The 288,358-nt window shown below is 44.4% G+C and overlaps 4 protein-coding genes, 1 long non-coding RNA gene and 1 other non-coding gene across 7 annotated transcripts; 2 read left to right on the forward strand and 4 right to left on the reverse strand.

Annotated features, from left to right (window-relative positions):
• Nucleotides 1-1,275: 1,275 nt before the first annotated feature.
• POLD4 (DNA polymerase delta 4, accessory subunit) lies at nt 1,276-1,402 on the reverse strand (the record flags this gene model as incomplete). Its single annotated transcript, XM_029575714.1, is given in 1 exon segment — nt 1,276-1,402. A coding segment is annotated over 1 exon segment (97 nt), but the record flags the coding sequence as incomplete, so codon positions are not given.
• A 48,417-nt stretch (nt 1,403-49,819) lies between these two features.
• On the reverse strand, nt 49,820-184,106 carry CLCF1 (cardiotrophin like cytokine factor 1). The gene is made up of 3 exons (XM_029575419.1): nt 183,785-184,106; nt 109,103-109,266; nt 49,820-56,228 (listed from the first exon to the last, which is right to left on the reverse strand). The coding sequence occupies exons 1-3, from the start codon at nt 183,798-183,800 to the stop codon at nt 55,746-55,748; spliced, it is 663 nt and encodes a 220-aa protein (XP_029431279.1). The 5' UTR covers nt 183,801-184,106; the 3' UTR covers nt 49,820-55,745.
• A 6,305-nt stretch (nt 184,107-190,411) lies between these two features.
• Nucleotides 190,412-190,492, forward strand: TRNAP-UGG. The gene has a single exon. It is a non-coding gene; the product is annotated as a tRNA-Pro (tRNA).
• A 30,684-nt stretch (nt 190,493-221,176) lies between these two features.
• Nucleotides 221,177-248,540, forward strand: RAD9A (RAD9 checkpoint clamp component A). Of its 2 annotated transcripts, XM_029574392.1 has the most exons (11): nt 221,181-221,373; nt 229,437-229,507; nt 231,270-231,416; nt 231,937-232,051; nt 232,192-232,291; nt 232,520-232,629; nt 234,506-234,612; nt 234,696-234,760; nt 239,609-239,734; nt 242,708-242,981; nt 243,269-248,540. In XM_029574392.1, the coding sequence occupies exons 1-11, from the start codon at nt 221,271-221,273 to the stop codon at nt 243,377-243,379; spliced, it is 1,329 nt and encodes a 442-aa protein (XP_029430252.1). In that variant the 5' UTR covers nt 221,181-221,270; the 3' UTR covers nt 243,380-248,540. The 2 variants fall into 2 exon arrangements, with proteins under 2 accessions (XP_029430254.1, XP_029430252.1); XM_029574394.1 differs by lacking the exon at nt 231,270-231,416 and having other exon boundaries at nt 221,177-221,373.
• On the reverse strand, nt 246,479-259,139 carry LOC115074692. The gene is made up of 2 exons (XR_003852320.1): nt 258,771-259,139; nt 246,479-247,261 (listed from the first exon to the last, which is right to left on the reverse strand). It is a non-coding gene; the product is annotated as an uncharacterized LOC115074692 (long non-coding RNA).
• Nucleotides 259,140-263,601: 4,462 nt separating this feature from the next.
• PPP1CA (protein phosphatase 1 catalytic subunit alpha) lies at nt 263,602-288,094 on the reverse strand. The gene is made up of 7 exons (XM_029574815.1): nt 287,870-288,094; nt 273,623-273,754; nt 272,911-273,141; nt 270,968-271,072; nt 268,905-269,128; nt 268,136-268,270; nt 263,602-265,715 (listed from the first exon to the last, which is right to left on the reverse strand). The coding sequence occupies exons 1-7, from the start codon at nt 287,922-287,924 to the stop codon at nt 265,605-265,607; spliced, it is 993 nt and encodes a 330-aa protein (XP_029430675.1). The 5' UTR covers nt 287,925-288,094; the 3' UTR covers nt 263,602-265,604.
• Between the last annotated feature and the right edge of the window lie 264 nt (nt 288,095-288,358).

Below are 288,358 nucleotides of genomic sequence, written 5' to 3' on the forward strand. Positions count from 1 at the left end.
TTATTGTTTTTCTTCTCATGTTTCTGTTTTATTGTTTTTCACTATTTGTTTTGAAATCAATTGCTGCTTCATGATGTATTATTGCTGCTGTTAAATATTTTTGTGTATGTTACTTGTAATCCATTGGAATTTGTGGATCAGCCAGAATATAAAAAGTTTAAACAAACAAACAAATACATAAAGTGACTTATCCGGCTACGTTTCTGACCAGATAACTCAGGGGCAGGGAATGGGTGGATCGGGGAGGAGTTGGGCCACAGGGCTGTTCTCTAAAGTTAGGCAGATATATTCAGTAGCACTGCTGCGCCACTGAATATCCTGGCTAGGTGTATCGGGAAAACTTGCCGAGTCACATAGGGGCTCAATATGGACCCCTCTATTTATCTCCAGTAATTTTTCTTCCTACTCCCTCCTCAAAATATCTCTTTCATCCTTGTTGGACTCTGCTCCATCTTGGTAGCCCTCCTCTGGACTGCCTGTACTCTGAGATGGAGCGATGGCAACCAATACTGGATACGATATGCCAGATGAGGTCTCACCAATGATTTGTATACAGGTACTGTCAATTCCTTTCTGCTAGTTATTCTTCTCCCAGTACATCCTAGCATACCACTAACTCTTGTGGCACTCTGGTGACCTTCAGATCATCAGAAGTGATGATCCCTAGAATCTTTTATATTTGCTGAACATCAGCATCTTGCTCTGTGTTGTGCACTGCTCTCTGGGGTTTCTGCTTGGCTCTGCACTTTTTTTGTATTAAATCTTAATTGACATACTCTCAAAACATTCCTCAAGGCTTTTTAGATAATTTTTTTCTACTCTGTCTAGTGTCAGCTCTCTTGCGGATCTTATTGTTATTTGCAGAGACAAACCTTCCCTATTAGCTCTTCTTCAATGGGTTCCATCTGAAAATTTGATCTACACTGGGTGCATAAAATTGCTACTAGGCAGCCTAGATGGATCTTTCTGGTCTTAATCTGCCATCATTTACTATGTTATTATATTAATACTGCTTCTGAAATTGTTGATTAGAGCTGGTGCCAGAACTGATCCTTGAGGCACTCTGCTGGTCATACTCCTCTCTTCGAAATAAACTCCATTTATCACCACCATCTACCTTCTATCAATCACCAAGTTTATCACCTTAGGATCCATCTCTAGGCTGCTCAGCTGGTAAATGAGTCCTACTGTGTGGGATAGTGTCAAAGGCCTTACTGAAATCTAACTACACCACATCCAGTCTTCAGTGATCAGATTTGTTTAGCATGGCCTCACCCTTTTGGTTGCTTCTCGTTTCGCTCTTTTTCTGCCCATCTTCCTTCTTATGCTTCACCACCTGATACGAATCGGTGATAAGACCTTTCCGTCCCATGGTGCAGTGAAGGGAAGCAATTCTTCTGATCTCTACCTCAAGCAATAACAAAGAGAAAATCAAATTATAAAACTGTAGAATGAGAACCTTATTCTGGGTCCTACAACAAAGGTGCACAGTCCTGAACCTCAAGGACTGCAAACAGGTCTGGCTTTCCGTATAACCAAATTATGCATATTAACTTGGTTTTCAAACTAAAGGTGTCAGATATGCCAATGAATATTCATTGTAGAGACCTGTTTATGGCCCTCAAAGATCAGGGTTTGCAACTCTGCCCTACTGAATACACGAGCCTATCCCATTACTGCTGTATTCTCAATGTGAAAACCTAGGAAACAGAATTGGATTATCTGTTTTTATGACCTAGGGGCAGGTGTGATCACTAGCAAGCTGGAGGTCAGGCCACATTAATCTCTTATTCTCTCTTTATACTGGCTTTGTTCATCTGTCTCTGTTAATATCTAGCTCTTTCAACCTGTCCCTTGGCCCATTTTCTCCTTTAATTCCTCTATATCTCTTTCCCTTACAGTGTATTGGGGCCCAGCTGTTCTTCAGCCTGTTAATCTCTGACCTGGTCTGTCTCCCCATTGGCCTATCTGCCAGGCCATTGCAAGGGGCAAGGATGACAACCAGCAGTGGAAGTAAGCTCTTGGGTGGAGCTTACTTACAGGACCAGCTGGTGGTCTTCTAATAACACAGCACTATAGGAGCAGTAGTGACTTTGAAGGAGGACCAGCTGTCTGCGTCACTGGAGCCATATCATTGGAGGTGATCCCCTCAGAGCTCCATTTAGCCCCATGACAGTCCTGCCTGTCTACAATCTCTTATATGTGGAAATCCTATAAAGGACATTTATAAGAAACTGAAGAATGCATCTTACTGTCACAAGCCAGTACATTAGATCAGGGGTTCTCATCCCAGTCTTCGGGGCACACCTAGCCAGTCAGATTTTCAGGATACCCACACTGAATATGCATGAGATATATTTGCATGCACTGCCTTCATTGCATTTATTTTATTTATTTATTTAGAGTTTTTATATACCGGCAATCATGAAAACATATCTTGCTGGTTTACATAGAACGGGGGTGCAATAAATACATAGAACTAGAACTGTGGTGACAGAAGGTACAGTTACATTTAACAAGGGTGGCCGAACTTGGAGAAGGAAGAAGAGAGGAGAGGATAGAAATGGTTAAACAATATACAATTTAAATGAGATACAATTGCATGCAATTGTATCTCAATTCTTTGTGGATACAAACTTGACAGGCTATATTGAGAACCCCTGTATTAGAGCAATCTACTAGAAAAAGGGTTTTTTTTTTAAATCCAAAATTAATGTCCTGATTGCTAAGAGACGCGGATTGCTCTATGTGGGCCCTTGTTCTCTGTTCCTTGTTCTCTCCTTTCCCTTTTCAAGGTCTTCCTTCTTTTATTTTCTATTTTCTTCTTTTGTCCACTTGCTTTCCCTCCTCAATCCTTAATTACATTTTTCACAAAAAACTCTGCCAGAGAGGGGTGACCAGTGCTGCCAACCCTCCAGGATTATCCTAGACTCAGTCTCCTGAAATTAAGGGTCAACCCTCTGGACGCTGCTGTGCGCAGTCCTAGAGAAAAGTCATAGGGAACTCCAACGCCCCCCTCCAAACAGCAGATTATCAGCTTCTCATTAGTTTCATATACTGCTAGGCTGTAATGCAGTCAGCTTTTATAAGTCAAGGTTTAAGAGAAAGATAACAGGAGACCCAGCTTTTGTGAGATAAATACAACATTCAGGTTTTTTTTGTAGTCTAATGAATGCATTTTGGATGTCTGTCATTTTATTTTCTTTCTTTTTTTTCTAGGATCAAATTAAATAACACAAGTACTGCTGTCATGGATTATAAAGTAAAGTAACCCCTCCCCCCTTTCACAAATACTATTCTTAGAGTTGCTAGTGCCTTTTCATGCTGTGCATAGACGTGCAAAATCTGCCACCCAGGCGCGCTGATGTCCTGCTGGGGGCAAACGACGAGTACCTTCCTGCCTCCATTAGAAACAACTGTCCCTAAGCTCAGTAAGCAGAGCTGACAGCCCTGGGAGTCAGGGGAGAAAGGCACCGAGCTTTAACCCCAAAGCCCGAGAGGGGCAGCTTCTCTCGAGCCCTGCTTTGCACCTGTGCAGCCCCGCTCTCCTGCCCGGCCCGGGCAGAAACAGCTCCCAGCCTCCTCTGACAGCCCGAGCAGGCAGCGCCGGCGTCGCTTTCCCTTCGGTTTAAAGGTCCAGCACCGCGGGCTGCCTGCAATCGAGACCAGGATCAGGGGCAGAGCGCGCCACAGCGCCACCTGCAGGACTGGAGAGCAGGTGCTGGCATTGGAGAAACAAGGTGACTGGCAGATCAAGGGCATGCGGTCTGCCCAGCTTTAAAGTCCCTTTCCTCTCCCTCGGAGATCCTCTGTGCTTGTCCCATTGCTTTCTCGAGCTCCGACACTGTCCCCATCTCAACCACCTGCACTGGGAAGGCCGTGCCATGCACCCACCACTCTCTCCATAAAGAGAGATTTCCTTAGATTTCTCTTGATGTCAATCCCTTTCACCCTCATCCCTTGACTCGTTTCAGAGCCAGATCCTTCCCAAAAGAGATGGCCCTTCAGGGCAGCTGACCAGAAGGGGTAAAGGCAGCTGTTTGTCCAGGTTTCCCACTGACACAGACATAACCCCTTTATAGGGAAACTGAATGACCAGTGAAACCAAGCAAAGGCACTGGCCAATGGCCATAGGGTTATCAATGCCCCTTGGTCAAAGTTGTTTCTGCAACGTTTTTGAGAAAATGGTGAATGGTGCACTTGTATTTAATCACCCCCAAAGGCTCTCCACACCACGTGTATTCCAGGAACCGAAATGTAAACAATGTATCAAACAATGATGGTATACCTGGTTATCTCTTTCATATACCTTATTCAAGCTGTCATACTATACGAAGGTATATAATTTTGTAGGACCACTACTCATAGGGTCAAGGTATTATACCAGACTCTCTTTATGGTCTCAGGTCCGTTTTGCTTTATATATATTTTTTTGTAATTTTTTTCATTTTTTCATTCACTTTTCAACAAACTGATGAAAGCTCCAAATTTCAAATGGTATGAAACTGCAAATCAAAGTCAGATAGCAACAGTGTCACTTTTTCTAGTAATAGCAGTGGCTATTTTCTAAGTCAGGAACCAGGAAAGCACAGGAGCAACCGGAAGGCAGGATAAGCAGGAATGCGGGAGCAGCACATTCTGCACAGTGCAAGAGATCTGTTGCTGGGGCGTTGGAACGGAGCCTGGGGCAGCCTTAAGTCCATTACCACCATTTGGAGGCGCTGCAAGAACGTTCTCATTGCGGTCACCAGTAAGGCTCCATGTGCACCACACGAGCTCGTGGAGAGGCCCCGGATCATGGCGGCATCCCAGCAGGGATTGCCACTCTCGGCGGCATCTGCCATCTATTAGCAGCAGCATCTCTGCCTCAGAAGGCACTGGTAGAGCTGGAGGTGATTGATGCCGGTCGCGGACGGGTCCTGGGAAGGCCAGCACTTATCCCTGGGAGTGAGAGGCAAGAAACAGATCAACTATTGGGGATCTGCTGGGTACTCGTGACACGGACAGGCTGTTGGGTGTGAGGGATCTTGGTCTAACTCAGCATGGCAGGTCAGACAGATGATCACAAAAGAGAAAGGGCAGAATCTGAACTTTTCCTTGTTCACTATGAGTAAACACAGCCCTTAGCTCTGGGCCAAGTCCACTACACCATCTGCTTGACCATTTTTTTTTTTTTTGACTTTCAACACACAGAGACTGGTGTTAGGCTCCAAAATCAGCATCTCTTTTTATTTTATGTGCCCCACCGGGAGTTCACCCTTTGAAACGTGGCAAAAGCAGGCCGGACCGGGCTCTCCAGACTGAAGTAACAATCCTAGTTGGAAAGCCAGGACTGGTCAAATGGCTTCCCACATACAGAGCTGCCACGTTACCTACTTCCAGGAGGGAGTCACTTTTTTTTTTTGGCCGGTCCTGATTTTACACTTCCATCCCAAAGCATGGGGGGGGTTATTGTCGTCCCACAGTGCTTCAGGTCCTGTGAGGCATCGGAACGAGGTGGCCAGAAATCCAGGAGTGGCCTGAACTCTCCCTCCTGGCTGCGGGTTAAATGGCAGCTCTGCACGTGGTGGGTGCTCAATGCTGCGTTGGGTGGCCTCCTTTCTCCTGGCTGAACCACCCGCCCCCCTTTGGATCGGGTTTACAGTTCTGCTCTTTGCTCGCCCCCTGCACGGCGCTCCTCGCGTGCCAGGCCCTCGGAACACTGACAGACACCGCGCGGATAATTTATCTGCTCGAAAGGCCCCCCGGGGGGGGGGGGGGGGGAGAATCGCAACCCAACGAGAACAAAGGGAGTTGCTGCCTCACGAATCTTTCGCCTAAGACCCGCATCGCTCGCCCAACGCAGAGCCCTGGGCTCCCATTGGCGAGCGCTAAATCCCATAATCCCCTGCTTTGTTTAGCCTTCCCCGTCTTGAAGGTGGCAGGATTAGGCAAAGGGAGGATCAAGAAGACTTGTCTGTTCCACCAAGGTTTGAAAGACAGATACAAAACAAACAAAAAGAAAACAGGCTTAAAAATTTAAAGGGATACAGTCAGGACTGTTGCAGCATAAGAAGTATGTTGTTGGGTTTTTTTTCCCTTTGTCAGCAGCCTGCATGTTAATAGCAAGTAGAATCATGGTTAGCCATGTTTACATGTGAAAATGCACAGAAGAAACTGAAAAAAGTCATGGGATGGGACTGGACCAGTGGATCAGCGGTAGGACTGCGCACTGCCAGGCAGGGCACCAGGGTTTTGGCTTCTACTCCTGGCTGGGGAGGCTTTTGGGGGCTGCATTCAAACGCCCTGTGAGGAGGGACAGGCAGCGACGCTTGGTGGTCAGGAGATAGGGAATATTGGGCTTCAGAAGGTGCTGTGTCCTGTGGCCCCTGGGCCCAGGACTGTCAATGCGTTTAGGGGCTCATAAAATGAGAAAGAAATCCATGGGTGATGGTGAATGAAAGCTCGGGGTGCTGTAATATTTTGAAGGTTGGTTCCGATTGAGCTGGACGTGCAAAGGAGCAGGAGGAAATTGCCAGGTTGGAGGAGAATGGCGCATGGTCTCGGCAGCTGTCTGTGCTCTTCCGGTTCCGCAGAGAACTCGGGGTGTAGCTGTTACGTATTTCGCTTTTAGTAGATAATCCCTGTTCTGTCCAGGACCAATCTGGCTACGAGAGCCCCACTAAAGATGGGATGGTGTTTAGGACATCCAGGGCGATGTCATAAACGGAATAAAAATGTACGCCTGCATTGCAGTTTTATCATCTTCAAAAATACTCTCACCAGGAAACCGGAAGCCTTCCACGGAGGAGTTTTGCAGTTTGAGTTCTGAGCAGCCTTACTGAGTGCTACCAGAAAAAGAGATACATAAAATACATGTCACACCTGAAAGGGCTTTGAAAACAATAAAAATGGAAGCAAATCCATCTATGTCTGTCTCCTGCTCTCTTTCATTCCTGTCCTCAGCGAGCGGGATGGCCAGAAAGCCCTGCCGAGGGTGCGGTGAGCTGCTGGTCACTTGCTGGTGGGCAGAGCCTGCATGGAGCCCGCCACACATTCTGAGGCTCTGGGGGCTGGGATTTCACCTTTGACCTGAATTGGCAAAGAAGAAGGTGGCAAACCCTTCAGTGCCCTGCAGCGGGGCAGCCCATCCTCCAGAACTTGCAAAGACGCAGTACATCAATCCTGCACGGCATGGGAGACACAATCTCAGAGTTCCTTCACTGTGCCATTTCACAATGGCCGAGTCTCCGTCTTCAGTGCATTGCTCAGTGCCTGTACAAACGTAAACAAGAACAAAGGCAAGTCAAGCAACAATCCAGCAGATAAGACCATGCCAGCCGCTTCTGCCAGGCAAAGGCCTCTCTTTAGCTCACTTGGCATGCTGGCGGTTTTTGCATCACAAAGTTGCAATCCAGTTTTATACAGGGTGATCGGTGGCAGAGGCAGGGCCAGGAATACCCAAAACATGAAGGCAGAAGAGAAGTGAACCTCAGGGTAGGAGACAGCCTCGGAAGGTAACCCAACGTATGAAACACACAAACTGGAAAAGGAGAAAGCGGCATCTAAAACAACCAAAGCATGAATGCAACACGAACAGCTAAAAAGCAACCTCAGTAAAAAACAAAACAAAACAGTAAACAACCACATTTTGGGCCTAGCTCTAGCCTCCTCCTCATTTGGGATTGCAGCTCACCTGGAACCAGCTTCAGCTGGCTATGATTCTGTAAGACTTCGTTGGCAACCCCGGCTCAACTTAGTGCAGTCACTGCAGCACGGCCCCTCCAGCTGGAGCCCACCCATGTAGCAAGGCTCCCTCTGGAGCTCTGCCGTCTTGAGCCTTAAGGCCTGGTCACTAGCTGTTGCCATTGAGCAAGGAATATGACTCTCTCCTTCCACAAGCTGCGAATGCTGCACATCTCCAGCTTTAGTTGGGCCACTGGCTGGGCAGCAGATTTCTGGCCTGGAAATCAAAGCCAGGCCATCTGCATTACAGTTTGTAGCCCTTGCCACCGGGCTGGCCCAAAGCAGTGCTTTTTTGACACCTCTTCATGTTTAGCCACCGCCGACATCCCGATTTGTCCTGGGACTGATGGGGACATTTTTGGTTGAATTTTCAAAGCATAGGAAATATTTACTGCTAGAAAATGACGGATTATGGGTGATTTCCCTCGGTTATTTTGGCGTTAGCATGACTGCGGCCCTGAGCCTGTTTCAGAGCACGCAGGCCTCTCCTGGTGGAAACACACAAACAGGCCAGGACACTGGGATTTTCCACGCGGCCGGCACACGCTCTCATGCCTCACTGATCGCTGGCGCCACACGCCAGCTTTACACTTGTCCAACTGTTTGTTCCTTGCTCGTGAAGAGAAAACACACACACACAGGACAAAGGAGTATCGGAGGCAGAGATCTCTGCCGCAGGCCACAATTCCCTCCCTGAAAGGAGTTTGACAGCTTAAGACAAGCTCTGTAACGTGACTCCCTGTCTCCTCCTGCTGTTCTGGCTCTCCCTCTGTCTCAGGCAGGGGTCAGAGCTCCCACAAGCTTTCTCTCCCTGACTCTCTCATCTCAGCTTGACTGGCATGGAAAAAAAAACAAAAACATTGGAAAATGCAAGCTGAACAAAAACTGGATACAAGCTCTTCCACATCTCTGCACGCTTGATACAGGAACATGTCAGTCTGATATAAAAGTTCTAAATGTGCCAGGGTTTTCCCTACATGCACATTCACTTTGGTTGTATGCACAACATCTGCAGAGGAGTGGGTGTGCAGCGACATGTCTGTGCTTTTCCTCAGGTTGCATCAGGCTGATTACTGATTATTGTTCAGTTGACTGCTCAAGATCACCAATTTAGGTTTCCCTTTTGCCGGGAGCTTGATCCCTGCATCCACCATCCTTTCAATGAATATTTCTTTCATTTTTTTTTCGTCTACCCCCTTTCCGCCTCGTAGCATGACCTCTTGTTCTTCAACTTCCTTTCTATTTAAAAATGTATAACCCCCAAACCTGGCTCTCCTTAAGTTAAGAACATAAGAACCTGCCGTACTGGGTCAGACCAAGGGTCCATCAAGCCCAGCATCCTGTTTCCAACAGTGGCCAACCCAGGCCACAAGTACCTGGCAAGTACCCAAACATTAGATAAATCACAAGCTATACTATTGCTAATTAATTAATTAATTATTTTTTTATATACCGACATTTGATCTGAGATATCACATCGGTTTACATTCAGGTACTGTAGGTATTTTTTTTAATTATTTAATTGTTTAATTAATGGCAATTTGTGGATTTTTCCATTAGGAACTTATCCAAACCTTTTTTAAACCCAGTTACACTAACTGCTGCAACCACATCCTCTGGCAATGAATTCCAGAGCTTAACTATGCGCTGAGTGAAAAAGAATTTTCTTCGATTTGCTTTAAACGAGCTACTTGCTAACTTCATGGAGAGCCCCCTGGTCCTTCTGTTATCTGAGAGAGTAAATAACTGATTTACACTAACATGGTCAAGTCCTTTCAGCATTTTGAGGCACACACTCAATACCGGGGCTAAACCCTAGCCTTCTCTGTAATTGTTCTGAGTGCAGGTCCTCTATTAGGAGAAAAGATAAAACTTCAAGGCCAGTGAAGAAGCTGTGGACACTGTGATGGTTTTCTAACATAAAACTTTCCTGAAGTAGCAGTTCAACATGAACAATGTGGCACATGGAACAAATTCTCTGGTTAACTGAACTGACAGCAGTAAATACGCGGTCCCTGAATCACTCCCTTGGGGGCTCTTCCTTCTCCAAACTGGAAAGGATCCTTCTATCCCCTTAGGATTCCCCTGCAGTAACTGTGATCCACTGCTTGCTCCCGAACTCTCCAGTTTTCTCCTTTTCTCTCTTGTGCCTTTGGGCTCCTTCTTAGCTGTGTACTTACCAGTGTGGTGGCTCTTTTCCTCCTCTCTCCTCCCAGGGATGATATCAGCTGAATATCCACTCCTTCAACCAACTGCTAGACTCGCAGCAGAATCCCTCGGACGGAGGGACTCCCAGATGACGTAGAAAAAAACTCATATCTCTTGCTAGAGACTACGAAGGGTAGTTAAAACTTCCAACAGAGGTCACACTATAAGTAAACAACTCAAAAAAAGAGGTAAACTACCAACTTTTGAATGCTGATTTGGAAATCTCTTAACCGAGGCTTTGGGTCTGTACCTCGAAAACTTAAGGGAACTGAAAGGAAATACTCCGGTCTTATTAAATATAAACTAAAATATCCATGGATTTAATACGTTTTCTGCAACGAGTTTGGACTGATCATGTAATGATATGTTTTTCCCTAGGTTCTCATATTTCTTTGCAAAATCCTTCCAGGATCAAGATTCCAGTCAGGAAAACTAGTGACCTTGTAAAGTTGGCTTCTGCCTTAAAACTTTCCCTCAGAATTTGGCTAATCTGTCACTAGATGACAAAATCACTGATTGGAATAACAGATTGACCTTACTTTATGGCCAAGCTGCTCTCCTGTTGTCTTAAATCATGCAAATTGTCCAGTGACCAGCCATGGTATCCCTCCGGATTAAAAATCCTCAAAAACCAAACTCGCCACCTTGAAAACATTTGGCAAAGGACCAGATCCAAAATTACCCAGATAGGCAGGACTTGTTAAATTCCTTTCAAACTGGTTTCAGGACAGGGCAACGCACTGCATAGCCACATAGTGGCTTTAATAGTGACCTGCACTGCATTTTAGAATGGGAGTAGGAAGGGGAACTGCTTATTACACCTGTTAGACCTCTCAATGACGTTTGACACCAGTGACCGCACTATTTTATTAGAATGAATACTTAGCATGCGTCTAGGACTCACAGTCTAAGGGGCCTTTTCACTCAAGGCTTTCTCCCACGCTGTGTCTATGGGAAAAATACTTAGTAAATAGGGGCCTAAATCCATACCTGAGTCAATGGAGGGTGAAGGGACTTGCCCAGGGTTGCAAGGAACGCCAGCAGGTTTCAGCCCATTGCTCAAACCACTAGGCTACTGCTCCACTCCCATATCATCTCGGGGCGATGGCCCTTTACAACTGGGCTCAGGATGCCGGAGAGCGAACTTCACTAGCCACCCATCTGCCCACATCCGAGGACTGTCTCCTGCTGCCCTTCTGCCAAGGCTCGCTTCCCTCCTCAGCCTTAACCACCCAGCTGCCGCTTCGGCGGTGATTGTCCCGCCCGCCCCGTAACGTCATCTCAGGGCGACGGCTCTCTATAACCGGGCCCAGGATGCCGGAGGTGCTTGCGCCGGTGGTGCACGTGCCTTTGGCGTGAGCACGAAGGAGCGCAAACAAAGGAGCATGCTCCTTTGTGCGCTTCTTCATGCGCGCCTGAGAGCGCTTATATTCTCATTTCTACCATTATTTTCCTATTCTTACACCATTACTGGGCTTTACCCTTTTCTGAATAAGATGTTAATTTCCACTATTACTGGTCAAGAGAGATATGGCTGTCTTCCACCTTGCCTACACCTGTTGCGCCGGAGGTAGAACCTTGGGCCCAGTGGGGTTGACCTTGGGCCCAGTGGGGACCTGTAGGATCCTTAGGAAGGATCCTACAGGTCCCCACTGTCGGCAGGCGGAGTGGGCTGATGGACAGAGGCCGGCTGGAGCTTCACCAATACCAGCCCTCGTTCCCCGCGGGTTGAGGTGGGGTCTCTTAGGCAGGGGGTTTCACGGTTATCGGCCCCGGCTCGTATCCCTCCAACCATGGCTCTTACATTTCAGGTCTGGGATAGGTGGAGGAGTGGGCTGGTAGGGGACAGGAAATATTTGTATAGGTCTCCTATCTTTTAGAATAAAGAATGTATTCCTGGTTGTTCATCAGTATTGGCAAAACCTTGGGCATATATTTGGGATGGTAAGGGTCCAAAGACTTTTCAGGAGGTATAACGCACACTTCCAGCCTGCTCCCCTCAGATTTTTATTTTTATCTTGGGGTGAGACATTTCATTTACTAGAGAGAGGTGCGGGAAGCCCTTAACCAGAGATTTTGTCACGAGGCTTCACTGGCTGACTCCAGAATTTACAGTTTATTAAATAAGGACCTCAAACAATCGCCTTCGCATAATTTGGGTTGGGAGAAAGATCTGAAAGGTGTCCTTGGGGAAAGGAAAGGGGATTTATTTATTGGCAGCAGTGGGGACCGTTTTACCCTGGTCTTTCTGTTCCCATTAGTATGGTTTTATGCCATACAGGAAGATTTAATGACCACTATGTAAAAACAAAACCCCCAAAAAACCTTCTTAGGATCAACAATCAAATAAACTTCCAGTGGTCATCCGATAAATGTCTCTGTAATTGATAACATTAAGCATGGTTCTGGAATTGGACTGCTGTGATACAACAAATATAGAAATATAGACGCATGTCGGCAGAAACAGACCATATGATCCATCCAGTCTGCCCACCCGCTCAATTAATTTAGCTCTATTATTCCCATCGCTCCCTTAGAGTTTGACCTGTCAGATGTGGCTGACGTCACAGAATTTGCTGTTTTCATAATGGTGGACAATATCATAAAGGCACTCTGACAGTTGCAATGAAACCAATATTACCCCAAAACAGCTGTACTGGGATACAAAGGGACATAGATAAGAAACCTGTTTTACAAAGAAAGATGTATTGATTTAAAATTTCTTATAACCCACTTATCCCAGTAAATTACTGTGCTAAGCAAGGAACAATGGATGTAAACATCATTCATAAAACAAACACACGTACCAAACCATATATAATAAAATATGTAGCAGTTCTATATTAAAATTAAGCAACAGCCTGCACAAGTAAATAATGTCAAGGAAGAGCTTGTCGTCAGTTATAGCTCGTAGATCTGCTGGGAGGGCTTGAGTTGAAACTACTGCATCTTTCACAAAGGAAATGAAAAACAAATCTTGGTTCAGAGAGCATAAGAACATAAGAAATTGCCAGGCTGGGTCAGACCAAGGGTCCATCAAGTCCAGCATCCTGTTTCCAACAGTGGCCAAACCAGGCCACAAGAACCTGGCAATTACCCAAACACTAAGAAGATCCCATACTACTGATGCAATTAATAGCAGTGGCTATTCCCTAAGTAAAATTGATTAATAGCCGTTAATGGACTTCTCCTCCAAGAACTTATCCAAACCTTTTTTAAACACAGCTACACCATCTGCACTAACCACATCCTCTGGCAACAAATTCCAGAGCTTTATTGTGCGTTGAGTGAAAAAGAATTTTCTCCGATTAGTCTTAAATGTGCATAACGTGTGCAAAGGATGATGCGATTGTAAATCCGTCTTTAAACACAGAGGCTCTCCCTCACCCACAGCTCTGAACATCAAAAGAAATTCCATATCGAACTGGCAGCCAGTGTTGTTTTAAAGCGGGCGTAACAGGATCAAACTGTGGAGTAAATGTAATACACCAGGCTGCAGCGATTTTGTATCAGTTATGAGACCTGTAACTGAATTTTTGGCAAAACAGCTCCAATCCAGCGATAGTCCGAAAAAAGTGACAATAAAAGCCGGCAGAACGGTCTGCAAGCCTTGCATGGATAGCACATATCTCAGCCACCTCACAAAGCTCAATGTATACAATGCCAATCTTTAAAACTGAATATATTTGGTGCTTCAGGGTCAGATGAGAAAATAATTAAAAAAAAAAAAAATAATTCCGGAGACGATTCAATGATCGGTGAGAATAATAAGTATCACGAGCAGTTTCGAAATGTTTCTTATAGGGTAAGCACGCCGCATTTTATTATCCATCCTTTCATAGATAGAGAACTGTGTGTAACTGTATAACTATAATAAAATGCAGAGTGTGTTTGAAACACAACTAAGAATCAAAGACCACATTGATCTAAATATCCAATGATATTTCTGATATTTTAAAGATTCCTTGCAATTTTCTATCTTTTCAAATCGATTGTTTTGTATAAACTTTGAAGGTGTTGGAATTTTAGTTTTTGTTCCTAGGCATTTCTTTTACAATTTGAGCGAATGGGCGCAGCTCAACAGGATGGGTCAGAGGTGTTGCTACAATTTGCATCACCGCAACCGCGGCAGCACGGAAGAAATTGAATGTAAAAAGCTACAAAAAAAAAAAAGCCATGCCGTCACTGTTTTACTTATTCATATTTAGCTCACGCCTTTTCATTGGTAGCGCGAGGTGAGTTACATTCAGGATTTTCTCTGTCCCCACAATGTAAGAGGGTAACTTTAAAAGGATTGCGCTTGTCCCTGTAAATATGCGTACCGGCCTGCGAGAGGAGAGCCGCCGCAGTTTTAAATTGTACACGCGTATCACGTGTGCGTTGGCTGGCGCTTCAGGCGCGCGTGCAGGCGGATTCTGAAACATGCTCGCATGAGGGGAAAAACCCAGCTTTTCCAAGGAGTCCACCAGTCTGCCCAGTTCACATTGAGCTAGTCAAGACCCCTCTCTGGTTCTTGATCCTGCAAGACCCTCCCCCCATGTGACCCCCTCGCCTTCACCCTGCGCTAAACGCCCTAAAACCCGAGATCTCCAGACTTGCTCCTCATCAGGATCGGAAGTAAAGTTACGCAGATGACAAGCCGACACGCGCCCTGGTCACATCTTTTTTAAAATGCAGACTTGCGCCCGTAAGTCTTGGCCCCTCCTCCAGAATGCGCCGTGTCCCGCCCCTTTTCCACCCTCTTCTTTTTGATGCGCACACGGGTATGTACACGCGTCTCTCTTCTCCCCTTCCTTCCTCCCTCACACTCACACACACACGCTTTCTCTCACAGACTCCCTCACACACACAAGCTCTCAGTCTCATTCGCTCTCCCCCCCACACAAGCTCACATTCTCTACACACACACACACAAGGTCTCACTCTACATGCTCTATCATACATACACACACAAGCTCTCACCCCGCCCCCCCCCTCCCCAGGCTCCCATTCTTATGCACACAGAGACGCACACCCAGGCACCCATTCCCACCCACACATATATACATTCAAGCTCTCATTCTCACCCACCCACACACATAGCCTGTCACACAGATACACACAAATGCACACACACATAGGATCTTTCACAGGCTCACACACATGCACACACAAACAGGCTGTCAGACACACACAGGCTCTCACTCATTCACACATACATACAAGCTCACACACATCATGGTCTCCTGTTATCATCGGGCCGTGGTGAGATGACCCGAGGGCCTCCTGCTTTCTTCGGGCTCTATGACCCCACTGATCTTCCTGCTTCGGGAGGGAGCGGAAGCTGTGCACGCTTCTTCAGCTGCCATCTGGTTAGGCTCCGCCGGTGGCCCCTGCTGCTGCCACCGGACCGCCATGCACACCAAGTGGCGCCTCCGGCTCTCCTCGTCACCATTGCAGGGATGGGATCCCGTGACAGCCTTGCAGCTCTGGCTCATCATAAACAGAGGGAAGGGGTGGTGAAGCCGAGTCAGTGAAGAATTTGGAATAAGGAAAACTTTCTGGTAGCCGTACTCTTGGACTCCTTTTTTGAACGTTGTAAAAAGTCTTCTTTATTCCAAATTCTTCCTTGACTCTGCTTCATCACCCCTTCATCTGTTTATCATGATTTCAGGTTGTCTACTCCCCGGTAACTAATCCTGCATTTATAATTATGCATACAAATGCCCTCTATTGGAATGTTTTGATGTAATTGGCATCATCACAATTACTTGTTATTTTGAATTCCTATTCAACAATTTATTTGTATGGAATCCTTAATCCTTAATCCCTCCCGATGCAGCCCATGCGAAACACGGTTCCGTGTTGGGGGACCTATTGATTAATAAATGTTGCTATTTACATATTCTGAAGGCATTTTTTGCTTATTTGAAACATTCAATATACATGTGCTTGCAACACACCCGTCATTCCGGTTACTGCCCTTAACCAACAAGCCTGATACTTCTGATGCAACTCCAACGTTGCTCTCTACCTCAACGGCAAGAGGTAACGGGAAATTGGACTCAAACAGCAACCAACAAGGGGCCTGACTTGGATGCTTTGGGAAACTAAGTATGGGGTTGACCTGTGTGGTGCGGCAGATGCTACCATAAGCTTGCTGGGCAGACTGGATGGACCGTTTGGTCCTTTTCTGCTGTCATTTTCTCTGTTTCTATTGCTATGGGAATTTATGTAAGTATTTTCAATACATCAAATATTAAATAAAAACTAGTCACAGTGCAGCACAGTCTCTATGGCTCACGTCTGTCCTTCTGGCAAGGTCCAATGCCTGCATGGTGCTGTTTCCCCAAGGGATTCTCTAAAGCTGCTGGAAAGTCGGACTTTACCCACGTCTACAGTTTCCAACCCTGCTTCCCACTGGAACCAAAGTCAGCAATTTATGACCAGAGAGGTGAGAGTTCGACAGGTAAACCTCAATCAAAGCTGAAGCTGGGTCTAGATGTGAAAGGGCAAGGCACAAAGCCTAGGAATGACTTAGAATGGAGATAGGGCTATTAGTAAAACTGACTCTCACTGATCCCTGGGGCATTTCCTCCTGTTTTTTTGTTCATTCTTTGTACAACCAGCTCATAAATCCAAACAATAAAAGTCAGTGGTGAAGGCTCAGCACTTTAAATCAACTTGGAAAAGATCCCCATATCATGACATTCCCTGCCAGCTAGCACCAAGTGGCAAAGTTTCTCTTTTGGAATTTATGCCTTAGTCAGGAGCTAGTTTATTTTTCTTCTTCTCTGTTATAGTCAAAAGATTTCCATTTATGTAATTCTGAACCTACAAAAGGTAATTCACAGTACCTGCTCAAGAGTACATCTTCTTGTTGTTAAGTTATCACTCGGATGCCCAAAGGCTAAAAGTATTTTCATCAAAAAGGGATTTATTAAGATCAGTTTCCTGACAGAGGCTTTGACTCAGCAGAAGATTCAAAAAGAAATTCTAATGCTTAAAGAAACACAGTCCTACAGTTTTGCACATCCACCTCGGTGTTGGCAACGTATTTTGGCAAAGTGACAAGAAAATGCACAGCCTTTCTCCAAGGAGATGATGCTGTGTTGACCCCTGCCTCCAAGGAGGGAAGTGGCCCCCCACAACAAAATCCTACATCTTCAGGGTAAGGGAAGATGTTGACAAAACTCCCGGGTCCTCCTGCCAGCCGGCAGACTGCCCACAACGTTACGCCGTTCCTCCTGTCATGCCAGCATCAGACTTGCAGACGTGGCCGGCCAGCTTTGCTAATCTCTTGTGAATCGTGCGCTTACTTCAGAGCCGGCTTGTGAGGTTTGGAAAATGAGCAGGGATGGGAGGGAAGGTTTCACATGGGCCAAGGATTGCACCATTCCTGACAGCCCTTCCCAATGGACCACCAAGGCCTCCGCGGCCTGTGCTCTGCCACCATTCTCTTCAGCGTCTCCTGCTGGGAGAGGCTGGGACTGCAGGAGTGGGGATTCACCTGGTAGCCACCGCTCCTGCACTGTCCCCCTACATTCCCCTTTGCCCGGGAGAGGCTGGGGTTCCTCTCATGTTTTCAGTGGTCTCTGCCGGTGTGAAGGGTGAGAAGTTTACATTTTATGATGTAGAAGGTATCTTTGCTGAGCGATAACTTAGACTGGAGTGATGCATTGTCGGGTGGAGGTGGGATAGGGGGGGGGAATCGATTTCTAGCCCCCGGGACCTCGCCTCTTTGTTTGTGTTTATAATTTACGGTCGAGCGCTGCAGGAGATGTGAACGCAGGAAGAAGCGAGGCACAGAGTTGAGGGAACTTGTAAATCATCAGTAACTGTACAGGTGTGAGTCAGGAAGGGGGGGGTGGGGGATGAGAAATAAAGAGAAGAGGAGGTAAGAGGATAGGGAAACTAGGCAGACAGAGGAAGGGGATGGCGAGGGAAACCAAAGAGTCAAGGGGACCTGTAAATCATCAGTAATTGTACAGATGTGAGAGAGGAGAGGAAGGGGCAGGAGAGAAACTGAATAGGAACTGGGATCAGAGAGAGACAAAGGAATGTAAGCAGGAGAGAGGGAAATGGAAAGAGACAAAAAGAGTGTGAGAAAGACAGCAATAAATGTTAGGGGGAGAGAAGAATGGAAGAGAGACAAACATGCAGGAGGAGTGAGAGAGATGGGAGCAGGAGCTGAGAGTAGGAGTCAGGATCAGTGACAGGAGGTAGTTGCTGCTACAAAGTAAGAGGAGCCTTTTCCTGGCCATTAGATTCACAGCGGGGGTCTTGTCTTGCAAAGAGATAGGGAAAACCATTCTGCCCCATTTTAAGCTTGTTGCCCCTGGATCCATCACCCACTCCCCCGTTTGGCTTTTAAAACACATAAATACTGGCAACTGAAAGCCAGAAGGAGAGGTCTTGACTTCCTCTCCCACCTTGCTATTAGGTTGGTGTAAGAGAATTAAGAACATTTTGGGGGAAAGACTCAGCCGGGTGAAGGGGGTGGGGAGGGTGCAAGAGATGGAGCCCTCCCTGTCTCAGAAGAGCCAGGTACAGAGAGAGATCCACTAAGCACTGCTCCCAGAGATGCAGAATTGGGGGGAAAGCATTGGTGCCACAGTCCTGGCACCAATGCCAGCGCTGCAGAGCTGGCCTCAGCTCCTCCTAGGTGCAGCTCCTCGTGGCCACAGTCCTGGCACCAATGCCAGCGCTGCAGAGCTGGCCTCAGCTCCTCCTAGGTGCAGCTCCTCGTGGCCACAGTCCTGGCACCAATGCCAGCGCTGCAGAGCTGGCCTCAGCTCCTCCTAGGTGCAGCTCCTCGTGGCCACAGTCCTGGCACCAATGCCAGCGCTGCAGAGCTGGCCTCAGCTCCTCCTAGGTGCAGCTCCTCGTGGCCACAGTCCTGGCACCAATGCCAGCGCTGCAGAGCTGGCCTCAGCTCCTCCTAGGTGCAGCTCCTCGTGGCCACAGTCCTGGCACCAATGCCAACGCTGCAGTGCTGGCCTCCGCTCCTCCTAGGTGCAGCACCACACTCTATCACCAAGGCTGCTGGGACCTTGAAGACAGGGCCCACGGCCAGCTCTGCTGGCATAGCTGCACTGCTCATATCTATAGGTCCACTGGGTCTCCTTTCATGCAAGGCCTTAAGGAATTGCAGCAGAGCCCTTCCTGGGCTTGCCCGCTTCCAATCCACTAGAATTGGTGAACAAGACTTGGAGGTGCAGGTTCGTATTAGGATTAAACATATTATTTTATTTTACTCTTGTCTTCCAATAGAAAGCCACCTAATCCAAATCATTTGAATGCAGTTTCGTACTGTGCCCCTCATTCCCGCAAACAGATTTTAAAAGTGGGCCATCGCGATCACCAGCTTTGCATCAAGGCATGTGATTGTTTTGATACTGACAGGCCGAGCGGTAAAACTTTGTGCTGAATTTCAGCACCCAATCCCCTAATGCACAAGTTTTTAATTCCTGATCCAGTAAGTTAATGCACCGAGAATTAAAAAGTGCACCCAACGAGTTAAAATGTGCGTTCAGGACAGGCTGAACGCACATTTTATCTCAAAGGGAAGGGGGCAGGGATGCTGGAAGGGGGACTCGGGCTGACACTGCATCCCCCCCATCCCGTGCAGTCGTGGATGGAGAAATTATGGGGCTTTGCAGCACATTTCACCGTCTCTCTCAGCCTGAATCAAGTCATTCCTCTGCAGGGGGCACCTAGCTAAGCCACAACTCTACAAACCAAGAAATCGCTTTTACGGATACTTACAAGCAGCAGTACGCCTTGCACAGAACTGTAAAGAAAAGCACTGCTGAGAGGCTCCACGTGCCAAACGTGCCAAGGATCATCAACCCCCATGCCACACCAGCAGGTCCCACTGGAAGGATGGATGTAAGCAGCTGTAGACTGAGCTATGCTCTGTTATTCTTGTGAAGTTGCAAGTTGATTCATGAGTGGCCCCGTCGCTTCTGTCGATCCATTGATAGATTGTCCATTGCTTCTATCCTGGGAATGCTTGAAGGAGCAGAGGGACAGAGAGAGGAGTCAATGGTAATGGGGGCAGATTTCTGCTAATTTATGCAAAAGATGGGAAGGTCAGGTCCGTCCCCCCCCCCCCCCCCCCCCCCCCCGTCCTCAAGTGTCCAGAGCTAATCTATGGAAAAGTTGGCAACCTATGTGGGGAGAGAAGGGGCCTCTGGGCCCGTGCCCTGCACCTTTGAAGTACCTTGCAAAGCCCCTGGATTAAACCATGTTCATATCATCGCATTTCCACGTTTGTGTACAGCTTTGGCCCTTTCCTCTGCCCACAGAATTAGCAGGTGCAAAGTACGCAGATATTTTTCTAGCCATGTAAATGTTAAGCAGATTTTCAAACAAAAGCCAGCTAAGTAGTTTCTCTTTGACAATTACACGGGTGCAAAAGTGGCTGCTTAGCTTGCAACTGTGCGGATTCTTCAACATCATCGCCTTCAAGCCTTCTGCACTAAGTTAGCCGCACTCAAGGCCAGGGGTCTGTTTCATATTTTGAGAGCGTCAACCCTGTCATAACTCGGGACACTCATATAAATTGTCTCCTCCTCCTTGGTAGTCTCCCTCTCTCTTTAATCCCCAGTAGTCTCTCCCCTTCATCCTGTAGGAGATAAGGGTATTCTGTAACCTGCTTTCCTCCTTCCTCTTGTCTCTCCCTGTCTCGGGGATAGGAGCAGCATTACAGAATTTATTTACCACTTACGTCGTATGTATTCAGTCCAAGCTGCTCAGAAAAGGACACTGTTTACCTCAGAATCAGACTTTTTATTTATCTTACCAGTTAGAATAAGAGACAGTTTATGGGATCTTAGAGAAAAGACACTTATGCGACCTCTTGTTAACACAGCAGACACTTGCACGGGCTGCAGCTGTGCACATCAGGGGTAAACAGAACAAAACACATCGGATACCTTGACTTGCAAAAGGGTTTATTAATTAGCATGGCTAGCTAGGCTTGCAGAGACGTTGCAGCTCACGGAGGGGTCTCTGGGATGGCAGCACACCTTAAGGTGTTCATCTCGGCTGCTATGTAGCAGGGAGGACCTTCTCATGTGTAGGGACCTCGGAAAGGCTGAAGCTGGTCCGCTGAGCTGTAGGGAGGAGCAGGGAGTGATGGAACAGGCGTCATCTTCTGTGTTAATGGGTCTTCTCCCATCGGCTGCCTTCCTGAGCCCTCTCCCCTGCTGTTTTTTTAAAGGCAGGACATGTATATGCAAGCGTTCATGCATAGTCAAGCAAAGGGACGGACGGGGTCACTTCTTCGTTTCAGACTGCTGGCCCCCTTTCCCATCTGGTGCGAAATTGCTCTTGCCGTGTAGCAACTCCTAACAAGGGCGCATGATCTCTGTCTTGATGTCTTGACTGGCTGTGAGTGGACCTGTCTGATAAGCCACCTTCTTGGATTGGCTGTAAGTGGCTGTGAGTGCATCTGTCTGATAAGCCACCTTCTTGGACTGGCTGTAAGTGGCTGTGAGTGGACCTGTCTGATAAGCCACCTTCTTGGATTGGCTGTAAGTGGCTGTGAGTGCATCTGTCTGATAAGCCACCTTCTTGGATTGGCTGTAAATGGCTGGGAGTGGACCTGTCTGATAAGCCACCTTCTTGGATTGGCTGTAAGTGGCTGGGAGTGGACCTGTCTGATAAGCCACCTTCTTGGACTGGCTGTAAGTGGCTGTGAGTGGACCTGTCTGATAAGCCACCTTCTTGGACTGGCTGTAAGTGGCTGTGAGTGGACCTGTCTGATAAGCCACCTTCTTGGATTGGCTGTAAATGGCTGGGAGTGGACCTGTCTGATAAGCCACCTTCTTGGACTGGCTGTAAGTGGCTGTGAGTGGACCTGTCTGATAAGCCACCTTCTTGGATTGGCTGTAAGTGGCTGTGAGTGGATCTGTCTGATAAGCCACCTTCTTGGATTGGCTGTAAATGGCTGGGAGTGGACCTGTCTGATAAGCCACCTTCTTGGATTGGCTGTTCTCATCTCCAGGTCGATTTGGAGTCTGCCTCACGTCTGCTCTTACTCTGGCTTGTTTGTCTAAAGACCTTTGTTTAGGAGAGAAGCTGTTAATATTTCAGAAGGGCCTTGGTAAACAGCATATGCTGGCAGAACAAACAGCTCAGCCCTGTATTGCTGTTCTGGGCAAAGTTCATCATCTCTGTATTCTTCTGCTGAAACACCAGTCAGTGTACATATTGTGAAGTTAGGATTCATTTTTTGTTGCATTCAGTGAAACTTTTATTTATTTTATTTATTTATTTAATTTTATATACCGACAACTGTTTGCACATCGTGCCGGTTTACAAGTAACTTACAACCAAAAGATATAGTATTTCCCTACAATCTCCAGCAGTCCTTTCTCTCTCACATCCCCAATCTCTCAAAGTCACTCTCTCTCACTCAAGCCTCCTATTTCCATCAGTCTTTCTCTTAATTCTCCATCTCATCTCAATAGTCTCCCTCTCAATTTCCTTTCATACCCAACAGTCATTATTTCTCTCTATCCTATCCCTCCAGCCCCAGCAGTAAAATTCTCTCAATCCCCCATCCTCACTCTCATCCACAACAGTCTCTTCTTCTCTCTCAATTCTCCTCATTTTCAGCAGTCTCACTTTTCTAATCCTCTCTCTCTCTTTCTCAAAGCCCATTCTCATCAGTCTCTCTCAATCTTTTAATCCTCCTCATCCACAGAAGTTACACTCTCACTTTTCCAATTCTCTTATCCCCAGCACTCACTCACTCTCTCTTTATTCTCCCATTTCCAGCAGTCACTCTTCTGTCTCTCCATCTCCAGCAGTCAAACACTCTCAATCCTCCCATCTCCAGCAGTCTCTCTTGCTTTTCTTGGTCCTCCCTTATCCCTCACAATTACACTCTCTCAGTCCCCCTGTCCTATGCAGTCACTCCCTCAATCCTCCCAACCCCAGCAGTCATGCTTTCTCTCTTTTTCAATCACCCTTTATCCCCAGTAGTCACTGCATTTCAGTCCTCCTCATCCCTAGCAGTCACTTTCTCTCCTTCTCTCTCTCTCTATTCTCCCTGATCCCCAGTATTCACTCTACCCCATCCCCATCAGTCATTATCTTTATCTTCCCTCATCCCCATCATTCTCCTCAATCCTCCCCATCCTCAGCAGTCACACACTCTTGATTTTGCAGTCACTCTCTCAATCCACCTCTTTCTCAGCAGCCACTCTCTCTCTCAACTCATCTCCAGCCGTATCACCCTCTCTCTCCAATTTCCCATCCCCAGCAGTCACTTTTGCTTTCTCAGTCCTTTTATCCCCAGCAGTCACTCTTTCAATCTCCATCTCCACCAGTCATTCTCTCTCTTTCAAACCCCCACATCTTCAGCAGTCACTCTCTCTGTTTTTATCCGCTTTAATCCCCTAGTAGTTACTCTCTCAGTTCCCCCCCCCCCCCCTCCTCAATCATCCTCAGCTGTCATTTTCTCAGTCACCCTCATCTCCAGCCTCTTTTCTCTTTGGCTCATGACATTGTGCACCAGCACCTCCATTAAACAGCCACATCCTTGTCTTCATTCATGCCTGCCACAGGCTGCAGACCCCTGCTCTAGGCAAACAAATTCTCCTGCATATTTTGTATGGTGTATCCCATCTTTTCTCAGCAGACTTTCTTCTTGGAATACCAGATCATGATCTAAGAAAACAAAACAATGTTGTCAACATTATACATGCAGCCATATATTAATTTCTTGGATCTGTCTGTCTCTTAAACTGTGCCTTTACCCTTGAATGGAAGGATAATTAAGAATACCATATATACACCTGCCTCTTTCATTTGCGCTTTCAGTGCCAGGTAGATCCTTTTAGATCTGTCCAGGGTCATACATAGTAGTATCATGGATGCCCACATGATGTTAATGGTCAGATGGCAACCTATGTCTCAAATTCAGGCTTTTGGCAGGCAACACATCTCCTTGTCATGAGATAGATTTGGCATAATATCCAGGTGAAGTTTCTCATTCATTACCCTGAAAACAGCTCTGTTTGGAGGCCTCAGAGATTGGAGTTGAGATCTACCAGGCAGGAAACGAGGTATTGTGGGGACAGGGAATGAAGGAGTGGAACTTGTATTAGGAACGTTATAAATGTGGTAGGACAGTAGGAATATGGAGGAGTTGCAGTACAGGAAAAGGTCAAGAATTCCGACTATGATCACATGCATGTTTGGAAAGATCTTAAGATGGATTATGGGTTATCGTTGAAAGTCTTGCTTCTGAGCCTGTTTCCATGTCCTGAGTCTGACTCCCTCATGCCCCTCTCTGTAGAGGGTTGGTCAATAGGCCAGGGCATAGCTGGTGAAACCGCAGACGTCTGAGTCACTCCTGCACCCCCCAGCCCCTTGCCATTGTACCTTGCTTTAGAACAGTAATGCTGAGATTCTGTGAAGCAGGAGAATATCCCTCCCTCCTACCACTGCATTCACAGACAAGAAATACAGTGCCCAAAAGATCCCGTTTCAGTAATGAGTGGGTGAAGAGTTTATCCCTTGTAAAGTTATTTTGACAGTATTTTTTCCCTCAAGAGCATGAGGGATTGAACGTTCCCTCCTTTTGTTGCTAGTGGGCTTGTCAGACCTGTTTCTATATTTTGTGGTGGTGGTGGTGGAGAGGTAGGGAGGAGGGAACAAATGTTTCTCAGGATGAGGTCTCGTTCCAGAGCACGAGGGGTTACATTTTCCCAGCTTCTTCCCATGCCCTGTGCTTCAGACACAGAGAAGCCTGTGTGGTCATCTCCCTGGTCCAACTCACACCAACCCCAGTGTTTCCTAGCCAGCACAAATCTCACAGTTTTTCTCCTAAACAAAGGGTGTGGAATGAGACACAGAGTCAGCCAGCGAGGGGGGGGGGTGTCTTATGCTGTGTGACTCATAGGCCATTGCCTTAGTCCTAGCCTGTAGTGGCTGCCACCTTTCTCTGGTCAAAAGGAGCTTTGACTACAGGCCAGGGAAGGAGGAGGATCATGAACTGACCTTCCCGGATCTTGCACTGCTGTGGTGGCGCTCGGTTCATTTTCTTGTTCACTCACCGCTCCCCTCCGTTGGCCTTTCTCTTTTCTTGGGTCTCACCAGTCGGAATTACTCACCATTCCTCCACCACTGTCCCAGCCCCAAGCACCACCTTTCCCAGCAGCAGCTGACCTTTCGAAGGATGGAGGCTGCGAGGGCACGGACCGAGGACTGACACTGGAAGAATCAGGGCAGTCGGAAGTTGTGGGAGCACATTATTCCCACGTGCATATCTTAGTAATCGAGGAAGCTGCTAAAGAGCAAGAAAGAGAGCATAAAGGCTGGGATTCAGAAGGGCTTTCTAGCTAATGTTTAAGATAGCTGGACAAAACCCTGAGATTTAAATGTCCCCATCCCTTTCACCAGTGGAGAAGCCACTACCCAGATAAAATATAGCCAGATAAAAAGAGGCAGGGGCAAAAATATATCCAGCTAGCGTCGATATTCACCACTAGCGGGAAAACTTAGCCAGGGAAGGCTGGTCGGGAAAAACTGTTGCCCTAAAATTACCCGGATACGTTTATCCCGGAAAGGGATCGAGGGGAACATCATGGTCAGTGCGTTGCAATCCCTGATTCAGTGTGTGGCGGTGATTAAAAAAAATATAAACAGATCGTTAGGGATGATTAGGAAAGGAACGGAGAATAAAAAGGACAAATCTCTGTATCACCCCATTCCCCTGTGAGGAAAGGCTAAAGAGATTGGGGCTCGTCAGCTTGGAGAAGAGTCAGCTGAGGGGGGATATGACAGAGGTCTATAAAATCATGAGTGGCGTGGAGTGGAACAGGTAAATGCAAACTGGTTGTTTATTCTTTCAAAATATAAAAAGAATAGAGGTCACTCAATAAAGTACTATGTAGCACGGTCCTGCCGCGGGCCCTTTAAAGGTAGCCGTGATGTACGCGAGCCTAGGGAGGGGCGTGGCGCTGGACCCGGAGAGGCCCGTCGCGGAGCACAGAGGCCTGTTCCAGTAGCTGGGGCACCTGGGGGGGGGGGGGGGGCCCGAGGACGGAGCTCCATGACTGGTTTAAAAGATTTTATTGAAATTGTGGTCCCTCCCGATGCAGCCACAGCGAAACACGGGACTGTGTCGGGGGACTTAGACAAATTACTGTTGATACCTGTGGAGTTGCCCATTATCAACTACATATCTTGCAAATAAACAATATAATATTTGAACATTGGTGGAACTTAAGAATCGTACTTGCACTATTGTTCCTGGTTACTTGCTTATGTGCAAGGTTTTGCTTCGTTGTTCTTTTGGTTTGATAGAATAGATTGTCCCAATTTTCGGTGGTGCTACCAGGATCGGTTCAATATTTTGCTTTAAACCTCACATCTCAATATTTTTTACTTTGTTTTTTTTTTTAACAATGGGTATATATGTATACTTACTGATTCAGAAGAACTTCTTGAGATAAACATAGTTTGTTGCTCGCTGCAAGAAAAGTCCAGCAGGCTGATACTAAGATGACGACCAAGATGAAAACTTCGCTTTTGGATTTCGAAGAGGATTTGATATAAGAGATATCTTGGAACGTTTCCGTGATGATTGAAGATTGTCTCAGTAAACTTCAGTCAACCCTGGAGGAAATCTGAGAAGGTATTGAATGACACATACATAAAACCGCTGACAGATTAATGTGTTGGAATACAGGAAATAGCATCGGAGCAATACAACACCCAAATTGCTGCCTTGGAGAAAGAGAGCTCGCTTCTTTAAGAGCATATAGAAGACCGGGAGAAGTGGGGCAGGAGAAATAATATTCACATCGTTGGAATTCCGGAGAAAGTAAAAGATTAGGAGCTTTTACAATTGGTGCAAATATGATTGCTGGCATCATTGGGCCTATTGCTTGAAACAGAGCCAGTCTTGGTGGAAAGAATGCAGAGTAGAAAAGCTGGGACCAGAGCAATCTCTGGGAAGCCCAAGGCAAGACTTACCAACAAAAGAAAGTCCAAGGTGCACACAGCAGTTTGGTTCCAAACAAAAATAATTTTATAGTATATCCAACTCCGAAGGTCATCAAATCTTCACGAGAGAGCACTGTTCTGTTCGTACGTCTCACTCTGCATGTCAAAGTGGCCCTCAACCCCTACACTACTACCTAAACCTCACCTCGAGAGACTATAGAGGTATAAACACCTAACTACTAGAAGAACCTTATAGCCAGTCTCTCTCTCTCTCTCTCTCCCTCCCTCCCTCCCTCCCGTGAAATGAGCACTTTGTGGTATTACTGCAAAGTATGAAAAGTTAATGGAATTTATAGTAATACCTGTGCCAAGATATTGCAATAAATGGGCGATTACCATAAAACATGCCCTTTTTAATATCACATGCAATATTTACTGCTTTTTGATAAATCTACGGCTAAGGTAGCTGCATAGGGTGTTTTTGGCTGGCTCTGCGGAAGCAAGGTGTTAGGGTCATATAGCTACCAAACGTTTGTTCTGACTTTGATATTTGAACTGTCTGTGTTCGGGAGATTTGGGCTAATGTGGTTCTAAATTGGGGATTCTTTCCAGTTTTACTTGTGAAGCTATATTTACAGTGTGGAGGATTTTCTGTTTATCTTCTAGCTTTAGATATGTTTTGCCATTATGTGGATCAAGGCCCCCGGGACTCTTCTCATTGGAATGAGGAGAAGATGGGATGGAAAAGGAAGATGTATGTGTGCTTTTGTCTGTGTGTGTGGTGTGATAGTTGGGGTGAGTGTGAATTTGGGGCTTTTCCGGATTTTGCTATACCTGAATATTTTTTCAAGTTTTATTTCCATGAATGATGGAATCTGTGCCCGGGGATGTCCAAGTTAATTTATAGGGTCTGTAAGTAACAGACTTGTTTTCTTTCTTGTCAAACTTTGATGGATGATATAAATTTTATAGAGTGTACTTTCCTATTAAGAGGGGGAATATGTGGGCATTTTTTTTTTAAGACTGCCAAAGCCCATATTGTATATTTACAGGAAACTAATCTTACCAATTCAGAGCACAAAGAGGCAGATATTCAGCACTACTTAGCAAGATAAATAGCGACTTATCTGGCTAAGTGGTGGCAGCTGAATATCCAGCTGTGATCAGCAGCAGTGTCAGGACTGGGGGGGTGGCAAACAGGGCGGCTGCCCTGGGTGCAGCACTACAGAGGGGCATCAGCAGTGCCCTTCCCACCTTGTATTGTGCGTCTCCGTAGGGCAGTTGTTAGCATGGCCATGGGCGTCGGAACAGGGGGGACCGCATGGGCCGCCCCTGACGATGACAGTGACTCTGCTCCCTCCCTCTCCCTCGCTCCTCCTCCTATGCTTGTGATCAGAAGGGCGGAAGCAGCAACAACGTCCCTACTACCCCCCACCCACCCCTTCTGCTTGAGCTGCAACTCGCTCGGAAGGCAAGTTACATCTTAGAGAAGAGCGAGTTTGAAAACGGGCCTGGAGCAAGTGTAGTCTCATTTTGTTGGTGGTGTGCACCCTCCTGACCTGCCGACCGGACCACCGCTGGGACTGCCGCTGCTGCTGGGCCTGGAGCTGTAGCTGCTCTTTGAACCTTCAGAGCATTGCACCTTGAATCGCAGCCATAAAAAAAGTAAGTTCAAAGTTGCAAAAAATTCTGAGGGACATAAAACTGCCTCAAACCCAGATGTCCTGCTAGCAGTCTTGAGCTACTATCGCCACCTCTCTCTCTCTCTCGTCGCTCCTGCCTGCATGGAACAGCTGTCTGCAGCAGCACTCTTCCCTGCTGGGCAGCTTTTCGGGAACTCCCCCAATTACAGGGGGAGAATTTCCAAATTTCTTTGGAGATTTTTCCCATTGTGGTTAGACTTTTAGTCCCAATTATCTACCTCTTCGCTCTTCTCTCAGCTCTTCTCTTGGCTGTACCAAGTTGGCCCTCTCCTGCCAAATGTAGCACACCTGGGTCGGTAGTGGAAATACTCCTGATTTGATGTCGTCATGATTCCTTCTCTCCAGTCCTCTGTGAGGACACAGCTTCTCCTCAGGTCCTTCCTAGGTGAACGTCACCTCTTCCTCTAGATCACAAAAAAAAATGGAGTCTCTGGGCCCTAGGGTTTTTAGGCAGTAAACACAGATAGAAAAAAATCTTACTCCAAAGGGGAAAAACAAATGTGAGAAAGGGAGGATGGAAAAACTTCCTTCTCAATCAACAAAAAGGTCTCCAAAGGCTGGACCCATCTAGGGATAAGACACTCTATCTCGAAATCTTTACCCAGTCCTCTGTAAGCGAGAACCTCAGAGTCCTTTCTCCCAGGAAAAACAGGTCTGTCCCACAGCAGGATAACTCTGGAAAACCTAAAAATCCATGCCGAGAGATGATGGCAGGGATTTAGGAAGACCACGAACACACCATAAGGTCCATATTCATTCAGCGCCACTTTGCCAGTTAAGTGGCAGTGGCTGGATATCCAGCCAAGCTTAGTGGCCATCACTTACCCAGCTAAGTACTGGGCAGGAAATGGATATTTGGGGGAGGTACTAGTGATCCAGCTAATTTAGCCAGATAAGCAGCAATATTTAAACTAATCCAGTTGTTAAATGGATAAGTTAGACCCAAGCAGGTCTAAAGTTATCCGGCCAACTGGAGACTTATTTGGGGATATTCAGCTGCATAGCTGTGTTGCTGAATATATCCCTTTAAAGTTAGCCATATTAAAGACATATCAGGCTAACTTAGATAGTTTACGTTTGAATATCTACATGCATCTCATTCTCCCACATGGGGGAGCTCAAACCCCAAAATCTCAGCTCGCTAATCACTCTGTCCCTCTCCAGACATTTTGATTCAATTCTTCTGGGAAGGGATCCTATGATTCCATACACACATTAAAAAAAAAAATGCTTTTCTTCTGTTTCAAAGGATGCACAGTTTGATAAGAGTGGTTTGTATTATTTCAACACACCTCACGGTAACGGCAAGATCCTTCGTGACATTGCTAGGTCACTTGGCAGCTACAGTTCATGTCACTGCTAGTGCATTTAAACATGAGGTAAGCACAGTGGCACCTCTAATTCTACTGGAAGCAACACCTTTACCCATTATCCTGAAGGATACAAACTACCACCAGACTGGTGCACCTCTTAGAATGGTGGACACAACCATCCATTCCAACCTTCTTCACAGTCAATCGTTTCATTGCAAGGATAATTCAACATATAATAACCACGGATCCATTTTCTCATAGATAGGTGGGCTCATCTAAACGTTTGTTTGCAGGGCACCTGGTCTACTCCAGAAACCCATCTCCTCATCAGTTTTCTAGAACTGAGAGCAAAGCTCTCATGGTATTGGAGAACTGAATAAAGCATCCAACAGTTCGATTCTAACAATCAAGCAGCAATATTTTATATTAATAAACAAGAAGGAGCAGGGTTTCTGAGGCTCTGCAAGGAAGCAGTGAAGATATGGAAATGGGCAGTTTCATGAAACATTCCTGTTTATCTCCCAGGCAAGGACAATGTTATAGCAGATTCTCTCAGTCATCACCTTCGAATGTACAAGCTACATGCACAATAAAACAAATGAAAACATACATAGCATTTATTTTATTGTACACCACTTTGGTGATACATTTTGATTTTTGGTATATCAAGTATAATAAATAATAAATAACTAGACTTTCAGCCATAAAAGTAAAGTTGCTATTGGTGCATCTCTGAAATCAAAGGTGAAGTTTACAGTGGTGGTCTCTGGTTTGAAGAGGGTTAATGAATATTTATATTGTTTGAAACAAAACATCGATATATCAAAAAAAAAATAGATGAGGGCACTTCCATTTACACTGATGTGGTCTGCAGGCTTCCAACTCAGATGGATGAACTGAGATCTGGCCAAAGACATCCAAGTTGTAGGAAGGAAGAAAGATTGTTGGAGATTTTAATCTGCGAAAATGGTTTGGAGTATCCATGCTTCAGAATCTGCAAGAAGTAGAGAGACAGGATGCCTTCAAAAGGCTTTGCTCAGACAAATGTTGATGGAACCCACAAGTCAAGGAGTGATAACGGACTTGATATCTCTAATGTCTGGGTGGGTGATCACCTGAACACCAGTGATCATCAGTCAGTCTGGTTTGATGATATAACAGCCAACAAAGATCAAAGTCTTGGATTTCAAAAATTCAGATTTTGGTAGAATGCGGGCATACCTTGAGGAGGAGCTAGACGACTGGGAGAAGATGGGCGAAGTGGAATATCTGTGACTCAGATTTAAAAGAGCTATAATAAAGGCAATAAATCTTTATGTAAGAATTGTAAATAAAAGTAAGAGGAAAAAGAAAAGGAAACTGATATGATTCTTCAAAGAGGTGGCTGAAGAAATAAAGGCAAAAAAAGGGAGTAACTTTTAAAAAAATACAAAGGAACTCAAAAAGAGGAAGAGGAAAGAGATGAGGAAATAAATCAGGATGGACAAGTTCAAGTGGAAGAAAGGATCACCAAAGAAGTAAAATGTGGTGCCAAACATTTTCCAGATATAGCAGAGAAATGAGGAAGACCAGAGGTGGTATTATAAGACTGAATGGAGACAAGGAGCCCATGTGTGGCGAAAGATAAGGAAATAAATACTTCAGTCTTGTGTTGACTAAGGAAGACCTTGGAGGAGAAGGGTCATTGTTAATTAGCAAGAGTATGGATGGGAGTGGGCAGATATAGACCAGAGGGTTTGGGTGGAAGTAGCTTTGCCAGTCACTAATATTTGCTCCCTAGTGTTTCTTCAGCAATGGACAGTGGTGTAGGGAGATACCCGAGGCTTCACCACTATAAGCTCCTGTGTAAATAAACCAAGGATGAGAGGAGAAAACAACTTATCCTTAAGAGCAGAGGTCAGTCACCCAAGGAGAATCCATAGGATAGGGTCGGGCTCCCATCCAGGGATGAAGGGAAAAATTGTGGACGTGACAAAACCTGGCAGGACTCCCCCGAGAGAGAGAAAAGAGAGGCAAAGACCTACAATGTGGAGAAAACACGCTCCACACACTGTATAAGATCACCATGGGCTCTACCCAGAGGTCTGGTAAAAGGGCACCTACCTACCCAGAATCCCACCTGTACCAGCAGTCAGATGTGAATTCACACTTCTGGATAATGGACTTTAATTTATGACTATTAATTGGTAAACTTTTATTTAATACCCAGACCTGGTCCTGTCTGAATCATTTCAGCCTCTCACCTCATGGGAAGCACCAAATGACTACACACGCACACACTGGAGACCTTTTATCATTGTATGGGCCATAAGCAAGAGCTTCCCCCCGTAAAAAGAGTCCCCACCAGGGACTGAGAGTCAGTGTGGGATGGAATGGTCAGCCAGAGCAACCCCAGAAGAAATAAATTACAACTGCATGTAGTTATGAGCTTCGTATGTTACTGTCACAGTTCACTGCCTGGGCCCTGCATGACCCGCTGACATTTTCTGGAACAGACTGCTCAGAGCAAGCCACCTGCAGGAAAAACAACTTTATTCACTTCACACTTGTAACTTTCCTTTCCTGAAATGCCAGAATCACCCCAGCATGATGTACTGATGGTCAGTCGTATGCCACCCCTATTTCCCAGGACCACATGTAATCTACTCCACAACTGTACCTTTTTTATAACTTTAAAAACCTAACCAAAGCTTGAGGACATCTCTGCTTTTGGGTCCTGGTAAAATTTCTCTTTTGGCTCTGCGCTTGGTTCTCGCCTTGTCCCTCGCTTTCCTTCTGTCCGCATGTCAATGTGCTCTGGCTTCATAGCCAGGCTGATCCCCCTGCAGTCTCTAATTAGCTTCAGCCGTGTCTCCCAATTAGTAACACACCTTTCCATGGCTGCTACCTTGACTCTAAATAATTCTCTGCCAAGGATCTCAAAAGTGCGTTTCCCAGCAGCTCTGTGCTTCCTGCTTCTTCTGGCTTTCTAATCCCATACCCTTTTCCTCTGTCTGCCTACTGGAGTCTCTAAGTATCTTGTCTCTCTAGGCTGCTTCATCACAATTACTATTATTAGTAGTAAGTTTTTCTCAGAATTGTTTGGTATCCTGGATTTGTTTTAGCTTAATTTTGAAATAGTATGAAAACATTTTTCTTATTTGGTTCTATTTTTATATCATTGTCTTTTTGCCAGAACATATATCTCTGGGTGTTAAAGCTAAGGGCAAAATAATATTATTTTCCTATGTGTGCAGAGTTCGAGCAGCTGATAAACAATACTGAAAAAAAATCCCCATTTGTTGTAATAATAATCATTTTTAAAAATGATGAAGTTTTAGGCTATTTTCCTTTTAAATAAATATTTAGAGAGCAGTTTTCAAAAGTTATTTCCCTGGGTGAAAGGGATGTGAAAATGATATATCCTTGACCCTGCACAGGCAGGATTTCAGCACACGCATACTCATAACTGCAGTAGGAGGAGGCACAGCCGGGGGCGCGTTTAGCTGGAAGGGAGGAACAGAATGGGGGAAGATTGCATTTTCAAATCTACATGCTGCTAAGAGACCTCATTCCTGTGGCCGAGGCTCACGGGATCCAAAGTAAACAGACTAACTCATCACTAATTCTCACATTCCCCATTAAATACCACGCTCCATTTCTTTTTCTCCTTCTTTCACCAGGTGTCAGGATGAAAGGTTCTCCAGCTTTTTCTCCTTAGACTGACATGTTTTCTCTGTGTACTAGTTCCCCAAGTGATTTCCATATTCAGGAAGTATAGGGTTCCTTGTCTATAAAGATTTCTCCATAGGCACAATCCTTCTTAAGACAATAAGAAATTGCCATGCTGGGTCAGACCAAGGGTCCATCAAGCCCAGCATCCTGTTTCCAACAGTGGCCAATCCAGGCCACAAGAACCTGGCAAGTACCCAAACACTAAGAAGATCCCATGCTACTGATGCAATTAATAGCAGTGGCTATTCCCTAAGTAAACTTGATTAATAGACGTTAACCCCCCCAGAGAACTATATAGATCATATCCAGAACTCTCAGGCCTTCTTTGAATCCTTAACAGACTTAAATCCATTCCCAGATTGATACCTTGCTTCTTTGTTTTAGCCTACATTAGGCTCTGTAGCATTTACGTTATGTTATGTTATTACCCCATATAGCTGTATCCAAGTTACTTTTACCTGTTCATTGTAAGACATTAACTTGTCATTGTTCTGTTCAGAATGTAAACCGAATTGATCAGTAGCTCTGTTATTGGAAAATCGGTATATAAAAGTGCAAAATAAATAAAATAAATAATGGACTTCTCCTCCAAGAACTTATCCAAACTTTTTTTGAACCCAGCTACACTAACTGCACTAACCACATCCTCTGGCAACAAATTCCAGAGCTTAATTGTACATTGAGTGAAAAAGAATTTACTCTGATTAGTTTTAAATGTGCTACTTGCTAACTTCATGGAATGCCCCCTAGTCCTTCTATTGTCCAAAAGTGTAAATAACCGATTCACACCTATTCATTCAAGACTTCTCATGATTTTAAACACCTCTATCATATCCCCCCTCAGCCATCTCTTCTCCAAGCTGAAAAGTCCTAACCTCTTTAGTCTTTCCCCATAGGGGAGCTGTTCCATTCCCCTTATCATTTTGGTAGCCCTTCTCTGTACCTTCTCCATCGCAATTATATCTTTTTTGAGATGTGGCGACCAGAATTGTACACAGTATTCAAGGTGCGGTCTCACCATGGAGCGATATAGAAGCATTATGACATTTTCCATTTTATTAACCATTCCCTTTCTAATAATTCCTAACATTCTGTTTGCTTTTTTGACTGCTGCAGCACACTGAGCCGATGATTTTAAAGTATTATCCACTATGATGCCTACATCTTTTTCCTGGGTGGTAGCTCCTAATATGGAACCTAACATCGTGTAACTACAGCGTGGGTTATTTTTCCCTATATGCAACACCTTGCACTTGTCCACATTAAATTTCATCTGCCATTTGAATGCCCAATCTTCCAATCTTACAAGGTCCTCCTATAATGTATCACAATCTGCTTGTGATTTAACTATTCTGAATAATTTTGTATCGTCCGCAAATTTGATGACCTCACTCGTATTCCTTTCCAGATCATTTATATATATATTGAAAAGCACCGGTCCAAGCACAGATCCCTGAGGCACTCCACTGTTTACCCTTTTCCGCTGAGAGAATTGACCATTTAATCCTACTTTCTGTTTCCTGTCCCATGACTTAATTAAGCAGTAAACAATATATTTTCACTTGATGTTTGTTTATTTTATGAAACAAGTAGAATTGATATTATGTCATATTTTCAATAAAGCATTATAATTTTAAATTTTATAATGGAGTTTTTTGGACTAGTTAAATAAGAAGCAGTAGTGCTTTCCTTATTTTTCCCCCAAAAGTTTTTGGTTTTGGGGTTTTTTTGTGTACATGACATTGAAAGCACAAATAAAACATAGTACGTTGCCTAATTTTTTATTTATATATATATATATATATATATATATATATATATATATATAAAGAGAGAGAGAGAGAGAGAGAGACTTGCAATAGGATGGGCAATAGATATAAGTGGATAACATAAGGAAAGAGGAATAAAGATTGGAAAGGTACTGAGGGGATGGAGGAAGGGTTTAAGCTTTAACATAATTTCTTAATAATTGTCCTGCCTTTCTCTTTCCAAATGGATGCCACTGCGGCCGTTTTGAAGCAGGAGTGAACAAGAGCAAAGATGACAGAAGGGCATAACAGAGGCACAGTGTATATTGGGGAAAGGGACTAGGAAGGAAGATATGAGAGCTGCAGAAATAACTCACTTGGGTTTAAACAGAGCTGTAGCCAGTAGCAGAGAGTATTTACCCTTCTTCCATTGATATTTTTTTGAAACGTCCCTTCCAAAATGTTTTTGGCGAAACTTCTACAGTGTTTAAAAAATTAGATGGTAGGATGGTGTAGCGTTCAGATGAAATCCTACCCAGGGTCCTGGCCAAGTCCTCAGTGAGACCTTTGCTGCCAGGACGAAGTGATTCTTGCCATGTTTCATAGAAACATAGAAACGACGGCAGAAGAAAACCAAACGGCCCATCCAGTCTGCCCAGCAAGCTTCCACACTTATTTTTTCTCTCTCATACTTATCTGATACTCTTGGCCTTTATTAGTAACTTTTTGGTTCTAGTTTCCTTCCACCCCTGCCATTGATGTAGAGAGCAGTGCTGGAGCTGCATCTAAGTGAAGTATCAAGCCTAATTGGTTAGAGGTAGTAACTGCGGCAATAAGCAAGCTACTCCCACGCTTATTTGTTTACCCATTCAGTCCTTGTTGGTTGTTGTCTGAATATAAATACCCTTTTCTTCATTCCCCTCTGCCATTGAAGCAGTGAGCTGCGCTGGATATCTATTCCAAGTGAAGTATCAGGCTTAATTGATTCAGGGTAGTAACTGCTGTAACAAGCAAGCTATACCCATGCTTATTTGATTACTCAGACTATGCAATTCAGTCCATTGTCTGAATGTAAATTCTCTATCTTCATTCCCCCCTGCCGTTGAAGCAGAGAGCTATGCTGGATATGCATTGAAAGTGAAGTATCAGGCTTATTTGGTTTGGGGTAGTAACCACCGCAACAAGCAAGCTATTCCCCTGCTTTTTTGTGAATGCAAATCCTTTTTTCCCACATTTCCTCTTGCCGTTGAAGCATAGAGCAATGTTGGAGTCACATTAACCGTGTGTATGTTTATTGAATAAGGGTATTAATCACCAGGTAGTAGCTGTCGTTCCCGCAAGCTCCCCTATGCCTCTTCTCTTCATTCACATCCTCTAGACTTTATGGATCCACAGTGTTTATCCCACACCGCTTTGAAATCCTTCACAGTTTTGGTCTTCACCACTTCCTCCGGAAGGGTGTTCCAGGCATCCACCCACCCTCTCCATGAAGAAATACTTCCTGACATTGGTTCTGAGTCTTCCTCCCAGGAGTTTTAAATTGTGACCCCTTGATCTGCTGATTTTTTTCCAACGGAAAAGATTTGCTGTTGACCATGGATCATTAAAACCTTTCAAGTATCTGAAAGTCTGTATCATATCACCCCTGCTCCTCCTTTCCTCCAGGGTGTACATATTTAGGTTCTTCAATCTCTCCTCATAAGTCATTTTATGAAGACCATCCACTTTTTTGGTCACCCTTCTCTGGACTGCCTCCATCCTGTCTCTAACCCTTTGGAGATACTGTCTCCAGAACTGAGCACAGTACTCCAGGTGAGGCCTCACCAAGGCCCTGTACAAGGGGATCATCACTTCCTTTCTCTTACTCGATATTCCTCTCTCTATGCAGCCCAGCATTCTTCTGGCTTTAGCTATCACCTTGTCACATTCTTTTGCCGACTTCAGATCGTTTAACACTATCACCCCAAGGTGCCTCTCCTGCTCCGTGCACATCGGCCATTCACCGCCCATCAAATACAGTTCTTTCAGATTTCCACACCCCATATGCAGGACTCTGCACTTCTTGGCATTGAATCTCAGCTGCCATGTTTCGGGGAAGATCAGAAGTTTAGGGGGCAGGGAAGATGACAGTTGCTTTTAAGCATGGAAAATAAAGTACTGTGCTTGGAATCAAATGAGTCTGTCGCCTGTGTGTGAAATCTGTGTAATGCTCCCTCCTAACGGGGTGTGTCCAAAAAGGTTGTGGGTGGGATTTAAATGTGTCACTGCCTCAGACACGATTCAGCCATTCCCACCGTGCCACTCAGAAATTCTAAAAGCTGCCTGAGCACCCTCTGAGTTAGCAAATGAAATGCTGTTGTGCTGGGTCTGCTTCACAATCCGCAATAATCTACCCATCTTCTTCACGCTTCACTCTCCTTCCTGCCTCACTTGGCCTATATTTTTGCTATAATGTTCCGCATTTTGAGCTTTAGCTTGCCATCTCTTAAATCTAAACTTTGGGCTTGTCTCGATTTTCTTTCTCTGCAAGAGAAGCTGGTGCTCCATAATATTTGTTGGGACCTTTGTTTGGCATGTAGTAACAGGCTATCCTGTGTGAATCAGCGCTTGGATGTTCTGTGTGACATTAACTCTTGCATAATACTACTACTGCTACTATTTATCATTTCTAAAGCACTAGTAGGCATTTGCAGCGCTGTACAGATACACATAAGAGAAAGCCCCTGCTCCAGGGAACTTACAGTAATAGTTTATAAGAACATAAGATGCACTATAATGGGTCAGACCAAGGTCCATTAAGCCCAGCATCCTGTCTTCAACAGTGGCCAGTCTGAAACCCCAGAAAATACCTGGCAGATCTCAAAGAGTAGATCCATTTCTCCATCAACAAGCAGGACTGAATTAACCATGACATGTAGGGTGATGTCATCCAATGGCGCCAAACAGACCCTTCTCTCTAAGCTCATCGATCTTTTGCTCTACTGAGCATGTGGGGGAATTTCCACATGGGCATTGCCTCATGAGCCCCTTCAGTCTTTTTTTATCCGAGCTTCAGCATGCACATGTATCCTAGGTCTCTGAAAAATGTTTCCTCTTAATCATATCTTTGATACATTTTTCAATAATTTCATTGCCTTGCTGCCTTGGCAACCCTCCAAACAGCCCTCTTCAGTGCTATCTAAAAAAAAGAAAGAAAAAAGAAAAGAAGATTTCTTCACATAATATCTGGATCCAAGAAATCTACACGGAGTGATTTCAAAGACTAAATATGCAGTAGAATGATGTCCATTACTAATGGACATAAACTCTTTTACCGCTACTGTGGATTGGACCACAACCAGGCAAATTGCTATCACTTGGATTTTTCAGAAGGCGTTTGATAAAGTTCCTCATGAGAGGCTTCTAGGAAAGTAAAAAGTCATGGGATAGGTGACGATGTCCTTTCATGGATTACAAACTGGCTAAAAGACAGGAAACAGAGAGTAGGATTAAATGGACAATTTTCTCAGTGGAAGGGAGTGGACAGTGGAGTGCCTCAGGGATCTGTACTGAGACCCTTACTTTTCAATATATTTATAAATGATCTGGAAAGAAATACAATGAGTGAGGTAATCAGATTTGCAGATGATACAAAATTGTCCAGAAGAGTTAAATTACAAGCAGATTGTGATAAATTGCAGGAAGACCTTGTGAGACTGGAAAACTGGGCATCGAAATGGCAGATGAAATTTAATGTGGATAAGTGTAAGGTGATGCATATAGGGAAAAATAACCCATGCTATAGTTACATAATGTGAGGTTCCATATTAGGTGCTACTACCCGAGAAAGAGATCTAGGAGTCATAGTGGATAACACATTGAAATCGTCAGTTGAGTGTGCTGTGGCAGTCAAAAAAGCAAACAGAATATTGGGAATTATTAGGAAGGGAATGGTGAATAAAACGGAAAATGTAATAATGTCTCTGTATCATTCCTTGGTGAGACCGCACCTTGAATATTGTGTACAATTCTGGTCGCCGCATCTCAAAAAAGATATAATTGCGATGGAGAAGGTACAGAGAAGGGCTACCAAAATGATAAGGGGAATGGAACAGCTCCCCTATGAGGAAATACTAAAGAGGTTAGGACTTTTCAGCTTGGAGAAGAGACGGCTGAGGGGGGATATGATAGAGGTGTTTAAAATCATGAGAGGTCTAGAACAGGTAGATGTGAATCGGTTATTTACTCTTTCAGATAATAGAAAGACTAGGGGGCACTCCATGAAGTTAGCATGTGGCAGATTTAAAACTAATCAGAGAAAGTTCTTTTTAACTCAATGCACAATTAAACTCTGGAATTTGTTGCAGAGGATGTGGTTAGTGTAATTAGTATAGCTGTGTTTAAAAAAGGATTGGATAAGTTCTTGGAGGAGAAGTCCATTACCTGCTATTAATTAAGTTGACTTAGAAAATAGCCACTGCTATTACTAGCAACAGTAACATGGAATAGACTTAGTTTTTGGGTACTTGCCAGGTTCTTATGGCCTGGATTGCCACTGTTGGAAACAGGATCCTGGGCTTGATGGACCCTTGGTCTGACCCAGTATGACATCTTCTTATGTTCTTATGTCTCTGTGGTCATAGAAATCCAGGGCCTGGAAAATGGAGGAACTGCATAAGATTCTGAAGAGCTTCTGTCAATCCTTCTTCCAGAGTGGGTTTTATTCATGCTCCCTGGGTGTAGATTTGAGCAGGACCTTCTTGAAGAGGTCTCCTTTTTTGGCAGAACAGGCCAAGTTTCCGGGGCTCCAGCAAGCTAAAAAATAAGGAAAAGAAACACTCTACAGAACTGGCAGTGTTGCATCCGTTGGTCCTAGACGGCTTCACCCCGTTTGCCTCACCTTATTCACGGCGCCTCCCGCTTACCTAGGCAAGATGGCTACCACCGCATCTACAAGCCGACCTCTCTGGCGTCCCCAGAATGGCTATGGTGCAGCCTCCTGCCATTGCTCCTCCCAGGTACCTACTAGGGTACGCGTACGTGCGCAACCCACGTCTTTGTACCACCCTTGGCGCGAACCTCGAGGGCGTTCCCTCATGCTGACGTCACGCCATCTGGGTATATTACCTTCACTAATTTGCTAGCTCTCCAAGTTAGCAAGGACTCAAATCCATTCTTGTCTACGATACTGTGCCGCTTCCGTGCTGCCACAGGAAGCTCTCTGTCTGCCCTTCGGGTTAACTGCTAACCTGGGTACCTGCTCCTCGGGGACCCTCTGCTTTATTTCAGGTGCCTTACAGGGAACAGGTACTTATCGCTCCTCGAGGGCCTGCTCTCCCTGCCTCAGTGCCTATACCTTCTACAACATACCTGGTGGAATCGCATATCTACAGCAAACACCTAGTGAGTACTCTAACTCTCAGTCTATCTCATCCACAGTATCTCCTCACTGGGAGACCTGCTGCGGAACCTCCTGAAGTCATCTAGGAGAGAAGGGCTCCCTCTGCTGAGGTCCCTGAGACTGCAACTATGGACTGCCTTCCTACTGCCACCTGGTGGCTCTCTTCAAGCTGTCTAATAAAAGAACTATTTGTGTTTTTGTGTAGTACGAGTCTAGCCCAGTGCTATGGCTCCTCACGGGGCTCCTCCCCGAGGGCATGGTCATCTCCACAGCACCCAAGAATCCACCAAAACACACGTAATCACAACAGGCAGTACATTCTCCATTGAAAAACCATCAATCAGCACTATCCTGGTAACCGAAGATGAAGTACCACTTCCAGTTCCTGGCCAAAGAGCACATCAGCCCATGAACCAAATGGTGGTTTGGTGAAAACTTTCTTTATCTTTCTAGCTTCTAAGGTTAAGGAGGATACTCTCCAACCTCTCCTTTCCAAGATAATCAGATTTATTCCCATGGAAAGGAGTCCCAGTTTCCCCACATACAGTGGACATTCCATCAGATCCTTCTCAAGGTTATTTTTGTCCTCGACGCAGTAGAGTCCAGACAGTCTGAGGAAGTAGACCCCTCCTCAGTTACATAATTCATCATTGGGGTTCCTCCCCCCTCAGTTCTGAGGAGGATTTGACGGGATACCCTCTGATCCCCTACATGAGCCTCCAGAACACTCATCTCCACCTGAGGACCTCTCTTACACCAATTTTCTGGAAAAGTTGGATACAGCACTTGGAGTCAATGTTTTTAAGGACAAGAATCCTCATGTGAAAGTCTTGGCCTTTTCCAAACTATAGAGAGCCTGTTTGAACCAGCAGCCATTCCAATCCATGATATTCTGCAAGAGTTACAAATGAGAATGTAGGAAAACCTGATTTCCTGTGCCCCCACGAGCAAGAAAATTAGACATCAATTACACAGTACAAAAATATCCAGGTTATGGAGTAGTACAATTAATGCATCTATCAATAATATTGGAGTCAGCTCTTAAGAAAACAAGAATATTTTCCAATACTCCCCCAGGAAAGGCTCCCAATTTATTGGACAATTTTGGTAAGAAAATATTCCAGACTTCCATGCTCAATGAACAGATTTTTGCTTGCCAATTATACATGGCTCAGTCCTTACATGATTGCATGCAGGGCCAGTGCCTTCAGAGATGCCCCTTTTGACAATTTCAGAAGTACCTACCGGATCCCACTTTTGCTTCCATAGCAACAACAGCTTCTGGCCCGAAATCGACAGCAAGAATGGGTCAACCTAAAGCAGCACAACAGACCCAACCTAAACCTGGGCCAAGTTTTTGACCAACCTCCAAACCCAACAATCATCTTTCCCGGTATGGGGGAGAATCCAGCTCTACCTGGAGGATTGGCACAAGATTACCAGAGACTGCTGGGTTCTTAAAATTGTGGATTCTGGATGCCGTTTATGCTTCTCCTGGCTTCCCATGCTTCCTCATTGCTCAGTCTTCAATCTGGATCCATCTTACTCAACGCAACTTCGCCTAGAGGTGGAGTTGCTTCTCAGTCAGTGGCACCAAGGGTCTTCACCAAATGCCTAGCTGTAGTAGTATCGCTCCTTCATTGTCAAGGCGTTCAGGCTTTTCCTTTCCTAGATGAATGGCTAGTGATAACGACTTCTTAGGCAGGTGTTTTTACCTCCCTGCAGGAGTTGATTCAATTCCTAGTCAGGCTTCTCAGTGAACTTCAAAAAAATCGATTCTAGCTTCCACCCAGTGAATAAAATTCATAGGGGCATGGATAGATTCCCTGCAAGAAAAAGCCTTCCTCCTGTCAGACTAGGCGAACACATTCAGAATCCTTGTATAGTGACTTCTGAACACAGATTAGACAATAGCCAGAGACATTCTAGTTGTTTTGGGACACATGGTGGCAGGCAGTTAATGTAGTTCCGCCAACCTGCCTTCACGTGTGACTCCTGCAATGAGTCCTCCTCCCCTAATGGGACAAATCCTTGATGATCTTGGTGGATGTCTCGCAGGAAACGAAACAGGAGCTTTGCTTGTAGCTACAACCCTTCGTCCATCAAGAAGGGGCACCACTTCATTTGCTTCCTCATCAAGCATTAGTGATGGACGCCTCCACAAAAGAATGGGGAGACCAAACAGGATCCTTCCAAACTCAAGGAACTTTTTATTATCAGAAAGACAATTTCAAATCAACCTCTTAGAATGGTGAGTGATCAGATACACTTTGACAACTTTCATTTAGCTCCTTCAGGATAAGAGCATTCTTATTTATTTACATTCTGCTTTTTTTTTTTGACACTTCAAAGCAGATTGCATTCAGGTATTGTAGGTATTTCCCTATCCTCAGAGGGCTCACAATCTGATTTTAAAAAGCCGCAAAGTACACGTACATATACCTGTGCACGTGTCAAAAATAAGAGGGCGGAAAAGGGGCAGGCATGGGTGGAACATGGGCATTCCAAGGTGGGGGCCAAGAGTTACATGTGTAACTATGTAATTTAAAACCGGAGACGACAATGCATATCAGCTTGTTATTCTCATTACCAGGTGAGGCGCAGGTCTGTAGATCTCAAGTTTTAGGGCTTACAGGACAGGCTGAGGGGTTTGGGGATACTGGGAGGCATGCAGGATGAAGAACGTCTTGAAGATCTTGATATGAATTGGGCAAACTGGTGGACTAATTGGAAAAACTGGCTTGTCCCTCATGCAAGCATGTTCTAAAAACCACCTACATGCACACGTAAAAGCCAGCAAAGTCCTAGGAGAGATATGTGAACTGGGCAGTAAGTTTTCTCAAGCAGTTTCTTAAGATTAGGCACAATCTTACGCATGGGAGGGGTATTTTAAAACATACATGCACACAATTTAAAATTGCAGCATATCTCCACTCACACACATATATGGGAACATTCATTTTAAAATTAGCCTATACGTTTATACCTGAGGCAACAGAGGGTAAAATGACTTGCCAAAGGTCAAAAAGAGAAGTAATGGGATTTGAATCCTGGTTCCTTGGGGCCTAGCCTGCTGCTGTAACCACTAGGCGCTACTCCATTCAGTCAAACTGACAACCAGGTAGCCATGATCTGCGTGAACAAACAAGGTAGCACAGGGTCATGCACCCTTTGCCAAGAGGTGATAAAGATATTGGAATGGGCATGCAAACATCACGCAGTCTTGCAAACAACATTAGCAGATTGCCTCAGCAGAGTATTTTGCCTCTACGTGAATGGTCTCTGTAACAATCAAGTGCAGACAGACTGTTCAGTCTATGGGGACTTCCAGCGATCGACTTCTTTGAGTCAGAAGAAAACAGTAAGTGGAAAGATTTTGCTCCATTCATCCCAGCGAATTCAGATCCCTGGTCTCACCATTTTCAACCCACTATAGGGTTAAAATTGGCCTTAAATAATGATTGTGCCATATCTGACAAAAAGTTTATTACTAAATGTGTACGTCTTGATCCTTAGGTTTCACAACAAATCTAGGCCCAGTGCTAGAGAATTTCAACCAGTCTGATGTGTTATCTGTAGTAAGTTTATGGTCTCATGGTGTAAAGGGAAGTAGTGGATGAACTTGCACCAACGCAAAGAGTTTTATTGCATTGTTTGCATTCTTCACCTTGGTTCACACCTTTTCTGAGTCAGAAGAAGTATCTGTTGCAGCAGGTTGAACGTGTGTGGTGCTAGCTGCCTGATTAGTGCTCATTTGAAAAATACCAGATGCGCTTGAGGTTGAAATAAATGCTAAAGTAGCCCAGGTGCCTTTAAAGAGCAGACAGAGCAGAAAGATTTCCAAATTATCCCTGTCAACTGATAAGCAGGTTGTTAATACAAACAAAAACATACTTTGAAATGTCTGTTTATAAATGCTAGAAGCTCAAAAAAAAAATAAGATGGGAGAGTTAGAATGTATAGTAGTGAATGAAGAAGAGGTATAATTACTGTGGGTTACTGTGCTACCAGAGTACAAATTATATCACAATGATAGGATGGATCAAATTGGTTGAAGGGTGGCACTATATGGTAAAGAGGGTATAGAGCCAAGCAAGGTAAACGTTCAGCAGGAAACAATGCATATGAGAGGGGAGCTATTTTAGACCTAATCCTTACTGGAACACATGATTTGGTGGGAGAGGTAACAGTGTTGGGCCACTTGGCATTAATCACAACATGATCAAATTTGACTTGATAACTGGGAGGAGGACACGAAGGAAATCCTACTGCAAAAGTATTTAACTTTCAAAAGGGAGACTATGATAAAATGAGGACAATGGTTAGGAAAAAAAAACCTAACAGGAGCAACTGCGAAGGTTAAAAGTTTGTATCAGGCATGGATGTTGTTTAAAAATACCATCTTGGAAGCCCAGACATTTTCCACGCATTAAAAAAAAAGTGGAAGGAAGACCAAACAACTGTCAGCATGGTTAAATAGTGAGGTGTGAGAGACTATACTAGCCAAAAGAGCGTCTTTCGAAAAATGGAAAATGGATCCGAATGAAGAAAACCGGAAACAGCATAAGCACTGGCAAGTTAGATGCAAAGCATTGATAAGGAAGGAAAAGAGAGAATTTGAAAAGAAGCTCACTGTGGAAGCAAAAAATTGTAATAAAAACTTTAGCAGAGAGATTAAATGAATTCTTTGCTTCAGTCCTTAGTGAGGAAGATGTAAGTCAGATAACCCTGCAAGAAGTGATTTAAAGATGATGATTCAGAATATCTGAAGCAAATCTCAGTGAACCTGGAAGATGTAACATGGTAAATTGACAACCTAAAGAGTAGCAAATCACCTGGACCAGATGGTATACATCCCAGAGTGCTAAAAGAACTGAAAAAATGAAATTGCAGCCCTACTATTAGTATCTGAAAGCTATCATAAAAATTGGCTACATCACCTAAAGACTGGAGGATGGCCAACATAAAGCCTGTTTTTAAAAAGGGTTCGGGAGTGATCCAGGAAACTGCAGAATGGTAAACCCGACATCAGTATCAGAAAAACTGGTTGAAACTATTATAAAGAACAAAATTCCTGATCATCTAGATAGTCAGTTTTTGGTTTTTTTTAAACTTTTTATTTATAACATTTTTAGCATACAAAGAGAAATATGCAATTAATGATACATTCCATATACATTTATTTATTTATTTATTTAAAGAATTTATATACCGGGGTTCCTGTATAGTATACATATCACCCCGGTTTACAAGGAACCATAACTATCGCTAAGGAACCGTAACTATCGCTTCATTTAGCGGTTTACATTGAACATTTAGTAAATGCAATGCAGCATTCATGAAACATACAACTCATAATACACACATTTTTCTGTATCAAAAGACCCGGAGCTCAGCATCAGCATCAGTATCACCTGTCTAATCAGTCTTGAGTCATGGTATAATGCCCAAATCATGTCATATTTAAAATTCTTGTTTTTCAAGGCATAACATAGGTGATCAATATCTGCTCTTCTCGAGCTTGGTTTCGCCAGTGATCTATCAAAGGATTATGTTTCCAGAAGGTGGCTATCATGAATCTGGCCGCCAGCAAAAGCTGACCAACCAGAGGTCTGTATTTCTAGGGAATTGAAGACCCAATCCACTTACCCAGGAGGAGACCTGTTATTGACTTTATACCTACAGGAAAGCCCAGAATCTCAGCGATGTCCTGTGTAACTTTACCCCTAAATTGCCTGCCACCTTGGCATTGCCACCAAGAATACTCATAGTTTAATGGGGAAAATCCAACATGAAAAGCCAAGGGAAGTCTTGCCTGATCAATCTGCCATATGTTTTGGAAGGTGTGAATAAGCATGTGGTTAAAAGTGAGCCAGATGATATACCTGGACTTTCAGAAAACATTTGACAAAGTACCTCATGAGAGACTCTTAAGGAAATTAAAAAGTCCTGGGATAGGAGACCATGTTCTCTTGAAGACTGAGAACTGGTTGATAGATAAAAGACAGAGTAGGGATAAATGGGCAGCTTTCTTAATGGAGAAAGGTGAATTGAGGAGTGCCCCAGGGATCTCTACTGGGACAACTGCTTCTTAACATATTTATAAATGATGTACCGATGGGAACAACGAGTGAGGTGATCATATTTGCCGTTGATACAAAATTATTTAAAGACGTTAAATTGCAAGACGATTGTGAGAAATTGCAAGGGGACCTTGTGAGTCTAGGAGACTGAGCATCCAAACGGTAGATGACATTTAAAGGTGAATTTTAAAACACTTGTTTGCGCAAAATAGCCCACATGTGCATATACGCGGCCCGTGCACGTGGAAAGAGTATTTTATAAAGTGGCATTATGCACACGTATATGTGCATACACGAACATTTGATGCACGCAAAAAAAGGGGCGTGGTGGAGGCGTGTCGAGGTGTGGCTTACACATACATTGAACAGTTAAACATGCACTACTGTACCTACCTCTGCTCCCCTAGTGTCCACACATACACTGCCATACCTACTCCCACTACCCACATTATACTTACCCCATATATGTGGGAGGCTCCCGTGTTACGGGCCCGGCGCACCACCACCAGGCCAGCTTGCTCTTTCTAAGGTTCCGGCAGACTCCTGGCACTGGAAGGAGCTCTTCATACTCCATCACCAGGTGCGCCGGAGGGATGATGACCCTGGCGGTGAAGTTGGGTTACCTGGCAGGTGATGATATTTTGCTGCTCCTGTCCATGCCCTAGAAGAACGTCTGAGCAAATAACAATTTCCATATCGAAGGCTGAGGATCAGGCCCTTTATCAGAAACACTGTGTAGCATGGTGGATGGAACTAAAAGGTGAGACCCCCATGTGAGTGAGGGGACGCATTTAGCATGGACACCAGGACCTGGAAGCAAGGACTTGATTGAGGGGTCACTGTTTTAAAAGTTCCTGGTTTGAGAGGAGCATGTAACAGATATCAATAAAGTTGAATTTGTACTACAACTTTGAGTATATTACTAAATGACACACATCGAAACCTTGCTGGGACTCCTAAATATTCTGGAATATCCAAGGACTCTGGACCTAATCTATCAGTTCAGTGAGGCAGGGGACTCAGTACAATGCTGCAGTTACCCTTAAAATGCCCGAGAGTCTCAACTTCTATGTGGCTGGGTTTCACTCGGGAATATATGCCTTTATAAACTGAAGAATCTTGTTACTATTTGTACAAGTGGCTCAAAGCACAAGTGGCAGATGCATCTACTGTGGAGTGGACATCTAAATATACTCCTTGTGTAAATAAAGCACACTTATTTTGGAACCACAATTTAAGGACTATTCCACTCTAACTGTGGTTTGGGCCATCCAGGAGGGTGGTAGCCATCCTCAGAGAGGTCTGGTCAGCCTTAAAGCAGCAAATCATTCACCCCCTGGTCCACTACCAACATCTGTTCACTGACAATTAATAGAGCCTGTATCTGAATCTACTATCAACACAGGTTATATAATCATCTGTATATGTTTTCAGCAATCCATTCTGTTTTTCTCTCTCTCTCCTAGCATTTTATGTATCGTTTCATCTTCAGTTTAAGTTATCTTTCATTGTAGAGTCAGAAATTTCAGTTTAATTTTCCAGTGGATTTTTATCCGTTCTGGAGCCTCAAGCTAAATTTTGATTAAGCACTGGACATTCTCTTCTTTCTCTCAGGTCACTGCCTGAGACCTACAGACAGCTCTGCCAATGCCCCTCAGCACCCCCCTCGCTTTTCCAGGAATCGGCCTCACATGCACCTCTCTCCCAATGATCAAGTCCTGTTCAGTTTGTGAATCCTTGGAGAGACTTAAACACAGATTTCAATTTCTTTGGGGTGGGTGCGTTTGGGGGGTGAGGGAGTTTGAAATCTGAACTACTTTAAAAGAATCAAAACGGAACCCAATATTACTATGAATGAAGCATTTATTAGTTAATAAAAGAATAGAAATTCTGCAATAAATATGTTGTAATAAATAACATTTTTTCTTAAAATAAATAAATATTAATACAAAAAACCTGTCCAATCAGAAACTTCGTGTACAAATACTGTAAGAGGAGAAGACATGAAGACATTTGAAAGTATAAAAACAAAAAAATGCTTACTTGTTTCATTTTTACACGTAAACGTTACATAAAAAATACTAGGTGTTTTCTTTCCTTTCAAGCAATTTCTTTTCGATTCAAATTTAAATTCTATAAAAATACATCAACAGCTACAAAAGGCACAAGGTGAGGAATTTGCACCTGGTATAAGTCCCTCCTTCTTTTCTTTCCTGAAAGACCATTTCCTGTCCTGGCAGGAAGTGATGCATTTTCTTGGGACATTGGTAAATACCAAGTGTGAAAAATATGCTGGCCAATTGCCATGCATTAAGAGCGTTGCTTTCTTTTTTGATTTTAAAACTTGGTCAACTGTTTCATTATTTCAAAGGGGCTATAGGACATGCCCCAAAATGTCTTTCAAAATAGCATTTGAAAGTTGGCCACTGAGAACTGGCAGAAAGAGGTGGAATCAGAGAATGGAAGAGGTCGATATTCAGCTGCGGAGCAGCTAGTTAAGGGGGTCATTTTCATAGCGTATCGCACGCGAAAAGTCCCTTTTCGCGTGCGATAGCTAGCTTGGGGCGGAGTTGGGGTGGAGTCGGCCCCGGAAGAGGAAGAGTCGGAGTGTCATCGGGGCAGATGCGGCAGAAAGATCGCTAGCTACAAAAAGAACCCTTTTCGCTGCCAGTAGTGCGCCCAATAGCACCACCTTTTACGATGGTGCTACTGGGTGCGAAAGCCGGCAGCGATAGCCACCGCGGAGGTGCGATCGCTGCTGGCTTTCGCAGGCCCGCCCCTTCCGCTTCGCCCCCCGTTACCGCCAGATTCTCTAAGGACTGTGACCTTAGAGAATCCAGGCCTAAGTTAGCTCAGTGGTAACCAACCCTGTCCTGGGGACCCCCTCCCCCAGCCAATCGGGTTTTCATGATATCCACAATGAATATGCATGAGAGAAAATTTGCATGTTATGGAGGTGGTGCATGCAGATTTTCTCTCATGCATGTTCATTGTGGATATCCTGAAAACCCGGCTGCCTGGGGGGGGTCTCCAGGACAGGGTTGGTTACCACTGAGTTAGCTGAACATAGCTATCCGACTAACTTAACGGGGATATTCAGCAGCAGGGCCACACCAATGAATATATCCGGCCAGATAAATATATTTGGCTAACTTTAGGATAACCCTATGGCACGACCAGAGTTAGCCGTATTGGATTAGGGGCTAAATCTGCATAACTTATGTGGCTAACTCTGGCCCGCCCTGAAACACCTCCCGCCTGCCCCAGGCCACCACTGATTTATATGGCTAAATTCTAGCTGTATAAGTCATTATGCGGCTAGAACGTAGCCACATATGGCTTTAAATATAGCTGTCTAGCGATTTAGATGGGTAATTTTTCAGTTATCCGTCTAAATGGCTTTTGAATATTGCTGTTTAAGAAAAGTGTTTAAGAAATAAATATCTGTATAAAACAGCTAAGAACAAGGAAGACTTGGACTGGATTTCTGTGCCCCTTGCCTGGACTCTACATAACTGCCAGCTCTAGTGAATTGCCTTGTGGGATCACAGTGATGTCTCAGAGCTGCTAAGGTGTCTAGGCAGAGAATTTTGGCCATTCATGGTTTTCTAACATTCCAGTGCAGTATGGGAGTTGTAGTCTTGCTTCTTCCAGTTGACATCGGCACTACAAGTACAAAAATGCATCACAAGAAATCAGTAAACTGGGACTGATCTAAAGTCTTTATCCAGAAATTGGGTCACTTGGCCATTCTGTGTTTCTAATTTCAGGGTTGCATGGGGAATCGGTCACAGCACCAGGTCTGTGCTGAGGTCTTTTTTTTTAGTGAACCGGGTTAACATTTTCCATCTTATACAAACAGCATTATAGAACCGTGGTTTTGGTGAGGTGAACGAGAGAATGAGATTTTGTAATTTTTTTCACTAGTTGCAAAATATTTTTGAAAAAATTAGTCTGTGATATCTGTCTTTAAAGATCTATTGGACCTATGCTAGCAGAGATAAGATGATCCTCAGATAATAATACATTCATTGTTCTTTGTTCCCCTATTTGATACTTGCTGGTAGTTTGCTTTTTTGCTGGTGTATGGTTTGCAGCTGGATTAAGATTCTTTCATTTTAAATAGACGTTTTTTGTAAGAGATTATCATGTTTGACATCATGCGATTTTGAGTAAAACCTCATCACATTGTGTCAAGGTGATAACATCATGTCCATCGCTCAGATCAACACAAAGGCTGAAAAAGAACCTGAACTATGATGATCATTTTTACGAAGACAGTCCCATTTTAGCTGGTCTGTCTGAAGACCTGATTGCAAAGCTAACCGCTTATAGTGCCCCAGTTCTGCCCATTCAAGAGGTTTCCTGACTAATGTTCTCCTACTGTGCTTCTTTATTTCAGAATGCTGTTTCTTTGTAATATCAGTCTTGTTTTTCAGATTTCCCTGGGTGCATGCTTCTGCACCCCTTATTGTTCAATGGCAGTAAAAGCGGGTTTGCTTACCGTAAACAGTGTTTTCTATAGATAGCAGGATGAATGAGCCATGATCTGTGGTACTGCGTCCCCTGGCGGCACTGGATGGAAACTGCCTATCAAAGCTATCAGAGCTTTTGCTCCACTGAGCATGTGCGGGAGCTCCCACACATGGGCATTGTCAGGGTCCCCTCAGTCCATTCCAAAAGATTCTGTAGATATAAACGTCTGCTGTCCAAGGAGGAGGGTGGGCCTCTCATGGCTAATTCATCCTGCTATCTATGGAAAACACCATTTACAGTAAGCAAACTTGTTTATTTCTGTCGTTAAGCAGGGCTGAAATAGCCATGATCTGTGGGGAGGCCCATACCTGAGGGTTGCATCAGAAAGCTGTTTTTTTGTTTTTGGGTTTTGCAATCTAGACCCCACCATGGAGAGCAGACTACTTGACCTGAGAGTGCCTCAGTACGGCATGTCCCACTGCACTGTCTTTTGTAGCTAAGGAGTCCAGACAGTAGTGGGCAGTGAAGGTGTGCGCCGAGGACCAAGTGGCCACTTCGCAAATGCCTTTAATAGGCACCCCTCGAAGATGTGTTATGGATGGTAGCAGTTGCATGCACATGATGCGCTCTCACCAGGCAAGCAAGGTCTAGAGCAGCTGCTGTATAGCAGTGTTGGATGCAGTTGGTTATCCAATTTGATAGTCTCCTTTGAAATGGCTACTTCGAGCCTGTTAGGGTTGTCGGAAAGATGCTGAGGCATCTTTTGGTTTATGTATGGTGCTTGTAGTACACTAAGGCACGTTTGCCATCAAGTATATGTAGGAGTTTCTCACCCTCATGAGCATTAGGATTGGGAAAGAAGATGGGAAGCGTGATAGTCCAATTCAAGTGAAAAGCGGATACCACCCTTGGTAGAAATATCAGATGTATCCATAATACCACCTTGTCATGATAGAACTGCCAGTAAGGAGGAAGGTGAATGAAAGCTTGTAGTTCACTCATTCGGCATGCTGAAGTCACTGCAATAAGAAATAGGACCTTCCTTGTCATGTATTTAAGGGATGTCATTTCCAGTGGTTTGAACGGGATTTTGCAAGGGCTTTGTAATTGCAGATGCAATTGTATCAGCCCTTTCATGAACTTTGATACCAAAAGGAGAATTGAGATTGGATGGCTGTCTTCACATACATGATATGCTGCTATAGCACTTAGATGAACTCTACCTGATGAAGTTGCCAGTCCTTACAGGAACAGGTGAAGCAAGTAGTCTAGTAGAAGATTTGGTTCGCAAGTAAAAGAGTCTAATCCATGTGAGGACACCAGTTGGCATAACGGTCCCATTTGAAGGAATAATTACGCCGGGTTGAAGGTTTGTGTGCTGAAAGAATTCTTCTTGCACCAAATCTGAGACTCCGAACCGAATCAATATTGTGCGCTCAACCCTAACACTTGTGTCATCCTCCCCCCCCCCGCCACGTCAAGAGGCAAGGGTCATCTTTAAGCATGACAGGCGGTTCAACAGAAAAATGAACAAGATAAACATACCAAGGTTGACTGGACCATGCTGGGGCTATTAATATCATTCTGGCTCGATTCCGGATGAGTTTCTGAATTGTGTAGGCCATAAGTGGAAGTGGTGGAAAAGCGTATACTATGCCCTCGTTCCATGACAGTAGGAAGGCATCCAGGCCTCCCTTTGGGGGCTGAACAGTAAGGAGCAGAATGGATCCAACTTTTTGTTGACATCTGTTACAAACAGATCTATCCACGATGTTTCCCAGCAGTGGAAAAGAAGGTCGACCACAGTCTAATTTATCGACCACTCATGTGGCCGAAAAATTCTGTTCAGCCTGTCCGCTTCCATTTTGTGTATTCCCAGGATGTATGTTGCTTGAAGGTAAATGCCATAGATCACTGCCTAGTGCCAGATTTGTAGTGTTTCCTGGCAGATGCTCCAAGATCCTGTGCCCTTGTTTGTTCACGTAGAACATTTTTGCTTGATTGGCTGTTTAAATCATGGTGCTCTTTCCCCCAAGCACATGGCTGAATGCTGTGAGGGTGTGGCGAATGGCTTGAAGTTCCAGCAGGTTGATTTGTAGCCCCCCTCTTTGGGACTGACCAGAGGCCTTGCTTTTCCAATGAGCCTGTGTGAGCCTCACACCCCGCTGTGGAGGCATCCATAGTTAAGAGCACTTGGTGATGGATAGGATGCAGCGGTGCACTCAACATGTATTGAGTTGGCTTGAGTCACCAATGAAATTCCTGAGCCATTTCTGGGAATACCATCACCCTGGTATGTAGGGGCTGGAGACACTGATTCCACTGTGATCGGATTTCCCATTGTAGGTGCCGCATGTGTAAATGGGTGAAAAGGACTACGTGAATGATGGCAGCAAGGTGTCCCAGTAATTTGAGAACCTGTTGCGCTGTCATGTGGCAAAATTTTTAAGATACCTAGGACCTCCAACCTAGATTCCAGGTCCTTTCAAAACTCCACTTTAAACACAGCTCTCATCTTCTCAACAAAACAAGAGTAGATGAGATCCTCTGGTGAGATGTATGATTTGGCGGCTTCACAGCTGGGTCTGAAGGGAAACCAATAAAACTGCTTGGGGACTCCCCTGGTGATACAGGAATCAACCAAGTGGGTGAAGGTGATCTTGGTGGGCTTCAAGGAGAAGGATTGCAATACAAGGTCAGGGTCTTGCTCTCGGATGGTGAGAAGTAGGGATCCAAGCAGGGGTTGGATGACCATGGAGATGCTCCTGGTTTTAAACCTTCCTGAATGATTGGCCGAATGGGATAGGCCAGAGGAAAAGTGAGAGATTCTGAGAGGAGAAGAATGTGCAGACTGTATCTATGATCTGTCCATAGTTTGCTGAAAGCATTGTCCCGAAGTCAAGGGCGGGGCATTCCCCTCAGAGACCAGTATTGGCTCCTCGTCGAAAGATGGAAGAGACAGGAGAGAACACAAGGGGTCTGGAGTCTGAAGGTCTTGTGAAAAAGGCAGTGGCACCAGCTTGGCCTGTGGCTGTTGGATCATAAACCCTTTAATGGATAAGGCAGCCTGGAGAATTTCTCTCATCAGCTGCTCAGTCAGGTGACATGGTAAGACAGGGTAGTGGAGATCTCTGCCTCTTGAGCTCTTTGGGGCTTCAGAACAAGGTGACAGAGGAAACAGGTCCTGGTTGTTATCTGAACTCATGAAAATGATTAGAGGTAGTTTGGGCAACTATGCAGTTTCAGTGATTTGCCTGAAAGGAGCCATAGGCTGCGATACTGTTTTGGAACATACTGTAGATTTGATGGAAATGTGTGCTGTGGACTTCTACATTGACTGCTTCAATGGGTGTGTCAAGTGCATTGGTACATGGGCCTTTGACACTTTCAGTGCGTCGTGTGTCGGGCACACCGATCTCTCATACTTTTCCTTTGATGAGAATGATGACTGGCAGCTTGATGTAAGTTGCATTGTAGGGTCTTTTGACCGATGCTGCATGGATGATTTTGCTTTTTTAGCTGGTTCCAAAGTCGTGTGCGTCGAATGTGTCGAGGCCTTTCTGTGCTTCGACTTTGGAGGTCATTCCGATGCACCTCGATGTGGCGTTGAGGATGTGCAGTGAGGATTGTCCCTGACTCGAGTGTCACCATTGCTGGATGACCTACTGTGGGTGCTCCCAGATGTTGATGGGGCCTGAGGCTGGGCTTGTAATCTCAGGGATTCAATCTTTGCTGCCCTGGTTCTCTGCCCCCCACAGGGACATCTGTCCACAGGGCCCACAATTTGCCTGATCATGGTTGAGGCCCAGAAATAAATAACACCGGTCATGGCCATCCATGAGTGACATATTGTGGCCGCAGGAGCAGGCCTTGAAGCCACTGGGCACTCTTTTTGCCATGATTGATTCCTCTTCCTTTTACTTCCTCTTCATAGCCATGAAGTAGCACTGAAAAGTGCTGTTTTGGGATTTGTTGAGCAAGGAAAATTGAAAAAACTGGGTGTAATGCTTGAAAAACAGCGAGAGAGAGATATAAGAGAATACCATCCATGCAGAGCACGAAACAAAGAGATACTAAGGGGACGCTGACGACGTCCGTGTGCGGGAACGCCAGCGCATGCTCAGCGAGCAAAAGCTCTGATAGCTTTGAGAGACAGTTTCCGTCCAGTGCCGCCAGAGGGTGCACTACCACAGATCATGGCTAATTCAGCCCTGCTTATCGACAGAAAAAAAAACTGGCATTGATGTACACAATTACTCTGAAGACAGCATGGAAAGCAGAACTACAAGTCCCAGAATGCATTGTGGTACAATGATCAAACCTGCTCCTCTGTGCCCGAGGATTTTCCTGGTTTCGAGGGATTCTGCTAGTATCATTAAGTGAGGCATCTGAGTTGTTGAGAAGAAAGAAGAAGTGAAGGAAGGGGAAGATACAGACACGGAGGTGGGTTAGAACCCCCGTGCATCAAGGCGGATTGCTACGGAGGGAGGAATCTTCTTCTTGAGCCGGTTAAAGTCCCTGGCTGAGCGCCACAGCCAGATCTGCAGCTCTTTCAGCAGCCAGAAATCATCCATCTTTTTCAAGAAGTCATTGTGCGCCCCTGCCCTGGTCCTAGTGGGGTTGCCCAGTTGCGGTGGCAGTGGGTAGCCGAGCGATGACATGACCCCGGCGATGCTAATGATCAAGCCTTGCAGGCTGGAGCAGAAGTGGTCGAGGTTGTGGCGCAGCTCGGCCCGCGCCACCTCGCCGTCGATGCTGCGCAGGTAGCACAGCAGGTGGCTGTAGGCACGGTAGTTCTCCGCCAGCCGTAGGTGGTCATTCAGGTTGCGCCAAAGCTCGGAGTCCACCATGGCGCTGGGGATCTTCTCGGTGGCGCTGACCCTGGGAGGGTTGAAATCCGGCTCGTTGAATGGGGGACCCAAATAGTTCAGCTGTGAAAGAAAAGAAACTGTAGTGAGTGGGTGTAGTTCAGGCTTCCTATTCGCGCTGCTCCCACCCTTTGCGCTCGACGTTATGGAATCTTTAAGGAGCTTTGCTTTCATCAGAGCGTAATCTGTGTGGTGTTAAAGGAGAACTGCCCTTTTATAAGATTAGAATCATCGTATAAAGCAAAGACCAGCTCTTCCCTCAGGCTGCAATCCAGGCATTGAAAAAGGGGAGCTGGCGTTTTCCTTAGGCTCAACTGTGTACTCACTCACATGAGAAATGTGTCAAAACCTTAACACACGCATAAAATGTCCCGGGATTAAAACACAGATAGACAGGTAATTTCATTTTAAAATAAAAGGCAATTAAACTTTCAGGAATTTTTTTTTTTTTACACTATTTGTTCAATTGCTTAGCTTCAGGTTTCAGAGACGTTGCGGCATTATTGGGACCGGTGTAATAAGGTGCGCCCAGCTTAACGGGCGGTTGGACACACGTCCATAACCCCTGATGTAATAAGGGGATCAGCGTGTCCAAAACGCGCGTCCAAACAAAGGCGTAGCTAATAGCGCTCATCCTATGTAAATGCCATGTGGACGAGGCTATTAGCTATTACCCCGCGACGCAAACTATCACCACGTACCCAAGGCGCACTTTTTAATCTGCCAGATTGTAGGCCTGCCTCGCCACGCACCAAGGGGTCTACTTAAAAACAAAAAGGCTGCTTTTCTGTACTTCCTCCCACCCCCTAGCATCTGCGTGAGACAAGTGGGAGAAACCACAGAAAGCAGATTTCTGGAAGAATAAAAAGGCTGGACAGAAAAAATAAAAATTCTGGGCATTCAATAAACAGGCACTTAAATCACAGCCGGTAAAGTCGCTGCCGCGGGATGAAACGGACGCTCATAAACTGAGCATCCGTTTTGGTAACCCTCACACAGCCACATCTAGGCCAAGGACGCGCCAGGGACCCACAATTTCTCCCTAGTGCGTCCGTTTTAGCGCGGCAGCTCATTTACGTTAAAAAAACGGGTGCCTAGACTGGACGCACATTTTTTTCACGCGCACTTTATCGCATTGGCCTCACTGTCAGAAAACCCCATTAAAACTGCCTTGACCTTAGTTGGCGTCTCATGGTCCAGGGCTAATACAGAAACCTAAAAGACTTGGATTCCCCGAGTAACCCTAAATCACAACGGCGGCGGAGACGCCTGTGAGAGTTTTCTGATCCTTTTCCACTCCAACACATTCTGAAAGGGGGTTTTCTCAGGAGCGTGACCGCAGCCTTGAGGCTGAGACTGAAGTAAGCTGGTGAGTTTGCTCCAAGTCATGAGCTTCCAGGTCTTAGTAGCTTCTGATAAATCACAGTTCTGGATTTTCCGCAGTCTTTCCATAAATAACTTTGACACGCGCTCCAGCACAGCAGCAATAGTCTGAGTGTTTGCCCTCGGCGAGAACCTGCTGAAGTTCACAGCTAATTGGCTTCCCCTGACTGCAGAACTCAAAGCTGATTGGTCTACGCTGTCGGACGGTGCCTGATGAGTGGTTCCAGGCACAGACATGCTCTAGTATGGACTAAGTGCGGCAGAACTTAATGAGTTTCAAAAATAAATATGAGGAAACATTTGCACTGCGGGTTCCTGCTGACATTCTAAACTGCAAGAGCCATGGCCAAGCCCAGCGGCAGCAGCTTCCTGACAGGCCCATGCAATAAGGTGTGTTCGGCAGAACGTGTGCACTTACCTAATGCACGTTGTACGTATGTAAACCTTACTGCCGAATCCGGGCACAAAATGTCAGGCTGCTCATGATTCAACGCCCGTTGTCTTAGCGTGCACCGCTCCACCTCTCCCGGGCGCCCGATTTAATATTTAAATGGTCTGCCACGGTCAGAAGGAGGCGCCAGGGACATTTTTCATCCCTAGCGCCTCGGCATCGGGTGCCCGGGAGAGGTGGCTGTTAGCTGGTTAGGAAAATGGACCAGCGTCTGTGCACAGCAGGGGTTAGGGAAATGGATGCTCATTAACTGAGCGTCCGTTCTCTAACCTGACCATGGCACACTTTTGGTTTTTTACTGCTCTTCTTTTGATGTTCCTCCCGCTTAATACTGCCAAGATATTAAGCTGGAAGAACTGCAGAAAAGCAGTATTTTCTGTTTTTCTGTAAACGTTTGGGGCTCCTCAAGCATTAAACCTGCTCCAGGGCAGGCGGTAATTTCTGAGAGTAAAAATGCGTGCATTTTTTTTTTTTGCATCAGGGGATAATAGCTAATAGCGCTCATCAACATGAATTTACATGTGATGAGTGCTATTGGCTATGCGCTCGATTGGACGCGCATTTTGGATGTGCTAACCCTCGTTTTGCATCGGGGGTTCTGGACATGCATCCAATAGCGCGATGAGCTGTGCACATGGTATTGCACCAGCCTGTGTGGGTTTAAAACTGTGCGTCCTGCTTAGCGCCCTGCATGGAAATCCCATGCCGACGAGGGCATTCAGCAGTACCCCCCGAGGCAGAGAGATGCGCTGGCCCAACCCTGGATTTTCGTAGCGCTGGACATTGACTCCTGGTCAGAGACGGAGTAAGGTTTCCAGCACTGATCCTGGAGATGATTGATGAACAAGGACAATTAGAAACGTCTTGTGCGGCAATCCGCAGGCAGCATGGGGGAGGGAGGGAGGAGGGACCCTTCACTGGTGGCAGAACTGCAGGTGGACAGAGCGCCGGAGCTGCCCCTCAAACTCTGGTCCAGCTACCGCTGCTCACCTCTACCTGTTCCCTGCCAGCCCCCTTCTTACTGCTGCACTGGTTCTCCTCCTTCCTCCTCCTCACTGCCTCCAGCCCGCGGCACACAGCTGTCGTTCTGCCCCTCTCCCTATCCTGCCCGAATTAAACTGTGCGTTCAGCCTGTGCTGAATACACATTTTTCAGTTTGGGCCCCTTTTTTAAACTCCCAGTGCATTAGCATAGTATTAGCTTGTTGCACTGGAAGTTAAAAAAATATTTAATCTGTGCATTGAGAAATTGGGAGGTGAATTTCAGCACACGCTTGTAATGCACTGGCCTGTGAGACAGAGACTCAGTTTTGTATAAGCAGTGGGCAGCAGAGTGATATATACTTATGAAATATAACTTTTAACCTTGAGATAGTGGGTGGTGTGTTGGAAACACCATGGGTCTGTTGTCTTGGTAATTTGCGTTTTAAGCTGAAATCAAAACTGGAGACATTATTTTTTTTTTTTTTTATTTTCTCCATTGATGTCATGGAGATAAGTTAGTCTAGCTTTCTCTTATTAAATATTTTCAGCACCTTCCCCTGCACGCTTCTAGTGAGGGCAAGATCAGAGTGCAGTGATGGGTGGTGGTGGATGAATTCCTGGTTTGATGGAGAGGAAGAGAGGGGCGTGCCGTGTCTTCTCAGGAGCAGAGATAATGAGAGGGCCCAAACGGCAGCCAAAGCAAACAGTCTGACAGGTTGGAAAACACAAATGGATTTATCACGCATAGGTGACAGGGGAGGGACTTGGTTTAGAAGCTATAAATGAGAAATGTGATGATGTCTTTATCTCACTGTGTAAGGTAGCAAAAAAATTGCCCAGATATACAGGCGTGCGATCACATGATCACCTTGGGAGGTGTGTGTACACGCGATTGCATTGTCTTCCAAACAGGGGAAGCACGTCTAAAATAAAAGGGACTTCAGGGCAGGGGATGGCTGTTCTTAACCAGGATAATTTTATAACAGCTGCATGAAGAAAATATGCACAGATATTAGCCCGTTTTCTTATGCCCGAGTCCGCTTTGGAATTTAGCGGCCGTGTGCAGAATGCAGTACGGCGTATGTGCACATGTGCACCTCCAACTTGTTAGTAGGAGAAAATGCGTGCAAACAGACATGTACATGCTTTTGGAAATTCTGTCACCGGGAAAAAAGTCTGAAGTAAATTTTCAAAGGGGTTTCATATGTAAAAATAGCACACACATGTGTAAGTAGCATGTACTCACGGATATGCTGTTTTATAAATGTCAAGAGTTCATGCGTATTTTCCATTTCACATGTAGATTTAAACAGCGGAAAAAAGGGGCATTCCAAAGCAGAGTACAGAAGAATGTGCATTTAGTTGCTATTTTGTAAGAGATATACGCCTATACATTACCACGTTATTGGCACACTTCTAAACCTGCTAATTGACTGGTGCAATGAAATTGGACTTGTCTATTGGCTGCAGGTTTTGGGTGGGGGGTCTAGGTGAACTGGTGGTGAATCAGGGTGAAGCGATAGAGGTTCGAAGTGGAGATGGACTGGGTGAACTGGCGGAGGTATCAGCAAACTCGTGATTTCAAATATGCGCATAAGTATTTTCAAAATGGTATATGCACATTAGGATGTGCATTTGGCAGAAAAAAAAAATAGGAAATGAGACAACATTTCCAATTTAATTTCCGGTCATTTTCCAAACAAAATGATTCAAATTTTGATGAAATTTCGTTGGAATTTCATTCCATTTTGAAAATCAGGAAAAAAAAATGTACCTGTCAGCCTAAGCCTAGGCCTGAAGCTGGGGCCTTGCATAGGGAATAGGCCAAGATTCAAAGCAGGGGCCTCGGCCTACGTCCGAGTGTGACAATGGCACCTCAGCTTGGGCTAAGGCCTGAGGCCAGGGCCTCAACTAGGCGTGGCCCAACACAGGGGTGGTGGCCTCTGCCTAACTGTGATACCGGGTCTTGGCCTAGGCCCTGACCCGATGCTGGGATCTTGGTCAAGACTCAAGCATAGGCCCAGGCCCAGAAAATGTCCCTATCCCCACTTACCTTATTTGTCGGGAATTCAACGCTGCATCTAGGCCCAGTACCGACGCCTAGGCCTTAGCCTAAGTCATGTACTCATGGCCCCAATGCCTGACTCTCGGCCCAAACCCAGAGGACACACCCTACATCGGGGCCTAAAGTCCAGGCCCAACTCTGAGGCCCAGCCCATAGGCTGGGTCCCAACACCTAGGCCGACACCCAGGGTCAGGCTCAGATCCAAGCCTGGCCACCGGAGCCCAGGCCTCATAGGTCCTCTTTGTCTCCACTGGGGATGCGTTGTACAACAAAATGGCACACTCCGTTGAGGAGGATGCATCGTAGTTAATTTATTCTGGCATGCCCCCGGCGAATGTTGTCATGACAAGAAAGAAGACGAAGAGGACCTACGAGGACTGGGCTCCGGTGGCCAGGCTTGGACCTGGGCCTGACCCTGGGCTGAAGCCCAGGCACTGGGACTGGCCTTGCGTAGGGCCTAGGCTGAGGTCATGGCGACCTATTGTGGCCTAGTCCTACGCCTGGGCTTAGACCTTGTTGGCAGTTTCATCCCGGACTGAGTAATTGGGGGCTGGGGAGGATCCTGGCCCCAGCTTTTTTTTTTGATGGGAGGGATGGATGGACTTTTTATTTCTGTTTTTGTTTTTGGGTTTTTTGAATGTTTAGTTTGTTTTTTCTAAGCTAAATAAATGAAATAAACATTAAAAAAAAAATGGAATTCATGGAGGAAAACCCCCTCAAACACAAAACGGAAAATGAAATGAAGTTTTTACTCCTGTACATCTTTAATGCACGTACTTTATAGAATACCTGCCTCCGAATATAAATCTGGGTTTCTACTTGTACGTATTATATTGTTTTTTACACCCGTAGAATATTCGTGCCCCTCAAGACCTCGCTTTCTCTTAAAAAAAAAAAAAAAAAAAAAAAAAATTATATATATATATATTTACACCTTACTTCCCCCCTCTCACTATAGTGTCACCCTTACCCCCTTACCCCCTCCTATCCCTTCTTCCCCCCTTCCCCTCTCTTCCCTCTCACCCCTTTTTACTCAAATGATATATTTTGTTATTCCCTATCATTGTACATCTTGTAAATACTTACGACCCTTGCTTACAATAATTTAAGAATTAACTTAATACTTAATTCTCCTTCACATTTCCCCCCCCCTCTCATTTACTCTCTTGTTAATATGTTATATTTATTTTATGTTCACCTCTATATTTCCCCCTCCTTTTAATCACCCCCATGTTATTATGTTATATTTGTTTTATGTTAAACTTGTTCGATGTAAAGCGCCACCCCAGGCACTAGTTTATGTTACGCTGTGAACCGATGTGATATCACTGATGAATGTCGGTATATAAAAACGTTAAATAAATAAATAAATAAATAAATTTATAAAATGCATCGTCTTGCATTGGAAATGGTTCACAAATTGAAACATGCGTGTGTACGTTTGAAGCAGAGCCGCACGTTACTTTATAAATTGAGTAGCTCCTGCCTAGCAGAACTCTCCAGGCTTCAACTTCTGCGTGCAAATACAATAAATTGCAGATGGGTTTGAAAGCTAGGCTCCCTGTATGCATTTGTGCCCACACCGGGTCACTTACCCGAGGATTTTCAAAGTGAATTTATGTGCCGTTGAGTTTGCTTTGAAGATACTCCGAGAGGTCTGTATATACGGTGTGACACGCAGACTTTACTGCTATGCGGGCTGTCTGAAAGTTTTCCTCTTATTGATCCAGTGCAAGCACATATACTTGGATGACTATAACCTTCAAAGAGTCTGCGGTGCTAGTAAACAATTTTCTGCAATGTCCTCAAATGATATCTTTTTTGGAGGAAATTTAAATATTATAAAAGACACTACAAATACAGTTTGATGGAACAGTCTTATTAATTGGGCAAAAACAAGGTCTATTTAAAATCAATCAACATTGCAACAGATTTATCAAATATTTAATGCTTTACTGCAGCAAGGAAAGTGATTTTGATGAAGTGGCTCGAAAAGAACACCCCAGACGTAAATGTTTGGATTAGTATTATTATGATTAATCTGCTAGAGATGGAAAGAATTGATTTGTGGGATTTCTTCATAGAAAAGAAAAAAGCTTTTGGTGGCAGTATGAAGCGGGTTTATAAACGGGTTACCTGGAGAAGCCAGACAAGTAATTCATTGCACTTTTTCTAATATTGTGTAGTAAGATTATTGGCTGACCCCGAGCACTAATTGGTAACATATTGAAAATGTATGTCACTGAAGGATAAGTGATTGCATGAATGATTGTCCTGGTGTGTTCTAGTGCTTAAGATTTTGCTGTTTTTGTTCTGGTTTATTATTAAAGCAAAATAGTTATCATACTACGGAACAAAAAGGTTTCATATCAAGAGATCCTGTGTGAGCAGAAAAATCACAGATCAGTATTGTTTTTTTTTATCCACGGATAAGCAGGATGAAATCAGTCCCACATGTGGATGATGCCATCCAAAGGCAGCGATGATGGGACATGCATTAGCTGTGCTAGAAAAGACTGGTGTGTTGCGCAGTTGGTGCCACATATGAGCACATACCATGAGGGCCCCTCCATCTCTCTTTTTCCGCGGAATGTTGGACATGTCCCAAATTGGCTTGGGCAATTGCTACATCAGTCTTTTACAGTTATGAGTCATAAATACAGCTCTTATATAGCTTTTCAACATTTGATGTCCAACGACAGAATTTTAATTCTAATAATCGGGTCACAATGTTCTGTATCCACAAACAGCGTATCGCCAACATATCCTCAGGCTTGGGTCTTTTAGGAGGGCAAATCTCCAGGTTGCCATCATGGAGTTGATTACATGGGCTCACTCAATCCATAAGCTTCAATGCCAGTGCCTAATGCTTATGTGAAGAGTTCTTATCCTTACCCTTGACCTATCTTGCTTATGCAGGGGAATAAACGTAGAGTTGCTGCCCTTGAAGTTGTTTTTCTTGGCCTCAAACTTGACTTTGAAGAGGAGGATGACTCCTTTTATGTCGAAAACATTGATGTCAATGTTTTCGATGTTGAATGCTTTAAAGGTATGGACAACAATGTCAATGCTAAACTAACAATAGTCTGTCATCATAGTTTTATGACTCTTAGAGACAGTTAGAACATTTAGAATGTTTAATATTATGGTCAATCACTAGGCAATAAATACATGGAGAAGTAGGTGTAGCAGCTGGGAGTGGCCACAGGTTGGGAAACAGCCAGAAGAACAAAAGGACGCCAAATTCTGGCTGTTTCCTCACAAACTGTTTATTTATAGTAAAAGAAAGTACAGCATAAAGGCTGCTTACCTCAGCAGTCTCTTGTATCAATTTAAATTCTCAACTATAAGAAGTCCTTGCATAGGCTGGCTTCCTGCCTTCTCCTTGGGGCCTGCTCAACCTTTCATAGACCCTGCCTTCTTATCCTGTGCTGAAGAAAACTTCCCTGGGACCAGAAACACCTTGTTGGGTTGGCTCTTAAAGAGAACCAGGCCAGATAGCTGTGGCCGGTCCTTTAAAGTGTTCTGAGGAAGTTTCCTATACACTCCCTCACAGAAGGATTGTACTTTAAGATGGGTGAGGTGAAGTAGGCTTGAGGAGGTTATACGTTTATTGTAATGATTTCTTTGTGCAATTATATTTTTTCTAATCTTCACTGCAGATCAATTGAGAAGATGAAAAATCAAGTCAAAATAAATACATAGCTACATAAATAAATATATTGTGATGGTCAGTGATATTTTCCTGCTACAAGCAGGACATCACTGGAACCCCATGGCTTTCTTTTCAGCCATGAATTGAAGTGCTGTTCTGTATCAACAAACAGCATACTACCAGCATATGCTTCACTTCAATTCTGGTCTTCAGGTTCCCTCAGTGGTTAGGAACTTTCCTCATAACATTTCTTTTTCAGGTCCTCTGCCTCAAGGGATTACATTCCAGATATATATATGTATATAAAATTGTTTGACTTGGCAGGCATTGGTTTCCCCACCATGGCTGAAAAGAAAGACATGGGGGTTCCAGTGATGTCCTGCCTGTAACAGGAAAGTATCTATCACTGACCACCACAATACATTTATTTATCTATGTATTTAGACTCCATGTCACCTTCCAGACTATTGTTAGTTCACTATTGACATCGATGTCCATAACTTCGAAGCATTCAACATCAAAACCATTGACATCAAAGACAATTGCTTTCATCTATTGATCCTTTGACCTCAAAGGAGCCATTCTCCTCTTCAAAATCAAGTTCAAGGTAAAAAAAAATCAACTTCAAGGGCAGCTACTTTCCGCTTACTCCCCTGCATAAGGAAGCAGGTGAAGTGTGCGAACAAGAGCTCTTGACATCAAGCATAGAGCTCTGGTATTAAAGCTTATGGATTGAGCAAGCCCATGACATCAATTCAATGATGTCAACCTGGAGATTTGCCCTCCTAAAAGACCCAAGCATGAGGATATGCTGGCGATACGCTGTTCTTTGGTACAGAACAATGTGATCCAATTATGGAAATTAGAATGATATTGTTGGACATCAAATGTTAAAAAGCTATAAGAGCTATTTTATGACTCATAACTCTAAAAGATTGATATGGCAATGCATCTCTTGGGGAGACCAAAGACCCTGATTTCAAAGGTCTTGGGTGTTTGCTTCCCAACCCACTAGGAGTGATGGTCTGGCCTTGTCTTTCCTTTTGTGTTTTAATCAGTGCTTGTAAAAGATGCCAGATTGATATCACAAGAAACCAAAGTTCTCCATTTACAGTATCCACAAAACACGTGTAATATGGGCAAAGGTAGTAAGCTTCTTCACATTGCCCTGCCAATGTACCTCTGAAGGGACCACCACTGAAGATGAGAGGATAATTTAGTCTCCATGCTTGTTCAGTCTTTGGCCTCTCTGCTGTCAACAGTGTTGCCAATTAGTGTCAAATTATGATGGTGGTTTTAGTGAGGTGGACACCTTTCACTGAACTAGGGTCACCAATTTAATTCACATAGGCCAGCTTTTTAGTTTCCTATTAACCTCAGCTGGATTTGAACTGGTGACCTAGAGGTGAAAGGCTCTGAAACACTGTTAGTCTGTCTTTCTATGATTACATGTATTAATTCCAGAGCTGCCAACTTGAATAGTTTCACTCTGTGATCATGAAACACAGTCGCACATGTGAGCCAGCAGCTTCTCACTGCCTTTGCTAAAGTTAGGGAAGCTCACCAGTATTCAATACAAGATGCGGATATGTTGCAATTTATTTCCAGATTTGGATATGACACATCATATTGTCCAATATGAAGTGCTGATTTTTCTACCGCAACATCTTGTTGCATGAGAAGACATGACGGTATGACTGTCACTAGAAACATTGCCAGACACAATGGCTCTGCACACAAGTGAGGGAGGGGATCACCTCTGATGATGAATCTGCCCTGCTGATAACGACGACTGTGCGAGAGTTTACCTCCACTGCTGGACTGATGGTGGTGGTGGTGGAGGCATTTATGTCCACCCCCTGGCCTGGCGCTTGCCTTAATTGCCCCTTTATGGTGGCCTTGATTGTCATTGCTGTTACGTTGTGGGAAAGCATTGGTAAGTGTGACCAATATAAAGGGAGAAGTGGGAAAAAATAGAGATCAACCAGCGCACCCACAAAAAGGGAAGGATTAACGGTGACAAAAGGAGAAAAAGACAGTCGAAGCAAGCACAAGACAGAGATGAAAGGGACTAGGCAATGGAGCTTTCAAGTACTACCAGTGTGGAGACAAAAATACCAAATATTCAGCAGCATGCCAGTGCCACTGAAGATACGCAACTGTCTCAAAGTTAGCTGGATACGCTTCCAGGCAGTCCTAAAGTCATCTGCCTAACAATGCTGAAAATCAGCATCTATCTGGCTAATTTAGCCAAATATATTAAGTGGCTCCATCCTGGAATACCCCTGCCCCACCCCAGAGATAGCTGGATAAAAAGTTATCCCGCTATCTTGGGCCGGTAAGCGTGACGGGATTTTTAAATTCTGTCATTTATCCAGCTACATATGAATTTAGCTGGACAAATGATGCTGAATATCAGGCTCAATGGTTTCCAGTCACCCTATGGCTCAGTAATTCAATGTAAGTATCCTAACTTTTTGGTCTTTGCAGTTTAAACTATGTCTCACTACTTGTCTAATCTTATTTTTCTAATCAGTTGGTCCCAATCTCTTTTTACCCCTTGTCTATCTTTTCTTATTCCTTTTTCAGGGTCTCTTTTATTCTGTTTCTTCTCTCTCCTCCTGTCTTCTTTCCTTCCTTCATACCCTCACACACAGGCTCTCTGTCACCCACTCTTGCATGGTCTCTCTCATGTACACACAGGCTCCCACTTTCATATGCTCTCTCTCACATGAAGGCTCTCACTCTCACATGCTTTCTCTCACATGCAAGCTCCCATATCCACACACACATGCAAGCTCTCACTCTTACATACTCTCATTCACACAAAGGTTCCCACTCCCACACACACACACATACACAGGCTCTCACCCTCACATGCTCTTACATGCAAGTTCCCATTCTCACAAACACACATACACACAGGCTCTCTCTCACATGATGTCTTCCCACACTGGCTCCCATTTCCCCTCAGACACACACAGACTTTAACTCTTTTCAGAAGGCGTTTGACAAAGTTCCTCATGAGAGGCTTCTAGGAAAAGTAAAAAGTCATGGGATAGGTGGTGATGTCCTTTCGTGGATTACAAACTGGCTAAAAGACAGGAAACAGAGAGTAGGATTAAATGGATATTTTTTCAGTGGGAGTGGGCAGTGGAGTGCCCCAGGGATCTGTATTGGGACCCGTACTTTTCAATATATTTATAAATGATCTGGAAAGGAATACGACGAGTGAGGTAATCAAATTTCATTTATTTATTTATTTATCAAGTTTTATATTCCGTCGTTCGGTTTCGCCATCACAATGGTTTTTGCAGATGATGCAAAATTATTCAGAGTAGCTAAATCACAAGCGGATTCTGATACATTACAGGAGGACCTTGTGAGACTGGAAAATTGAGCATCCAAATGGCAGATGAAATTTAATGTGGATAAGTGCAAGGTGATACATATAGGGAAAAATAACCCTTGCTGTAGTTAACACAATGTTAGGTTCCATATTAGGTGCTACTACCCAGGAAAGAGATCTAGGCATCATAGTGGATAACACATTGAAATCGTCGGTTCAGTGTGCTGCGGCAGTCAAAAAAGCAAACAAAATGTTAGGAATTATTAAAAAGGGAATGGTGAATAAAACATAAAATGTCATATTGGCTCTGTATTGCTCCATGGTGAGACTGCACCTTGAATATTGTGTACAATTCTGGTCCCCGCATCTCAAAAAAGATATAATTGTGATAGAGAAGGTGCAGAGCAGGGTGATCAAAATGATAAGGGGGATGGAACAGCTCCACTATGAGGAAAGGCTGAAGAGATTAGGGCTGTTCAGCTTGGAGAAGAGACGGCTGAGGGGGGATATGATAGAGGTGTTTAAAATCATGAGAGGTCTAGAACGGGTAAATGTGAATCAGTTATTTACTCTTTTGGATAAGAGAAGGACTAGGAGGCACTCCATGAAGTTAGCATGTGGCACATTTAACACTAATCGGAGAAAGTTCTTTTTTACTCAACGCACAATTAAACTCTGGAATTTGTTGCCAGGGGATGTGGTTAGTGCAGTTAGTGTAGCTGTGTTTAAAAAAGGATTGGATAAGTTCTTGGAGGAGAAGTCCATTACCTGCTGTTAATTAAGTTGACTTAGAAAATAGCCACTGCTATTACTAGCAACAGTAACATGGGATAGACTTAGCTTTTGGGAACTTGCCAGGTTCTTATGGCCTAGTTTGGCCTCTGTTGGAGACAGGATGCCGGGCTTGATGGACCCTTAGTCTGACCCAGTATGGCATGTTCTTATGATCTTATGTTCTTATGCTCTCTCACACACACAGACACTGTTTCCAGAGCTCAATTGAGCACTGAGTGAAAAAGAATTTTCTCCTATTAGTTTTAAATGTGCTACTTGCTAACTTCATGAAGTGCCCCCTAGTCCTTCTCTTATCTGAAAATAGTGAGCATGTCATCCTTAACTAGAAATGCAACCCTTGTACCATGTTTATCCATAAGGTAAATCATTTGAATGTCATTTGCGTAAATATATCTATGCAGCCCAAAACTCCAAATCAACCTACCAAGGGGATGCATGAATGTATTGAATAAAAGCAGAGACAATGAAGAGCCATATGGCACCCACATTCCAATCTTATTGTATGTAAAACTTGACCCTTTTGTAAACTCTGACATCCTACAATCCTTCAGGAAATAGGTAGCCTAATTCAAAGCCTCAGAGCCCAATCATGCTCTAACAAGATGGAACGAAACATCATGTAGAATGGCCTGGACCATGAGGGCTTGCACACACCATAGGCTTTGCGAAAATGACCCTCTTAGAGGTAAGTTTTCAAAGCCATTTACCTGGGTAGAAAGAATTTAATTGGATAAAGTGGCTTGTCAAAAGATTGCCACCTAAAAGTACACGTGCTCTTCCAGAGCGTAGCATGCATTTTTATCTGAGCTGGGTGGAGCCATTCCCAGAGGCGTTTTCAGACGTTATTTTCCCTCTCTCGGCTGCCCACACAAAAAAAAGCTGGTACAATGTACATGGCTGCTGTTAATGTACCCACTGCTTGCTTTGTTTCTCTTTGAAAATGAATGGGACGTACCCATTTTATTGATTGATTGATTGATTTAAAGCAGTTTGCATGCCGCTCAGGCAAAGTTCAAAGGGGTTCACATAAAAACGTACAGAAAAATCTTAAAAACAAAAAACAAGCAATGTGTTAAAACTTTCAAAAAGCCCCCCGTGACCTTTAGAGCTACACGGGCAATTTGTAACGTCTACCTTCGGGCTTCTGCATCTCTGGATCCAGCATCTTGGAGGACGAGAGGAGTGGAGATTCAGTCCGGCAGGCCCTCCCACACTGCCTGCCCATCTAGAGCTGGGATGCTGTTCTCACAGGGAAATACATTGGGGTGATGCAATGCACAAGAGAAAAACAGTACCAAAAAAAAATGTAGACAAGTGTGGAAGACAAATTTATATCCGGAGGCAGAGTGGAATGCCGTTTTTCCGTTCACTTCCAACTTGGAACATGCAGGGGAAACTCATTCCGTACTTGCCCTGGGACTCACCGCGCTGGCTCAGAAAGAAGCCAGGGATCAGTACACGTGTTTACATGGACACACCCACACACGCCCTGCATGCAAGCATGCAAAGAGAAACGTACACAGACATACCCCAGGTGAATCCATGCAGCCACCCAGAAACAAATGCGGGGAGACGTCCTCCACATGCAGGTGCTCGCAGAAGCACCATCTCCGCATCCATGCGTACGGATGCCTATGTCACAGAGACACACAAACCCAATCACACAGGCATTCTACCATACACTCAAACATATACAATATGCAGGCACCTCAAATCACAAGGAAACCCATGCAGAAGTAGTGAAACATGAATACCTACTGCCTGTCTATCAAAGCAAGGAGGGCAGTGAAATAAAGATAAAAAAAGAGAAGTGTCACTAGGGAAATGAATAATAAAATGGAAAAATGAGAAAAAACATCACAAAGGTACAGTAATACAGAGAAATATGTCTGTTGCATACCAGTTTCAGGGCATCCACATGGACTAAAAGTGTGAGTTATTAAATCTGGATCTATGCAGAGAACGTAAATGCATATAAGCCACACAGATACACCGAACCCAGAAACATGCATATCCATATAAACACAAGGTAAATAACCCAGCAGAAAGGTAGGCATCCCTCAGTATGCACATCCTTAAGTGCACACACAGAAGGGAAACAGATCTCTGGGTACACACATGGAACAGAAGCCCAGATGCAGGCGCTGGATACAGAGGAGATATAAACACACATAAACACAGGCAGACATGTTGCCCCCCCAACAGTCTCGCACACACACACAATATAAACACACACTCTGTGGGTGCCCCTGGCGAGGGCGAGCTCGGAGCAGGGCAGCAGGCAGTGTCTGATGAATTCCTGATGTGATGGAGAGGCAGAGAGGGGCGTGCCCTGCCTTCTCAGGAGCAGAGATAATGAGAGGGCACAAACGGCAGCCAAAGCAAACAGTCTGACAAGTTGAGAAGACAAATGGATTTATAGGCTGCTGTGGTTTGGAGCTGTAGGTAACATGTACAGTGATGTCTTTATCGCTTGCTGATTCCTCTGGGATTAGCAGAGGGATATAAGCCATTTACTCGGAGAGGGAGAGGAACAGCTAGAGGAAGAAAGAGAGACAAAGCGAGGAAAGAGGGAATAGAAAGGGAAAGGAAGCAAAACAAACAGGGCCAATGCAAGAGTGTTAGGTGCTCTGGGCAAACTTGAATCTTGCGCCTGTCCCCTTACACATACCTGTCGATTGATAGCAGCTCTGGCACAGCATCCCCTTCTCTCAACCCACTCAGCATTCACCTCATCCTCTGCCAAGTCCTGCATCACAGAGCCTAGCACCCATCCCCCTGCCAACATCTCTCTTTTCCCCCCAGCATCCTCCTCTTTCTCTCCCAGCTCAGCACCCCAGCATCACACCAACTGTTTTGCCCCCTTTTTGTGGTACCCAATATCTTCCCTCCACCCCACCTTCGCAGCACCCTCTCTCTCCCCAATCACCCAGCACCCTCTTTCCACTATTCTCCTACCCTCTGTCTTCTACCTCTCCACACCCACACACACCCTTCTTTCTTGTGGCGCCACGCCTTAAAAGTGGAGAAGGTGGCACCTACAGGCTTCCAGGGATTTTGCTGTCCACCAAAAGTTTGGCGCCCTAGGTGACTGTCTAGTTTGCTTAATGAAAGAACTGGCCCTGAAAACAGACAGCGAGGAACAAACAGAAAGTGAACACAGAAAGGGAATGTGTGTGAGAGAGAGGGGACAGGGTGAACACAGAAAGGGAATGTGAGAGAGAGAGAGGGGACAGGGTGAACACAGAAAGAGAATGTGTGTGAGAGAGAGGGGACAGGGTGAACACAGAAAGGGAATGTGAGAGAGAGAGAGGGGACAGGGTGAACACAGAAAGGGAATGTGTGTGAGAGAGAGGGGACAGGGTGAACACAGAAAGGGAATGTGAGAGAGAGAGAGGGGACAGGGTGAACACAGAAAGGGAATGTGAGAGAGAGAGAGGGGACAGGGTGAACACAGAAAGGGAATGTGTGTGTGAGAGAGGGGACAGGGTGAACACAGAAAGGGAAAGTGTGTGAGAGAGAGGGGACAGGGTGAACACAGAAAGGGAATGTGTGTGAGAGAGAGGGGACAGGGTGAACACAGAAAGGGAATGTGTGTGAGAGAGAGGGGACAGGGTGAACACAGAAAGGGAATGTGTGTGAGAGAGAGGGGACAGGGTGAACACAGAAAGGGAATGTGAGAGAGAGAGAGGGGACAGGGTGAACACAGAAAGGGAATGTGAGAGAGAGAGAGGGGACAGGGTGAACACAGAAAGGGAATGTGTGTGAGAGAGAGGGGACAGGGTGAACACAGAAAGGGAATGTGTGTGAGAGAGAGGGGACAGGGGTGAACACAGAAAGGGAATGTGTGTGAGAGAGAGGGGACAGGGTGAACACAGAAAGGGAATGTGTGTGAGAGAGAGGGGACAGGGTGAACACAGAAAGGGAATGTGTGTGAGAGAGAGGGGACAGGGCGAACACAGAAAGGGAATGTGAGAGAGAGGGGACAGGGTGAACACAGAAAGGGAATGTGAGAGAGAGAGAGGGGACAGGGTGAACACAGAAAGGGAATGTGTGTGAGAGAGAGGGGACAGGGTGAACACAGAAAGGGAATGTGAGAGAGAGAGAGGGGACAGGGTGAACACAGAAAGGGAATGTGTGTGAGAGAGAGGGGACAGGGCGAACACAGAAAGGGAATGTGAGAGAGAGAGAGGGGACAGGGTGAACACAGAAAGGGAATGTGAGAGAGAGAGAGGGGACAGGGTGAACACAGAAAGGGAATGTGTGTGAGAGAGAGGGGACAGGGTGAACACAGAAAGGGAATGTGTGTGAGAGAGAGGGGACAGGGTGAACACAGAAAGGGAATGTGTGTGAGAGAGAGAGGACAGGGTGAACACAGAAAGGGAATGTGAGAGAGAGAGAGGGGACAGGGTGAACACAGAAAGGGAATGTGTGTGAGAGAGAGGGGACAGGGTGAACACAGAAAGGGAATGTGTGTGAGAGAGAGGGGACAGGGTGAACACAGAAAGGGAATGTGTGTGAGAGAGAGGGGACAGGGCAAACACAGAAAGGGAATGTGAGAGAGAGAGAGAGAGGGGACAGGGTGAACACAGAAAGGGAATGTGTGTGAGAGAGAGGGGACAGGGTGAACACAGAAAGGGAATGTGAGAGAGAGAGAGGGGACAGGGTGAACACAGAAAGGGAATGTGAGAGAGAGAGAGGGGACAGGGCGAACACAGAAAGGGAATGTGAGAGAGAGAGAGGGGACAGGGCGAACACAGAAAGGGAATGTGTGTGAGAGAGAGAGGGGACAGGGCGAACACAGAAAGGGAATGTGTGAGAGAGAGAGAGAGGGGACAGGGTGAACACAGAAAGGGAATGTGTGTGAGAGAGAGGGGACAGGGTGAACACAGAAAGGGAATGTGTGTGAGAGAGAGGGGACAGGGTGAACACAGAAAGGGAATGTGTGTGAGAGAGAGGGGACAGGGTGAACACAGAAAGGGAATGTGAGAGAGAGAGAGGGGACAGGGCGAACACAGAAAGGGAATGTGTGTGAGAGAGAGAGGGGACAGGGCGAACACAGAAAGGGAATGTGTGTGAGAGAGAGGGGACAGGGTGAACACAGAAAGGGAATGTGTGTGAGAGAGAGGGGACAGGGTCAAAGAGAGGAGAAATATAGGTAAAAAGGGAACTAAAGAAAAGAGAGAGAGACAAAGTGAGAGTGAGATCGACCAAGATGCACTAACAGAGAGAGAGAGAGAGAGAAAGTAAGGAAGAATTGCTTGATGTAACGGATCGCCCCATTAACATCATTCAAAACCCTTGAGAACATGGTGGAGAGAAATGAAGTGTTGTGAAAGCACAGTAGAAATCCTTTCCTTGAATAGTCTCAGGAAGCTTTAGCAATGAGCCAGGGTATCACAGAGAAATTTGTCAATTCAGCTTTAGATGTTTGGGCCACCTTTCATGATTAGCAGCCTTCACCACGGTTATACGAGGGGATTTTTGGGTGCTCATCAAAAACCATATTTGCTGTGTGACACTATCAGGCTTTGCTTTACTTCTTAGCCCACTCACTAGCAATTCACCCTTCTCCTACACACTTTTCATTCATCTCCCTGAAGCCTCTACCCCCAAATACATTTACTACCACTCCGGGCAGAAGCAAATCCAGCCAGCTTTCCCGATCCTTAAACGGCACTCATTTTCTCTTTTATATGGGAAACTGAATTACCGTATTAAAGCCTCTGGTGTGGCCACATCTTGAGTACTGTGAGCAGCTCTGGTCATCCCCATCTCAAAAAGGATATCACGGAGTTAGAAAAGGCGGACAGAAGGGCAAGAGCTCCCTTATGAAGAAAGGCTAAACAGGTCAGGGCTCTTCGGCTGCAGAAAAGACGACTGAGGAAGGGATTATGATGATAAAGGTCTAGAAAATCACGAGTGGAACAGAATAGGTAAATAACACTAGGACTAGGGGGTCAGTCCTTTAAGGTACCAGGGAACAGTTTTAGAACAAACTGGAGAAAGTATTTTTTCACTTACAATCATGCCGAAAGAAAGGTCATCCCAGACCCCACAGCCAGGTCAACCTGAGGACCCCGCAGCCAGGATATCCACAATGAATACACATGAGAGCAATCTGCATACCATGGAGAGGCAGAATATGCAAACTGATCTCATGCATATTCATTGCGGATATCTTGAAAACCCAACTGGCTGTGGGGCCTCCAGGTCAGGTTATTAGCCAGGTGACTCGGGGAGATCCCACCACGTTTCATAGCAAGTGAGCGGTTGGAAACGGAATCTGCTTTCAGGGATTTGCCAGTGTTGCAGACAGGATGCTGGGCTCGACGGACCTTTGCTTTAACCCAGCATGCCAATTTCTTATATTCTTTTCCTTCCGTTAAAAGCCATTGTTGCTGGCCTTGGATGCATTTTTATTTTTCTTTTATACTAATCCAGGACACTGGAAAGCAAGCCAAAAAGACTCAGAAAAAAATGTTTTTAAAAATTCTTGTGTTGGTCCAGTTTTTCACTGCTTTTAAGGAAACAGTCCCTGGCATCATCACCACAGCCCTGCACTTCAGCAGTCCCATTCACGTTCCCTGTCTTTCCACATTCACTAACTAAACCCCCCCTCCCTCCCCATCCCAATTCATTGGGAAACAAATAAGCAGAGGGGTAACTCGCTGATGCTGGGTGGAGAGTTATAAAATAGGGGGGGAAACTGCAAAGCTACAAATTAAGGCTCATACACTATGCTGTATTAATGTATTTTAACTCATACGATGGAAACTACTTTAGGTCCCCTTGAGAGCGAATATGGAAGCACATAAGCCTAGAAATAGAATGGAATGGCACCATAGCCAAGAGGCTGGGTCACATTGATGTGGAAACCCAAAAAAGCAGGTGGAAGTGGTGCACAGAAATGGACTGTGTGTCTCTGTGGTGGCGAGACTTGAACCTGCCCACTTACTAATATGACTGGGACAGACCTTTCCCCTGGAACTGGATCTGTGATAAGATTGGGGAGTAGAACCATCCAACTTGCCCTTGATACTATATTTGTTGCTATATGTCCAACAGAAATGGACTGTGTTCCTCTGTAGCAGTGAGGCTTAGCTTTGCCCTCCTGTATTTCATCTGAAGGGACCTAACGCCAGTGGTGGGCCACGGCAGTGGGTCATCCGAAACAGGTGTATCAAAGGGGTATGCCCGATTGAGGAGCCTTGAAGGGCCCAAAGCCCCAGAACCTTGGTCCTTTGAGGACTGGGGGTATTTGGGGGTAACTGGTATACTATGATTGGTCTGTTTTGGCCAGGTTTCTGTGTGATGAGACCCACAGGAGGAGAGTTTATACCTGTGGGGATGCTTCTTAGGCAGCTATTGTTAGGGGTGTTGTAGTTTTTAGATATCATTTCTCCCCTTGTTTCAGGCCATCATATGCTGGAGCAAACTAGGTGTGATAGAGAGGGGGAACAATAGTTTACCCAAGGCCAAATCCATTACAGGAGGCCAGTGGGGAAACCCTAAGAAAGCATTCAGGGGCTCCGAAATTTGGTCCCTGCAGATATGATCTATGAGATTTCTCTGGTACTAGGATTAGGGTGGTATTTAGAGTTGTCCATAAGTAGTGATTTGGTATAAAGGGCAGGAATCAACATCTAGTTACACTGCCTATATGAGAGGAAAAAGAAATTCCAATGCAATATGGAGATCTGCCCAAACAACTTAGGTTTTATGGAGTAGACTAAAGATTTTTGTCACCAATCTAGGAGGATAGGAATATTTCTGTGGCTAATAGCCTAGTTCAAGTTTTAGTTGCATGCTGAATAATGTAGGCAATTCTTATGTTCTTATGATAGAGGAGTCTAGAGCTGCTGATATCTCTTCAGGGTTTGGGCGGGGGAGAGGGAGAAAGAGGTATGTTAAAGCCATCTAGATTTGAACTCATTTTCAGTCACTACCTAGCCAGCTTACCAGCTTATACTCAGAGACTCAGGGGAAGAGCTCAGTAACCCTCAATCCAGTGGGAGTACCGAAAGAAGAGGATCATCTTGCTGGTGGCTGAAGAGGATAGGTGAGTATTACTTTGGGAAGTTTTATAACTTAAAACGTTTTGGGGAGAGGTAAACTATTGGGGTATGATCTTTAGTATGTGTGTGTATGTGTTTGTTATAAAAAGCAAGCCAAAAGGCAGGAAATAGCTTAGAATTTGTGTGTTTGTTATGAAAAGCAAGCCAAAAGGTAGAAAATACTTAGACTTTGTAAGTTTGTTATAAAAAACAAGCCAAAAGGTAGGTAATAGCTTAGGGTTTGTGTTTTTCTTTCCTTTCCTCCCACCCCTCTCTCACACACCCCAGCACATCCTATGATTTATGGGTATGAGATACTTTCACATTAAAATTCAATCATCCTTTTATCTAAAACACAGGATTGCTCTAGCCCTTATCAAGAGTTTAATTATCCCATTGCAGTTCACTACCAGATTAATAGTGAATATATCAATACATTTACAGGATTCTTATTTATACATTCCTACTCCCTTAGCAACCTAAACTTAAATAAGAACTCAACAAAATTAGGATGAAGGCAGCAATCCAGCAGCAAGAGGGGGGGGGGGGGGGGGGCTTCCAGTCTTCTGCATCAAGTGTCACATGTATGATTTTTTACCTGCTGATGAGAGGTTGTATGTGTTCACCAGGTGCAGAACAGGTCTTGGCTCTCTGGAGGCTAGAGTGTCAGACAGAGAGGGATACAGTTGAGACCTTCAGGGACATAGTAGCCAAGTCCCAACTCCAGTTGGGCAGCCCTGGTGCTGCCTTGGAGGAAGGTCTCCTAGTCACAGAACATCAACCTGGTGCAGCAGGAAATGATCCTGCGGGAAGGACCTACTCTCCAGGTGATGCCTTGTCCTCTAGCACCAAGGATGTGTCTCCCAGGGTTAGTGCCTAGGAAGGAAGAGTTAAGTTGGCCATCATAGCTGGTGATTTGATTATTAGGAATGTAGAGAGCTGGATGGCTGGTTGGCATGAGGAACATGTCCTAACATGCCTGCCTGATGCAAAGGTGCTGAACTTCATGCATCACCTAGATAGGATTTTAGACAGTGCTGGGAAGAAGCCGACTGTCATGGTACATGTGGGCACCAACGAGATAGGAAAATGTGGAAGGGAGGTTGTGGAAGCCAAATTTAGGCTTTTAGATAGAAAGTCGAAATCCAGAACCTCCAAGTAGCAATCTCTGAAATGCCCCATTACATGCATCAGTCCCCAGAGGCAGGTAGAGTTCCGGAGTCTTAGTGCGTGGATGAGACGATGGTGCAAGGAAAAGGGATTCAGATTTGTAAGGAACTGGGGAAACTTTTGGGGAAGGATGAGTCTTTTCTGAAGGGACAAGCTCCACCTTAACCAGGGTGGAATCAGGCTACTGGTGCTAACCTTTAAAAAGGAGATAGAGCAGCTTTTAAACTAGAACAATGGGGAAAGCTTATATCGCTCAGCAGCACATGGTTTGGACAGAGGTATCTTTGGAGGATACTAATGAAGCAAGAGATTTAGGGCATTCCAACAGAGATGTTCCAATAAAAGCAAAAGTAGTCCATGTGCCCATAAATAAAGAATCGCCTGAGATAAAAGATTCTAAATTATCCCTGTCAACTGAAAAGCAGGTTGTTATTGTTAATACAAACAAAAGCACACTTTGAAATGTCTGTATGCCAATGCCAGAAGTCTAAGAAGTAAGAGTGTATAGCAGTGAATGATGAGATAGACTTAACTGGCATCTAGTTACACTTGATAGATATATCTAGATAGACATGTAAATGGTTTAACCTTATTAACTATGCTATTCCTTTAATCACAATGTTCTTTGTAAACCTACATTATATAACCACTATGTTCCTTGTAAACCGATACGATGTGCAAACGGTAATCGGTATATAAAAACCACTAAATAAAATAATAATAAATGGTGGAAGGAGGATAACCAATGGGACAATGCTATACCAGGGTATAAATTACATCACAATAAGGAGGAACAACTTGGTGGGGAGGTGGCGATCCTGCAAGAGACTAAATGCACAATAGAATTTTTATGGGTAGAAATCCCATGTGTGTTGGGGAAAGAGTATAGTGATAGGAGTATACTACCGTCCAATTGGCTAAATGATAAGATGGACGATGAGATGATAAGAGAAATTAGGGAAGCTAATCAACTTGGTAGTGCAGTAATAATGGAAGATTTCAATTACCCAATATTGACTGGGTAAATGTAACATCAGGACATGCTAGAGAGATAAAGTTTCTAGAGGGAATAAAAGACAGTTTTATGGAGCAATTGGTTCAGGAACTGACAAGAGAAGGAGCTATTTTAGATCTAATTCTTAGTGGAAAACAGGATTTGGTGAGAGAGAGGTATTGGTGTTGGGGCCGCTTGCCAATAATGATCATTTTAATTTAAATTTTAATTAATGATTGGAAGGGGGTAATAAGTAAATTCATGGCTTTAGCTCTAAACTTTCAAAAGGAAAACTGATAAAATGAGAAAAATAATTAGTAAAAACCTGAAAGGAGCAGTTACAAAGGTTAAGAGTGTAAAACAGCCATGGACAAATTAAAAAATATAATCTTAGGCCAGATGAATTCCACATATTAAGAAAGGTGGAAGGAAGCCCAAACAATTGCCCATATGGTTAAAAGGGGAGGTGAAAAAGGCTATTTTAATCAGATGAAATATAATGTGGACAAGTGCTAAGTGATGCATATAAGGAAAAAATAACCCATGGTGTAGTTACACAATGTTAGGTTCAATATTAGGAAAAAGAACCGAGTGTCATAGTTGATATTACATTGAAATTGTGGGCTCAGTGTGCTATGGCAGTCAAAAAAGCAAACAGAACGTTAGGAATTATTAAGAAGGGAATGGCAAATAAATCGGAAAATGTCACAATGCCTCTGAATCGCTCCATGGTGAGACCGCACCTTGAATACTGTGTACAATTCTGGTCGCCGCATCTCAAAAAAGATATAATTGTGATGGAGAAGGTACAGAGAAGGACAACCAAAATGATAAGGGGAATGGAACAGCTCCCCTATGAGGAAAGGCTAAAGAGGTTAGGGCTGATGAGACAGCTGAGAGGGGTATGATAGAGGTCTACAATCCCATGAAAGGACTTGAATGGGTAAATGTGAATCAGTTATTTACTCTTTCGGATAATACAAAGACTAGGGGGCACTCCATGAAGTTAGCAAGTAGCACCATTTAAAACAAATCAGAGAATTTCTTTTACACTCAACGCACAATGAAGCTGTAGAATTCATTGCTAAGGATACGATTAAGAAGTTAGTGTAGCTGGATTTAATAAAGGTTTGGAGAAGTTCCTGGAGAAGTTCATAAACTGCTATTAATCAATAGGGAATAGCCACTGCTTGTTTGCAGGCATTAGTAGCTTGGGATTTATTTAATGTTTGGATACTTGCCAGGCACTTGTGACTTGGATTGGCCACTGTTGGACACAGGATACTGGGCTTGATGGACCCTTGGTTTGACTTAATGTGGCATATCTTATGTTTAGAGATGCGGACATTTTATAACATGCACACACATATAAAATAGGCTAGGCGCACGTATGTGTGTGCCTACTTCTAAACTTGTATGTGCCGAGCAGCATAAATTGGCTTACGGACGTGCAACTGCCTGTATTTTAAAATAGATGCAAGTCCATCACCAGTTTTACCAGTTTATTCACCAGTTTGCCCAGTGTTCTCCTAAGTCCTCCCAAACCCCTAGGCTATACAGCCTGCACTCCCCCCAGTAACCCCCAAACCCCTCACAGATACCGGTAGATTTTTTAAAATGGCACCTCCTCCATAGCAGAAATAAAGTTACACCGCACTGGGTGCACACCCAGGCACATAGGGACTTGCATGCACATCTCTTGGCCCTGCTCCAGAACACCCAAGCCTCGCCACACCACACCCCTTTTTCTTCCTTACGCGAGATGTGGGCGCATGGACCCTGGCCCGCTTTATAAAATAGGGTGGACACCTGCTAGTGTTAGATGGGCACCCATCTCCTGATTTCAGCGCGCGCCCAGCTTTTAAAATTCACCTAAAAAACGTGCAGCATGGCTGGATATGTTGGGGGATGCCTGCAGGCCAGAAACATTGCCCCCTTTATTCAAAAAGCTCAGCTAAATTAGTGGAGCCAGCTATGACTTTTCAGCCCTGAAACCTGGGTCACAGCACACTCAGCTCACCTAAGACACATCCAACATGAGGAGATGGTCATAGGGAGGGTTATTTTCTCACTGTGTAATTTTTACCTGCACAAATCCAAGCTTTATGCACACAAATAACTTCAAATGACCCCATAAAATGCAAATAACTTTAATTCTCTGCAGCATAATGAGAACGCTAGTAAGAAAATAGATTCAGCAGAACCCAGAGAGAAAGAATTATATCTGTGTTATACAGCTATAGATGGACAGAACTGGCAGGTTCCTTCTGCTCCTTCGTATTTCCAGCTTGGTTGGAACCGGGAGTTGCCATGAGCCTTCATTCCTCCCCCCACCAGCATTTTAGTTTACCTCCCAACTTACTTTTAGCCTGCTCATTGCAATGACAGACCTCTAGATGGAAGATTTCATAATCCAATCACCCTAACAGTTCTTCCTTAATCTTAAATTAAATTTCCCTACTTGTAGCTTCAAAGTGTGTCCTCTTGTCTGTTCCATATTACTCAAATATAAACATAATGTCTGATCCACATGCAGACCTTTTAAGTATACACACACAGTAATCATTTTACCTTACTTTCCTACTCTCCGAGGTAAACATTCCGAGCTTTTTCGTCTCCATATGGTAAATGTTCCATTACCCTGCATCTTATTGTTTAAAAACAGTAAGAGTGAGGGACTGAGATTTAGGACTGCATAGGACTTCTAATGCTGTATGATGTTGAAACTGATAAATCGTAACCCGTTTTGAGAGGAAGCTATAAGGCAAGATGTCAAATATTGAAATAAAGAAATACTCTGATTTGCAAAAGTGAGAGGGAGATTGGAAATTGGGAACTTGGAGCAGGGAGAGTTTCTCATTCTGGCTCTTTCCCTAGCTAGAGGGGTAAGAGTTTATCTCTCTACTTTGGATATAGGGCTTGATGTATTAAATAGTATTTTCCCATTATAAGAACAATTCTCCATGGATAAGCATGACAAATCCAGCCCCACAAGTGGGTGATGTGCATTTTACAATGACAATGTCTTTCTTAACATTCGTGAGTGTTCCCATTCTGCCACTGCCACCTGAGTTTCCTCAGTCTGACATTCAGGATAACTTTACACAGCATATCAGTGATGCAGAGGAATGCATAAAGCATTTAATAAGCCAGTTTATAATGTTTTTTATGACATCATGATCCTCAGCTATATCTATAGGGTCAAGAAGACTAGCATGGCTGAAGGTATGGGAGGATGTACATGACAGTCTCGTAAAATTTGTTTGGAGGAAAAGTTATAGAAGCAGTAGATATGATTAAAGAGCCTTGCTCAACTTTTTCTTGCTCAACTTTTTTCTTGCTCAACTTTTTCTGCACTTTTGTTAAATGGTAAAGTTTCACCCCTGTTTCTTGTGAACCAGCATGATGGGACCACCGTCTTGAATGTTGGTATATAAAAAACTTAAATAAATAAAAATAAATAAATAAAAACTTTGCAAATGCTAACATTGGCCAATATGAAACCAACTTCACAGAAACGGTTCCAATATATTACTACCGCCATAGAAAGTATCAACCCTACTCATATTACAGAGAAAAATCACAGATGCAACAGCAAACGTAGCAGCAGCAACGGCAAGCAAGAGCCCATCCAAAGGAACAAAATTCGGAGATCCATACAACAACCCATATAAAATTGTGGTCCTCACTTTTGACAATCCCTAATATTCCAGCAATCTTCCTCTGCAGACACTTCTTAGAGACAACTGGCTAATATTGAACAGATACATGCAAGCGAACGACACAGCAAGCCACTTAAGAACATAAGAACATAATACACACTCACCACTTGTTAGGTTTCCTAATTAACTTCCAAAAAGCCCATCTAATTCCAATGCATCAACTGGAATTCATAGGAACTTCCTTGAATACACAGAAAAAAAGGAAAACCTTTCTTCTGATACAAGAAGGTTAAATCTGATCTATCTAGTTCGCTATTTTTCCATCTAATCATCAGTTTCAGACAGGACTTTCATATGACCTGTCACATGACCTATTACTAGGTCATGTGACAGCAACTGTTCATGTGCTTCCTCTTACACGTTTACACATGAGGTAAGCACAGTGGTCTTTGAGTCTTTGCTTGAACTAGAATCCTCAATGTCTTTTAGAATAAAGACTGCCAAATCACTCACTCACTGAATCCATTCTCCATTCCAAGGAACAAGCATCTTCTTTATGCTTTTCCATCTATTCCTCTCATATCAAATAGCATTGTAAAACTGAGAAAAAAGGGACGGATGATCCTCATTTCTGCTTTTTGGCCAATATAAGTTTGGTTTCTATAGCTTCAAAGGTTAGCCTTGGCTCCCCCAATATGTCTCCAAATATTTTCAACATTGTTAACTCAGAACAACATATCACTTCTTCATCCCAACTTCAATCCCTGGTCCTGACACTTTGGATACTAAAAGCAGAATAATGCAAACAATGCCTTTTTTCCTCTAAGATAAGAGAAGTTATCTTAGCAGCATGAAAAACATCTACTAGATATTCTTATAACTTTAAATGGAAAAGATTTCCTATTTAACATGCTAACCACAACACGGGTCCATTTGGCTGTTCTACTTCCGCCTTGCTTTAATACCTTCTTAGCCTCTTGGAATCAGGCATGAAATCAAACTTAAGTACTATTGCTGCATATCATAACCACTTGGAAGATCTTCCATTTTTTCACCAACCTCTAGAAACAAGGTTTATCAAAAGGTAAATATCAACATCTGCTCCTCCAATTAGAGACCCTCCTCCTCAGTGGGACCTCAATATTCTTCTCTCTGGTTTAATGAATTCACCTTTTGGGGCACAGGCAATACTGTGTGCAATGGCTAGCGCACAGTTTAACATGTGTTTGGATACTGATTTTGGACACCCGGCCATAACACCAATGCAATGCGGGGATTAGCACGTACAAAACGCGCATCCAAACTGACATGTAGCTAATAGCGCTCATCAAATGTAAATTCCATTAGATGAGGCTATTAGCTAATCCCTATGATACAAAATATTTCCCACATGGCCAATGCACCCATTGCAATGCGTAAATTTTGCACCAGCCCGGTGCTGGTGTAAAGATATGCCACGCTCAAGAGTGCATTGAAAAAAAAGAAAAATACTACTTTCTGTGATTCCTCCTAATAGTATCATAGCAATACTAAGTAGGAGAAATCAAATAAAGCAGATTTAGTTTAAAAAAAAGTTTTTGGAAAAAAAAATTCTGGACACCTAATAGACACACACAAAATACACAGTCCAGGCTGTGATTCTTGTGCGAGTCTATGCTGGTAGTGGGAGAAAATGGTCACTTATAGATTGAGCATCCGTTTTCCCAACCTGCTTGATGGCCACCTCTCCTATGCACCTGATGCCGAGGAGACACTAGGGATGCACACATTTTCCCTAGCACCTCCTTTTTTGTGTGACCCCCTAATTTAAATATTGGATTGCATGCCCAGGAGAGGTAGCTGGGCATGCATTATGAAAACAGGCACTCAACCCGAGCGCCCATTTTCTGCAAACAAATATTGCATTGGCCCCTTCGAGCTTCTTGCAAAAGTAGATCTCAAATTTCTATCTTGAAAAATATTATTCCAAATAGTATAACACGCAGAGCTTCAGAGGCCCTAGCAATTAAGGGTTCTTACACACAGATTTTTAAAGATAGTCTTGAGAACACACCTTGAGTTTTGACCAAAAGTAGTGTCCTAATTCTATTTAAATCAGTCCATCAATCTTCCAACGATCTTTCCAAACCCTCAATCCAGCAAAATGGAAGAGACTCTTCACACCTTGGATTGTAGAAGAACTTTGCTGTTTTATTTGGAGCGATCCAAAGCTTTCAGGAAATCTCCTCAACTATTTATCTCTTATGATACAGCTAAACAAGGTATCCCACCATGAACTTAGAAGGATGTGAGTTATAAATATTTAGAATAAGTAAATAAGGTTTACCGGTTAAAAAGCAAACTTTATCTCCATGGCTTTCAGACTGCATTCCATACTGTTACATTCTTTCCGGAAAGCATCTTATGGCCAAAAGTTAACGCCCACCAAGTCAGGTCAACTTCAGCTTCGATAGCTTATCTCTGTTCAGTTTCAGTTCAAAATATCTATGAAGTGGCCACTTGGTCCACTATACATATTTTTTTACCAAATGGCCTAAGAATTCCCCTCCTCTTCCATAGAGTGGGCATTTTTAGCCAGGTTAAAAAGGAGCTTTCCTATGGTCATGTGCTAGTCGGGGGAGGAAATCAGCCCACCGATATTGCACTTGCAAATGTCCGCATCCTCTTTTACCCCCATTTGGATGCCTGCACAAACAGCAGATGCATGGCATGGACACTTTTAATCCCGTAGTGTCTCTTAATTTTCATTGCCTGAAAATTGAGATGCTAGTCCTTTTAAAAATCAAACATATGGATACCTATGAATGGGTGTTTGCTTTGAAGTATGAAAAATCTTCATTCCATTGGACTATCCAATCACAACTGCACCATTATCTAATGGCACACAGCCGTGGAAGTCCAGGGCATTATTGCAACAATGCAAAGATAAGTGGCTCTCTTTTGGAACTGATTTTAATTGCAAAGATAGCATTTAAGTCACTCCATGTTAAGTCAAAGTCAAAGATAGCATTTAAGTCACTCGCATGTTAAGTCAAAGTCAAAGATAGCATTTAAGTCACTCGCATATTAAGTCACTCCAATGTTATATGTAAACCGAAATGATTAGCAACATTGTTGCTAGAATTTCGGTATATAAAAAAATGTTAAATAAATAAATAAATAAATTTTAAAAAAGGAGGCATTTTTGGATATTACAGATTTCAACAAAACTAGTATATGATTCAATCGAGTGCTGTTATCCAACCAATCTATGGTGGAACAAGCACATATTATGATACCAGAAATGATAACGTGAAGTGTCTTAGGTCAGGATTCATCATTCTTTGCAGGTGGCGCTATTCGGAGTGCTACTGCCAACGATAATGTTAGTAACATTATCGCCGGCAGCAAAGACAGTGACGACTCCGCCCCTCCCCGCCTCGACTCCTCCCCTCTCCCCTAATTTGCGATAAGCCTTTGATAAATGACCCTCTTAGCTTGTTCTGCAGTTCCTGAGTTGTATGGGTGCATTGTGTTTGAAAGACCCTGTGAGGTCAACCTTCAGCCACTATCCAGCCGGATAGAAATGGTTATCCATGCTGCTGAATATACCCAGCTATCTAACAGTTAGCAGGATATGTTTATCTGGATAACTTCAGACAGGTCTAACTTATCTGGCTAAGTCAGCCGGATAAGTAGCTCCATCCCAGAATGCACCCATCCTGTACCTCACTTAAGGACTATTCATCAAGGTATTTTCCTATAGACACCGCATGGGTGAAAAGCCTTAGTGAATCAGGCAGTTAACCAGTTAACTAATTTGTTGGCTAGATTGTTATCTATAGTAGCTAAGTGGCGGCCGCTCAATGCATTTGAATATTGAAATGGCGCCACTTGGCCAGATAAGTTTGAACTTAGATCTAAGTGGTGCTGAATATCAACCTTTGTGTTTTTGTGAATCACATCTCTGTGTTAACATAGCATTTTGGGTTGCAATTTGTATGAAAGAGGCTGTATCTTTGTAAGTTCAGAAAGCGCATGGGGATGTAGTTTGTATGAAAGGTATTGCCTTTGTTTCTGTAGAGGCTTTTAGTTTCATGAAGTGATTTGATGGCTGGAACACATTAATGAGAGCCGGCTTTTAAAATTTGGATAGCGGAGTGGTATTTTAGAAGTGTAGCATACATTTCTTTTTTTTCTGCCTTCAGAATTTTCCAGGCAAGCTATCAGATTGCAGGGGATCACTGACAGTTTGTGATGACTAAGAAACATTGGCTAGTGTTTCAGTAAGCAGAATGCCAGTCTCCATCAGAGCTGAGGGATCTGACATGGGCTCGCACGCGCACATGGACCCTACATTCTCCCTCCTTGTTTTCAGTCTCTCTGTTCCCGCTTCAATCTCTCTTCTCTTTCTGCTTCTTCTTTTCTTTGGTTAGTCTCATCCCTTGTCATATTTTGTAGTCCCCCATATTTCTCAGTCTCTTTCCCGTTTCCTCTCTGTGACTGGGAATGGAAGAGACAGATATGATGAAAGTGCAAGGAAAAACATCAGGCAGAAAGGAAAACAGGTAACATTAGTGAGAGAGAGAGAGAGAGAGAGTATGTGAGTGTGCGAAAGAGAGAGAATAAAAGAAATAGTAACATACAGGGGTATATGCTAGGTCAGGACTTAGCCAGAGAGACTGTGGGATTTAAAAATCCTGCCCTGCTGACCACCTCTGATATATGTGGGGAAGTGGTTGGATAAAACTTACCCAGATAAATCAGTGGCGTTCCAGGGTAGGGCTAATTTACTCAAATGACTTGGCTGGATAATGCCAATGTTTAGTGCTTTCTGGCAAAGTCATGCTGAAGGGCTCCTCTAAAGTTAGCCGGATAAAGTTTCCTGGATAAATTTGTATTTGGCTGGCTGTGACTTTGCCGCTGAATATTTAATTGAACTTAACAGTGAAAGCTCATCCTGTTAACTAACCCAGACAGCCTGTGGCTGAATACGGATCTCAAAGATTGCTAAGTACCTCAGTATAGCACTCTACATTTTGGGCTGGAAATAGACATCTAAAATGTAGGAACCTAAAATGGAGAAACCTAAATTTAGGGCAGCTATTACTTTACCAAAGGTTAGGCACCCGGCACTGAAAATCAGCATTAAGCACCTAACTTCATTCTCCTGACCTCGCTCTGCCCCAGCCTTGTCCACTTTTAAGGTGCCTAAAATGTAATAATTTAGTCAAAAATAGGCCCCTAAATTTAGATGCTCGGCAATGCAAAATGTTTAGGTGTATCTAGACACCCAACTGTTAAAGCTGGGTGCCTCGATCTTTTGAATATCAGCTTCATCATAACACAGTAGATAACGGCAGGAAAAGACTAATTGCACCACCAGTCTGTCCAAACTGCTAAGGCTACAGCCATAGAATGTGACCGCCTACAAGATATCTCTTACTTGCCTGGGACGGTCTTGGGTAGAAGAGCATACGAGATCCACACTTAGTTCCCTTCAGCACCCCACCTTTCCCAAGTGTAAGCACAATAATAATGTAAACAGCCAGCAATTCTAGCATGGACACCTCCCAAATAACCAGCCTCCGAGGTTCCCTGCATAACCTGCCAAACAGACTCCCCTATGTAAGGGAGACCTGGCTACAATGTGTCAGTCGCAAGGACAATTAGACATCGAAGGAGACTGAGACAGACAGAGACCAAGTCAAGGTGGCAACAGGTCATGGTATATGGTGCTGAATGTGCCCTTGGTACTGACTGCATTACATGAAGCATCCAGTAGAAATATCTGCCTATCTTGCTTCTTAATACTTTGCTAGTACGTGTTCTTGTAATACTTTGAACGATTTGAACTGAACTAAAAGAGAAAATAAGAGAGGGAGAGGGAGAATGAGAAAGGCAGAGAGGAAGAAAAAGTGGTAAAGAGAAAAATGTAGTGATAGGAAGGAGAATGAGGAAACAGCAGTGTTACCAACAAATGGCAAGATGATCCCTACTACGGGAAGAGAGTAGAACCACTGATATGGATTTTTTTTTTTAGACTAGCCCATTTCAGAAAGCTGCAGCTCTTGAAATCACCTTCTTCCTCCCACTTTTATTCCTGCCAATGCAATGGATGCTTGAGAAGAGTCATTCATTACTAGTCAGGTACATGTCACATAAAAGAAGATGGAGACAGAAGGTCTGCATGGTCATTTTCTTGGTTCCCAGTTAATTCATCTGATGTTCTGGTTTATTTTGCAAACAGGATTGTTCTAGAAAACTCACTGGTGGTTTTGGATCCTTTATTATAGTAGGCACTATCCGTCTGTTACTGTGGCCAGTTCTGGAAGCAATACTTCTGTAAGGACACAGACACAGCAGCATCAGTCCAGGGAAGGCCTACTAAAGTGGTACAGAATCTTCACTAAAAGCCCTATGAAATAAGCCTTAAAGACCTAAATATGTATATACTTGAGGAAGAGACAAAAAGAAGCAATATGACAGAGTCATTCAAATACCTCAAAGTCTAAATATTGCTCAATAAGCAACTATTTTAGTCAATGGAAAGGAAATTGTAGAATAAGAAGCTCAAAGGAGATAGGAGTACATAAGACAATATTTATTCACAGAACAGGTAGCAGATGCCAACAGTAACAGATTTCAAGAAGGTATGGATTAAGTACAGAGAAGTGCAATGTTAAGGGAAAGCCAGAGATCAACTGTCTTCTATGGCTCTGCAAAAGGAAGCAAACCGGACAGACTAGATGGGGACCATATATTCAATATCTCCCATCATATTCTGTGTTTTTCTGTCACTTGTGATAAAATATATGGGAAGAAGGTGACAGTGAAAGAAAAGGGAGAGAGCAGGATATATAATGATGAGGATAGACTTAAAGATAGAGGAGATATGATAGAGACATCCAAATATCTAGAAGGTTTCAATGGGAAGGAGGCTCTAGAACGAGGGGTCATGGGATGAGGGTGAAAAGAGTAGACTCAGGAATAATCGTAGGAAATATTTCTCTATAGAGAGGGTGGTTCTTGCATGGAACAGCCTCCCAGTGGAGACAAAAACGGTATCTGAATTCAGGAAAGCATGGAGTAAACACGAATCCTTGAGGAAGTGATGAGAATTGTAAGGGCTACAAAAATTGGATGGATGAGCAGACTAGATGGGCCATATAGTCTTTTTCTGCTGTCATGTTTCTATGTTTTATAATGGAAATAAGAGGTAAGAACACCTCCAAGCTGTCAGCTGTACAAGCCTGACTACCTGTAGGTGGTCACTTCTTATCCTTTTTGTCCTTAGCTGACTAGCCAAGTTGCCCTGCCACTCATGCTCAGCTACTTGCCATCTGCCCCCATTTATACCCACGAGTGTACCAAAGCACTTCTGCCACATCATGCTGTTTGATTTGACAACTTTCCCTGCTAGCTCAATGCAGCCATCTCACCACTTTGCATAAGTCAGCTTTTGATATCTCCTCTTTTTGACTTTCTACTATTCCGGGTACACAGACATCTGCATTTCCATACCTAAACCAGCACCCAGAAGCTCCTCTCCTCCATTTCTTTCATCCTTTCTCTCCGCTTCTCTCCTCTTACCATAATCCCTCTGAACTTGCCTGAAGCACGTTTGAATTGCATCACTGTTTTGGATAGTAATACCTTTTCTGATATGCTAGTTAAGGAATTCTCTAACCTAGCAATAAAGAAGCATTTCCTCATAGTTCCTGTGAGCCTCTCTTCCTCCAGCTTCATATCATGACCCCTTGACCTTGGGTTTCTTTTTCTATAAAAAAAAAAACATGCTACCTTGTACTTTACTGAAGTATAAAAAAAGAGGGAAAGAAAGAGATGAAAGTGAGAGAGTGAAATAGGAAGGAGAACACAACAAAGGAAAAGGAAAAGGGAGTGTAAGAGGAGGATAGGGAGTGGAGAAGGAAGAAAATGGAAGACAGAATGCGTAGAGGAGGAACAAGGAAAAGAGCACAGGATGAGGAGAGGGAGACTGAGGAAGAGTCATAGCAGGATGGGATGACGCATGATGGAAAAAGGAGGATAGGGAGTGGAGAAGGAAGAAAATGGAAGACAGAATAGCTAAATGATAAAATGGGAGGAAAAGAGAGGTTTTTTTTTTTAGCTATATTAGTAATAGGAGGACATGCAAGACTCAGAGGTGGAGGAGGAGTACATAGAGGAAAAAATGGAACTGCTTAACAATTTTCTGTTTGCTGTTTATTGAGGAAAGGGCAGGAGTAGGACCATAGAAAATGGACACATAAGACTGGAAGCAAAGTAAACGTCAAACAATTTCAGAAGACTACGTTTGTGAGGAAGTAGCTAAACCAAAAGTAGGTAAAGCAGTGGGGCCAGGGATACATCCAAGGGTGTCAAGGGAACTTAGAGGTGTCCCAGCAACTCAGCGGGCTGACCTTCTCAATACTTCTTTAGAGTCGGGAGTAGCTCCGGAGCTCTGGAGATGGGAGAAGGTGGTTCATCTTCACAAAAAATGGCATTACAGAGGAGACTGAGAACTACAAGATAGCTGGTCTGACTTCTGTGGTGAGTAAATGAATGGAATCGCTGCTAAAAACAGAGGATAGTGCAGTTTCTGGAATCCAATGTGTTACAAGATCCGAGGCAGCCTGGTTCTACCAGAGCTAAGTATTATCAGATGATTCTGATCAATTGATTGGGTGACAAAAGAGTTAGATCAGGGGAGAGCACTTGGATTGCAGTAAAGCTTCTGACACTGTTCCACATAGGTAACTTATAAATAAATTGAGCGTCATTACTATGAGTTATGAAGTGACTGACTGGGTTAACAAAAAGGTTGAGTGGGAGGTGAGAAAGGGTTGTGGCAAATATTTATTTATTTATTTCCAGATTTATGAACCCTTTCTCCCAAGAGGCTACACAAAAGGAAAACATAAAAGAAAAATGTAACCGACGCTATAGTAGCAGTTAAACAAAGAAAACGGAGTTCACTCTGAGGAGAGGGCTTTGCCGCAGGGATCAGTCCTTGGACCAGTCAGGAAAGGTTTGCCTTTTTGCCGATAATACCAAACTCTGCAACAAGGTAGATACCCAGGAAGGCGTGAAAACAATAAGGAGGAATCTAGTTAAACTTCAAGAATGATTTAGAATCTGGCAGCTAAGATTTAATGCTAAAAATGCAGATTCCTGCAATTGGGTTGCAAAACCCCAAGAGAACAGTACAGTGTAGGGGGTGAAATATTTCTAAGCATGATACATGATTGTGGGTGATTGTGTCTGATAATCTTAAGGTGACCAAACAGATGGATAAGGCAATGGCAAAAGCCAGAAAGATGCTTGGCTGCATAGGGCGAGGAATGGTCAGCAGAAAAAGGGAGGTGATACTGCCCCTGTATAAGTCCCAGGTGAGAGCTCACGTGGAATACCAGGTACAGTTCTGGAGACCCCACCTTCAAAAGGATAGAAACTAAATAGAATCGATTCAGAGGGGGAGGCTTTCTAAAATGGTCGATGGGCTTCATTTTAAAGATCTAAACATGTAAACACTAGAGGAAAGATGATAGAGACCTTTAAATACCTCCAACATCTCAGCGTACAGGAGGCAGGCCTCTTTCAAGAGAAGGTAGGTTTTGTAATGAGAGGTCATGGGATGAGGGCGAAAGGGAGTAGACTTAGGATTAATTTAAGAAAATATTTCCTTAGAGGAGGTGGTGGATGCATGGCACAGCCTCCCAGTGGAAGTGGTGGAGAGAAGGACAGAATCTGAATTCAAGAAAGCATGGGACAAGCACAGGGGGAGGGATCTCTGAGGGAATAGTAGGGATAGGAGAGCTGAATAGCTGGTGTGGATGGGCAAATAAGATAGGCCCTATGTATATATTTTTCTTCTGCTTTCACATTTCTCTGTTTCTTTGAGGGGGGAGTGAGAACGGAGAGGAAAGCATGGCGGAAATGGGGAGGAAAGGAAGGAGAGTGAGAGTAAGACTAAAGAAGAGGTGAGACAGTTCCCAATGCTGTTGCTTTGGGGAGGTCAGGGGCTGGGGTAGGGGGTATTGAAGCACATGCTACCGCATCATCATCCCCCTTCAGGCTGCGCGCTCGTCTATGGGAAACGACAGCTCTTACTGCAGAACAGGCCTGAGTAATTTGTAGTTTTCTCCCCGGAGGGCTCAGCAGCAGGGGATAAGATTACACGTTCCCCCCCCCCGGCTCTGGAGCTTGGTGTATACTACACAGTGAGAGGTTTTCACTTTCTGTACAAAAAAAAAAGAAAAAAAAAAAACAAACTCGTGAGAACCGACAGTTCAATGCAAACTGCACCTCCCCTTCTAAAAACCTGAAGGTTTGATTAAGGAAAGCTGCCTTTAATCAGCCAAAGTTTATCACTGGCGCATTTGAAATCAATCTTCCCTGCCATGTCTCATTGTAGAGTATACACTGAGAAGGCGGCAAGGCAGCCGCCCATGCAAAACGCTAAAAAAAAAATTCATGTGGAAAGGAAGGGGGTAAGGTGACAAGTTAGGACTGGTGAGGAGGGCAGGGAAGAAGACGAAGGAGGCGGTGAAGATTTTATGTGGAGGCAGAGAGAGGAGATGGAAGCCAAGAGAAGGATGACAGAGTAACGTTAGCGATAAGACAGTGGGAGGGCGCGGAGACTGGTGGCGTCCTGCCGCGAGTCACGTCCGGCCCATCGGAGCGCAGCGGCCTGTCGTGCAGTCGCATGGGGGGGTGGGTCCTTGGCAGCATCGGGGCCCAGCAGTGGCAGATCGGAACCGGTGGTAAGCACGGCGGTTCATGGGGTGAGGCCCGCGGACCACCAAGTGCAGCTCTTGTGCTCATCACAAACTATCCCCAAATCCCAGTTAAACCCATCATCTTCCTTCCATAAAAAAGGATAACCAATAGTGTCAATGATGGAAGGAATAAAACAGAATAAATAAAATCAATAACCCAAGCACCTCACCCATCAATAAGCGAGTAAATATAGACTGTGAAGTGTTTGTCACAGTGACAGGGAACTGTCTTAGAGGTCAAGACCTTCAAATATTTGAATGGAATTAATGATGCGCCAAAAACAAATCTGTTCCGATGGAAAAGAAGCTGCAAAGCTAGGGATCACAATACGAAACTCCAAGAGGGAAGACTGAAGAACAGCGTCAGGAAATATTTCTTCATGGAGAGGGTGGAGGGTGCATGGAACGTCCTCCTGGAAGAGGTGGTGAAGACGAGAACGGTAATGGAATCCAGAAGAGCCTGGGACAAACACAGAGGGTCCCTGCTGGCTAGAGAATGGAAATGAACAAATAGAATAATTGTTCTATTATAGCTAAAGTTTAAATTTGTGCAGGGGGGTAGCCTGCATGGAGCAGTAGCTGCTACTACCCTTATAAAAATAATAATAATAATAATAATAATAAAATTAAGGTTTAAAAACATTGTGAAAAGCTTGCTGGGCAGAGAGATCATTTTGGTCTTTATCTGCCACCATTTACTGTGTTACTATGTTACTCAAAGAGAGAACAATAAATAAAATATTGTATACTGCAGGGACTTCTCTATCCAAAATGATTCACACGGAGGAATTACTTAAGTATAACCATTACCTTTAACTATCCTTACAAGACATTGTTTTTTGGTTTGCAGCTAAAATCTGGTTTATAACACACTGACAGTGCTAACCACTGTGAAACCACGGACTATTTGTTTTGAGAAAGTAACAGACTATATAAGAAAATCATCTTACGAAAACATTCTGCAGCTGAAAATACTCTTCATAACACTCGCGTTTGTTGGTATTTTGCTATTAAACATTTTTTTAAATAAGTGTAACATGCTTGAGTCCAATTGTGACATTGGGATTGCTTCTCAACTGACAACAGAAAGAGCAATATAGTGGAAAAAAAACGTCCTGCTTAGCTCTCTTCTTGATGTTGTGCATAAAACACACTTTAGCAGTCAATAAAAATTTAAAAAACATCTTAAATTTTTAACACAAGCTGGACCGGAGCCATGTAGGTATGACAACACCTCATTTTATCTCATCAAAACAGTTATATAACGTACCAAGCTGTAACACTGTCAAGAGTAGAAACATGGGGGGAAAAAAACGAATTGCTTGCTTAACCTAATATGGACTATGCTTTGGCTCTCTCTCTCTCTGCCTGCCTTGGGAGTTTTCCTCTCAGTTTTCCACTGGATTCTGTACTGTCGTTCCACAAAAAAATCTTCTCCTTGTTTACGGCAAATGTGCTGTCCTTTCCGCATTTTATTCAGGGCAACCTGTATTCTCATCTCTGAGGACTCTTGTAGCCTTGCTTGTCCTTAGAGAAAGCAAAGGTGCTCACCTAGAACAGGAGTTCTCTGAAGACAGCAGGATATTTTGTCTTTACAATCCCAATCACCTCCCCTAGGAGTTTATTTCTATAAACTCTATAGCTTTATACAACTATATTGCCCTGCTGAGCATCTGTGCTCATCACTCCCACAGATGCTCAGCAGGGCAAATGTAGAGCTTGAGTTAAGCTCTGACCTGGGCTCTGTTAGCTGGTGTTACCCATGTGCATCAGCATCCTGCTAATATTTATTCATTTAACTGATTTATAACCTGCCCCTCCCAATGTTTTGAGGCAAGGGACAAATAAAACACATAAAAAAATCAAACAAACATAATACTTAAAAAACATAAAAAGTTAATAAAACCAAAGAACATATAAAAACCAACAAATAGACAAGATGTGCTGACTTCATGAACAAAGACCTATTAGTTATTCTGATCATGCAAAGGCCTTCCTGAATAAGAACATTTTGAAAGCCTTCTTGAACACAAGCCCATCCGACAGAATCTGGAGAAAAGCAGGGAGAGCATTCCAAGCTATCGGACAGCCGCAGAAACGGCTCGTTCACACATCTCTCCAAGATGAGCTTGCCAAACTGTAAGGATCTCTAGCATTCCATATGGGGATGACCTTAATTCCCTAGAAGGGGGCATAAATGCATAGGATCAAATTGCTCCATGGGGACTTTACGCTGTTGATCAATTTATGGACAAGAATAACAATTTTAAAATCAATAAGCCACTGGATGGGCAACACAAAACAGGAAAGATGCACTCCCTCATCCTGGTGCCTGTCAGTAAGCATGCCGCAGCAATTTGCATGATCTGCAATGCTCACGAAGATCACTATTGCTGCTGTCGGTTTTATTGCATGGATTGTTTGTTATAAAGTTTCTGCTTCTGTGTAGCCCACCCTGAGCCGTTTAGTAAGGTGGGAATAAATACTCAAACAAACAACTTTCACATTTACATTATCACCATTGTGTGATGACTGCAACTTCTCTCCCCGCCAGGGATTGTGACTGCTGCCCTCACAGCATTCCCAGTTGACCTAGGGTGCAGAATTCTGTTGTCCTCAGAGAACACTTGCTACAGGTAAGCAAATTTGCTTTACTGTTAAAGGAGACCCTTTTTTTTTGCCTTAGGTTGGAATTAGTGTATAACTAAGGGAAATCTGCTATATTGTAAAGTTGCACAGTTACTCTAGTCTTCTGTACTGCAAAATGAAGAAGTGTCATGCTATTTCTGTTTATTCAGAGGCATAAATCTCTGTTGGACAGAGATAAATATTTCTCGAGGTGGTCTGAATATCTTTTTTGTGGCTTAAGAAATAATGCTTATGCTGACTATTATTAGATAGTTATCCATTTATGCAGCTCAGGAATAGATATTATTGTTCACAGAGAGGGTATTCTAAGCTTTTGGGTAATTATTTTGTTTGCTGCAATCAGGAGAAATGCAAAATCCCTGCAGAAATTCAGTCAATTGCTTTACCAGGAAAATATTTCTCTACTGACTCAAAGAAAGGGATCCCCCTAGATCAGCACCTGACAATTAAAATCAATACGAAATTGAACACATCCACCATAACAGCATGAACCTTCAGCAATTCATCCATTGTAACCACTAACGTCTGGGAACTCGTACACCCCTACCATCACTAACGTCCAGTAACTCATTCACTATAGCCGCTGACTCTGGGAACTCATTCACCCTAACACCACCAGAGATGTGCAGTCAATTCAAAATATATTGAAAACTCCAATGACATTTGTTGCTTCGCGTCATTTCTAATCCAAGATCAAGAGGAGTGTTATGCCCCTTGGTGATGAAGAACTAATGTGCACTGACCAGGAGAGGGACCTTGGTAGTCTTGAGGTAGCGAAATAGTGTAAAAAGGCAGTAGTTAAAGTTTGGATGGATAGGGAGAGGCCTAACCAGTAGAGAAGTAATAATGCATGTGTTCAGTTTTGGAGGCTGTATCTTAAAGAGGATATAGAGGCTAGAGACTGTCTAGAGAACCGAAATGGTGCAGAGTTTGTACCAAAACCCCTATAAGATGACTGAAAGAGCTTAATAGGTATACCCTAGAAGAGAGGAGAGACAGGGGAAATATGATACAAACATTTAAATACCTGAAGGGTATTAATGCACAGGAATCCAAGCTTTTTCAATGGAAAGGAAGCCATAGAATTAGGGGTTACAAAAAGAACTTCCAAGGGGGGTAGATTCAGAGAGGATGGCAGGAGGTGGTTTTTCACAGCGAGGATGGCGGATGCCTGGAATGCCCTTCCAGAGGAGGTGGTGATAACAAGGACAGTGACAGACTTCACAAAAGCATGGGATAAACACAGAGGATCTCTGGTGACAGGAGAATGGTAACAGCTGCAGTCCAGGGCAGCAGGGAGATGGCTGCATTGTGTTTCCTGGAAGGCAATGGGGTAATATGCATGGAGCAGCATTTGCAACCCTAAAGGAAACATAAAGGGAATGGGGGTTGGGTTCCAGGTAGGAATTTGATCTACTTTGGGTAGATGCATATAAAATTGCGGCTGGGTAGACTAGATGGGCCTGTTTGGTCCTTATCTGCCATTGTTTGCTATGACACCAAAATAAAACTCATATTTGTTTTATTTCTGCACTTTAGCACATGCTAAGGCAATAGAATAAAAAATAACCTAAAAAAAAAAAAAAAGAATAAAAGTGAAACAAAATAAACTGAAAGCTTTTCCATTGTATACCTCTAAATACCACTAGCCTCCAAGCTATTATCCACTGACACTTATAATCTCTAGTAACTCATTAACTGTGACACAACTATACTTAAGGAGCTTATTCACTGTATTACCACTACCCACCAGGAACTCCTCCATTGTAAATACTAACCTCTGGGAAAACTCATCCACTTTAACATCAATAACCTCCGGAGAATATCTAATCTCTGTTTGCTGATCCACTTCATGTGAAAAGATTTGCTGAGATGGCTTGATCTCTCTCAGTAGGTATTTCATTCCATTAGTCACCCACAACTGGTATTAAGAAAACTTTCAACATAGATAATGCCCTTCATCCCTTGCAATAATTTTGTGGCCCTACTTCTGTGCTTTTACATTTCTCCATGGACATGAAGAATAAAGTCAGCCACACAAATGAGTGACATCATCCACTAGCACCAAGACGGAAAAACCATCTCAGAGCTCAGAAAAATCTTTTTAAGAAGGTTTTTCTAAGCATGCGGGGTCTTTCCCATGCAACTATCCACTGTGCGAATCTCCTCGGTTTTTTCATCTGCTTATAAGAACAGATGTCTTACTCTCTCTCTCTAGAGCTACTCGTCAAATTTTTGAAGTTATTTCTTTATTTTTATGCAAATCTAAAAACAAAGTGTAGTTTAGCTACCTCTTATATTTTTGCAAAAACTGAGTTTGACTTAGTCTTCTTCTCGGCACCATGCTGGGCTTCCAAAGATGTACCTCGTAGGATGTGAAAATGTCCCTCATAGACTGCCTTGACAGCTGTGTAAGGTGTCTAGGCCCTTCTCATGATGTACCGTGCGCTTGCATGTCTCAGAGGGCCAGGAGATATAGCCTTATGCTGACGGATTTTCTGGAGTCACTTCAGACACCAACCTCAGGAAATAAGAGGAAACCATCAAAAGCTGCATGATCTTCCCCTAAACTTAAGAAGGTAGAGTCATACTAAGTGCTATAAATCAACACATTCTTAGTGCAGGCACCTTTCCCCCTCCCATAAAGAGGGAGTTAAGTTGCACTCTTTGACCTAGAAAGAAGTTTGCACCATGCCTTCATAAGCCATCAGCACAGAAAAGCGCAAGAGATCATCAGGAATGCAGAACTTGGAGAAGTGGTCGATGTGGGGAGCGATGCCATCAGCAAAATCTCTCTTCAGTGCAGATATTCTATTGGTGCTACCAACTAGAATATGTGTATTGGATACCCATTGATGCTGAAATCATCTAAGCACAAAGATGAATCCTTTGGTGCAGAGAAAATGGAACAGCATGTGTTTACATCAACATCCCATGAGTACATCACATCTTGAAAATATGTCATACCCAGCTTTTGTTCAGAAGGTGACAAGGGAGATACCCTTCAGTCTACAAGAGGAACTGGAGCCTAGAGAGGTTGTGTTTGTTTTCCTTAAATGCATTCAAGCATCCGAATAAGTAGTAGCAGTTCTGCAGGAACCTCAGGCAAGAATGTGTCTACCCTTCTGGATTCAAGGAAATTAAACATCAAATATAGGGTGCAGCTAGCTCCAGGTCATCTCAAGATCCAATTTCCACACTTATCAGTAGTACTGAAGTCAGCTTTAAAAAAGGCAAAGTGCTCCGAAACACATTCCAAGAATATTTTTCAGGCAGCTATGTTAAACTCCAAGATAGCTGCTTACCAGTTGAATATGATCCAGTATATGGAATCCTCCTTAAAAAAACTACATTTAGCAGAGACTGTCTCAATAGAGAAAATGAACAGATTCTTATTGGTGATTCAGGATGCGGAGGAGTTTGGCAAGCATCTTATCAGAGGAGTCTATGATGCTTATGATATCCTTCCAGAATATCCACAGTGGCTACTAGAGCCAGAAGACTGTCATAGTTGTGTGCTTCGGGACTCCAAGAGGGTGTGCATGATAAGTTTGCAGATGCTCCACGCACAGTCAACAATCTCTTCATGGACAAGATAAAAGAAGAAGGAGATGCTATTAAAGATAATCATGTTACCCTCCTACCCCTTTCAGCAGCTACTATGGACTAGCCCTGTACTTCCAGAAAAAGTCATCAGTCTTTCAGGAGACAATACTTCTACTCTAGAAGATGGTAGTACCAAAATGCTTATCAATGTTCTCATCTTCAACAGGATCAGCAGCATCAAAGCAGGCCAAGGACTAAGGACCAATCACAACCCAAGCCTCTGCACCAGATTCAAGCAAAACCTAATCAGGGCTGGCGTTAAGTCTTACACGCTCTGAGCCATCTAAAAAAATAAATATAACCCCACAAAGTCTGTTTACCTGTAACAGGTAATCTCTATAGATAAATCAGCTGCACAATCTCTCCCAACTCCTTTAGAGTTGACAAATAGCTTGCTATAAAGACTGAAGACTGCAGTGGGCAGTTGCATAGGAAGGTTATTCTGAGCTCCAAGAAAGCTTTTCCATCTTAGAGTCATTGGGTGACATCACTCGTTGGTGTGGTTGATTTATCCTGCTCTCTATGGAGAATACCTGTTGCAGGTGAGCAACTTAGCTTTCTACGAAGCCCGATACTGTGCACTATACTATAGGTGTAAGCTAATAAAAGCTCTGAATTGTAGTAAAATTAATTTGCTCTCACTGTGCAAAGCTCCTCCTTCAGTTTGTACCTGTTGGTAGGACATGTCTGACCTTGCAAACAGCAGTCTAGCATTGAATATTCATGTTGGTCCATTTTAAAAACGATATTCTTTTCCTGCTTTGCTTTGGTGAGCACCAATCCATTGTACCCTAGATGCATCATCCTACATTTTACCTACATTAAACTTCATATACTAGTGATCTGTTTATTTCCTAGGGTAACTGAATCCTTTTTCTGCTGAGGTCTACCTCACCCAAACCCCAGTCACGCTATTTTTATTGCCCCAGACAATTATGGAATATCAACAAAAGTTGAAACCTTACTCTTTAAGCCCTTCTGCCATACAAATAGATTCAAAACTAATGAAACAACTGAAGTTTGAATATCTCACCACGTACCCCACACAAGCCATAGATTGATTATTAGCCTTTTAACTACTTCGTTTGCTAATTTTATCTTTCCAAAACCAATGCAGCCACTCCAACTCCAGTTTTTTTCCTATTTGATAAAGCAGCATTCTTGTATCAAATGCTTTTGCAAAGTCCAAGTGTATTACATCAACTTTAATTAAGTCTGAATGTTTGCTACTTCCTTGAAGAAACTTTGCAGGTCATCTATTTTTCCATCCCTTGCTCTTCATTTATAATTGCTTTTAGGATCTTTGCGGGAATAGATGTTAAGCTTACTGTTCTTCATCAGTCCTATGGTGCCATACCAAGTCAGAATCCTCAAATGCCCAGTGTAGTGGTTGAGTTATAACAGCACTGGGTGAAGTCTGCGTGAGTCATGTTTTGTTTATACTGCTATTCCTTACCAACTCCTCTCTGAGGCAAACAACCTTTACAACAGCCGAAGACAAACCCTTACCAGCTCATTTCTTATTATTAGTGATCTATTAGCAAATAATCCTAAGCCTAAATGCTTTCTTAAAATGAAGTGAAATTATCTCCTTCCTTATCCTTAAACGGATATGTAGCATGAAATATTAAGGCAGATAAATTCTAGCAGACTCATCCAGGGTACCCACTATTCTTTACTGTTGCAATACTGAAGAGTCTACTTGATCTTTGACTCTATCTTCATTTCTTTCAGCTAAGGCTCCTCTGTGCTTATCATATGCTTTCTTGAATCCTGCAACTGTTTTTGCCAGCACCACCAACATTGGACGGCTGTGCCACATATCTATCACCCTTTTTGTGTACAAGTATTTTCTTTTGGTTTTCTTGAGTCTATCCACTTGGAATCTCGTATAATCAACTCTTGTTCTAGAGTTTCTTTTCCATTGAAAAATGCCTGCTTCTTACACATTATTTATACGTTTGAGGTATTTCATTGTCTCCGTCTGAGCCTCCCTCTCCTCTAGGGTGTACATATTTAGGTCCTTGAGTTTTCTTTCATAGAGTTTATGATGCTGACTCTGAAATACTTGGGCAGCCATTTGCTCTGGCTATATCCTTCTGTACTCTCACCAATGTTTTCTACAGAGGCGTTATCACCTCCTTTCATCTACCCTAGCATTTCTCTAGCTCTTATCAATCCAGGATCTCCCTCAGTGCCTCATCCCTGTCATATATTGCTGCTTGGGTTACTGCTCTACAAATGCATGATTCTGCACTTTTTTTTGCATTAAATCTTGGTTGCCACACTACTGACCACTCCTCAAGCTTCCTTAGATTGCTCTTACTTTTTCTATTCCATCTAGAATGTCCACTCATGTGCAAAACTATATCATTTACAAAAAGTCAAACCTTTCCTATTAACCCCTCTGCAATATCACTTGTGAAAATATTGAACAGAACCACTCCTGTTTGATTTTAGCACTCCTGTGCTAAAATCCCATTCTTTGGGGAAAACTCCATTTCCCTAAACTGGTAAACTGGGCTAGAAACTGGTTGGGAGATAGGCACTAAGGCATCCCACTTTGTTGCCTGTGTCTCAACCAGTTTCTAACCCAGTTTAGCCCCTTGGGACCCAACCATAGGCTGTTCAGCTCATTGGTGAATCTCCTGTGTGGAACAGTGTCAGAAACAAATACACAACATCCACTGATCACATCTGATCTAATTCTTCGGTCACCCATCAAAGAAATTGGTAAACCATGCTGGCTTGGATCCTGTAATCTGCTGGATTCAAGATATTCCATTATAATTTCTTTTAATAATGAGTCCATTACGTTACCCACCGCCAAGGTCAGACTGACTTTTCTGTATATACCAGCCTCCTCCTTACTCCCATATTTATGAAGAAGGATAATATCTGCCCATTTCCGGTCCTCTGGAATCACTCCTGTCACCAAAGAATGACTGAACAGAAAGATCACTGGAGCAGACAGAACATGTCTGAAGTAGAATTTTTAAAGGGTTTAATTAACGTTCAGGCTTAGGGGGGGCTCATTCACTAAGCAGTGGTATTTTTCCCAATGGTGATTTGCCTAAAGCAGCTTTGTGAATGAGGCCCTTAGCCAGCTAAATTCGAGTTTTTAGAAATCCCTCGTCCTCAAAACTGAATGGCTACAAGATTTAGCTGCTTTAAAAGTGGGCAGCCATGAGCGGGTTTGGACAGGGAGAAAAAGCTGGCCGAAAAGTGTGGATTTTCAGCATTAGCCAATGAAGTTGGCCAGCCAAAATAAGCTATTTCAGTTGCAGTTTTAAACCTAGCCAGTCAACCTCAGGTGAATTTTCAGCTGCAACCTAGTTGGCTGGATCAGGGGTGGCCAACTCCCGTCCTCAAGAGCCACCCGCTGGAGCGTAAACATGACACGAGCTTATGCTTCCAGTGCGGTCTCTATCAGCAGCGCTGGAGGGTGCTGGGAGCAAGGCGGAGGACCCAGAAAGGTATCGGGAGGGAGGGGGAACTGGGGAGATCACTACGATGTTATCAGTCCTGGCGGGTGGGAGGGAGGCTAAGTCATAATTTTCTAATTCACTGGCATGGGGGTCTTTTTAAACTTTACGGTTTACAGGGATGAGCTAAGCATGGCCCGATAGGACCTTTACAAGTTATTTGGGGGGTGGGGGGAGGGGATTAGGCTGCCAGCCCATTTACGTATTTTGATTTCATTCTTTACTTCCAGCGCTAAGAAGCAGGATATCCGATAACTAAGAACCTACCCTGCTGTCTTCAAACATAGCTGGTTAGGTTTTTTGTTTTCCGGCTAAAGGTCGCCGGATACCTTCAGGCTGGTACATTCAGCAGGACTTTTCTCCCGCCGAGTGTTTGTGACACGTTATCTGGTTAACGTTAGCCGGATAATGTGGCCACTAAATGGCCCACTGACTATTGCCTCACTATTCTTTGTGCTTGAAGGCCGCTGGCCCTATCTGAATCCCATGTGATCACAGGTTAAAAGAGCTCACTTGAAAGTTTGCATTAGCTGGATAAGCTGGACACTTACTGTCCATGTGAAAATGTAGCCGTTAGCATCCCAGATGTCATCCTGTCTACCCTCAGTGCACCCATGGCCTGCTTTCCCTTTCACTAGTTCCACGCCCAGCCCTTTTACCATATGTGCCCCTGTTATCTGTGGTGCTTTATCTCTGAACGCCGAACAAAAGCAGGTTTAGGGGCCGATGCAATACGGTGCACTCACACGAGCACGTCGGACACGGGTTAAACAGGCGCTAGTCCACCCCCTAATGCAATAGGGGGATTACCGCCTATTTAACGCGCATCTGACGCGGAGTGAATGAGTTGGCGCTCATCACATTCAAATGCGCGTAATTGAGGCTCTTACTCATTCACGCCGCATTCAAAAAAATAAATGTGCATCCTCAGACGCACATTTATCGCTCCGTTTTCATTACAGGCAGACGGCCGGCTATGAAAACCCACGCCGAGTTTACCGGCGTCGGTCTTCATAACCGGCAGCCGCCACGGGGTCGCGTTAGCAAGTTGGCGTTAAGGTCGCGCAAGCGACCCTAGCGCCTCCTTGCTAGTGTGACTCCCTAATTTGCATATTGCATGGCGCCCCCCCCTTGAGGGCGCTATGCGTGCGCTAAGAAACTGGGCGCTGAAGTCAGCGCCCACTTTCCGCATAATTTATTGCCTCAGCCCCTGTGTTAGTATTTCTGCTTTTTTCCTATTAGGGGAAAAGCCTTGATCTGGAGTCTGCCTGGGTTGGGGGCTGATGTTGTGTGCACAGAACCACAGACCGGCTCAGGGAAGCCCCCTTCAGGCTGCAGATACCGGAGGATCTGCGTAGGTTTTCAGAGGCCGGAAGCTATTCCCAGCATTCAGACGGCACGGAGGCCAGGGGAAGGTTTGGGATCCTGGAGGAAGGCTCGTGAGCTCTTCCCCTGACGTGTCATAACGTTATGCTGCCGGGGTGAGCAAACTGTTAAGCCTCAAAGCCTCATGCCCTACCTGTAAGTAGACGTCTTGTCTCTACTTCTGCCTGTGAGCTGTCTGTGAAGAGAAGATACTGACTATCGGAACTGGAGGTAAGCTTTCCGTGCACAACGAGTTTCCCTAAATTTAAGTCAGGAAATGATATGTTGTTAAATAAACCCGTGTGTGAGTGCCCATGCAGGGGCCGCCAACCCGATGTCGCCCTATCCACACTTTTACAGGGCCACCTCTGCACCTCCTCCTTCACCAACAATCCTGTCAAGTTTGATTCGTCGCCTTTACTATTTTCCCTCGGTTTACACCTTTGCCTTTCCAGATATTTTTCCCTGGGCTGCTCTTTCCGGGAGCCCTTACACCTTCCAGAATTCTAATGTTTTTGCCTTTACCTTTTCGACCAGATTGGCCTCTTTTTTTATTCTCTTTCCCGATACAAAGATTTCTTGCCCTTGAAGTGGCTCTTCAGGTAGACCCGAGCAGTCCTTTGAAGTCCTCCTGCCTGCTTTGATAACTGCCTTGCGGTGTTTGTTGCCGAACGATGTTGGCTTGGATTTGTTACTGCTGTATTTATTTCTTTTTTGACTGGATTTACAGAGGGTTGGGTCTAATGTGCTCCATTTCCCGTCTGCATCTTGTTTACTCCCTCACTTGCTTTCGTAACAGCTCATTCACATTCTTCTTACAAGTTTGCATTCTTAACATTTAGTGTTCGAGTTTCCCCGACTGTATTTTGATGTCAAATTGAATTGCGCTGTAGTCACTCTTCCCTTGGGGGCCCCGCGCAGCCTATTTAGGAGACCAATCTGCAGGCATCCATTTGAATGTTATTCTCTGAGAAATCCAGACTTAGGCAATCCAGTTGGGCAGTTCAAGCTTTTCCCAGGAATAGCATCTAAATGCAGAGGCACACACTGGCTGCGTAAATACTTGGAATAAAGTTCTGTGTGACTGAGGAGCTCTGTACCTTTCATTAACTCCTCATTGTTATCCTGGCCATGTTCAGTATTTCTCCCCCCGTTCAGTTATTTCAACCACCCATCTCTGCCAGATGCGTCCCTGGGGAATAAGTATAAACCTTTGACTGTATTGCTTGCTTCTTTTTCCCATTTAATCTCTGGATAATTACAACCCCCTGTTATCATAGCTTGTCTCCTGCCAGCTGCCTTTTCCAGCTGTTTTAGCAATTGTATTTCTTTTTCTCCCTCACCACTGATACTTGGTGGTTGATAACAAATTCTTATAATTGGTGTCTGCTTTGCTAACTCCCAGAATCGACCCCCAGCGCTTCCTTTTACCCTTCCCAACTACTAACCCCGCGCAGTGCTGACCTCACGTCTGGCTCATCCTTTTATTTTCCGATCTTTCTAAAGCAGCCGAATGGGATTCTGTGCTCTGCCTGCAGGGTACAACAGACTTTTTTTTGTTTTGTTTTGTTTTAGCGCAGGCTTTTTAATTGGCAGCGTAAGGCGAGTTACGTTCAGGTACTGGAGGCACTTCCCCTGTCCCCACAGGGCTTACAGTCTTAAGGTCCTCACTTTCCCATTCTGCATCTATGGGGAAAATGCTCGGTAAATCCGGCCCTAAGGCAATGGAGGGTGAAGTGGCTTGCTCAAGGTCACAAGGAGCGTCCGTGGGATTTAAGCGCCTGGCTTCCTTGATTCTCAGCCTGCTGCTCTAACCCCTAGGCTACTCCTCCACTCCCACCATAGACTGCCATTTACGTTTGAAAGAAAATGTTTATTTTGCCAATTATATATTGAAACCTGTGTTATTACAGCTGTTGAACTACTTACAGGTAATATAATCTAAGCTCATTTGCTTGTCTGTAAATATCATCATCATGCACTGAGTAATATTGGAGGAAGGTCTTTTAAAATCCTATTCAGATGCAATTCATCAATAAAAACTGTCTTAACCCATTCATATTCAATGTTAAGGATTCAGGGCTAAGGCTGAATGCACATATCAAACTCTGATTAATTTTAAATCTTGCTTTCTCTCAATTACTTCTATAAGTGCACTAATATTCTCGGTCACTGAAGTGCTTTTGCGCCTCATTAAGGCAATCCTAACTGCACTATCTGCCCAGTGTGTTCCTGTCTCTGTTAAACCTAAGGTGACCTCTGAAGAGTTTATCGGGCCAATGTAATAAGATGCACGCTCAAAATGGGCGCTCGGATTGAGCACTGGTTTTCCTAACACATGCACAGACACGTCCCCTGTGCGCCCGGTGCTGTATTTAAATGACAGAGAGATCGGGGACGCTAAGGGAGAATTGTGCATTTCTGGCACCGAAAGGACTTTATTGCAACGGGCACGCAATGCAAGTGTCCGTTTTGACCTCATTTCTTTTTTGGTTATTTCGCTGAGGTTGCCGATTTTAATGTTGAAATTTATTGTATCGGGCGCCCGTTGCTGCGGGCATCTAAATTATGCAGTCATGAGAAAGTGTGCCTCCTTTTTATCAAATCAATAAAATATATATTTTTTTTCTCCACCAGAAGTAGTAAATTCAAGAGCCGGGATGATACTAAGGAGGAGGACACCTCTATCACAACACAGAGGACCGTATTATCTACGTTTCTCATGAGCCCTTCACTGAGGGTTAACTTTACTCTACCTCCAGAGCTGGAGTTAAATTCCCTGAGTTAAAATAAAACATGCGCTGGGCGCCCAAGCCTTTTGGCGTGCTTTCCTGCATCGGGCGGTAATAGCTTAATGTGCAAGGAAGGAGGAGCCGTGCAATCTGTAAGAAACAGAATGGATGTGAGGGCACAAAGGAAGGGAGACCTGGAAGTGTGATCAGGAGCAGCACTAAGGCCAGGAAGCAGGCACATTCATTGTGTGAAGAATCCAGCTCCAAATCCTTGCTTTGCTTAACTGCTTCTTCATGCAGCGCCTGCGTCTTAGAAGAGTAAGTCAAAACAGGGTTCCCAGTTCAGAAATGTCAAAATACGCCAAGAAAAGGAATATCTAAGAGCTACTAGCACATGGATGTTACAGGCCACAGTGTAATAGGTTTTGTGCTTAACACATTTCAGTAACGTAGGTCCCAATACTGAAAGCTGGCCGGGTAAGTCACTTAGCCGGCTAGAGCTTATCTGACCAAATTATGATGTATAGGCAGCGGCACAGCAAAGCCGCTGAATGTATATGTACATGTGCGCACGTTGCCAGATACGTCTACTACCCAGCTAAGCTTGCACCTGCTCCATGAGGCTCCCAGACTTAGACATACAGTTACACGTCTAACTCCGCACACCGGCAGTGAGGCGTATACGTTATCTGCCCAGTGCACGCCCACTTTTCCTGTATGTCCATTTTAGCCGTATAAGGGACTTGTACAGCTAAGCGGCAGCCGCTGAACGTTCGCGGATATTCAGCAGCTGCTACTTAGCCACATAAGAACCGCTTGTCCGGCTAAATAGTGCTGAATGCGCTTTGAATATTGGGCCCATGGAGGTCTATACTGAGTGAGCCAGCAAGTGGAAAAGTTATTTGGTTAACTTTAAGCAGATATTCAGAGGAACAACACCTGGATAAGTCTTCCACTCAGGTGTGATTTAAAAAAAAAATTTTAAAAAAGGATACAGGGTTAAGATGGGGATGTGCCAATGCCTGAACGTCTCTCCACCCACGGGGGGCATGCAGGGTGCTGCCAATCCCCACAGCTCCCTCCTCCTCCTAAGAAGCACATGAGCAAAGGGGAGGAAGGGGCCATGGGGATGGGTAGCCCTGCGCATGCTCCGGGACCCCGTGGCCTACACGAGCGCTTCACTGCGGGGTCCTCGGTGCAGTTCCACCATCTACACCCTCTCCCTCCTGGTAGTCCTGCCCCCCTCCCCGCTCCGCACGGCTGCTACTACTGCTTCCTCCTGCTCTACGGGCTTTTGACGCACCACCTCCTTGTGATTTGGCCCTGTATGGGACGGTGACCTGGCTTGACCCAGCAACCAAATCACCATCGGTTCTGTTGCATGTACCCGAATAAAGTTATCTGGATATCTGTAGGGCCAGTGTATCCCCAGCCAGGCTTACCCGGCTAACTGACCAGACAAAGTGAAAGTGGGACGCAGGGGTCACCTCCGATGCCGGCTCTTATTACCCGGGCAAATGTTGTGCAGGTTACGGGTTTAGCCAGACAAAGTTAAGCTGGGCAGAAGGGGGAAATATTCAGCTTTATCTGGGTAACTCCAAAATTTAGCTGGGCCAAGTCTTCCGAATATGGACTTCACAGGAAAAAACGGGAGGACTTGCAATCTGTGATGTAACTGGGAATGTGCATCCAGTATATCAGTGCTTTCAGTTAAATAACCTAATCCTGTGCCCTCTTTGTGCTGCCCACCCGCCCAGGACCACTGCCAATACTCACATAGGGCCCAGCAAGAGATCGCAACTGGTGCTCCAGGTACTTTGTAAGGTCGTACGTTTTCTGTATGGACTGCCTCGCCGTGGAGTCGCTGACGTTTACCGCTGGAACTCTTGTCAGGTGCAGGAGGGCCGCCAGGAGGAAGACTAAGATCCCCGTGGAGTCGCCTGGGGGAGCACCCAAAGAAAAGAGAGAGAGAGAGAGAGAGAATGAGACAGGATCCCACGGGTGGGTTAAAAAAAAAAAGAAAAGGGATCCACTGAAGAGTTGGACCCCCCCCCCACGTGCTTTCAACATAAGGGGGAACAATTTTCAGAACTCTACGGGCAGGTTTGAAGTCCGCAGTTACATTTTTTTTTTAATCTTATCCGCGGGCTTTGCCCCCAGCTCTGACAGGGAAAGTCCGTGCACCCGTCCCCTTTAAAAACCAAGCAAGGAAAAAGGGCTTCTCGGCAAACTGCAAAATCAATGCGTGCCGTTTTGAAAATGCAAAGCTACGCCTGTTCTTGCATCCCCCAGCTTATTGCCACCCTGGAGAATGGGGGGGGCGGGTTCTTTGAAAATTGCCATCTTAAGACCTTCTTGCTATAGAGCTCCCCCTGCTGGGGAGGACAGAGGCGAGCAGCTCCAGGTTCCCTTTACCCGCTCAGAGGCAACAAGAGATGAAGCGAGTTAAACTCGGGTAGCAACACTGGAAAGAGAGAGAGAGAGAGAGAGTGCTAGACTTAGAAAGATGAGGAAAGAGAGTGACAGGAAGAGACAGAGAGAGAGAGAGAGACAATAACAGACAGCCTGATGCGGGTCCATCTTCAAAGGGATCTGTGCAGATAACTTTTGTGTTACTCTGACAAACCCTGAGGTAAACATTTCCCGTCCCTCTAACCAGCCAAATCACTTCCTGGGAACAATTTAGCTGGATAAATCAGGGGAATTCCAGATAATTTACCCGGATAAGTCTGATATTCAGAGATATCTGGGTTAGATCTGGTCAGGCTGTAGGGCTGACTGAAAGTTACTGGATGCCTCTGGGTTTCCTCCATGGAAATGTAGTAGCGAGCTTGCGCCGCTGACCGTACGATTTAAGCTACCCGGGATTTGAGAAAGAGAAAGATTAAAACTGAAAGACAGAGACGGAAAGAAATAAAGTAGGGAGAGAGTGATAGGGACAGAAAGGGACATCCGCAGGCCGATGCAGCATCAGCGCGCGAAAAACGGGCGTTCATGATCGAGCGCCCGCTTTTCTAACGCACACCCATCCACCTCTCCCGGGCGCGCGACGAGCCACTGCGTTAAAAAAAAAGGAGGCGCCGGGGGAAACAGTGCGTCCCTAGCACCTCCTCAGCATGGGGGCGCCCAGGAGAAGCGGCTGTGCATGGGTTGGGAAATCGGACGCTCAATTTTACGAGCGTCATTTTCGTAACCCATGCACAGCCACGGGTTAGGAATACAGATGCCCGTAAACTGAGCCGTCTGTTCTCCTAACCCGACTGCCGGCAAGACATTCTATTTTATTTTTTTCACGTTTCTACTTTCCGTGCTTCCTCCGACTTAATATCACCACAATATTAAGTCGGAGGAACCACAGAAAAGCAGTATTTTCTGCTTTGTGGTTCTACTTTTGAGGGTTAAAATGTGCGCGGTGGGCGCACGGTTATTTTTTTTTTACATAAGGGGTACTAACTATCAGCCTGATCAACATGGTATTTGCATGCGGCGAGCACTATTAGCCAAGTCCAAAACGCGCGTCCAACCCTGGGTTAACCTGTGCACTAGCCTGAGCGCACGGTACTGCATCGGCCTGCCAGAGAGGGAGGGAGCAGCAGACACAAAAAGTCTCTTTCCTGCCTCTGTCACAGATAGAACAGGGAACAAGGAAAACAATTTGATTCCACCTTCAGCCTAACTGAGGACTAAGAGAGCGAGCGGGCTGTCCCTAGCTCCCCTCGCTGGATCGCTTCTCCTTTTTCTGCTTCTCTCCCCTCCGCCTCTCCCCTTCCTCCTATCCCCCTCCGTGCCACCCGTTCCCTGGCCTTTGCCGAGCACCAGTGCCAGCGCCGTGGAGGTCTGCAGATGTGCTCTCGCCAGCTTTTAATCAGGAACGGCTGGGGTCACTTCTCAAGCAAAGCAATGCAGGTTGGGCAAGGCCGGCCGCGCTTTGAAGCTAGCAGGAAGGTGGTGGGAAAGCGAGGGAAGGAACGGGGACGTGAAGAGCGGGAGAATGCGGCGAGCAGGAAGGTGCAGGTTTTAAGGACCGCCTGGCAGGGGCATGGGAAGGGAGGCAGCCGAGCAAAAGCCTCAGGCTCCGGGCGGAAGGAAAAAAAAAAAGGAGGCCTGCTTCAGAACAGCACTTCCGGTGGATTTATTTCCTTGCCATTTCAAGGAATCTCACGGACGCCGTCAATGTCGCGCAGCACCGCCAGCCCCCGCTTGCTCCCAGCGGGATCAAACTGAAGCAGAGGTGGGAAGGAGATAGGAGGACAGGTTGGGGAGCCGAGTTCCCTGGGTGGGTCCAGCTCCCCTCCCCTGGTAGAGGCTTTCCCCGGCCTGCGCCCCCTTCAGCCGGGGAGAAGAAACCAGGCAGGTAGCTCTGAATTTCCGAACTTCACGCGCTGACCCCCAGAAATAGCAGGTGCAGCTCTACATATTGTCCTGGCAGTAAAAGCCTCCTGAATCTGAGATGGAGAGGAAGAGGGGGATATCGGAGAAATGAAAGTGGCTTGGGATCTGCCACCTCTTGGCTTTTCTGTCTGTCTCTGTCATTTGTGCTTTTTGACCTAGCAGTTACCTCTTGCTCTCACTCAGAAGCAGGCCTGGTGTCTGGTACCGTGAGCCTTCATTTAGAACAACCCGGAAACGTTTCCTCTATGTTATATTTCCCTCCCAGCTCTCCTAGCCAAGTCACTGCAGCAAAAGCCTTCGGGTCACACACCAGGGCTCTTTCTGAAACTCTGCAATCATAGCTCCTACAACTGGCCACCAGGTGTCGCCCTTGCATAATGACTAGGAGTCTCAACCCCCACTGCCTCCAGTCCAGGCCCACCCAGGGAGTGGAAGAGCTGAGTCAGGAACTGATCCCTGAGCCCACAGGCCAGTCCTGTTTTCCTTTACTTCACAGGCCTGAGGATCCACAGTCTCACGTCTGCTTTGTATCTAATGCGGATTCCATCCCTTCCTTTGAGTTTCTCCCATTCTCTCCTCATTTCACATATCTTCCTATTTTTCCCTCTCTTTTTAACTTTCTCTTTCTGCCCTTCTCTCACCCACCATGTCCCCCATCCTCTGTTTCTAAATATCTCTCATCCCCCATCTCCTCCTCTCACTCTGTCCATCTCTCTTAGTTCCGTTCTGTTTCTTCTTCCTTTCACCCTCTCTCATTCCCATCTCTTTCTCTTAATCTTTTCTCTTTCTCCCTCTCCCCACCTACTCTTCATCTCTTCTTTTATACTTCGTGCTTCCCCATCTCCTTCTCTGTCTTCTCTGCCATCTTCTCTCCACCTCTTTTTTCCTTCCTGGTTCTTCCTTTCTCTGTTTCCTCCTCTTGCTTTCTCAAGCACATCTATCCTTCCTTTCCCTTTCGGTGTCTCCTCTCTTTCAGTCCCTGTCTCCTCCACGTTCTGCCTCTCCCTCCCGTCTCCCCTCTCATTGGATGCATTGTGCTAGCGTGCACTGAACTGAATGCTTGGCTTCGAGTGGGATCAACTTGAGTGCTGGCCGCAGTTCAAGAGAGGAAGGCGCATCGTTAAATCCAGAGGTGGAGCCTGCTCAGATCCTGGTCAGTTTTCAAGAATTTCCTCATTTTCATAGAGGAACTATTTATGGAAGGGTTGAAAACTCCCAGTCCACAGTTAATGTGCTATCAGTAAGTGCTTTCTTTGAAATGGTTTGTGGAACTCTATTTCTGTTTTCTGAACTACAGATCGCGTCCTCTTTCAGTTAATCGGGGCTCTCTGTTCCCCTAAAGCTTCCCCAATGTGCTTATTAGTTTATAGATCTTTTCTTTTCACTTTTAACCCATTCTCCTGTGATAAAAGCCCGCTGTGTAACGATGAGTTACTTGTCAGCAGCTGCTTTGTGGAGCCCCTGCTCAGAGCTGTTCAGGCCGTTCACTAAATAGCACTTTACTTTACCCAGGCGGTTAACTGTAAAACGAGCATGGGATATAAAGCTCAGGAGGAGATTTTCCTTGTGCTGATGTCACTGGCAAAAGAGAAGATGTTGAAATCGGCACTGCCCTGCTGGCGTGAGACTGGGACTGGCTCGGCCTGCCAAGATAACATGGAGCAAGCCTGAACCCTGATCTCCAGCCTTCAGTCCTTGAGCCTGTCCCCCTGGGCCTTCTTCTGCTGCCATTTCCTATCCCAGATCCTCCCCCTCCTCTTCCCCCATGGCCCTTTCCCAGATGTGTCTTCTGTCCTGATCTACAATCCTTAAAACTTTCATGACTCTTTTCTGGGGCCCCTATCTCCTCCCATTCCCTCCCTCTCCCCCATCATTCATCTTCCTGGCTTCTCCTTCTTTTTACCCCTCATAGCCCCTTCTCCCTCCCTCTTACCCTCCCACCCCAGCTCCAGCCTTCTTTCATTTAAAATAATTTTTAGCCTGCACTATAGCACAGTTTGAGGCGGGGTATACCTCAGAAACATACATCGTTAAAAGAAAGAACAATCAAAACATCAATATATCATAAAAACAATAAAGGAAATACAAAGACGTATAAAAAACAGTAAACATAGAAATACATTTCCTGCTGCATAGTATTTACCTTCCCTGTGGTTCAAACTAGAAGAGGAGAAAGGTCATCTGGAAAGATAGCATCATTTTGGTATGGCAGGAAGCGATTCTGTAGCTAGGACCTACCCGCCAGTTGATGCAATATCCTCTCACACCGAGAACACGTCTCTAGGGGCATGTGCCCAAGAGAGAAGGGTTAGGATGGCCAATATAGTGGGTGATTCAAACATCAGGACTGTAGATAGCTGGGTGTCTGGTGGGCATGAGGATTGCTTGGCAACTTGCATGCCTGATGCAAAAGTGGCAGACCTTACACGTCACCTAGATATGATTTTAGACAGTGCTGGGGAGGAGACTTAGTCCATGTGGGTACCAATGACATAGGAAATTGTGGCAAGGAGATTCTGGAAGTTGAAATCCAGAACTTTCAGGGTTGCCTTTTTTAAAATGCTCCCATGCTCAGAACCACAGAGGCAGGCAGAGCCCTGGAGTCTCAATGCGTGGATGAAACAATGGTGCAGGGAAGAGAGTTTTAGATTTGTTAGGAAATGGGGAACATTTTGGGGCAGTGGGAGCCTATTCCAAAAGAATGGATTCCACCTTAACTAAGGTGGAGCCAGGCTGCTGGCGCCAAAATTTAAAAAGGAGATAGAGCAGCTTTTAAAGTAGAACATGGGAGAAAGCCGACATTCACTCAGGAGCGCTTAATTCTTCAAAGGATACTGACATAATGGAGAAGTTAAAATATTCCAATAGAGAAGATGTAATAAAGGCAGAAGTAGCCCATGTACATTTAAATAAAAAGAACAGAAAGAGAAATGATTCCAGATTACCCTTTCGGCTTCTAGGCAGGCTATGAATATAATTATTTATTTATTCACAATTTCTTTTATACCACCTATATGAAAAAGCATTCTAAGCAGTGTACAATAACATGCATATAATATTAAAACACATTTTACAGCTTAAAAACATACAACTTATTCAAAATCATCACAAAAATAAATAAGCTTTAAATTTATACGAAACTGCTTGAAATCCGTGATGGAACGAAGGGTGAGAGGTAAGTTGCTCCATACTGTTGGCCTGGCGACTGTGAATGCATGGGAACAGGTAGACTGCAATCGGACATTTTTACAAAGGACTTCCAACAAAGATTGAGACATGGAACACAAACTCTGGATGGTCTATATTTGATAAGACTCTTAGATAAATAAAAAGGACCTTCTTCTTGTAACTCCTTATAAAGTAAATAGCAACTTTAAAATGAATTCTCTGAGACACAGGAAGCCAGTGGAGCTGCCGTAAAACTGGAGTAATATGCTTTCTAAACGGGCAAGAAGTAATCAGGCGAGCAGCAGAGTTTTGCAAGAGCTGTAAGGCACTAAGCATATATTTTGGAAGGCCTATACAATATATAACGCAGTAGTCGATCAAAGTTAAAATAAAAGCTCGTAGCCCAGTTCTGAAATTCTCCACGGACAATAAATACTTTAGAGGACGAATCAAACGCAACTTGAAAAAAACAGCTTTAATAATAGCAGCTAACTGAGGTTTGAGAGAAAAAGTAGAATCAATTATGAAACTTAAAGAGATGGAATAATGCCCTAAAAATTAATGGGGACCCTTCAACCAGCAGACCAACCAGCTGGGACGGAAGAGAAATCTTGCTAATCCAGATGGCCTCAATTTTAGCAACATTTAAAATTAAATTGTTCGCTCTCAACCACGTTAACTTCACGTATACAAGAAAGCACTGACTTAATAGTGGAAGATAAACAAGTCGACACCGCAAACAACTGAATGTCATACGCATAGACTTTGGATTGTTAGTATGTGAATGTCAGAAACTGAACAAAGTTGCAGACATTGTAGGCATCTCAGAGACCTGGTAGAAGGATGATAATTAATAGGACACTGTGATACCAAGGTAAAAATTATATCAAAATGATAGGCTGGGTCAAGCTGTTGGAGGGGCGATGCTATATGTTAGGATGGCATATAGGATAAAAGTCCTACAGGAAACAAAATGTGATGTAGAATCTCTATGGAGAGAAATTCCCTGTGTGATAGGGAAAAGTATAGCTGTCGGGATATACTGCTGTCTACCTGGCCAGGATGAAGAGACAGAGAGTGAAATACGAATAGAAATTAGGAAAGCTAACAAATTAGGCATCTCTATAATAATGGGAGATTTCAATTACCCCAATATTGATTGGGTGAATGTCTTGTCAAGACATGGTATTGAAGTAAAGTTTTTAGATGCTATAAATGACTGCTTTATGGGGCAGCTGGTCCTGATACTATTGAGAGGAGAAAATACTCTAGATCTAATCCTTACTATGATGCAGGATCTGATGCAAGAGATAAAGATGATGGGGCCGCTTGTTAATAGTGATCATAATGTAATCAAATTTAACATAATCACTGAAGAGAGGGCATTAAGAAAAATGTCTGTGGTAGGATTTAACTTTAAACAAGGAGACTGGGAAATGAAATTAGAAACAACTAAAAGGAGCATTTACAAATGTTAAAAATTTGCAGAAGCGTGGATGCTGTTTGGAAACACCATCTTGGAAGCCCAGATAAGATGTATTCCATATATTAGAAAAGATAAGAAGAAGATCAAGCAACTGCCAGTATGGTTCAAAGGTGATGTGAAAGAGTCTATCAAAATCTGGAAGGTGGCTCCAAATAAATAAAATAGGGACAAGCATAAGCACTAGCAAGTTAGATGTAAAGCATTAATAAGTTAGACCAAAAGGAAATGTCAAAAGAACATTGCAAGAGGGCAAAAACCCCAAATAAGCCTGTAAGGGAGTCAGTTGAACCACTAGATGATCGAAGGGTAAAAAAGGCACTCAGGGAAGACAAAGCTAGAGAAGAAAAATTAAATTAATTCTTTCCTTTGGTCTTTACTGAGGAAGGTACCAGGGAGATACCTACTCCAGACAATGATTCAGAGGAACTGAAGGAAATCACAATGTACTTGGAAGATATAACAGAGCAAATTGACAAACTAAAGACTAACAAATCACTGGGCCCAGACAGTATATACCCCAGAGTTCTGAAATAACTAAAAAATTAAATTGCAGACTTATTACTAGTAATATCCAACTTCTCATTCAAATCAGCGATAGTACTTGAGAATTGGAGGATGGCTAACATAACTCCCATCTTTATAAAGAGTTCCAGGGGTAATCCAGGAAACTACAAACCGGTGAGCTTGATGTTAGTACTAGGCAAAATGGTAGAAGCTATTCTGAAGAACAAGATTACTGGCCATCTAGATAAACAGAGATTAATGGGGCAGAACCAACATGGATTTAGCAAAGAGAAGTCTTGTCTTACATAGCTGTTGGATTTTTTTGAAGCAGTTAATAGACATGTGGACAACGGTGAGCCTTTGATATAGTGTATCTGGATTTTCAAAAGGCTTTTGACAAAGTGCCTCATGAGAGGCTCATCAGGAAATTAAAGAGCCATAGGAATATTAATGTCCTACTGTGGATGATTAAAAGATAAGAAAAAGAGAGTATGATTGGATGGTCATTTCTTTAAATGGAGAAAGATAAAGAGTTCCTCAGGGATCTGGTCTGGGACTGATGTTTTTTTAATACTTATGAGCAAAGACTAAACAGATTAGGGCTCTTCAACCTGGAGAAGATATGATAGAGGTCTATAAAATCATACTTGGTGTGCAACAGGTAATTAGGGAATGGTTATTTACCCTTTCCAATAATACTAGGACTAGGGGACACTTCATAAAACTAATGGAAATTACTTTTAAAAAACTCAGAAAAAAATTTTTTTTTCACTCAGCATACAATTAAACTGCAATTTGTTACCAGAGGATGTAGAGAAAGCAGTTAGTGTAGCTGGGTTTAAAAGGGTTTGGACATAAACCATTGTTAGCTATGTGGACTTGGGAAGCCACTGCTTATCCCAGTTACGAGCAAGAAGGATTGGACCTATTCTTTGGGATCCTGTTGACTTGTAACCTGGATTGGCCTCTGTCAGAGACAGGATGCTGGGCTTGATGGACCCAGGGCTGTCAACTGGCTTCAAATTTTCAGGACAGACTGATCCAGTCCAGATTTTACCCCGCTGCATGCACGGATTTAATAGTCTTGCTTTTCTAAGGGACTGCAATAGGGAAGTCAGAACTCCAAGTCCCAGCATGCAGTGGGATAAATCCAGGACTAGATCAACTTGTCCTGAAAATCTGGAGCGAGTTGGCAACCCTAGATGGACATTTGGTCTGACCCAGTATGGTATTTCTTATGTTCTGCCGTCATGCTCTATGTTTCATACATACAAAATGAACTATGGCACTAGATTCAATAGCTTTATAAAGATTATGGTTACATATTACTGCCACATAGTAGAACTGTGTTTTATTTAAAAAAATAACTAGGGGATCATGTGATGCTGTGAGAGAGAGCAGATGCGCTTTTGGTCTCGCAGAGGGTCCTCTCCCCTCTTATTCATTTTTTTAGCAAGCGTCTTCCTTAGATTTGGCCACCCTGAAGGTCCCTGATGAAGGAGTAACACACTCCGAAACACCAAGGTGTCGGAGGAAATCACTTCAGGACTATTTGCCATTTTTTCCTGCGTTCAGATAAGATAAGTGCACACACTAGTGATTGTAATAATTGCACAGTTGTGCCAAATTAATTATGCGCTAAAAACCATTTGCCTTCTCAAAACTTCTTCTACTATTGCCAAGTACAATATCTTCAAACTCTTCAGGTCCAAGATTTCAGAGACCCGAATTGTCAATTTATTTTGGAGTGGTTTGATCAAGAGAATCCTCAACATCACTCTGTATCCTTCTTTTATAAGACCCTGGAAACTCAATATAAACCTTGGTCTTTGGACATACCTTGGACTAAATGGCAGCATGAATTACAAATTCAACTTCCACTTTCTACTTTCATTGCTGCCTTCTTGGCCATCCCCAAGACTACTTGCAATGTTCTGATGAGAGAAACCCAATAGAAAGTATTTTATTGGACCTATCTGTCTCAACTTGGCTAAGATTACAGACTCCAATCTATGTATTAAATGCCAAGTAGAAGTGGCAAATTTGGGTTGTTCTCTTTGGCGCTGCAGTTACATCCAATCTTTTTGGAAAAAGGTTTTCCATTTTGCTGCTCGTACTTTAAACCTTAAGATCCCTTTCTCTTCATGCATCGAATTGTTTGGGATTTTCCCGGGGGCCTTCTCGGGCAACTTGAAACATAAACTCTGGCTCAATAAAATTTTTATTTTGGCAGCAACAGCTATTCTACAAGTTTGGAGACAGGCTGAAGCACCTTCCATTACCCACTGGACAATACTATCATCGCTTTATTAAATATGGAACTTCGCTCTAGTAAGCATTCTTCTCCGATGTCCGATGTCTAAATGAAAGTCCGATGTCCGATGTCTAAATGAAAGTTCTTGTCAGTGTGGATGCCACACAGGGCGTGCAGCCAAATTCTGAATGATTTTAACTATTGAATTTTGCTGATTACTCTTCATAGCGTTTTGAAGGCGTGGCTGGAAACGAGGCACACCGATACCTCACATCCTGTTTTAACATCATGTAAGGGAATGCATGGACTTTTAGCCACATAGCAAGTCACTATTCAAAACTCAAATTAGCTGGGCTTGAGCAGGCTGGAAAACACATGCTTGACTTGCCAGCTAAGTGCCTGCTTGAAAACAACCGTGAAAGCATGGTGCTATAAATGCCAGAGAAAGGCATTGGTCATGTATAAGTGGATTCCTTTTCTAAGGATGGAATTGCAGTTACCAGATAAAGGCTAAGGTGCAGACCTACTGCAGATCATTTCTCATTACTTTGCCTCATCTTGCCAGTGGGTTTTGACTCTGTCTGAGCATCCTTTCTCTTTCCCTTTGTTGCAATGACCCATCTTGGGAACTGTCTAACCCTTTTTAGTGGTGCTAAAATAATTGTGACATAATCAGGGACAAGTGAAAGAGTGCAGTTCAGGCAGAACTGCTTACTGAATTGAAGGCTGAGGGGATAAAGTAAGAAGAAAAGATTTCTCCTGGTACTTTCTTTCAAATACTAATCAGTAAAGTTATAAATTGAGCTCCAGTTAAGATGTGTATGAATAGGAAGGCAGCAGCATCTCTTTGATTAATAGATAAATATTTGCATTCCCCATGTTTTCTGCTCCCTATTTCTGCAAGAAGTAAGAGGCACTGCAGACCTCATAAGCCACCTCCTGGGATTAGCCTCGGCCTGCTAGTACAAGGGCTGCGCTTCAATGGTTTTTACAGAGTGCACTAGATGGTGCTATAGAGAAAATGATTAATAACTCTGAAGGAGTTGGGATAGGAAAAAAGAGAATGAGAGACTGAGGCAGAAGTGAGAAAGTCCAAGAAAGGTACTATTAGCAAAGACCAAGTAATAGATAAATTGATAGATAGATAGATAGGTAGATAGATAGATAGATAGATAGATAGGAAGGTAGGTAGATATAGTTAGGAAGGTAGACAGGTAGATAGATAAATAGGTAGATAGGTAGAGAGATAGATAGGTAGATAGATATATAGGAAGGTAGGTAGATATAGTAGACATAGATAGGAAGGTAGACAGGTAGATAGATAAATAGGTAGACAGGTAGAGAGATAGATAGGTAAATAGATAGGTAGATAGGTAGAGAGATAGAAAGGTAAATAGATAAATTGATAGGTAGATAGATAGGTAGATAGATATATAGGAAGGTAGGTAGATATAGTAGATATAGATAGGAAGGTAGACAGGTAGATAGATAAATAGGTAGATAGGTAGAGCGATAGAAAGGTAAATAGACAGTTAGGTAGATAGATAGATAGATAGATCGGTAGATAGATAAAGTATTGAAGGGCATAGTGAAATAAAGGGATACCAGATTTGGAACTAGAGAGGAAAAGAGACAAAAAAAAAGCAGAGGAGACCAAGCAACAGAAGGAGGGAGAGATGAAAAGATAGTAAATATACTTGAAGAAAAAGAGAGAAAATCAGACAGAGTGACTCAGAGAGAAATAAAGAAACAACGAGAATCTTGTATGGAACAGAGAAAAGACTTAGATCTGATTTATTAAGAGGTTAAATCCCCTTCTGTACCTGAAATGTGAATACAGCAAGAGGGACCTCAGCAGAGGAGACGGAAGCAAGCTGAGTCACCCAAAGCAAGAATACAGCATGGACAGACTTAAAAACAAAAGAGAGAGAGTTGCCATCTTTGAGGATGCCCAGAAGGGGAAATGGGGAAGTAACTTGTCCCTCCGGTTCCCTCTAATTCCTTTTGTAACTATTTCCATGAGTTTGTTTTTGTACTTCCCTATTGTATGGCCCCGCCCACTCCGACAAATTTTTCTGCAGGCACTTGTGGTATTCCTGTAATTACAAAGCCAACCATGGAAGCAGCTCTACAAATTGCTAGGCGAGTTGTAACTTCCCTGAGGTAGGTGTACAGGAATACATCTCTGCTCATCAAAAGGCTTCTGTATTTTATGTGCCGACCAGCCATAGCACCTGGCTCTCAGGAAGCTTCCAAGAAAGGGGTTGGAGACCTTTTCTTTTGTTCACAATTGAACTGAATGGATTTAACAGGCTTGCCCTGACCTTTTTTCACCCAGCTCCTGTCAATCGGCTGCTGCTGATTTGTCGGTGGCTTGTGTTTGCATGTCTATGCTGCTGCACCACAGCTGAGAACATATCTCAGCCAGAATGGAGCTAAAACATTCACATTGTCATCCAAAAGGTTTAAAATGTTATCAAATGTGAACCGTTGCGATGGCTTGCCGATATATATAAAAATAATATAAACCATAAAATAGTGAAAAGGCCTACGAAATGCAAGATGTAATTAAACAGGAGCCCGATGTAATAAGGCATGAGTAAGAAAGAGACTGCACTGAGCTTCAGCACATATTTTCTTTACTCACATGCTAAAGAAAAGATTTAATTCCTAATACAATAAGCTAATGGTATGCTAATGCATCTGGAGTGTAAAAAAAGCTTGCTAATCTGAAAACGTGTGCACAGAAATATGCTTACTGTGAATAAATTATATTTTATCTGTAGAGAACATTCTTTGTATATAAATCACGGGTACCTCAAATTCCAGGTTCAGCTCTATAGACTAACATTAGCCCCAGAAAATATGCTGAGCAATAGCTAATGTCCCGATTAACATGAGATTTGCATTCAGGAGCACTAATTCTCCATCGACAAGAAGGGCTGAATTAGCCCATGACAAGTGATGGTCATCATCTGACAGCACCGAATGGACCCTTCTCTCTAAGCTCGGGGGTTGCCTCCTGAGCCTCCCCCCCCCAGTCTCTTTTCATCTAAGCTTCAGCATGGAATGTAGCCCAGTGTTTCCCAGCTCTCTCCTAGAAGCAGACTTATCCAGTCAGGTTTTCCGGATTGCCACAATGAATAAGCATGAGATAGATTTTCATCCCTTGGGTCTCTAATGTATGCAAATCTATCTCATGCAGATTTGTTATGGATATCCTGAAAACCCAACTGGTTAGATGTGCCTCCAGAAGCGGATTGGGAAACACTGATGTACCCTATCTCTCTGTAATTTTTCCTTCATTTGTGTGCTTCGGCAGTCCCCAAAAAAGCATTTTTCAGTGCTATTAAAAAAAAGAGGAGATTTCAGGCTCCAAGAAGCCCCACTGTAAGTGGCTTCAAGGACTATATATAGAGTAGGAAAATGTCCATTACAGATAGACATGACGTCTGTTACTACTGCCTGGGACTGAATCACAACCAGGCAAATTGTTACTACTGCAGCCGGAAGTCTCCATGCTCCCAAAAGTTGCAGGATCTGGAAAATGGAGTAACTGCGTAAGTCTCTCAAGAACTACAGACAGTCCTCTTCCTGGAGTGAAGCCTCTTTGGGCTCTCCAGATGCCCAGCTGAACAGGAGCTCCCACTTTGACGGAACAAGCCAAGTCCTCAAAGTCGAGCAAACAGAAAAAGGCACCAAAGAAGAAAAAGCATCACTCTACAGAGTTGGTGGTGCATCTGGCACAAAAAAAACATTGAATCTCAGCACTGATGCAATCAACATACTCTCTTGCCATCGGCGTACAGTGCATTGGCACCATAGACATACCGGGCCCCGGCGACATTGATGCATCAAGGACTAATGCCATCGATGCAGAAGACCTCGACACCATTAGCCCATAAGGCCTCAGCACTGTCGACGCAAAAGATTTCAACATTGTCATGCATACGGCTTCAACGTCATCAAAGTACAAGACCTCAGCACATCAAGCTACGGAGTATGAAATGCATTGAGCCTTGATGCCACTGATGCTTCAAGCACCAGATCAGTCTTCTCCATCACTGACACATTGAGCAGTGGGGCTTTCAATACAGCTATTCACTAAAACACTAATTACTACCATGCAAATGGGGGCATCAGGGTATATGATTCCTTTACCCCCTACAAGCTCGAAACATTCTTACTATCAAAGTTACAAACTGGAGCAAAGCCTCTACCTAGATATGCTGGATCCCATTTGTTCTCTGGTATCTCTCCCAACTAATCAGCTCCCAGTTCAAATTCTTCAGAGCCCAGAGGATGGACAAGGAGATTCCATACTGGTATCTGAAGAAGATGTTCCACCTCCCATGCCCGACCAGAGGGCACATCAGACCTTGGACTAAAAGGCAGAGCTGGTGAAGACTTTCTTTATCTCTCTAGTGACTAAAGATATGGAGGGTACTCTTCAACCTCTCCTTTCCAAAATATCAGATATACTCCCACAAGGAAGAGTCCCAGTATTTATTTATTTAAAAGTATTTATTTCCCGCACTCTCCAAAGTTCAGGGTGGGTTACATAAAAATATTCACAGCTTCACATAAAATAAAAAGTAACTACCAAATGGAGGTTCACAATAATGCTGCGGAATAGATGTCAGGTAGTCATAGGACAGTAAAAGACGTTAGTCTTGGAGAGCAACACTATATTTGGAATGTTTATTTGAATAGGGCTTTCCTGAACTCATTGGTATCTGTGATGGAACGAATCATGAGAGGGAGCAAATTCCACATGGTCGTTCCGCAATGGAGAGTGCACTTTCACTAGTGACTGATAATCAGACACGCCTTGAGGCTGGGACATCAAGCAAATATTGGTTAACAGACCTAAGATTTCTGCTAGGAACACAGGGAGGAGATATTATTAAGTAAACTTTACCCAGTGACTATCATCTTATATTGTATATGCCATTGGTTGGGCAACCAGTGCAATGACTGAAGAACAGGTGAGATATGATAATTGCATCTGGTACCAGTAAGAAGACGAGCAGTAGAGTTTTATACTAATTGTAATGGTCTAAGTGCATATTGGGAAAGGCCTATGTAAATGGAGTTGCAGTAATCAAGACCCATGAGAATTAATTCCTGGAGTGCAATGCAGGAGTCAGTAGCTTCTAGAAGAAGTTTAATGTGAAGGAATAACATTAAATGTGAGAGAATAAGCAGTAGTCTATAAACCAGGGAAGCCAGGGTTCAAATCCCACAACTGCTCCTTGTGACCAAGGGCAAGTCATTTTCCCCTCTATTGTCTCAGTTATGAATTTAGATTTGAGGACAGGGAAATACCTGAATGTTTTCTGCTTTGAAGTTGCAGAAAATAAATAAACCTAAGTTTTGCAAATAAGGGGGCCGATGCACATATTAGGAAAGCGGGTGCTGACTTTTCAGCGCCTGCTTTCCGCGCTTTTTATTGCATCGGCCCCAAGGTTTGGATTATGGATTTAATCTGAGGTTTCCTGGTTAGTGTGAGATCCAGGACGATGCCTAGGTTTTGTATAGTATGTGCAATATGTAGTATGCGATTATCAAGTAAAGGTTGTTGTAATATGATAGGGAGGCGAATGGCCAAACATAAGAACATAAGAACTTGCCATGCTGGGTCAGACCAAAGGTCCATCAAGCCCAGCATCCCGTTTCCAACAGAGGCCAAAACCAGGCCACAAGAACCTGGCAATTACCCAAACACTAAGAAGATCCCATGCTACTGATGCAATTAATAGCAGTAGCTACCCTAAGTAAACTTGATTAATAGCCGTTAATGGACTTCTCCTCCAAGAACTTATCCAAACCTTTTTTGAACCCAGCTACATTAACTGCACTAACCACCTCCTCTGGCAACAAATTCCAGAGCTTAATTGTGCGTTGAGTGAAAAAGAATTTTCTCCGATTAGTCTTAAATGTGCTACTTGCTATTATTATTTCAGTGTTTTGGAGATTAAGAGAAAGTTCTTATGTGCAAAAGCCAGGTGCTGATAGTCAAGAGGCACAATGAAGCAAATTGAGCTGTAGCAGACCATCTGGATTTGAAGGGAAAACAGAACTGAATATCATCAGCATAGAGTCTATATGTGAGACCAAGGGTAGACAGTAGCAAGCAAAGGGGCGTTGGGTAGACATTAAATAAAGCCGCAGATAGTGCAGAGCCCTGAAGCACACTGGTAGTGATAGGAGACCAAGCTGAAGAAGCAGAGACTATTTGGATTTGCTGAAATCTATTGTGGAGATATGAGTTAAACCATGAATGGACTATGCTGCAAGACGATTTCGGATAGATGAGTGAGTAAAATGTCATTATTTATACTATCAAAAGCAGCGGTAAAGTCTAACAAGTTTAATATGTTATCTGTCCCCGGACTGGACACTCTCCATCAGAACCCCCATGAGGAACTTCTAGTCCCTGGTTCTCATTTGTAACAAAGTCTATCCAGTCAGAGGTTGTGCACCAGGAATAAACTCCTTCTTCAATCACTGTCTTATTCATTAGGGTCTTGGACTGGTGTTCCCTCCCCTCGTGATTCTGAGGAAGGTTCAATGAGAATATCTTCCGAAAACCTATCTGAACCTCCAGAACAGACATCTCTACCTGAGAACCACTCTCACTCCACATTTCTGGACAAATTGGGAACAGCACTCTGGGTTAATGTTCATATGGACAAGGATCCTCGCACAAAGGTCTTCAGCCTCCTTCAGATTCTGGAAACTCCAGTGGAGCCTAAAGCAATTCCAATCCATGATGTTCTGCAAATGTTGCAAACAAGAATGTTGGAGAATCCAATTTCCTGTGCCCCAGTAGCAAGGAAATGACATCAAGCATAGAGTTAAAAAATACTTGAGTTTTGGAATAGTGCAACTGCCTCACCAATCAATTGTAATTCTATCAGCTCTTAAAAAAGCAAAGAAAAAAAAGGTTTTGCTCATATATTCCGTTAGCGAAGGATCACAGGCTACTTGACAATTTGGCTAACAGGTATTTTGAAGCTTCATGCTTAATGCACATATTTCTGCTCACCAATTCTACATGGTTCATTACCTATAAGACTGCATGCAACAACTGAAGCCCTTCCTTCCACCGGGTGATAACAGTTCTGCATACCCTCAACCACTCCTGGATGTGAAAGAATGTATTCACCATTCTATTCATTCCCTTTATGAAGTGTTCAACATGACAGCCCGCTCTTCTTCAGCCTCAATCAAAGCATGCATAATAGTTTGGTTGAGAGCCAATAGTTTGCATGATGATGTACATGACAAGCTTAGCAGACATACCCTGCCTATGAGATCAACTCTTCGGGGACAAACTAAGAGAAATGGTTGCTCAAATAAAGGAACAACACGTAGCCTTTCCACGGGCTTGGAGCAAGTCTGCTTCAAGGCAGCCTTGCCATGCTTTTAAAAGGTCATACTTTCAAACATGCCCCTTCCAGCAGTTACTGGTTGCTGCCTCTACTTCCAGTTCAAAGTTGGCAACATGAATGCCACCAACCCAAAGGAACACAACTGGTCCATTCCAAACCGAGACCAAGTTTTTGATCACCTTTAAAACCCAGCAAATAACCTCTCCTCCAGTGCTACCTAGAGGAATGGTACAAGAACACCAAACCGCTGGGTTCTCAGTGGTGAAGTCTGAATACCGCTTGCATTTCTCTCAGCTTCCCATGCTTCTTCAATGCTCAGCCTTCAACCGAGATCCGTCTCACTCGATGCAACACCACCTGGAGATGGAATCATTCTGCGGGTGATAGAACCTGTTCCGCTCCATCAGCATGGCCAAGGGCTTTTACTCTCTTATCCCCAAAAATTCTGGGGGGACATTCTGCAGCTCACATGATGATGTCATTAACAAGCTACTACCACTGAAAAGCTCTACTCCAGGGTTAGTCAAATTTTGCTTCCTATGCTTTGCGCACAGTGGAATTGCTCCAGGATTAAGTGTGATGTTTAAAGAGTCTCCTAATGCGTGGATGTCATTAAAAGAGGCATCCGACAGTGACAAGTCATCAAAAGAAGCCTAGCAATGTGTACAATGATGGGCTAATGATGATGATATTGCATCCAGCATCTTCAGGCCGTAAATTTGGAGACCAAAAAAAAGTATGTGGGCCCTAAAATCAATATAAAGGGCCTAGTTCTGGCCCATAGGCCATAGTTTGGTCACACCTGCATTATGGGATTTGCAGCATTAATTTCAATGGGTAGAATCAGGGACTGCAGCAGATACCACACTGATTGGGATGTAATTTCCCAACTAGGATTGGCCAAAATGTCTCCCTCCTGGAACTGGGTAACTTGGCAGCTCTACATTAACATGTGTGCACAGCCTTATTGCACTAGGGCCTATGTAGGCTAAAAGATTTAGACATTTTCAATTTTCTAGTGACCTGTAAAGCTGGGTATTGTCTATACACAGACAATATACAATTTCTCAATCCCCTGGCTTCATCCGAGTCCAGGACTTCTGTGTTAGTTTGTTGTAGTGGGTCCGCCATTCAATAATGGCTTACACATAATAGATTTGATGATCAAAACTGAGGTGCGCCTATTGAGTTTCCTCTGCACTTATAAGTTGAGAATACTCTAGTACAGGTCTCCTTGCAGCTCTGTAGTCTCTGTGTCTATATTGATTCTGAACTTGGGTTTAAAAACCAAATCAGGTCAGTAATTAGGAATGGCTTCTTTAAATTGCGTATGTTATGCAGTTTGAAGCCCCTTCTAAACAATGCTGGTTTCTGGACTGTGCTCCAAGCTGTGACTATTCCTTTACTGGACTATTGCAATTCGATCTACACTGGGCTCCCAGCGACCTCATTGCATTTTCTTCAGCTCCTGCAGACTGCAGCTGCTCGGCTTATTTGGGATCATAGCACGAAGGACTACATTTTCTAGTATTGTATGAACTTCGCTGGCTGCCAATTCAACGGCGCACAACCTATAAAGTTGCAATGATGGTCCACAAATTGCTGGCACATCATTCTTTTACATGGACACATTTTTTATTTTTTTTTAATTTATGCATTTAACAATACAATTTCAGGACTCTACCTGAAAGGAAAACCAATAGATATGTAACAATCTGACACAGTTACAGAAAAAAGGGGAAAAAGACATGCCTAACTATTCCAAGTCCATAAATGTAGAGATCCAAGTCACTATTCAAGGCACATTGAAAAACACAAGAAAATGAAGACCATACCTAACTATGAGCCAGATTTACCAAAGCTTTTCTCCCATTCTGTGTCTATGGGAAAAATGCATATTAAATAGAGCCCAAGCAGAGAACCTTTTGCCTGTCTGAGAGATCAGGCCATTGTCGATGTGGAGGGCATTCCTTCAACAGGAGCCTTATCACTAAGAAAATGAGACAGCTGAGAGGGTTGAAAAAATATATACGATACATCCCTATACTTTCTATAGCACATGCATCGATATTTCAATAGAAGGGCCTCCTTATTAGAAACTGCTTCCTCTTTTTCTGAGTCTGTCTAGCCACGTCTGGAAAACTCTAACTTTGAATTGGAGACGTCAGACCGATGTCTAAAGAACAATTTCAGTACTCAGTGTCTGTCTGACTCCAGAAGAAAAGAAACAAGCATAGCTGCAAGTTTCACAAATACACTGTCCAAGGACATCAGAAATGTCCAAATTACTGGAGTCAGACAAAATCAAAGGCTGAGCCTCTTGCCCTTCACCACTTCCTTTCTTGAAAGGAGGTAAATAGTAAACTTTGAAAACAGGAGGAATAGCTTGTTCCGGAACTTTCAGAATCTCCAAGTACCTTTTAAACATATTTTAGGAAGAAGTAAGTGGAATTTGGGAAAAATTGATAAATCGTAGGTTTCTATTTCTCATGAGATTCTCCAAGTTTCTCAGTCTATTAGAGAGCAGTTGGTTCTCTTTCATTAATGATTCTTGCACAGGTCTAACAGAGTCAATTCCTTGTTTGAATACATCAAATTGATGACAGCATTAATATTAGCTGTTTCCAAAACTTGCACATGAGTTTCCCAAGTCAGAATATTTAGTAACTAAAGGATTCGGTTGTGCTGTTATGCTAGAACCCAATTGCATCCCTCATATGTTCCAATGTAAAGGAAGCCGGTCTTACCATAGACACATGAAAAGAATTGTGTCAGTTCCAGCTGACAAAGATGGTCCTTTCCCAGACAATAATAACATACATAAGAAATCGCCATACTGGGTCAGACCAAGGGTCCATCAAGCCCAGCATCCTGTTTCCAACAGTGGCCAATCCGGGCTACAAGTACCTGGCAAGTACCCAAACACTAAGAAGGTCCCATGCTACTGATGCCAGTAATAGCAGTGGCTATTCCCTAAGACAACTTGATTAATAGCAATTAATGGACTTCTCCAAGAACTTATCCAAACCTTTTTTAAACCCAGCTACACTAATAACCACATCCTTTGGGAACAAATTCCAGAGCTTATTTGTGCATTGAGTGAAAAATATTTTTCTCCAATTAGTTTTAAATGCGTTACTTGCTAACGTCATGGAGGTTGAACAGCCCTAACCTCTTTAACCTTTCCTCATAGGGGAGCTGTTCCATCCCCTTTATCATTTTGGTCGCCCTTCTCTGTACCTTCTCCATCGCAATTATATCTTTTTTGAGATTCGGCGACCAGAATTGTACACAGTATTCAAGGTGCGGTCTCACCATGGAGTGATACAGAGGCATTATGACATTTTCCATTTTATTCACTATGGCTGATTCTTCTCGGCAAAATTATCCCCTGGATCTCCAGAACTGATCATACCAGCTGCAGTGGATACACCCCAAGACATTGTGGTCTCCACCTGGATCTCCAGAACTGATCATACCAGCTGCAGTAGATACACCCCAAGACACTATGGTCTCCACCTGGATCGCATCGGGGTCAGCATCATCAGCACGCACCAGCTCCAGTAGCGGGGTATGGGCTTGAGCCACTGCCAGATTCTCAGGGGCTGCTCTCTCTATCGGGAACAAAGATGTCAGTGAGTCAAAGGAAAAGGCAAGTACAGCTTCTTCTCACTCTACTCCCAGTGACTCTCCTCCTGATCTTGAAGTCCCGCAATCCACATGGTCATCCATTGGGCCCACTAGGAAGCCTTCTGGAAGGTTAGCAGAGGAATTCCTTTCCCTGGCTCTCCTTTTTTCGACCAGCGTGTGGGATAATACAGGTAATTTTCAAAGAAAGAATAAAAAGACTGCACCATACGGTGTGCTAAGGTGCCATCTTGGATTTCTGTATGGGCAAATTCTATGCTTCAGATTTATAATCCATCTAAGTCACTACGGTCATCACAACGTGGCTTACTGGATGTTCCCTCATCGTGTCATGCACGTGTGTTTTCAGTAGCCGGCCCAGTAATAAGGTATTTGCTTCCGCAGAAATTGTGCCTTTACCACTGGCACGAAAGAATTTAAAGCTCTGTTGAATACTTATTTCTTTAGGCAAGCATTTCTATAAGAATTCTTTCTTTTTATGATGAAGCATTAATTGAGCAGGCTGGGGACGGAGTTGGCATTTTTGTATGTCTGTTTTGTGATTAAGCTTTTATTTTATCGTCTTGTTACTGACTGTGTACATTTCCTTTTGTTCGCCATCTAGAGCCTTGGCAAGTTCTAAATAGAAATACATTTTCAAAAATAAATATTTAAATCCTTTGTTCCACAGCTAAAGCATATCACAATTCGCTTACAAGAAAAGGCACCCATTCTGCAACGCTCTCACAGTCTGCATGGCCGCAGTAATTATCACGCCTCTGCTTTAATACTGTATGTATTGGAGTGGAAATTCTTTAAGTTATTGCCATAGGCCCTGAATTCTGAGTCCCTGTCAAACGTGATATCGCATACTGCATGATCCAATCAGATACCAGTGAATGGGATAATTTGTCATGGTGACTGGGCCTGGTGCAGTAGGAAAATTGTAAGATTGAATCTTAGAGCATTTCACAATTTAACAAGTCCAAAGTTATATTTTGAATCAATGGCGGTTTCTCTTACAGCTTACACACCCTTTCTTTTGGCCTAGCAATTCTCTCCTACTCTTTTAGGGCTTCCAAACTCAATCAGACCTCTGTTGGGCTACAATGCCATGTGCCTGGGGATTTTTTCCCCAATTTTACATCCCCTCCCAACTCACTTGGCCAAGCCATTCTCCAGGGCTCCTTCTGTATTCTGCCATCATAAGCTTTAAATCTGGCCACTAGGTGGTAGTGTTGTGCGATGATGGCAATTCCCTTCTCCCAGAGCCCGTGAATGCTGCCTCTATGGCATCCCCAACCCCAGCGGAAGACCAAAGCTGGGAATGGAAGCAAGGTCCCCTCCACATGGCACTGTGAAGCACTGATACCGGGCCAGACCCACACACCCGATTTACATCTTCACCCACTGCGATTCCAGTTAGAGCTGCTTAAACATCCAGCCGTCATGCACAGTTTCTAGCAAACACGTTTGTTAAGGAATAGAGCTGTCAGACATAAAATGGCAGTGATGCAACTGTGATAGAGTGAGCTGAGGTTAGGGGGTGTGCGTAGGCTGATATTAGGCTGAGAGAAGGTGAAGTTCTCTGTGTGAGAGGGATGTGCTGTGGTGAAGTTAGTGGGTTGTTTGTAGCCACAAGTAGGCGTTAAGAGTCTTGAAAGCATTGACAGTGATTTAATTACGTTTTTGGTTTTTACAGCCCACATGTGCTGTATTTGGACAGGTGAAGTTCATGTTAAATCTGTTGCAGGTAACTGCACCTTGATTACAGCTGGAAGCCTTAAGAGGAGCAGAAAGAGGGAAAGCCTGCCTTAAGAGCGCTTTCTATGATCCTGTGTCTTTCTCAGAGGAATTATTACTTGTAGAGCCTCACCGGCATGCACAGTGCTTTACAGTAATAGGGATTATGTCTTAACCTCACTCCGAATCCCCAGAGGTTTCAGAAGTGGCTGCTTGCGCCTGCTCCCCCTGACGCCACGCGATCCCAGGCCCTCAGGCTCGGCTCGGGGCAGGAGTGGACAGAGGTTCCCCCCTGCTATTTACAGTCGTGGAGTGGCGAGAGGGAAGGGATGGATGAGGTCATGCCTATGGAATGGGTTTTCATTTTATGTAAATTTTAACAAGTGTTTGAAAGTGTTCAGGAAACCGCAGCCTCCTCCGCACCTCTTCCTCCTTCTCCTGCTTTGAGCAAGCCACCATTGTGAAAGAAAAAATAAGCAAGGCTGGTTTTAAAAGGTCAGAACTGTTTCCAAAACATGTTATCCTGTCGCATAGACAAGTCCTGAAGCAGCGCTGTAACATATGGAGCCACATGGAGAAACACAGGACATTGTTTAGTCTCTGATCTGATAATGACCTGCAGCGCTCCCTGCTTTCCCGGGACGATGACACACAGAGAGCTCCGCCAGACCACCGAGGTCCCGACCCGCAGCAAAGGCCTCTCCACATCCACTGCCTTTGCCAATGCCTTTTAAACCGGAGCCGCAGCATCTCCTGCTCGTCCGCTGAGAGCAGCTCCCGTCTGATGTAAGGGCCTTGCGGTAGCTCTCTGTGCCGGTGCACGGGCGGGCTATTCGCTCGGCACCGAAACAGCTCCAACCCTGCTGCCAGAAGTGGCAGGTTAGGTGTGGGAACCGCTGGGATCCCGGTAAAATCCTGCTGCCCTTCCCCTCACCCCTGCCTGTGAGCCAAGTCCAACTGCTTCAGAAATGGGAATCAGATGTGAGAGCCAGATTTATTCCGAGGCCTGACAAAAACCCCTGCTAATGGTCGGAATTTGGATTTCAGATTGAACTGGGTGCCAAGGGAGTTGGGAATCCAGGAAAAAAACGCAGATCCAGGACACGCGCAAATGAGCCATGGGAACCTGTGGTCGCTCGTCTTGTGTTAATGGCCCAATCATTTGTGCTTACCAAGCAATGCTCCCCCGTTGCCGCATCATTAAATGAGATTAACGGAAAATACAAAAATGTGCAAATAAAAAGTAATGCAGTATGGATAAGCTGTGTATAGAGTCATTCAATGGAGTTACAGAATTTAAAGGCTAGTTAAAGGTCTGCTCTGGCTGTGATTTCCTGGGTTTGCTGCACAGGCAGTGTTCACAGAGCCCGGCCAGGGGAAGAGGGTGGAGAAAGAGTGCCCTGCCAGCACTGGACAGCAAACGCTTAGTGGCCAAAGCAAGGAAGCGGCAGGCCAAGGAATGGGGAAGAGGTCCTAAATGAACCAAAAATCTCGGGAGGTTGCAAAGGAAAGCCGACGGCGCCAGAGGCCCTTCAGGGGCCACTTCTGATTGGGTCAAGCATGCAAAGGAGCAGGATGAAACTGTGATCCAAAGAAAACCCCCATTAACTTATTCACACAATCATATAAATCACAACATTAAAACGAGCTCAATGAAAACTGAATTTAAAATGTTGGAACTGATATCAGCTTTGATTATACCACGTTAAATCTGAGCTAGTCAACGAGAATGCTGGACTACCAACTCTTATTGACTGAGAGCAAGTGAAAAAATACATAATGGGATCCCCCCCATCCCAGACACTGCCATCCAACACTCCCTCTGACACCCCCACAATGAGATCTCCTAACCCCACACACTGCCATCCAACGCTCCCTCTGACACCCCCACAATGAGATCTAACCCCACACACTGCCATCCAACACTGCCTCTGACACCCCCACAATGAGTTCTCCTACCCCCACACACTGCCATCCAACACTGCCTCTGACACCCCCACAATGAGATCTCCTAACCCCACACACTGCCATCCAACGCTCCCTCTGACACCCCCACAATGAGATCTCCTAACCCCACACACTGCCATCCAACACTGCCTCTGACACCCCCACAATGAGATCTCCTAACCCCACACACTGCCATCCAACGCTCCCTCTGACACCCCCACAATGAGATCTCCTAACCCCACACACTGCCATCCAACATTCCCTCTGACACCCCCACAATGAGATCTCCTAACCCCACACACTGCCATCCAACACTGCCTCTGACACCCCCACAATGAGATCTCCTAACCCCACACACTGTCATCCAACACTGCCTCTGACACCCCCACAATGAGATCTCCTAACCCCACTCACTGCCATCCAACACTGCCTCTGACACCCCCACAATGAGATCTCCTAACCCCACACACTGCCATCCAACACTGCCTCTGACACCCCCACAATGAGATCTCCTAACCCCACACACTGCCATCCAACACTGCCTCTGACACCCCCACAATGAGATCTCCTAACCCCACACACTGCCATCCAACACTCCCTCTGACACCCCCACAATGAGTTCGCCTAACCCCACACACTGTCAATCAACACTGCCTCTGACACCCCCACAATGAGTTCTCCTAACCCCACACACTGCCATCCAACACTCCCTCTGACACCCCCACAATGAGATCTCCTAACCCCACACACTGTCATCCAACACTGCCTCTGACACCCCCACAATGAGTTCTCCTAACCCCACACACTGTCATCCAACACTGCCTCTGACACCCCCACAATGAGATCTCCTAACCCCACACACTGCCATCCAACACTGCCTCTGACACCCCCACAATGAGATCTCCTAACCCCACACACTGCCATCCAACACTCCCTCTGACACCCCCACAATGAGATCTCCTAACCCCACACACTGCCATCCAACACTGCCTCTGACACCCCCACAATGAGATCTCCTAACCCCACACACTGTCATCCAACACTGCCTCTGACACCCCCACAATGAGATCTCCTAACCCCACACACTGTCATCCAACACTGCCTCTGACACCCCCACAATGAGATCTCCTAACCCCACACACTGCCATCCAACACTCCCTCTGACACCCCCACAATGAGTTCTCCTAACCCCACACACTGTCATCCAACACTGCCTCTGACACCCCCACAATGAGATCTCCTAACCCCACACACTGTCATCCAACACTGCCTCTGACACCCCCACAATGAGATCTCCTAACCCCACACACTGTCATCCAACGCTCCCTCTGACACCCCCACAATGAGATCTCCTAACCCCACACACTGTCATCCAACACTGCCTCTGACACCCCCACAATGAGATCTCCTAACCCCACACACTGTCATCCAACACTGCCTCTGACACCCCCACAATGAGATCTCCTAACCCCACACACTGCCATCCAACACTCCCTCTGACACCCCCACAATGAGTTCTCCTAACCCCACACACTGTCATCCAACACTGCCTCTGACACCCCCACAATGAGATCTCCTAACCCCACACACTGCCATCCAACACTCCCTCTGACACCCCCACAATGAGTTCTCCTAACCCCACACACTGTCATCCAACACTGCCTCTGACACCCCCACAATGAGATCTCCTAACCCCACACACTGTCATCCAACACTCCCTCTGACACCCCCACAATGAGATCTCCTAACCCCACACACTGTCATCCAACACTGCCTCTGACACCCCCACAATGAGATCTCCTAACCCCACACACTGCCATCCAACACTCCCTCTGACACCCCCACAATGAGTTCTCCTAACCCCACACACTGTCATCCAACACTGCCTCTGACACCCCCACAATGAGATCTCCTAACCCCACACACTGCCATCCAACACTCCCTCTGACACCCCCACAATGAGTTCTCCTAACCCCACACACTGTCATCCAACACTGCCTCTGACACCCCCACAATGAGATCTCCTAACCCCACACACTGTCATCCAACACTCCCTCTGACACCCCCACAATGAGATCTCCTAACCCCACACACTGTCATCCAACACTGCCTCTGACACCCCCACAATGAGATCTCCTAACCCCACACACTGCCATCCAACGCTCCCTCTGACACCCCCACAATGAGATCTCCTAACCCCACACACTGCCATCCAACACTGCCTCTGACACCCCCACAATGAGATCTCCTAACCCCACACACTGCCATCCAACACTCCCTCTGACACCCCCACAATGAGATCTCCTAACCCCACACACTGCCATCCAACACTGCCTCTGACACCCCCACAATGAGATCTCCTAACCCCACACACTGTCATCCAACACTGCCTCTGACACCCCCACAATGAGTTCTCCTAACCCCACACACTGTCATCCAACACTCCCTCTGACACCCCCACAATGAGTTCTCCTAACCCCACACACTGCCATCCAACACTGCCTCTGACACCCCCACAATGAGCTCTCCTAACCCCACACACTGCCATCTAACACTCCCTCTGACACCCCCACAATGAGTTCTCCTAACCCCACACACTGCCATCCAACACTGCCTCTGACACCCCCACAATGAGCTCTCCTAACCCCACACACTGCCATCTAACACTCCCTCTGACACCCCCACAATGAGTTCTCCTAACCCCACACACTGTCATCCAACACTGCCTCTGACACCCCCACAATGAGCTCTCCTAACCCCACACACTGCCATCCAACGCTCCCTCTGACACCCCCACAATGAGATCTCCTAACCCCACACACTGCCATCCAACACTCCCTCTGACACCCCCACAATGAGTTCTCCTAACCCCACACACTGCCATCCAACGCTCCCTCTGACACCCCCACAATGAGATCTCCTAACCCCACACACTGCCATCTAACACTCCCTCTGACACCCCCACAATGAGATCTCCTAACCCCACACACTGCCATCCAACACTCCCTCTGATACCCCCACAATGAGATCTCCTAACCCCACACACTGCCATCCAACGCTCCCTCTGACACCCCCACAATGAGATCTCCTAACCCCACTCACTGCCATCCAACTCTCCCTCTGACACCCCCACAATGAGATCTCCTAACCCCACACACTGCCATCTAACACTCCCTCTGACACCCCCACAATGATATCTCCTAACCCCACACACTGCCATCCAACACGCCCTGACACCCCCACAATGAGTTCTCCTAACCCCACACACTGCCATCCAACACTCCCTCTGACACCCCCACAATGAGTTCTCCTAACCCCACACACTGTCATCTAACACGCCCTCTGACACCCCCACAATGAGATCTCCTAACCCCACACACTGTCATCCAACTCTCCCTCTGACACCCCCACAATGAGATCTCCTAACCCCACACACTGCCATCCAACACTCCCTCTGACACCCCCACAATGAGATCTCCTAACCCCACACACTGCCATCCAACTCTCCCTCTGACACCCCCACAATGGAATGCTGCCTACCCCGTAAGTTGCCATCTTAGATGAGTCAAAAGCTTGCTAAGTTTAGGAATCTTAGGGCAGTTATTCCAAAAAAGTTGAACTCCTAAATTTAGTTCTCTAAATTAGGTCCCTAATGTTTTATCTGAAAAATCACATAAATTGAAGCTCCTAAAAGTTATGAGGTCAATTTTCAAAAGGCATTTAGATGAGTACCTAAAACGTTATCCGTCTTAATGGCTTATCCAGCTAAATTCTAACCAGAAAATTAGTTATCCAGCTAGACTTTAGCCAGATAAGACGGGGACATTCCTGGGGCGGGAGTTAGGCATTCCAGGGAGGAACAGAGTTAGCCGGTTAACTTTCCGGCCACCTCTGGCCATGCTATAGGGCTGGATATACGTATCTGGCTAACTTTAACATAGTCAGGTATATTCAGTGGCAGTGCCGCGCCGCTGAATATCCCAGTTAAGTGTATCTGGCTAAGTGAACTTGTCACTCCGTGGCTGAATATTGGCACCTAGGCTTCTAAATTTAGGCCTGCTATTTGTCTGCCCAGATTTAGGGTCCTAAATTAGGGGCCTAGTTCTGAAAATCAGTGCTATGCTCCTCACTTTGTTTTCCCATTCTAACTCTACCCCTGTTGCCACCCACATTTTGGGACCCTAAATTTAGTACTCAGCCCCAGTAAATTTTCAAAAGGGACAATTTAGGAGCCTAACTCCAAAAGTTAAGAGCCTAAACTCTTTGAAAATTGTATCCCTCGTGTCCATTTAGGTGCCAACACTCAGCCGCACAAAGCATTTTAAATCATGCGAGGAACCCTCCCTGGACTCAAAATAGGTAGAGCAAGCTCTGCATTTCTGCTTATATTTTCTGGTCCCATTTGGGCCTTCTAGAATTCTTGCATGCAGACGAATGATGGAGCATGAGGGTTTTGTTCAAAAAAAAGCATATATGTACCTGCCCATTCAGACCAAAAATAAAACAATATAAAAGAAATACAACTACAAACCCTGCGAAGAGGGTAGACATTTGTTAACTTCACGTCCCTGGAGTTTCTGCTGTAGCGTTTCCCATCAAATGCATCTTTTTTTTGTACAGATTATCATGTAAAAGTCTATATTTCAATCTCTTGTGCATGAAAACAGAGAAACCAAATTTCACCAAAGTTACCAAGCTAGAGGGCTAGAGGATGCATGCTAATGTAAGAAACGGCATTTAATCACCCTAGCTCTTCATGGTCTTTAGATTTAAGGCCCAAGCTCACTACACAGAGGCTTGAAAAGCAGGATGTAGAAGCATGGTCGTCTGCTTTCCTCATTAAAACCTCTTGGCTTCACCGTTGATTACTCGCTTTTCTAAACTCACGCTGAAAGCGAGTTATATTTCACAGACACAGGGCTGGTGCAAGGATATCGGGCACTCTAGGTGAATCATGAGCTTTGCACCAGCGACTCCCCACCCTCTCCACCAAAACCAACTAACTTTCTGGCTCATAGCCCATTCCCCGTGCCTGAGATTTTGATAATTAAACTCAACAATCATAAGATATGCCATAAGAAGATAAGATATGCCATACTAGGTCAGACCAAGGGTCCATCAAGTCCAGCATCCTGTTTCCAACAGTGGCCAATCCAGGCCACAGGAACCTGGCAATTACCCAAACATTAGATTTTTTTTTTTTTTAATTTAGATTTTTATATTCCACTTTTCACACTTTTTTCAGCACTTCAAAGTGGATCACCATCACTACCCCTCCTAGAAAAATCCTGTAAAACACATAATTGGACATAGGGAAGACAACGTTCAAAATCCATTTACATGCGTCAATACTGATTTATCCAGATAAAGGGGCTTTCTGAATACTGCCCACCCTAAAATCACCTGTAAGCAAACCTGGGCTTTTAAAAATGATTTATTGTGTGTTTAGCTCATACCTTTTCATTGGTAGTTCTAGGCAAGTTACCTGCATGTACAGTAAGTATTTCTATATGTCCAATTATGTGTTTTTACAGGATTGTTCTAATGGATGAACCAGCCATGCCTGCCATACTTAAGACAGCACTAACCTCCAGAACTCAAACAGCAACAGCCCTACCTATGAAAAGACAGCAATGCACCTTTCCAGGTTACCATTAAGCCCTGGGAATAGACCTGTTAGTGCAGTTAGATAGAGATAATTAGTCAGCGCCTGCTTTCCGCATTTAATATTGCATTGGTCCCAATGTCCTTTTGTGGATTGCAAACTCATTAAAAGACAGTAAACACAGTAGGATTAAATGGTCTGTTTTCACAGTGGAAAAGGGTAAACAGTGAAGTGCCTCAGGGATCTGTACTTGGACTGGTGTTTTTAATACATTTAGAAATGATCTGGAAAGGGGTATGATTAGTGAGGTGATCAAATTTGTGGATGACAGAAAATTATGCAGCGTAGTTAAATCACAAACGGATTGTGATGAATTGCAGGAGGATCTTGTGAGACTGGAAGATTGGGCTTCCAAATGGCAGATGAAATTTAATGTGGACAAGTGCAAGGTGATGCATATAGGGAAAAATAACCCATGCTATAGTTACACAATGTTAGGTTCCATATTAGGTGCTACAACCCAAGAAAGATCTAGGTGTCATAGTGGATAACACATTGAAATCGTCGGTTCAGTGTGCTGCGGCAGTCAAAAAAGCAAACAGAATGTTAGGAATTATTAGGAAGGGAATGGTGAATAAAACGGAAAATGTCATAATGCCTCTGTATCGCTCCATGGTGCGACAATACCTTGAATACTCTGTGCAATTCTGGTCACGACATCTCAAATAAGATATAGTGCACTGGAGAAAGTGCAGAAAAGGGTGACCAAAATGATAAAGAGCATGGAAAGGCTCCCGATGAGGAAAGGTTAAAGAGGTTAGGGCTGTCCAGCTTGGAGAAGAGGCGGCAGAGGGGGGATATGATAGAAGTCTACAAAATCATGAAAAGACTTGAACAGGTAAATCGGTTATTTATTCTCTCAGATAATAGAAGGACTAGGGGGCATTCCATGAAGTTAGCAAGTAGCTCATTTAAAACAAAATCGGAGAAAATTCTTTTCACTCAACGCATAGTTAAGCTCTGGAATTCATTTCTGGAGGATGTGGTTACGGCAGGTAGTGTAACTGGGTTTAAAAAAGGTTTGGATAAGTTCCTAGAGGAGAAGTCCATAAACTGCTATTAATTAATAAGCAATAGTAGCTTGAGATTTATTTAATGTTTGGGTAATTGCCAGGTACTTGTGACTTGGATTGGCCACTGTTGGACACAGGATGCTGGGCTTGATTGACCCTTGGTCTGACCCAGTATGGCAGATCTTATGCTTTAAGCATGTTCCAGATTTTTGGTGCGTAAGAGCTAAAGGCTCAAAGTCTGGTGCGGGATAGTCTAGCAGAGGCCAGAGGCAGTGTGGAAAGTAGAGCCGGTTGGGAAAATCTGGGTTTTCGCTTGGGGGGCATAAGGGAGAAGGAGTTACAAGAGATATTCTGGGTCCTGTTTGTTCGTGCAATATTTGTGCCCAGAAAACGGGCACTCAGCGTTGAGTGCTCGTTTTCCTAATGCACGCCCCAGCCATCTCCCCTGGGCGAGCATGCAATATTTAAATTAGAGGTCAGGCTGAAAAGGAGGCGCTAGGGAAAATGTGTGCATCCTTAGCGCCTCCTTGGCAGCGGGAGTACAGGAGAGGTGGCTGTCAAGCGGGTTGTGAAAACGGACGCTCAATCTACAAGTGTCCATTTTCTCCCGCTACCGGCATAAAAACATCCAAGATACACGGCCTGCACCGTGTATCTTGTGCATATTGGGTGTCCAGAATTTTTTTTCTCCAAAATATATATATATATATATTTTTTATTTTTTTTTAAACTAAATCTGCTGTATTTGGTTCCCCCTACTTAGTGTCGCTATGATACTATTAGGAAGAATCACAGAAAGCAGGATTTTTAAAAAAATGTTTTCAGCACCCCCTTGAGCGTGGCGTACTTTTACGCCAGCCTCAGGCTAATTCCCGTATTGCGTCGGGGGTTATGGATGCGCGTCCAATCTTGTGTTGAGCTGGGCGCTAGCTGCTGCGAACGGTATTGCATCAGTCCCAAAGTGTTTTGCATTTGATCCTGCTCTCTGTTGGTGGCCAGTGTAATCCAGATAGAATAGGTTTATGCAGTTAGATGCCTTTTGCTCTTACTATGATTCTTGCTGCTGTATTATGTAGGAGCTGGAAGCATTTTGAATTGCACCAGAAGATGCCACTGAATGGACAGCAGTAGTCTATTGTGCTGGAGATTAGTGCATGAATTCCTGTAGCCGGATTGTGTTTCTCTAAGTAGTTCCGTAGTCGGTGGATCTCTCGCAGATGTAAGAATGTTTGTGCATTGCCATACTGAGGTTTTGATCAAGTAGAACCCCAAACTTCATGCTGATTCTTTGGGATGTAACGGAGTGGCTAACAAATAAGGTGGTGGTGACCTTAAGGGATGACCTTGGCAGCCAATCCAGAGAAGTTCTGATTTAGAGGGGTTCAATTTGAGCTTCTGGTTGCTGAGCCGTTGTGCCACTGACGCAAGACAATTAGTGAGATTTGAAATGGAGGGTAATTGGTCGGCTCCGATTTTGAATATCATCTGCAAGAAGATGGCAATCAGTGTTGAAGACAGATATAAATGTTAAAAAGAACAGGGGAGAGAGGATCGAGCCTTGAAGGACTTCACACATGAGAGCTTGAGGTTTTGAGGGTTTAATGGCCCAAGTGACAGACTGGGTTCCTTTTAGAGAGAAACTAGATATTTCCCAAGCCCGAAGGGATAGCAAAATCTAAGTCTGTAAGGGTGATATGTGCAGCTGAAGATCCCAAGCAGCATCAGTGGGAGAAGTGGGATTTGAATCCTGGCTTTTGCTTTGGCATTATACGTTATAGCAGGAGAGCTTTATCCAGTCCATTAGTATTGCCATCCAAAAGACATTACTCCATCAATTGCAGAACTAATTTAAATAAGCAAAGCTCTTAGCAGAGAAAAGGAGATTTATTCAGGAGATGGGAAAGTCTGTGTGCCTTTGTGTGCCACTGTGTATATGTAGAGCAGTCACAGTAGCTGTATTGATACTAGAGAAAACGGGAATCTTAGACTGTAACACTATTTTAATTAAAGGACCAGTAATAAAAATGTGGTGCATGAACCTTGAAGACCACACAAGTCCCTTCTTCAGCTGATTGTTTTACAGTGTGTCTGCGTTTGTGTGTCCATGCAGTGTTAATCTGTGACTCACACTCAGAACACGTGTTTGCTTTGGCTACTCAGCAGTGGGCAGAGCTCTTGGCATGCATCTTTACGAGCCATTTCTACATGTTTTCTGTCTCTCTCTCTCAGTGAGTGGATCGCAAACACCCACACACAGAAGAATAGAGACACATAGTGTTACGCACTGAAACACACATACACTTCATACCCTAAGACACATAGGCATAGTCTTGGCACACCTACGTATCCACACACACTAGCACACACTCTGAGATACAGTGACACAAACAAAACAGCACCCGGAGTCCTGCTGCACTGAGACACACACACACATATCTCAAGATACACAGACACACTGGTAGAGACACAAAGATGTAAATCCTGAGCTGCCCAGCCCACATACCCAGCAAGACGTACAGTATATACACATATGCACCCTTGCTGAGATAGAGACACAGTTCTGACACATACAGACACAGACAAGCCTTTTTACTTTTCTAAATGGCAAGTGTCAATAGATCATCACTCATAGGACATCTAGGATTATAACAAAACTTCAGCACCACATCTCTCTGTACAGAAACTATATAGCACACACAGCAGCAGTGCAAGCTTCCCTGACACACAAACACACTCTGCCCCACCACAGAGCAGCTAAATAACAGGCAGCAGCAGTGCAAGCTTCCCTCACACACACCCACACCCACACACTGTCCCACCCCAGAACAGGTACAGCCCAAGCAGCAGCAGTGCAAGCTTCACTCACACACACACACACACACAGCAGCAGTGCAAGCTTCCCTCACACTCACACACACCCACACACACAGTTTTACCATAGACAAGCACAGCACAGGCAACAGTGCAGACGGTATGCACTTGCAAGATGTTTATGAGACGGGAATGTTGTGAGGATGGTCACTATGTCAGCACAGGTAGATTTTGTGCAACAGTAGCCACAGAGCTGGGGTTTCTGGGTCCTTTCTTGTTCATCCAGTGTGTCCGTGTGCGTGCGCAGTGCGGCCTGTGTGTGTTTACCCGAGCAGTTGTCCTTCCCATAGGGTTCCTGTACATCTCTGCAGCACATCTTGTTTCCGGATGGATGCATGTGTGTTAGGACCCAGCCGGGCCCACAGTAATTAGCTCAGCATGCATCTTCTGATTACCATCTTTATCCAGCAAGTATTTTGGAAACAAACTTGTTTAACATGAGTGCCCCAGCCCCTAATTTTGTCCAGATTCCACTGCTGTTTTATGTGGGCTTCTCATTCGCATTCAGCTGTATACATACACTGCCCAAGAGCAGCTCTGCTTTATATTATCCAATTTCCTTCATAAGAAAACTCCTTCTCCCCATCTTCCTCTCCCAGCTTTCCCCTCTCTCTCCACCCCCCCACTCTCGTAAATAACTTTGCTGAATAAAGTAGTGGGACTGATCACCTTTAAGAGATGGATGGGAAAGAGATCAACTGCTTCTCATTAAAAGTTAATGACTTTCAGAGTCCAAGCTTTCAGTGACATCTCCTGCTCTCATTCTCTGTCTGCTGCACATCTTTGTTCTTCTCTCTCACCTTCTCCTTCTCTGTTCCTCTCTCAACATCTCTTTCTTTTTCGCTCCCAGTATTTCTTCATGTGGCTGCCTCTCGTTTTCTCTCTTCTATCAATATTCATCTATCCCGTCTTCGCCTCTCTCGTCTTTCCATCTCAAGTTGCACATTCTCCTTTCTACCTCTCTTTACCGTCCCTTCGTCTACCTGCGTCTTTCAAACACTGATTGGTTCTCTCTGTATCTTTTTTTATTTTGTGACAAATTCTCAAATGTGTCTTCTGAACGAGTCATTGCTTAATTGTGTCTTTTTCTTGTGTTCCTTCTGCAGATCCTAGAGATGTGAATCGGAACTGATATCGGATCCGATTCTGGTTCCGATTCACATCTATAGAGATGTGAATCGGAACTGAAATCGGATCCGATTCTGGTTCCGATTCACATCTCTAGCAGATCCTACACACACAGTCTCTCCTGATACTGCCTCACACCCACATCCCACCACGCGAACATAAGACGAGCCATGCTGGATGAAACCAAGGGCCACAGAGCCCAGCATCCTCTCTCCAACAGGGACCAGTCCAGTTCATTAGGAAGTACCTGGGCTAGAGGTGAATTTCTTCAAGCCCACCTGGCTAATAATTGTTCCTTTGTGGACAAGCAGGATAATATCATCCACAAAATTTGGGTGATGTCATCTGACAGTGCCGAGATGGAACACTTTCTCAGAGCTCAGAAAAACCTGGAAGGTCCTTCTGAGCATGCCCACTGTGCAAGTCTTCTCAGTCATTTTCCTTCCGCTCTTGCAAATGGATGTGAATCTTTACTTTTGGTGAGTCTCCTAACAAAAATATCCATTCTCTTTCTTTTGGCACTTACCAAATGTTTCTCTATAAAACTGCATTTGACATCACCTCGGTGTTCTTCAAGATGTTCAGATCAAAACTGGGCTTCAAAAAATGACCTAAATGTACTAAAAGATGTCTGTGACAGACTTCCATGATCACTTCTTCAGACGTCTAGGCCCTTCACATGACGTGCTGAATTGCATCCATTGTGCAGTCCATTTTTAGAATCTCCTTACTTTTCTTCTTCTTCATAAAAAGAGGAGAAAATGTATTTTTGCAGAAGGACCTTCACCCAAGGTAAAAAGGAAAGAGCCCTTTAGTGCTCAGAGCCGTGACTCGGCATAGTCTCAACACAAGTATCATTCCCCCTTCAGCAGAGAGGGAAGTAAATCACACTCTTCAGCACCAAAGGATATTGGTACAGGGAAAGAGAGAAGTAATTCTCACCAACGTAGTTCCAGCACCGAAGATGAATGGACGTCCTCCAAGGCACAGAAAGGTGCAGAAAAGAGATTGGCACAGGAATCAATGCTGTCCACTAGGCCCTGGGCAGACTGTAAGCTGGCTCTATGGACTAGCATAGATGCCGTGCCTTATTGATATACCAATCTTCTCAGCACCAATGTTTATTCTTTTATACCGAGCAGTCCAAAAGGACTAGAAATATTCTAGCGAAACCTCTGCCAAAAGATCCTTTATGAAGAAAAATGTGGGAAGACTTTATAAAGAATTATTTAATTGATGTGGCCAAGTTGCCTTCTTTTTCTCTGCTAGAAGAAGTGAACCCTATTTTGGACACCATGACTTTAAAAGTTTGATACCTAGTCCACTATTTCACCTTATCAAGGTAGGGGGTGAAATAGTACGGACAAATTCAGAATCACAAAGTTCTTTTCCTTTCAAATGACACCTCTGAAGTTCCTTCTTTGATCTTTCTCATTCACAAAAGTGCTCAGATCTCTCCATTGCCTCATTCTCTTTTTGTTCAGTCCGATACCTCCTCTCAGCAGTTTAAAAGTACATCTCCTCCTCAGGAAATGTCCTACCCAACCTTTGCGTAACATATGGCTAAGAAAATTCCTTTCAAGTGACAAGAAGAATCAAATCCTCGTGCCATGATTCTGCCTGCTACACAGCCCCCCCACTAGCAGAGGTCAGAGAGCCTCCCTCACGGCGGCTCTAGCCACCTTCTCGATAATCCCATGAGGCAGCATCGCTAGCTCTACTTAACACAGCCTGTCCACTCCATCCTTGCCTCTTCATCAAGTCACCTGGGCTCCTTGACCTGACTATGGTCATCATTGCCGTGCTTTCCTGCCTTATGGCCATTTGGGCCTCCTGCTTTGTCTTGTGGCCTTCCTTGGTCTCTTGCCTTGTGGCCTTCTTGACCTTCCTGCATCATTATGTGGCCTTCCAGGCCTCCCTGCCTTGCTTTGTGGCCTTCCAGGTCTCTCTGCCTTGTTCTGCGGACTTCCTGCCTTGCTCAGTGGCCTCCTGCGCCTCCCTGGCCTCCCTTGTGGCCTTTAGGCCTTCTAGCTTCACCTAGCCCAGCCATGTGCCTTGTTTGGGCCTTCTTGTTTATTGTTTGCTTGATCAAGTCCTGTCCTATACTTATCCTGTCCATTCCAGTCCGTTTCCCGTCCAGGCCTTGCTCTCACTTCAAGCCCTTGTTTGGCTATTGTCAGTTCCAGCATCATCTCCTATCCAAGGCCTTGTCTCTAGCCCCAGCCTTGCCCTTGGTTCCATCCCTGCCTGCCCTCAGTACCAGTCATGCCATGTTCCAGCTCCCAGCCTATGCCATTTCCATCTGCCAGCCACCTGAACCCAAGAATCAATCTGCAGGGGAGGTGGATGGTACAGGCAGAAGACTCAGTCCATCCGTATTCCTGCCGGGAGAAATCCCAGCCTATACTTCCTGACCTGTGACATCTAGAGAAAGATATCTTTGGCTTCTTTAAGTATATTTATGTGCCTAGGCTAGTAATTCCAATATACAGGCTGTTTCAGGAGCTCCAAGCCAAAATGTGGCAAACACCTGTATCCATTCTTCCAGTGTAACCCTGGGTGGGATAAAACCCTGGTTCTGAAACACACCATCTCTTTTTCCCAGAGGGGGGAACTCAGCCTCAACCTCTATTCACTAATCTCTCTGTTCCTCCCTACAAACTTGGTTCATTCTGCTTGGTGAGGAAACCAAGAATTCCTTACAGCCTCTGCCAGGCTCAGCAGTGAGAGTGCTATGAGTTAATGCATTTTTTCTATTTTCTATCTATTTATTGGGTGGTTGTCTATGTTTTAAACTGTGCTAGGGATGGGTAGTGGCTGCTTGACAGAGTGGTGGATAGTATTTGAGAAGGGGTTAAGAGGGTGAATCCTCTTCTCTTGGGATCTGACAGTAGGACTGGGGGTCATGTATCACATTATGGCCTTCAGCTGTGAAGACATTCCCTGGGCTGTTATTAATTTGCAGTTCCTTTGATACAGGAAAAGGGTGGAAGGTTATTCAATCTACTAATCATCTTTAATGGTTTTAAGTTTTATTTAGTTTGGAGAAGAATCCGTGCAATATATTGCCTATACCAGGTGTAGAGTCTGTTGTGATTAAAGCACTAAGTCTCAATAAAAATGGATTTATATGTGTCCTCTCTCTATATATATATATGTCCTTTTCCTTGATGCACGTTGTACTATTCCTGCTTTCTCTAATGCCCAACGTAGAGGTTCCTTACATTCATTAGAAAGATAAGTGTTTCTCCAAGAGTATAACAGTAAAATATCCCACAATATAAAGACAGAGAGAGGAAAATTTTAAATGATTTTACATGCCAAGGAAAATACTTAATAAAAAAGTGAAAGTAAGAAATTGTTTCATAGTGGTACATGAGTATGCACAACTGGTAACAGCCGAATCAGTGGCGAATACCACGATATATGATACCAAATAACAGAGACAGTCATTTAGTCATTGCTAATCCTGGAAACCCGGCTGGCTAGGTGTGCCACCAGGAAAGCGTTGGGAAACACTGGTATAGCAAAGAAAAGGGAATTGTTTTTCTTTGATTTGAATATCTACTAAGCCTTTCCCACTCCTATTTGAAAATTATCTCAAGGTTAAAAGCTGTAGAAATGTGTTTTTATTATTATTGAAGGGCCATCATATTTTGAGGTACATAGGCCACACCTTAAGCCACTTGTGTCTCAATTCTATTCACAAGTCCAGAGTCCGTGGTAGAATATTTTTTTTAAAGTCTTCTTTTATGCACTAAAAAATTCCAATAAAATGTCACAATATCAAGGAGATAAATATTATTTATCATACAATAAGCGTCTTCTTTTTGTCTCTATATGTATATGAATCAGCCTCTATCTTTAAATGTCCATAGCCTGTCACAGGCTGGTGTTTTGAACTAATGTCTGCTTCAGGAATTCAAAACTTCATCTTCAACAATGAATTTATTTGAGAAAACAAAGAAACGCTTCAGGAAAACTAACTTTGCTAAAATGGGGGAGTAGCTGGATGGGAAAATCTAGGGGAAATAGAAAAGCAGTGGTCAAAAGTAAAAGGGTAACTAATCTTTTTGTTAGAAATGTAAATATGGGCAAGGAAAAAGAAGCCATTATGGTTTTCTAAAAGTTAGCATTCATAAACCAAAAGAGATCACAGAAAGAAGAAGACAGGCAACAATATCTAGAAAAGCTAAGAGAAGCTGGGAAAGAAGTCAGGAATGTAAAATTTCAACTAGAAGAAAAAATATAAAACAGAATAAAACAGAATGATAAGACTTTTTAGATAATGTTAGTGGTAGAAGGAAGTGCAAAAGTGGCATTGTGAGACTCAGAGGTGGAATGGAGGAGTAGGCTAGTGCTTAAAGCAGTGGGCTACGAACCAGCGAAGGCAGGGCTCAAATCCCTTTTCCACTCCTTATGACCTTGGGCAAGTCTTTACCCTCCATTGCCTCAGGTACAAACTTAGATTGTGAGCCCAATGGGGATAAAGAAATACCTACATGTAATCTGCTTCAAAGTGCCTGAAAAAGCAAAAGATAAATTAAATAAAGGAAGGAATATGTAGAGGCTGATGAAGAAAAAGCAAAATTGCTTAACAAATATTTCTGTTCAGTGTTCACTGTGGAAGGGCCTGGAGCAGGACCACATAAAACGAGCACAAATAAAATGGGCAGTGAGATAAAGCTCAATAGGTTTTCAGAACAGTGTCTTCATGAGGAGATAACTAAACTTAAAACAGATAAGACAATGGGGCTGGATAGAATATATTGAGGGAATTTAGAGATGTCCTGGCAGCTCTGCTGGCTGAACCTTTTAAAGCTTCTTTAGAATCAGGAATAGTATTAGAGGACTGGAGAAAGGCAAGTGTGGTTCCTGTTTATAAAAGCGGAAGTAGGGAGGAGGCTGGGAACTACAGGCTGGTTCGTTTGACCTCAGTGGTGAACAAACTAATGGAATCGCTGCTAAAAGAGAGGATAGTGCAGTTTCTGGAATCCAATGGGTTGCAAGATCTAAGGCAGCCTGGTTTTACCAGAGATAGGTCTTGTTAGACAAATCTGATCAATTTCTTTGCCTGGGTGGCCAGAGAGTTGGATTGAGGAAGAGGCCAGATATACTTTACTTGGATTTCAGTAAGGACTTTGACATGGTTCCACATAGGCGACTTATAAATAAACGGAGTGCTTTTGGTATGGGCCTTAGAGTGAATGGCTGGGTTAGAAACTGGCTGAGGGGGAGGTGACAAAGAGTAGTGGCAACTGGAGTTCCTTCCAAACAGGGGGCGTTACCAGTGGTGTGCCTCAGGGATCAGACCTTGGACTGTTTCTTTTCAACATTTTCGTGAGTGACATGTGGAAGGGATTGTCAGAAAAGGTTTGTCTTTTGAACCCTGGCTTCCCTGGTTCTCGGCCTGCTGCTTTAACCATTAGCCTCCTCCTTCTGTAACAAAGTCTACAAAGTAAGGCTTGATACACTCAAAAGTACTGGCTGGAGGAGAGAATGAATGGGGGATATGATAGAAACATTCAAATATTTAACAGGCTTCAGTAAAATATGGGAAGGTGACATTTTCTGTTAAAAAAAAGGAAATTCACGGACAATGGGTCATGTAATGAATTTGAAGAGAGTACGATATAATGGAAACATGAGAAAATACTTCATTACTTTGTTCACCAAAATCTGCAACAGGTTAGACAGCCAGAAAGGTGTGCAAAATAGGAGGGAACTCATGAAGCTCGAGGAATAGACTAAGATTTGCAAAAACCAAGGGAAAGGTACACTATTGGAGGTGAAATTCTTCTAAGCACAAAGGAAGAGCAGGATCTGGAGGTGATTGTATCTGATGGTCTTAAGTTGGCCAAACAGGTGGATAAAGCAATGGTAAAAACCAGAAAGATGGTTGGCTGCATAGGGAGAGGAATGGTCAGCAGAAAAAGGGAGGTGATATTGCCCCTGGTGAGACCTCATTTGGAGTACTGAGTACAATTCTGGAGACAGCACCTTCAAAAGGATATAAACAGGATGGAGTCAGTCCAGAGGGGGCTACTGAAATGGTCAGTGGTCTTCATTCTAAAGCATATGGGGTTAGACTTAAAGATCTAAACATGTATGCTCTAGATGAAAGGTGAGATAGTTGAATGTCTCTATCATTTAATCTCCCCTATCTCAAAGGTTTCCTTGCCCAGGAGGCCAGCATCTTTCAATGGAAAGGAGGATCTAGAATGAGAAGTCATGGAATGAAGATGAAAGGAGGTAGATTCAGGAATAATCTTAGGAAATATTTCTTTACAGAGAAGGTGGTGGATGCATGCAACAGCCTCCCAGTGAAGATGGTGGAGATAAAAACAGTATATGATTTGAAGAAAGCCTGGGATAAACACAGAGGATCTCCGAGGGAGTGATGGCAATTGTAAAACTAAAATAGTTGGGCAGATGGACAGACCAGATAGGCTACATAGTCTTTTTCTGCCATTATGTTTCTACAGCATCGATCTCAATGAAAGACCACTCTCGCTACATAAATTGTTCTAATGTCTACCGCCATATTCAAAGACGTTCTAACGATATGTTATCCTATATAAAAGGTTCTATGTGGTGATTGGTTGGCAAGGAGCATTTATATTTCTGTTCCTTGACTGGGCATTTTATATAGGGTAACATGACATTTATTTATTTTATTTATTTAACATTTTTTATATACCGAGGTTGTAATGTCCCCTTCTCATCCTTTTCTTTTCCAAGCTGAACAGCCCTAGCCTGGGTAGCCTCTCATCATAGGAGAGCTGTTCCATCCCCTTTATCATTTCTGTCATCTTCCTCTGCAGCTTTTCTAGTTCTGCAAATCTTTTTTGAGATGGGGTGACCAGAACTGCACACAGTACTCAAGGTGCTCTTGTACCATGGTTTGATATAGAGGCAGTAAAGTATTAGGGATGTGCCTTCATCCTGATTCGGCCACCCTGAAAAACGAAGCGGATTTTCCAGAAATCTCGTGAAAATTCATTTTTCGGGGCAGCCGAAAAAAAAAAATCGGCCCGAAATGCGGGAAAACGAAATTTCCTGCAGCGGGCTGAAAACGAAGGCCAAACCAAAAGTTTCGGCCAAATCACATGCCTATATAGTATTGTCTGTTTTACTTTCCACTCATTTTCAGATAATTCCTAACATTGTTTGCTTTATTGAATGCTGCTGCACATTGTCCTAAAGATTACAACATATTGGCCAGAAGGCCCTTTTCTTGAGGGATGACTCCCCAGTACACAGTCCAGCATTATGTACCTGCAGTTGGGATTATTTTTCTCTATGTGCATCGCTTTGCAATTTTCCTTATTAAATTTAACCTTCCATTCAGTTGCCTAGTCTTTTAGTCTCACAAGATTTCTGTTACAGATTACTAGTAACAGGTTTGCAATTTCATGTTTAGATCTGTTAGAACTCTCAGGTGGATGCCACTTGTCCTAGTCGTTTGTTAGTCTTTAGTTTGCCAATCTGATCTATTACGTCCTCCATTATCACAGATATTTGTTGTAGTTGCTCAGAATTTCCACCTTTAAAGAATGTTTCAGGTATGGGTATGTTCCCAACATCCTTCTCAGTAAAGGCAAAGAATTCATCCAGTTTTTCTGCCATTTCCTTGTCCTCTCTGAGCATCCCTTTTGCTCCTTGGTCATCTAGCAGCCTAATTGACTACCTCACATGCTTTTTGCTTCAAAAGTTTTTACTACTCATTTTTGCTTTACTGGCAAGCCTCTCAATTTCTCTCTTGGCCTAGCTTTCTACTGTTTTACATCTAACTTGCCAGTGCTTATATCTTGCCTATTTTCATCTTTTGAATGATGCCTTTATTGCTTTAACTACCTTCTTTTCCTCACCCTTAAACCATGCTGATAGTTGTTCTAAGACCAGTTGCTCCATGAAGGAATCATTTATAGCATCTAAAATCATAACCTCTCTAATATGTCCTGATGGGATATTGACTCAGTGAATACTGGGGTAATAACTGAAATCTCCATTATTGTGTTGCCAAATGTATTATTTAATTTCAGCTAGCATTTCACACTCTGTTTCTTTATCTTTGCCAGGTGACTGGAAGTATACACCCACTGCTATACTCTTACCCATGAGACATGGCATTTCTTTCCATAAGGATTCTACATTGCTTTCTGTTTCCTGCAGGATTTTTTGCCTGCTTGACTCTATGCCACCTTTTACATATAGTGTCACCTCTTCACCAATTCAATCTGCCCTATCATGCCAATATAATTTATAACCTGGTATCACAGTGGCCCTTTTAGTTATTTTCCTTCCACCACGTCTCTGAAATGCCTATAAAGTCTATATCTTTATCTAATGACAAATTCAAACTCACCGATTTTACTAATCAGATTTCTGGCATTCACAAATAGACATTTTAATGTACAGAATGTATGTTTTTGTACTTTCATTTTTCTTTATGTTCACAACCTGCTTATGTGCAAATGATTCAGGCAGTGTAGAGTCATTCACATCTGTGTGCTCTTTATCTATATCCATCTGGGCTGCTTCAGCCTTAACCACAACCTCTCTACTGGGGTGCTCTAACCTCCCTGTTTTGCAAGTATCTTCCAAACTATCTGAGCACCTGGCGGCTTTCCCCCATGGCTTACTTTAAAAGCTGTTCTAGCTCCTTTTTTAAATGTTAGCACTGAGCAGCCTGGCTCTGCTCTGATTAAGGTGAGTCCATCCTGTCAGAAGGGCCTCACCCTTCCCCAAAATGTTCCCCAGTTCCAACAGCGGAACTAAAATCCCTTTCTAAGAAAGTTTTTATTTCTGATAGCAGTTACTTCTGCTCAGAGGACAAGTGAATTGCATGCACTGGTCTCCTACGCTCCTTACATTCAATGTTTCAGGAAAGAGGAGCTTTGAAACTTCCTCCTAAACTTCTACCAAAGGTGGCTTCTCAGTTTCATTTAAATCAATCCATTGTGTTTCCGGCATTCTTTCCAAGACCGCACACCCAGGAAGGCTAGCAGGCTCCTCATGCACTGGGCTGTCCTTTTCTATCTGCAAGGAATGCAGTGCACAGAAAGCCCTCACAGCTGTTCGTTTCCTTTAATCCAATCAAAATAGGGTTTTTCAGTTACAAAGGGGAAATTCTTTCTACTCGGGATCTCTGATTGCATCACTTTTACTACTACAATCAAACAGGACCACATCTTCAAAGGAAAGGCCCATCAGGTTAGGGCTACAGCAATTTCTTTAGCTTGCAGCTCCTGCTGGGGCCTATCAAATAAAAAAAGAGTCCCGGCGGCAGCCTGGCAACAGCTCTGGGGGTTCACAAAAATACTCAGGTAAGGTGTTGGATTGGACTAAGCTCAGAAACAAAAAAAAGTATTACTCTGCAGGACAGCGGAAAGAAAAACGCTACTCTTTTCTCTCTTTGCCATCACGTAATTGCCCCTGTTAGCCAATGTCTCTCAATTGCCTCTTTCTTATTGAACCCACACTTTGGGGTTCACAAAAGAGTCCTTTGATTTCAGTTTAAACCAAATTTTCACCCATACATTTTCAGGTTTTTGTAAAGGTGGAAGGCGGTTTTAAACTGATATTCACCCTAACTTCAAAAGCATAGCTGTGGGCTATGTGAGGCTTTCCAGCATCTCCTCCCCCAGAAGGGGGCATTAACAGCAGCTGGGCCCGGGCAGTACATGAAGCAGCAATCACATGCAGGGGGAGCAGCTAAGACCACACGTGCGCACACACCGCAGGAGGAAGAAGGAGATTGCTGGTGGAGGGCCTCGGCCACTGGGGACTGGGGCCACATTAACCACTGGAGCTGCACTGGAAGGAAGGCCAAAGCTGCCACTGGAGCCGCCGATGAGTGGTGAGGTGCAGGGGAGAGGTGAGAAAAGAGAAGGGGGACACTGGGAGGATGGGAGGAGTGATGGAAAAAAAAAAGGGAGATGCTAGGGGAAGAGGAAAGACACAGAGTGAGGGGTAAGGGAAAAATGCTGGGGAGAAAGGGGGAAGGGAAAAGCTGGGAGAAGGTTTGAAAGGGGAACGAAAAGAGGAGTTACTGATGAAAGGTGGGAAGGAAGAGGGGAGAAGCTGGGAAAAGAAGTCATTCAAACTTTCATCTGGCTCCATTAGCACTTTGACATCTATTGAGTCTCTTTTCTCTTCTCCTTGTGTGGTCAGAGAAGCCCCAGAAGCCTTCCCGCTGCTGCCCCTCCCGAGGTGCTGATTCCGCTGGCCCTGGCCCCAGGCTGCCTGAGGCCTCCTACGTTGCTTCCCCAACATGCCGGCCTGTCCCTCTGCTCCAGAGGAGCGAGCATTGCTCTGCATGTGTGGATGTGCTGCAATGCTCACCTTGCCTTGAGGATGTGAGAGTGGAATGTGGGTGGCACAGATAATTTATGGATGGGGCTTGTGTTGGGAGGGTGCGTGGGAGCACTGGGGTATTTGTGCAGGTGGGTGTTGGTGGTGTGTATTTTTTTTGTGGTGGTGGTATGTGGGTGATGGTGGCTTCAGTGGTGTGAGTTGAGAGGGAGTAAGTAGGCTGAGGGGGTGAGAAGGGGTGTATGATGGCATGAGGGGGTGAGTAGGTGTGCTGGGGCATGAGTGTTGCAATTAGATTTGTGGTTTGTATGGTGTGGGGGCATGTGGCAATGGAAGTGAAAAGTTCATGTGTGGGATATAAGTGTGTGTGAAAATGTGTGTGGAACTGATATGCTGGATATGCAGATTTTAGTGCAGATTAATGTAAGCAATTATTTTAGTATGTATTATTTTAAGTATGTAATGTAATTTTAGCATTGAATTTTAGTACTTATTTATATTGTTAGTTTTATTGTTTCATTTTTAGCATTACTTTAGTCAATGTTGAGCAGTATTTTGATGTGATTTTCCTGTTTTTTAAGTTTATTTATTATAAACCGATATGATGGTACTCCGATATGTCGGTATATAAAAAATAATAAACTATAAACTGTGAGGGGGTGAGTGGCTAGGGGTGAGTAGGTGTGCAGTGGAGTTGAGTGTTGCAACTGGATTTGCAAGGATGTGTAGGTGTGTGATGATAGTGTGAAGGGGTTTCCAGCAGTGTTCGTGGTGTAGGAGGCTGTGGTTACGAGTGTGTGTGATGGTATGTTTTTATTTATTTAATTTATTTATTTTTATATACCAACATTTCGAACTAGTATATCACATCGGTTTACAAAAAATAAACAGATTTGCTTAAAACAGCATCTTCACAATGTTTCTTACAATAAGACTCAAACATAGATTAATTGACAATTCAAGCAAAGGGTCAGTCATTTGGTGTTACACACATTCTTATCTAGAGTAATCTTAGGTAAAGAGGCAGATAAGAATTAACTTCAACATTATGATCAAGCGTTATTTAAATCAGATCTTATAACATGCCATCGACTTCATCGGTATAATCAAGCATCAGGCAAAGACATGCATAGCATTTCTTATCAAATATGCACCATGGGAATAGCCCAGTTATATTCACACAAAAGCTTTCTGAAAAAGCCATGTCGTCAGCTTTTTCTTAAAGGTTTGTATCAGGGGTTCCATCCTTAGCTCTGTTGGTAGGTTGTTCCATAAGATGGGACCCGCCAAGGATAGGGCGCGCTTCCTGACTGTTTTTGAGGTGTAACGGGGGGGGGCGGGGTAAGTCGCCAAAGGGGGAAATAAGTTTGGAGGGGAGGGGCTAAGTATTGCAGCAATAGTGGAGCTTGAACAGCATGAAAATCTGGGGAGGCAACATAAGTTATTTCAAAGAAGCCACAATTTTTAGTTTAAAGAAGGCCATGCAGACCACAGCTTGACTAGGAACCTTCATTGTAAGCTGAGGGTTTATCAGGACTCCAAGATTCTGAATCGTGGACCATAAGGAAATGACAACTTTTCCAACTTTAGCTGAGTTCCCAAGCAATCAGTAAGCCAACAACTGACCAGGATACTCTCAGTTCTATCAAGATTTAACTTTAAACAATCTTCCTTCAACCTAATCTCTATAGTAGATAAACAAATAGAAGTTTTGGGTAGGATTCCAAAACGATCTGCACAAAATGGAAAAAATAGTTCAATATCATCAGTATAATCTCAGAACCTCATATCTAGGGAGATCAACAATACGCAGATTGGTTAAAGAAAAAAAATTAATACTGCAGAAAGTGAAGACTCTTGAGCTACCCCAATATTAAAGTCCCTCTTAGAGGACAACTGATGCCCTATTCACATCTGTTGGGTCCTTCCAAATAGAAAGGATTGGAACCACTGAGTGCCATCTCCTAATTCTAATAATCTGTGACAAGGTGCTCATCCATGGCCAGTATGGGACTGCTGTCTGATTTTCCAACACTCATATCGTCATTCAGAGGCAATTAAACAGTAAGTTTTATTTGCTAGCCTGTTAAGCCACAGGCTCACAGTTCAGCTTCTACAGAAAACAGCAATGTCTTAACCATACATTCTGGTGTTGGCAGACCTCCTGCTCCCTGTAACATCCTTGGACTTTACCTCCCAGGTACATGTGTTGTAGCTCAACCGGGAGATAGCCAAATGGGATCTAAAAATTGCAAGGCTAGTTGCTGCTAAAAAAATGATCAGATATATTTTTACTGCTAGTTAGCGCCATTATTGAAAATCTCAGTAGAGAGACCAAAAACTGAATAGAAATGGAGACAAATACTATCTTGTTTTTAAAAGTGATCCTTCAAGACCAAGAAAGTTTGCACTGCTACTGCCTGAGCTTTACTTGTTCTGTGTGAATGCGGGTGTGAGAGAGAGACAAGCTTGCACTGCTGCCTGAGATTTACGTGTGTGCGAGAGAGACAAGCTTGCACTGCTTCCTGAGATTTGCATGTGTGTGCGTGTGTGAGAGTGAAACAAGCTTGCACTGCTGCCTGAGATTTACGTGTGTGTGTGCATATGTGAGAGAGAAAAGCTTGCACTGCTGCCTGAGATTTACGTGTGTGCAAGAGAGACAAGCTTGCACTGCTTCATGAGATTTGCATATGTGCGCATGTGTGAGAAAGAGACAAGCTTGCACTGCTTCATGAGATTTGCATATGTGCGCATGTGTGAGAAAGAGACAAGCTTGCACTGCTTCATGAGATTTGCATGTGTGCGCATGTGTGAGAGAGAGACAAGCTTGCACTGCTGCCTGAGATTTACGTGTGTGTGTGTGCGCATGTGTGTGTGAGAGAGAGAGATAAGCTTGCACTGTGGCCTGAGATTTATGTGTGTGTGTGCACGTGTGTGAGAGAGACAAGCTTGCACTGCTTCCTGAGATTTGCGTGTGTGAGAGAGAGACAAGCTTGCACTGCTGCCTGAGATTTACATGAGTGCGTATGTGTGAGAGAGACAAGCTTGCACTGCTGCCTGAGATTTGCATGTGTGAGAGAGAGAGAGAAGCTTGCACTGCTGCCTGAGATTTATGTGTGTGTGTGTGCGCTTGTGTGAGAGAGATAAGCTTGCACTGCTGCCTGAGATTTACGTGTGTGTGTGCGCATGTGTGTGTGAGAGAGAGAGAGACAAGCTTTCACTGCTGCTGCCTGTGTTGTACCTGTTCTGTGCATAAATAGAGAACTCTGACTTGTAGGTTCAACAATCTCACACTTTTTTATGATCACTTACAAACATTTCACTAAAAAAGATAGAGTGTAAAGAGTATGCGCAGGGACTTCATTTTCAGTTTTTATTTTATTTTTCCTGGAAATGTCAATGTTATAACAAAAAACATTAGTGGAAAAGTGACTTTTCCGCTAATTTTTCTCCTGTATAACAAAGTCATTTTTCCACTGGTTTTTTTTTTTGTTATAATATTGAAACTTCCCATAATATAAAATAAAACCTGAAAAGGACGGTCCCTAGATATGCAGTATCCCTCCAAGAAACTCTGACAGTCAGTAGGAGGACCCCCTCTGAGAACTGTTATCCTCGCTGCGCATGTTCGGATGCTGGAGCTGAGTCCTGCAGAACCTAAGTGCATCTCTGTCTCTCTCTCTGGGTGTGTATAATCTATCCAGGTGGGGGTCTGTGCATCGGCAGGAAGCGGAGTGCTCTGTGTGTTTGCGGCTGTCTCTGTGCAGGAATAACAGAGCAGTCTAATTATTGGGGAAACAGCAATAGTAGGGATTACAACTTCGATAAACACACTACAATAAAAAGGGTTTTCCTTCTTGTTTTTCTCAGCTGCTGAGGGGAGTTAATAGGAAGCACATGTCCCTGAGGAAAGAGCCAGTGAGTGGTGGGCCTGCTCGGCTTGTAAAAGAGACACTGACCTCGCACTCTCTCCCTGCCTTTCCCCTTCCCTCTCCTCCGATGACAGACGCACCTAATCTGCTTTCAAGTTCCACATTCTTAAACTTCTTTCGGTTCGCTTTACCCCTAAACAGCCAATGTGCCTCACACGCACGGAGCCAAAGATCCCCAGGGCCGATATTCAGAAGCCGTTCAGACGGTAACTGAAAAGTTAGCCATCTAAATGGCAACGTGGGCGATGCTTCTAGCTGCATAATTCGAGGTGGTCCGGGGGGGCAGGCGGGAGGCGTCTTCAGGAGAGCGGGTGAGCGGGCCGATATTCGGAGTTAGCCTCTTTACCTATGCGGCCTACTCTGCAGGCGCCATGTTACCCGGATACACTTATCCAGCTAACTTTAAGTTAAGTTAGGAATATCCGACTAACTCGACTCTAACAAGCATGGAAAGGGGAGGGAGACAAAAATGGTGGGGCGAGTAAGAGAAAGTGAGAAACCTGTGATAAATAATACACCAGTATTAGCAAAACATCTTTCAGTTGGTATTTTGATCCCTCACTGCCATTTTGATTGCATTTCGTTCCTACAGGCATGTTCACGATTAAGGATTTTGAAAGCCTACTTCTTCTTTAGTGCTTCCACCATTATGAATCTAAGGAAATCAGAGACTGTGGTGCTGACCCTCACCAGAACCTTATCAGGGGTCACACAGATTCCTGTAAAGCGTGAATACAGTATGAACAGCTGACTAAGAACATAAGAACATGCCATGCTGGGTCAGACCAAGGGTCCATCAAGCCCAGCATCCTGTTTCCAACAGAGGCCAAAACCAGGCCACAAGAACCTGGCAATTACCCTAGACATCAAGCCTTCCACACAATTTAATCGCCTAGGTTCTGAGGGGCCCCTGTAAGTGTACTGAATGAGGGAGGGTCCAACACTCGATCGGCCTACCTCAGGGGTGAAGGGACCCTGGCACAATTGCATTGCTTCTCCCACCCACACAGTTCTGGCACCACAAGTGAGCTTTTTCAAAACTCACAGGCTGGGTGTGCTGGATCCTGTGCATCACAAGCTCGGCGCAGCCGGCCCATGAAGTTTGAAGAGGCTTACGCACGGCGCTGGTATTATTTGAACTCTGCTCCGGAATGCTTTCACTGAATTTAGGCCCTGCCAATACATTTAAAGCATGAACCCAGCATGGCCTGCTGAGAAGAAGAACTTCCTCAGAGACCCCCCTTGCAGGCATCACACTGACACATGTAAAGCTACACTAGAGAACAGACACCTGAAGGGCAGAACTTCATCAGAAACTCAAGCAGGAGTCACACCGATATAATGTAAAAGATAAATAGGACGCAGAGAGCTGAAGGGCAGATCTTCATCAGAAACTCGAGCAGGAGTCACACCGATATAATGTAAAAGATAAATAGGACGCAGAGAGCTGAAGGGCAGATCTTCATCAGAAACTCGAGCAGGAGTCACACCAATATAATGTAAAAGATAAATAGGACGCAGACAGCTGAAGGGCAGATCTTCATCAGAAACTCAAACAGGAGTCACACCGATATAATGTAAAAGATAAATAGGACGCAGACAGCTGAAGGGCAGATCTTCATCAGAAACTCAAACAGGAGTCACACCGATATAATGTAAAAGATAAATAGGACCCAGGCAGCTGAAGGGCAGATCTTCATCAGAAACTCAAGCAGGAGTCACACCGATATAACGTAAAAGATAAATAGGACCCAGGCAGCTGAAGGGCAGATCTTCATCAGAAACTCAAGCAGGAGTCACACCGATATAACGTAAAAGATAAATAGGACGCAGACAGCTGAAGGGCAGATCTTCATCAGAAACTCAAACAGGAGTCACACCGATATAACGTAAAAGATAAATAGGACCCAGGCAGCTGAAGGGCAGATCTTCATCAGAAACTCAAGCAGGAGTCACACCGATATAACGTAAAAGATAAATAGGACGCAGACAGCTGAAGGGCAGATCTTCATCAGAAACTCAAGCAGAAGTCACACCGATATAACATAAAAGATAAATAGGACGCAGGCAGCTGAAGGGCAGATCTTCATCAGAAACTGAAGCAGGAGTCACTCTGACGAGATTCAAAAATTCAAGTTAATCTGATCAAATCGGGAAATATTCAGATGATAAAGATGGAAAACTTGGAAAATCATTTAAGAAGAAACAACTTAAGGATTTTAAATTTTCCAAAGATGAGGTTATTAGCATATTGTGAACTTTTCAGAAGTCACCTTTTGAATATTTTAAAAATACCTGAGCGAGATTTACCACCTATTGAAAAAATGTACTGCTTGCCTCAAAGTGAGCAGGGGAAAAATCTAATGAAGAGGAGGTTCTTTTGACCTGACGTCCATTTTGGAGAAATCTCTTGACTTGGTTGTGGAGGAAAGAGCAACGCTGTTTGTACAACTCGTTTCCGCTCAGGGTAGAGACTTAATTTTGAGAACTTTCTTCAGAAATTAATCCCAGAAATCTTATGGGTCTCCGATAAAGATATTTCCAGGTTTAAGAGGTAATGACTCTTATACCAGATCCTGCATCGCAGTGAAGAATAAGATCTAGAGTATTCCTTCCTCTGGTTGATTCCTGGACCAGCTGCTCCATGAAACCGTCATTTATAGCATCTAGAAACTTAACTTCTCTGGCATGTCTTGATGAGACAGTCACCAATCAATGTTGGGGTAATTGAAATCTCCCATTATTACTGTGCTGCCTAATTTGTTAGCTTTCCTGACATCTGTTAGCATTTTACTGTCTGTCTCGTCAAAAATTCAGTATAACATTTTATTAAAGTGCACACTTTTTATTACAAAAATAGCATTTATATATAGAGAGAGGGAGAAAGAGAGAGAGAGAGAGAGAAGGGAAGCTAAGGATAAGAGCTGAAGATTATTTTGAAGACTCTAGCTGCTTTAATATGCCTAAAATTCTACTTTTCTAGAAGGAAGCTGGGTTTCTAAGTGGCAATAATAATGCTCCGGGAAGATCTAATCAGGTAATTAAGGGGTAGATTTTTAAAAGGTACCCGCAGGCGTACATGTGCGCGTGCTAACCATGCGCAAGTTATAAAATCAGGGGTTGGCACGCACAAGGGGGGTGCACAATTGTGCACGCCAAGCCACGCTGCCTTCCCTCCTAACCTGACCTTCTTCCCACCCCTTCCCCTAACCTTTCCCCCTCCAGCCCTACTCTAACCCCCCCTGTCCTTTGTCTTACCTTTTGCGCGCGCCAGCAGCCTGCCGGTACGCGATCCTCCGACACGGCGGCACTGGCTGCTATGTCGGAGGCCTCTGGCCCTGCCCCCGCTCCGCTCCCAGACCACCCCACCCCCGGACCGCCCCTTTTGTAAAACCCCGGGACTTACACGCGTCCCGGGGCTTTACGCACGTTGCCGGGCCTTTTTAAAATAGGCCCGGCGTGCGCAACCCTTTTAAAATCCGGCCCTAAGTGTGTTCAGGTACCAGTGTTCAGTACATTGAGGGTTACATTCTCAAAGCGTTTGGCACCTTTCCCTTATGTAAAAATAGAATTGATGCTCCTAAGTCAGCCACATGGAGGTAAACACGTTCTTATTCACCGGAAAGTTCTTGGGTACTTTAAGCTGCATAGAAAAGAGCTGTCCAAGGGCCATTTCGGAGGTGAGTTTGAAAACTGTGTGTGCACATTGAATATTTTTTAAAAAGCACACGTCACATACTTTATACCTTCCTTTTAAGTGCACATGTGTACTTTTAGCTGCATTAACAAACTGATATGCAGACACAACGTACACAGATACCTTGTCTTTCAACTTTCTTTGGGCATGCCTAAACGTAAATGCAGACTTTTGCTATTAAGCGCCCTATTGAAGATTTACCCTTTTCAGTCATAAATCACAGACAGGCCGATACAGTAAAGTCCGCGGGAGAGCGGGCGAACGCCCGCTCTCCAGGCGCGCGCGATTCAGTATTTAAATTAGGCCCGGCAGTAAAAACGGGCAAAAGGAGCTGTCGGCGGGTTTGACAGCCGACGCTCAATTTTGCCGGCATCGGTTCTCGAGCCCGCTGACAGCCATGGGCTCGGAAACCAAATGCCAGCAAAATTGAGCGCCCGGTTTTCGGCCCGACAGCCGCGGGCCGAATTCAAAAATTTTTTTTTTAACTTTTTTTACTCTTTGGGACCTCCGACTTAATATCGCCATGATATTAAGTCAGAGGGTGTTCAGAAAAGCAGTTTTTACTGCTTTTCTGTGCACTTTCCCGGTGCCAGCAGAAACTAGCGCCTACCTTTGGGTAGGCGCTAATTTCTGAAAGTAAAATGTGCGGCTTGGCTGCACATTTTACTTTCTGTATCGGGCGGGCATACCTAATAGGGCCATCAACATGCATTTGCATGCTGAGGGCGCTATTAGGTGCCGCGGGTTGGACTCGCGTTTCCGTTGGAGCGCACTGTACTGTATCGGCCTGTAAATTCTGTGCCACTGATCTATCTGTCAGACTCTGCAATACACTGTCCCATTCCATCACAACAACGATAGCTCACGCCAGACTGTTACACAAAGAATATAAGAAGAAACTGGATACAAGGGCAAGAGAAATCTTGCTTCTAAGCCTGTCATTCCGAGGGTTGTGAGACGTGCGGAATGATGGCTACAGAGCAGAAATAGCCCAAAACTCTTTTACTTAATGTAAATATGAAGAAACTATCAAGTTCCAGTTCAAGCCAGTCCTGGGGGAGCCCAGCTTCTACTCGTTGATGTCTCCTAGCTGTGACTTACTCATGGAATCTGCTACAAATTTCCATGCTGGGCATCATGACGCTGTGTGTGGTATAACTAATGCTTTTCTTATGCTGAAGAGCTGAAGAAGATTTATCTGTTCTACAGTATTTTCCATCAATAAGCAGGCTGAAGTAGCCATGACATGTGGGTGACAGCATCCAGCGGCACCAACAAACAGACCTCTCTCTCCAAGCTAGTAGAGCTTTTGCTCTACTGAGCATATGCAGGGATTCTCACTCAGGTGTTGCCTCGTGAGCTCCCTTAGTCTTTTTTTCAGCCGAGCACCATCATGGACGTGAACCTGTATTTCTCTCTGGTTTTTCAAGTTATAACTAATGTTTCTATCTAAAAAGTTGCCTCGCTGCTTCAGCAGCCCCCCAAACAGCACTTTTCAGTGATACCTGGACATTCAGGTGTCTCCTGGATGTTCCATCACCAAAATTGGCATGATTACTCATCACGCGTGAATGTGTCTTCTCCGTTGCCAGCCCGGTCCTTTGGAACTCCTTTTTGATGGAGCTCCATTAATGTGACTCTGTTAAAACATTCCGAGATCTTTTAAAGATTTTTTTTATTTAAGCTAGCATATTTGTAATTTTATTCTGTCTTATTTTATTTACCGTTTTATTTTTATTGTATTTTAATTTTATAATGTACGGCTATTTATTATATTTTATGTATGTTTTTGTGTACATCGCGTAGACCTAGTCTACTGTTAGGCGATTAACAAATCCTAATAAATGTTAATGTATATATATATACCTTCCAAAAACAAAAAGAAGATAGAAGATTTTTCCTCCTAATGTCAGGAAAGAAAAAAAAGCCATAGTAAGAGGGTTTAAAGATTGTATTTGTCCATTACAGATAGACATGAGCTTTGCTATGTTTGCCTGGGTCCTGACCACGCCCAGGCTAATTGTTACAAATTGTGGATGGATGTTCCCATGTACGCAGAGAGCAAGGGCCTACAAAATGGAGGAACTGCACAGTGGATACAGATGCCAAAGCTGGTCCTCATCTCGAAGTACAGCCTTGTCTACTTCACCAGGAAGGGAGTTGAGCAGGAGCTCCTCCAAAATATCTCCTCCATGGCAGAGCAGTCCAAATCTATGGGGGTCGAGTAAACACAGCCAGCATGCATCAAAGAAGAAAAGGCACTGCTCCATGGTACACTTGGCGTTCTCCACACCAAAAAAACATAGGGATTTGAGTGCACTGGGACCACTGATGCACGATGAACTGGCACTATCAACACACAGAGCGGTATCAGTGCTGTCAATGCACAGAGGACGCATCAATGCACAGCATGACGTCAGCACCATCAATGCATAGAATTCCATCTGTGCTGTTGACACTCGGAGCTCCATCAGTGCCTTTGACACACAAAGCATCATTGGCGTCGACGAACCAAAAGACACCATTGGCTCCATCAGTGCTTAAGCCTTCCATGCACTGAGCTTCAGAACATCGTTCCTCTATGCCTTTGCCTTCAGAAGCACTGATGCATCATGCTGCACATCTTCCCACACAATTGTATGCAGGCCAAACTAGTCTGTTAGCAGGAGCAGAGGGTGATATCATTCTTCTACCTCCATCAATCTCACCAATGAAAATAGTGGACCAAAGACTAGGTCATTTGCTTTCTAGTACCTCATTTCTAACTGATTTCCAACTCAAATTTTACAGAGTCCGGAAGATATGCAGGCCCTAGTTTCTGAAGAAGATGTTCCACCACCTATGCCAGGTCAGAGGGCATGAGAGCCACTTGAACAAGTAGCAGAGTTAGTGAAGGATTTCTTTAGCTCTTTAGTAGCTAAGGACAAGGAGGGTAGTATCCATCCTCTCCTTTCCAGAATATCAACTTTACTACAAGGAAGACTCCCACTATTTTCAGTTCATAATGGATGCCCCAGCAGAGCCTCCGCAAGGGGTTCTAGCCCACAGCTTTCACTTGCAGCAAATCATAGCCATTCCGAGAAGTCCAGAAGGAATATACCTCTCCTCAGCTTCATCACTGGAACCCTGGCTTAGCATTCCTCCGAAAAAGGTTTAACAGGGGTGCCCTCCAATCCTCCTCCAGAACATTTGCCTCCCTCAGAAAATGTCTCCTACTCCAGGTGTCTGGACAAACTGGGAAAAGCCCTAGGAGTAAATATCCATAAGGACAAAGACCCTCATACAAATGGTTTGGGTCTGGAAACGAATATAAGAAGGAGGGACAAAAGGTTCAACGTTTTATTATGTTCAGGCAAGCAAAAAGGCCACTGTAGCATCCAAACCAGCAGCTTGCATTAATAATGTTATGGCCCCCCCTGACATGGGCCATGTTTCAAGGAAACTGCATTGGGAGGGAACTTAGAACAAATAATAAACAATTAGGAAAAGAATTAATCAAAAAAAAAAAAAGGACATGATTATCATCTGAGAACACAAAACATATATAATGTAATGTATATATGTTTATATATATACATTACATTATATATTTATATATATATACACATATATATATATATAAACATATATAATGTAATGTATATATGTTATATTGTATATATATATATATATACATATATATATATAAACATATATAATGTAATTTATATATATTATATAACATATTATAATGTAACTTTTTGCTTTCATTGTTTAACTGGTTCTCCCTAGTTTATTGTAAACCGGTACGATAAGACCTGGTTCTTGAGCATCGGTATATTAAAAGAATTTAAATAAAATAAATAAATAAATATATACCCGAACAGGATATAAACTTGCAGACAAGTAATAACGAAAAAAATAAAAGTACAGTAAAGAAGGCTGAACGCTCCATCGGTTTCATTTTGTTCTCCCTTCCTTCTTCCTGGGTTCTGTTTCAGCTTTCTCACTTTTTTTTTATATCAGCAGTAGCAATCCCCGACAAGTTGTTTGTAAGTGGTCACTCCATTAAGGTATCCCACATGCAGCACTCTCCGCTTGACCGTTTCAATGCCACGTGCTTGTTTATGTTCCACTCCACCTGCCTCTTAGGCCAGCTAGGTTTTGTTTATTATCCAGGCTCTTAAATGGACCCCCTGTGGCCGCTCTCTGTTACATTTACATTCTCGTTCACAGTTTATTTACACTCATTGTAGGAGCGGGTCTGCACACTTTTCTCTGTCTGCCTCTGTATTAACTGTGCTTCTTCTGTTCAGACTTGAACTATTTCCTACACAACAAAGATTTTTTTTTTAATGCTTCCCCACACTTCCCTAGGCGTTGATTTGGGGATAAGTGCAGTCATATTCTCAGTCTTAAGGTTGCCTTCTTCAGTTCACTCCTCTTGGAATAACATTTCTTGATTTTCTTATGTTTTCAGAGATTTTTCTGACATATTCTGATCCTTTGGTGTAAATGCTTCCTCATCATTGCGTGGGTAAGACTTTAATTTAAGATTTTTTAAAATTAAAAAAAAAATTTACATCTATGATTGATTTTTTAAATAACTATATAATCACATAGCATGGATCTTGTACTATATGGACTTTGACCACTAGCTCATCCAACCTTCTTTTTCTTCTTTATCAAGGTTATCGTAGCCATGTATCTTTCTCTATTACCTGTATAAGAACATAAGAAGATGCCATACTGGGTCAGACCAGATCAAGCCCAGCATCCTGTTTCCAACAGTGGCCAATCCAGGCCATAAGAGCCTGGCAAGTACCCAAAAACTAAGTCTATTCCATGTTACCATTGCTAATGGCAGTGGCTATTCTCTAAGTGAACTTAATAGCAGGTAATGGACTTCTCCTCCAAGAACTTATCCAATCCTTTTTTAAACACAGCTACACTAACTGCACTAACCACATCCTCTGGCAACAAATTCCAGAGTTTAATTGTGCGTTGAGTAAAAAAGAACTTTCTCCGATAAGTTTTAAATGTGCCCCATGCTAACTTCATGGAGTGCCCCCTAGTCTTTCTACTATCCGAAACAGTAAATAACCGATTCACATCTACCCGTTCTAGACCTCTCATGATTTTAAACACCTCTATCATATCCCCCCTCAGTCGTCTCTTTTCCAAGCTGAAAAGTCCTAACCTCTTTAGTCTTTCCTCATAGGGGAGTTGTTCCATTCCCCTTATCATTTTGGTAGCCCTTCTCTGTACCTTCTCCATCGCAATTATATCTTTTTTGAGATGTGGTGACCAGAATTGTACACAGTATTCAAGGTGCGCTCTCACCATGGAGCGATACAGAGGCATTATGACATTTTCCGTTTTATTCACCATTCCCTTTCTAATAATTCCCAACATTCTGTTTGCTTTTTTGACTGCCGCAGTACACTGTACCGACGATTTCAATGTGTTATCCACTATGACGCCTAGATCTCTTTCTTGGGTTGTAGCACCTAATATGGAACCCAGCATTGTGTAATTATAGCATGGGTTATTTTTCCCTATATGCATCACCTTGCACTTATCCACATTAAATTTCATCTGCCATTTGGATGCCCAATTTTCCAATCTCACAAGGTCTTCCTGCAATTTATCACAATCTGCTTGTGATTTAACTACTCTGAACAATTTTGTGTCATCTGCAAATTTGATTATCTCACTCGTCGTATTTCTTTCCAGATCATTTATAAATATATTGAAAAGTAGGTAGTGTAAACCTCATTCCAACACAAGGGTCAACAAATTTGACACAAACATCATGTCACTCTGCAAACGAGCTGACTTCTAGAGATTTCAGTATATATTAGCAGATCTCCTCAGCAATGTCTTTCAACCACATGAATGGCCTATGAAACAATCAACAGCAGCCAACAGGCTGTTCAGTTTATGGTGTCTTCTAGAGATCAACCTATTTCTATCAGAACAAAGCAGAAAGCTAGAAAACATTTGCTCCATTCTTCCCAGAAAATTTAGAACATTGCAGGACGCTTCTCTGTTTGACTGGAATATTTATCTCATATATGCTTTTCCACCGATCCCACTAATATCCAGTACAGTTTAAAAAATGCTCAAAGACTGGGCCTGACTGATTCTCATACCTCCAGTATGGCCCAGGTAAATTTGGTTCATATATTTAATACAGCTATCCAGAAGTCCTCCAGTCCATATAGGATCAGAACCATCCTTATTAACCCAAGACGAGGGATGTCTATTTCATCCAAACCTCCCATCCTTTAATCTGATGACTTGGATATTGAGTGCTCAACAATTGGCGGCTTTTCCGTAGCAAAGAAAGTTAAGGATATCCTAATATTTGCAAGGAAGCCATCAATCTACAACTTTAAATGGAAAAGATTTTCCGCATGGTATCAGCACAGTTCCTTGGACCCATTTTCATGCAAACCCAAAGAATTATTTAACTATTTGCAATTCTTTCTGCTTCAGGTCTCAGCACTTCATCAGTGAAAGTACATTTCAGCACTATAGCTGCTTACCATACTCAAATCGATAGTAAACCTATCTCCACTCAAATTCTTGAAAGGTTTGTGGCAAACTAAACCTCCAGTCACAGAGTCTCCTGTTCCATGGGATCCATACATGGTTCCAGCACAATTCATAAATTCGCCATTTGAACCATTGGAGTTGACTTCTCTCAAGTTCCTAACAGCAATAACATCAGCCAGAAGGGTCAGTGAACTTCAAGTTCTAGTTCATTACTTACCCTACATGCAATTCTTTTACAATAGGGTAGTGCTCCATACCCACCCAAAATTCCTACCAAAAAAAGTATTATTTTTCATATTAATAAGCCATCATGCTCCCTACATTCTTCCCAAGACATATGAACATGAAGGTGAAAAAGACTTCCTCGCCTTAGATTGTAAAAAGGCCTTGGCTTATTACAAAAGAAGAACTCGGCCACATCATTAGGTTTTGCAGCTCTTTGTCTCTTACAGTCCTAACCGACTAGGCATAGCAGTGGTCAAATAAACCTTGTCCAATTGGCTAGCAGACTGAATACCACATTGTTTTACCCTAGCGGGCATCCAGATCACAGACTCTATCAAGGCTCATCAAGTTGGAGCCATGGCTGCCTCAGTAGCTCCTCTACAAACTGTACCCATCAAAGACATCTGCAAAGCTGCAATATGGTTGTCAATACATCCCACTACTGTCTGGACAATCTATCAAACTGTGATAGTAAATTCAGAAAAGCAGTTTTGCCTAGTGTGTTCGCCCAGTAATCCATGCTTTTTCAGTAAACAATGCATTGCAACCCTCAGCCTGGGACTCCCCATGTCATGGCTAATTCCTCCCTGCTTATGGACAGAAAAAACAAGTTTGCATACCATAAAGTAGCCATGTTAAATATGTATTTATTTACTTACTTACTTACTAGTTTTTACTATACCGATATTCAAGATAAGTCTTATCGTACCGGTTTACATCAAACAAGGGGAAACAACCAGCTAGACATGTGGAGCAAAGTTACATATAACAGGGGCGAGGAACTCGGAACAAATCGGAAATGTAGACCTGCTTCTGAGAAGATTCAAATACCTTGCTAGATTTGGCTCTCAAATTGGCTGAAGGGGCTCACAAGGAAACGCCCAAGTGGGAATTTCCGCCTATGCTCAGTAACACAAAAGTTCTTCTAGCTTGGAGAGAGAGGTCCGTTAGGTGGCGAAGGATGACATCACCCACTGAGCAAGGCTAATTCATCCTATCTATGGAAAACACCCTTTAAAGTAAGCAAACTTGCTTTTTCAGACTTCTAGCTCAGATGAAATTGTCCTGAGGTGATTTCTCAGTGAATAAAGGAAACTAACTGTAAATGAAACAGTCCTGTGTGCATTGAGAGAATGGAAACAGTTCAGAAAATGATAGAAAGCCTGTTTATTTAACTGGATTTAGCTCACACCTTTTCATTGGTAGCTTGAGGTAGAGAAGGTATTTTCCCGTCCCCAGAGGTTATTAACTATCCGTTTTCTCCCATTTTGTGTCTATGGGAAAACGTTTAGTTAGCAGGGCCCTAAGTTTGTATCTAAGGTAATAGAGGGTGAAGTGACTTTCTGAAGGGATGTGAACCCTGGCTTCCCTGGTTCTCGGCCTGTGCTCTAACCGATAGCCCTGCCCCTGTAACACAAAGTCTACACAGAAAGGCTGGAAACACTCAAAATGTGCTCGCTGGAGGAGGGAATGGATGGGGGACATGATAGCAACATTCAGAGGTCTAGGAGGCTTCAGTAAAGTATGGGAAGGTGACATTTTTGGTAGGAAAGGAAATTCATGGACAACGGATCATGATACGAAATAGCAGGGAGGGCAGAATAACAGAAACAAGAGAAAATACTTCATTCCTGAGAGGGCGGTGGCCGTCTGGAATAGGCTCAGTGCAGAGGCAGTGGCAGTCAACACTGTGAAAGAATTTAAACATGCTTGAGGCAGACACAAAGCAGATGGAGGGAAACAATTCAAAGTACACGGAGCGGGGGGAGGCTCAATCATATACAATTTTAGAGGACCAGAGGAAAATACAAGCCAATGGGGCAGTGAGCAGTTATACAGCTCTCTTAGGCTTCTAAGCTGGGGCAATCGGTATGGAGTGAAAGGGAGTGGCCAGAGCAATAAAGAAAGGATGGCGCTTTTGAGATGCTTTCTGACAGCAGTTTTCAAAAAAATCATACAATGGATTATTTAGCCGGGTAAACGTAGCCAGATATGTTATCGGGGCTATTCAGCGGGATAAACATCCCGCGGAATATCCTCAAAGTTATTCAGGTACACCTACCTTGATAACTTTGAAAACTAACCTGACATACTTGAATATTGCTGGTTAGGTTTCAGAGTTATCTGGGGACAGCTGTAATCTTAATCAGCTATAATCAAAAGAATATAACCAATTAAGTGCTGATCAGGGGGAAAAAAAACAGTTGTGTGCCTGGGAGCCTAATCCCCTCACCCAAGTGCAACAAACGGTGGCCCTAGTGGGGTGACCCCCCCCCCCAAGACCCGCAAAATATGTTTCAATTGTTGTGGGCCTATAGCCTCCTTCCTACCTCCCCCAAAATTAGTATAAATGCATTTGAACCAAAGGCCCCCTGTAGCAGCATCCGCTCCCTCTTCAACCCTTCCACCCCACGAGGAACTGCCCCCAATCCTCATAACGCTACCCCGGTATTCGTAGCAATCATCCAGCTCCCGGCGCAACCAGCATCGCTCTGACAGTACTGCCGGTAGCGTAATAAGCAATACGATGCACGCCAGGAACCGGGCAGCTGGGGGGCTCTGAGTGGGGCAGGAGGCCTGACTGGGGGAGGAGGGAAGGAGGTTTCTCGGGTTTTAAATAGGCAAAACCAGGACCAGATCGGCCTGGAACAATCTTGTCACCTTAAGCCGCTGTTGGTAGAAACAGATCTCAGGTTTTCAGTTACAACTTTGGACACTGAAGGGTTTATATGGTTTCAGGAAATTTCAAATGCAGATAACAGTGATATGACTGGTGTAATCCTCATCTTCCCCTCACCCCCCATCCCAACACTCTCCTCTCTCCCTCCTCCATTCAGCCCTATCAATCTTCTGCTCCCCTCTTCCTTCAGCCCTCTCCCTCTCCCCCACACTCATTCCCCCCGACTCCACTCAGGTGCAGCCCTCTCTGCTCTCTCTCTTCCAGGCCCCGCAGCCCTCTCTCTTCTTCCCATCATGCTGCTGCTGCTGCTGCTCTCTAGACCCTGATTGGAGCTGAAGAGGACTCCACCACGCATCCCAGCATCTTATCAAGGGCTGAATAATTCCCGAGACAGTCTCACTAATGTGAAGAGCCATTCTCCCAAAGGCAAACCCGGAATACATGAGAGCACCATTAAATCCAGCAAGAGAACATACTGCATATTTTTTGTCTTTGAGGCAGCTCATCCGCAAACTGTGCACCACCCAGTCTGCCCTGTTCATTCAAACTCGGGATAATTATTTACTAAAGATTTTCTCCTATTTTGCGCCTATGGGGAAAAATGCTTCGTAAATAAGACCCTCGGTTTGAAAGCAAAATGGTTACCTTCCATTTGGAATTGTTACAAAATAAATGCAAGTCAGCTTCTTCTGCGGCATCCGCTGCCACAGAGAGAGCTGCCCTGCTGCCTCTGGCTCATGCTTTTGTAAAGTCAGCAACCATTCAAGATGCCCTGCAGCCCTTAGCTAAGAACTTTCTGACGGCATTGGGTATTGTGAGAGCTCCATTGTATCCAACAATTAATGACTGCGTAATATTATATCGTCCATTGTAGAGGCTACGGGTTTTGTGATGTCATGACAATTATAAAAAATTATTTACCAACTCTAAAGGCTAAACTTGCTCTTTCACTACTGACTCATGCATAGGTATGCACATCAAAGTCGTTCTTGTGATCAAAGGAAAACTGTTGTATTTGTCAGTACCCAAAATGTATTTAGAAAAATGTTTCTTCAATAAAAAAACAAATTAGAAAAAGAAAGCACGTGCCTGTTTCCCTGGGGCGAGTGTGTTTTCTTAGCAGAGGTAGACAGCAGAAGCATATTTAGAGCTAACTGGGGCCTGGGTGCAGGAGGCAGGAGTGGGAGGATGTGGTAAGAGCATCTTCTGGGCACAGGAGAGCTGGCAAGACTGTCTTCCAGGTATGGGGGCGAGAGGAAACGAAGACAGAATGAAAGGGGGAAGGAGAAGAAGAAAGAACTTTCGTAGGGGGAAAGGCAAAGAGACGATGTGAAAGTGAGAGGGATGGGGTGGGGAGAGCGGAAGAGGAGACAGAGGGGCTGCAGGGAAGGTGAAGAGGAGGAGAGAGCAGGGAATAGTGGGTCGGGAGACAGGCAAAGAGAATGCAAGAGGGAGAAGGATAGAGAAGGGGAGGAAGAAAAGGAGCGTGAAGTGGTAGAGGAAGAGTGAGGGGAAGGGAGGAGATTACGGGAGGCGGGTGGGGTAGGGAAGGAAAGGGATGTACAGTGAGGGAGAGGGAGAGGGCTGTACTGGGGTGGGTTTGCTGCAAAGGAGGAGGAAAGTGGGAACGCTGTACTCACTAATAAGGAAGAAATGCACTTACTATGTTCTCCCTGCCATGCATCCAAAACAAATTATTGGGCAGAGGAGTGGAAGGCAGGAGTACGTGGCGAGTGCTTTTCGTCTCTGGGGAGTAAGTTCTGGAAGAATTCTAGAATCTCCGCTTGAGATGTATTTGCATACACTGCCTCCATTGTATGCAAATATGTCTCATGCATATTCATGGTAGATGTCCAGGAAACCTGACCAGCTGAGGGACCCTGAGGACAGGTTTGGGAACTACTTGTAAGAATTTAGGTTAAGGTTACAGACGCCAACCCTCTTCTTCTCTTCTATAAATGCTTGAACTACTTGACAATTTCCTGTACTGACTGTAGAAAGACATCTATAAAATGCACTCCTAACTGAATACATGCAATACATTGACTGGTTTCAGTATGATAAATCAATTCCTCTTCAGAATTGACCTATGTAGAGGACAGCAATATTCAGGGGCATCGTGAACCTCGTGGTTCTTCCATTGCATTGTTGTTCCCCTTCTAATAAATCCAAATAAAAAATAACATAAATAATATAAAAATGTAATACTGCAGTGTCAGATACAATACCTAGGACATTTCCGCAGTATCTAAGCCAGATATTGCACTAGTAGGTACACTACAGCATTCCTGCTCCTATGTCTCTGCACAGCTGCTTTTTCTTCTTTGACAGACACAGTAGGGCAATATTCCACTACTGGCCGGCTTGCAAATGGGCAGACTAGATGGACCATTTTGGTCTTTATCTGCTGTCATTCATTATGTTACTATGTAGACTTTGGCAGGATTTTCGGCTGCACCATTGAGTATTCTCGACTATATTAAAGATAGCCAAATAGCTTTACCTGGCTAACTTTGGGACTACTCTGTGACACAATGAGAGTTAACTCGACTATATTAAAGATAGCCAAATAGCTTTACCTGGCTAACTTTGGGACTACTCTGTGACACAATGAGAGTTAACTGGACTATATTAAAGATAGCCAAATAGCTTTACCTGGCTAACTTTGGGACTACTCTGTGACACAATGAGAGTTAACTGGACTATATTAAAGATAGCCAAATAGCTTTACCTGGCTAACTTTGGGACTACTCTGTGACACAATGAGAATTAACTCGACTATATTAAAGATAGCCAAATAGCTTTACCTGGCTAACTTTGGGACTACTCTGTGACACAATGAGAGTTAACTGGATAGGTAATCCAGCTAACTGGATATTAGGTAACTCATCCAGTTACCTTATCTCTGCCCCAGAATGCCCCTGGAATGTCCCTAGTTATCTAATATTTAGCTAGGTGTCCAAAATATTCATAAGGATAACTCATATCTGGCTAAATGCCTTTGGATATAGAACTCGGTGTCTATAACCGATCTACCCGCAGATGTTCTGCTTCTTCCAGTTTTCCATTTCTCAGTTTTCCCACCTTACTCCCTACCCTCCTCCTGCATCTCTACCTCCTCATTTCTCTAAATTCAACATATACCCAGTTGAGCCACAGGCACAGCTAGGGTTGCCATATTTTGACATTTTAATCCTGGTGAAAAGGTGTCCAAAGCTTGATCTGAGTAGTTTCTCCCCCATCCCCTGCCTCAACCTCCAAGTTCCTTTTCTACTCTACCCCTTTCAGGTTTGTCTCCCTTCACCCCTTATTTTAGGATCCTTTGTCTGACCCCTTCAGGTTCCTCTTTTGAGAACATCAACTCTTGAAAGTGTAAAAGAGAGGGAAGGTTTTATGTATGTCTGTATGTATTAGAGATCTGCATTCGTTTTAAACGAATTAGACAATTTCAACAAACTTGGTCATGGTTCGGGAGCCCTCAAAAATGAAAGACGTTTTTACGAAATTTTGGAAAAATTTGTATTTCATATTAGTGCGCACTAAAATGAAATTCGGGAACCATGGGGAAAAAAACCCCAAACTGCAGAAAAAATGAAATTACCCATGGGGGACCTGAACCAAACCACAAAACAAAACAAAAAATCTCTGCTGTGTATTGAACTGATGTGCAGTTATGTCAGATCACATCATGTTAAAATGTTTCCCTCTCTCTGTTTAGCATGGTAGACTGGATAAGGGGGTTGAGCGGATGTCATAGGACACTCCTTGTTTCTCTCAGGCTTCCTGTTTGCTGCTTTCAGTTTCACTTCTGATCTGCCCTGCAACTGAGAGTAGGCATTCTTGTTTTGCACTGATGTTTAGTTTCTCAAATAACTTATAATTAGAACTTATTATTAAGTGGCATGTGCACTCTTTCTGCTGGATTGCTTACTTTCAACACAAGGATGAACCGCAGCCTCCAACACCCCTCCTTGTCCCCTCAAATTCTTTTCCTCTTTCTTCCCTCTCTCTCAGGTTCTTCTCTTTGCCATTTCCTTTGCCTATGTTCGTTTTTCTTCCTGGCTCCTCCTCTTCCTCCAACTCCTTCCAAGCTTCCACTCCTGTCCTTCCCAGCTGGAAGAGGGGGATTATCAGGAGGCAGCTGGTGGAGTGGGTTAGTAGTTGACGAAGGAGCGGGTTTATGTCTGTAAGGGGCAGCAGTGTTTGAGAGTCCCCACCGTGCTGCTGGGGCTTTGCCTTAACGGTTCTCTTCTCCTGGGCCCAGTGCAGTCACACCAGTTTAAAGACCATCCTGAAACTGGGCCCCAGCCCACTGGGATTTCTCCCAATGTCCCGGTATCTTAATCTGCCCTTGCTTTCAGATTCAGCTCCGGCGCACAGATTATTAACTGCCAGTAAAAGCTGCGCTCTGGTCCAGACAGGTGCGACTATATTTCTTCTCTTACGTACCTGTTTCCCTTTCATGTTTTATGCTGTAAAGTTATGCAGGGTAAGGGAAGCAGAATTTTAGTCTTAATATAAAACTTATGCATCGCAGACAGTAAGGGGAGTAGAGATTTTGGGTCGAATTTAAGTTACAAGCAAAAATTAGGAAAACAAAGTGCGAGAAGCTTACAAGTCAGTTTGCTCACACAGTTCTGAAATGGTAAACCTCTTGTCCAAGGATTTAGCTTTTTGCAACTTCAGGAAGGGAAACAATTTCACACAAAAATTCATGGAACCAAATAACATTTTTGGGACGTTTTCCCAAAAAAATGCTAAATTCAGAATTAGGGCTCAAGCACTTCTTATGCATGGTTTTATTTGCACAGATTTTTCTGTGAACGTTTTCCCTTCTAGACGTTGCAGGAAGTTCAGGATCTTGCCAGGTTCTTGTGACCTGGATTGGCCAGTGTTGAAAACAGGACACTGGGCTTGATGGACCCTCGGTCTGACCCAGATTGGCAACTTCTTATGCTGTTAAGGTTTTGGTTGGAGGATGTGCTCTTTCTCTCTTTCCCTGTCCTTCCTACTGCTGTCCTCTCTCCTCTCTCATTACTGCTCCCCCCTTCCCCTCCCTGTTTATTGTATTTCTCTCTCTTGTTATTTTGTTACAATGTAAACCGGCAGGATGTTCCGACGAATGTCGGGATATAAAAATCAACAAATAAATAAATAAATATAAGTTGTGCAGCAAACTCTGATTCGTGAATATTTTTGTGCCTATGTCCTTATTATAAAGTTATACAGTTAACAGATAGTACATGTACCAGTTTGCCCTGTAGAGAAAGGCTTCCTTAAAGTTGAAAATAAGACCTAACATTCTTAATGCATAGGTATGTACCTAGAGATGTGCTTTGGGTTGGTATATCAGGTTGGTATATCATGTCTGCTCATACCTACTCTCAAATGAACTAAGAACTACATTTCCTATCTAACTCATTTCCCTCCTCTTCCAACCTTACTTTACTTACTAGAATTGTTATTCTATGTTTTTACTTTAATGTTCACAATGTTATAATAATATCTCAAAATTTCCTTGAATATATATTTGTTCACTATGTAAAACGTTATGATGGCTTCACCGAATAACGGTATATAAAACTCTTCAAATAAATAATAAATAAATGTCGGGCTTCGTTTCGGGGGCCCCCACGGAAATGTCATTTTTCCCGTGATTTGGGGTTTGTTTGTTTTTTCGGGGGCCCCGTTAGTGCGTGCTAACTCCCGATAGTGCGCGCTAACCCGAAAATGAATTTTTTTCCAGAATTTCGGAAAAAAATTCAATCGTTTTTCGGTTCTCCCGAACCATTCCGAATTAGGCAATTTCATTGAAATTGCCTGATTCGCTGTACCAGGCACCGTCCATTGTGGAACCCGTTCAGTATTCCCCGTCTTCCACGCCTTCCGTCTCTCCTTCAGTTTACCTCTTTTTCTCTCTCTTTAGCCTGGTACATTTTACAAGGCTCTTGTTAAGCCTCTCATACAGGTATGGTTTACACTTTGGGATTCTATATTTCAGCCAAGATATTAGAGGATTAGAACCGGCACCAGCATTTAAACTAATCAAGGGTGAAAGGAACCAACGGCTCTCCCCCCATCAGCAAGAAGAGGTGAGGTAAAAACAAGGCAAGCTCTAAAGGGATTCTAACCCCAGATGGATCGGGCAACAACAGCCGGAAAAAGATGTAAATATAAAAAATCAAGAGAACAAACAAATAAATGAGGGAGGGAGGGAGGCAGGCAGAGCAATCTCTTGGACAGTCATGCAAATGCTTGAAGTCTGAAACCTACAGACCTGGAGGCCACCGTGGCAGAGGAGCAATCACTGAGTTGCCATCACTGAGTTTTGGTATCTGTAGACACCAGAATCGGCAGGCGACCATCCCAAGCCTTAATCTCCTCATAAGAAACAGAGCACCGAAAAAAAGGGAGGGGAGGAGGGGCTCTTATATTAGGGAGAGCAGACTGAAGATGAATTACTGGAGACTTTCTATGTACACAGGGATATTATATAGACCTGCGGCACAGGGAAAAAGGTAGGATCAGACATGGTGGGAGACATCGTTAGGATGGGGGCATGAAGAAGCGGTTTTTGCTAGCAGGCAATGTCAGTTCCCCAGATGTGATCTGGAGTCTGTGGTTATGCATGGAAAAAAATATATTGTTTTATGTCATTTTGGTTTTACGATGTTTATATCATTTCATTTTCCCACATATATCACTTGTTTTGTTTCAGCACATGCTATATTTTTACAATACACTAAGGACCTGCTTTACTACGGCTTTTCTCCCATTCTGTGTCTATGGGAAAAATGTTTAATAAACGAGGTCTTAAATATGTGAATAGCATGTACTATATTTTTACGTGCACACGTTGCTAAATTTTACAGACGCACACACTATACTTTAAAAACATGTACACTCTACTAAATTGTGTGACTAGCTTGTACTGAAAAGCTTCAGCATGTGCTATAATGACAAATGTCATAAACAATAGCTTTTTTGTGTGTCATTTTGAATGGGAAAGAACACAAAATGATATAACAAATATTGATGATATTTTTAAATTAGAGCTCCCTACTGGAGCCAACCTTCTACAATGTCGGCAGGGAATGTGCAAATCGTTATGCCCCACAAGCAGCATTTCACAGGCAACTCGTGGAAAAGCCTACTCGAAGGGCGACTCCACTGGCCATGAAACGAATGCAGACAGCGTAGCTAGCCTAATGGTAAGGGACAATTTAGGAACTAGCGATCGTTGTGCTGTGTTCATTCAGTATTAAACTCAGACTAGGGTCCTGGAATTCAAGAGGGTCAGCCTCAACAAGAGGAGAAATAGGGTTGAGGAAGCCCCACCAGGAATTTGAGAATGGAAGGGTTGCAGGGGAACTTTGGTTGGCAATAAAAGGGGAACATGTGGAAAGCCAATAAAATCTCTGGGGAACAAAGGCAAAGGGAGAAATAATAAGAGCAAACAGAATAGCAGGCACAAAGTAGGAAAACTACAGGCAGAATCGTTAGGCAAAAACAAAGAGAAGGCAGAGAAGGAAACTGGATGAGCAAATCCCAAAGAAAGAAGAAAACTGCCCAGTTCGGAACAGGAGCTCAAACGTTCTTCAGGAGTAGGGGAGAGAGGCGAAACACGAAAGGAAAAGTTAGAGAATGTGGATACGTGAAGAAGAGCAGAAGAATGCAGAGATTGTAAGCGAGCTAAGGGTAAGATAATGGACTTAAAGCAGAAAATGAGAAAATTGCAGAGGAGGCGGAAGCACTTCAGCAAATGAGAGGAGATCTACACCCTCTGCATACAAATGTCCTTGAAGAGCGGGAAGGTCGCAGGGGGGGGGGGGGCAGGAGGAGAACGAATGTAGCCCCTTGGAAACCAGGAGATGGCGGGCAAGTAGAGACTCGTTGGCTCTTTGCTTAACTTCAGTAGTGCGCAGAAGTCTGGAAACGATGCTAAAGTGCAGTACCTTGAAAGACGTCAAGTACAGGGCAGCGGCCAATGGGGTTTCACAAAGGGATGGATCAGGCTGGTGCATTATCTGTTGCCTATCTGTACCTAAGAAAGACCGTTTGGCATGGTTTCAAACAGAATTATTTCTAAACCAGCTGGGACTTTACTGGAGTGAGACAAACATTGTAAAGTGGGTGAAGAGCTGGTTGACCGATGGGAGATCATTGGAGTTCACTCTGGTAAGGCTAAAGTGACGAGTGGAGTACCCTAAGTCTTGGTGCTAGAACAGGATATTGTCAACGTTTTTATTCGTGACGCTGACAAAAATCTTGCAGCTAAGACAAAAAATCTATAACAGGGCAGAGAGAGACTAGAAGGAGTGAAAAAGATGAAAGAGGAGTTGAAAAAAAAACAAACCAGAAGAATGATCAAAGGTTTGGAAAATGAGCTTCAGTGTTAAAAAAAAAAAAAAAAAAAAAGTAATATCCTGTATTTGGGGCACAGAAGTCCACTAGCTACTTATCATTTAGAAGGACAAGAATTGGAAATTGTTAAACAAGAAACAGATCTAGGAGTATTCATCTCAGTCAGTGCAATAAAGCAACAGGGAAAGCTACCAGCGGGTGATCTTGTACAAGCAGAGAGGCATTATCCACAGGAAAGAAAAGTCGTCATATTGCCCTTGTACAGGCCTCTATCGAGACCCCCCACCCTGAGTACTGTTTCAGTTTTGGAGGGTGTACTTTTGAGAGGATGGAAGCAGTTTAGTAACGTTAGGGCTACTAAAATGATAGACTCTACAAGGAGAGGCTTAACACACTGGAAAGGTGAAGGGGAAGGGGGCTGTGATAGAAACAGTCAAATATCTGAAAGGCTTCAATAAGTTACAGGAAGGTGGAGTTTTCCATAGAAAAGGAATTTCAAGAAGCGGGGATCATGATGACATGAAGCAGAACATGCTTAGCATGACCTAACAAATAAAGACCCAAGAGATAGCTTGAAAATTAGAAATAATCACTAAATTATAGATTCAGCTATGAAAAAGGAGCTCAGAAGGTTTATAAAGGTATCTTGCGGCCGTCATATATTGCCACAAAATGCTTTTTGGCTTATATGTGAAGCCCGTGAAGCACTGGGCTTGTCTAATCACAGGTCACAAGAGTACCTATAGCATGAGATAAGGCACTGTATGTTAAACAACTATTACATGCACTTATCTTAGTCCACTGAATGAATAGCACGTACAGTCATGTGTGTGCATGTGCAGCCTACCTGCGTTTTCACATATAAGCCAAAAAGCATTTTGTGGCAATATATGACGGTCCGCAAGATACCTTCATAAACCTTTTGAGCTCCTTCTCCATAGCTGAATCTATTATTTAGCGTGACCTAACAGCAGAGGTGGTCCTGGAAAGCGATGCTGGGCCAGAATTCAGACACTGAGGATGGCAGGAGGAAGAGGGTTTGGAGGTTCAACAAGGGGCAGGTGAAGGCAGCACAGTCTAGCACCACTGCAGGCCACAGGGTAGCCAGGTCGGAGGCACCCAAGCTATAATTCCCCAGAAGACAATCAGAATGGTACAGAAGCCAACGAAAGGGATTCACCGAAGGGGCAACATCCTACAAGTGGTCAGCTGGGAGATATCTTTAGTAGTGTGATGAACATTTATAAAGGGGCAGACTGGACAGGCCAATTTTGTTTTGTTTTTATCTGCTGTCATTCCTTATGTTACCGTGGTACAGAGAAGAGTGCCAAAATTATTATAAAGAAAGAATATATAAGGCTTTACTTACAGGAAAAGGAGAGTTAGAAGAGAGTAAATCACCCTGCAAACATGCAGAGGACTTGCAAGCAATCCATAACATACAGAACTCAAGCTGAGGACGGGGGATCAGCAAAGAAAGACAATGTGGAGGAGGTCTGAGCTTCTTCAGAGGAGAGGGATCTTTCGGGCCGAGGGTGGCGAAGGTACAGCCTCTGCCGCCGAGGCACTTCCAGTCCCCTGCATGCAGTGACGGTGGAGGTCAGTGCCAGTCCTGCCTGCTCTGCTTTGCTAAGGCTGTAAGTAATTGGCAGGTGCTGATCCAGGGCTTTTTTTGTTCTTTTTTATTAATTAATTGCCTTCTGGTCAAGAAGGAGTCTTTTAAGTAAGGAACTTGATAATCTGAAGTTCGGTAAGGGTTTCCCCTCCCGATAACTACTCAAAGATGGAGAGTTTGAAGAAGGTTCAATTTACAAAGTTGATATTTTCTTTCAACTGAGCTCTAAGTAACTATTGTAAATGCGCTGCACTCCTGCTTTCTTCTACTTTTTTTTTCCTGCTTTCTCTTTTTCATTTTGTCCCCGTCTCCTTTCCTCCCTTCCCTGATCTCACTCACCCTCTTTTGGTGTCTCTCTGCCTCTCTCCCTCTCCCAATACGCATTTTTTCCGATTTACAGCAGAAACTCTTAACAGACCAAACACCAGGGCAGCAAAGACTCACATTTCAGGCCATTAACAAACAAGATAATTATAAAAAGGTTTTCCATGGACCAAGAGAAAGCCCTTTCTCTCCTAGTCTTTGCCTGTCCCTCCCTCCACCCCCATCCTATTCAGTAAATCTGTGTTCCTGTGCTACAAGGGAAAAAAAAAAAATCTCCAAGTCCTTGTAAACTTCACCTTCTGTTTCCTTTTAAAACCACCACTTTCCCAGGGAAGGGAGGGGAGCTCCGTCCAGGGATTTTTTTTTTATAGATACAGCAAGAAAACTCAGGGAAGGAAATGGAGAAAAAGAAGGGGCTGGATGCAATGTTAAACGAGCAAAGCCAGGGCTCTGGCCTTCCAATTCTCCTCATTGCAGGAAGGGATGAACTGGGCTCTCTCTCTTTTTCCTGGATCCTCTGGGCTGTGTGCAGCGGGGACTCGCCTGGCTACCTCCGAGGAAAGCGAGGAGCTGCTAATGAGAAGCAGCCACGGAGATGGAGCCGGGGGGAAAAGGGGATTAAAGCAAAGGTTAGGCACGGAGCTAACTCGAAGGGAGGAAAAGAAAACCAGTTACAAATTACAGGGGGTTTTTTTGCCCCCGGACTTCTATTTGAAACATCTTTCCAACTTGGGCAGCCTCCTAACATGAGTGAGAGTGGCCGAGCGCTGCCCTCTCCCCTCTCTTACCTGTGCTCGGGGGGGGGGGGGGGGGGGGGGGGGGGGCCAGGTGTGCGCAGCAGAACCACAGCAGCAATAGAAAAAAACAAAACAAAACTTACCCCAACCAAGTTTACAACTGAAACTGCAGACGGATTCCCAGCCACCGTTAGCCTCCTTTCCCACCTCCCAGGAAACTGCTTTTGAGTAAAGTTGGGGGATGCAGGGAAAGTTCACTTGGCCTTGGAAATATTTTCTATTACAGAATAAGTGCTTTCAGATATAGGCGTGTGTGTGTGTATCTGTACATACAGAGAGAGAGACACACACACACATACACACACACACTACACACACACACACACACACAGGTCTCTCACACACACACATACACACACTATATACATACACACACATACACACACATATACACACACTATATACATACACATACACATACTATACACATACACACACATACACACACACACACACACTACATACATACACACACACACTACACACACATATACACATACACATATGGGTCTCTCTCAGTTTGCTGGGAAAGCCCCCCATGCGTTTCCAGCCCGGCTCTGCCTCTCTCTCTCTCTCCTCCTTTAGAGGTGGAGGGGAGAGAGAAGCCCGGGAGAAGGGCAGCCGGGCGGAGAGGGCTGAGCGCCCTTCCGATGGCCGGAGGGGAGGGGGACGGGACCCGGACGACGAGGTCTGCCGAGCAGTAAACAAGAGAGGTTCCCCCCCGGGATGAATGGAAGGAGGGCAGGAGGGGTCGGGGGCTGAGCGCTCTCACCTGGTGGGAAATCCATTGGGGGACGGGAGCCTTAGCCGCAGAGCTGCGAGGCGGGAGAGAGGCTCTCGGATCTGGAGGGCTGCAGTCCTGGCCACAGGCTGGGGAAAGCCATTTCCATTCCCACCCTCTTTAGCAGGGACGGGTTTTTTTTTTTTTTTTTTTTGGGTTAAGTTGTCGAGATATTCCTAAAAGCCTCTCTTCTGACGTCTGCTTAACCACAAACTTGAAAGGCCAATCCCTTGGGGGGAGGAGGAGGAGGAGGAGGTGGGGAAGTGCTCAGCCTTTCTCTCTCTCTCTCTCTTTTCTTTCGGTCTTCCTTCCTCTTCTTTCTCTTCCTTTCCACAAAAGAAGGGAACTGAGAAGCAGTGGCAGGAGGAAAGGGGAAAGGCGAAGGGGCTGAGGTAAGACGACGATGCCCCCGTGTGTCGGAGATTGTAAGAGGTCTGAGGGAGGAAAAGACAGACAGAGAGAGGAGCGAGAGAGTGAGAGAGACAGGAAAGAGAAGGAGAGGGAAAGCGAGGAGGGGAGTTCTTCAGCGCCCAGCTCTCTGCTCCTTTCCTTCCAGGGGGCTGAAGCTGAAAACGTGCGAGGGTCTCGATCCTGTTTCATTCACGCGTGCATTCACTGCATTGCCAGGCCAGCGGTTTCTCTACCGCGCTTAGGAATGCACGCGTAAATGGCAGCTCTCGCGGCAATTTTCCAAAGCCCATTTGCATGGGTGCAAAGTCTTTGGAATATTCAGACCTTATGGAGTGAAGTTTCGAAAACGTTACGCACAGAAAAGTAGCAATTAAAAAAAAAAAAAAGTCCATTTAGGTGTGTAAAATTCAGTTTGATTTGCGTAAATCCTTTTGAAAATCGCCTCGGTGTAGTTTAATGGGTTTTGCTTTTTTGATGAAAGGAAAACACCAGCTCATATATTTTGTTTAATCCTTCGTTCTATTTTTTTTTAATTTATTTTATTTAGCACTTTTATATACCGATTTTCCAGTAACAGAATTACTAATCAAGGCGGTTTACATTCTAAACAATAACCATGACAAGAGGATGTCTTACAATAAACAGGTAGATTGAACTTGGATACAAATAATTGGGGTTAACAACATAAGGTAAAAGATATGGGGCCTAATGTAGGCTGGAGTTAAGAACGGGTGTTGGGCATAAGGCTAGGTTTTTAATATTCCTCTCTGGGGGTTACCAATGAAAGGGATCATAGGTTGGAAGACACATAAAAGCTGAAGTTAGGAGAATGCTAGGTTGAATAACCAGGTCTTGAGTCTTTTCTTAAATACAATAGGGCATTGCACTAGTCTGAGGTCTGATGGGAGAGAGTTCCAGAGTTTGGGACCGGCAGTGGAGAAAGCTCTTTTACTTAATGCTGTCTTCATCGGTAGAAGGAGAGAAGAAAAAGGGGGAAGGAAGAATAAAAAAGAAATTGAGGGGAAAAGTATGAAAAAGAAATGGAAGGATACAGGGTGAAAGTGCAAATGAGAGAGAGAGAGAAGAAAGAAGGGAAAACATGAGACAATGACAACTGAAAGGGAGAGACCACTAAAAAATAAAGATAAAAATAAGCAAAGGAAGAATGAAATAAAAAAATTGGAAAGTTACAAATAAAAGGGAAAAAGAATATTAAAGATATCTATTGAAAGAAAATAGGAAACGGTGGTCAGCTCTCTCGTTTTGTCTTCCGAGGTGACTAATGCTGCAAAGACCGTTTTCCAGGCAACTTAAATGCATAATAGCTGAAGAAGCAGGAGCTGGACAGACGTGGGTCTGTTGTTTGCTCTTGCCATGTGCTCTTGCTGCAATGTGGCTTTCTCCCAGGCTCTCTCCCTCTCCTCACCCCTCCTCCTGTGAGTGGGAGAAGCTCTGCAGCTCATTCATAAGTTACAGAAGCGCAAACAGCTCATCCCCGGACACTGAGCCCCTGCTGCCTGTGACTCAGCTGCAGCCACCGCCGGCTCACAGTCATCCCCTGCTCCCCCGAGTTCAAAAAGTCATTCACTTTCTCTCTGACCTTTCTCCCAGTCATTGCCTGACTCTCCGTCCTCGGTTCTGTTTGTCACCCTGATCTTTGTTTTTTTTCACTCACTCATCGTCTGCTCTCTGTCCTTTCACTCACTCACTGTCTCCCCCTCTCCGTCTTTTCACAGCCCCATTTATTCTCCAGATTCCTAACTTTGCCCCATGCTTTCCATATTCCCAGACCTCACCCCGCTCTCTCCGTGGTCATTGCCCTGCTAAACCATCCTTTATCTGTTTCCGCCCTGCCGTCTGTCCTCCTGCTGCTCTCTCTCCTTTCTCCCAGTCATTGCCCCCTTCTCTGTCCCTGTTTCCCAGTCCTCACCCCAATCTCAGTCACCTTTTCCGGCTGCTGAACTGAATGCCTCCTTACAACCATCCCCTCAAAAGAACAGAGTGTGAAATTATGAAAAAAATATATTTTCTGACATTCCCAACACATTTTAGGTATTTTATAAACAATATCAGACATAGCGAGGTCCATATAGTAAAAGCCAACTAACTCAGAAGTTATGCGGCTACATGCTAGCTGGCTAATAAGATAAGTGGCTAGAATTCAGCTGGGTACGTTAGGGGCACACCACGTGCGTAACTCGAGGAACTGAGTTAGCCGGCTAAGGTGGCTGCTAATTGATAGTCAGAGCTGGCCGAAGACCTGTCCTAAAGTTAACCTGCTGTAGTTAGCTGGCTGATTTTATGATAGCCGGCTATATTCAATAGTGCGACTGTACTATTGAATATACCTCCAATGTTAGCCACGATACCAGTAGGAAGAACCACAGAAAGCAGCACCATGCAAAAAAAAAAAAAAGTCTTGACGTAAAAAAAAAAAAATTTTGATGCACACAATATACACCCACAGGGGCAGATTTTAAAACAAATGTGCGCCCGATTTTATAACGTGCGCCCGCAGCCGCGCCCATGTTGTAAAAATCCGGCGTCGGCGCGCGCAAGGGGAGTGCACACTATCGCACCTTGCGTGCGCCGAGCCCTAGGGGAGCCCCGATGGCTTTCCCCGTTCCCTCCGAGGCCGCTCCGAAATCAGAGCGGCCTCGGAGGGAACTTTCCTTCCACCCACCCACCCACTTTCCCCTCCCTTCCCCTATCTAACCCGCCCCCCCAGCCCTACCTGAATCCCCGGAGGCCTCTGTCCTGCATGCATCGAAGCTGCCCTGCAGCGAGTGAAGGCGGGGTTGGAGAGACGTTTGCATTAATGCATTAATGCATATACTTTTGCATTTTGAAAAATGTGTACAGAAAGTTTCCTGCGAAATCTCCGTACACAAATTAGCAAATGCGTGCGGTAGTTTAGGTTGGAAAACTATCAAAGGGAACTTTCCTCTTGGAAAATTAGTGTAAAGTGTGCAGGCTGTTACAGATTACCTCCTTAATGCTTGTATTTGTATTTGTACCACTCAGCAAGATGCATTTCTCCACTGCCATGATTTTACTTTACTTCAGTTCCAGTTAGACGACTGCAATTTTAAAACCAGTTTAAATTGTTACTGCACAGACGTCTGCCTAGGGTTTCCAACTGGTTCCAGGTTTTCAGGACAGCTTGATCCAGTACGGGTTTTATCTCATGGCAAGCAGTGACCCGTAGTTCTGATTTCCCTATCGCATTCTCTAAGTAATGCCAGTAGTCACGTTTGGCTTCAAAGATAATGCCAGTCTTCTCTATCATCAACCCCAAAGATGTTAACTCCCTTTTATCATTCATATAAATGTCTTTTTTTTTTTTTATATATATATGCCCACGGAGAGACGCCACTACCCACGCCGTGCCCCTTCCTAGGCACGCGCGCATCGCTGATACTTATGAAGGGACCACGGTGGGAACCTGGCCGCAGCCCCGGATGATGACGTCAACCTCTTCATAGTATTTAAGCTCAGGCCCCGCTTCATAGCATTGCCTTTGCAACAGGTCTCCTCGTTGGTCGAGTACTCGTTACTGCTAAGAGATTCGTCTCTACTCTACGTTCCTGATCCTCGTTGTTCCTGTTTCCTTGTTCCTGCCCTGCCTATGCTTTGGATTGATTACACAAACTTTGACTTCGTTTTGCCTGACTACGCTACAGCCTATCTCCAGACCCAGATCTCCGTTTCCCCCACTACAGCCTATCTTCAGACCCAGACCTCTGCTTCGCCTGACAACGTATTGTCTATCTCCAGACCCTGACCTTCATTTGTCTGACTATGCTATTGACTTTTCCATGATCAGACCTCAGCATCGCTTGCCACAGCCCCTGGATTGCTGCCGGCCTTGACTCAAGCCTACCATTGGATGCCTCTTCTGCCTACTCCCTGGATGTGGACTTATCAGGCTTCGGCCTACCTTTGCTCAAGCACCCTCAGTCTGCCTTTGTTTCATTGGTGCCTGAATTTCCAGAACCTTACCCAGTCCAAAGTAGGACTACACCATCCCTTGCCTGCTGTCTCTGGGCTGAACCAACTCCTCTTGCTTTTCTATCTCAAGGCCCACCTAAGTCCTGCCAGTCCCGGCACCCAAAGGCTCAACCTGCAGGGAACGAGGGTTGGTATAGGTGAAGTTCCAGCAGCCTCTGCCTATCAACCCACTCCTCCTGCCGACAGTGGGGACCTGTAGGTCCTTACCTACGGGTTGCGTCAACCCCACCTCGATCCAAGGTCCACCTCCGATGCAACAAATCGGTTGTTTACTCTTTCAAAAAATACAAAGTCTGGGGGGCACTCCATGAAGTTAGTATGTAGCATATTCGAAACAAATCAGAGAAAATTCTTTTTCACTCAATGCACAATTAAGATCTGGAATTCATTACCGGAGGATGCTGTTAAGGTAGTTAGCTTAACTGGGTTTGAAAAAGGTTTGGACAAATTCATGGAGGATAACTCAATAAGCTGTTATTAGCCAAGTAGACTTAAGAAATAGACACTACTTATCACTGCGTGATGCAGCATGGGATCTATTTACTGTTTAAGATCTTGTCAGATACTTGTGACCTGGATTGGCCACTGTTGGAAACAGGATACTGGGCTTGATGGACCCAGAATGGCAAGATCTTATGTTCTTAGTCTCATAAGTCTTTCCTTGTAGATACCACATTATTTAGGTTGTCTTTTTCTGGAACGCTTCATTCTGTCTTAATCCTTTTTGAGATACAGTCTGCAGAACTGAACTCCAATTGAGGCCTGTCCGAAAAGACCTGTACAGGGTTTTCACCTCCGTTTTCTGCTAGTTATTCCTCTCTCTATGCAGCCTAGTATCCCTTTGGTTTTAACCACTGCCTTGTTATATTACTTCCCTATTGTCTGATTGTTGGACACTATTATTCAGCAGCCTCTCTCATGGTCCATGCACATCAATCTTTCGCTCCTCATCACGTACACCTTCTTCGGATTACAGCACCCTAAATGCATGACTGCAATTCTTGGCATTGAATCCTAGCTGTCAAGCCTTTAACTACTTCTCAAGCTTTCTTAAATTGATTCTGATTCTCTCTGTTCCTTTAGGTGTGTCCACTCTGTTGCAGATCTTAGTGTCATCTTCAAAAAAAACAAACTTTACCTTCTAACCCCTCCATAATATAGTTCATAAACGGAATTGGTCCTGGAGGCAATCCTTCAGGCATGCAACTTACCACTCTTCTCTCTTCAGAGTAGGTTGCATTTACCACTACCCACTGCCATCTATCAGTCAATTTGTAATCCATTCCACTACCTTGGGAGCCTATCTCAAGCAAATCCAAGAAAATTATATCAAGTGCTTGTCCTTGATCTAATTCTTTATTCACGCAATCAAAAACAATCAATCAGCTTCGTTTACCCATTCCTCTGATAAAACTACATTTTTCTTGGACCCTGCAAGCCACTAACCTTTCCTTCAACCAAGTCTCCATTAATTTTCCCACCATCGAGGAAAGGCTAACCCACCTATAGCTTCCAGTCTTCGCTCTGCTACCATTTTTATGAAGTGAGACCACAATCACGCCACCAATCTTGTGGCGCCACTCCCATTTCCAAAGCTCTATTGAAAAGGTCTTTCAGGGACCCGCCAGCGCTTCTCTGAACTCCCTTAGTATTCTGGGATGTATCTCATCGGGCTTTAGACATTTCCACTCAAACACTCTCCTGTAAATGTGGTTGTATCTACCCCACTCCCCTCTGTCGTCTTGCTCACCAGGAATAGTCCTGCTCCAAGGTCTTTCTTAGTGAATACTAAACTTAAGTATTTTTTAAATATTTCGGCTATTTCTTTATCTTTCTCCACACATTGTTCCTTGTCTCCTTTCAATCTTATACCACCACCTCTGGCCTTCCTCCGATATATCTGAAAAATGTTTTGTGCTTTACATTTCTGGTGAGCCTTTCTTCCACGTGAGCTTTTGTCATCCTGATTTCTTTCCTCTTCACCAGACATTCTTCCTCTTTTTGAGTTCCTTTGTACCTTTTTGAATGCTGCTCTTTTTGCCTTTATTTCTTCAGCCTCCTCTTTGGAGAATCCTATCAGTTTGAGACTTGGAGGTGGTAGGCAGTGAAGAAGGTGGGGTCTCTGTAGGCCGAGGGCCATCAGTTTGAATCCCACTTAGGGAGGGAGGTTGAAAGTGACTACTAGTCAAGTTTTTAGGTAGCATGGCCGAGCAGTCTAAGGCGTTGGATTTGGGCTCCAGTCTCTTTGGGGTGTGGGTTCAAATCCCACTGCTGCCAATGTCTCTCTTTTTGGGTAATTGCGAGGTTCTTATGGCGTGGATTGGCCACTGTTGGAAACAGGATGCTGGGCTTGATGGACCCTTGGTCTGACCCAGCATGGCAATTTCTTATGTCCTTTTCCTCTCACTTTTATGTACAGTTTACATAAAATTTTCTTACCTTTGTAATAGCTCTTTTTAGTTTGAGCCACTGATGTTCCACTTCCACCCGTCTTCTCCCAGTCTTCCAGTTCCTCTTCAAGGTACGCCCCCATTTTACCAAAATCTGTATTTTTGAAATGATATCTCATCAGGGTGGCATCCAATCTCACCTGCAGGCATTGAGAGATAAAATGGGTTTGCTGTTGTTGTAGAACGCATTGCAAGGAGAGAGCAAGTTACACATTCTCTGGACCTTTTAAAAAGATTTTAGAGGTTTTACAAGGCCTCTCATGATTCTGAGTTCTCCCATCCCCGTTCTGCAACCCACATTACTTCTTGTGATCCAGCTGTAAAATTCTCTTTTTCCCATGTCGCCCAGAGGAGATAGAGAGGTGATAGTCTTGCGTAATGGGAAAAGCTCGTTCGGTTATCGTTGCTGTTGTATGGGGTGGGGGGTGGGTCACTATTCAGTCTCCCTGGTGTTTTTCACTATAAAACAAGAGGAACGTCCCACTATCTTCGGAGATTTACTAAGGAGAGGAGCAAAATGTACTTTCATTAACTTGGAACAAAACTTGTATTTCCTAACCAAGGGAGACGCTTTTCCTTAACAGTAGTCACAGCAGAAAGATCTGGAAATAAGCCCTGGTGAAAGCGAAAAGCCTTTCTGAATTTGTGTGTGGTGAAAAGAAAAATAACCAAACATGTAGAGCAGTCATTCGAGCGTGTTCACATTTATGTAAAAACATGCTTTTGTGGCAAAGGCTGGCTCAGTCTTCAAAGTCAGGCTTGATTGCTGGGTTTAGACTTTATCTGCTCATTAATTTTTCACACACTTATTTTTTTCTTTTTAACTTGCTTTTTTTTTTTTTAAATTAAAACATGTTCCTTGAGCTCTCCAGCTCTTACTTGTAGATTTAAAAAAAATCCTCTTGGATTTGTTTAAAAAGTTTTAGAAAACTACAATTGCACTTTCTTTTTTTTTTTTTTAAATATTCTCTAACAATACATTTAGTTTCATGAAGTATAAAAACGTGTTCCCAGTTCTGCACAGGACCTGCTCAGTGCTGCTTTGTTCTTTACTCTGGCTCTAAAGCATTTTGTACGTTTTTCCAATTGTGTGAGCACGGTTTTTGGAGGAAGGATATCAGGGATACTAGCGCTGCTTAAAGATGGGCGAAAATAAGAGGTAGCAGAGAAAAAAAAAAGGAAACCCAGACCAATTACACATCCTGTAATAAGTTTCAAAAGTCCCTCTGGCAAGTATATGAATTTATATTTTTAAGGTGCTTGTAACTCATGTTCTTTAAATTTATATTCTGCTTTTGGACAAAGTGGATTAATCCAGGTAGTGGAGTATTTCCCTATCCCCGAGAGGCATACACTCTAAGGGACCGATGCAAATCAGTGCGCTCAGCCGAGCGCACTGTATAACCCGCCCTCCGACGCGGGTTACATAGGCGCTAATCCACCCCCTAATGCAATAGGGGGACTAGCGCCTATGTAACCCACGTTGGACGCGGAGTGAAGGTAATAGTGCTCATCACATGCAAACTACTCATTCACTCATTCAGACGCACATTCATCGCTCAGCTATTAACGCCTGCCCGCCTGGAGCAGACTGCCGAGTTAGGAAGACCTGACGCCCGTAAACTCGGCGTCGGTCTTCATAACCGGCGGCTTTGGCGGGGTCGCATTAGCTAGCGCGACCTCCCCTAATTTGGATATTGCATGGCGCCCCCCTTGTAGGTGCCGTGCATGCATTAGGAAAGCGGGCGCTGACTTTTCAGCGCCCGCGTTGCGCGATTTATATTGCATCGGCCCCTAAGTCCGTACCTGAGGCAAGGGAGGGTGGGGTGATTTACCCACTGTCACAAGGGGCGCCAGTGGGATTTGAACGCTGGTTTCCCGGGCTCTTAGCCCGCTGCTCCGACCACTAAGCCACTCTTCCACTCTGTTGCAAGTTTTAAAGCAGCCCCTGCAGCGCCATAGCCAGGAAATTTGGCACCTACAGCCCACGTGAAAAAGGTGAATCCTTAACCTGTACAAAACACACGACACCATGAGCTGAGAGACCCTGTTAAATCTGTTTTAAATTATAAAAGAAAACCCAACATAACTCTGTTATTACTTATACTCTACTACACTGGCATAGCCCGAACTGATTTAGTGGCTGGGTCCAGGGATATCATGGGTGGGCATTAGGCACCCAGCTCTCGGCCTTGCTAGCCATTTCTCCCACAGTGACTTCTTGCTGCTGCTTGTTTGTTGCCAAGGGAAAGAGAGAGCAGTGGGGCAAGAGGCATGGAAGGGTGGAAAGTAGAGAAACGAAGGGCAAGAGATAAGATTAAAAAAAAAAAAAAGTTAACCCACACCAAAATGCACTTTATGTGTGAATAGGCTGCACTGAAAATAATGGGGCCTGCACTACACAGTGCACGACTCTAGGAGTGCACAAGATATCTACAAATCTTGAACGGGAAACACTAGTCCTGAAAGGTGGAAAACAACTGTCCTGGACAGTATACCCTCCTGCGGGGGAAGCGCAGTTTAGAAAACAAAGCTGGACTGCTACAGATCCCCCACCCAGAAACAACATTACTTAACCTTGGTCACGCAAGTGTAGAAACCCGTAGGTCTCCACTAATGGCCCTAGATCCCTGCCCTTGAATTTAGACAGCTAGGAGGGGACACCATTCCCTCCAGAACCTCCCCCTGAGGAGGTCTGAGGTGGTTTAATCCCAATCCAGAAGGGGAGGTTAGTCTAGGGGTCTAGTGGGGCAGTGTAGGTTTGATTTGGGAAGAGAAAGATGTGGTTTTGGGGTGCTCTCCTCCTGCTTGGATAAGGAAGGGAGAGACACTGCCCTGCCTGATCTTTGGTTAAAGACGGGAGGGAAGAAAGATAGAGAGAGATTTCCGAAATTGGAGCGGCCTTGGAGGGAAACTTTTTTCCACCACCCCCCCGCCCACGTTCCCCTCCCTTCCCCTATCTAACTCACCCCCCCATCCCTAACTAAATCCCCACTACCTTTACTCCAAAAGTTACGGCTGCCCAAGGCAGGCGTAACTTGGGCGTGCCGGCAGGCTGCCAGCGCGCCATGCCCCGGCACAGGCCGCTGTGCTGGAGCACTCGACCCCACCCCCGGACCGCCCCTTTTTGCGCGTCCCGGGGCTGGCGCGCGCCGCTGAGCCTATGCAAAATAGGCTCGGGGCGCGCAAGGGCAGATTTTATCGGGTTATGCGCGTAGCCTTTGAAATCTGCCCCATAGGTTGCAGCGGGTGGAGTGTGAGCAGGGCTGGGATTTACACACATTATTTTAAAAAAGCATTGCACGTACATTGTCTCAGCAAAACCACAGGCACCAAATAGCAGGTATAAATGTGTGCGCATAGTTTTGCCAGGATCATTTTCAAAGTGAACTTATGTATGCAAGTCTGCTTTAAAAATAGGTGTAACTTATGTGCATGTTTAACAGCTACCATGCGCAATATTTCAAAATTATCCTCTAAATGTATTTGTGAAATTGTTATGTGTGTGTATGCTTTTGTGGCTATTTGGCAAGACTATTGAAAGTTGTTTTTTTTTTTTTATTGTAACCCATTCGGATGTCTAAAGCGAAAGGTGGGAAATTAATTTAAAATAAATAAATGAAATTTCAAGCTGAAAAATGCAAAAGGAAATTTGATGATGAAGCGACTACATTGACAATTTGCTGCCACGCATGAACTATTGACTGCTTCAGAAATGGATATTCTTAAGCTGGGTCACATGATCTTGTCTACACCAATGGGAAGTGATGTTACAGATTTATGACATCATAAATATGTGCCTAGTTCGATAAACAGATTATAGACAAAAACAAAGATCCAGATAGCTAAACAGATTGATAGAACGAATGATGACAATTGGCCACACATGGGCTTGCAGGCCCCACGGAAACTAATTAGAGTAGGATTTTGGCAGGGATCCTGAAGGGATGTGCTTTAATCACCTGAGGTTGAATTGGAGGCTTGCACACGGTCTACTGCCTTTTGTTTATTATATATAGCACACATGGCTGGTCCCAGTCCTGCTCTGAGTGATTTGTTTGGACGGCTGCTCCAGGGCCCAGCCGCTGTATTTGCTTTCAGTGACGTGGAGCTCATTAGGAGGCCAACCCACAGGGGGCCCTGCTGCGTCTCTTCTTCGCACCATCTTAGTGCGTTCTGACAAAATATTTGGTTTCAACTAGGTTTTTGTTATGGATTCCAGGAAGAACAAGGAATTATATTCTTACAATGTCTCTGCGGGATTTTGTGTTTACAAATAAGTCTCCTTGGCTTTGGATTTGGGCTGAGATGTGTAGATAACTATTGGTGGTTTTTTTGTGAAGCGATTTGCTCGTTGAGAGACGGTTTTTAAACGAGTTTAGGTGACGTGCTTTGTTTTTGTTTTTTTTTTTACTTTATTAAGTTTAAATCATTTACACGAAACGAAATAACTTCTTTGAACACTGAGTAAATAAACATAATATAGAAACTACAGCAAGACAAGTACAAGTCCCCATTATTAAAGAGAAGAGCTAGAATGAAAAGGAATAAAACAAGATGTTTCCATATTAATCTGCATGCGGCCCACGCATCTCAGCAAATCATTTCCCTGGATAAACATAACTTACGCCGTTATATCCTGTAAACAGGTTTCCAACTGCATTAGACCTGTGAAATAAATGTATCTTCTGCCACATAATAACACACATAGAAGGGAATTTGAGAAAGAAAGGTGTTCCTGGGGTTATCACTCTTTGCTTTGTTTGCAGGAATGGTTTCCTCTGAAGTTGTGTTGCATCTGGGAAAATCTGCACCTTTTTAGCATAAAATAGGAAATCCTTATTTGAAAAATATTTCTGAACGGAATCTTTGTCATTTTTCGGCACAAAAAAATGTGGCTCTTACAAGAATGTCGTCAAGGGAGGCTTTTAAAAATCAGACAGCTCAACGCTTTCTTCTCTCAAAACTTCAGGCCTGCCCTCTTCTTATATAGCAAACCTGCCATAGTAAAACAGCATTAACTCCCAGCACTCAAACAGCAAAAACCCTGTCTATGAAAGGCACACTGCAAATCATACACTGCTCCCTAGAACACCAATACACTTCCTACTTGGAAAATAGAACAAGTCAGTCTAGACTGCTATAAATCCCTACACAAAAACTAAACACTAGTAAAATACCTCACTGTCACAGATTCAGAGAACAGACAGACCCTCACCTAATGGATAAGAACCACAAATTAGACAATGCAGACAAAAACTGAACCAGAAGCCAGACTCTGCTTGTAGTGTAAACCTAGAAAAAACGAAACAGAAATGCATTTCCTCTTATACTGTGCAAAATGCAAAGACATCAGAGATATAAATTCACAAAGCTGACTTATTCCAATTACTAAACTTAGGATGTTTTCTACCTTTGTTGTCTGGGTATTTTACTTTATCTAATACTGTTGTGTCTGGTCTTTTTTTTTCTGCTTTATGTAGCTTCCTCTTCTCAATTTTCCTTTTGCAGGGTCTCCTTTCCATTTTCTGTTTCTTCTCTCTTCTATTTGCTTTACTTCCTCCTCTACATGTCTCTGACATTGATCTTTTCTTTTCATCTCATTTCTCTGCCTCTGAGTTTGCTCAATTAGATTTCACCCCTTCTTTTCCCTTTCGGGTCTCATTTTCACTTTCCTTCCTCTTCCCTCCATTGCTCCCTCATCAATCTACAGATATCTGGTTCCCTTTCTGAAACGACTTACTATTCAAGAATATATGAATCCACATTCACACACTCTCACTCTGAGACAACACACACACACTTGATTTTAGGATAGCAGTGTTTAATTATATGCCCAGCAGGAAGCAATGCAGACGAGGTATTGCACACACATAACTCCATTAACTATTATTAAAGTACAGTTGCAGAAATCCACTGCTTATTCTAGGGATAAGCAGCTTGGAATCTCTCTACGTCTTGGGATCCTGCCAAGTATTTGTGACCTGACTTGGCCACTGTTGGAAACAGGAGACTGGGCTTGATGGACCATTGCTCTCACCCAGTATGGCGAGTCTTATGTTCATAGAGCAAAGGCAATAGTCACAATAATAAAGCAATGCCATACCTCTCTGTTTTTATTGTCACAAGAGCACAGAGGAGCATCATGGCTCTGTTGCTTCTTGTTATTCAGGACTGCCAAAATCTTCTCTCCCTCAGTTACACCCCCTTCCCTGTCTGCACATCTGAAAGTCTGCAAACAGTTTTCCCCAAATAACTGTTTTTTTTTCTTCTGATTCTGCACATCTTCTGCTGTTTACCTCTTCCTTTCCCACACTTCTTCACAGTCACGTGATGCGGACTCACCAGTGAGGCCTAGCTCCTGAACACATCCTTAGCCAGAGCTGTCAGACTTAGGCTATGAAATTCCATGAAACTTTCCCTTACCCTTCAATTGCTGTCTCCTTTCTGGCTCTTACCCTTCTACATCACCAAGCTGACTTTCTCTCTCCAACAGTCCCCCTTTTAAGCTCTCCCATCTCCATTTCTCCATATTTCTTATTATCTTGCACCCACCGTCACCCTTCCCTATCCTGCCCCTCGATATCTGACCACTATAGTCCCTCCCCGTCCTCGCACTTTCCCTATTGTTATCTCTCATCTACCTTCCAGCTTTCTGTCTCCCAATCTTATCCCTTTCCCAGCCCTTCTTCCTCTCTCTATCTCCTCCTCCCCTCTTTCTCATCTCCTCCCCAATCCTCTCATCTCCCCCATTTTCACTCCATCCCCATCCCTATTACTTGTTCCCCTGCTCCCCACCCCACGCCTGCTTTCTTCTGCCTCTCACCAGCTCAGACGTCTTCCCTGTCACTTCCCCTCTCCCCTGGCTGCCACCCCTTTCTTTCACCTTCCCAATTCCTCTCTCACATCCTTCTCTCCTTCCATCCCTGATTCCATGTCCAGCTCCCTCCGCTCTCATGCACTCCTTTCTCTGCCCACCCCTTCTTTACTCCCCAGATTCAGGCTGCCACAACCCTCATCCCCTGTACTCGCGTGGTCTTCCCTTCACCCAAAATATGGCCATTTTTGTCCCACCAGCCCCAGTCTTCTCCCTTCTCTAGTCACTTCTTCCTCTTCCTTCCTCCCATCCCAGATTCTCCATTCTCCCTCTCCCTGCTCTCCCCACTCCTCATTCCTGGTATTTTTTTTTTTATCTTCTCCTTCTCTTCTCCCTTCCTAGCCCTGCGGTCATATCCCCAGCTCTTCTTTGTCATCTTTGCAGCCGGCAGGAGCAGCGTCGTATTGCAGCTTCCTTTGCCATGCAGAGTCGGCCTTGCAGTGCGAGGCAAGGGACCTATAAAGTCCTCGTGGCTCAGACCGAGAGACCGGCCCCGTTGGGCAGAGGAAGCTGATGTGCAATTCAGTGTCCCCCTCCTGGTGGCTGTGCATGGGGGGGGGACTGGCATGGAGGCAGATCTGGCCCAGCCCAACAGGTGACTGCTGGCAGTGCCTATAGCGCCCTGGTGACTGTCCAGCTCACCCTACTTTAAGGACGGCCCTGCCTGCTACTGCACTTTGCAAAGTATAACATGTTGTAAAGCATCTCCAGTTGTACAGAGGTTTGGAGTTCTAGTGTACAAGTCGATTAAAGAAATCCGCAATGACCACCAATGTTAATGGAAACACACAGGTGAAAGCAGCGTGTGGGAACATTCCAGTGCCGTATTCCGTTCCAAAGCATTTGCATGACCTGAAAGCAAGCTACCTTTATTTTCCTTTGCTACCCAATGCTTCAGACAAGGGTGCAACGATGTGTTTCACCTTAGTTTCAAGATATTTGAATGTTTTATTTTATTTTTGCCCTCCGAAAAAGCTTTTTTTTTTTTTTGGACTTATAGTAAAATTATGCAGCGGGGGGGGTGGGGGATTTGGTGCGCGCCGGATCGCATAAGTATTTATGCACAAATGTCTGGTTAAAGTCCCGAAACGCCATATACACTGCCCAGACCTCTTCCATACCCTGACGCTTTTTGAGAAGTTCCAAGGTGCGCATCCATTGGCATTTACGCACGTATCCAGTCGGCTTTTAAAATCCATTTAGTGCACGCGGGCCCGACATCTTCGCGCATTCCCTAATTAATGTGCCCACTGGGCTTTTAAAATTCACCTTTTAATTAATGATACAAATTCGGATAATGTCCTACATCAAATCCACAAACAGGAGAGGGGAAAGAGTTTACAAAGAAAATGAAAAATCAGCGTATATCCCCGTTCTCAGTCATCACAGAAAGAATGTAAAGCTTTCTGAAACATCGCCAATTACTATTTTATTTATTTAATATGTTCTTATGCTGCATTAGCCATTGTTCTAAGCGGCTTATATAGAGACATTCACAGATGAAATTCAAATAAAATCACATGCATAATAAAATATAGAAAGCTCCGTCTTCCTGAACAAAATTGGCTTACAAGCAGCAATATATATACATACATTTTCTGCCAAGACCAGATCTGGGAATATAACCTCACTGCAATATATTAAATCAGGCTAAATGCCTTGTCAAAAGTGTGTTTTCAGAAATTTTTTTAAAGTTCTGAACCATGATTTTCTTCGATACTCAGGCAGTCAGGTCCATAATGCAGGTCCTGCTACTACAAACAATCTCCAGTGCGCCTCTGCCAACCGGACCAAATGGACTGCAGTGCAGACAGCAACAAGTGGATCTCATAAGAACATGCCATACTGGGTCAGAACAATGGTCCATCAAGCCCAGCATCCTGTTTCCAACAGCGGCCAATCCAGGCTACAAGTACCTGGCAAGTACCCAAACACCAAGAAGATCCCATAGCAGTGGCTATTTTCTAAGTAAACTTGATTAATAGCAGATAAAGGACTTCTCCAAGAACTTATCCAATCCTAGCTACACTAACTGCACTAATCACATCCTCTGGCAACAAATTCCAGAGTTTAATTGTGCGTTGAGTAAAAAAGAACTTTCTTTGATTAGTTTTAAATGTGCCCCATGCTAACTTAACTTCATGGAATGCCCCCTAGTCCTTCTATAATCCGAAAGAGTAAATAGCCAATTCACATTTACCCGTTCTAGACCTCTCATGATTTTAAACACCTCTATCATATCCCCCTCAGTCGTCTCTTCTCCAAGCTGAACAGTCCTAACCTCTTTAGTCTTTCCTCATAGGGGAGCTGTTCCATTCCCCTTATCATTTTGGTAGCCCTTCTCTGTACCTTCTCCATCGCAACTATATCTTTTTTGAGATGCGGTGACAAGAATTGTACACAGTATTCAAGGTGCAGTCTCACCATGGAGCAATACAGAGGCATTATGACATTTTTCATTTTATTCACCAATCCCTTTATAATAATTCCCAACATTCTGTTTGCTTTTTTGACTGCCGCAGTACACTGAACCGATGATTTCAATGTGTTATCCACTATGACGCCTAGATCTCTTTCCTGGGTGGTAGCTCCTAATATGGAACCCAACATTGTGTAACTATAGCATGGGTTATTTTTCCCTAAGTGCATCACCTTGCCCTTATCCACATTAAATTTCATCTGCCATTTGGATGCCCAATTTTCCAGCCTCACAAGGTATTTCTGCAATTTATCACAATCCGCTTGTGATTTAACTACTCTGAATAATTTTGTATCATCTGCAAATTTGATTACCTCACTCATCGTATTCCTTTCCAGATCATTTATAAATATATTGAAAAGCATGGGTCCCAGTACAGATCCCTGAGGTACTCCACTGCCCACTCCCCTCCACTGAGAAAATTCTCCATTTAATCCTACTCTCTGTTTCCTGTCTTTTAGCCAGTTTGTAATCCATGAAAGGACATCGCCACCTATCCCATGACTTTTTACTTTTCCTAGAAGCCTCTCATGAGGAACTTTGTCAAATGCCTTCTGAAAATCCAAGTATACTACATCTACCGGTTCACCTTTATCCACATGTTTATTAACTCCTTCAAAAAAGTGAAGCAGATTTGTGAGGCAAGACTTGCCCTGGGTAAAGCCATGCTGACTTTGTTCCATTAAACCATGTCTTTCTATATGTTCTGTGATTTTGATCTTTAGGACACTTTCCACTATTTTTCCTGGCACTGAAGTCAGGCTAACTAGTCTGTAGTTTCCTGGATCGCCCCTGGAGCCCTTTTTAAATATTGGGGTTACATTAGCCACCTTCTAGTCTTCAGGTACAATGGATGATTTTAATGATAGGTTACAAATTTTTACTAATAGGTCTGAAATTTAATTTTTGAGTTCCTTCAGAACCCTGGGGTGTATACCATCTGGTCCAGGTGATTTACTACTTTTCAGTTTGTCAATCATGCCTACCACATTTTCTAGGTTCACCGTGATTTGGTTTTCAGTTCATCTGAATCATTACCCATGAAAACTTTCTCCGGAACAGGTATCTCCCCAAAATCCTCTTCAGTAAACATCGAAGCAAAGAAATCGTTTAATCTTTCCGCAATGGCCTTATCTTCTCTAAATGCCCCTTTAACCTCTCAATCATCTAACGGTCCAATTGACTCCCTCACAGGCTTTCTGTTTTGGATATATTTTAAAAAGTTCTTACTATGAATTTTTGCTTCTATGGCCAATTTCTTTTCACATTCTCTCTTAGCCTGTCTTATCAATGTCTTACATTTAATTTGCCAACGCTTATGCTTTATCCTGTTTTCTTCTTTTGGATCCTTCTTCCAATTTTTGAATGAATATCTTTTGGCTAAAATAGCCTCTTTCACCTCACCTTTTATAACCATGCCATAATTGTTTTGCCTTTCTTCCACCTTTCTTAATGTGTGGAATACATCTGGACTGTGCTTCTAGGATGGTATTCTTTTTTAACAATGTCCACGCCTCTTGCACACTTTTTATTTAATTTATTTATTTATGTAAAATCTTTTCTATACCGTCGTTAAGCGGGCGCCATCACAACAGTTCACAATAGGGCACAAAAACTATGTTGTATAAAGTGTCTAGAATTCTAACTCTTTTGGTATAATTTTGGTATATAATGCTTACCATGTAAGCACTTACGTTTCTGCTTATTTGCTTTGTTCTCCTGTTAGAAATTGTTTAACCTATCCTTTCCTCTAACTACCAAGTTCCACATTCCCTGTTATAATGTAATTTCTTGCTTCCATTGTTAACTGGTTTTTTCCCCCTAGTTCATTGTAAACCGGTACGATAAGACCTGGTCTTGAGCATCGGTATATTAAAAGAATTTAAATAAATAAATAAATAACTCTTAAACAGGTGCCATCAAAAATACTGTAACATAATATCATAATAAATACTATTTGGTGAGTGTTATAAGTCATGTCCAGTTTTTCTAACTCCGCTATAAGATTGGTGTTACTTAACTCTAGTTCTTTGTTGTTTAAAATAAAAAGAAGAATTTAGAATATAGAAGACACACTTTACCTTTGTAGCGGCTCCTTTCAGTTTTGTTTCTAACTATTTTTCTCATTTTATCAAAGTTTCCCTTTTGAAAGTTTAGCACTAGAGCCGTAGATTTGCTTACTGTGCCCCCTCCAGTCATTAATTCAAATTTGATCATATTATGATCACTATTGCCAAGCGGCCCCATCACCATTACCTCGCTCACCAAATCATGTGTTCCACTGAGAATTAGATCTAAAATTGCTCCCTCTCTCGCCTGTTCCTGAACCAATTGCTCCATAAAACTGTTGTTTATTCCACCTAGAAATTTTATCTCTCTAGCATGTCCCGATGATACATTTACCCAGTCAATATTGGGTAATTGAAATCTCCCATTATTACCGCACTTCCAATTTGGTTAGCTTCCCTAATTTCTCTTAGTATTTCACAGTCTATCTCACCATCTTGGCCAGGTGGATGGTAGTATACTCCTATCACTATACTATTCCTCAACACATAAGGGATTTCTACCCATAAAGATTCGATTGTGCATTTAGTCTCATGCAGGATGTTTATGCTGTTGGATTCTTTGCTATCCCAGACATAAAGCACCACACCGCCTCCCAGATGCTCCTGTCTGTCATTGCGATATAATTTGTACCCCGGTATAGCACTGTCCCACTGGTTATCCTCCTTCCACCATGTCTTCCACCATCTGAGATGCCAATTAAGCCTATGTCATCATTCACTGCTATACACTCTAATTCTCCCATCTTACTTCTTAGACTTCTGGCATTAGCATACAAACATTTCAAAGTTTGTTTTTTGTTTGTATTTTCATTCTGCTTTTTAATTGATAGAGATAAGTTAGAATTTTTTAGCTCAGGTGAGTTTTTAGTTACAGGCACTTGGACTACTTTTCTTATTATTGGAACCTCACTGTTGGGATGCCCTAATTCTAATGCGTCATTAGTATCCTTTGAAGATACCTCTCTCCGAACCATGCGCTGCTGAGCGACTGTCGGCTTTCCCCTTTGTTCTAATTTAAAAGCTGCTCTATCTCCTTTTTAAAGGTTAGCGCCAGCAGTCTGGTTCCATCCTGGTTAAGGTGGAGCCCATCCCTTTGGAAGAGACCTCATTACTCAAAGCTTTATGAATCAATGTTAGAAATTTATATCTAATTCTCCATTGTATTGGCAATCAATGCAGTGTGAACAATACATATATTATATGTTCATAATAACTGGATCCCATGCATGAGAATTTGGAATTATTTGAAAGGCCTTTAAAGGGGACAAAGAAAGACACAAGTATATTGAGTTGCAATAATACAGACCTGATACAACCAGAGACTAAAGCAATGTTCGAAAGTCATTATGATCCAAAGCCTCTAGAGCTTAAAAAAAGAACTTTGCACAAAAGTTGTCATTTGTGCCTTAAAAGATAGTCCAGAATCAAATATAATTCCCAGTTCCAAACCTCTTTAGAATTGGGATCGTGCAACCCTCAAATGGAAAACTTGAGGGAAAACTGGACAACTGTTTATTTTATTGACATCGGTTTTGTCTAAATTTAGGACTAACTTGTTTCTTGTACGCTAGCTCTTGATGGAACTTAGATAAATAGCAATCATTCCTATCAGATGAAACGGGAAAGAAAAACTGAATATCATCTGCATATGGTCTACAAAGCAGGCCTAAGCCTGAAAGCAACTTACAAATAAGACTGACGTACATGTTAAATAATGTAGTGGAAAGTGATGACCCCTGGAGTACAGCAGCTGATAGTAGAACTCAATTGGATGTCTGGGAATTATATCTGACTTATTGCAGTTGATCTGGAGATAGGAACAGAACCCGAGATACCAAGTTGACATAAGCATGACCATAATGCACTATCATCCAGGGTGTCAAAAGCTATTGAGACATCAAGAAGAACCAATATGTAGTCTGTACTGGTGTCAATTCCCCGATGGAAGGTATCAAGGCTATAGACCAATAGGGCCTCCATACTGTATTTCAGACAAAACCCAAAATGTTATGCAAATCTAAAACATCATGAAGTTATTTTAGCACTGCTGCCTCCATTACCCTTATTACAAAAGAAATTGATGAAATTGTACATAAATTACCAGGATCTGTTTGATTGAGATGTGGTTTTGTTGTTGTTGTTGTTTTTTTTTTAGCAGAGGTTGTCCCACCATTATCCAACTTCACTAGAGGATTCCCTCCACCAGAGATTTCCCTTGCAGAAAAGACCTGGAACCACAGAAGTAAATGTGTTATCTGCATACCTAACAATAAACAGAAAACATCAAAGGAAGCATATCAAAAAATAGTTTACGTACAGCCACAGAGGCTGGTGAAAAATCAGGAAATACATTTATTATACTCCCATGAAAGCATGTAGATCTATGTTGAAAAACAAAACTGAGTCTCTATCCATGTTTAATACAAATGTTACTACAAGGCTGGCCCTAGTCGTCATCTCTTCCAAAGATGTTTCTAAAACGTGAGTCAAGTCCAAGCTATTAAGAGAAGTAAAACAAAAATGTATACCCGCTTCCTCCTGTATTCAACCGGCTTATAATAGGCTTTACTCACAGGAGGCAATTTCTTTGGAGTCATTTTCAAGATGTTTAAAAGATAATTGTTTATTCTGGGGCAAGTTCAGGAACCTTAAATTCCTATAGTGAACTGCATTTTTTTTAACTTTCCCAATTGATTCCTCAAGTTTGTATTGTCTTTAATCAATGCACATTTAACCTCTTCCAGTTCATGCACTCTGTTGGAACAGTCATCTGGTTTGACAAGCAATCCCAACTTGCACTCTCCTGCACCTGATGACGCTGGACTGACTCCTTACAAAAATTGCAAAGCTGGGTTAAACAGCCCACCAGGGTTACTTCCATCCTGTGCATCTGGTGCCACAGCTCAACGCTGGAGGCTTCCTTTGGCAAACTCATCCTAGGATAAGAACATAAGAACATAAGAAAATGCCATACTGGGTCAGACCAAGGGTCCATCAAGCCCAGCATCCTGTTTCCAACAGTGGCCTATCCAGGCCATAAGAACCTGGCAAGTACCCAAAAACTAAGTCTATTCCATGTAACCATTGCTAATGGCAGTGGCTATTCTCTAAGTGAACTTAATAGCAGGTAATGGACTTCTCCTCCAAGAACTTATCCAATCCTTTTTTAAACACAGCTATACTAACTGCAGTAACCACATTCTCTGGCAACAAATTCCAGAGTTTAATTGTGCAAGTGTAGTCTTAGATGGATTAGATATACAGTAGTCCCCCTTCGTTGGTACCAGGACCAGCTGCTCCATGAAGCATTCGTTTAAGGCACCTAGAAACTTCACCTACCCAACTTGCTCAATGAGACATTTACCCAATCAAACCTGGAGTAATTGAGATCTCTCATTATTATGTTGCCTAATTTGTTAGATTTTCTAATTACTGGGCCAAATCAGCAATTAGGCAAGATTACATGACTCCTGATTTTTCACAACTGAAGTTAGCTCTAATTCTGCAACATTTTACAAGATCTTTTAAAAAAGAAAGCATAAGAAAAAACCAGTATCAATGAAGAAAAATATGCCTAACAGCAAGATGTGATCTGAGGATTTAAGTTAGTTGTTAATTGCTGCTTTAAGAAAAACTGCCCCATGTGACTAGTAACTGAAATACAAGGTCATGGCCAGCCCAGAGACAGAGAAGCAGAAGCTGTGCAATAGTGTGGAAAAGAATGAGTCTGCGATAAGTAAGAGTCTAAAGTGCCTGAGAAACTACAAGAACAATGAACTACTGAATAAGTATATGTAACATCTGAGGGGCACATGAAGGAAAATTACCAGCAAATGTAGAGATGAGAAAGCGGAGGGACGTGCAAGCCTTGTTACCAGTGCTTAAAAGACAAAGACAAATTTAAAATGACGAGTAGATTGGCATGGCTAGGTGAAAAGTTAAATTCTGTGATATTTAGCTCCTCTACTCCCAAAAGGAAACACAATCTTGAATCCTTATTGTTTCCGCTGTCTTAACTTTGTATGCATGCATGAAATAAACAAATCCTGCCAGCTCTTATAAGATCGCTAAGCTACTTAATGAATGTTATGTTTTGAAACTGAAAGTCTGTTTCTGTTGTGGTTGTGTTTTGGTGGATCCTTGGGTGCTCTGGAGATGACCACACCCACGGGGAGGAGCCCCGTGAGGAGCCACAGCACTGGGCTAGACTCGTACTATACCAAACACAGAATAGTTCTTTATTAGACAACTTGAAGAGAACCACCAGAGGTGGCAGTAGTGAGGCAATCCACTGGTTGCAGTCTCTGGGACCTCGGCAGAGGGAGCCCTTCTCTCCCTCATGACGTCAGGCGGTTCCGCAGCAGGTCTCCCAGCTAGGAGATACTGTGGATGAGACAGAGTTAGAGTACTCACTAGGTGTTTGCTGTTGGTATGCAATTCCACCCATCACTCATTGTTCCCCTTTCCAGATCATTTATAAATATCTTAAAAAGCACCGGTCCCAGTAAACATCTCTGAGATGGGACATCAAGGGGCTGGGCAGTATGTATGGGAGGGGGACGGGGGATGTGTATGGGAGCTGAGAGGAGCTATGGAGGAGCTCTGGAAACTGAGGGATGTGTATAGGAGGAGGGGGCTCTGGGGATGTGCACTGAAGATGGGGGGGCTCTGGGAACTGCATTTGTATTGGGGGGGGGGGGAGGGCTCTGGCAGATGTTTATGGAGGTCTGAGGAAGTGCCTGGGACAGGGACTGTGGGGTCCGGAGGAGATGTACTGAATATGTGAAGGGGGATGTGTAATGGGTTTCCCTAGGCCTGTACCTAGGGTAGCAAAGATCTGTTGGCAACACACGGGGCCAACGATTTGCCGTCTCCTGTTGCTCAGGATGGGCCATGGCAACCAGTGCCAATTTCTTTTCCCTCATGGCCGGGAACCCTAGAGTCATAGCTCAGAGGAAAGAAGAGTCACACAGGAAAAGGTGTAACGTACATGTTTTTTCTGGCTCTAAAGAATGCGATGACTTCAGCTGTCGGCTTCCCACGAGAATGGCACTCGCCCTGTGACGTCAGAGGAAATGCCACGGGGAGAGGCCCTAGCTTACCTCACCAACGCCCGCTTCCGACTGGGAGACAAAGAGAGGAGAGGCAGGAGCAGGAGCAAGAAGGGACAGGCCTGGCCAATAATGCGCCATCCTTGCTCTCTCACATCATCCTCTCTCCTCACCGTATACAATCATCTCACCGGCTCCCCCCCCCCCCCCCCCCCTCACTTGCCCGTTCAGCTGTCTCCCTTTTTTGCTGCGTCTGCTGTGTGCACGGCATAAAGGCCCCTGGTCTCCCACAGAGGCTCAGGGGTGCCTTCTACAGCAAGGGTTGGACAGCTCTGCAGCAAAGCTTTCTGTGAGAAATGGACACAGGAATATGTGCAAAGGATCACAGATTTGTACTCGTTTCTAAATTCTGGGTTTCCAGTTCCAATTTAGTTTCCTTGCTGTTTAGTATTTTTCTTTACGATTTCATTCTCTCTCTTCCCCGCTTACCCTGCTTACAATTCATCTTATGCCTTCCCACGAGGGTCTTTTTCTCTCTCAAACTGCCTCCGCTCTCCCAGATGCTCCCTTTTCAACGATGGCGCTTGCTCACTGCTCAATTCCCAGGTCTTTTGACTTTGATTCATTTGTGCAGCCAAGAAACTGCTATGAATCTTTAAAATCCTTCTACTCAAGACAAAGGTATTTCCTGAGCATCCAATAGGGTAAGTGCTTTTAATGTTTAACGGATTCCCATCTGCTTGATGCCTTCCTCTCCCAGTCACCGAGTTATCCTGCAGGAAGTCAGCTAGCTAAACAGCCAGGGCTGGCTACGGTCTGTCTCAGAGCTACGCATGCAGCTGGAGCCCCCTCACCCACCCACCCCTTCCTAACAAAATTATAACTCTGAGGAGCGGAATGAAAAGGGGGGGCGGGCGCCTGCACGACTGCGCCATCTCCAAAGTAGGAGAAGGGGGAAATATCCCTTGCATTGGGAGCCCACCTAGGAGCATCCCTGCTGCCACAAATGCTTCGTTTCCTGCTCGCACAACGCCAGTGGCGCCGATCTCACGCGTCACGAAGTTCGAAACTGCTTGCTCATGTGATGCATCGCTAGTGGAAATATTTATTTGAACAGAGCTCCAGCTCATTTGAAACCCCTAAATGCATCCAATCCCAGACACGGTTTTCATTTCTTTTATAATTCTGGGATTAAGGAAACCTGCTTTTTTTTTTTTTTGGTCCGTCGTGGTGATGCTTTCTCTGCCTCCGTGGGGCCCATGCAGATACTGCGAGGCGGACATCACTTGCGCTGACCTGCTTGAGCAGGCTCTGGGGCTCCTGAGATCTTCCTGCCCCTTCTGCCGGTGCCAGGAAACCCTGCAGGGGGTAGAGTGGGACGGGAGCGGTGCTCATTCCCTTCCTGGTGGAGCTGGGTCACTGCTTTCTGCCTCTGCCACCTGTACCAGGACTTCCACAATCCAAATTGCTCGGACAAGCAAGAAAGCAGAATGGTTTCAGGAAGACTTTAAGGTCTTTAAGATCATGAGAGGTCTTGAACGAGTAGATGTGACTCGGTTATTTTCACTTTCGAATAATAGAAGGACTAGAGGGCATTCCATGAAGTTAGCAAGTAGCACATTTAAGACTAATCGGAGAAAATTCTTTTTCACTCAACGCACAATAAAGCTCTGGAATTTGTTGCCAGAGGATGTGGTTGGTGCAGTTAGAGTAGCTGGGTTCAAAAAAGGTTTGGATAAGTTCTTGGAGGAGAAGTCCATTAATGGCTATTCATCAAGTTTACTTAGGGAATAGCCACTGCTATTAATTTCATCAGTAGCATGGGATCTTCTTAGTGTTTGGGTAATTGCCAGGTTCTTGTGGCCTGGTTTGGCCTCTGTTGGAAACAGGATGCTGGGCTTGATGGACCCTTGGTCTGACCCAGCATGGCAATTTCTTATGTTCTTAAAGTATTCATCAGATAAGCTGTGTTAAAATGAGTAGAAAGGCTCATTGTCACTGAATCTGAGTCTGAATCTGAAGTACAAGAACCAGAAGGCAGCCTGAGTTCAGCGGCAGGCAGATGCTGTTGAGAGTGAGACTCTGCTGTCTCTGATTCTAGCCATAAAGGAGCAGCTAAACTTGATTGTGCAGAAAAGCAAGAACAGTAATGCTACGAGCACAACAGCCCCAGCAGGGACCCGTTTCATGAACTGCATCAAAGCAGAAATGTCCATCTTTAAAAGGGAGTGAGCAGCAGCAAAGTTTCTGCTGGCAATTCCTCCGACCAGCATGGGGTCCAAAATGGCATTTTCAAGGGGCAGGCTGATTATGAGCTTAATTTCATAGAACAATTTTGAAAATCTGCCTTGAATCTACAGGAGGAATGGAAGTAAAACCTGCCACCTGAACAGTGAAGCCGATATTGGAACCTGACCGTGCCTGGATTATGAAATTGTTTCTTTTGGCATAGGGATGAGCATTTTATCAGGTGCAAGATCAGAATTTTCCCAGATGTGGCACGACCGTCCAAAAAAGAAGGAAGATGGGTTTATTGTTTCGGCCGAGGGTTTTTCGCAGCTTTATTTTTTTTTTTTTAAGGATCCTTCAAAATGATTAAATATAAAGATATTGAATTTGTTTGTTTGAGCCCAATCAGCTTACTCTTTTTCTCAAATTGATTATGGAGCCTCTGTTGAAGGATAATCTTCCTTTATAGAGAGTTGGGCTGACTTAGAACTATGGTCTGTAATTTATTTTCAGATCATTTCTTGAAATTGTCTTCCTTCTACCCCTTAATAAATAGACTTTTGTGTGCTTAATTTTGGTTAGTGACATTCACTTATTACTGTGTGCCGATATACATATATACTCATATGAACATCTATACATATATACGGATAGATTAATGTAACACTTTTCTTTACTCTTGAAATTTAATAAAAAGAAAACATTATTATTTCGTTTCTTTTTTTTGTTCACCACAATCCCCAAAGTCCTGGGATTTCATGGTTTACAATCGCAGGATTTAAGGATTGCTGCATTAGATGGGATTGGATTGACCATACATACAGTATGTGCACAAACGTCCTGCACTTCTGCTATATAGCCACTAGGGAGCAGGCTGCTGCTATAGCTGCCTGCACAGAGCGAGCTTGAGACCCAAACCCTACCAATGCGTTGTGATTCCTTCTCTACAAGCTGCTTCCGCTAGGAGCCAAGGTGAGCACTACCCGTCAAAATCCATTTCACTTCTGCCCGTATAATCTGAGAGCAAGGTGTGGGGGTAGGAGGATCCCTACTGGGGAAAGAAGGATACAGAGGGGACATAGCCTCTTGGCCTCCCTACAAGAGTTTATTTTCCCTGCCTAATTTAATAACAGACCATCCCATCACTGCTTTTCACCCTCTGCTCCAACCTTTCACATTCCACTCCCAAGACAAGGCCATCAGAACGAGTGGGCAAGACAAGTGCCCTCTCTGGGTGCCAGGCCGGGGAGAGGAGAGGCACCAGTGCACTAATGAAAGGAAGCTCCTGAGTATAATATTACATAACATAGCAACTGGCACCCCCTTCCCCTGGCTGGCTGCAACCCATCCGGGGCACTATTTAGCCAGGCGACAGGCCTGCTCGCTCACCCCTCTCTCATTCCATCCATTCCCACCCCCTCCATATTAACCCTCCCTATTTCATAACCAGTCTCCTCTTACCCCAACCATACTTTCTCACTTCCATCGCTCCGCTTCCCTCTTCCAGCAATCCCATTTCATCGCTTACCACGGAGGTCTTCTCCAACGCCAATCACACCTCCCTTCCTACCCTTCCCACTTCCGCAACCTCATCACTTCTTTCTCACCAATCCTTCCCACTCCATTTTCCCCATGTTCAGTTCTCCTTCCCTGCCCTTCCCACTCCATTTCTCACCCCTTCCTTTCACACACTTACCCCTCCTTCCCTGCCCATTTGTCATGCCACGATATCTTTTTCCCACTCGTACTCTAGTGGCATATCACCCCCAATGTCCTCCCTTCTCATGCTGCCTCCTGCACCGCACCCTCCTGGCCCAGCCCTGCCGGCTCCAAGGTTCTGACAAGTTTTGTTAGAATCACTGGGCAGGAGTTAGTGGCAGGGACAGAGTTACACGGCTTCAGGATGCTAGTGTGCGTGAGTAAACGTGTTGTGGCCATGTGGGACTAAGGAGGTGAAGGATTGGAGGACCTGAGGGAGGGAGGGAGAAAGTGAGGAGATCCTGAGAGAGGGAGCAAGATCACGGCAGCAGCAGATCAAGGGCCGGGGGAGGGAGGAAGAGTCTTATCTTCTCACTTCACTTACTACTAGTGCTAAACATTTATACAGTGCTACAAGATGCACGCAGAAAAAAACCGTCCCTGCTCCATAAAGCTTACAGACTAGTCGGCTGACGCACACCGAGGGCAGGGCTACTTTCCTGGATCAGGGATTAGTTACCTTTTAAAATCTAAGGGAGAGAACAGTCGGATTTTCATGAAAAAGCACATTCAAAGCACAGTCTTCTGAGATAAATATATCACTTACAGTATGTATATTATATTTACATGCACTGCTGAGGTGCCGACCAGAAAACCCTGCAAAAAAGCAAGAGACATTTGGAACCCATATAATATTAGGCCTACTGTAATGCATCTTGGGCATGGGCATGACCCTCGGAGAGCCACAAGAAAGCAATTACAATGAAATAAACTTTCTATATGAAAACAACACTAACTGCCAGCACTCAATCAGCAACAACTCTGCTTATGAAAGTTAACACTACAAATATTACACCGGGCCTAAAACAGTAATACGCCCCCTATTAGGAAAACAGAACAAGCCAAGCTGCTACAGATCCCTACATACAGGCCGATACAGTACAGAGGCACTATGACATCCATCCGGTGGAGCGCACTGTTAAGCCGCGATTGGACACGTTTTCGACGCGCTAGCTTTACCCCTTATTCATTTTTTACTTTTGTAGCTGCTCCTTTCAGTTTTTTTCTAACAATTTTTCTCATTTTATCAAAGTTTCTCTTATGAAAGTTTAGCATGAGAGCTGTGGATTTGCACACTGTTCCTCTTCCAGTCATTAAATCAAATTTGATCATATTATGATCACTATTGCCAAGCGGCCCCACTCACCATAGTTCGAGCACTATTTTTATTTATTTATTATTTATTTACTTACTGATTTTATACATTGCCATTCTGTGAAGCCATCATAACGGTTTACAACAATTAAACAAATTTAGAGAATACGATAAATAAGAACATAAATACAATCCAAGATAAATTAATAATAAAAAAAAAACATATGTAAACAACAATCAGTAAAATAACTAGTAAAATAAAATAAATGAAGGATAAAAAGATAATAATTCTTAAGAGCATTACAATAGCAAAGATAGAGTAGTATAAAGTAAGAAGATGCGAAGGGAGAGTGCCTTATTCGGAATCGTTGTAAGCCTTCATAAATAGCCAGGTCTTAACCTCCTTTTAAAATATTTTTAGATTCGGTTGTAAACGTATTTCTGCGGGGAGTGAATTCCATATCTTTGGGCTTGCACGTGAGATTGCACGTTCTCTCACTTGTGAGAGCTGTGCAGATTGGAACAGATGATAATCCTTTGCTAGCTGATCGTAAGTTTCGTTGGGGTGCGTGAAGTTTAATTGCTGTATTAAGCCAGTCAGTTCTGATCTTCATAAATGATTTTGTGAAGAATCGATGAAACCTTTGTATTCTGCTCTTGCTGGCGCTCTGGCTGCCCTCCATGGGGGATCTGTGGCAAGTCCAGGCATCCTGCAGCCTGTTGATGAGCAGGAGGAGTTCCTCTCTAGGCCCTGGATCCCCATAGCAGTGGCAGCAGCCTCAGTTCCCCCTCTCCTCTCCTCCACCACCCGCAGAGGGGCCTCGCTTCCCTCCTCACTTGCATGCAAGCACCGGAACCTTTTACCTCTTCTGCTCAGCCGGTCATGCGCCCCTCTCAGACTTGCCCTCTGGGCCAGCCACGGCTTCAAAAGGGCAAGGATCCTTCACTGGGTCGCAACTGCGGAGGGAGCAGCCAGCTGTCCATGTGCATCCTAAGTATAAATCCCCCACAGTCAATAGCATTTTGTTCAGGCTTTCATCAGCCTGGTCTTTGTGGCGATTCATCAGTTTTCTCACAGGGCAGGTGTTTCGCTATTCTGCATGCAGTCTTGTAGTCAGTGACAGGGCAGGGACTGCAGTCCAAGTCAGGGTGGCTGCTGAAGTTATTCCACTTGTCGCAGGTGTACTAAGCCTGCAGCTATTTCTGTACATGCCTGTTACGCAGATGTTCTCACTGTTACCTTTCTCCTTGCTTTCCCTACAAAAAGTTCAGTTCCTCTGGGGTAAGTTAGTGGGAGATTAAAATCCTGATAACAGCCACCGCTAAGAATGGGCCCCTTTTGGTAGCCATTGTGTGGCTACTCTGTGACTTCCAGCTCGGCCTATCGTTACTGCATAGAAAAAATAGAATGCAAAGCCTGGGCTGTGTTCTCTGTAGCTGATATCATCAGACACAGAATAGTCACTGTCTAGACACTAATGATATGGGTTAAGTTCAGAATGACCCACTCACATCCGCAGACTGTATCATGGGCCCTGTTTCATGATGCTGACTTCTGGACAGAGCATCCTAACCTTCCTCAAATAGTTTATTTGTGGAACAAATGAACACCTAAAACAGTCATATTTAACCACTGAACTGAGCTGGTATGAGCAATGAGTCACAGAGCAGCCACTTGCAGACAACCCAACAGTGTCATTTGTGCAGTGACCTTTATGGACAGAGTGCCTCTAAATGCTTCGATGTTGTCAGAAGAAACACACCCTTAACAGAGAAAAAAAAAGTCAAATCACCCGGCAAACTGAGCAGCATTCACTTGTCAGAGGTACATCCTAAGACTTCTCTCAAAGTTTTCACAGAAGGCACATATGTAGCATCAGACAAAACTGGAGCTTCTTTAAATAGAAGAATAGCAAAATTTTCTGTTTGCTAGTAAGGACCCTCTCTTTCTTCCTTTCCCTCTTGCTTCTCAACAGAGCTGGCGCATCCTGTGCTGCCGCCGGCATCTTTCTCTCCTGTCCGCTTTTAAATCTGCCGCAGCCCCCCCCCTGTGTGACAGAGTCAGACACATTTGCTTTACAGCTTCTTCTGATGCTGATCCTTGGCTGCAGATGCCACACTGTAAGAGTCGCTTGTCACTTCCCAGTGTCACCGAGAACTGGGAATGCCACTTCAGCAGCTCTGCTAAGTCACAGCCACCTCAGGCCCCAATGTCATAAGACGCGAGTAAAAAAAATGTGCGCTGGCCTTCCGTACGCATTTTATTAACTCATGCATTAAAAAAAAAAAAAGAGTTAACTCCCAATGCAGTAAGTTAATGGTCAGCTAATGCATCGGGAGCTTAAAAAAAAGTGCTCGCTGGAAAATGTACAGAGAAAGACCTGCTTAGTGCACATAAAGCAGGATGTGTGCATACAGGGAGCCTACCAAGCCTAATTTTTCAAAGCAGACGTATGCACATAAGAATATTTATGGATAGCGCTGGTAGGAGCAGGGACGTACGCATGGCAGGTGACAGGAAGTCATGAAAATCGCAAGCACTTCTGTAAATGGCTTCCCTACCCCCAATCTGCCCTCAGAACACCTCTCTCGCTAGTCTGCAAAATCGCGTTTTGCAAATTCTTCCCCGCCCCCCCAGCTATTCCTGGGATCATTTTCAAAGACCAATTTCCACGCAGGAATCCTTTTGAAAATGACTCTCACAACCCTGATTTCTACACATAAAATCCCAAGTACGGGGCCCGCATGCCACAACTTCCAGGTTCAGCCCAGCATCTTCACCCCACGTCTGATCCAGAGTTACATTTCCAGCACTGAGAAAACCTGAACTGAGCCCATGCAGCTCCCTGCATCAGGGAGTATAATAACCAATGCCTTGAGTAATACGGGGTTTGCATGAAGGGGCACTAATCCCTGTGCACAGTTTTACTCACATTTGCATGCACTGAACTCTTTGGGATCCATTTTCAGCTGCTTTCCTGGCTCAACTTATCCAGCTGACTTTGGCAGGATATTCAGTGGCACTGAATATGCCCGACTGTCTTAAAGTTACTCAGGTAAGATCTGACTAACTTTAGGCCTGCTCTATAGCCTGACCAGAGTTACCTGGATAAGTTATCCCGCTAACCTAACTCTGACCCGAAATGCTTATATCTTGCTAAATTTTAGCTGGATAATGAGCAATCCGGCTAGAATTTATCCTAAGTGCCTAAAATATTCAAAAGCCAGCATTTAGATGAATAATTCACATTTTTACGAACCTTACTAGTATCATTTTAAGAAGTGTATTTAGAAACGTAGAAACATGACGGCAGAAAAAGACCATAAGGCCCATCTAGTCTGCCCATCCGCCCAATCTAAAATGGCTCATAGCTCTCTAATAAACCTGCCCGTTAGCTTTCCTGCCACCTTTTAAACAGAAATTGAACAGATTATTGATCAATTACATAAGGAAAGAAAAAAGGGGCAAGGGCTCAAGAAGAAATTGTTCAGCTTCCAGTGGAAAAAGGGAGGGCTGACTTGCTCTAACCACTGCGGTATCACAGGGCAGCTGTTTTCACAGCTCTGAAAGGCCCGCATTCCGCTTTGCCTCCTGCAGTGGCTCATTCCTTTCATACAACAGGTTTCCTCTTTAGAGGGGTAGAAGAAGTGGTGCGGCTCACCCTCTGATACAAACCTGGAAGGCAGTAAGGAAAAAGCTGGAAACAGGGCTCTTTAATGACATATTAGTTAGACTGAGTGCTGTGACAGTTTTGTAGCTCCAGAATTCACAGGGTGGATGACAAAACTTGAGATGGTGGGCATCCACACCTTTTGACTGTTCATGGTTCTGTGAAGGGATCTTCTTGGATGCAACAGATCCAAGAGATCTATATGCTGATCTATATGTTTTTCAATCTTTCCAGCTGAGGTACTTGCTTCTCAGGAAGGAGCATTCAAAAAATATGTTGACGGCTGTGCTTTCCGCAGGGAAACTGACCCCGAATTAGTAGCCGGACTAGGAATAGCCTGGGAGGAGAATCACCCCTGTAGTTCCCTCAGCTGCGCTCTGGGATCCAAATCAAATCAGTAAGCAGAGCTGACCGCAGCACTGATAGCTGTGCAAATTGCTGTACAGCATGATTTGCAGACCATTGTAATCTGCGCGGATTTTGACTGCATCGGGCGTAACTTCATGATCCATCTGCCTAACTAGAAAGCGAATTAAATACTAGGGATGTGAATCGGGTGCCCGATCGTTCCCGCTTTCGGGATCGTCTGGCCGTGGGAAAATCTCATTTTCCCGCAGATCCCCGTTTTTGTTTTTTTTTTTAGTGAAAAATCGTTTTTCGGGTTAGTGCGCGCTAACTCATGTTAACGTGCACTAACAAAAATAGCAAAAAGTAACAAAAAATAACAAAAATAAACGGTTTTTTGTTAGTGCGCGCTCTAACCCGAAAAACGATTTTTACGAAAATTTTGGGGGAAAAGTGATTGTTTCTTTTCTTACCCGATATATTAACGAATTTAGAAATATCGTACGATATTTCAATTTGTTAGAAAAACGATTCACATGCCTATTAAATACTCAATTTTATAAAGAAGCCCGTCAAACACAGCAAATTGATTCTAGCCTTACATCAGTTAGTGCAAGCAAGAGAAATGACAGTCTACTGGAAAAAGATAAAAGATCATTCTAAAGACCAGCTTGCCAAGGAGGATGCCATATCAAATAGGCTCTGGCAAATGAAGGAATACCCCGCAGTAGAAGTGAAGGCAGTGACCAGGCATCAAGCCAAACAGGCTGCTACTTCCACCCCCCAGCAGTGTAGCAAAATGTCAGCTTTCGATCTAGTGAATGCCCAGAAAGGAGATCCTATCCTAGGAAAGATCTATGCCTTCATTCAGGCTCCGGATGTGAATCCCTTCACCGAAGCAGATTGTCAGGCACATGAGGAGTTACGACTCCTCTACGCTTTCAGAAATCAGCTTCAGATAGTGAAGGATTTACTGATACGGACGAGTAAGAATGGAATCCACAGTGGGTAGTCCCGCAGGTCTATAGGGAAATCATGCTACAGCATGCCCATGAGCAGCCATGCGCAGGGCACAGAGGGGACCAGATCACTTATGAAGCACTGAAACAAGTAATACATTGGCCTCACATGTATCAGGATGTGAAATCATAGACAAAAAGTTGTCTCATCTGCTGTGGGTTCCAGCCCACTTCGCCCACACATAGAGTACCATTACAGAACCAAGGCATTACGATGCCCTGGTCCGATATTTCAATAGACTGAGTCTGTGATCTGATCCTCTAGGGTAATAAATACATGCTCACCGTGACCTGCTTTTGACTAAGTGGGTAGAGTGTATTCCTGCCCCTAATAACACTGCTGAGACCACCGCAATCCTACTCTTGAATCCTGTGTTCAGTTGGTGGGGCCTGCCCATGAAAGTAGACTTAGACCAAGGCCCACATTTCACTGGACAGGTAATTAAGCATACATGGAAACTGCTGGGTGTGAAAAATAAGCTCCACATGTCGTATCACCCCAATCATCCGGACAAGTAGAGAGGGCCATCCAGTACCCAAACTCAGGAAGCATGCCCTTCGCTTGAGACGATCCCCAAGATCTGCCAGATATGGCTCTAGAGGTAAATAGAGGGACTCTCCTTAAGTTATTGGGGATAGTAAGTTTATCTATTTATTTATTTAATAGCTTTTATATACCGAAGTATAACTAGCTGCCTTCACTCCGGTTTACAGGTTAACAACTTATTACAGTTAATAGACAGTAGAACCGTGTCACTTATTAGAACTGTGCAACTTATTACAGTTTATAAACAATCGGACTGAACAAGGTATTACTGTGGACAGACAGGTAATGAATAACATATTGCATAAAAACTTGTGTACTACATTAATCGCTTGGTGTGTTTAGATTTCACTTACTTGGGTAAAGTTAGGACTGAAAGGGAAATGTCCTATCTCGGAGCGCAGTGAGAGGTAAACAATTGAATTTAACTAAGATTAACTGTTTTAGGAGTCTGTGGATAGGTGTGTAGTGTCCTGAGAAGTGTTCTTTCTAGTAATTTAGTACGTGCAAAACGGAGAGTGATTATGTGTAGGAGCAGTTGTGTGCAAATTAACCAATGCCATCCTTGAATGTTTGATTGAATATCCATGTTTTGAGTTCCTTTTTGAAGGATTTGATGTCGCTAAGTGAGCTTAGGTAATCTGGTAAGGAGTTCCATAATTTCGGTCCCGAAATGGAGAAGGCTCTGTTCCTCGTGTTGGAAAGCTTTGCTAAAGGAAGAGAAGGTATGACTAGATGCATTTTACTGGCGGTTCTTGTCGTGCGTTGTGATTTGTGTTTCTGGATCATGTTATTGAGGGCGGTGTTATCTGTTTTGTATATTGCATTGTGTAAGATTGTTAAAGTTTTGAATTCAATTCTTTTTTCAACCGGTAGCCAGTGAAGACTTCTCAGAACAGGGGTGATGTGGTCTGATTTTTTCTTTCCGGTTAGTACTCTAGCTGCGGCATTCTGTAGTAATTGGAGTGGTTTTAAGGCAGTTTTTGGAAGACCAATCAAGAGTGAGTTGCAGTAGTCGAGGCTGGTGAGAATAAGAGATTGTAGGACTGTTCTGAAGTCTTGTTGGTGTAGAAGCGGGTTTAGATGTTTAAGTATGTGAAGTTTATGAAAGCCTTCTTTTGTTTTCGTCGCGATGTTCTTTTTGTAGTTTTGTTCGTTGTCGATCCAAATACCGAGGTCTTTTACATTGTTAACTATTGGTCTTAGTATATATTAAGTTAACTATTGGTCTTAATATATATTATGCAGGCTAAGGTTTCTGACATGTTTAAGGCCAATAATTGTGCAGATGTTCCTTTAGCTGATGTTCAGTAGCAAGGATGTTAGTGATATGTACTGTGTATCTTTTTCTAAATGCTAAGCCTGCAAAGTCTGACAATAGAAGTCTAATTCTGTGGATAAAACATGTTGTCATTCCTGAATGATTCGGACTGTATGTGGTATAGGAATTAATAGGCAGAACTGTCTATAGCCCAGCCAGCCTCATAAGTGTGGGAGAAGGGGGGGGGGGGGGGGCACACTAGTAGGTTCCTGAACCCCTCATATCACATACAAGACACATTTGAGTTTGAAAGTGTATTAATTGAAGGATTCTCACTGAGGCCAGCTTATCAAAAATTCAAAATTTTTATTGGGACATGAAGGCACCTGCTCAGAGATGGACTCAATAGCTGCAAAGGCCCTTGGCAATGAAATACTGGTCTACATTACATATGTTAAATTATGGATGATTTTTGGCTAAACTATAAAATATCACAACATAAAATACTGCATCGTATCCATCTAATATCAGAAAAAATGTTCTGGCTGAAGAAGCGAGACAACTCCAGATGCTGGAGAGGGTGTGGTGAGATTAGCTCTTTTTTTCCATATGTGGTGGGAGTGCCCGATAGCATGCTCTTGTTGGTTGGTTATAAAGTGGATTAAGAACAGATTATGCTCTCAGGTTAAACCCATTATTAGATTTGCTGAGCCAGATACCGATTTTAAGCAGTACAGGAGACTAAGATTGAAATTCTTACTGGCAGTCTGAATGCCACTGGCACAATGGCGGAAATCTGCCACCCGTTCCTACTGTGTTGGACTAGTTGGATAAAACTTAGTCAATGTATGGACATGAGAAACCCAATCAAAGGTAGACATGAATGGTTTAAATGATTTTGAGTTTTGTTTGTACAAGAAAGTATAGATGGGCCTGTTTAATCTCTGGAGAAAGAGGGCCTGGTTTTTACTTTTCTTTTTTGATGTGTTTTGTGTGCATTCCAACTGTCTAGTTAAGTTGCTAATTATCTTAATTTTAATGCTACTAAATCTAGAAGCTAATGCCCAAAATTTATGGACAGGCAACTATTACAAATGTTCAATAACTCTCCATAATATTGTTTGTGTGAACTGAATGTTAGAACTGTAATAAAAAAATTGTTAAAAAAGAAATATTGGTATACATTTGACAAAGTGCTCACAGCGTATGCAGTACTGCACAGGGTTTATAAGGATTAGATACTATATGCAATAAATATAACTCTTAGGAAAGCCATTGAGCGGCTCTGACCCTGTGGTCCTGCTGCACTAAAGGGGTTCTCCGGTTTTATGAGAAAATGCTTAGTCACAAGAGTTCGCTGTGGCTTATGTCTTTGTACTGAATACCACAGCAAAACAGCAGAAAGCTTTCTAAAGATGGTTAGTCATTAGGCCAACTATAGATGAAAACCGGTGGCCTTATGATTGCACCCTAACCACTGGACTACTACTACACTGGCCAATGAACTACACAAGTCCCCCTGTCTTTCCCCTGGGTCTCACCATTTGTGCTAAGGTTGTCACCTGGTTCCCTGTCACAAGGAACTGGTTAATCCAGTCAATGTATGTCATAAGGTAAAAGCAGGACTGGATTAACCTGAAGTGCCAACTGGCAATCCTTCTGTGTACCCCACATACATTCCTGCCATGATGATTTAACACCACACTACTTTATTTCACTATGCTATGGCTAAGTGGTTAGCATTATCACTTGCCCAATGGGAATGGCTATGCCACAGATAACTGGGCAAGATTCTAGAAGCTGGGGTTTTTCAGACACGAAATAATGGTGATGCCCTGCCCTATCCTACTAGGATCAGGAATTCACTCCAACAAACTGAAGAAGCCAGCAAGGTCTTGCCCTACATCTTTTCCTGTTAGGCTTTTAAAAGGTATCAAAACCTACAAAGACTCCCAAAACATGCGAGATAAATATTTGGAAGCCAGAGGAGAGCGGATAGCACAAAAAGCCACGCAGCGTGAGACACAGGGCCGCACACTGCCAAAGCCCTTCCAGCAGCCTGCTTCCGGGTGTAAGAAAGCGCGACGTGACGTGACGTGACGGCGCTTTCCAGAACGCAGGCCTGACGTCACAGTGCAGTCCTGGCAGCCAATTGCACGGCCGTTGGCTGCAGTCGGACGGCGCCGGTCAGGTGGCGGCGGAGTTGAATGTCACAGCGCCCCCTGGTGCTCGGCCGCTGCTTCCGGGGGCGCCGCCGGGGACTCGCCGAGGGCGGGATGAAGTGCCTCGTTACCGGAGGGAACGTGAAAGGTGAGAGCTCCGCCGAGCCAGCTCAGACCTTCCCCCCCCAGGCCCGCTGACTTCCTGCTCTCGGGGAGGGGGGCGGGGTTATTTCCTGGGTTAGTGCCCGGATGAGCACGAGCACAGTTAGCAGGCAGGAGCGTTGTTGCTGATTTCTCTTCTTTTGCAGATTTTCTTCCGCCCTGGCTGCTTGGGATGCTAAAGTAATACAGTGAACAATAAAAGAAAAAATACAAGCTTAGAGAACCGAAAAGGCCTGGGGGTTTCTTCTTTCATGCTGCTTGCAGTCCGGCTTTTAGATTTGACTGTGTCTTCTCGGGGTTTAGATGATAAGAGTCGGGTGGCATCTTGTAGACAGTCTGTCCTCGAAAGCTCAGGCTTCAATACATTGGTTAACAAAAAATATATAAGGTGATACCTTTTAATTGGACTAACTTTAATATATTTCTTGATGCTTTGGAGAGCTAATGCTCTCTTCCTCAGATCATCTAAGCAAAAGATGACGATACTGGGCAATATAAAGTAGTATGGTTGCAATAAGTGAATCATAAAAGGCATTACAATGATAGAAACAGAGAACCATAGACCATATGGCCTGTCTACTCTGCCCAACTAATTTAGCTTTACAACTCCCATCACTCCTTCAGAGATCCCCTGTGTTATTATCCCATGCTTTTTTTCAATTCATATACTGTTTTTGTCACCTGCTGTTTCATGTATCCACTACCCTCTCTGTAAAGAAATATTTACCAGGATTGCTGCTAGCAATCTAGTGTGTCCATTTCGCTGCAAGGCTTTCCTCCTTTGGGATATGATAGACATTCAAGTATGCATCTTTCCTTTCCTCTAGGGCAGTGATTCTCAGCCTTTTTCCCATCACGGCATACCTGTTTGATAACGCTCAAATGTGTGACACATTGCACATTACAGTCCATGATGGAAATTTAAAAAAAGCCTAAGAGTATTACTTTTATTTTAAGAATGACAGAGGTCACTTGATGTGGTGAGCCAGGTAGGACTCTCTCCACAGAACTCCGGTTGTCATGCTCTCAATATCTCCCTTCCTTTGCTGCTCCCAAATTGTTCTTGATTTCAGTCCTTTTTGCTCTCTTTGCGTACATGTCGATTGCGCCATTTATGCAGCGCTCACCGTCCAGAATGCCCATTAAAAGCATCAAGAAAGAAAAAGAGAAAACCCATGGGCCAGAGTCTAAAATGGGGGCCCAACCAGACCTCGCAGGCAGAAAAGCTGCCAACGACGTGATAGTGGAGGAGATCAAAGCAGTCGTTCTGGCGGCTCTGGACGATTAGCTCTCGGGAATCTCGGCGCAATCATGGAGGTACAGTCTGCACTGACTGACCTCGATCCGCGTCTTGAACAAATTGAGGGACGCGTTTCTCTTTTAGAAGATGACTCTCTCGCAGCTACCGCTAAGATGGCGACCCTGGAAAAAACAGTGGCTGATCAGGCCACTAAACTCCACGATCTAGAAAATAGATCTAGACGTTCTAACCTTTGCTTCCTTGGCCTCCCAGAGACTATTGCAGATAGAAATCTTGGGACCTTGTTGGCGTCCTGGCTGTCAGAGGTTTTAAACATTCCAGAGCTGGCCCCAGTCTTTTGAAGGTGAAAGGACCCATCGCTTGGAACCGTGAAAGGAACAAGACTCCCGTCTGAGAATTGTCATTGCGAAAATTTTGAATTTTGCCCATAGCTTACCGCAAATGTCCAGATCTTTCTTATAATTCTCAGTGGGTAAGGATCTTTCAGGATTACTCGGCTCGGGTGGCTGCCCTACGCTGTGGGTTTGTGTCGATCTGCTCCACTTTGTTTAAGAGGCAGATAAAATTCTCTCTCCCGTTTCCAGCTAGATTGAAGGTTTGGCACGCTGATCGGGTCAAATTTTTGACTCTGTGGAAGATGCTGAGAAGTTCTTGGACTCTGAGCTTTGTTGATGTAATTGAGGCTGAATTTTTCTCTTTTTTTTTTTTTGGCCCCAGGTGCCGCTGATGTTTCAAATTAGGCAATGGTGGCCGCCGAATGGCACGTAATGTGACTGTGTTTTTCTGATGACTCGATCAAGTCATGGACTCCCAAGATCTCCATCTTTGATGGCCTATTAAAATATTGGTGACTTCCTGGTTGCTTGGTTTGACGCTCTATAGAGACTCCTCCTTTTTATTTTACCCACAGTGCATTTCAGAGTCGTACTGTGACCATGTTGAGAAATGGATTCTTTGCTTCATCAAGGCAGTGCCATGTACATACATTAAGATGTGATAGGCCTCACTGACAAACTGAAGAGTAGTAAATCACCTGGACCGGATGGAATACACCCCAGGGTTCTGAAGGAACTCAAAAATGAAATTTCAGATAGGTTACACATTTTTACTAATATATCATTAAAATCATCCATTGTACCTGAAGACTGGAGGATAGCTAATGTAACCCCAATATTTAAAAAGGGCTCCAGGGGCGATCCGGGAAACTACAGACTGGTTAGCCTGACTTCAGTGCCAGGAAAAATAGTGGAAAGTGTTCTAAACATCAGAATCACAGAACATATAGAAAGACATGGTTTAATGGAACAAAGTCAGCATGGCTGTACCCAAGGCAAGTCTTGCCTCACAAATCTGCTTCACTTTTTTGAAGGAGTTACTAAACATGTGGATAAAGGTGAACCGGTAGATGATGTGTATTTGGATTTTCAGAAGGCGTTTGATAAAGTTCCTCATGAGAGGCTTCTAGGAAAAGTAAAAAGTCATGGGATAGGAGGCGATGTCCTTTCGTGGATTACAAACTGGTTAAAAGACAGGAAACAGAGTAGGATTAAATGGACAATTTTGTCAGTGGAGGGGAGTGGACAGTGGAGTGCCTCAGGGATCTGTAATGGGATCTGTGCTTTTCAATATATTTATAAATGATCTGGAAAGGAATACGAAGAGTGAGATAATCAAATTTGCAGATGATACAAAAATATTTAGAGTAGTTAAATCACAAGCAGATTGTGATAAATTGCAGGAAGAACTTGTGAGACTGGAAAACTGGGCATCCAAATGGCAGATGAAATTTAATGTGGATAAGTGGAAGGTGATACATGTAGGGAAAAATAACCCATGCTATAGTTACACAATGTTAGGTTCCATATTAGGTCCTACCACCCAAGAAAGAGATCTAGGTGTCATAGTGGCTAACACATTGAAATCGTCGGTTCAGTGTGCTGCGGCAGTCAAAAAAGCAAACAATGTTGGGAATTATTAGGAAGGGAATGGTGAATAAAACGGAAAATGTTATGCCGCCTCTGTATCGCTCCATGGTGAGACCGCACCTTGAATACTGTGTACAATTCTGGTTGCTGCATCTCAAAAAAGATATAATTGCGATGGAGAAGGTACAGAGAAGGGCAACCAAAATGATAAGGGGAATGGAACAGCTCCCCTATGAGGAAAGACTAAAGAGGTTAGGACTTTTCAGCTTGGAGAAGAGACGACTGAGGGGGGGATATGATAGAGGTGTTTAAAATCATGAGAGGTCTAGAACAGGTAAATGTAAATCAGTTATTTACTCTTTCGGATAATAGAAGGACTAGGGGGCACTCAATGAAGTTAGCATGGGGCACATTTAAAACTAATCGGAGAAAGTTCTTTTTCACTCGACGCACAGTAGCATCAGTAACATGGGATAGACTTAGTTTTTGGGTACTTGCCAGGTTCGTATGGACTGGATTGTCCACTGTTGAAAACATTATCCTGGCCTTGATGGACCCTTGGTTTGACCCAGTATGGTAAATTCTTATGTTCTTAAGGCAACACTGCAAATATTACACCAGGCCTTAAAACACCAGTACTCCTCCTATTAGGAAAACGGAACAATCCAGGCTGCTATAGAGTCCTACACAGAAACTGCACGCGATCAGAATACTTCACCTCGGTCACATGTGCAGACCCTCACCTAAGAAAGAATGAAGAGACCATAAAACATAACTAGAAACATGCAGACAAAAAGGGACCTGTAAACTGTAACCAGCCGTTACTTTATATGCAGTGAAAAATCGCCAGTCCTCAAAAAACAAATCAAGAAATATAAAAGCAAGAGCAGTAAAACAATAATAAAAAGAACAGATTATTTCAAAACAGCTGATGAATGGAACGTCCAGAAATTAAAGACTCAAAAAAAAAATTTCCAGACACCAATAAAATAGCCCATACAAGAGCTTCTTTCTCTTACCCAGTGCTGTTTCTCTGGAATACTTTCCTTCACAATCTTCATGCAGAATCAGTTTTAGGTTTTTTTTTTAAGTTTTAGAAATCAGTTAAGTCTTGGCTCTTTAGCCAGGCCTTTGACCTATAAATACCTTTTGTTGACAAGTAAGCTGTCTTATCACAATAGGGTCACAAAACAAATCTGATTTGGGTTTTCTGCCAGGCTTTATGAACAGCTTGTGGAACTACAGATTCAGCTTTTTATCACCAGGCGCTGTGCTTTTGTATTCTATCTTGCAGTGTTACAATTGTCCATGTTGTTACCAGCATGGATTGCATTTTTTTTTCTTTGTAAACCATTAGGCTTTGTACATCTGGTATTATGATTGTTTTGTTTTATTTACATGGTTGGCTTTTATGTTTATTTTGTTGCAAACCACTGAGTTGAAATTGTTTTTACAAGCAGTACATTAAATTTGAAAAAATAAATAAACTCCTGATCCTGTGGAACAAGAGCCAATTCTGGTATCATAGGAGGATACCCCATTTCCTGCACCAGCTCAGAACTATACAAGGGATTGACCAAGTGACCGAGATACTCAAAATGTTCTTTGCATCACTTTCTGGGTTATTTACCTTTTTATTTTCACTTACCTTATCTGCTTCCTGCGAATCTCTCTCATATTTCGAATTCTACATCACTGCCAATGCTAGATCCTCATATCCGTGGTTCCTCATCATTGGTTGCAGCAGATTTTTCACATTCAGGAGTTGCTCAACTGCTTCTCCCCTCACAGAGAGAGTTGTCCAGCAATCCCACCTCTATCACCTCAAACTTCAGGGCGATTGTGGCCAGTTGGTCCATTTCCAGTGGATCTGCCCGGCGGTTCCATGGGCATTTCCTCTACCTGCCTCCAGAGCCGCTTGACCATTCATCTCCTCCTGAGGACCTATCTTATTCCAAATTTGTGGAGAAATTTGGCATGGCCTTCAATGTTAAAGTTCGAAAGAACAAAGAATGGAGATTTCCTAGCGTGTAGCAGATGGACTCAGGGCCAATGGGTATAATGTACTCCTGATAGCAGTTGGAGACAGATCAGATTTCAATCTGACATCAGCCCTAGTACATATACCCCTGCAGGAAGCTCTGCTTTTCAGTATTTTCCATCTCCATAGCAGTTCGGAACTCTCTACACGCTTGCACAGCCTTAGAGTATTCTAACCAAAGAAATCCAAAACAAAGAAGAAATCTTACCTCTACAGACGAGCCCTGCTCTCCTGCGGTGATACCTACAGGTCCCTCCCGCAGTTGAGAATCCCTGAGGTGATTTCTGCAATCCCTCGGAGGTAGGCCTCGGTCCGGTAGCCGGTTCTTGGCGTGGACTTAGCCCCTGGCAACAGGTGTGGCTGAGAGGCAGCGGGTGCAACTTTGAGCACGGCGGTGAAAGGTACTTCCCTCTCCCCGCCGCAGCTGGAGACTGCTCAGGACAAGACCGGGAAACGCTGAGACAAGTCAAGGTAGAAAACGTCCTAAAAGTCTCCGGTCTCCGAGACTCGAATAGCCACCCAGATCGCCAGCCGGCATCAGGGCTACCGGGTTGATCAGACCTGTAAAGGCTAGACCTCAGTCCGATACGAGGGTCCTCCCACGTGAAGACCCTCCGAGGTGGTCGCCATTTTGCTCGCAAGGTCGCAGACTCCATTTCCTCTTGATCGCCACCCTGTCCGCCTATCTGACCCGTGCCTATCTGACCCGAGCCGGGCGCATGGGGAACCAGATGTTCTAGGACAATGGCCTCGCTGGTTTTGGTGGCTATATGCATGTTTAAATATTTGGTAGTGAGAAATGGAAGAGCGTCTGAATGTTTTGATTTAAGTATGGCACCGAAAGAATCAAACAAAGCGTGCCATAGCTTTTCAGCAGCTTGTAATGGACCCTGGACATGCTTGAGTCAGATATGGAGGGCAGTGGTAGGAACAAGGTTGAGAGGATCAGTAAACCTATGACACAGCAAGCCAAGGGGTCGTCAGGTCGGTACCAACAGCACTCCCCAGAAGCCAGCTGGGTCAGTGCCATTAGGTTGGCGGTGGCCAGGAACTGTCCGGAAAGATGATATGGAGAAAACAAGCGGCAGATAAAGGAAACAGGAGCTGGCAACACCACAGGTCATGGGCTGGCCAAGCTGGTTCCAGCAGGCTACAAGTCCCAAGAAACAGTCAGGCCAGTGTCAGCAGGTTGGTGATGGTCACTTGCTATCCAGGAAGGGCATGGGGAACCTAGGTGGGTGACTGTTAGGGCAACAACAGCCTCACTGGTTTTGGTGACTGCTTGGATGGTTGCAGAGTTTGGAGTGGGGAGATGGTAGATCTTGGATTGGGTGTGGGTATTGTCTGCTCATCTGCCCGGGGACTGAAAGAAGAAGACAAGAAAAGCTGATTTAGAGAGCCCCCTCCTACACATGATCAGGCTTCTGGGGCTGGGAAGGGACATATCCTTAGCAATGTGGACCAGACTACTGCGCAGACTGGATGGCGCGGGTGACCTTTTCCTGTTTTACAGTCTGAATCATATTCTTTATCATGGAAAGTCAGTCTGACAGTATAAATGCAGAATTTGTATGCAACACTAATACACAGGCAAAAGGTTTACCTCGGGTGCTGAATACGTTTGCACTGGCCCTGGGACACTTTCCGCATTCTTCTCTGATGGCAGCGCTCGGTACTTGATGATCTCCTCTCCGTGTGTAGTACAGAATAGGCACTTTGTACTGATACTTCTGTTGGCAGTGCTTTCTTCTTTCCTACTATATCCAGTTTTCTTGCATCGAGCTGACTCTCACACGTGATCAGTTTTTTCATTCTGTTCTGTTCTGTTTGGGTCGTGATGCCCCAGGCAACCGCTGCAGTGGATGTGGCACCCATGGCTCGCCCCCAGGCTGAACTGTAATTGGGAAGCGTGGGGTGCGCGGAGATGAATACGGAAGGGGGCCATGTGGTGCGTGGCTTGCCCCTCTGTGCTCCAGCACCCCACTGTCTTGATACTCCGGGCAGGAGTTAACAACCCTGTCGTTGGCACAGTGGATGAGCCTGTCTGTCCCCAGACCTTCAGCACGTCACTCCCAGCAGCAAAACGGAGAGCTCTTTCCAGTTCTGTGCGCCAGAATATACATATTTCTGGTTTTGGGGGGGGGTTTTCGTGCTCGCTGTGAACCATCTTGTCCATTGCCTTGTGCTGTAATTATCGGTCTTTAGATGCAAGGTCACCTACCTTTTAACTATTATTGTGACAGGTTTTGTTAAACCCATTCTTTGCATTTCTGGCTATATTTCTGCAGTTTACCCTTGCTTTTATTTGTTTGCTGGTCCAACTTTTTATTTAAACAACCACAAACGGTTCAGCAGTGAGTTAAGCTACTAATAGATACTTACCTGTGTGTAATGTTGTTGTAGCAGACAGTAGTCATCTATCAGAATATTACATCTTGTGAGGGCCTCTTATTAGGATAAACCCAATATCTTGACCGAATCACATCATAGAGGTGCACGTTACGCTTCAGCAAGTATGTAAGCTTTCCCACCGGGGGAGCCTTATCCTGAAGCTGCATGACACTGGAGGGGAAGTCTTCCAATCTACCAACATGTATAATGTATAAGCTGTAACTATCCGACTGGATCCCCATCTACCCAGCAGACAAAGTGTGGGAGAAGGAACAATATCAACTCTCAGAATTTTACTAATCTCCACCCCTACCGGTCCAAACTCTTTTAAAGCCTTCCACCCCTGTTTTGAAAATATTGTTGCTTTTTTTTTTCTCTTCCTGTTCTGGTGGGCTCTGTCTGGATTAATTCTCTTGTCCTGCTCTCTCTAGTGCTCGGGAAAGCCATTCACTCTCTCTTCCGGATTGGTGACGAGGTGTATTTTGAGCCTTTGGAAGATGGGGTAAGTGTGCACTGAGCATGAAATCAATCTTTCTGTGAGAGTTCCTGCCTTTTAAAATGAGAGAGAGAGTAAGACATTGATATTCCCCTGCCAAAGAGGTTGATCCGGGACGAGTTCAAATCCTAGTCATTCACTTGGGCCCAATTTTCAAATGTGTGTCTACGTGCATAAAAACCAGACTTTCAAAGCTGACTTCTGCGGGTAGGCCCTCGTCGAAAATTAGTGCGTATGCATGGGCCCCAGTGCGACATCCAGATGAAAGTCGAAAGTATGCATGGGTGGTTCCGTTCCCGCCCCAACTCCACCCCTGTGTGCGTAAAAGTACCAGCAGAATCCACCTCTACATGTATAACCCCCGGGGCAATTGTCAAAAGCCCCTTCTACTTGCATAAAACCAGTGCACGTGCAGACTGTAGCCCTCTGCGGACTGCTGGAAATTATCCCGTGACGCAGCTGAACCCTGATAATGTGCCTTTTCCAGCTCCCTTTTGGAAGTTTCGCACGTCAGAGACCCTAAAAATCAGTCTCTAGACGTTTCACCCCTGCAGGCAGGTCTCGGAGCTCTGAAATGGTAAACTACGTTGGCGGTCCAGTTTGGAGGACAGACACGGCGCTCATCCAAGTGACACCAGAAGAAACCTCAGTTTGCTTTCACTTGATCTTGTGGCTAGCGTTAGATGAATCACATTTGCATCCGTAGCCCAATATTTAATTTAAACTGAAGAGTGTGGTGGTGGTAAACTTGCTTCCATAGGAGTTCTCTGTGGTAACTGAGCTCTTTTGAGCTGGATTTTACATGAAATTACGCACCTTAGCAAATTACGCACCTTAGCAAATCCGAGCTCAAGCTGCGTTACGGATGTAGGTTAAGTAGGTCTTGTCTCTGTTCACATGGGGCTTGCAATCTAACTGGGTGATGCATCAAGCCGCGGCAGTGCTCTAACACACGTTAAACAACGTATATCGCCGGGGGCCTCCATCTTCGCTGCGAACGGTGCGCTCCGTTCACGGCATGCCGGGGGTCTCTGCCATTTTCTGCGCTCCGCAGTAGCACAGAATTCCCCCAGGACTACATATAGGCCGATGCAGAAAGGTGCATTCAGTCAAAAGCACTTTTTTGTCTGCACTTCAGTGCGCATTTTCTGCCCGCAAAACGTACTCCCAGCACAGTTAGGAGTTTTGCGGGCAGAAAGTGCAAACTTCTAATCGGGAGTTCTGTCTGGCACCCGTGCATGGAAATGAGGGCATTAAGCAGTGCCCCTGATATACAGAAACTGCATTGAGGAGGGGCGCGTTTTTTTAGCGCTGGAAATTTTCACTCCAGGTCAGAGCTGGAGTTAAGTTTCCTGCGCAACTGCCCTGGCACTTAAAACCCCTAAAAAAAAAAGGGGGGGGAAAAAAAGTTTTAAAAGCAGTTTAACGATGTCTGCGGATATGTCCAGACTTATCTGGCTAAGTAGCAGCTGCCTCCACTTACCCACAAGAGTACTGATTTATCCCAGTTTTTGCGTTTTTGTTTTTTTTAACTCCCTATGCATTAGCATATAATTAGCTTACCGTATCGGGATTTAAAAAAAAATTAACCTGAGCATTAAATATTTGCACTAGAAACCAGTGCACAATTTTTTTTAATGCTCAAGTTATTGTATCGGCCCAATAGTGTTCATGAAGCTCCTCTAGTGGGTGAATAGTAGGTACTGCAGTAACATTGCTGCAGAAGTGAGCAAGGGGAGATGGCTAAAGCTTGTTTCACTCCCTGCAGCTCTCACTGCGCAGTGTGAATTCGTCACGCTCTGCCTATGCCTGCTTTCTCTTCGCACCCCTCTTCTTCCAGCATTACCAGCCTTCCCACGGCAGTGATGAGGATCAGGCCACGGCCGAGCCCTTCCGCTGTAAGATATTGACGAAGGTGAGAAAATCTTCAGCGCGTGCTGCAGGAATACAATAAATTCAGACCTCCAGGAGGAGAGTGAGTGTAAAATAACTTTGCAATTAAATACTCTGCTGGCGGGGTGATTAGCGACAGTAACTTGCCTCTCTGAGGTCTTGGGTTTGTATTCGTGCAGCCACACCAGGGCTGGAAACAGATGTGACTTGGAAAGAGCTCAGTGTCTAGTGTTTAACTGCTTCTGAAAATATCTGCATTGAATTTAGTGCTGACTTAGGAGAAAATCAGCTTTTCCTGGGACCCAAAGGCCAGGATTTTTCCAGCTTTCTGGGTAAGACACAGTAACCTTGAGCTAGCTGGGAGGATTAAACCTCTCGTGTAAGAGAAATCGCGTGCTGTGATCAGAGGAGAGAGGGCAGTGTGTAGCAGGAGACTGTGTATAATTCTCTTTTGGTCTCTTTCTGTTACTGTGAAGTCCTTTGTTTCCTCGCTGGCTCATCCCTTCCTGTGTGCCCCACTCTCCTCCTCTTGTCTCTCACAGTCCATTCTGAATATTTTCCGCTCGCTTCCCTCCCTGGAGAAGACGGTGGAGAAATGTCGGATCAGCTTGAACCCCAAAGCCAGCCGTCTTGTTATCCAACTGCTTTGCAAGTACGGTGAGTGTGGGAACGCGTGGACCTCCACCAGGGCACCTCGAGCCTTTCCCATGATCGTTCCTCGCCCTGCGTGAGTCTCTGGCTTTCTCCTCTGCCCTCCCCCTCCGCCAGGCGCTCACCACGTTGATTTGCAATTTCAGGAGTTGTGAAAACCCACAACTTGTCGTTCCAAGAATGTGAGTCTCTGCAGGCCGTCTTCAACAAGGATGTCTGTCCCAATCTGCTTCGTGCACCGGCCAGGTGAGGGATGGCAGAGAGTTGGAGGGTGGGGGGTGAGAAATGGAAGGGGGCAGGAGGGACAGGGAAGAGACAAGGAGAGCCCTTAGGGGGAGTGAGAAATGCAAGGTGAGATTGCATTGTTTGAGATGACCAGAAAGAGACCATGCATAGGACGCAGCTGGGAAGGGGACGTCCTTGTGCGAGAATGCTATCGACTTTCCTGTCTTTTCTCTCTGTTGCCCTGTGCAGGCTGCTGGTGGATGCTGTGGTGCACTTCCCTGTTGCGCTTTCCGAGGTGACCCTGGCTCCAAGCTGTGGTGGGAGGGTAATCTTTAGAAACTACATGGAGGATGAGACAGGTGAGAGTAAGACCAGCCGCCTGCTTTATGGTCACTGCCCTGTCCGTGTGTCCGAGCCTGCGTGGAGCCAGATGCTGCGGATGGTAATCTGTTCTGCTCCTTGGACGCTGCTGTTCAGTGTGCTGGGGAGAACCCCAGGCTACCTCCCGGGGAAGACTGCCTGTCTTGTTCTAGAAGGCTCCAATTAGAAAGCATTTTAGACTCCACATGGAAAATCTTTGTAGGCTGTGAAACCTTTCATTAGACTAGGAATGATGCCGTGCTGCAGGAAACCGAGGCCTTGTGTGGTCCCGGAATTACATGGGCTACATCAGTGGTTCTCAACCCTTTTTTTCCGCCGTGACACATCTGACCGTTCATGCTCATGTGTGTGACACACTGCACATTAAATTCTGCAGCTGAAGTTTAAAAAAAAATCTAAATATTTTATTGTTAAAAGTGATGCGAGAGAGAGAATATATTCTTTAATTTCAATAACTATGTAAAGAAAGTAGTTATTAAATTTTGATTGTTTCACAAAAGTTTGAACCTTCACTTACTTTATTGGTGAGAAATCTGGGACTGATGATTTGATTCAGGGTGGAACAGTAAACAAACTCTCATTCATCTCACTGTCAACCTCAAGACGTTCTGAACTCTTCTGAAGTTTTATATAGAGCAGAACAAGGATGATAAGATACAACATAGTAACGTGGTATTTTGGGCAGAAAAAGACCAAATAGTCCATCCAGTCTGCCCAGCAAGCTTCCCATGGCAGTAACTCCATGCAGGTTATCCCCATGTGTCTGCCGCTCCATGCAGGTGACCCCGATGCCTTATATTAAGGATAATAACTTACAACTGTTAAACCCATAACAAAATTACTGCAACATTTTTGCACGGTGAGTAACCTTCCTGATAATTCAGACAATGCTGCTTGAACGTTCCTTACTTTTGGACTTTGGGGATAAAGCTTCTACAGGCAATGTCAGTGTTATCAGTACCCCAGAACGGAAAATATTTCCCTTTTCCAAAAAATATATTCAGATTCTGGTATCCCTTCAGTAAGTAACAGCACTTCAAAAAACCCTCCCCTGCCAGACACTTTGTGAAATAAGATGAAAACCTGAAAAAAAAAAAAGAAGACACTTAGAATGTATGAACCTGCCATACCTTTACAGCACTAAGAGCCAGGACTCAAACAGCAACAACCCTTCCTATGAAAATACAACACTGCAAATATAGAACACAATACGCTTCCTGCTGGAAAACCAAACCAAACTGGACTGCTAAAGATCCCTACACGGAACCGACATGCTGGTCAGCAGAATCCCTCACGTCTGTCACACACGCAGAGCACCGCCTGGCCCTTACCTATTACAGAATAAAGGACCCTGGGAAGCCAGACCCACTGTGTGCTGAAGTATAAAGTCCACAAAGAGTTTTTACCCATAGAGTTTATGCCAATTTGCAAAGGGAAAATATTCCCATTGGATGCACAGGCTTGCACCTGCTATTTTGTTGGGATACTTTTTTTTTTAAGAGTAAAAAACATCCGCACTCCCTGCTCTGAGCTCTCCTCAAGCAGCAGGCACACATGGCTGTTTTCGGAGGCCTAAGCTTGCTGTAGAACATTTCTGGTGACGCACCTCCCACCTGTTGGTGGGTGACACACCAATGTGTCCCGACACGTTGGGTGAGAACCATTGGACTACATCATGCCCCTAGTTTATTCCCTAAAGGATAGTCTGCATGAGCAGGGAGAGATTCTCAGCGGACCTTGGCGGGCTCATGGACTCGTTTGGAAGGACTGGATGTGAGTTGGTAGTGGGGGGGGGGGGGTGATGAAGCTGTATAAAGGGGGGGTTTCTTAGTTTTTTTCTCCTGATCCCTGCAGATCCAAATAAAATGATGCTAACAGAAATGGCACTAAATGAGGATGAGTTTCTGCATTTCCAGGTCCGTAAGGAATCGGAAATCACCTTCTGCTTGAAGGAATTCCGGGTGAGTTTCAGTCCGAGCTTGCTGTCTCTCTCCTGTTTCCCTTCCTCTCTCCTAGTTATGATCTTTTTCTCGATCTGTTTCAGGGTTTGCTGAATTTTGCAGAGTCCTCCAGTTTACCTGTCAGTATTCACTTTGACGTTGCTGGCAGGTGAGTGCTTTTCTGCATAATTTCTCTTGGATTAATGCAGTTTCCCAGCCCTCTCCTGAAGGCACACCCAACCAGCCAGGTTTTCAGAATTACCACAATGAATATGTATGAGAGAGATTTGCATATCTTGGGTCTCCAATGTATGCAAATCTATCACATGAACATTCCTTATGGCTATCCTGAAAAATCAACAGGTTAGGTTTGCCTTCAGGAGAGGGCTGGGATTTGTTTTGTGTACACCATGATAAGAATGAAGCTTTCTTAGCATTCGGACAGGTTCATCCACACCTGTGGGTTATGCACCTCTATCAGTAAAATGGAGACTGAGCCACGGTATATATATACCCCTGCACCGGCATCAGCCCGCCAGTATTCTCCGTCTCTAGCAGATGGTGGACATCCATCTCCCTACTGGGGATTACTTAAAAAAATATACATACATACATATATATATATAAAGAGAGAGAGAATGAAGAAGAAAATTGATTCGCCCCACTCTTCTGTGGTGATACCTTGGGTCCCTCCCTCAGTCGAGTTTTCCTGAGGTGATATCTGCGGATCCCTCCCTCAGATGAGTGCCTTGGTCCGGTAACTGCTTTTCCGGCGTGGACTTAGCTGTAAAAAAAAGCTGAGAGGCTAGCGGGTGCAGGAAGCCGAGCGCGGCGGTGAAGGCCTTTACCTTCTCCCCCCGCAGCCGGAGATCGACTCTAACCTTTGTCAGGACGGGCTGAGTTCTGGTAAGGAGTTAAAAAAAAAAAAAAATAGACGCAGTGAGGGTTTCCATTCCCCTTCTGATCTCCGAGTCTCGGTGTGCCGATCCGACATCTGTTCCTGTCTCCGAGGGAGCTGAGAGAGTCGTGGCAGCTTGGCGGTTTGAGCAGCCTTTTTGGCTAGGCCCCGCTCTCAGGCTTTGCTTAGACGCCACATGGTAGGCCGAGGTGGTGCCCTCAAGTCTGCTGAGAAACACTGTCCATTGGCTCCCGTTTGTGCGCCTAGGTGTGGATGCTCCGGTGGGTGCCTGCCTGGACCGCATGTTGTGCGCCTATAATTTTTGGGTGCTTATTGGAAAGGCCTTGTTTTTGGCCGCCCTGTCCATGCTTATTTGTGTGAGTCGGTAGTTGGATGCACAATGGTCAGATGCTTTGGAGGATGCTGCTAACTTTGTTTATTTTTGTGGTTTGCCATATTCAGGCATCTCAGCTTGGTGTTCTTCTCCCCCCCCCAAATGTATTAGCACTACTTGGAGACTCAGGGAGAGTTTTTTTTCTCTGGCTGCTTTTGCTGAGCCCACCCTTCCCAACATGATGCGAGTGTACATTGTCAGAACTCCTTGGCCTGTATGCCTCAAGATAATTCGGGCTAAATGTTTTCACCCCATCCTGGATCTCAAGAGAGTCAATCGGCTTTTGCAAGTGACTCATTCCCACTTGGAAACCTTACGCTCACTGATAATAGTAGTACAGTCAGCGGAGTTTAAGTCTTTGGGTTGTTAGAAGAGTATCTGCATATTCCCATCCAACTGGAGCATCAACGGTTTTCTTCGTTTCACTGTTTTGGGGTGATGTTATTACTTTTTGAGCGCTACCCTTTGGTTTGGACACTGTGCCCAGAACCTTCTCTAAGATCATGGTGCTGATAGTGGCTGTGTAGAGAGGATGACATCTGGGCCACTCGTACTTTGTTGATTGGCTAATTCGGGTTAAGAGCTATGAAAGAGAATTTTCAGGTCCCACGTAAGGTGATCTCCTTGCTGAAGGAAGTAGGTTGGGTGGTGAACTTGGCAAAGAACAATATGCAGTCATTCCAAACACTGGAATATCTAGGTGTTCATGTCCAACCCAAAGCAAGACAGGTGTCCCTGTCGGGGATCCGCATTCAGAACTGATGGTGCAAGTCGACTATTGACAGAAGCAATACGCCCGGCGGTTTGGTCGTATCTACAGGTGCATGGGTTGGTGGCAGCACCTGAGAGGTAGTTCCATGGGCAAAGGTTCATTTGCGTCCTCTTTGGTGCACTCTGCTTATGCATTGGAGTCCACAGTCTCAAATCTCCTTGATACAATTTCAGTTATCAGTGGAGATCGTCTGACTGCAGTATTGGTTGCAAGCAGATCATCTAATGACTGTTGTTCCCTTATGAACACCAGACTGGCTACTATGCATGACTGATACGACCCTCCAGGGTTGAGAGACTTACTGTCAGGAGTTGCAAGGGCAGTGCAGTATAGAGGAGTACCTCTGGAGCATCAATCGGCTGGAAGCCCGTGCAGCTTGCAGGGTTAAGTAGTCCAAATAATGTAGGACAATGCAATGACAGTGGCTTACATCAGTTGACAGGGAGGAACTAAGAGCCAGCAAGTATCACAGGAAATAGCCCAACTCATGGAATGGGCAAAAGTACATCTTCAGAAGATCTGAGCCTTGCACACTGCAGGAAAAGACAATGTGAGAGCCGACTTTCTCAGCAGACAGTCTGAATCCAGGAGCAAGGGAATGGTACAACAAAGTGTTCTAGCTCATAGTGGGCCGCTGGGACCTCCTGTTTCTAGGCTTGCTGGTGACGTCACACAATGTGAAGGTTCCTTTCTTCTTCAGTTCCAGGAGAGATATGAAGTTTTCGGGCATTGATGCCCTCATGCAGGAGGGGCCGTAAAGCAAGCTTCTATATGCCATTTTCCCGTGGCCCATGTTGGGCAGAATGATTTGAGGATTCAAGACTCACATGGGGTTGGTACTTCTGTGGCGTTAGATTGATCCACGAGGCTGTTGTATGCAGGTCTATGAAGGCTTCTGGTGGAATATCCTCTCCAATTACCGGTCCATGGGGATTTGCTACGGAAGAGGCCTATTCTTCTCGAAGATCTGACCTGATTTTTGTCTTACAGTGTGGCCCTTGCGAAGGCTCTGTTGCTGAAGCATGGGTAGGCCACTGCTGTGTTTTGCACTTTGATTCGATCATGACAGTTATTCACTTCCTTAGTCTATGTTCACATTTGGCAAATGTTTTAGGCTTGGTGTGAGAAATGAGGAGTTCAGTTAAAATCCCTCTCAGATTGTTTTTTTGCAGGATTGGTTGTGTAAGGACTTGGCCCTTAATTCCTTGTAGGTACAGGTGGCAGCTCTGGCCTGTTCAGAGGTCCAATGAATGGTGAACCTTTGTTGGCCCATCCGGTTGAGGCACAGCCTTGAAAGGAATGAAGCATCTACATGCCCCTTTGCGGTTGCCAGTGCCCTTGTGGTATCTTAATCTGGTTCTGAAATCCTGATAGGTCCCATTTTTTGACCACTGAATAGCCTCTTCTTGAGGTTACTTACTAGAAGATGATGCTCTGTGCGTAGTTTCCAAACTGCGGGCTCTGTCTTGCCGGGAACTGTCTTGCAGGTATCTCCAGGAGTGGTCCAGATGCAAACTGTTCCATCCTTTTAGCCAAAGATGGTCTTGGATTTTCACTAATCAATCCCTGCTGACTCTGGGCAGGGAGAGAGAAGTGGATGAATATTGCATGTTACAGACTTTGGGTGTCAAGCAGCATATCTTGAGGTATTTGAGGTTTCTAAACCTCTCAAGAAATGGACCAGATGTTTATAATCCACGGTGGGAGTAAACTGGGTGAGCCAGTGTCATGGGCTACGATAGCCCGCTGGATTAAGAAGGTTATCACGGTCACATATGTGGATGCTGAGCAGCCGTTCCCTAGTCAGGTTAGTGCTCATTCCACTAGGGCTCAGGCAGTGCCATGGGTAGAGATTAGATGTTTGTTTTCCATCTAGATTTGCCAAGCTGCAACATGATTTTTCTTACACAACTTCCAGGCATTATCGCCTGGATGTGCAAGCTTGGAAGGACGCAGCCTTCGCGTGTGCGGTGTTGATCGGACCGTGGGCAGCCTCCTACCCTATTCGGGAGTAGCTTTGGTACATCGCACTGGTGTGGATTAACCTTACTACTTGTCTGATAATTTCCTTTTCTTTAATGAGGACAGGTTAATCCACTTTCCCGCCCTTGCCTGCTGGATGGTGATGCTATTGTCCTCCTGAGTGGCTGTGTCTCCAGGGATTACTGGTAAGTCTCAGATCCAGTCCCTAGGTTAGTGATATTACACTCCTTGTCTGACTTCAATGTTTCCTGTTAACTTAACATTTGAATGATTGTCTTAATGCTAATGATCATTGTCCACAGTTGGCTTTTGCAGAGAATACTGGCGGGCTGATGCCAAAGATGGTCTCGGATATATAGACTGGGATATATAGACTGTGACGTCAGCTTTGCTCCATCTCCATCTGCTGGTAGAGGTGCATAACCCACTGGTGTAGATTAACCTATCCTCACTAAAGAAAAGGAAATTATCAGGTAAGGATTAATTTCTCCTTACTCATAATCCAGGGTATATTAGGAGTGATCTCAAGCTCTCAAATTTATTGCTTCTGCTTGCTTCAATACTTGCATTGTGCCAGAGAGCCTCCTCCTGGGGTTCAAAAGGTGAAATATGAATCAAGGTGTGCCTGGAAGTTCCTTTGTATCAGGCCAGTAGCTTCCAATACAAATGGAACTATTTCTGTATCTTTCTGCCACATTTTCTTACTCTCTGATTTCATCTGTTGAAATTGAGGATCTTCTCTCTCTCTCTCTATACGTTGTAAGGAATATCGCTTGGTGCTGACACGTCGATTAGCAATGCTGCTCTTGCGTTTTCTCCTTTACTGCAGTGTCGGGTTTTCTTGCACCAAGCTTTGTATCGGCTGGAATTGGGATGGGGGATGCCTCAGGCGATCACAGCTGCTTCGCTTGGTTTCTCGTCTTCTCAGCAAGGCAGTGTTGTGAGAATAATAGTCTGCTCTTTCTCTCAGGCCAGTGGTGTTCAGCTTAGAAGATCCGGTGTTGGAGGTTCACTTTGTCCTCGCTACACTCTCTGAGCCAGAAGTTGGTGGCTCCCAGAGTCTCCCTGGAGGATCTCTGTCTCAGGATGCTAACAGGTAAGGGAGGAAGAAACAAAAAGCCAAAACACCATTTAAGATACTTAGAATGAGAAAATGTGCTGTTTGATAAAAGCTGTTGATCATTTTATTAACATCTTATTTTTTAATTTGTAATAACTGTGTGTTTAACTGTCTCTGCTAATCTCTCAGGCCCTGATGCACTTGGCTGTGTTCATACAACTTTATTCCATTATTTACCAAGGACCACAGCACACATGCAAATCCCATGTTCATCAAGGCGTTGGCTCTTACTGCCCAATGCAGAGAGCTGTGTACACGTAACGCAGGGTTTCTGAATGCTGGAAATTGTAAATTGTGATCAGCAGTGAAGTGAGGTTTCCTGGGTTAGTGTTAGTCCGAGGGGCTGAACCTGGAATCTGTGGTGTGGAGTCCATGTGCATAGAAACAAAGAAATGTGATGGCAGGAAAAAACAGTATGGCCTATCTAATCTGCCCATCGCCCAACTGATTTAGCTTTACAATTCCCCTCACTCCCTCGGAGATCCCCTATATTTATCCCATGCTTTCTTGAATTCGGATACCATTTTTTTTGTCTTCAGCACCCCCACTGGGAGGCCATTCTATACATCGTCTTCCCTCCCTAAAGAAACATTTCCTAAGATTATTCCTGAGTCTACTACCCCCCTCTCACCCTCATCCTATGGCCCCTCCTTCTAGAGCCTTGCTGTTGAAGGATGTTTGCCTCCAGTGTATGGAAATCTTTGAGAAATATATATATATCATATCTCCTCTATCTCGCCTTTCCTGGGGTATCCATGTTTAGATCCTAAGTCTATCCTCATATGCTTTAGAACAAAGACCAGTGACCATTTTAGTAGCCTCCCTCTGGACCGACTCCATCCTGTTTATACCCTATCGAAGGTGCGGTCTCCAGGACTGTACCCACTATTCCAAGTGAGGTCTCACCAGGGACCTATACAGGGGCAATATCACCTCCCTTTTTCTGAAGACCATTCCTCTTCCTATGCAGCCAAGCATCTTTCTGGCTTTTACTGTCTCTCTATCTACCTGTTTGGCCACCTTAAGATCATCAGATGTAATCACGCCCAGATCCCACTCTTCCTTTGTTCTTAGAAGAATTAACTGAGACAAAGCAGTGGTGGTTCCAGATTGGGTCCCAGTAACCAAAGGTATAGCTAAACCTTCCACATCATTTCCCCTCCATCCTGAGATTGAGAGCATCATAGTTGCTGAATGGCAGCCACCAAATATGGTTTTAAAATGCATTAAACAATTTTCCAAAACTACATCCGCGTCCTCTGAAGGTGCAAGAACACTTGTTCAAGATTCCTAAGGTAAATGCCTTCATCTTGACCATGACCAGAAAAATGACCTTTCCTGCGGAAGGAGGAGCATCCTTTAAAGAACCACAGGACAAAAAGATAGAGCTTATCTTGACTTGTCTTAACAACTTAGCTATTCAAGGATCAGTTTGTTTGAATTATATACGTAGAGCCCTTCTACACTGGATTCAGCAGCTCCGAGAAGGGAAGGAAATTGCAAGATTAGAATCTGCAAGCACATACTTAGCAGATGGATTGTATAATCTCATAAGACTTTTGTCTGGGCCTCTAGCCTTAACAGTAAGAGCAAGAAAGCATCTATGGGTTCAACAATGGGCAGCAAATTCTTGGTCTAAGGCTACCCAATGGTGTGAGCTACTGTTCAAAGTCAGATGTTGTTCAGAGGAACTTGAGAGGCTGGTAAAGAATTTGGGGTGGAATCTGGACCCCAACACCTGCCAGAAGATAGAAACAGGATTACTTTTAAGCCCTATAGAACATGTAGCCAATACTGAGACTACAGAAGATACTGCCCAGGAAGACCATTTATTTCACCGCCACTCAGGCTAAAAGGAAGAATGCAGTCCTTTCAAGGGCCAAGAAAGACAAGACCAGATTAATCGGGTCCTTCCACCTACGCAAGCAGTCAACAATGATATATTATAGATCCACTTTTCGATTCATCCAATAGGAGGTCAACTTTGGGACTGCGTCAAAGAGTGGGTCCAAATAATATTATTCAAAATGGCTCTGCTCTAGATCTAGCATGGACGGTAAGGAAAAGATTCATGGCGTTGCCATGAATGACTCCCAAAAAGAAGGTGGCAGTTCAAGAAACTTTAGATAAATTTATTATGGCTTCAAGGGATTTGCCTAGTGCCTGTGGAATCAGTTTAGTAATTGGCCATTTTGTTGAGGGTCACAGAGGGTCTTGGATCTCAAAGCAGGTTGGCTGAGTGTCACTTAAGTGGAACAAGGCTTTTGCATTAGCTTAGTGTGATGTTTACTGCATGTCTCTAAAATCTTATGATTGATGGTGCAATAAGCTTTTTGAAATCAAGGTAAATTTAGATTAGACCCTGGAACTTAGTCATACTCTTCTGACACTGGCACAGTGTTTCAAAGAAGTTCACTGTACTCTTACAGAATTGTTCATTGTCAGCGGACTACCACTAACAGTGTGAATACATGCTGCTATTACCTTGCTGGATCCTGTCTTCTCTCTACCTTTAGTCTGATAGATTGAAACATTCGCTTGATGGCTCTTCATGCCTGTCTGTCTGTACCACAAACTCCTTCAAGTCAAATGAACAGCTTTTTATGAGTAAGGGAACTTGGAGAAAATAGTCCTTAGGTCAAAGGGCCATAAAACGGTCCTGGGTGTACTTTATTTTACAGGTTTTGTTTCAATAACAAACAATAAGAAGAAACTTTTTTAAATCAGTCATTCAGTAGAACTAATTCTGCTTCCAAACCTGTCGAATCAATAAAAACCATAATGTCTTTTCATATAGCTGTTCTACCTTAGGCATGTACAGGATCTTATACCTGTAACACCGTAATGTCCTTTAGGGTGTACCATCCTGGGTGCCGAAGTGACGTCACTCATGCTCGGTGAGAATTAATTCTCTGTAGTATGTTTATTGCGTGTATGCTTTTCTTGCAGGTTGTCACCCTCTGAGACGGCAGCTGATGACTTCATGAATGATGATATAGATTCTTATATGATTGCCATGGAAACCACCACCGGGGAGGAGGCCATGGCAAATGGCTGCAGGCCTCCCCTTAGCCCGACCTTCCCTCTTAAGGGGAGTGGACGAGCTGCAGGGAGGCCCACAGGCAGAAGGAAGGATCTCTCCATGCTTCTGAGCAATGGGCCAGGGTCTGAGGGAGAAGAGGAGGAGGCAGGAGAGGTGCCAGGAACGCCCCCAAATAAGAAGGTAAAAAGGGTGCAGTCCTTAATGGTCCATCACCAAGAATGTTAGAGCTGGGGAGAAAAAGGGAAGGCAGGGACTTTTAACATTTTTTAGAACTATTTCCCTGACCTTTCTCCTTTGACTCTAAAGCATTGCACAGATGACTATTACACGGGCCAAGAGCTTTATCTTTTCAAGCTTTTTCCTGGGACCCTCAACTTGTTACACAGATGTTAGACAGAATAATCCTCAGACCTAGGCGTTGCCCAGATGTGAATTTAATTTTGAACATCTCTTCCTCTCTCTGTCAGTTCCGTTCCTTGTTCTTTGGGTCGGTTTTGGCACACATGGATGCTCCACACCATACTGGACTGAAAGAGGAGGTGCTTGCAGAAGCCAGCGACGTGGAAGAGGATTCCTGAATAGCCAAGGACACTTCTGGACAGAGAGGAGAACACAGAGACAGAAGAGGACAAGTGGTGGGATTTGAGAGACACTTTCTCCAGTCCCATGCAGCTCCAGCTTGCAGGCGTCCCCATGTGTGACAGTGTAGGGCCACAGAACTGGTGGGCAGGATGCTGGTCTGCTTTTCAGTGCTTTATGGAACACAGATCCTGAGTCAACGTGTGCTTAATTCCTTATAACAAATACTTAGAATGCACCTTTATTTTATATTTATTTTTTCCTGTTAACTGCAGTCCTTACTCGCATGGTCTATCTTTTTTTTTTGCATCTGGCTTTCATCAGGAAGTTCTGCACAGTCCCGTCTTCCTTCAGGCACAACCTTATTCCTTTCCAATTGCGTATTATTGCTCCCTGATGAGAGCCAGTCTCCTGCTTTCTTATCTGGCTCTCATTCGCAAGTCATGCGCAGTTTCCTGCACTTTTTACTGTCTTGCATGTCCTCCTTTCTATAAAAGAGTTGTGGGATCCTATGTTTGTCTCTGGGAGCAGTCAAGTATCCATTTGCTGTGAGTGTTAGCTCCAGCACTTCCAGCTCTCGCCCACCTATTTTTGGGAGTAGGTATCGGGTCTCTGATGTACCTTAGAGCCATCTCTTTTTACTGGGGCCGTTCTCTTGACCCCTCAGTCCTTGTGGTTGCCACGGGACAGAGGCGTCCTGTTCTGCATTCGCTTCGTACGTGAATGGACGCAGCATCAGAACCCAGTGACCCTATTGTAATTCATACCAGGGCACTTTTTCCATGGACAGTGCCCTGCTGTCTCCTTACCCCCCAACCCCCTCTATCATGTGCTTGGTCTCTGCTGAACAAACAGATTTTTCTGTTCATGGTAAGAAAGTGCCTGGTAAGATGTCTTCATAATAAATCACAAGGAGCATAGTGATCACTGGGAAAGAGAGAAATGTGTTTAAGTTAAACATGCATATTTTGCTTATAAAACTCTTTAATTTATTGCCTAGTGTGACTGTGTTGCTTTCAATAACTGTCAGGGTCATAGAAGGTGACCACTCGGCATTTGTCCGAGTACTTGCCTGGTTGATCTGCAGCAGTACCCGATTCTCTGTGGTCGCTTTCCTCTCAGCACTTTGCCAAGGTCCCTTTATGTCTGGCTGAAGTTTGCTTACATTCTCTGCTGGAAATACGTCCTCTGTGTCCAGTACCCTTTCAGCATTTCTCTCTCCAGCTTCCCATGCTTCCTTGTCTTTGAATTCATTCTCTAGAAAATGCTGCCTCTTCATACTTTTGAACTTTATTGGATATTTGGAAGTTTGTATATTATCTTCTGTCTTTATCACCTTGAGTTATAGTGCAGGCCATGTCCCTCTTTAATTGCCTCTGAGTTATCAATGTCCTTAAATAGATGTGGTCTTCAGAACCAGACATTATTCAAGATGGAGTCTCACCAATGATCTCTGCAGGGTTTACACATCGTTACTACGTGAGATTCCTCAAACTTGCTATTAACTTTCACCCCCTCCCCCAACTGCTTTGCTATGTTCAGGTCATCAGAGATGTTTTATTCTCCACTTCCATCCCAAAGTCCCTTTTCTCCTTGGTAGCTGCCAGGTCTTCCTCTCCCAAATGCTCTGTGGCTCTTGGATTGCTGCAGATAATCAAATTGATTTGATCTGCAACTCTAAATGTACTGCTGTTGAAAGACCGTACGAGTAAACACATTTATCCAAGCAAAATAGTATATATTTTGATTTTTAAAAGCTGCTATTTCTACAGGGGTCAAAAACAATGCTATACAAAAGTACATTTTCTACAAATATGAGGGAGGCTCAACACCATAAATAAATGCAATGCCAAAAATAATTCAGAACCTCGTTCTTTGTTGGCTAGGATTCAACAATGGGCATCCAATACAGTTATCAGCGGGATACAAGATTTAAGGGGTATCATGCACACCCTTTCTTCGGAGACTGGGAGCGTGTTCAGATGTACTTCCAGGATCTTTATACAGATCCCAGCCTAGCAAGGGATGCTAAGATTGGGGAATTCTTGGCATCGATGAAATTACCTTCCTTATCACAAGAGGCTCGGGAATCCTTAGCAACGCACATATGCGAGGTTGAGGTTGTACAGGCAAGTTGTTGGCTTTGGGTAAGAGCCCAGGACCTGATGGGTATCAGCTTGAATTTTATAAGCAGTTTTAGACTGCTTATGCTCCTTTATTGTGTGAGCTTTTTAATACGTTGGGTCAGGTGTGAAGCTCACCGGGCACTTTGCTGGATGCATTAATAGTTCTGATTCACCTAAAAGGGAAAGACCCCCTTCATTTGTAATTCTTATAGGACAATCTTTCTCAGAAACACAGACGTAAAATATTGGCTAAAGTTCTTCACTTATAATTGGAACATATATTATGGGAGAGCTGGTGCACAAGGATCAAATGGCACTCATCAAGAACAGGATCGCTGCAAATAGTACCAGGTGGATGTTTAACATTCTCCATCTTTCAAAAAGACACCGGCTGCCAGGATTTATCCTGTCTTGAGATTCTGATAAGGCCTTTGATAGAATCGCGTGCACCTGTAAGCACAAATAGCGGATTTTAAAGCATGTGCACATACACGTGCATAGACATGTTTTAAAATCGCCGCGTCCATGTACCTGAGCCAGAATACACATTGCACGTGTGCCCGCGCACGGGTCTTACAAGTTATCTCTTTGTTTCTAAAAAGCACCTGTATCTACAGCTGTCAAACACACAGTGCTAGACAAAATTACATCTTCTTCAAATATGAGAGGTTCAAAGTCATACATGAAGGCAATGTCAAAAATAATTGAGAACACAACAAACAAAGCAAGAAAGATACGATCCAATGGCAGGAATGCCCTAGGGCTCAGTCTGATCGTTGGAAGATCCACCTAACAAGTATTTCAGACTTAGACGTGGCCGCAGGGTAAAATGGCGTGATGAGAAGAAAGCAAGTTTGCTTCCCTGTAAATCACCCGTGTGTTGTGGCTGATTCATGTCTGCTTGTTGATGGAGAAACGCAGAGATACCCCATATGTATTTAAGGCAGATGGAGCAGCTGCAAGAAGCTTGTGTAAGTGTGCAGGAATGTGAACTCGTTCTTCAAAGCCAGTGATTTTTTTTTTTTTTCAGGACAGATGAGGTGAAGGGAAATTTTCAGTAAATAAGCTCCCTGTTCAGGTGTGGATGTGATCATCTCCTAACAAGATTCAAAGAAGTTGCTCACTGGTGTAAAATATACTTAAGAAGTAAGAGCGTATAATCAACAATCCAAGGAGCGGATTGCCACCGACTCACTCGTTCAGGGCTCAATCCTGCACCAACTCCATTTAATATTTTTATAATCGATACTGAAGAGTTTTGTCTCTTTGCAGATGATACAAAAATCTGCAGTAGGGTAAACAGTGGAAAAAATGAGGAATGATTAAAAAAAATTGCTTTTGTTCTGGAAAAAAGTTGCCGGTACTCCTGTGCAGGATGTGTGTGTTATGTATTTGAGGGCCACAGCGAAAATCAAGCAGTTGGAGGAAAAAGTGCCAGTGAGTACCAGTACCAGCGGGTACCACCTGAAACAAAGCCCCAATTACAAAGCTTGAGCCATGGTCGAGAACAGGGTTTTGAAAATCCACTTGCCTTGGATGAATGGATTTCCTCAGCTGGCAGGCAGTGTCGTCACCTTCTTGATTGGGGAGGGAAATGTGGTGACAGCATCTTCAGCCCCATTCGAAGCTTGGGAAAAAAATGACGGCTAAAGCATCTTCAGGAAGCCGCAGTGGGCGTTAGCATCCTTGCTCGATGGTGACGCCGAGTGACTGGATTTAGGATTCCAACGTGGGCCTGGCTCTGCAATGACCAGCCTAAGCGGGGAGGAAATACAAAATGGGAAAAAACTCCCCAGATCGTTGCACATGAATTTGGAACTCAATGCCCCCTACTTTACGTATGGAATCCTGCTCACAAGAGTTAAAAAAAAAAATTAAAGACCCGGCTCTTCCAACAGGCATTTAACTAACTACTTTACAGCCTCCCTCCCCTTCTCCCCCCCTGTCTTCCTCTCTCCCTCCCTCCTTTCAAATACATATCTTTCTTGTGTAAATTCTTCTTAACTTGTTAAATGTATTGGGTATTTTGTCTTGTTAAATGTATTGTGTAAACCCTTTTTAACTTGTTTAAATTCACGCCCCCACAATATCCCCTTGCCCGAGTTTTTTTGCCCCTATCCTCGTTATCCAAAATGTTTTAACATGTGATATGTAAGCATTCATTTTCTGTCTCCCGTTCTGTGTAAAGCGATGTGATGTACCTACGAACGTCGGTATAAAAAAAGCGATAATAAATAAATAAATGAAGGCTCATAGCAATAGATTGCAGCCTTGGTTCTGATTTATAAGAATTGCCATCCTGGGTCAAACCAAGGCCCACCGAGCCCAGCATCCCATCTCAGTCAGTGACCGATCCAGCTCTACCTGGCTAATAATGTGTTATGGACCTTTCCTCCAGGAGCTTGGCCAAACTTCTGCTTGTCGCCTTGCTCACATCCTCTGGCAATAGATTCCACGGCCTGATGGTCATGAGTGAAAAAGTACTTTCTGAGGTTTATTTTTTAATCCGCTGGCTGTTTCTTGGCGTGACCTCCTGTCTTAGTATTGTTTGAAAGGGTAAATAACCATCCTTTATTTACCCATTCCAATACACTCGTGATTTTATAAACATCTATCATGTCCCTTCTCAGCCATCTCTTTTCCAAGCCGAAAAGCCTTAGCCTGTGTAGCCTCTCATTATAGGAGAGATGTCCCATCCTCTTTATCATTTTTGTTACCCTCCTCTGCCCCTTTTCTAGTTCCACTATGTCTTTTGTGAGATGGGGGTGCCCAGAACCGCACACAGTATTCAAGGTGTGGTCACACCATGACTCAGTACAGAGGCGTTACGAGATTTGTTTTATTCTTCATTCGTTTTTGAATCATTCTGTTTACGTTTTTGACTGCCGCCGCACACTGCACCAGTGATTTCAATGTATTGTTCAGTGGTAGTGATGCCATTACAGAACCAAGCGTCATGTAACTGGAGTTAGGATTATTTTTCCCTATGTTCATCAATTTGCACTTTTCCACATTAAATTTCATCTGCCGTTCAGTTACTTAGGGTCCTTGTCTCACAATGTCCTTCTTCAGTTCCTCGCAATTTGCTGCTCTTTTAGCAAATTGGAATAATTTTGGGTCAACTGTAAATTTGATCACTTCACTCCTTTTTCCCTTTTCCAGATCAATTATGAATATGTTAAACAGCACAGGTACCAGTACCAATCCCTGTAGTACTCTAATAACCCTCTCCCTTTGGAAAACTAACCATTTAGTCCTACTCTCTGTTTCCAGCCTTTTAACCAATTACCAGCACAAATAGAACTCTGCCTCCTCTCTCATGACTTTGTAATTTCCTGAGGAGTCTCACATGGGGAACTTTGGCATAAAATTCTCCTGGATAGATTAAATGAAATAGGTATTAAAGACTCTGCGCTGAAATGGCTTGACTTACTTAAAGAATAGATCTTTTAAAGTGAAATTTCATGATAAAGAATCTCAACCAATTAATCTCCAACATGGTGTACCCCAGCGATCTTCTCTGTCCACGACCCTTTTTAATATTTATATACTTCCTTTATGTAGAACTCTAACACATTTTATATATGCAACCGATGTACACATTTTAATTCCGATCGAAAAATCAATAGACTTAACACTTAAGCTTTGGGATATATATCACCTTACCACCGGATCTTAGACTTGAACCCTGCCTATTAACCTTTAGAAAAAGGCTCAAGACCTGGCTATTTAGACAAGCCTTTCCCGAGTCTAATAGCCAGGGGGAGATCCTACGGCAGGGAGAGAACCTACGGTAATACCCATGGAGAGACCTTACTGCACAATTGAGAGACACTTCTGCACAATGTAAATAATTTCCATTAAGGGACACCACGGCACAATGTAAATAAGCTACCTCTGTTAAGATTATATAATTCTTGTCTTTCCCTGTCTCCTTCCTTCCCAGTTTCAACAACCTTGTTATATTGTATCTTTTTTACTTCCTCGACACTGGTTAAAAGAAAGTTATTGCACCCCTTGTTATATGTAAACCGGCATGATATGATTGTATCATGAATGCCGGTATAGAAAAGCTTTAAATAAATAAATAAAAAATAAAATATCAATCCGCCATTGATAAAGTATTAACCCAAATGAATCTTTCTCTGAATGCAAAAAAAGACTGAAATTTTATATATCTCCCCTAAATTAAAGCAGGCAAAGGAACTTGAAATTCAGGAAGCAGCCAAAAATGATCCCATTTCCCTGGAGGTGCGAGACTTAGGGATCTTCCTAGATTGTGAATTCACAATGATGGCGTGCGTTAAAAAAATCATTAATGATGGGTATTTTAAATTAAATGTTCTTAAAAGATTGAAGCCTCTTTTATTTCCAAAAGATTTTAGAACTGTTTTACAGGCTCTTGTTTTGTCAAAATGAGATTACTGTAATTCGATGTTTTTAGGCCTACCAGCGAATGTCACAAGACTTTTACAATTATTACAGAACTCAGCGGCCAGACTTTTGCCTGGAACTAAAAGATCTGGTCATATTATGCCAATATTAAAGGAACTTCATTGGTTGCCTGTTAAATACAGGGCTCAGCATAAAGTCCTATCGCTAATTCATAAAACCCTCTACAATGAAAAGTTAGAAGGGTTAACATCAACATTACATTTTCATATCCCATCAAGAATTACAAGGTCAGCAGGCACAGGGATGTTACCCATACCTTCCCCTAAAATTGCTCATCTAAATAATGTTAGAGAACGGACTATTTCCATTGCCGGGCCCCAACTGTGGAACTCTCTTCCACAGTATTTAAGGATGGAATCAGACATTAAAATATTTAAACAAGGCATTAAAACATGGCTATTCAAACAAGCCTTCCAAGAGTTTTAACCTAATGATTATATACCCCCTGTAATATAAATGTTTAGTTAATTGTATTATCTTTGCTCTTACTGTTCTGCTTCTTTTCCTGTTTAAATTTTATGATTAATTAGTTTACTATTTTATTTATTAGTCTTTTATGAAACTTTGTCTTTTCCTCCTTTCATTTTGGAAATGCAAATATTTTTAAATTAATTTAACTAATGTAAACCAATTTGATATGTTCTCATGAAACATCGGTATATAAAATAAATAAAATGTCTTCTGAAAATCCAGATGCACTATATCACCTGGTTCACCTTCACATGTTTATTTACCCCTTCAACAAAATCTAAAAGATTGGTAAGACAAGACTGCCCCTTGCTAAAATCATGTCCACTCTTCTCCCTTAAGCCATGTCTAGGTTTATGGCCAGTGATGTTGTTTTCAAGCATGGCTTCCATCATTTTGCCTGGCACTGACATCAAGCTCACCAATCTATAGTTTCCTGGATTACCTCTGGAGCCCTCTTTAAAAATCAGTATCATAGTGGCCACTTTCCACTCTTCAAGAATCATAACTATGTGAAATGATTAGTTACAGATTACTTGTAATGGGTTAGTAATTTAGTTCTTTTAAAACTCTAGAGTGGATACCATTTGGTCCTGGTGATTTGTTATTCTTTAGCCTGTCAATCTGATCTGTTATGTCCTCCATTGTCACAGATATTTTTTAGTTGTGCAGAATCTTCACCATTAAAGAATATTTCAGGTTAGACCGAGAAAAGAATTCAGTTTGCTATTTCCTTGTCCTCCCTAAGTACCCCATTTATATAAGAAATAAGAACATAAAATATGCCATACTGGGTCAGACCAAGGGTCCATCAAGCCCAGTATCTGTAAGCATTGGTGTTATGGAGGTATATTATGTCATAGAACACGCATAAACAATATTGCAAAAGCAAAACTTAGTTTTCTAAATGTTGCTAATATATGGATAATGAATCAACAAAGATAAGTAATATCAAAATTGAATTTAGTATCACGGTAAGCCTTACATAATTCAATACAGGTAAATAGGATTAAATTAATACAGACAGAAATAAGGATAAGATATTATACAAAAGATACTTCCCTCTTAGGTCTTCCTTCTGCAAGCAGTGTCCTTGAAAATCTGAAAGATTACGAGCCCAGGGACCCCTAAAAGAACCAGCTGTTTTGCTCTTTTTGGACCATCCAAAGGAAATTGGCAAATGTTGTTCCTTATATATCTTATTTTTCTGACTTAACTTCAGGGTCTGCAAGCATTAGGTAGTGTCTTGTCTTTACAATCCTTGTACTTAAATTATATGTACGATATATCTATATCTATATCTTGATCCACAATCATCAATCATTGGGGCCTGTTCTGATCCATATCTCTCTTTGCAGCACAAACTCTTTCAGGGATCTAGCTAAACTTCCTAAAATGATCTTTTACAGTATCCTGTCTCCAATAGTGGGCAATCCAAGTCACAAGTACCTGGCAAGTACCCAAACATTAAATAGATCCCATGCTACTAACGCTAGCAACGAACAGTGGCTTTTCCCTATTGATTATTAGCAGTTTATGGACTTCTCCACCAGGAACTTATCTAAATCTTTTTTAAACCCAGCTATACTAGCTTCCTTAACCACATCCTTTGGCAATGACTTCCAAAGCTTAATTGAGCATTAAGTGAGAAAGAATTTTCTCAGATTCATTTTAAATGTGCTACTTGCTAACTTCATGAAGTGTAAATAACCATTTTATCATATCCCCCCTCAGTCACCTGTTCTCCAAGCTGAACAGCCCTAACCTCTTTAGCCTTTGCTCATAGGGGAGCTGTTCCATGCCCCTTATCATTTTGGTTGCCCTTCTCTGCACTTTCTCTAGTGCAACTATATCTTTTTTTAGATGGGGCGACCAGAATTGCACTCAGTATTCAAGGTGCGGTCTAACTAGTAAGTGATACAGAAGCATTATGACATCCACCGCTTTATTTGCCATTCCCTTCCTAATAATTCCTAACATTGTTTGTTTGCTTTTTTTGACTGCTACAACACACTGAGCTGATGATTTCAATGTAATATCAATTATCACACCCAGATCTTTTTCCTGTGTGGTAACTCCTAAAATGGAACCTAACATTGTGTAGCTACAGCATGAGTTATTTTTCCCTATATGCATCACCTTGCACTTGTCCATATTATAGCTCATCTGCCATATGGGCAACCAATCTTCCAGTCTCGCAAGGTTCTCCTGCAATTTATTACAATCTGCTTGTGATTTAACTACTCTGAATAATCTTGTGTCGGCTGCAAATTTGATCACCTTGCTCGTCTTACCATTTCCGAATCATTTATAAATATATTAAAAAAAAACAAAACTCTAGTCCAAGTACAGATCGCTGAGGCATGCCACTGTTTACATTTTTCCACTGTGAAAAAAGACCATTTAATCCTACTCTCCGTTTCCTGTCTTTTAACCAGTTTGTAATCCAATCTCAGTGGAAGGGGATCCAGTAGTGATATGTTGTCAGCACTAGAAGTGAGTAGCTTCCAGTCATGTCTTCCTCTCTTTCTTTATCCTAATGTGCTGCTCATTATAATCATGGAAATCAGGTGTACATATAATCAGTGAACTCCCTTGTCTAATCCGATATTCCTCAGCCTGCTTATCTACAGTTCCCTTCCCTGCTTCTTAAGGAAATCCACTGGATGGCAAACAGCTGCTTTTGTGATGCCAACTACTGAAAAGGTAGTTCTGTGACATCAGTTGCATCTCATTGGTCAGAGCCAATGTTGCATTGCTGCATTCCACTCCTAAAGTGAGACTTGGTTACCGCAACTATTGAATGATTACTCAAGTAAATGTAAATATCTGAAAGGTATTAATGCACAAGGAGGAAACCTTTTTCCATGGAAAAGAAGTTGTAGAATGAAGCTGCAAGAGGTTTAGGGTCAGATGCAATGTAAGAAAATCGTTTTCCACAGAAAGGGTGGGCGATGCCTGGAATACCCTCCTGGAGGAAGCTGTAGAGACTAAAACAGTGATAGAATTAAAAAAAAAAGTGTGGGATATATATAGAGGATTCCTAGTTACAAGACAACGGAAACGAAGGACGGCCATAATCTGCACAGAGCGAGAGGTACAGCCCATACCAACACTATGCTTCCAAGGAGACAATGGCAGTAATGTGCGTGGAATGGCAGTTACAGCCCAAAAGCAGCATTGGGGTTAGCACAATGCTGGAAGGACATGACCATTAGCTTAGCCAATGTGTAGTGAGGCCTAGCTATTCAGGTTAAGGATTGTCTCTCTCTACCTTTGGGCCAGTGTGCAGAAACACATCTGGATGATAACAGGAACAAAGTTAAACTTTGTTCCTGTTATCTGTTAAACAGAGGAAAAAAAATTATGCACAGCAGCTTCAAGGACATTTGGCATAGATCATGGAGATTGTCTTTTTGCAGGTGATGGTTCGCTTTTCTCCAGCATTGTAATAAAATGCATGACCAACTCAAGGAGCATGTTCTCAAGTAAGATAGTGCTCCCACATCTGTCTGCGGAGACACCTCTCCTCACTTTCTTGTAGAGGCAACCAGTTCCTGCATCGATTCATGGATCAAAGAATCTCTATTGCTTTTTGGAAAGATAAGAAAAAAAAGCTCTGGCCTAGCACACAATGCAGCCTGTGCAGCAGAGGGCTAGAACAATGTGTGTGTTTGTGAAAAAGCGAAACAGTGAGTACACCAGACGCAGCAACTGGACTACTAACCAGTGGCATTCTAGTTCCTTTGCTTCTAGCCAAAATGAGGACATGGGCTGGACTGGGTGAGAGGGGACTCCTGTTTACTTGGTAACGAGGCAGAGAAAGACGTTTGTTTTGTGGAACTGGTTTACCATAGGTTCTAATGTGATTTGTCTATGTACCAGGGTTATAATTAATATTATTGTACCACTGGTTGGTCTCTGTTGGGTCTATATCCCACACGCACTTCCTGCTAGTCACGTCAGTGACTGTAAGACCTAGGAGGTATTCAAGAAATCTGCCCAAAGTGGAGGTTACAATCCTAAACAGCAGTGGTATTAATTGTGTTGGCCTCCAAGCAGTCTGGGGGACCTACATGGAGAGAACACGGCTAAACCTGAACTTTAATGCGCATGGAATGGCTGAAATTAACCTGGAAGGACTAATAGCAGAGATGGTGGAGGCCATCGTTGTTGGGCATGTTTAGAGGAGATGGAGTGTATGAAAAGAGTAGGAGGTTAGTGCAAAGATGTGAGGAGAGGAAACTGGTGTGGAGTTGCATGTGGAAACTCACACGCGCATCTAACCCAGTGCCCAAAAATTCAAATGGGCAGCCTGCACGAGCCATTTTGGTCTTTTATCTGCCATCATTCACTATTTTACATTCTTGAAAAGGAGGGATAGAAAAGCTGGGACAAGATTCCACAATACAATGCTGAGGGGCAAGTAATATACCATGACATCCCAGTATGCACTGGTAGGTGCTAAGGTTGCTAGTCAGAGCTCAGAGCCACTTTAGAAAGAACAGTCTTTGTAGCAAGATGAACAAAAAGTAAAAATAAGAGTGTGTTTATGTGTCTACATTTGTACATCGATAAAGGCAGCAACTACCCAGGGGCTGTATCTATGGACTTGTACTCCTGTTTAGAGATTATCTTGGTCTGATGGAAAACCTAGATGTGAGTGTTGGCTGCAGTACAGCTTGGAACATGTAATTCAGATAATATCTGACTTACTAAAGAAAATATCCCACATATCCAAATGCTATTAATGCCCTATGTATCACCTCAGTAACCATTAAGTAAAAACCTGCCTATTGTGTCCCTCTGTCTCTCCTCTCTTCTAGAGTATACATATTTAGATCCTTAAATCTCATCTTATGTGGCTTTTGATGCAGATCCCACATCATTATGGTAGCCTTTTTCTGGATGGCCTCTAGCTATATCTTTTTGGAGACAGGGCCTCCAGAATCAAACACAGTGCTCAACTCACGGTAAGGCATAGGCCCGGCCTTTGCAATGTGTGACCTGTGCTCCCACTGGCACCCAGAAGCTCTAAGAAGCCACCGGTCCATGAGTGGTGACCCCACCACTGGCTGCCTCTTCTGTTACATCCACCAAATGCAATCCTTCACCATGACCAACCAGGGGGATGGGGTGAAAGAGCGAGCAAGAAAGCTGGGAGGTATTTGCTGGAGCAATGAGGGCTACTGATTGGGTAAACGATCAAGGGGGGCAAGAAAGCGCATGGGGTGGGGGATACGGAAGCAAACAAGATGGGCTGGATGGGCGAGACAGCTAGCAAGGGAATCTGAGGGGTGGGAACGTGAGCCCCTAACAAGAGAGAAAGTGACAGAAGAGCAGGCCTTCCCTCAGGTTTGAGATCTCTGGCTGTTCTGCGTGTGATCAGTACTGTAATCCGGGGTGCTCAGTGGCATAGAAGCACTGGTCTTGGGCTAATGTTGTAGTTATCCTAGTTTATTTTATAATTGCATTTGGTGTAAAATGTTTGCTGTTTTTATGTCGGTTCTGTACTATGGGAGTATGTTTGTATTTTATTGCTGTATTTTACTATTGTAATCTGTATTGGTCCCATGGGGAAAGCAGGCTATAGAAGCCGCTAAACAAATATATAAATACTCTAAGAGCAGGAGCAGGGAGCAGCACATCAGTTTTTAATCCAGAAGATCCTAGGGCCAAGGTCAGGAACTGTAAGTCCAGCTATCACATTAAACAAAAACATCCTGATCTTTTCATTTTAAGTTTTAGATTCCCGATAATGCTCAATGCAGCTTACAGAATTTTTATTTTATCATTCAAGTGCAGTAGATCCCTGTCCAGGAGAGCTTGCAGTCAGGGGAGGGGGTCATTTTCTGAGCGCATAGGCCTAGATTCACAAAGCTGCAATTTTTTTATCACAGGAGGGACAAACCTGTGATATTTTGCCCCTCCTAAATAAAATACCACAGCACTGCCCCTTTATTTCTAACATGGGAGCATCAGGACATGTGTAAAGGTCTCGGTGCTCTTGCAGCAGAACACAGTTTTCCTAAAAGCTATAATTATAGCCAAAAGATATATAATAACACGACTGACAAATTTCTAAGTCAACCATGTTATTTTATTTATATAGCATTAACTATGTATTAGCTGCTTTCCATGCATTATGCCATTTTATGCATGCAAATGCATGCACAGCAGTTACAAAATAGGGGCCAGCTCTTATTCCAAACACAGTATCGGGCAAAATGTGCCACAATAGGGCTATGGCACAAGATACAGAATGTTTATTGCACGATACTCGCTGTTTAACACACATTATAGCCCAAGCACAGCTTGATAAATCTCCCTATTATGCATGTAAGTTTGTTTTGAAAATTATTCTAGCAAAACTCCCAGCAGAAAGTTACACCTACTAATTTGTGTGGGAAGTTTTTCCGAGAAAATTTACACCCACGCTTTTCAAAATAAAAAAAAATTATGCACATAAATGCTAAGCCTGCCCAAACTCTACCTGCTCTTCGTACAGGTATTAGCGTGTGTAAAATAGTAGTTTGTGCTTTCTTTTATCTTAAAAATCTCTGGGCAATTTTGTAGCAGGCCCTTCCTTATTATTCTAACCACAGCCCAGACACAGCCCACAGCCCAGAACTCCCTCCTACTAGCAGATGGAGACAGATGACACGCCTTCTTCTGTGACATCATCACTGGTTGTTGCCATAGTGCAGCTCCAGCAGATGGCAGAATTCTCTGTCTCCAGCAGATGGCAGGATGTTTTGAGCTTGCGCAGCAGTATCACATTCTCAGATTTTGGCCTTTTGCTGCCTAGTAATTTGGGCTTATCTTTCCTATTCAGCCTTAGCTTGAGAAATGCAGGCCAAGATGCTGTTTTTCAATAGTTTGCGAACTTTTTCAGACTTCTAGACCCAGAGGGGACATGGTAGAGTTGGGGCAGAAGCCTTTGTAATAATCTCTCCCCCTTCCCTCCATGGTTTGGAAAAAAAAAACCAAAAATTATGAAGATCTTTCCCAGCTACAAGAGTCAGGCAGATGGTATCGAGTCAGTTGAGCAGTGACGCCAAGTAACTTTCAAGGCCTTTCTCATGTCTTCATGATGATTCGCTGTCAGCAGGATTGTATTTGGGGGAAATCAACTCTTAACTAGTGCCACTGAATCTCACTGCGCCATTTTCTGGCAAGAATCTGCTATTCAAAATCCTTCAGCACGTGGTTGTTAGAAGTAGTATCGCTCTTGGTTTCAGTGCATTGGCAGCTGACAGCCGCGCTAGGGCCCAAAAAAAACAAAAAACCCAAAGGTGGAGGTTATTTTGGCGGGAGCAGCCCCCATATTTAGCTCCCTCATGGTGCATCCACTGCTACATGGGCCATGGGAGTCAGCCCAAAGACAGATTTTATTATAATGAATAATGAATGTTTAATTTCATCTTGTTTTAATTGTAAACAGCTTTGGAATATGTATTTATGGAAAATCTGTATATTAAGTGTATGAATATACATAAACATACAATTGAACTCTATGATTCCTTGTGCAATAAAAGCCGGGTTGTTTGGGGAGAGCCTCTTAGGGCCCCCCAGAGACTGAGGCTGGGCCTTCAGCTCCCACTGTGGCAATAGTACTCATCTCCCTGCTGCATCTTGTGCCCTTTTCTTCTCAGAAGCAGACATAGCAGAGGGAATTGCCACCCTTGTGGAGCTCTCCCATGGTTCCTCAGATTTACAGCTTTGCTTGTGGCATTGGAGACCCCACTGATATTTCCCATTGGAAAACCTTCTCAGAAATGGGTCCGGGCGCCTATCCTTCATCTCTTAAGTGATTTCTTCCCAGACTTTTCACTGTTTACACCAGGCCTTCTGTACACTAACTAACACTAAAGCCAGGGGGCAAGCCATGGAACTAGCAACCAACAGATTTAAAACAAATCATGTGAAATATTTTTCTATGCTGAGCACCATCAAACTGGGGAATCTGTTGCTGGAGGATATGGTCAAAGCGACTAACATAGTGGGGTTTAAAAGAGGATTGGAAAAGTTCCTGAAAGAAAAGTCCATAAACGGTTATTAGCCAGGTAGATTTGGGAAATCCGGCACTTATCCCTGGGAGTGAGATACAAGAAATAGATCAACTATTGGGGAGCTGCTGGGTACCTGCGATCTGGACTGGGCCCTGTTGGAGACAGAATGCTGGGCTCGCTGGACCTTGGTCTCACCAGCATGGCACTTATGTTCTTGTATTCCTTATCCCCCTCCATTTTTCCTCATCTCTGTATTACAGACCAGCAGGTGGGATTTTCTCCTTTCATTAACATACCAGAAAAAAAAGTTTTAAACAGCCTTGCTTTACCTCTTCAGCTATTCCTCCACTCATCCTTTTGCCATCCTAAACTCTCTTGGCTTCTTTCAGCTTAAACAGGCAAGTTTCTTTTTGTTCTATGTAAACCGGTTTGATTTGCATCTAATGTAGGAAGATTGGTATATAAAAACAAAAAATAAACTAGATTTGCTTGAGTTCTTTTTAAATGCTATTATTTTTGCATTTTTTAGCCACCATTTTGGAAAACCATACCCATTTCCTTTTCTTTTTATCTACCTTATTGACAGAGATCTAGTTTAATCCACAGTTCTTCCATTTCATCTGCCTCCTCCCTCCATCAGCATCTCATAAGAACATAAGATATAAAATACTGGGACAGACCAAGGGTCCATCAAGCTCAGTATCTTGTGTCCAACAGCAGCCAATCCAAGTCACAAGGAACGGGCAAGTACCCAAACATTAAATAGAGCCCATGCTACTAATGCCTGCAACATGCAGTGGCTATTTCCTATTAATTAAAATAAGTTCATGGACATCTCCTCCAGGAACTTATCCAAACCTTTTTTTTAAACCCAGCTACACTAAGCTACCTTAACCACAGCCTTTTGCAACACCTTCCAGACTGCTGTTCCCGCAGGTTGCCGACCCGGGAACGGCCTGGCCACGCATCTGGAAGATCGACCTCGGGCTGGATTTAGCTGCACTGCCTGGGAGGGGCCTTCCCCACCAGGCAGACATGCAGAGCATAGCCCCTGGCACGAAAATCCCATGTCGAGGGAGCCCCACAGGCTAGGCAGAGGTGTGATCGCAGCATTGTCAATGAGGAGAAACCACGATCACAGAAAAAAAATGTCAGCTGATTAGGCTTCCCCTCGCTGCCTGGAGGAGCGGAGGCAGAGGACTGAACCCTGCACGCTCCTCGCTGAACACCCGGCTGCCGGCAAAGAGAAGCTCTGCCCTGAGATAAATATACTGAGCTAGTGGGGAGACTCAAGGTATTTAAAATTACCTCTGTTTTGGTTTTTTTTTCCAAAAGGAAAGCAGGCAAAAGAATGTGTGCTCCCTAAAGGCACAGACAGGAGAGAATCTCCTAAATACTTTAAAGGCAGCCAGGTGGCGGGGAGTGACTGGACCACCAGTTTCACCCCCTTAGGAGCACTTAGACTATGTTGAAGAAAAGCCACAAGGGGCCAAGGCCCCCTAAGCCCCCCAAGAGAATGGAGACCGTGCTGTCTCCAAAGAATAAAAAACAGAGCCAATTCCTTTTTTTTTTTTTTTTATTAAGACCAAAAGAGGTACTTGCTTGATCCTCTAGGGAAAAAACCCAAACTGGAAATATGGCTAAACTAGCCAAGATCAGGAGACCGCAGGGTGGGCTGATCCATCTGCTGGAGACAGACAAATACTGAAGGGCTACAGGGTAGGCTGTGTCCTGATACAGGATACCCTTTTCAGTTTTAGTCTGTCTCCATCTGCTGGACAGGAGGCTCAGCCCAGGGTACGAACTGGGCACTTACGATGCTCTCTCCATGTGTTAAGTACCAAGTCTGGTATCACTTCCTTTCCTCATGGGTCCCATCACCATTTGTCAGGGGAGAGCCCCTTGAAAGGAGTCCAGGATCTCACTACTTCTGATTCTGCAACCTAGCAGATTAAAATCTCCCCCCGCTTTCTTTCCTACCTTTAGAAGGTCTTCACCTAAATCCCTTCCAGTTCCTTTGCTCGAGTCGGAGGTCTGTACACCGCCCTGGCATAGAGGGAAGAACCATCTCCCTTTTCCAAGCTGGCCCACCCTTCCTCCTTTCCTCACACTTGCTTTAATAATTTTTTTTTGGTTTAAGTAGAATTACTTCTCCCCTTTTTTCTGCCATCTCGATCCTTCCTCTATAGCACGGTGTGGTCGCATCTCGTTCATAAGATTCGTTGAACACAACTCGGCAATGGCAACAATACCCAAGTCAGCCTGCACTATTGGGGCTTGCAGATGTTTTATTTAGAAGGTGTCGGTGAACCCAGTATTTTTATGCAAACTATAAAGGAATAGCTACACACTATGTTTGTAGGACCATGCCTCACGAGGTCTAGGTATTTTAACCAGACTCTTTCTTATGGGTTTTGGTCCGTTTTACTTTAAATTTTTTTCACATTTTTTTCATTTTTACAATTTCAATTATCACGCTCACTGTCAGCACATCTATTCAATTTTTTTGTTCAATTTGTGTCAAACTGATCCCCGCTTGGGACTCCAAGCGGGGATCGCAGCTATAAATAAATGATTGGAGACAGCTATTGAAGACTTCCTATCAGCCTGTTTGTCACAGAAGAAAATAAAAATTTTTGTCCCCCTGAAGCAGGACCTTGAGAGCGCGGGTCCGAAACGCGATCGTGTCGGGGCTATGCAGGATAAGTACTGTTGTTAAATGAATTGCTTTCTGGCTAAGAAAAAAGTGACGATTGAAGTACTTTGATATGGGACTATGTTTGAAGTTCTATCAGTTTGACACAAATTGAACAAAAAAAATTGAATAGATGTGCTGACAGTGAGCGTGATAATTGAAATTGTAAAAATGAAAAAAAATGTGAAAAAAATTTAAAGTAAAACGGACCAAAACCCATAAGAAAGAGTCTGGTTAAAATACCTAGACCCCGTGAGGCATGGTCGTACAAACATAGTGTGTAGCTATTCCTTTATAGTTTGCATAAAAATACTGGGTTCACCGAGATTTTGAAGTTTTGATTACAATTGTGGTACCTGGAATATATATTGTATATAAGGGCCTATAGTGTGTTATTTAGAAGGTGCACATCTGTACTCCTAACCTTTCCAGTTATTTCTCCTTGACTTGCTGATACTTTGTATAGCCTCATAACTGCTCCCCTTCTTCTACCCTTGCTCAAGAACAGGTTAGCGAGCGCAAAGCTTTTGTGATTTTCCCCAGGCTGTTTGTTGGGGAGAGGGGGGAATGGCTTCTGTCTGCCACCACCTGTTTTCACACCTGTCGCTATAGGATCTGAATTTTTCACTTAGGTATCCTTTTCCTGCTATGGAAAGATGTAGCCCACCAGTAACCTTTTATTGTACCATATATAACAACATAGTAATGATGGCAGAAAGAGACCAAACTGGACCATCTAGTCTGCCCAGCAAGCTTCCCAAGGTAATAACTGCCGCTCTGTACCGCTTAAGCTTTTTTATTTATTCCCATCCTCTAGCTTTTTAGGGATCCACAGTGTTTATTGGTTCTAAGTCTTCCTTCCCTAGTTCTACTAAGTTATTTCTAATGGAAGAGGTTTGTGGGTGGTCTCTATCGAATGACTTATGAGGAGATGTTGAAGAATCTGAATATCTATACCCTGGAGGAGAAGGGGTGACATGATACAGACTCATTAGTGTAGCTGTGTTTAAAAAGGATTGGATAAGTTCTTGGAGGAGAAGTCCATTACCTGCTATTAAGGTCACTTAGAGAATAGCCACTGCCATTAGCAATGGTTACATGGAATAGACTTAGTTTTTGGGTACTTGCCAGGTTCTTATGGCCTGGATTGGCCACTGTTGGAAACAGGATGCTGGGCTTGATGGACCCTTGGTCTGACCCAGTAGGGCATTTTCTTATGTTCTTACAGCATCAACCTCTTTACTTTCTCCTTCTTTACTAGCACGAAGAAGCTTTTGTATTCCTGCTGAGGCTCTTGGTAGGCATTTAACCTATTTCCCTTCAAATGTGCCCCCAACTCAATGCTTTTGCTCCCAGTAATCCTGGCCGGCACAACCCCAGGCCCCAACAATTGTATATCCCTGCAACTTCCCCTTTATTTTTAGAACAGCAGTTCTCAACCTGGTAGGTGTGGAAAGATCAGGGTGTGCTGGAAAGCATGAGACAGCCTGTGTCACCCCCCCAAATCCTTCACTATCAGTTGTGGAGTGTAGCTCTGATCCTACAGAAACACAGCCAACAGCTGAAAGGTCTCTCTCGCTCTATAGCATAAGCTGCTGCTCCACACGAGGAAACATGGAAGGGGAGGCCGACCCTAGCCGTGCTCCTCGGAGCCGTTTAGGCATCATGAGAGAGAAACGAAGCCAGCCCTGGCGCATGAGCTCATCCTCTAGCTCTACCCAGAACTCAGTCCCACTTAGGAAAGGAGGAGGGACAGCGGGCAGCCTATCTACGCGTGCCCCCAGTTCTCCACCTCCTCCCCTGTGATCAGTGGCCCCGTTCTCCTCTCCCCAACCATCACAAGGACAGCCACAGTTCTCCAGCAGGGCTGTACCAGCAGCGCTTGTGCTTTTATCTCAGACCTGTGGCACAGCAGCTGACACAGGGAGGTGGGAGAAAACAAAGGTGGGACGAAGCCAGATGCATAAAGACTAAGGGGGGAGAGAAAATGGAAAGGCTACATGCTGCCATGGCCATGCTGCAGGCCCCCCAAAAACCAGGGCAACACCAAGCTGAAGCATGGTCACTGCATTGCAGAGGCCGAACGTCAGCCAGGTCCCTTTCTAGAGGGGAGGGAGGGGAATGAAGAGAGGAGGCAAGGTAAGAGGAAGGGGGCAGGGAGAGCATAAGGAAGCGCTAAGTGTGGCTGCCTAAGACTCCCCGGGCCGAGCGTTCAGTGCTCTGTACGATGTTACAGGCAGGCGCGGGGCCTCTCCCCTATTCCCCACCCCCTAGAGATCGCCATTTACAGGGATCCTCCACTGTCACCAACCCTCTTCCCCCCCTCAAGGTGCATTTCCCACAGCCCTCCTTTTTCTCTCTCCATCGAATTTGGGAGAAGGCAAGAGGAGGTCATCCTGTTTTTAAACTTTCCCACTCCCCCATATTAAAAATAAAAGCATTAAAATACAAAGAAAAGTCACAAGAAAATTCCTTGGTCTTTAATTAATTTAAAAAAACTCTCTCACAACAGCGCAGTCAGGGCGGTGGTGACAGAGGGACCAGCTCAGCCTTTGCTCTGAAATGCAGATCCCCCTTCTCGTGTGTGCGCAGTGGGGGGGAGGAAGGGCTGGAGAGAACAAGAGACCATGTCGGACCGAGAATGGATCCTCACTTAGACCTTAACCCAAACCTTGAAAATTAAAAATTAAAAAACACAAAACAAGAGAACCACAACTGCAAATGCCTAAACCTGAGATCATACCTAGCAAGGTTTAAATGCTTTGGGAATGTCACAACTTTCTGTAAATAAGACAGGGGCACAGCTCCCGATTGTGGACTTTTAATCACTTATAGTGGATAAGCTGGGCACATCCAAGCAGAGGGAAGTCCCATCCCCAAGTCACACATCAGCTTACAAACAACTGGGGAAAAATGAATGAAATGATTTGAAGGGGGGGGGGGGGCGGGTTTGCTGTGACTTGGGACGCGGCCATAGAAAACGATATCATCCCACCTGCAGGCAGAGTTTAAAGGGTACGAGCTTCCCGTCTCCTGCCCCCCCAGAACTTCCCCCTTTCACACATTCCCAGCTGACAGGGCGATAGCAGATCGCAGCATCCACTGCCTGGGACCCTGTGCGGCGCTGCCCCTCTCGCTTCCAGGGAAGGGGCCGGACGCAGAGTCACACGGTGCAGGTAATAAGCTCACAGCGTTCCCTAGGAAGGGGCTGAATCCACACCCAGCAGCCCCCCCCCCCCCCCCGTGCACTCAGAGCATCCACTGCCTGGGACCCTGTGCAGCGCTGCCCCTCTCACTCCCAGGGAAGGGGCCAGAGTCACACGGTGCAGGTAATAAGCTCACAGCGTTCCCTAGAAAGGGGCTGAATCTGCACCCAGCAGACACCCCCCCCCCCCCCCCCCGGTGCACTCTGAGCATCCACTGCCCCTCTCACTCCCAGGGAAGGGGCCAGAGTCACACGGTGCAGGTAATAAGCTCACAGCGTTCCCTAGAAAGGGGCTGAATCCGCACCCAGCAGACACCCCCCCCCCCCCCCCTGCAGTTTCAGAATTTGCCCTGTGATCTGCTCTCCTGCCTGCCCCGTCCTGGTGGGCGGCACCTGCCTGGGACCCTGTGCAGCCGCTCTGGCTTTTATGGACCTGGTGCTTTGAGACCGTTACCCTCCTTTCTATGGCATCACCCCCTCCAATAATATCAAAACCACTCCATTAAAAAAAAAAATCCTCTTTTGGTCTCTAAAACACAGAAAACTATCCGGCTGGAAGATCTGATGCTGCTTATAAACTCGTTACTGCGCAGGGACAGAGTTTTGCCCAAGTTTAAACTGTTTTTTCCATTAAAAAAAAAAAGCCCCAGGGAAATTGGTAGGAATAGTTTTGTGACATTCAAGCAAACAGCAACACACTAAAAAAATATCTGTATATTGTTTTTAAAGCAGCACATTGATCCGTTCTCGTGTAACATACACATGGGCAGGATGCAGGAGCTCCCCAGAGAGAGAGAGAGAGGCTGCAGCCAAAAGGAAGGCCTGTTCTGTCTCCTGTCGCTCTCGGCTGGAATGATTCATCTCTCATAACTAAACAATTAAAAACAAAAAAAATCCTAGAATTGTCTCAAGGAAGGGATTTCATAGACCCAGCCCTCTGATGCAAAGTGACAGAGCAGGAGTAGGGAGGGGATTATAACCTATAATCTAAAGGGAGCAGGCCCTCTCCTAAAACCAACTGGAGAAGGCACGGAGCAGGAAGGGGGGGGGAGAGGAGATGCCCAGGCTGTAAGATCAGTGGTGCCCCCTTACAGGGAGAGAGAGGGGGGTGTAAGGCAAGGCCGAGGCGACAGAAGAAAGAAACAGCTTGCCACTGAGCGGTCTGGAGCATTCGCCATCGCTCCCCACTTATTTTAAAAAAAGAAAAAAAAAAAAAAAAGAGGAAAAAAGGTTTTTTGTTTTGGGGTTTTTTTTTTTTTTAAATCACTTCTTGGCTTTGGCTGAATTGCGAGGAGGCGTTACCGGCCGCCCACCAGGGTTCAGGCCACTGAACTGTCCGTATTTGCCTTTACTTTTGTCTGCAGGTTTCAGGATCTGTGGAGGGAGAAGAACGAAGAGGAGACTTGGTTAGAGGGGAGAAAGGGGCACGGCTCCCAATTCACGACCACGCTTTTCAGAGAAGTCTTAAAATGGGCCCAATTTTCGCTCCTCCCCAAGGTTACAGATGGCATTGGATGGACTCGCTCCAGCCGCCAGCACCCAGACACCTTCGGGTGCTCCATTTAACCGTTGCTCGGCTCAGCAGCTGCACCCATAAATACATTGATCCGGCACTAACTCCAGGACAGGGCTTAGGCCGCATCACCGAACGCCTCCTGGTCCTGCCCCCGCGACACCCCCAACGTGTGCGGCTGATCTCAAGCTGCTACATTCATTATCCGGCTACAATTTAGCCAGGTTAGGTGCTCAAACCTTTATTTAGCCAGGTGACTTCCGAATTATCGGGCTAAATGCTGCTAAATATGGACCTCCTGATGAATAAATGCCAAGTTTCCAGATTGGGTTTTCTGTTTCCCCCGTTGCCTTTTTGTGCCCTGCTGCCCCCCTTACTACTTTTCTATTCGTCATTTTCCTGGGGCTACCAGATCCATGCAGGATTGTACAGACACAGAAAGGAGGAGTTTACTATCGAGTCAGGATAAAACCAAATACTTACTGTGCTGCTGAGATTCACCCCCCCTTTAAGCACCAAGACATGATCCCCAACTTAATACAGCAGCCTCACAACCAGAGACACAGATTTCACCGACATGAACATGTTTGTTTTTTTTAAACACACAAAAAGGCACACGGTCAGTAAATTTACTAACAGTTGCCACCCCTGGGAAAGTGGGAGGGGGGAGAGACACCAAGGCAGAAACCCCGGTCCTGGAGAGGGAATTTAGCACGAATGCAGGATGAAAGGGCCGCGCCACAATTTAAAATGAATAAAAATTCAGAGGATGCACTACTACCGATGGCGAGGGAGCAGAGGGGTGTGTGTGTGTGTTAGCCTAGAAAGTAGATCCACCACTTCTCTTCCGAGTTAAGAGGCAGAGCGGCCGGGGAGTTGTGCTCCAGTCCTTCCCCCCCTTCCGGGGAGGCGTCAGATCAGAGAAGAGCCGACTCTATAGAGAGCAGAAGGGTCGATACTGAAACAGACGCTGCAGATCAGAGACCAAGTGCACGAGAGGCCGAATAAGCGCAAGCCTGAAACTTCACCAATAGCACTGCCGCTCGTCAAGGCTTGGCTCACAAATTTCAAACCTGTGCTAAAATCAACCGCTGCGTGTGTGTTACACCCAGGTTTCAGTTTCTGGCAGGAGAGCCCACTTTTTTCCCCCGGGGCACAAGGAGGCAGCGTAGAGTCCGGCGGGTAAATCGGCTCTGGTTCCCCTGCAGGAAGGGTAGAGCGGCCGGCGGCACGGATCACTGCTCAGCCCTCAGAGGAAGCAGAACGGGGGGCGCGCGCTGGAACGGCTTTACTCCCAGAGGTGGCAGCAGCCACGCGGCCTTCGTTTTTGGGTAGTTTGCTGGCGCGACCCAGGAAGCCAGGAGGGAGAATGGTCAAGGCCGGAGAGCAGTCTCTGCAAACACGGGCAGCAGAATCCCGGGAGGGGCCCGCACGACCCCTTATCCTCTACAGACTGCACTGGCCGCAGAGTGAAGCCAGGATTAAATTCAAAACCCACGTGTGAACGAGCAGGCCCGGCCCCCCCCCAGTCTCTCACACGAGGCCCCTTCTTCCCCTCCCCATGCCTGACTTCTGCCAAACCGAGCTGCACAGGACTAAGAGCCTTCAGCATCCGGAACGAGGTTCCTCGCTTTCCAGAGAAAAGGCAAAAGCTCGGCTCTGCAGCCAGCTCATTAGGAATATCACAGCTTTTCCCCCACACTCGGCCCCTCCTGCCATAACCACACGTAACCCTGTTATTTATGCCTGTCCAAGTGTTAATTCCTGAATCCGCTTCGAGACCAAGCCTGGGAAAGGCAGAATATGAAACGTTTGTCTGCCCTGCTGCTTGTACAGATACGTGCGAGCGTGAGATCACGCCCAGCCCTGGCCTGCCCCTCCCCCCTCCTCCCCAGCACAGGGACGGCATTAGGGCAGTGTTTGGGGGCTGCTGCAGTAACAGCTCCGATTCAGGGCGAGCCCTACCGTCACCAACGGTGGAGATGCTGCCCCCTCTCGAGGCGCTGCTCCAAGGAATTTGGGAGAAATAGTTTCACCGCCACATTTTCGTCCTGATTTATTTTTTTTTTAACCCTACATGACCTGAGTAACGGCAGAGCCACGGCAGAAGATCAGGAGCGTGGATCCAGGAATAAGGAGCAGGAGAAAGTGGTGCAGTAAAAAGGGTGGGAGAGAGATGGAAATCCCAGGGACAACCCCCCTCCCTCCCCGCCGCTGGCTGCTCTAACCGGGCTCTCTCTCCCCCTCGCTTTCAGATCCGGGGGGAGAGGGACTCACTCACCTGGAAGGAACACATGAGGGTCTCGTCCACACTCATCATGGCTCCAGCATTGTCAAACTCGCCACAGTAATTGGGCGCCGAGAACAGAGTCACCAGCTGGCGCTTAGCGAAGAACTCATAACCGTCTTCCACCACCTGAGCAAGGCAGAGAGGCCCGGATTATTCCCAGGCAAGCACCCAGGACGCGTCACCATTTCTACCCACATCACCTGTGTACTTCTGTTATCCCGGGACAGGGTGTGATGTGGAGGGCAGCTGGGATTATTGAGGCTGGATAAAAAAAGATGACCACAGAGTACGGCCTTCAACCCCACAAGGACAGGGCTGTAAGGAGGATGGGCGAGGACAGCAGCAGGGGACACTCAGGTTGGACCTGAGAAAGAACGATCTAGCTGCAAAGGCCGACAGGCTCGAGGGGCGGGGGATCTTCCTTTTAACAGGAGGTCTGACTGGGTGAACCCTGGAGGCCCTTCCAGCTCCACCGCTTCTCTTTCCAGTCACATCTGTTTCTTTAATAAAGAGGAGCTCCTACAAGCCTGAGATCTTGGAGCGATGCATGAAGAGGGGGTGGGGTGGGCGTCTTAACACTGCCCTCCCCCCGCTCCCAGATCAGTCCACCCTGAGGCCGCCGGTGGATGAGATCAGGCAAGAGAGACGCAGGGCTCGCTACAGCCTCTCACACCTGGTACACGGCCGATAACATAAGACCCTGAGGAGGAAGGAAGGGGGAAAGATTTCTCTCCTACCCCTGGGCGGCTTTGCCTCTCACCTGGTGCGCCCGGCAGATGAGGTCCAGGTCGTGCTTGTGAAGGAACTTGGCCACCACCTCAGAACCGAAGGTGAAGGAGACGCCGCGGTCATTCTCGCCCCAGCCTTGCACGTCTTTGTCCGGGTCGGACCAGAGCAAGTCGCAGAGCAGACCCTGGTCGGGCACATCCGTGGGACGCATGATCCGACGGATCTGCTCCATCGACTGGAGGTCGGGCGATAGGCCTGGAGGCGAAAGGAAGAGGCAGACAGAGGAGGAGGTCAGAGGAAGGAAGGGACAGGCAGGCAAGGGTGGGTGGAGCGGGGGAGAGGTGCCTGCGTTACTGCACTACGTTTCCACTCGGCCAAATCCTAGGAGACATTTTCTCACCCACAGCCTCACCCCCTTAACCAAGGAGATTAGACGGGAAAGCCAAACACAGAACCGAGCCTTCGCCATCAGAATTTCAGAGGCAGTTCCCCCCCAGACATCAGACTGAGTGTGCCCAGCAGGAGGGACAGGGGGTATACAGGTAACAAGCGGTGCGGATAAAGAAGAGGGGACTGAGGAAACAAGTAAGAGGGATTAATTAAAAAAAAATAAAAATCCGGGGGCAGGGAGGCTTCATTCCCTCTTCTCAATTTCTTCACCTGCTCCTTGGATGCTCACCCTCTTCTTTGTGCCTGGGACAGCTTCTCCAGCCCTTGGCATGTACTAAATAATCTCTCTCTCATGTCCTTAAACAACCCAGATGGACACTTATCTGATGCTTGCACTTGGACCAAAGGGTGTACACACACATCTGCTTCTCACACTTCATAGAGCGTGAAGAAAGCGTGCGTACTCTCTCATGTGGGGTCTAGAAGGGTACGGGGGCCCACCATTCACGTATCTGCTTCTCACATTTCATAGAGCATGAAGAAAGCATGCGTACTCTCTCATGTGGGGTCTAGAAGGGTACGGGGGCCCACCATTCACATATCTGCTTCTCACATTTCATAGAGCATGAAGAAAGCGTGCGTACTCTCTCATGTGGGGTCTAGAAGGGTACGGGGGCCCACCATTCACCTATCTGCTTCTCACATTTCATAGAGCATGAAGAAAGCGTGCGTACTCTCTCATGTGGGGTCTAGAAGGGTACGGGGGCCCACCATTCACCTATCTGCTTCTCACATTTCATAGAGCATGAAGAAAGCGTGCGTACTCTCTCATGTGGGGTCTAGAAGGGTACGGGGGCCCACCATTCACCTATCTGCTTCTCACATTTCATAGAGCATGAAGAAAGCGTGCGTACTCTCTCATGTGGGGTCTAGAAGGGTACGGGGGCCCACCATTCACGTATCTGCTTCTCACATTTCATAGAGCATGAAGAAAGCGTGCGTACTCTCTCATGTGGGGTCTAGAAGGGTACGGGGGCCCACCATTCACCTATCTGCTTCTCACATTTCATAGAGCGTGAAGAAAGCGTGCGTACTCTCTCATGTGGGGTCTAGAAGGGTACGGGGGCCCACCATTCACGTATCTGCTTCTCACATTTCATAGAGCATGAAGAAAGCGTGCGTACTCTCTCATGTGGGGTCTAGAAGGGTACGGGGGCCCACCATTCACCTATCTGCTTCTCACATTTCATAGAGCGTGAAGAAAGCGTGTGTACTCTCTCATGTGGGTTCTAGAAGGGTACGGGGGCCCACCATTCACGTATCTGCTTCTCACATTTCATAGAGCATGAAGAAAGCGTGTGTACTCTCTCATGTGGGTTCTAGAAGGGTACGGGGGCTCACCATTCACGTATCTGCTTCTGCAGAAGGGAGCAATGGGGAGGGAGCTCTTGTACACCTCATGCAGCCAGGTGTGCACCCTCTTGTTCTTGGGCCAGACTGCACAGGTATCTCCTTGCTGCTCTGAGCAGATACTCATCTCCCACTCTTATGGGAGTTCCCCTGTGCCGGAAAACAGATCCCGATGTGAGACTTTAGGTATCCTGCACTCCTTCACGCTCCCACCCCTAGAGCTATATCAGTCAATACGCTTGCTCTTGGCAGAGACGCCTCCTTCAGGGATAAACCCGGTCACACCTCCCTTACCTCCATGACAGCAAAAGATTTTCTCATCCACAATGGCGGCAATAGGGAGACAGTTGAAGCAGTCTGTGAATGTCTTCCAGAGTTTGATGTTGTAGCGTCGTTTGCCTGCAGGAGATGGCAGAATAAGAACTATCACAAAAGCTGAGGGTTTCAGATGATCCCTTCAATGCCGACAGTCGCTGTGTAAGAACGAGTCCCTTTCAGTAATTGCCTATATGTGGCCTCAATAACCTCCAGCCCACATCTGCATAATTTGCTGGTTTAAATCGGATGCTTCTGAATGATGTTACTGTTAAGTAACCAATAAAAACAGCTCATGCTTTAAATCGTATGCGCACAGATTCTTCGGGCGTCTACGTGGGCTGCTGAGGCGCATGCACAGCCCTCACGCCCAGCTTTACTTGTATTCCGCGCCTACTAAGTCGTGAGCACATGTACGCGTGCAACATTATGCGCACAGCCTGTGAGCAGCGTTAAGCGCACAGTGCGCGCGCAGAGCAGACGCACTGCGTGTATCGAAGCCTACGTTGGGAAATGCAGGCAAAAAACGCGCGCAAGATGGCGCCGCTGCAGTCTACCTTGCGGTGTGCAGACCAAGCCTAAAGAGGGGTCTAGTCCACTGGAGGGCTGCTCAACTCACTCGGACGCCTACGTCCCCTTACCCAACGGGATTGGGAAGTCATTAGTATGGCGCGTCGAGCAAGGCGACCAGAGGAAGTCTTACCTCTGAATCGGGAGGAAATCCTCTTAAAAACTTACCTTGACTCAGTGCTTATCGGCTGAGAACTGAGATGGTCTCTGGCTAGGGGGAGAGGGCTTTAGCAGTCACCGCCGTACTGTGCTTCCTGCACCTGCTGCAGCAGCAAAGCCCACGTCGGAAACCAGCGACCGGACCAAGCCCTACCTCTGAGGGATCTCTGCATTCACCTCAGGAATTCTCAACTGGGGAAGGGGACCTTTAAGTATCACCACAGGAGAGTGGGGCTCAATCTTTTCTTCAATTTAAAAAGTAGAGTTTCTTATTCCAAAACGTAGAGCGATCCCCATAGGGAAAGCATGTCTGCATCTGCTGGAGACTGAGAAATACTGAAGGCCCAAGGTCACTGCAGGGGTGGTATCTAGGGTGACGTCAACTTTGAAACCCGACTGTCTCCGTCTGCTGGCAGACAACAATTGAGCAAAATCTGCTTAAAATACACCCAAAACTACTCAGATATGGTGTTAAGGAAATCTGCTCTGACATTATCAAACCAGGAAGAGCATTTAAAGGCGATCCTGTGATGTTCTATTATCTGTACATTTATGTAGGGGTAATCACTTTTTTTTTTTTTTGTTTTGGGCTGCCTCCTTTCCTCTTTGGGTTAAGATTCCATGAACCTTCATTCACTTTGGGGTCCTAGCCCCTGCCCCCTGCATTGCGTATCTTTCGGCTCCGGGGCACCCTTAAATCAGGCCGCAGAGATCCCCATTCCCCAGTGGAGGGAGTGGGACGTGAACACAAATAAGATGCTTTCCAATCTCTAATCATTTTCCTCCCATGTGGAATTATTTTTCACTACTTAAATGAATGCCAGGGATTTGCACCTGTGCGTTGGCCCAAAAGCTATTTCTCTATCAGAGAGAAGTAAAATACTCGCCCTGAAGTGCAGGCAGGACAACTACGGGGAAACCCAGAAGGGGGGCAAAGGAACCGCAATAATTTTGGAGTTTTAGAAATAAACGCATGAACACCTTACCTTTAGAATCACAGATAATACCGAACGAGGAGAATACTCTTACAGGGGGGAGCTGATATCCTATAAGAAACCCTCTCTCTCTAGGTTTATGGCCAGCGTGGCTACCGTAACAAAAGCCTGCCACAGGCACCTAGGCAGCCCCTGGCACTGGAAGTGCACTCTGTGCTCAGCTCCGTGCCTCGCAGCACCCCCCTCCCCAGCACTCACACTCATCGTAGAAGCCATAGATGCGGTTGATGCTGGCACACTCGTGGTTCCCCCGCAGCAGGAAGAAGTTCTCCGGGTACTTAATCTTGTAGGCGAGGAGGAGGCAGATGGTTTCCAACGACTGCTTCCCCCGATCCACGTAGTCTCCCAAGAAGAGGTAGTTGCTCTCCGGGGGGAAGCCGCCGTACTCAAAGAGACGCAGGAGGTCGTAGTACTGCCCGTGGATGTCACCTGCGGGGATTAAATCCAAAAACACCGTGTCAGGGAAGGGCAGCTGCAAATAAAAAAGGAGCAGACCTGTACTCGTTCTAGAGCATTAATGACGTCGTCGCGTTGTCATCAGAAAGCGGAGAATAATTCAGCCTCCCTCTGGTTAGCACATTACCTAAGCAAAACGCATAACATGCTTGCTGGGGCGGGCAGGGCGAGCGATAGCTGGAGGGCAGCGCTGCCAGAAAGCGAACGAGAGAATCGGGTTGAATTTTGAAGCTTCTGTTTATGCCCTGTGCACCCGCAGGTAGCTCTGTAACCCGGCAACGCTAGGAGCGGAGGCCAGACGGAGAAATGGCTCAGCTTAAAAAGGTTTCTGGTCCGTGATGCGGCGGCAGGGTCCAGGGGCCACAATACAAGGGACCAGGATTCTTAGCAGCGGAGTTACAAAAGCACGGACGGCCCCCGGCACCCCCTCTCCCCACCCGTTACCTGCACTCACCACAGATCTTCAGGGGGGCCTCCAGCTCCAGCAAAATGGGCTGACTCAGGAAGATCTCCCGCGATTTGAGGCAGAGGCCGCGGATCTCATTTTCCGTCAGCTGCACGTTCTTCCCGGGCCGCGATCCCTGGACTGGAGAGGACAGAAGAGAAAAGAAAAAAAAAATTTTTTACCCTGCCCAACCAGCACAGCGTCCAGCCCTGGCCGGCAGCCCAATCAGCTCCCTCTGACAGCATTCAGCGTCCGCATACATGGACTATCATCTCTGCCCTCCTCCTATGAAGTCATCCACCTCCCATCCATGCTTAGTGTCGCGCGTTACCTCTCACAATCAGTAGGATCCTCCGGTTTTTTGTCTTTAACTTATCTTTGGCCTGGCATTTCTGTCCTCTTCCTTTGGGCTTCCAGTTCAGGTCTGGGTAATGGCAGCACATCTGCTCTCCAAGCAGTCATTGCAGCAATGGGCTTAGTGCCAGGGGCCATGCACCAGGACTCCTTCCGGAGCCCTAAACGTTTTGGGCTCTAAATCCCACCGCTACAGGGCCCTGTGGCGCAGCGACTGGGGACCCCCCCCCCCCCGAGAACTGAACCCAGGTTCTCCGCACGGCAGCGCTCGCTGCTCAGCCAGTGGCCCATTCCTCCTCCGGGAGTTTGCTGGAGTCTCTGGCACCGCCAATCTGGACCTGAGCAGAGCTCTGGCAGCCCTAGAGAGGCAGGGGTGTCCTCTCCCTACAGCAGAAGAAAAGTCAGTTCTCAATCAGGTGCATTTCTTAGCGTTCGGACCGGTCAATCCCAACGGGGGTCATGCACCTCTGCCAGCAGACACGGAGCAAAGGCTGACGTCATGGCTATATGGTCCCGTCATCAGCCCGCCAGTATTCTCCGTCTCCAGCAGGTGGAGGGGGGACATGCATTTCTCTTCGGGACGAGGGATAAAATAAAGACTGGATCAACCAGTCCTGAAAACATGGAGCTAGTTGTCAACCCTGTCCCTAACTTAAGTGAGGCGAGTCCTGTACAGATTTCATGCGCTGCTTTACTGGGCCTGCGTACAACAGGATAAATGGCATGCTTGAATAAAACTTTCTGTTTACTCCGATCCACCCACTTGTTTTCATTGCCTACCGCCATCTTGGATCGGCTACCGGTTTGTTTTCTTGGACCTTACAACGGGATAAAGCCAGGCCTGGATGAGCAAGTAGTGAAAGAATGAGAGCCAGCTGGCCGCCAACAGCCCACGTTTGCATTGTGAGCTTTGGGGGTGGGGGGGGTGGGGAACACTGCTGGAAAACTAGCGGTCACCTGGGCGGCCCAGCAACTAAAATGTGGTACACGGGGCCCAGTATCGTCTCATGCTCAGGAGGGACTGCCCTAGGCAGCTCAGGCTTCTCCCCAAGTGACCGCTGGGCCACACAGAGAAGCCCCCCTGCCACTGGGGCCACATGGAGGACCAACACGAAAAAAGAAAAATAGATTAAAAAATACAGAACAAAATGCACCAGAGTGGGTGGGGAATTTAAACTACACAGAGGAAAAAAAATTTTGCCCTGGCTCTTATAACTAAGCTAGCATTTGAGTTTTCCAAGTCACCACCTCCCCAAACATTCAACCCTGCAACTTTCTCCAGTGTTCCCCCCTCAGTTCCCTTCTCCCCCTCTCATCGGGGAGAGTCTGAAGAGCACGGCGTCACCATTTCTTCACTAAAAGTTTCACATCGTTCCCCAGATACGGACAGACCCGGCCAGGGCAGCAGAAATCCGGGGCCAACGGCCATCATAAAAAAACTAATCTGGCTACCAGCGACCATCAAGCATCAGAGGCATTTCAGCCACTCTGACAGGGCTAACGTGGCAGCTCCTGTGCAGGCCAGCAGCCCTCGGAGCAGGAGGGGGAAGGATTTCAAAAACGGAGCAGTTACTCAAGCCCAAACACCACGGCACACACCTCTGATGTTCCACCCCGAAAACACGGGGTCTCCAACCACCCATTTCAAAGGTTAACTCCAAAACAAGCTGCAGCGCTACCTTATTAGCCAACATAATACCCTCGTGACTAGTTAGAGAGGTCTGTGCAGGATGCGCCAAGACTGCAGGTGGCCGGCTATACAATTACAGCTCGTATTACAATGCTGAGGGGAGGCTCCTGAATCTTACTCCAATTGCAAGATCTCACCTACAGCTCGTTTGTTGACCTTTATTTCTATGGATCCAATCAGACCAACAAGGCAACTGCACCAATCTATTCAAAACCTAACACGCCGCCCCACCGTACGTCTACAGGACTGTTTACTAAAGCTTTTCTCTCATTCTCTCTCAATCGGAAAAAAGCTTAAGCAAATCAAGCCCGTATTATAACACCTGAGCACACCTAACTGTATTCTAAAATTACCAAGAACACCCAACCAGATTATGTAACCTGCTGTCCTGTTTCCCAATACTAATGAGGGTATCCCATGTCCACAAGCTGCAGCGGCACTGGCACCTACCCTGCTCTAAGAGATCAGTCAGCAAAGTGCAGGGGTTTATGACATCACAGAACGGTGACATCACCTAGTGTGAGATATCCTCGAGGCTTAATCACGTCTCTTCATCGCTGTGAAGTTATTAGTGCAAGTAGTACAGGGGACTATTTCATATACGGTTTTAGCAAAGCGTGACTTTTTTTTTCCCTCACTTTGATTTGTGCAACATAAGCTTTTCTTATAACTGGCAAAGGCAGAACTTGTCTAAAAATATGACAAGCCGGAGGTTCAAGGCTCAGACGTGACAGGGCAGGGTTATGCTCCAAACCCAGGTGGGAGGGGAAGGTGCCTGCCTGCACATGAGCGATCCCTGCTAGCAGAAGAGCCGCACAGACATCTCTAGCACTCAGCCAGGGAATCTGAACAACTGGGGAGGTGCAAAATGCCTACTAAGATTGAGGATGTCACGTATGCAATTAGTGCTTTTTTACAGGGTCCTACATTTAAGTTTAAAGAATAAAGTGTAAGTTGCAACTGGCCCCTGGAAATGATCCTGGACTTACATTTACAACTAATGTGCCATTTGATTTAAACAAAATCCTAACTTTATTGCTCTCTATCAAATGCAAAACCATGTTTGAAATGAACACCCAGACCTCAGCACACCACACAATATTCAGCCAGAGGAGATTGCTGGAAACTGTAGGGTTATGTACTGCTCTTTCCAGATGAAAAGGGGTTTAATTTTTAACTTTGTCTTTCGTGCAGACTCAACTGAAATGTCCACATCACAAACACAAAATCTGTAAAAGGGGCTACATTTAGAAGAGGAAAACTGCTAAGCATTGCAGATTGGCAGTATATATATAAAATTAAAACGTAAACTATATATGTATGATGTTCAGTTTTGTATTAAAACATTTCAAAGCCCCCAGTGTAATATAAAATCCATGTCAACTACTAAGAAAGTTGTATATACAAATAAACATTATTTGAAATATCAGTGTGCTAATGCCAGAAGTCTAAAAAGCAAGATGGGAGAGTTAGAGTGCATAGCACTGAATGAAGAGGTAACCAATGGGACAGTGCTATATTAGGATATAAATTATATCACAATGATAGGGTGGATCAACTCTGTGAGGGGTGGCGCTTTGTTAGTGATGGCAGAGTCCAACAGGATAAAGATTCTACGGGAGGCTAAGTGCACAATCGAATCCTTATGGGTGGAAATTCCACGTGTGATGGGAGAAAAGTATAGCAGTGGGAGTATAGTGAATGCCAACATGAACAGTGAAACGTTAACTGAAATTAGGGAAGCTAACAAATATGGTAGCACAGAAATAATGGGAGATTTCAGTTACCCCAATATTGACTGGGTAAGTGTCACATCAGGACATGTTGGGGAGGTAGTTTCTAGATGAAATAAACGTCCGCTTCATGGAGCAGCTGGTCTGGGAACTGACAAGGGGGGGAACCATTTTAGACCTTCTTCTTAGTGGAAAGCAGGATTTGGTGTGAGGGGGTAATGGTAGTGGGAGCCACTCAGCAACAGTGACCATGATGCGATCAAATGTGAGTTATCAACTGAAGGGATGACATTAAGCAAATCTATTGCTCTAGCATTTAACGTTCAAAAGGGAGATTGATAATATGAGGAAAATACCCAGACCTGATGTATTCCATGCATTAAAAAAAGCGGAAGGCCAAACGACTGTCAGCATGGTTAGATGGTGAGGTGAAGTGAAGTGGAGGACAAGATGGCCGCTGACTGATCCACACGCTGAGAAGGGTCCTCTCTCAGGTCTGCCTGAAATTGTTTTCTTTATTTTGGATTATGCCACATACCAAAAGAAAAGCTTGGCTGAGGGAAATTTCACGCTCTTCCCCCATGCCTGAGCGTCTACAACCACAGACAGATCTTTTTCACCGCACCTCTACCTTTGACGCCGGAGGGGAAAGCCGCTGTGCGGGCCGAAGTGGAGCGCTCGTCAACGGCACTGGCTGAGGTGATATCATTAGGCCCCGGTGAACCGAACGTACCTCCGCTTCCAGCAACACTTATCTGAGGAATGGACTTACAACTACAGCCCCAAGGGGGGAAACCATTGCAGGTTTTCCTCTGGAGAATCCGTGTGCAACGGCTTCCAGGGGCCCAGTTCGAGAAATGCCGCTTGAAGGTTTTGGAATCGGAGGCAGTACCACAGGAGAAGGAGCTGAGAAACACCAGGTACTTCCTTTACCTTTTTCAATGATTGAAAAACCTAATGAGATTACACTAGAGAACGTATGGACTGTGCTGATAGCCATGGATAAAGCTGTGTCATCCTTAATGGCAGTAATGATGGAAAATAATCAACGAGTACAAGCAACAGATAATAAAGTTGAACGGTTAAATGTTAAACTAGTGGAATTAGAAACAAAGGTTAATAAAATGGAGCTGACTCAACAAAAGCTGATTCAACCAGATCTTACTGAGGCTAAGAAAATGGAAAATTCCATTTGACGTTGTAATTTAAGGATTCTGAATTTTCCTTACATTAAATTGATTCCACCTAAGGAGGTATTTAAAAGCTACCTTCTACAAATTCTTAAATATCCAACTGAAGCGGTCCCTATGATATCCAAAGCTATTTTCCTATTTAAATCGGAGGAAGAAGTGCCAAAGAATGTGAAGTTTCATCAGCTGTAAATATATCTGAGTTGCTGGAAATGTCACAAGAGACACCTATACAAAATAGAGCAACCTTGCTAGTTACATTTGTATTTGCGACAGAGAGAAATTCAGTGTTAAGACTTTTTCTACGGAACCGTCTTACATTGTTTCATGGGCAAAAGATAAGGGTGTCCCAGACATCACCAGAGTGACACAAGAATGAAGAAAAAAAATGTCTTTCCATGAAAATGGAATCCGTGAATAAAGGAGCAAAATTTGATTTAATATTTCCATGTAAATGTTTGCTTAGGTACCAAAATGTCTAATATATGTTTTTTTAACCTATTCAATTACGGGAATTCCTGGACTCTCATCCTTAAAGAACCTTGGTCTGGTATATAACGTATGCGGGGGGTGAAGATCAGAGTAATTGTTTTACATTTCCTGAATAGCGCTTGTCCTCCTAGATTACCTGTTATTGTTACAAGACAGAAATATGGTGAGATTCCTGTGTTTAATTATGTTAAGATACTACTTTTGTCTTAATGCTGGAACAAGTTCTGCTTGTGAGTTAAATGAAAATGCAATAAATTAAAAAATTAAAAAAAAAAAAAGGTGAGGTGAAAAGAGGCTATTTTAGCCAAAAGAGATTTTAAAAAATTGGAAAAAAGGATCCAACTGAAGAAAACAGGAAAAAGTATGAGCAGTGGTAAAACATTAATAAAGCAGGCTATAGAGGCAAAAGCTCATAATCAAAAGTTTTTAAAATATATCCGCAGCAGGAATCTGTAAGAGTGACTGAGGGATTAAAGGGGCACATAGGAAAAATAAGGCCATAGCAGAAAGACTAAATTAATTCTTCCCTTTGGTGTTTACTGAAGAGGATTATTGGGCGATACTTGTGCTGGAAACTGTATTTAATAGAGATGATTCAGAACAAAGAAATCACGTTGAGTGTGGATGATGTAATAGGGCAGATAAAACTACAGAGCAGCAAATTGCCTGGACCAGATGGTTTACTCCCCAGATTCTGAAAGAACTCACAAACAAAACTGTAGCTCTATTATTAGTAATTTGTGACCTAGCATTAAAATTGTCTAGTGCACCTGAAGATGGAGGACTGCCAATGTAACACCAATCTTTAAAAAGGGCTCCAGAAAACTACAGACCAGTGAGCCTGACTTCAGTGCTGGGAAAAATCGTAGTAACCATTCTAAACAACAAATCACAGAACATATAGAAAGACAAGGTTTAATGGGACACAGCCAGCTTGGATTTATAAGGGCAAGGCTTGCCTCACTAATCTGCTACTTTTTTTCTTCTTTTCTTTAGAAGGGGTTAACAAAACATGGCTAATGGAGATCCAGTGGATATAGTGTATTTGGATTTTTAGAAGGTGTTTGACAAAGTCTCTCAAGAGAGACTCCTCAGAAAAATTTAAAAAGTCATAGGATGGAACCTGAGGGGGGGGAGGGGGTGGCAGCACTGCTCTGACGCTGTCCGTTTCCTAACTGTGATTGTTTCTTCAGGCTGTGAGAGCCGCTGAATTACGCCCCCGAAAAGGAAAGGTCGGGTCCGTGTTTATCCTGCAGCACCATCCATTGCAACCGGACAGCGTATGATAACGGAGTTGGCTGCAAACTATTCAAGAGTGGAGGTGACGCGCTCCGTAGAGGTGGCCACGGGAGGAGCCGTGGTAGACCCTGGAGAAACCAGCTGGAGCCCTCCAGATTCCAGGACACCCTCCAGTGCCGGTCCCCAGAGACTCCTCGAGTCCAGCGAGTGCTGTAATCTGTCCCGGCAGGGTCGTTGGGATGCAGCTGAGGGGACAGGAGAAGGGATGGCAGGGCTGCCGACGGCAAATTTAAACTTGCACTTTGTTTCCTCTTTGAATGCCTTCAAGGGCGAAGACTTCTTTAAGCTTGAGCCTGAAGCAGGAGTGCCTTATTCCCTAAACCTGAGGTTGGGTCCATGGACGCTCTCTGGGAGCTGATGACCAGAATGGGGATGGCATTATTTAAATTTGCACAACAGCAGGCAAATGTGTCCTCAAAAATTGGAAGTTTTACACATGAATATAATGCAAAATACTTGGAAAACAAGTAAAGAAGTCTCAAGATGTGCAAGCAGCTTTGATGAAAGACCGTATCGCCACGAATAGGAAACTGGAACAGCTGGAAAATAAATCAAGGAATTTAAACCTTAGGTTTATAAATTTCCCAAAAGTTTGGGCGAACAACCGGGAACAACTTTGAGGAAATACATGGTGGATATTCTAAAGATAGCTCCTGAGAAGATTCCCACTTTGAATAAAAAGTGTATTTCATGCCCCGTGCAAGGCCTAGAGGAGAAGAAGCTGCTCCAGTACTTGATCTGGCAAATTTAACAACTTTTCTAGAGACTTCAACTTATTTAGCACTTTTATATACCGATATTCAAGTAACAAAGTTACCAATCATTTCGGTTTACATTCCAACAATAACCATGACATGAGAATGCCTTACATTGACCCAGGATAAACAAACTTGGGTACAAAGAACTTCTGAAATAAGAGAGAGGACACTCACCCCACTTGGAAACCCACTTCCTTTTACCCCAACAGGATCGGGAGCGACGTCGGTACAGTGCGCCGAGCAAAGAGACTAGAGGACGTCTTCACGAAATCCTTCCAAACTTTTTTTTTGGGGGGTTTTTTTTTTTTAACACTTACCTGGGCTCAGCGCTTACTGGCAGAGTACAGAGACGGTCTTTGGCTGCGGGGGGAGAAGGCTTTGACTGTCACCGCCGCACTCAAGCTTCCTGCGCCCACTGCCGTTCAGCTGATTAAGCAGCAAAGTCCACACCGGGAACCGGTTACCGGACCAAGGCCCACCTCTGAGGGATCTCGGAAATCACCTCAGGAATTCTCAGCTGGGGGAGGGACCTTTAGGTATCACTGCAAGAGAGCGGGGCTCAATTTTCCTTCAATTTAGAAAGTAGAATTTCTCCTTCTAAAAAGTACAACAATCTCCATAGGGAGAGCTACGTCCACCATCTGCTGGAGACGGAGAATACTGGATGGCTGAGGTCTCTACAGTGGTGTATGTAGGGCAATATCGGGTTTGAAATCTGTCTGCATCTGCTGGCAGGGGAGCATAACCCATTGGCTCTGAATCCATCTGGCCACATGCTAGGAAATGATGTCATAATACCTTTAACATTACATGGTGAGATTGCACTATGAGCATTGTGTGCAATTCTGGTTGTCACATCTCAAAAAAAAAAAAAAAAAAAAAAAAAAAAAGATATAGCTAAACTGGAAAAGGTACAGAGAAGGGCAACCAAAATGATAAAGGGGATGGAACGATCCCTAAGAGGAAAGGCTGAAGAGGTTAGGGCTGTTTAGCTTGGAGAAGAGACAGCTGAGGGGGCATATAATTGAGGACTATAAAATCATGAAAGGAATAAAACAGGTAAATGTGAATCGGTTATTTACTCTTTCAAATAATACAAAACTAGGCGACACTCCATGAAGTTAGTAAGTAGCACATTTAAAACAAGTTGGAGAAAATTCTCTCACACAATGCACCATTAAGCTCTGAATTCATTGCTGGAGGATGTGGTAAAGGCTTTAGCATAGCTGGGTTTTAAAAAAAAAGTTTGGACAAATTCTTGGAGGAGAAATCAATAAACTGTTAGTAACCAGACAGACTTGGGAAAAGTTACTACTTATCCCTGGGCATGAGCAGTATGGGATCCAGCTACTTTTTGGGAGCCTACCGTGTATTTGTGACCTGGATTGGCCACTGTTGGATTGATGGACCTTCAGCCTGACTCTGTATGGCAATTGTTATATTTGTTTGTTCTTTTTTGCCCCATCTGTCTTTTAATAAAAAGATAAAAAGCTTTGATTTGTATGGGTAAGATGTCATAGGCTCCAATGGCAGGGCCACAGCACAGAATATGCATGTCTTGATGATGTCATCATTCTGTGACACATTCAGTATCTGGTATAAGTTCCTGGTGATTTCCGACCGGTCTCAGACAGCAGAACCACTGCTGCTTGTGGACATGGGGCACTAAAATCAGCGTACAGCACAGACCTGGGAGGGAAAAACAACTGCCCTAAAACTAAGGTGCTGTATAAAAACCTTCAAAACCATGCCGAAAATATTTCCTTTTAAACAGGCTAACACTTGATTCCATCCAGCTAGTACAGGCTCCTGCGAGGCAGTATCTGTTCAAAGGTATTTGTTTTGCTATGCGTTTCTTAGATGTTTTGTTTTATGGTGTTTTTGAACCTCTGTGTATGCTCTTAATTGTACGTCACTCAGTACATTTTAAATAAAGCTTATTCCAATTCCTGTAAGAGTCTGCTTTTTCACGCTTTGAGATGTTTACGCTTGAACTTCATGCTGTACTTTGTAATGATGTTACCAGATGAAGCTGAAAGCAAAGACGAGCCTCTGGGCCTGACCTGCAAGGTGATTAATCCAGTAAATGTTGACCTGTTTGTTTCCAGGGCCTCTTACTTGGCAGGCTGTAAAACAATAATGCACCGGAGCAACACTTCATGGGACAGACAAATATTCTTATCCTTTTCACAGACAGAGAGAAGCTCCACGGCCTTAGTATTTGTCCATTTGCATCGCTCGGGAATTCTGCAGTGTAGAGGCCCCTGTTCCTTAGTGCCTTCTCCCCTGTACTCTTCCAAAGCCGGTCGTTCACCGCGGTTGTGGCTGCATCATCTCCCCTCCCTAGAAATCTCTTCCGGAACCTAAAACGCGATGCCTACAGCAGCCACAGACACAGCAGCCCCGGCCCGAGCAGACGGGAGAAAGAAGAGCTGGAGTGTTGAAGAGGAGTAAACTAAAACTGATAAAATTTTAAAAGTTCAATGACAAAGAGAGCAAAATAAGCAGCAGATAAAAGCTAAGGAAATAGTTGTTCCTCTCTCCTAAACATTTTGGCCAGCACCTCCATTTTCTAAATTTGTTTTCCACCCAGGCCTGGTGTAAAGGGATCACTTACAGCTGTAATCCCAGTCTAGCTACCAATCAAACACAGAGCCAGCCATCAGCTTTGGAAAGTCAAATAATCTTATAATCTACCAGTTTTTAACCAAAAAAAAGAGAACTTTGTATTACTACTTTGGAAGTCAAATACATCATTTGAGTCTTGTAATTTTTCCAACTTCCAAAAACAAGAGAGTTTTAAAGGAAGCTTTGCATCAGAGGTCTCCAGTGCATCCCTCTTGGACGTTGCACTGATCACCAACACCACTGGCCTTCTCCATTGCTCCCATTCATACATAATTCCTGAGATATTAGTATTCAAAGTTTCTGAAAACCCTGTGAATCGAAGTGAATTGGGCACGGCTCTGTTGATCATACATGTAGCGTAAAGCATGAATACAGGATGGACAGCCGAAGAGCGAATCTGCAGGCATCACACACAAAAACATGCCATACTGGGTCAGACCAAGGGTCCATCAAGCCCAGCATCCTGTTTCCAACAGAGGCCAATCCAGGCCATAAGAACCTGGCAAGTACCCAAAAACTAAGTCTATTCCATGTTACTGTTGCTATTAATAGCAGTGGCTATTTTCTAAGTCAACTTAATTAATAGCAGGTAATGGACTTCTCCTCCAAGAACTTATCCAATCCTTTTTTAAACCCAGCTACACTAACTGCACTAACCACATCCTCTGGCAACAAATTCCAGAGTTTAATTGTGCGTTGAGTGAAAAAGAACTTTCGCAGATTAGTTTTAAATGTGCCACATGCTAACTTCATGGAGTGCCCCCGATACATAAAGCATGAAGACAGCATGGACAGCTGAAGCGGGGACTCAGGTAGGATGACTTTTAAAACAGAGTGCGATTACAATAGTGAATACTAAGGGCCCTCCAGACCATCAATGAACAGTTTAGGGAAGCTGATAGATGAAGGCAGAGAGAATGAAACCAAATCATGTTTGTGGAGAAATCTGCAAAGGCGAGAAACCTGCAAAGGAACCAGATATATTGGTTGTGGTGCTGGTTTAGTTCCCTCTGCCTTCATCTGTCACCTTCTCAGCTATTTACAATATTAATGTAAGAACATCCAGGCCTGGAGGCCCTAATGACAGATGCTGGCCTGAATATCGTCAGCATGAGAGACGTGTGCGGGGCACAGCCACACAAAGAAGAGCAGGGAGAGGATCAATACTATGTGAAGGATTACAAAACGTTTTGGTTTTTTTTAAGAAGTCAGGCAGGCACCAGAGATGGGAAGGGTTCTTTTTCCACTGGTGTGATCTACGCATGAACAGCACAGGTAGACCTTTCGGATGCAGGGTTAACCGAGGCCATCCACACATTACAGCAACCAAGCAGGAAGCGCTGCTGGTGGGAGATTTCCATATGCCTGATGTAGTCTGGGACACCTCGGGCGGGCAGCAAAGAGCAGGGCAGATCCCGAGCTCCAACCTGGGGATGTCCCAAACCAACCAACAGCCCTCACACCCACGAGGATTTGGTACACATGAAGGTGCTGCTGGATCCAGATGTCCGCTTCAATATAAACACTGCAGATTTTGCCCACACCGAAAAGATAAAGGGCCATGGAGCGCGGGACTGCCAACTTCTTAAAAACAAAACACCCCTGGCATGGGAAGCAGGGAGCGGACAGAACCAACCGGCGAACTAAGGATTTCAACTGAATGGAGGTTTCAAAAAGCCATTTTAAAAAATTGGTCTAAGAAAACATCTTTTAAGGAAGATTTCCATATGCCTGATGTAGTCTGGGACACCTCGGGACACTAAGACGTTTTTAACAAAATTTCAAATGGTTCTGTTTTCATCTCCTGGGATAGCTCTACAGATAAGTACTCCAACTGGAAAATTCAAAATCTATCTGCTCTATAACAATCTGCAAAAAAAAGCCTGACAAAATAAGGAATAAATGATTTTAAAAATGCTGTAACATATCAGTTTATGTGCACCCTAGTCGCTTCTGTGCTAAGCCCCCAACTGTTTGATCTCATTATTGGAGAAATTGCTTACCTGATAATTTTGTTTACTTTAGTGTAGACAGATGGACTCAGGACCAATGGGTCGAGTGTGCTCCTGATAGCAGTGGGCAGTTTATTATACAAAAATATTGAGCAGGTGGGTTAGTTGGATTCTTCAGGATAAAAAAAAAAAAAAAGCCACAAATCTCTACCATGCAAAGTCCACTATAGTCCCAAAGGATTAAATAGCATCCAAAAAAAGTCACCAATTCTTACCTCCTGGGTCTGAAAGGCACCAATAACATTTTTTCTCACTGCTAGCCCTGTCCAGCAGCCTGCACACCCCTCCACACATTGCCACTGGGAACCGAACATTACTGAGCAGCCAGCGAGAAAAAGGGAAGTTACCTGTTCCTGGGGCACACAGCGCTATGATAGTGCTTTGGATAAGCTAGGCCAAAAACGCAGCTTCAACTAGAATTAAAGTGCAAGGCACAATCATCGCACGGGCCTTATCCTGCAAAAGTCAGAAATGTGCCCACAGTTCTGCAGAGGAGTAAATCTCACTGAGCAAGTCCCAGTATCTAATGCTCCATGAAAAGAAAGCCACAGGCTAGATGTCATCCAATATTCCACCACATGCACTGCTCAAGAACTCTACAGGCTAGAGACAAAGTCCTAGGACACGGCTTCTAGTCCTTCCCAGCTCTCCATGTGCCTCAGTCCTAATCCCAGCTCTGTCATAGACTCTCTCTAGTGCAGTTCTAGTAGCTAGAATGGTCCTGGAGGAAACTGGAGTTTTAGTAGGTTTGATATCATCTTTAAAAGGACCAACAAGAAAGATGTTGTAGTACTTCAGGTTCTGAGAGCTCATAGGCCCTTTCTTGGAGTGGCTCTGGGTGATCCCAGGCAGCAAGTTGCATGCTCTCTCTGCCTCATTCTTCCTCTTCTGCTATTAACTGCATCAGTAGCATGGGATCTTCTTGGTGTTTGGGTACTTGCCAGGTTTAGCCTCTGTTGGAGACAGGATGCTGGGCTTGATGGACCCTTGGTCTGACCCAACATGGCAATTTCTTATGTTCAGTAGCAATCAGGCAACAATAACTTCATTCACCCCTCATCACTGGGAACTGCACTGTCCTGTGCAGGGCTATGTATCTCCATTTATAAACATTAAACAAAAAATGGGTTAAGTTTTATTTACAATATATTACTATTTATTTCCACAGTTTGGATCCTGGCAGCTGTTTAGCATTGCCAGCTCTCTGCACAGCAGTGCTTCAGGCCCAAGTCACATCAGCCCACCCCAGGGAAGGAAGAGCGGGGTAGGGGATGCCAAACCCTCAGGCTCAGCCCACCCCAAGGGGATAGAGAGAGGACCGCACCAACCCCCCAGGCTCAGCCCACCCCAAGGGGGATAGAGAGGGGACCGCACCAAACCCCAGGGCTTTTATGTTCTCACAGCAGAAACCTAAATGACTCAGTTGGAGTTGGGGAGGGGCTGCACAGAGAGTTCCCTCAACTCAAAGCAGAAATACTACGATCTCTAAAATAATTCTCTCCTAAGGTACCCAGCGACTCCCGGCAGACAGAAAGGAAGCCTTCAGCCAGGCGGAAGACACAATTTCCTAAGAGCGGCAGCTCCCGGGGAGTCTCCTCCCAGCCGGGCTTTGTCTGGACAGGCAGGGAGCGGAGCCTTCCCGGCCGGAGAGTTTCGGTTTGGGAAGCGAGGCGGGGAGTTTCTGTGCCCGGTGCGCGCCGTCTCCAGGGCAGGGACACAAAAAGCCTCACCGGGGCTTGAAAAGCCAACGCAAGCCGCGCAATTAGCAGCGGGGCGAGTCCCGAGGGCGCAGCCGGACAAAAGCGGGGACCCGGGGCGGGGGCTGCGGCCGCTGGGGGGGGGGGGGGGGGGATTCCGGTTTGTAGTTTTGTTTTTTTTTACTTAAGTCTTTTAACTCCTCCCCTCACTTCCTGGTTCTTTCTCCAGTTTACTTTTCTCGAGTAACAGGAGGATAAATCCATTAAAAAAAATTACCTCCCCCCTCCCCAATACGTTTCCAAAGAACTTAGTAAGAGAGGGGGAGCGAAGGGCAGGATCTTGGCCGGGTCCCCGGGACGGCAGGGAAAGGAGCCGGGCTCCAGTTGCAGGGGCCCGCGTTACCTTCCAGCAGCCTCCCGATGATGGAGTCGATGTTCAGCTTTTCGCTCTCGCCCATGGTCAGGGGGCTGCGCTCGTCGGTGGCCCCGGATGACGCTGGATCCTCGTCGGCCCCCCACTTCCTGGGACTGCAAGTGATCGCGGAAGGGCTGGCGCGAAGCTTCCCGGCGGGGCCTGCCCCTCCCAGCTCTGCTTGTGCAGACAGGCGAGGGAGGGAGGGGGAGGGGAGGCTGGGCCGGCGGCACCAGCGAGGAGAGGCGGGAGCGGCCCGCTGCAGCCGCCAGCGCCATCTGGTGAGCAGGAGGACCAAGTACCGGCGGCTGGAAGGAAGGAGGCGGGCGGTGATCGTTCCTCGCTTACATCTGGCGCAACCCAGACAGAATCAAGGACCGGGCATGCAGAATAGAAATGTGCAAGACAGCAGCTGTGTCTCCTGTGAATATGGAGAGACGCTGTTAAAGATCTCAGAACTCCGGCGTGTCTTGATACCCG

The sequence above is a fragment of the Rhinatrema bivittatum genome, chromosome 13 (genome assembly GCF_901001135.1).
Source record: "Rhinatrema bivittatum chromosome 13, aRhiBiv1.1, whole genome shotgun sequence".
NCBI lineage: Eukaryota > Metazoa > Chordata > Amphibia > Gymnophiona > Rhinatrematidae > Rhinatrema > Rhinatrema bivittatum.

Coding starts and splice junctions, on each gene's coding strand:
- CLCF1 (XM_029575419.1), bottom strand. Junction 56,229..109,102: donor GATCTCTTGCTGGGCCCTAT/GTGAGTATTGGC, acceptor TTTCTTTCACAG/CTGAACTATTTGGGTCCCCC.
- RAD9A (XM_029574392.1), top strand. CDS start 221,271: ATGTCACAGCGCCCCCTGGTGCTCGGCCGCTGCTTCCGGGGGCGCCGC. Junction 232,630..234,505: donor CTACATGGAGGATGAGACAG/GTGAGAGTAAGA, acceptor TGATCCCTGCAG/ATCCAAATAAAATGATGCTA. Junction 239,735..242,707: donor CTGTCTCAGGATGCTAACAG/GTAAGGGAGGAA, acceptor CTTTTCTTGCAG/GTTGTCACCCTCTGAGACGG.
- PPP1CA (XM_029574815.1), bottom strand. CDS start 287,924: ATGGGCGAGAGCGAAAAGCTGAACATCGACTCCATCATCGGGAGGCTG. Junction 273,142..273,622: donor GGCCCCCCTGAAGATCTGTG/GTGAGTGCAGGT, acceptor TAATCCCCGCAG/GTGACATCCACGGGCAGTAC. Junction 265,716..268,135: donor CCCTCATGTGTTCCTTCCAG/GTGAGTGAGTCC, acceptor CTCCCTCCACAG/ATCCTGAAACCTGCAGACAA.